The sequence below is a fragment of the Prionailurus viverrinus genome, chromosome C2 (genome assembly GCF_022837055.1).
Source record: "Prionailurus viverrinus isolate Anna chromosome C2, UM_Priviv_1.0, whole genome shotgun sequence".
Taxonomy (NCBI): Eukaryota; Metazoa; Chordata; class Mammalia; order Carnivora; family Felidae; genus Prionailurus; species Prionailurus viverrinus.
In genome coordinates, this window is record NC_062569.1 from 14,345,649 (window position 1) to 14,634,006 (window position 288,358).

The window sequence follows — 288,358 nt, forward strand, 5'->3', positions numbered from 1 at the left end:
AGAGACAGAGAGAGACAGAGAGAGAGAGAGAGAGAGCTTTGTTTATGTATTTTCAATCATTGTATCATCTTTGACTATACTAAGACAGGCATAATATTGAATAGAAGCCATGATGGTAGACACGTTTTTCTAATTTCAAAGAGAATGGTTCTATTTGACTATAAAATCAAATATGTATATATATATTTGTAGAGAACATTAAAAGATTACAAAATTTTTTTTTCCTTTAATTACCAGTTTACTATAAGGATTTTTTTTTTGCTAGTCATGAAGTACTGTTGAATTTTATCAACTGCTTTTCTGTATATATTTAGGTAAACAAAGACTTTGTTAAGCCTGTTAATTGGGTATGTTGTAATAATGAATTTATTAATGATAAACATACTTGCATTCCAGGTAAACCCTACATTGTCAAGCGTTAGGAGAATTTTTCTTTAACATATATATTGCTGTATGAAGTTTATTAACAGTTATTTAAGATTTTATATAATTTATATATAAGATTTTATTTAAGATTTATATATATAAACATATGCATATGTTTATAGATGAGATTGGTCTAATAATTTCAATTCTCTTCTTTTTTGTCTTTGTCTGGTTTTGATATCAAGATGAAAATAGTCTCATAAAATGAAGTGCAGAATGTCTCCCCTTTTGGCAAAGTTTGCCCAAGGGAGGAATTCCCAATTCTGCCATACATCTAAGAATTCTGGTGTATCTACTAATGTCTCTCATTATGTTTCTTTCACTCTGAAACTTGTTTATATCTTCTTTTTACTTCATTCATCTTGTCCATACTTTTTAAACAACCAGAGTTTGAGTCTCCCCATTTCTTCTTTTCGAGTTTTTATTTAAATTTTAATTAAGATATAGTGTAATAATGGTTTTAGGAGAATTTAGTGAATCATCACTTATATATAACACCCAGTGCTCATCACAATATGTGCCCTCCTTAATACTCATCACCCATTTAGCCCATTCCCAACTCCCCTCCCCTCCAGCAACTGTTTGTTCTCTATACTTAAGAGTCTCTTATGGTTTGCCTCCCACTCTCTTTTTTTTCTCCCTTCCCCTATGTTTATCTGTTTTGTTTCTTAAATTCTGCATAGTGATATCATATGGTATTTGTCCTTCTCTGACTTAGTTCGCCTAGCATAATAAACTCTAGCTGTTTATAAAATCTACATTGTTGCAAATGGCAAATATCCATTCTTTTCTATGGCTGAATAAGATTCCATTGTATATATACTACTTCCATTGTATATATGTATACTTCCATTGGACACTTGAACTTTTCCCATAGTTTGGCTATTGAAGATAATGCTGCTATAAACATGGGGGTGCATGTGCACTTTCAAATCTTATTTTTGTATCTTTTGGGTAAATACCTGGTAGTGCAATTTCTGGGTTGTAGGGTAGTTCTATTTTTAACTTTTTGAGGAAGATCTACACTGTTTTTCAGGGTGGCTGCACCAGTTTGCATTCCCACTAGCAGAGTAAGGGGGTTCCCCATTCTCTGCATCCTCACAAACCTCTGTTGCCTCCTGTGTTACTAATTTAGGCATTCCAACAGGTGTGAGGTGGTACTTCATTATGGTTTTAAAAAAAATTTTTTTTTAACGTTTATTCATTTTGTGAGAAACAGAGAGTGTGAGTGGGGGGGAGGGGCAGAGAGACACACACACACACACACACACACACACACACACACACACACAGAATCCGAAGCAGGCTACAGGCTCTGGGCTGTCAGCACAGAGCCCAATGTGGGGCTCAAGCCCATGGACTGTGAGATCATGACCTGAGCCAAAGTCTGATGCCCAACAGACTGAGCCACCCAGGCGCCCCCCTCATCGTGGTTTTGATCTGTATTTCCCTGATGATGAGTGATGTTGAGCATCTTTTTGTGTCTGTTATCCTTCTGGATGTCTTTGGAAAAATGTCTGTTCATGTCTTGCCCATTTCTTAACTGCATTATTTTTTGGGTGTTGAGTTTGATAAGTACTTTATAGATTTTGGATACTAACCCTTTATCCAATATGCCATTTGCAAATATCTTCTCCCATTCTGTAGGGTGCCTTTTAGTTTTATTGTTTCCTTCCCTGTCCAGAAGCTTTTTATTTTTATGAAGTCCCAAGAGTTCAGTTTTAGTTTTGTTTTCCTTGCCTCCAGCAATGTGTCTACTAAGAAGTTGTTCTAGCAAGGTCAAAGAGGTTGCTGCCTGTGTTCTCCTCTAGGATTTTGATGGTTTCCTGGCTCACATTTAGGTCTTTCATCCATTTTAAATTTACTTTTGTGTATGGTGTAAGAAAGTGGTCTAGTTTCACTCTTCTGCATGTTGTCCAGTTTTCCCAATGCCACTTGTTGAAGAGACTCTGTTTTGAATTGGATATTCTTTCCTGCATTGTCAAAGATAAGTTGACCATATAGTTGTGGATCCATTTCTGGGTTTTCTATCCTGTTCCATTGATCTATGTGTTTGTTTTTGTGCCAGTACCATACTGTCTTGGTGACTACAGTTTTGTAATATAGCTTGAAGTCCGGAATTGTGATGCCTCCAGCTTTGCTTTTCTTTCTCAAGATGGCTTTGGCTATTTGGAGTCTTTTGTGGTTCCATACAAATTTTAGGATTGTTTGTTCTAGCTTGGTGAAAAATGCTGGTGGTATTTTGATAGGGATTGTATTAAATGTATAGATTGTATTAAATATTTATATTTGAGTAGTGTAGACATTTTAGCAATATTTGTTCTTCCAACCTATGAGCATGGAATATTTTTCCATTTCTTTGTGTCCTCTTGGATTTCTTTTATAAGTGTTCTATAGTTCTCATATTACATATTTTTTACTTCTCTGGTTAGGTTTATTCCTAAGTGTCTTATGGTTTTTGATGCAATTGTAAACAGGATCAATTCCTTATTTTCTCTTTCTGCTGCTTCATTATTGGTGTACAGAAATTCAACAGATTTCTGTACATCGATAGTATATCCTATGACTTTGCTGAATTCGTTTATCAGTTCTAGCAATTTTTTGATGGAGTCTTTCAGGTTTTCTACATGGAGTATCATGTCATCTGCAAATAGTGAAAGTTTTCCTTGTTGATTTTGGTGTCTTTTATTTCTTTATGTTGTATGATTGCTGAGGCTAAGACTTCTAGTATTATCTTAAAAAGTAATGGTGAGAGTGGACATCCCCATTTTGCTCCTGACTGTTGGGGAAAAAAGCTGTTTTTCTCCATTGGCTGGGGGTCTTTCATATATAGCCTTTATGACGTTAAGGAATGTTCCCTTCATCCCTAGTTTGTTGAGGGTTTTTATCAAGAACAGAGAGTGTATTTTGTCAAATACTTTTCTGCATCTATTGAAAGTATCATATGGTTCTTATCTTTTATTAATGCGGTATATCATCTTGACTGATTTGTGAATACTGAACCACCCTTGCAGCTCAGGAATACATCCTAGTTGATCGTGGTGAATAATTTTTGATTTGTTACTATCTTGAGAATTTTTTGCATCCATATTCATCAGGGACTTTGGCCTATAATTCTCCTTTGTTTAGTGGGGTTTTTATCTGGTTTTGGAATCAAGGTAATGCTGGCCTCATAGAATGAGTTTGGAAATTTTCCTTCCATTTATATTTTTTGGAACAGTTTAAGAAAAATAGGTATAAACTCTTCTTATGTTTGGTGGAATGCTGCTGGGAAGCCATTTGTCTGTTAGGAGATTTTTGTTAGGAGATTTTTGATTACTGATTCAATTTCTTTGCTGGTTATGGATCTGTTTAAATTTTCTATTTCTTCCTGTTTCAGTTTTGGTAGTTTATGTCTCTAGGAATTTGTCCATTTCTTCCAGATTGCCCTATTTGTTAGCATATAATTGCTCGTAATTTTCTCTTATAATTGTTTGTATTTCTGTGGTGTTGGTTGTGATCTCTCCTCTCTTATTCATGATTTTATTTGTTTGGATCCTTTCTCTCTACTTTTTAATAAGTCTAGCTAGGGGTTTATCAATTTTATTAATTCTTTCAAAGAACCAGCTACTAGTTTCATTGATCTGTTCTACTGTTTTTTGTTTGTTTCTATATCATTTATTTCTGCTTTAATCTTTATTATTTCCAATAGTCTGCTGGCTTTAGGCTCCATTTGCTCTTCCTTTTCTAGCTCCTTTAGGCATAAAGTTGTGTATTTGAGATTTTTCTTGCTTCCTGATGTAGACCTGTTTTGCTAGATATTTCCTTCCTATAACTGCTTTTGCTGCATTCCAAGGGTTTTGAACTGCCATGATTTGTTTCATTTTCTTCCTTGTATTTTTTTTCTTCCTTAATTTCCTGGTTTAACCCAATCATTATTTCATAGGATGTCCTTTAACTTCCATGTATTTGTAGTCTTTCCAAATTCTTTCTTGTGGTTGACTTCAAATTTCACAGTGTTGTGGTCAGAAAATATGCATTGCATGATCTAAACTTTTTTATATTTGTTGAGACCTGATTTGTGACCCAGTATGTGATTTATTCTAAAGAATGTACTACGTGCACTCAAAAAATAATGTGTATTCTGCTGCTTTAGGATGAAATGTTCTGAATATATATGTTAAGTCCATCTGGTCCAGAGTGTCATTCAAAGCCATTGTTTTCTAATTGATTTTCTGCTTAGATGATCTGTCCATTGCTCTAAGTGGGGTGTTAAAGTCCCCTAGTATCATTGTATTATTATCAATGAGTTTGTTTATGCTTTTTATTGATTTATATATTTTAGTTATTACGAGTTGGGGGCATAAATATTTACAATTATTATATCTGTTGGATAGACTCTTTTATGATACAGTGCCTCCTTTATCATCTCTTTGTTTTAAAATCTAGTTTGTCTGATACAAGTATGGCTACTCCAGCTTTCTTTTAACACTCATTAGCATGATAGATGATTCTCCATTCCCTCACTTTCAATCTGCAGGTATCTTTAGGTCTAAAATGAGTCTCTTGTAGGTAGCATATAGATGGGTCTTATGGGTTTTTTTTTCATTTTTATTTTTACTTTTTTCCATTCTGATACCCTATGTCTTTTGATTGGAGCATTTAGTCCATTTACATTCAGAGTGATTATTGATAGGTATGAATTTAGTGTCATTGTATTACCTGTAAAGTTGGTGTTTCTTGAGATTTTTTTATCTGTTCCCTTCTAGTCTTTGTTGCTTTTAGGCTTTCTTTCACATTCAAAAAGCCCCCTTTAATATTTCTTGCAGGGCTGGTTCAGTAGTCACAAACTCCCTTAGTTTTTGTTTGGGAAACTCTCCTTCTATTCTGAATGACAGACTTGCTGGATACGGTATTCTTGGCTGCATATTGTTTGCATTCAGCATGTTGAATATATCATGCCACTCCCTTCTGACTTGGCAAGTTTCTGTGGAGAGATCTGCTGCAAATCTTCTTTGTCTTCTCTTGTAGGTTGGGGACTTTTCTTCCCCTGCTGCTTTTAGGACTCTTATCTCTTAAAATTTTGCAAATTTTACTACAGTGTGTCTTGGTGTTGGCTGGCTTTTATAGATTTTGGTGGGAGTTCTCTGTACCTCCTGGATTTCAATGTCTATTTCCTTCCTCAGATTAGGTAAGTTTTCAGCTGTAATTTCTAAAATAAACCTTATGCCATCTTTCTCCTCTCTTCTTCTTCTGGGACTCCTATGATACAAATGTTATGCTTTATGGAGTTGCTGAGTTCCCTAAGTTTATATTCATGATCCAATATTTTTATTTCCCTCTTCTTTTCAGCTTCATTATTTTCCATAATTTCATCTTGTATATCACTTATTCATCCCTCTGATTCTTCCATCCTTGTGGTCATTACATCTAGTTGGTTTTGCATATATCTTACAGCATTTTTCATTTTGGCCTACTAGTTTTTAGTTATCTCTGCAGTAAGGGACTCCCTAGTGACTTTTATGCTTTTCTCAAGCCCAGCTAGTATCCTTATGACTGTTGTTTTAAATTCTGGTTCAGGTAGGGGTGCCCAGGTGGCTCAGTCAGTTAAGCATCTGACTTTGGCTCAGGTCATGATCTCATGATTCACGGGTTCAAGCCCTGCGTTGAGCTCTGTGGTAACAGCTCAGGGACTGGAGCCTGTTTCAGATTCTGTGTCTTCCTCTCTCTTTCTCTCTCTGCCCCTCCCCCATTTGCACTCTCTCTCTCTCTCTCTTAAACATTAAAAAAAATTTAAATTCTTGTTCCGGTATATTACTTATATCTGTTTTGATTATTCCCTGGCCATTACTTCTATCTCTTCTTGTTCTCTCTTTTGGGATGAATTCCTCCATCTTGGCATTTTGTCTAGATCTCTGTCTTCTCTGCATTAGGAAAACCTGTTATATTTCCTGCTCCTGAGAGTAATGGCTATATTACTAAGATGTCATATACTTCCCAGGGTATGGTGCTTCAGGAAGTGTTTTGGTGTATGCTGTATGTGCTCTGCTGTTGTGGTTTGGCTGCTCTTTTCCTCAGATCAGTACTCTGTAGAGTTTCTCCTTACCTGCAGTGGGGACTGTTTGGACCTTGTACAGTATGTGGCAAGTTTTAACTAGGTGTGTTTTAGTCTGCTTGTTAAAAAAGGTTAGATCCTATTTCCTCTAGAGCTGAAGTTTTGCAGCACTCTATGGTCAGTAGACTTGGTGCTTGCAGAGGGTTTATGCTGGTCTTGTGGGGGAGGAGCCCTCCTCAGCTCTGGCTTTCAGAGCTGGCCCTTAATAAAACAAACAAACAAACAAATACACCTGCAGAGCTCAGGGGGGCAGGGCCTGGTGTAAGTGGCTCAAGCCTCTACTGTGGGCATTGTGCCTCTCTCTCAAGTACATCTGTGCTGATGGAAGGGGTGAAAAATGGCATCCACCTGCTCTAGTCCCTAGAGAGGGTAGTTCACGCCTGCCACTCTTCAGGAAGCCCCACAGAAGGGTGAACAATCCCTTCTTGTGTCACAGGCTTCCATCAGATCCCTGCCTTCACCCTTGTCTGTGTCCAAACTGTCCACCTTCCCGGTGGCACAGTGCTCCTGTGTTTTACATCAGGTGTGCTGGCTGGCGTTCAAAACTTCAAATTTTAGGGACCTGGAGTGGCAGGGTGCAAACCTACACTGATCCTCTGGGGAAGGATCATGCCATGCTTGGCTGCTTCCAATTTGTCCCAGAAAATCAGTTCCAGGACTGAGCAGGGGCTTGGGAGTTTATGGTAAAATGCAGCCAAAAGCTAGCTTCCTGGTTAGTTGCACTTAGCAGGTGCATTATGCTGATGAATGAGGCAGCTCAATGGTGCCTGCCTGGTCTTTTGTCCCCTAAGGGGCAGTGCCACCTCTCCCAAATGCACTCCAAGAAGGAGAACTGTCTCTCCCGGTGGGACCCAGGATAACATCAGACCACGCTGTCTGCTCCCGGACCTCAACCCTTCTTCTCCAGGAGCACCACCACATCTACCAGGATCAACCTTGACGATGGTGTGGACTTCTAAAACTTCAGACTTTGAGCTCTGCTGCTTGTAAAAACTTGTGATAATCAGCCACTCTCATTTCCTCAATGATTTGGGGGAAGTGTTTTTCTTGTGCAGCACCCTGCACCTGTATGCTGCATTCTTCGTTTTTCTTTCTCCTGTCTCTGTGATTAGGGCTCCCTCTCCTCTGCAGCACACTATGATTCTTTTCTCCCCCAAATCACTCTCTGCACTTCCTACCTTCCATGATGCAGCCTCTTTTCTCCCTCTAGTTGTTCAGTTTCTTACCTCAGTGCTCAGATCAATTTCTTGGTATTCAGAATGATTTGATATTTATCTAGCTGTGTTCAAGGAACAAGGCAATCACAGAGTCCCCCTATTACTACACCATCTTTACTCTCCCCATCTTTTCTTTAGAATTCTATTAATAGCTGCACTTTATTGTCTCCTTCCTCCACTTTCTTGGGCATTCTTTGTTGACCTCATCTTTCTCGAGTTGGTGCTTAGATGATTCATTTTCAGTTTTTTAAAAAATTTTATTTTATTGTGGTAAAGAAGCAATGTGAGATCTACCCTCTTAACAAAATTTTGAGTGTATAATACAATATTGTTGACCATAGGTTACAACACTGTATAGCAGATCTCTACAGCTTATTCATCTTAATTAAAACTTTATGCCCACTGATTAGTAACTTCCTGTTTCCTCTTTAGTCCCACTCTTTTGAATCTATGAATTTGACTATTTTAGACACCACATATAAACTGAATCATACAGTATTTGTCTTTCTGTAGCTGGTTTATTTCACTTAACATAACAGCCCCGAATTGACCAATATCCAGTATTTTGCAATATTTTGCATGCTGCAGAATTTTCTTCTTGTTTAAGGTTTAATAACATTCCCTTGCAGGCTTTCTTCATTCATCCATCGACAGAAACTTAAGTTATTTCCATATCTTGGCTATCATGAATAGGGCTTCTATGAACACAGAAGTGCTAATCTTTGATATCCTGATTTCATTTCTCTTAGATCGGTATCCAGAAGTGGGATTGGTGGATCCTACAGTAGTTCTCTTTTTAATTTTTTGAGGAACTCCTATACTGTTTTTCATAGCCACCATTTTGCATTCTTACCAACTGTGTACAAGGTCCCAATTTCTCCACATTCTTACCAATATTTATTATCTTTTAATTTTTTGATAATCATCATCTCAAACAGGTGTGAGGCAATAAGTGGTTTTGATTTGCATTTCCATGGTGATTATTGATGTTGAGGATCTTTTCATATATCTGATGGCCACACATATGTCGTTGGAAAACTGTCTGTTCAAGTTCTTTGTCCATTTTAAAACTTGATTGTTATTTCTATTAATTGTAAGAGTTCCTTATATATTTTGGGTATTAACTCCTTATTGAGTGTATAGCTTACAAATATTTCATTCCATTCTATCTTATAGGTTGCCTTTTTTTGATGGCTTCCTTTGCTGTACAGTAACATTTTAGTAACAAAAACCTAGTTTTTGTGTCAGATCCAAAAAATCACCAACAAGACCAATCTCAGTGACCTTTTCCCCTATGTTTTTTTTTTAATAAGAGTTTTACAGTTTCAGGTCTTTAATTTAAATCCTAAATCCTTTTTGAGTTGATTTTTGTGTATGGTATAAGATAAGGAACCAATTATACTCTTTTGCATGTGAGTGTCCAATTTTATAATACCCTTTATTGAAGAGACTATCCTTCCCCTATTGCATATTGTTGGTGCCTTTGTCGAAAATTAGTTGACCATATATATGTGGGTTTATTTCTGGGCTCTCTATTCTGTCCCATTGATCTGTGTTTTTATGCCAATACCGTATTGTTTTGATTGATATAGTTATGTAACACACATAAGAAGGTATAATGCTTCCAACTTTGCACTTCTTGCTTAAAATTGCTTTAGCTATTCAGGTTCTTTTATGATTCCATATGAATTTTAGGACTTTTTTTTTCTATTCCTGTAAAACTGCCATTTGAATTTTGATAGGGATAGCACTGAAAGTGTAGATCACTCTGTATAGTATGGACATTTTACAATATTAACCCTTTCAATCCATGAACATGAGATGTCTTGCTATTTACTTGTGTCTTCAATTTTCTTCATAAATGTTTGATAGCTATCATTGTATAGATCTTTCACCTCCTTTGTTTATTCTTAAGAATAAGATGCAATTGTAATTGGTATTGTTTTCTTAATTTCTTTTTCAGATGCAATTGTAAATGGTATTGTTTTCTTAATTTCTTTTTCAGATAATTTGTTGCTAGTGTGTAGAAATGCAACCAATTTTCATTTGTTGATTTTGTATCCTGCAACTTTACTAAGTTCATTCATTAGTTTTAACAGTTTTTGGATGGAGTCTTTAGGGTGTTCTATATATAAGATAATGTATTCTGAAAACAAAACAAGTTTCATTTTTCCTGATATGGATGCCTTTTATTTCCTTCTTTTGCCTAATTGTGCTGCTTAGGACTTCCAGTACTAAGTTGAATAGAATTGATGAGAGTGGGCCTCTTTGTCTTGCTCCTAATCTTAGATGAAAACTTTAGGCTTTTCAGCAGTGAGTATGTTAGTTGTAAGCTTGCTACATAAAACCTTTGTTTCTTTGAGGTATAATCCTTCTATACCTAACTTGTTGAGAGTTTTATCAAAGGTTATTACATTTTGTCAAATGCTTTCACTGCATCTACTGCAATGATATGATTTTTTTTCTCTTCATTGTGGCATATCATGTTTATTTAGAATATGCTAAACTACCTAGACCCAGAAACAAATACAACTTGATCACTGTATGTAATCCTTTTAATATGCTGTTGAATTCTGTTTGTAGTATTTTGTTGAGAATTTTTGCATATATATTCATCAGGAATATTGGCCTATAATTTACAATGTCCTTATCTGTCTTTGGTATCAGGGTAATGCTGGCCTTGTGAAATGAGTTTGGAAGTGTTCCCTCCTCTTCAATTATTTTGGAAGAATTTGAGAAGGACTGTCATTAAGTCTTTAAATATTTGGTAGAATTCACCAGTGAAGCCATCTGTTACTGGACTTTTCTTTGCTGAAAGATTTTTTTTATTACTGATTCATTTGCCTTAAGAGTTATTGGTCTGTTCAAATATTCTGTTTCTCCATAATTTGTTCTTGGCAGGCTGTGTGTTTCTAGGGATTTATCCATTTTTCTAAGTTGTCCAATGTTTTGGCATATCATTGTTCCTGTAGTCTCCTATGATAATTTGTATTTTTGTGGCATAACATGTAACATCTCTTTTCTTATTTTGAGTTTTCATTCTTTTTTTCTGTTAGGCTAGCTAAAGGTTTGTCAAATTTATCTTTTAAAAAAACCAACTCATAATTTCATTACCTTTTCTATTATCTCTCTGGTGTCTATTTCGTTTATTTTTGCTCTGATCTTTGTTATTTCTTCCTTCTACTCAATTCAGGGTTAGTGCTTCTTCCTTTCCTAGTTCCATGTGATGTAAAGTTAGGTTGTTTGAGATCTTTCTGTTTCTTTGATGTAGACATTTATCACTATAAACTTTCCTCTTAGAGCTGATTTTACCACATCTCCATAATTTTAGCGTGCTGTGTTTCCATCTTCATTTGTCTCAGATACTTTTAAATTTTTTCTTTAACCCATTAGTTGTTCAGAAGCATGTTGTTTAATCTCCACGTATTTGTGAATTTTACAGTTTTTCTCCTGTTACTGATTTCTTGTTTCATGTAATTGTGGTCAGCAAAGATGCATGATGTGATTTCAATGTTTTTGTATAAGACTGGTTATGTGGCCTAATAAATGATTTATCCCAGAGAATGTTCTATGTGTATTCTGCCACTGTTGGATGGAATGTTTTGTATATGTCTGTTTGATGTTTTTTTGTCTAAAGTGTAGTTTAAGTCCAGTATTTTCTTACTGATATTCTGTCTGGATGATCTATCCACTGTTCAAAGAGGGGTATTGAAGTCTCCTATTGTTTCTTCCTTCAGATCGGCTAATGTTTGCTTTATATATTTAGATGCTCCAATATTAGGTGCATATTTTTTTAACATCTTATTGATGAATTGACCACTTTATCATTATGTAATGGCCTTGTCACTTATAGTTTTTGACATAAAGTCCATTTGTTTGATATAATTATCACTGCACCTATTCTCTCAGTTTCCATTTTCAGGAAATATCTTTTACCATCCCTTCACTTTCAGTCTATGATTGGATAATTAGTTCATTTACATTTAAGGTAATTTTTGGTAGGTAAAGTCTTTTGTTAATTCTTCTCTGGGTGTTTTGTAGACCCTTTGTTCTTTTCTTCCTCTCTTGCTCTCCTCTTTTGTTGTTTGGTAATTTTCTGTAGTTGTATGCTTTGATTCCTTTCTTGATCTTTTGTGTATCTACTACTGGTTTTTGCTTTCTGGTTACCATGAGGCTTACATAAAACATTGTAACAGTCCATTTTAAGCTTATAACTTAACTTGGACAGCATATAAAAGCTCTATATGTTTACTCCCTGACCCTACATTTTATGTTTTTGATGTCATAATTTATATCTTTTTAGTGTACTCATTAAAAAATTATTACAGCTGTAGTCATTTTTAATACTTTTGTCTCAACCTTTATACTAGAATTATATGTGATTTATACACCACCATTATATATTAGAGCATTCCAAATTTGACTATATATCCACCTATGCCAGTGAGTTTCACACTTTCATGTTTTCATTTTACTAATTAGCACTTTTTCTTTTTAAAAAAAATTTTTTTTAACGTTTATTTATTTTTGAGACAGAGAGAGACAGAGCATGAACAGGGGAGGGTCAGAGAGAGGGAGACACAGAATCTGAAACAGGCTCCAGGTTCTGAGCCGTCAGCACAGAGCCCGACGTGGGGCTCAAACTCACGGACCGCGAGATCTTGACCTGAGCCGAAGTCGGCCGCCCAACCGACTGAGCCACCCAAGCGCCCCACTAATTAGCACTTTTTCATTTCAGCTGGAACAACTTCTTTTAGCGTTTCTTGTAAGGCAAGTCCAGTGGTGATGCTCCTTCAACTTTTGTCTTATCTTTATCTCCTCTTCAATTCTGGGACAATTTTGCCTGGCGAAGTGTTCTTGGCTGGCAGTTTTTCTTTCTTCCCTTCCTTCTCTCCTCCCTCCCCTCCCCTCCTTCCTCTCTTCTTCCCTTTCTCCATTCCTTCCTTCCTTCCTTCCTTCCTTCCTTCCTTCCTTCCTTCTTGAGAACTTAGACTGTATCATTCCACTCCCTTCTAGCTTACAAAGTTTACCCTGAAAAATCTGCAAGTAGTCTTGGGGCAGGGGTTATCTTGTATGTAACATGATGCTTTTCAATCATTGCTTTCAAATTTTTTTCTCTTGAACTTTTGAAAAATTGATTATGTCTCAGTGCAGGTCTCTTAAAATTATCTTGTTTTGTGCTTTTTAAAGTTTTCTTGATCTGGATGTCTATTTCCCCAGGTTTGGGAAGTGTTCAGCCATTATTTCATTTAATAATCTCTCTGTGCCTTTTTTTCTCTCTTCTCCTTTTGGGACTCACATATTCTCATAATGTGTTTATTCCTCCACTTGTTGGCATCCTGTAAGTTCCTTAAGCTATCTCTACTCTTTTTCCTCCTCTGACTGGATGATTTCCACTGACCTCTGAGTTTACTGATCCTTTCTTCTGCTTGACCTAGTCTCCTGTTGAACCCGTGTACTGAATTTTTCAGTTCACTTGTATTCTTCAGCTCTATAATTTCTTTCTACTACTTTTTAATATTTTTTCTCTGTTGAAACTCACTTTGTTTATGTATTGGTCTCATGACTTCGGTGAGCATCTTTATGGCCATTATTTTGAATTAGATGACAGGTAAATCATTTATCACCACTGGTTTTATCAGTGAGGTGAGTTGGAAGGAAAGGCACAGGAAGTTCCCATAGTAGGTTCAGGATTCCATAAGACTACTAACTGTGTGCGCCATCAGTTCCCTGATGAAGGATAATTAGAATCCTGGACCCTGGGCAGCAGCTGGGAAATTATGTAACCAAATCCCTTCCAGAGAGAAATTGAGAGTCTTGTGTTTTTGTCTGCTTCTTCTGTACTGATGGTAGGGGGATGGTGGTAGGAAGTGCTTACACATCTATTAAAAATTGTCTCTTTGTTTTTGGTGATAAAGGAGGACTTGTGAATGCCAAGCCCTTTTGGATCTCTGAGCTAGGTGATTTGGGAGCCAGTCCTTAAGAGGCAGTCATGACAGGTGGGATGCTAGATGTGTGGACAAGCTCTTTCCAGGGAGAAGGTGGACACTTGTTTTCATCACTGGAGTGAGGGGAAAGAAAAGTATTGAAGTACCCATAATCCCTTTCAGGCCCCTAGAGAAGTCCAGTCAACTTCCAGATGAAGGTTGATTAGAAACTCAACCTTGGGTGGGGGGAGAGGGAGAGGACACTGGACCCTCAGACAGCAGCTATAAAAATGTGCAGTCAAATCCCTTCAATGGGGAAACTGGTAGCTTTGTCTTTTTGTCTGTTCTCTCTGTGTTGAGCCCACTGGTATAGTCACGGTAAGTGCTCACACTTCTGTTTAAAACCTCCTCTTTGTTTAATATGGTCCCGAGGGACTCATGAATGTTGCGCTCCAATGGCTTTCACAGCTAGGTGATTTGGGAGCCAATTCCTTGTGTAGCAACAATAAATTTGGGGAGCTAGACATGTGATCCAAACCCTTTGCTCCTCAGGGAAAAGCTGGCAGTTGGGGTTCCCTTCTTATTGCAAATTGCTAAGCCAGGAGTTTATGGGATGAATGTGTCTCAACCTTTCCTACTCCTTTCAATGTGTGTATTTTCTCAGTCACTTACTGTGTAGGAGTCACTCAACTAGTTTATTTCTCTCCAAGGGAATTGATCTGTGTGTAGCTGTTTATTCAGTGAATCTGTGGGAGGAAGCAAAGTAAGGAATCTACTATTCTGCCATCATGCTGACATCCTTTGTATTTTGTTTTCTTTACTTTTACATTAGTTCTAGGAAAATACTAAACACCAGTAGTAATAGCAGACATCTTTATCTTGTTGGGACTTTGACAATAGTGAAGCATATATCTAGTCATCAAAAACAAAAGAAATTAAAGTGATTCCTGTCAAGGCTTTCTTTTTGTGTTTCAGGACACAGTCATCCATCCTCCACAAGCCCCTACAGTTAGCTGCAAAGAAAACAGTAGGAAAACATGATGTTGGCCACTGGGTGAAAAGCTACCAACCCCTAAATCAAATATAAAGAGAGGTGTGGAAGATTCTAAGTCTAAGGCACCTATTGGGAAATTATGTAACGCATAAGCTGACGGCAAGGAGTTGGGTACAGTTCTAGAAATAATGAGATTATCCATTACAAGTTCATTCAAGGAACTTCTATTTATTTTTATTTAATAAATAAGAAAACCAGGACTTATTAACATTTAATATCAAATTGATGTTAGAATCCTCACTTAGATCATATAAAGGCAGGTCATATGTCCTAAATGCGATGTGAAGCCTTGCTGGAAAAGTGCAAAGTACCACAAATGAGAGTGTTTCACAGAGGTGCTCTTCAACTATTTACCTTTACCATACTGCAATTCATTCGAGTTATAATTAACTAACTGAACAGGTGTTATTCCTCAGAAAATGGATTCACTTTAAAATATTTCTACAAAGAAACAACATATTTAAGAGAATGCTAATAATGCAAATAATTAATGTGTAAGAGATAAGAAAGAAAGTGAAAAATGATTGCTATCTAGCACTCAATTGCCTAGAATTTTGTCTATCCTGCAACTACTGGACTGCTATAATGGAGAAAGCACTCTAAGTTTATGGTACCATTTCAATGGAAAGCTTAGGAAAATCCATTATGATAGCCTATTATAAAATGTTAAAGGGATTAAAAGATTACTTTTAAATGGTAGATAAAGTTTTCAGATTTTCTTAGGAAGTTGGGTCTCACAGTGGATAATACGGAGAAGATAAATTAACACTAAGAAAATGTCATTATTACTCAAATGATAGTGATACTCATTTTCAATTGCATCTAACTTAAACCTCTTGGTATTTTAGATTTGACACAGTCTATCCAGGCTAATAGAATTTACAATACAGATTACAAAACACTTACTCTTTTCAAACCAGATTCTCATTATCTCTATTACCTTTTCTCCAACACTTTGCTGGTTTTCAAAATTACTACCACATACAGAAGATGCAAATGAAGGGGGAAAAACAATGTAGTCTGGAAACTTCTAAAGTCTTTGGCGGGGGGGGGGGGGGTGTCCCTATAAAATCATGTCTAAGTAGTTCACACTACAGATTATAAAGATATTGATAAATGCAAAGCTACACTAAGCATTAACACTTGCTTTACATGCCTTGTTTTTAATTTTTGATTTCATAATGTAGCTAACATTGAACTACAGAATTCAGAAGAAAATCGAAAGTTAAATTTGAAAATAAAAAACAGAAACACTTACCCAAAATTATACACCCTTAAGTTCAGGCTGTACATTATTAGTTCTTTTGTTCAAGGTAATAGTTCATGAATGGTCACAGACACTCAATTTTCAGTCAGAGAGCTCTACCACTTTTTACTAGACAAATGAGTAAACCATTCTAAATCTTTGGTCCCGCATCTGGAGATAACAAAAGTACTACCCATTACCCTATACTGAGCTCCCGGTACCATGTATTACAGTCTTTTGATACTCAATAGATATTTGTTGAATAAATGACTGACTTTAAACATTAATTCAAATTAATTGAACTCATTTCAATTCAGTTCAATTCAAAAACTCATGAATTGAGTTTTTACTAAATATCAGGCATGGATTTCAGGACTATGAGCAAAAGATGAACAAAAAACATTGTCTCTTCTTGAGTTCAGACAGAGACACAGATAAACCCAAGTTCCATAAAATACTGGATAAATGTAACATGGGTGATACATGTTATAATAAATGAACAAAACCCTATGAGAACACAAATGAGGAAATGATTCTTTTTGGGACAGAAGGGTTCCATGAAAGATGCATGAAACAGCTGACCTTTGGGCTGAGCCTGAGAGGATATAGGAGTTCATCATGGAGAAGAGGGGAAAGAATATATAAGAAGAACTGCAAGCAAATGCATGAAGGTGCAAAAGTACAAAGCGTGTACAGAAATACTGAGCTGCCAGGCACGGCTAGAATACTTCTTAAGGGAAACAAAGTGGCAGCAAGTGAGGCTGAAGAAAACATCTAAGAGCAAGAGTGTAAAGGGCCTTATTTACCATGTTATGTTAATAGAAGTTATTCTGGAGGCAGAGAGGAGCCATTGTTTAGAAGCAAGAGCATCACAAAAGTCAGACAACTTACTTCAGAATTTCTACGGTACACATTTTTCACATTTTCCTATCTCGAAAATCACCATGTGTCTTCCAATTAACGGCCTCCTAAAGTCATGAAGAAATGTCCTTGTCTGTACATAAAAGTTAAAGTATAAACTCACCTAAAAGTGTAGAGACATGGTTGTTTCCTCATGGCATGACTAGACAAATACCACCACTAAATATATATAAATTCAATATTAATTCAAGAATGAGTCCTAGTTTTTTTTAAGTTCATTTATTTTGAGAAAGAGAGACAGAGGCAGATAGAGACACTGAGCAGGGGAGGGGCAAAGAGAGAGGGAGAGAGAATCCCAAGCAGGCTCCGAGTTGTCAGCAGTGTGGAGCCCAAAGCAGGGCTCAAAATCATAAACTGCAGGATCATGACCTGAGCTGAAGTGAATAGTCGGACACTCAACTGACTGAGCCACCCAGGCACCCCAAGTCCTGGTTTTTGATCAAAAACCTTCATTGGCACATTCAGATAAAAGCAGAGTAACACCAGAATCCAAACTTGGATATACTGTATTGTGATTTGAAAGAAAACCTCTCAGATAACAGTGAAGCACTCTTAAATTCTGTCTCACCAATGCTTTTGATGGCACAGAAGATGTGTGAAAACACCAATATCAAAATGAAAAGTTATTTAGGAAAAGTACTCATATACAAAGAAGTTTTAGGAATTCCTTAATCAATTTATTTCATTTATATTCTTTTTTATGTCTATTCAAAAGTGAGATGTAATAAGAATATGTCTAAATATCTCCAAAAGAATTTTTTAATTATGAAATAAAAATCCTACATATTAAGAAAGCATTGTGTTGTAGCTTAATTAGGCAGTTTTTCTTCTTTGTTAGTATATGAAATAATAGCACTTACTATTTCAATGCTATTTTACATTCATTTTGTTATAGAAATATAGCTCTGAGAGCTGTATTTGATGTAGGATCAAAAAGCAAAGAAATTAGACGCAGGCCAATTGGCTAGTAAGAAAGCTACTACAAAGTACACAGAAAACATGACAAAGACCTCATTAGGACAGTATGATGTTGTATAAGGTAAGATGGAATAGAAGAACCTTTCCGGAAGAATAATAGGAACTGATCATTGTTTTAGTCTGTTTAAGCTGCTGTAACACAACACATAGAATGGGTGGCTTATAAACAACAGAAATCTCTTCCTCACAGTTCTGAAGTCTAAAATCAAGGCACTGGCAGATCTGGTTTCTGATGTGAACCTTCTTCCTGGCTGTCTTTTAAATGTAACTTCACATGGCAGAAGTGACAAAGGAGCTCCCTGGGGTCTCTTTTATAAGGGTACTAATCCCATTCATGAAGGCTCTGCCCTCATGACTTAGTCACCTCCCATAAGCTCTATCCTCTAATACCATCGTATTGGGGTTAAGTTCAATATGAATTAGGATAAATATTCAATCTGTAGCATTTGATCCTTGGGCCCCAAAATTCATGTCTCTCTTAAATGAAAAATACATTTATTTCATCTCAACAACCCCTGAAAGTCTTAACTTGTTCCAACATCAACTCAAAGTCTGAGTCCAAAGTCTCATCTAAAAATCATCTAAACCAGATATGGGTGAGACTGAAGGCAGGCTTCATCCTGAGCCAATTCCTTCCCAGCTGTGAACCTGTGAAATCAAACACGTTATGTGCTTCCAAAATACAATGATAGGACAACATAAGATAGACATTCCGAATTCCAAAAGGGAGAAAGAAGAAAGAAAGTAATGACAGGTCCTGATCAAGTCTAAAACCTAAGGCTGGAGCAGAATCTTCTTTGTGTTTGTCCAAGCTGTGGTCCTCCTTCCCAGACCCACTGGGGTCCCACTCCCACAGTTTTGCCAGATAGGGGCTGGGTCCCAAAGGCTATCGATGGCTTTCCCCCCATGCCTCTGGGCAGCCCCCAACCCTATGACTGCTTGGAACAGACCACACCGTAGCTCTGAAAGGTTAAAGTCACAAAACTTTCCTGGGCTGGAATTGCCTGCAGGTGGTCATGAGGGCAACTCCAGCCCCACAGCTCCACTGGAGCCTCTGCAGAGATTCTCTGCCTGGGTCATGCATCAGGAAATCTAGGTGGAAATAGCCTTGATCTCATAGCTTGTGCACTCTGCCCTGGCAGAGATGGTGCCACGGGACAGCGCCACATGGATGCAGCAAAATCTGCTGCCTGTGCCTTCTGGTGGGGTAACTACTGGGGCCTCCCACCACAAAGATTCACCGGAAATGCACCTGGGGCAATCACAGGGCTTGGTACAAATGCAGGGAGTGGAAATTCTCGAGGCAAGGCTAAGCACAGTCCCACAAGTGCCCTCAGCCCCTCCTTTGAAATCATTCAGCCTCCCAGACCTTTATGCTCTGGCTCTGTAATGGGGGTGGCAGAGCAGGATGATCACTAAACTGCTTTCTTCCATTGTCTTGAACAATAGCTCCTAAATTCAGTTTTGATGGCTCATTTCCTTATCAGATGGTTGTTTGGCCACATTCTTTGTATTCTCTCCCAAACAGTTCACCCACTCTTTTTAATATGGACAGGCTTAGAATTTTCCAAATCTTTTAAGTTCCTCTTCCTTTTTGATGAACAAGTCTGTCTTTTCTTTCTTCTTGCATTTTACTATAATAAAGAAAAGCTAAGCTGCAATTTCAATACTTTGCTTAGATATTTCTTCAGCCAAATATCCAGCCAAACATTTTCTTTGTATTTCTCTTTTCTTTCTGGGTTATCAACAGAATCATTCTTAACAGGCTGTTCATTGTAAGGTAGGCTTTTGCTAGTACAAACCTCAAAATTCTTCCAGCCTCTCTAATCATCTAATCTAATCTAATCTAATCTAATCTAATCTTAGTTGCAAACCCACTTTCACATTTTTAGAGAAGCACCCCATCTGGGCTGCTATAACAAAAGTACCATAGATTAGGTGACGTATAGATAACATACATTTATTTCTCATAATTCTGAAGGCTGGAAGTCCAAGATCAAGGTGCTGGCAGATTCACTGGTGAAAGCCCTTTTCCTTGTTCATAGATGGCTGCTTTTTTGCATAACCTCATATGGCAAAAAGGACAAGGTATCTCTCAGGGTCTCTGTTAAAAGGGCATTGATTCCATTTATGAGGGCAGAGCCCTCATGACTTACATCTCAAAGGCTCCACCTCCTAACACCATCACATTTTGGGGGGACACAAATATTCAGTCTATAGCAATAATCAAATATATGTTGGTTTTGGAAGTGGAAGTCCTAATGATAAGAAAGGGAGGATAGTGGCAGATCAATCTGCAATTTCTGTTTGGGGCAAATGAACAGTGGAGTTAATAACTGAATAGGTTTAATAACCAAATAGTTTAAAATTCAAATAGTTTTTAAAAAAGAGAACATAAATACGGAGCAAGCTTGAGCTTTGGGGGATAACAATAATACAATCTTTTTGATCTTGAGTTTAAGATGCCCATGGGTCTGCTAGATAGACAATTTAAAGTTATGGGTCTGTTCCTTAGAGAAAAGTTCTAGAGCCACACAACAGAAAGTCAGGGTATCAACTAGTTGCCAGAAATCCTAGGCATCTACTTCAATAACTGACCATCTGGTTTTTATTATGTTCTTTTAAAAGAGACAAGAGATTTTCTAATCACCTAGTCATAAGGCTTGTTCTTAAAGGCTCGTCTAACCACTACTGATTCGTTTACTAGTTCTTTCCCCTCATAGTCCCTAAATGTAGGCCTTTCTCAAAGTTCTGTCTTCAAACTTACCTTTCTATTCTCATCTTTGGGAATTCACTCAAATAGCTTTGACACTCTTTCCTATGCAAATAGCTGCCAAATCTCCACCTCAAGTCTCAACTTCACACCTACATTCCAAGTAATTTTCACACTGTCACCTGGATGCTGCTCAGGCACCCTGTAACTTGGGCCAAATTGAGTTTTCTTTTCCTTCAGAAGTTTCTCTTCCCCATTATTGCTATTTCACTCACGAAGGGTCATCTTTGAAACTGCCTACCTCCTCACCACCTCCATTTAAATAGTTGTCATTCTTTGGGGTGCCTGGGTGGCTCAGTCGGTTAAGCGTCCAACTCTTGATTTCGGCTTGGGTCACGATCTCATGGTTCCTGAGATCAAGCCCCATGTGGGGCTATTTGCCATGCATTGAGCCTACTTAGGATTCTCTCTCTTCTTCTTTTTGCCCCTCCCCTGTGCATGTATGCTCACTCTCTCTCTCTCTCAAAAGAAATAAATAAGCTTTAAAAATGACTGTCAATGGGCGCCTGGGTGGCTCAGTCGGTTGAGCGTCCGACTTCAGCTCAGATCACGATCTCGCGATCTCGCGGTCCGTGAGTTCGAGCCCCACGTCGGGCTCTGGGCTGATGCTCAGAGCCTGGAGCCTACTTCCGATTCTGTGTCTCCCTCTCTCTCTGCTCCTCCCCCATTCATGCTCTGTCTCTCTCTCTGTCTCAAAAATAAATAAACGTTAAAAAAAATTTAAAATAAAAAAAAAATGGCTGTCATTTTATTATAACTTAAAACAAATTAAGTTTCTGTGTGTTCCCACCTTTTCAATGCTACTAACCTACAAACCCACTCAGTTCATTGGCACACTCAGCTAGTCTACTAACCAGCTAGTCTACTTTCTCTCCCCAAATTTGTTCTTTCAACTCATTGATAATAGGTTAATCTTAGAAACTCTTAAAAATTGGTCCTTTTGCACACACACACACACACACACACACACACACACACACGGTGTTCTATGGATAACATTACTGGAAATAAGATCCCCATTTTATATTTGAAATCTCCACAATATAACTTTATATTTTAGTGATTAGGAGTTTGGGTTTATTACCAGTCAGGCCTAGATTAAGATCCAAGAACATCAACTTAATAGTTGTATAACTTTGGGCAAATCATTTAATATCTTCTCATTTAAAAAGTGGGAATAATACTAGTACCTACCTCATGGCATGTTCTTAAAGTTCAATAAAATAATGCATATCGAGTAGGTAGCAAAAAGCAGAGTTCACAGTACATGCTCATTAAATGAGGGCTAGTATTACTTTCTTCTGTAAGTCTTTCAAACTACATCCACTCTTACATTATCTGACATTTTCCAAACATACCCAGTGCGTCTGTCTCTATACTTTTGCTCATGTTATTCTCCTTACTCTATCTTAACTTGTAAATTGCTGACTTTCAAGATCCACTTCAAATACCAGCTCTTTCAAGAAGTCTTTCTGATATCCCCAACCAGCTGCAATTTCTCCGTTTGCTTTCATGTTCTTTTAACTTCTGATATTTACAGCATTCTAGTTCATATTACAGTGTTATTGCATATTTCCCATCATTAGACTGTGAGCTCTCTGAGGACAGACACATTATTTTTATATCTCCAGCAGTTGATGATGGAAACATTGTTTTCTGATCCCCAAATGCCTAAATAATAATTTACTTGCAGACATTTTTCATATCATTTCCCTAATTTTGCTCAATTTCTTCTATATTTCTGTGGGGCATCTAGCTAACAGAGGGAAAAGAGGTCAGTGAGTAATATTTTATTTGTAACAATACATTATAATGCATTACTAGTTAAATTACATTTCTTAAAAGAGACCACTAAGATCTGTAAAACCCCACTGAACAGTTTTAAACAACTTTATGAAGTATAATTACTATTATGGATATTTGTGGCATTAAAGTAAAATTTATAAGATAAGGAAAATTAGAAAACTGCACATGGATTTGACATACATTCTCCAAAGATTTCTGTATTCCATGAATGTTACTTTAGAATGTTGTAGAGTTGGAAAAAATTACAAAATAAGATCATCTGTTCCTGAATTGAAATATTACACAGTCCATTGTTCAACACAACAAAGGTCTTTAAGATGGACTATAGCCAATATGAATCCTTGTGAAGCATCCATTTTTATTACGATGTATATGTATCTTGTGACTGATGAATCCCAGATGGTAAAATTACAACATATCCAAGGAGTTCCGAACAATATGAGAATTTAATGAGACAGTGTGAAAAAATACATACAGAATAGGAATGAAGATAAATGACTGCTTGTAATAGAAATTGTTTTTATTGTTTGTATGTGAATGAGAAAAATAATGATTGTTCTTCCAAACAACAAAAAAAAAGAGTTGTCATTATCTTTTGTTCTCCGACACTGCTGTTATAGGAAGTGTTTCCATTTTTAACCACAGGCTATTCCAGATGATGCAACTCTTTTGGGTTTGAGAAAAGTAATAGTATCTGTATCAAGGTCTTTAGGCTTCAGGCATTTTAGCATCATAACTTCAATTTTCATCATTTCTATTTTCTAGATAATATCTCACTGTAACAACTGATCATAAGACCGCAATAATGAACCTATTTCCAAAGAGAATTTGAATAATTTTAATATTATGGATTATAATCTCATCATATTCAAGAGACAACAGAAAAAGATCAGGACTTGGTGTAAAAATGTAGTTTCTAATCTTGGTTTTGTAACTTTCTAGCTCTGTAATTTCCAGAGGGCCTCAGCGTTCTCATCTGTAATGTAAGGAAAATAAAGCTAGATGATCTCTAAAAAGTTCTGCATTAATGTTTCTTGATTTCTCCATTCTGGCTGCTCTTCCTCAAAAATCCTCTACTCCCCCTGCTGGATTATCAGCTCTTGTGCTTTGTCCTTTTTAGCCATGTATCAGAGTCCAAATTTCATTAGCCACCGGTTCATCGCATCTGTGCTATTAAGTCTCATCAGCTCTGAAAACTTGCTAAACCTTATTTGCTTTGTCTGTGCTGGTTTTCACTGTTTATTCTGTCTTCAGTTCATACATAATCTCCCTTTACCTGGCAAGCATATTAGACTAAAAGGTACATGTCTTGCCAATCATTAACATCTAGCACTCTTCATCACCTTTGATCCCCATCCAGAGTCTTCAGTCTGATACCTTTTATCACTACCTTCAAGACAATTAAATGAAGCAGATATGAATTCCCTTGGGCAAATGTTGATAGAGTTTTTCACTGTCCTTTCCACCTAACCAGCTCAATATGATATCAGCTCTGAAGTCAGAAAGTCTAAGAGGAGTTCAGAATCTACCAATTACTGGTGATAGAACTTTGGGAAAATCATTTAACCTCTCACAATTTTATCTCCAAAATTATTATTGCATAAAGAGGTTGTAAAGATGAATTAAAAAAATAAATGTATGTAATAGAGAACAAATAGAGTAACAAATAAAATGCTTTTGTATTAGGAACGGTCAAGTTTGGAAGTTCCCCCACCAACATTCCCAGAGTTGGAATTTTGTTTTGTATTTTTTCCTAAGGAAGATTCCATGAAGAAAAAGAAAAACCAAAATACAGAAGAGGGAGATGAGGTCTATATTTAAAAAAAAAAGAAGAAGAAAAAAGAAATAGGGGCTCTATTAGAATGAATGCTAGGTGGCCTATCAATTCAGCAACATAAATCTACAATTTTAAAATGGTAAAGAGGGGCACCTGCATGGCTCAGTTGGTTAAGCGTCTGACTTCAGCTCAGGTCATGATCTCATGGTTCATGAGTTCGAGCCCTGCGTCAGACTCTGTGCTGACAGCTCAGAGCCTGGAGCCTGCTTCGGATTCTGTGTCTCCCTCTATCTGCCCCTCTCCCACTCGTACTCTTTCTTTCAGAAATACATACATTAAAAAAAATTTTTTTTAATAAAATTAAAAAATAAAATGGTAAAGAATCACTGGAAATTGTCATACACTACTGACAAAAGTATAAATTGGTAGAAACTTTGGGAGGTAGATTTTGCAATATGTACCAAGGGCCTTTAAAATGTACCCATATAGCTGGGCGCCATATAGTGGCTCAGTTGGTTGAACATAGGACTTCGGCTTAGGTCATGATCTTGCCATTTGTGAGTCTGAGCCCCATATCAGGCTCTGTGCCAACAGATCAGAACCTGGAGTCTGCTTTGGATTCTGTGTCTCCCCCTCTCTCTGCCCCTCCCCTGTTTGCGCTCTGTCTCTCCATCCCTCTCAAAGATAAACATTAAAAAAAATTTTAATGTTTTTTAATGTTTATTTATTTTTGAGAGACAGAGCATGAGCAGGGGAGGGGCAGAGAGAGAGAGGGAGACACAGACTCTGAAGCAGGCTCCAGGCTCCGAGCTGTCAGCACAGAGTCGGATGCGGGGCTCCAACTCACGAACTGTGAGATCATGACCTGAGCCGAAGTAGGGCGCTTAACCGACTGAGCCACCCAGGCACCCCAACATTAAAAATTTTTTTAAATGTACCCATATAGTAATAGTATTTCATCAAAGCTAAGTTGCTGACTTTGATAACTACATTATGGTCATGTAATAATAAAAATAATTTGTTTTTGGAAATGCACACTGAAATATCAAGTGATAGAGAGGGATCATGTTTGCAACTTACTCTTTGAAATGCTGTACGCTGTATTCTTTGCTGTGTGTGGTCAACCCCTCTGGCACCAGCAAGCTGCACCAAGAATGCAAGCTGCCATCCCTACTGCCATCTGTGAGCTGAGGAATGGGGGACAGCAGGTGGGTCTGATGATTAGCTTTATGTATCAACTTGTCTGGGTCAGGGTACCCAGCTGTTTGGTCAAATATTATTCTGGATGTTTCTATGAAGATGTTTTTTGGATGAGATGGTCGAATAAAGCTGATTACTCTCCATAATGCAGGTGGGCTTCATCTAATCAGTTGAAGGCCCTAGTAAAACAAAAACGAACTTCCCCTAAGCAAGAAGGACTTTTTCCAGCAGACTTTGGACTTGAAATGCAACTCTTCTCTAAGTCTCCAGCTTTCTGGCCTACCCCATCAGATTTTGGACTCACAAGAATCCACATCACATGAGCCAGCTCCTTAAAATAATGATTTCTCTCTATATAAATATATCCTGTTGGTTCTACTTCTCTAGAGAACCCTGATAATACAGTGGGTAATTAAAAATGTCACATAGTTCACTTATTGAAATTTAGTAGCTTCTTTCTTTATTAAGCACTCTTCTAGGTATTGTTCACTTTTTATTAGATTGCAAAATTAGATTCCAGATTTCCAAAGATGCTAATTCTAACAGTATTTGTCGGTTTAAACATTGCTTTAGTGGAGGGACATATTTTTTAGAGTTCCTTATTTTACCATTTTTAGGAATATCACTACAACTTACTCTTAAATAATCCAATATGTATTTTCAAGCATATATTTGATATATCTACCAAATATATATACATATATATATATATATATGTATATATATATGACATATTTGATATGGAAAAGCTGAATATAAAATAAACCAAAATTCTTTTTTCTTCATAAAACTTTTCTGTAAGTCTGAAATTATATCAAAATACAGCAATTTTTAGAATGTAGTAGCTACCTCGGACACTGGTTCAAGAAGGAAGACTGAATATATGCCAAGCTTTTTCATCCGATCCCAAGTGGCAAAAAATTACAGAAGAGTATTCTGTGCCATATTTCTTAAAATACAATAATAAAGAAAAGCAGTATTTATCTTTAGTCTTCAGACACTATGAGGAATCCTTTCATGAAAAAAAAAAACAAAAAACGTAGAGAAGGAAGCCACAGCCCAAAACATGCACAGAAGAAAATGCCTATAAAGGTGGAAGTTGGTCCAGGGATGTGCTAAGCCTACAACTGTCAGATGATGACTACAGGAGGGATCTGGACAACCAAGAGTGACTGGTTGGAATACTTAAGTGGAGCATTACAGCATCATCTTTCTTTGGGCCAGGCAGCAAGCAACAGAGATGTCTGTTGTCACATAGAGCAGAAATAGCTGATGCTGGGGGGAAAGAGGTAAAATGGGAACTTAAGGAGGCTAGCAACCTCAATAAGAATGGAGAACTGTTACTACCCAGAAGCAGCTACTGAACCACTCCATCCAGAGGTTTTGTCCCTTCACTCCTCTTTCCATATACGGAGAAAAGCTAAAGTAAACAGAGACTTCATAAACCACCTTAAATACATAGTTAGGCACCCAATCACAATAATCAAAAAGAAGAGCCAATAATGAAAGAGCAGAAACAAGCCCAACAAAAGGAAGAACTCATTACCCATAAAATATAAGCTTAATAAATGTAAAAAGGATAGTATTTTAAAATACCTAGTAACTTCACAAAGATATAAAAGGATATGCATTTTTAATAAAAATAACAGAGGGGTGCCTGGTTGGCTCAGTCAGTTGAGCATCTGACTTTTGATTTCAGCTCAGGTCATGATCTCATGGTTCGTGGGTTTGAGTCCCACATCAGGCTCCACACTGACAGTGTGGAGCCTCCTTGGTATTCTCTCTCCCTGCCACTCCCCTGTGCACACATGTGTGTGCACTCTCCCTCCCTCTCTCTCTCAAAAGGAATAAACTTAAGAAGAAATAACAGAATATCACAGAAATTTAAAATTTGACCACTGAAATTTAAAAACATCAACCAATATGCTGACTGTCAAGACAGTTTAAAAAAAGTCAGTGAGCTACAAGACTGAACTAAGGGTTTTTCACAGAATGCAACCCAAACTTAAAAAAAAATGATGTATAAGGAAACAAGCAAGAAAAAAACACAAATAATAAAGAACCAATAGAATTGATCAATATAAACTTCCACTAAAAAAAAAATACCATAGACTAAGGTGGCTTAAATAACAGTCTTAAACAACAGAGAACAAATTTATTTCTCACAGTTTTGCAGACCTGAAGTCTTTGGTTTGTAGATGGCTTCCTCTTACTATGTCCTTTCTCTTGGGTAGCCTTTCCTCAGTGTATGTGCAAAGAGAGAGAGAGAGGATGGGCTTTGTGGTGTCTTTTCTTACATGGATATTAATTCTATTAGATCAGGTCCCCATTTTTAGGAACTCACCTAATCCTTATGACTTCCTTAGAGGCCCCATCTTTAAATACAGCTACAATGGGAATTGGGGCTTGAACATATGAATTTGGGGGACAAACTTTAGCTGATATCAATAAAACAAAAGCTGGTTCCTTAAAAAGAGAAAATTCAGGGGCACCTGGGTGGCTCCGTTGGTTAAGCATCCAACTTCAGTTCAGGTCATGATCTCATGGTTCATGGGTTCGAGCCCTGCGTTGGGCTCTGTGCTGACAACTCAGAGCCTGGAGCCTACTTCAGATTCTGTGTTTCCCTCTCTCTCTGCCCCTCCCCTGCTCATGCTCTTTCTTTCTCAAAAATGAATAAACATTGAAAAAAAAAGAATAAAAAGAGAAAATTCAGAAATAAACTATATTATAAATATAAATAGAGCATTAGAAAAATTTAAAAGCTCCTAGAAGATACCTTGCATATTTTTAACTCAAAAGGAAATTTAAAAAGACAGATAAGGAGAACATAAGAAAAGAAAAAAAAAAAAACTATGGCAATTTCATTTAGGAAAGATCTTAAAAATCTGAGCTAAAGCAGATCAGATTTGTAAAGTAAAGTGTATCTATTAGAATATTAAGGGAAAAAAGTGATCTTGGCCAAATAGGCAATGAAAAGTAAAAGTTAATTAGTTATAAGACTGGTCCTCTGCAAGATGGCCTGCCAAAAATGTGGCATCTGACAAAGCTCCACAGAAACAGGCTATGGCCAGAGCCTGATGTAATCAATACTGGTCGACCATAATGTTTCGACCCCGCTGCCACCTCCAACCATTTCTCATGTCAGGGAAGGGGCTGATGTTAACCCAATTAATCATGTATACTGATATGGCCTACTAGCTTGGCAAATCTTGCTAACTTGAAGCATCTTGTGTCTATAACCAAAGGTCTTAGATTTCAGCTGGGCTGGGACTTCTCATCAACCCTGAATGCCATGCTGTCAGGACAGTGCTGAAATCAAAGTTGTACCACATCATATTACTACTGTATTGTGGTCCTTGATCATGCCAAGGGAGGAGCTGGTGTTTCTCCAATTACTCACTGAAAGTTTCATAGTTCAGTGGTCAAGGTCTGTCCAATGGAATTTGTCACATGGCCCAAATAGACTGCTGCTATGCTCTATTTCAGAGTGGAATAAGGCAATGGTGACTCACCACTGAGGTACTGACACCTACCTCGAAGCTTTCCCTTGCAAATACTGCCCCAGCAGGTTTGATATGTATGCTGTTTGGCCACTTGCAATAGTTTGCAATGACACGTCACATTAGAGATTACAGAAGGAAAACCATATAATAATCGTGTATTTACATGTGAGAAATTCAACATTCATTCATAATTTTTACAACTACAGTTAAATCTCAACCTAGCACCATTTATAAAAAATAATTCCAGAATTACTAAACACTAATGTAAAAAAGTGTAAAATAACATATATAATGTAGAAGTACCAATGTGTTTGTATGTATGACATAAAAGTCATAAAAGACTAATAAACTTGAACACACTGAGATTAAATCTTCTGTGGAACTAAAACTCAAAAAAATAAAATAAAACCATAAAAAAGTTGAAAGGCAAAAAAGAGACAAGGAAGAAATATTTTCAAAATATAGACATATGGACTGATTCAGAATGCATATTGTAAGGAGGGAATATACTTAGTAGAAGAACTTTAGGAAAGCAGGAAAGCCTCAAGGTTACTTTTCTGTGTATACTCTTTTTTGAATTTTGTAAAATACTAAATTTATTAACTATCCTAGTACAAGCCTGTACTGAACAACTTAAAAAGTACAAAACAGATTTTTGATTTCTAATATATTAATTCAAAGTATATGACTACATATAGTACATTCTATGAGCAAAGAGAGGTAAAAGGGAAAAAAAGAAGACTGGTTGCGTCTAGTAATAAATATAGTAATAATCTATATTATGGTATATCCTCTACCACCGGTACCAGCCAAAATGCACAAAATAAAATTCAGATATGACTCAGGAGAGATGATAACGGGTAAGACCTCATAATATATCTCAAAGGCTATGGGAGAATCCATCCAACTCACTATGTAGTTTGTGTCTAGGATGGGACGAACTGTGTAGGCTTGTCCAAAAGAAAGAAGAACAGAACTTTACTTTTAGATTAATAATTATAAAATTATAGGATACCCATAAAAGTGGCTCACTGCTACTGTTATTTGTACTATCCAATTTTTAAAATCCAATGTTAAGGAATGACACTGAATCACATTTTTACAAGGTAGGCAAAATGTTCTTCCCTCATTATAAAAAGTGTGAATTGGTGGGTCCCCCACCCCCCACCTGAACTTTTAGAAAAGCAGCAATGAGAGCACTTTGGCTTGGGCTCAACTAAGAAAAGCTTTTAATGGTGATTTCAGAATTAAAGAGCTCCACATTCAGGATTCATTAATCACATAACATCTCATTGTATAGAAAGCCTGACTAAAATAAGACACCCAAAAAACCAATCCATTCAGCATTAATACACACGTATTTTCTTCTAGAAATTTTCCTTAATATTAAACAAGAAATCCTAATACATTACCACAAGTCAAATGCCTACCTACATAGGTAAATACAAAGGTCAACTGAACCCACAGCTAAAACTGAATTGTGCAGGTTTTTAGTGAAATCATTTGTCACATAATAAAAACAAAAGTCAACTGTTTACATATATGGTAAGCCTTCTAAGAAATGAAGCCCAAGAAGTGTCACCCTTTGTTCTGTGCCATCTTGGAGATCCACATGTTATTTTTCAGAGAGTGTAACAGAGTGATAGAGTATATTAGCTACTATATGCAGTGTTTTGGTACTATTCATACGTTTTCCCAAAGAGGTGATTTGGTTATGCATTAGAAGTCTCATATAAATGAAACACCTTATCAAATATTAACACAGAGGGAAGTGACACAAGATACAACATAGACAGTCAAGTTACCTCTTTGTATATTTAGGAATTATTTTCTCCTTCAAGGTATTTACACTAGGAAGCATAGTGTGTCCTGATTAATATTTCAGTAGTAAAGATTTGAGTGATCAGAACCTTGGCAAAACCTTAATTCAAAATTGTTAAATACTTCCAGTGACAAGACTACGTGATTGAGTATTTATTATTATGAGGGAAAACAAGTACAGCCAGTCATCTTTGAACAATGCCTCAACCATCGCTTCTCAATATAGAAGGCTACAATTACATGTGGTCTATCATACAATTAACACTATCTCAGTCCTCTGAAATTCCCTTACTTTCTTTCATTAGAAGGGGATATAAAGACTTTATAGTGGCATTCAGGATTCCTATGAAATAGTATCTTAAATATTATGAAAATATTTTTTTTCTATAGTACTGGCTTCAGAGTTTGTGGAAATGGAGAAAAGAAGAACCAACTCAAATCATTCTAGAAATTGTCTTTAAGCATAATAATAAGTATCAAAGAGCTGGAAAGCCACTATTAAGGGCTGAATTGTATCTCCCCTTCCCCCCCACCCCCAACAAATTTATATGTTGAAGACCTAAATCTCAGTGCTGCAGAATATAACTGTATTTGGAGATAGGGTATTTAAAGAGCTTAAGTAAATTAAAATTAGGGTGGGCCCTAATCCAATCTGACTGGTGCTCTTATCAGAAGAGGAAATTTGGACAGACACCTGCAGAGGAAAAACAATGTGAAAACACAGAGAGAAGGTGACCATCTACAAGCCAAGAAGAAAGGCCTGGAACAGATCCTTACCTCAAGGACTTCAGAAGGAACCACCCTGCTGACACCTAGATTTCAAACTTCCGGCCTTCAGAACAAGGAGAAAATGAATTTCTGCCATTTAAGCCACTCAGTCTGTAATACTTTGTTATGGCAGCCCCAGCAAATTAAATTTGGATTTTTTGGTCCCCATCTACATAAACCACTCCTCAGTGGAAATGGCAGAGGCTCTGGCACTCTGATCCTCCAGCTTCTCAGAAATCCTTCTTGTTGCCGCAGCAAGGCTTCAATAAATGGGTGGTAAGGACTTCCCCAAAGTGCCTTTTTTAGAGTTAAACTCACAACATAGTTTATGCCTTTTCCAACAAGTCAGATTAAAAAGGAAAAGGGAAGTGTGCTGTTAGAACCAGAAGCCATCTCTGTATCAGAGCCGTCATCTGACAGGTAAGTGCAACAGGGAGACTGAGGTGGCCAAATTACTTGAGGGGTATGGTGGGTATCAGGACTGTGAGGCTGAAATTCTTCCTGCAGTTTACGGATCTGGTTGCTTCTTTATCCTGTTTCCAAGATACTTTCCACGGATCTGGTTGCTTCTTTATCCTGTTTCCAAGATACTTTCCACGTTCTTTGGCTTCGATATAGAGTTTAGACTGAGTCCTGCCCTTGTACCTACCACATGATTCCGTTTTTTTGTGTTTTTTTATCCTGCTGGCAACTTTTTCTATCTTTTCATAAGTAGTACTCGGCTATTTGCAAAAGTCTTCTGAAGTGTCAGGTAGCTGCGAACTGCAGCTCTGGAAGTCCTTTCGTTATTTACTGTAACTAAACTGAGAACTGCAGAACCTAGCTCTGCCAATCTAGCAGCCCTCTGTACTTCAGCACATCTTTGGCTTGTAAAAGTAAACATTTTTGAAAAGAACAGCTTTAAATCTAAATGACAGCCCTGCCTTAGTTTAAAGCTAAAGTTCTCTTTTCTGCTTATTATGGATCTTTGATAAGAAATACAATTGCTGAGAAGTCTGTTTTGTTTGCTGTTTGCTACGAGCATTGAATGTAACCCGCTGTGTGGTAGAATGGGTTGTAAACCTTCCTAAATGTAGTCCGATATGTGATGGAATGAGTGATTGTACATAAACTAACCGGCATTTCTCGCTTCTGTAAACCTGCTTGCTTAGCACGTTCCTCACCTACCCTACCCCCTTCCCCCTTCCCCCTTTTTTTCCTCCCGCCACAAGTAACGGACAAAACCTTCCCGCCAAAGGACAAAGGACGCCCAATCAGAGAACAACAAATGTCCTTACTTTAAAATCAACCAATCAGGCACCTCATAATTTAAAACCTCCCCTGTGCTACTTGTCTCTGTCTATAAAAGCGCTGTACCAACCCTGATCGTGGCCTCTTGCGTCACCGGCGACGAGTGCGCGGGGGACCAGGTTCGAACCTGCAATAAACGACCCTTGCCGCTTGGCTTTGACTTACGACTCTGGTGGACTTTTGTGGGAGGTTTCGGAACTTCGGGCATTACATTTTGTCTTCTAGAAATAGTTTTCTAAAGGCAGCTATTCCATACTCAGTAACATTCCTGAGGTGCGGAGTATACACCAGGCCATCTTCCTACCCCACATCCAGTCCCTCACTTAACTGCCTTACCTAGAAAGACCGTCTCCCGCAGTTCTCCAATAGATTTTTTGGTTTTGTTTTTAACAAAGAAGCGTCAAGCAGCAAAGCTTCAACAACCTAAGTAGGAGCAGTATGCAAGGTGATGGATGAGGTAAATGGGCATTACAAGGTGCTGAAGACTGCTTAACATCTAAATGCATTATGTATACTTGAAGGGACATATAAGGTAGAGACAGAAGAGGTTAAAAATGTAGCTTCATCTTCCCCTCTTCAGTTCATATCTCTAAGAAAGAATTTTTATTTACTCCCAGGGACTTAGTTGGCTGATAGGTAAAAATGCAGACATGGAGGGGCTGAGAATGCTCTTTATAGAAGAAAAAATATGAAGATATTGTAAGACAAGATTTGGGAGAGTATAGGAGGCAGGAGGGAATTAAGTAAGAAAGTGAAAGGTCATTTTTTAAATGAGTTTTAAGGAAAAGAGGCAAGTAATTCCTGCATAGTTTGTTAACTTTGAAGAGGATAGATGGGTAAAGACAAATTTTACTTTACTTAGTATCAAACGAAGGACTTCCTCCTCTTCCACTGCTTCAAGAAACTTCATAAAGACTTGATTTTCAATGCTTTTAAAAATAGACTTTGTATTTTTTTAATGTGACACTGAGCTGGCCTTATTAGGATGGGAACAAGAAAGTCTTAGATTTGAGGTATATTTGAAGGACTACCAGATGGGATTTTGGACGGATGGTAAAATTGTCCAACTCCACGTCAGATTAAAAATCATTACCCTAAAACAAAGCCACAAATTAACTTTTACCATAACCATTCAGGGGGTTGGGCACCAAACTTATACTAGTTAGGAATTACTTTAAGGCATAAAGAAAGTGAATTCTAGCTGGGAATTAAAAACCAGATTAAAAACCAGATTTAGGCAGCATTTCATCATTTCACTAAAAAGGCATTTTCTTAGAGTTACAGGCTAAAAATTTATTTTAATCTAGCCTTCAAAGATACTAATTGTTAGAGATGGTGTCTTTCTTGGTCCATAAGAAGAGTCCAGTGGTAGAAATAGACTGATTCAGGGTTCATCTCTCTTTTTATTGGCTGTGATTGAAACCACTGGAGACTGGAACACTATGCTACAGTTATCCAGCTGACTTTGGGACCACTAGTAGAGGGTATTTACTACTATAAACTGGAAACATTAAGAAGGGACACCGCCAGGAATGGGAGAAAGGGCATTTGATTTACGGTTGGAATAAACCAAGTGCTCTAATAGTACTAGACTCCAGAGATTGAAAATATTGAAGATTAAGTAAGGATCTATAAAGTCTTGAATTTGGAGTTGGTAGTGAACTCAAAGTCACAAAGAACTACTTCTGTGGCAGTATTCAATCTATCTCTTCCTTCCACTCACCAAAAAAGCAACTCTACACTTCAGGGTGAAGATTTGCTGGCATTCTTAAGTCAGGTTAACATTCACATAATAAAGTAAAGGGAAAATAATCTACCTATATATTCAGACTTTGAGATTCTTTTTAAAACTATCTATTTATTTATTTTGAGAGAGAGAGAGTTTGTGTGTGTGTGTGCATGCACAAGCAGGGGTAGATAGAGGCAGAGGGAGAAAAGAGAGACTCTCAAGCAAGCTCTGTGCTATCAGCGTAGAGCCCAATGTGGGGCTCCATCCCACAAACCATCAGATAATGACCTGAGGCAAAATCAAGAGTCAGATGCTCAACTGACTGAGCCACCCAGGCACACCCAGACTTTGAGACTGTTTAAATGGGTCCTCCAGCAGGTATGAAAGAATTAAAATAAAGAACTAGAAATGACAAGATCAGATTAGTGTAGGAGACATTTATATATCATATAGGTAAGGATTACTAAACAGATTTACACTTTACTACTAATAAGGAACAAATCTTAAAAGAAGGCAGTGATGAGTGTCAGGAAGAAGCTTGGGCTAGAGGTGATTCAGTCTCCTAAAACATGACCCCTAACTAACCAATCCCTGAGCTTCCTTTTGACCTTCCTTTAGTGAACTTAGTGATCTTGCCCACCCCCCCTCCTGTACCTGAGCAACTGAATGTTCTTAAATGTCATATGGAATGAATTCAGTTATTATTTTCATTCAGGACCAATCATAAGTATACGTGCACACATATACACATGTGCATGCAGGTCTATACAAAACTGATAGCTTGTTCCATAATCTAATAATCTCCCTTCCGGGTATATATCAAAAAGAAATAAAATTATCTCAAAGAAATATCTGCACTCCCATGATCTCTGTGGCATTGTTCACATTATTCATACCCTTCCCACACTGGAATTTCATTCAGCCTTAAAAAAGAAGGAAATCTGTCATTTGTGACAACATGGATGAACCTGGAGGGCATCATGCTAAATGAAATAATTCAGGCACAGAAAAAAAAAATACTGTATGATTATCACTTAATTTGAAAAAAAGTCAAAATCATAGAAGCAGAGAAAATGGTGGTTACCAGGGATGATGGGGAGGAGATGGCAATATTTGTGAAAGGGTACAAAGTTTCTGTTATATGAGTCAAGGTCTAGAGACCTAATTGATGGTACGCTGGTCATAGTTAATAATACTAGGTTGTATAGGTTGTATATTTGAAATTCACTAAAAGAAATCTTAAGTGTTCTTACCATACAAACACAAAAGCAACTATGTGAGGTGATGGGTATCATAATTAGCTTGATTGTAGTAATCATTTCAACTATATATATATACATATATATATATATATATATGTTAAAATACTATATCATACATCTTAAATATATACAATTTTATAAAAATAAATTAATTCAAGACCAATTAAATTATTTCGTTAGGATTTGGTTTTCCTTAGTCTCTCTAGTCTTCCTCCTTCTGCATTAGGTTCACTCTTAGGTTCCACATGAAAGACAGTGGCAGCAAAATTCAAGTCCAGTATAAAAGAGCAAATGTCTCCTCCAGAAATCCAGCAAAAATCTTACGGCACCACACTGGCTCTAAGTGAACATATGTCTATCCCAGTATCAACGACCGTAGCTGGTGAATATCACAATTTTTAGGCATAGGTCACATACCCATCTCTGGAGCATGGGGTAAAGAAAACTCCATCAAATATACATCAACGGGGGCACCTGGAGAGCTCATTTGGTTAAGCGTCCAACTCTCGGTTTCAGCTTAGGTCATGATCTTGCGGTTTTTGTGTGTTCAAGCTCTGCACTGGGCTCCACGCTGACAGTGCGGAGCCTGCTTAGGATTCTTTCTCTCTCCCTCTCTCTCTGCACCTCCCTTGTTTGTGCTCTCTCTGTCTCTAAATAAATAAGCCAATAAAAAAAAAAAAAATCAATGGAGGAGGAGGGTTTTCCAGAGGCACACTGAGGTGTAAGACAAAAAATGTAGCTGTGCATGCAATATTTGAAAATATATATACCAGAGGCAAAAATTGGAAAAAGATGTAAAAATCTTACGGTGGTAAGATTATAAATTGTTTTCTGCTCTATTTTCCAAAGTTTTTATATTAGAAAATTTTAAATTGTATTGTTTTATATAACTATACATCAATCCTCATTGTTTGCAAATTCCATATTTGTAATTTTTCCCACTCATTATAAATTATTTATAACCTCAAATATCAATATTTGCTGCGCCTTCATAGGAAATTCTCTGCCTTCTTGTTTCAGAAGAGACATGGTCTAGTTAGTGCCACATTTTCCCAATTACTGTACTTTTGTTGGTGAGTTTATTGTTTAAAATGTCCCCCACACATACAGCTAGCATTCTTAAGTTCAAGAAGGCTGTGATGTACCTTAAGGAGAAAATCTGTGCTAGATAAGCTTTATTTAGGCAAGAGTTATAGTGCTGTTGGCCATGAGCTCAATGTTAATGAATCAACAGTATAGATTAAATAAGGTGTCTTTAAACAGAAACACACATAAAACAAGCTTCTGTAGTGATGATTAATGAAAATGTGGTGACCAGAGGCTTGCAGGAATTTAATTCTGCATTTCCTCTAGGAGCAATGATTCAGAATTTGCTAATTCAGTGTTCACAATGATGTAATAATAAAACATAATGACCATGAATGAGAATAGACTGAAGTATATATGTGTTTTAAATAAATATAATAAAATTACATTTTCAATATTATGAGTTTTATAAATGAATACAGGAAATAAATTCAAAGGACTAATATAAATGTAAAAAGACAAAATTAACAATATATAAAAGTTATTTCTCAAAGATATTTTAGTAACATAACATAATCTATCCTTGAAGTAAACATTCTAAAAAAATTTGATATTGATCTACATATATCAAAGTGGTGACTAGCTACAGAAAATTTTGAATAATATTAATTCATCAGATTTAATATTTTTCTTTGCATGTTGTTCATAATTATAGCTTATATATCAGATCTTCAATTAAAATCAATTATTGAAAATTCTGAAGAAATATTTTAATATGAAAACAAGTTTCCAAATAAACCATCAAAGTACAAATTTTCAATAAATTTCAACCTGCACTGTCTCTGCTAATTAAGTAGCCTTAAACACTTGTGTATCCAAAGTACTTGATTTAATTTATTTTGCTAAATTGTAACTTCTTGTTGCAAAAGTTAAATTGAAAAATGTTTCATGGATTTGTAAATTTTATAATTGCAAAGGTGAACAAGCAATGTACCAATAATGGCTACTTTTAGAGTTACCTTGGAAAATGAAGATCATTAGGGGTTAAATAATCTTACCAGGAATGTAATTATGATGCACATAAGAAATAATAAGCAATGGTCCTAGTTCAAGAACATTGCTTTCTATCCACAAAAACATATAGTCTTTTAGGGGAAAAATGGTATGTACTCTTCTGTAAATATATCAAAACGAACAGTACCTCAAATTTGGCATTAATTTGTTCCCTGATTCACTCATTCATTGATTTTTTTCAACAGGTATTTTAACCTCTCACATGCCACACAATAGTTCCAACTGCTGGGAAACAGCAGTGAATAAAAATAGACATAGTAAGCAGGAGTTAACATTCCAGTAAGAAGGGAAGTAGATAGTATATGCAAACAAAAAAATAAGATAATTTCAGATGTTGATAGATGCTGAAGGGAAAAAAGGTTGGTATGATAAATGTATATGCTGAGGGAGATGAGGAGATGGTCAAGGAAGGTTTTACATGAAAAATGACATTTGAGCTGAAACTTGAAAACTGAAGACACTGCCCATAAAGAGCCATGACAAGAAGAAAATTTGGGCCTATGTGAAGGACAAATACGACGCCAGTATGACTATAAGTGCAGGAAGATTTCCGGTACAAATCTATCAATTAGAAAAAAGTCAGAAAACCCAATAGAAAAATAGCCAAAACACATAAACAGGTTCTTCACAAGAGTCAATCCATGTAACCAATAAATATGGCAAGGCCTCAAACTTGACAATCATAAAGGAAATACAAAGCAAAAGTACAATGAGAGGGGCACCTGGGTGGCTCAGTCAGTTAAACGTCTGACTCTTGGTTTCAGCTTGAGTCATGATCTCACGGTCCATAGGTTCAAGTCCTGTATCGGGCTCTGCCCTGAGTGTGCAGGGCCTGCTCAGGATTCTCTCTCTTTCTCTCTCTGTCCCTCCCCCAATTGAGTGCATGCACACGTTCTCTCTCTCTCTCAAAATAAATAAAATAAAATTAAAAAAAAAAAGTACGAGATACCACTATAAACTTATCAGCAAAGTCACTGTTAAAAGGACCGACGATGCCAAATGTTAGCAAGGATATAAACAAACTTGAACTCTCATACACAGCTGGTTGCATTGCCAACTGGTATGTCCACTGGCAACTTGCTTTTTACTATCTAGTAAATTTGAACATATGTACTTCTAGGTATTTATATGACACAAATATCTATAGCTAACACACACACACACACACACACATATATATATATATATATATATATATATATATATATATATATATCAATAGATATGTTCAAGAGTATTTGTAGCCAAAAACAATAAACAACTAAAATATCTATAGGGGCGCCAGGGTGGCTCAGTTGGTTAAGTGTCCCACTTCGGTTCAGGTCACGATCTCAGTCTGTGGATTTGAGCCTGACATCAGGCTCTGTGCTGACAGCTCAGAGCCTAGAGCCTGCTTTGGATTCTCCCTCTCTCTCTTCCCCCTGTCCCCCCGCCCCCCTGCTCGCACTCTGTCTCTCTCAAAAATAAACATTAACAAATTTTAAAATATCTTATGAAGTGTAGAAGAGAAAAATGAAATACAGTAAATTCACATTGTAGAATAGCATATAGCAATAAAAATGAACAAACTCCTGCTACACAAACCTGAGTGAATACCAAAAGAAGCCAGATAAAAAGATACATGTTACATGATTCCATTTAAATAAAGTTTTAAAACAAGCAGAACTAATGTGCAGTGTTAAAAGTTAAGATAGTAGTCAGCTTTGGATCAAAGGGATCTAGTGACTAAGAGTAGCCATTTGGTAGCTTCTTGGGGGCAAGCAATGTTCTTCAAGGGTCGTAACAACTGTGATAGATAATGAATGAGAGGAAGAGATTTCATCATTACCCAGAATATGGTTACTCAGGTGTACTTACTTTGTGAGCTATAGTTTTCACACTTTTTTGTATATATGGAACAATTCAACAAAGTATGTATTTTAAAAATACATCATATTACAGTATAAATGATTTGAGGATAGAAATAATGTTTTACCCTTGTGTAGAAATATGGCTCTAAGAAGTAGACTTCTTCTAAAAGTAGACTGATTGCATATGTTTTAGAGGTGAACCAGGTAGAACTCACAGATATATTTTGTGTAGGGAATAAGGGAAAGGTAGTGATCAAGACTGACTACCAAGCTTTCAGCCTAAGTAACGGAATCAAAGTTGGTGACCCTCATTTTCCAGAAAGACAGAACACATGACTGTGTTAGATGTTGCTTAGGATTTCAGTAAGAAGAACAGAGATATATACATTGGATTTAAACATGGAAGTCATCGATGATCTATAAACAACATTAGGTTAGTGGTAGACATGAAACCCTCATTGGAGCATGCTAAACTGTAATTATGAAGTGAGAAAATGGAGAAAACAATTTTAGCCAACTTTAAGTAGGTTTCTGTTTTATTTTTAATATTTATTTATTTATTTTGAGAGAGAAACAGAAAGAAGCACAACACAGTCTCTGGCTGTCAGCACAGAGCCCGACATAGGTCTCAATCTCACGAACCATGAGATCATAACCTGACCCAAAACCAAGAGTCAGACTCTTAATTGACTGAGACACCCAGGTGCCCCTGTTCTTGTATTTTGGTCTTTTTTTTTTTTCCTTCTGTGAATCAGGAGAACAGAAATGCAAAGAAAGAAACGAGCAAGCTGGGAAGCGTTGTGAGATTAGAGCAAGTTATGACATATATATTATACAAATGGTTGAGAAAAGAGAGTCTGGTATAAAAATATAAGCTTGACTTATTTAATAATTTTGGTAGATTAGGCCTCATCTACAATGATTCACCTTTCCCCACCACCCCAAAACCAGAAGCCACTTTTTAAGAAAGCTCTTGATACATTACTTGTACAACAAAGAGTTAATTTTTCTATTAAGTTTTGCTACATGTAGGGGAGGAAGTTCCCATTTTTTCTCTTCATTTCTTTAGCTTTAACAGCTTTACTGAGATATTACTCACATACCAAAAAATTCACCCATTTAAAATGTACAATCATTTCTTCTTATGTCCTGGGTTCCTTAATGATGCTCAAGTGTTATCTGGTACTAATAACATTCAGCATAAACTAAAAAATGTTTTGGAAACAAAACAGAGATACTTTCCTTCTAAACCTTTATTTCAATGATCAATTTTAATGTGAAACGTATTTATTGTACAAAACAGGAATTCAGAAAAAAAAAACAGAAGAAAAGCCATTTCCAATTGATATGCAGGGAAGAATGCATGGTAACATTCTGAGAAGTAAAATTTTTTGTTCTTAACTTTAGGAATCTTACTGTCATTCTATATCTGTGTGTTCTTCTGGATACGTGAGAAAACCCCTACATGTTTAAACTATTTATCTGTCCAACTACTTGAGGCCAAGAACATTCTTACCAAATATAGGCTTGATCCCTGATTTCTTGCACAGGAGCTGCTGATTCTTAGAGGAAATTATGTACTCATGTCTATTGGTACCACTCTAAATGAAAAGATTCCAGCTCAGAGGAGCTGTTAGCACACCTTCAAGGCTACCCTTTTTACGTATTCTTTCTCTTTCCTCCTGTATCCTTACTGTGATTATTCTAAACCTTTATAAATCTCACACCATCTTCCTCATTCTCGAAAAATAAACTTGCCTCCTACTTTACAAGGAAATCTCCATTACTTCTCAATACCTAAAATCTTATCTAAAACTCCTTACTTATTTGCTACAGTTTTAGATCCTGATTCTATTGTTGTTTGTTTTTGGTTCTGATACTTCTTGAGGGTTTGCTAAAGCCAGACTTAATGCTTAGGGAACGACAAAAATCCCTCTCCTCAAGTAATGTTAAGTATCAAGTATTATAAGACAAACACAGGATGCTATGGAAGCAGATGTGGCACACTAACACTTTCAGGTACAGGGTGTCAGGCCACTTAAGAGAGATGATACCTAAACCAATCCGAAAAATGGTAAGTAGGGGTCAATGCTCTTTCCATGTGCCCCTAGCAGTCTTACTTCCTTCACATACCACTTAACACACCGTATTATAATTTATTTGATAAAGTCCTCTACAAGCAAGTGAAAATCCACTTCGGGCAAGGTTCCTATCTATCTTGTTAACCACTGTATCCTGGCATCTAAAAAAGTTCCTGTCAAAGAAAAGCACTGAATATTTGTATCATAAAATATTGGAAATGACAGTAACTTCAGAGTTAGAGTGCCCCGCCAGTGTTGATACTCAAAATATTTAAAAACCAGGATGGCTGTATCACCTGGATATCTTCTGTAGCTCTAGATTTAAATTCTGGCTGCATTTCTCGACATTTTAAAATTAAGGCAAGTCAGTTAAATGATCTGAACATCACTTTATCATCTGTATGTGTTGAGGATAATAATGCTTAAGTCATAGGATGGTTTTAATGACAAAATGAAACGGCATATAAAAAAACCCATTTCAGTGCCTGGTACACTAAAAACAATATAATAAATGTTTGATTTCCTTTCTACACTGCTTTTAAGCGAGTTAAATGTGTAGTTAGATAAGAAAATTAAAATATACAGAAACCAATGCAAAATGAGTATACTTATTTCATCTTTCCTTAATGATTTTTGTCAAGTGCTCAATTTAACAAATAATTATTTAGTTTGCCTCTAAACTCTAAAATGCATTTATCCTTAATTTTCTCTGTGATGTAAATTTAACATTCACTGTTCACTCATTTACCTAATTAATAAAGTTGTGCCTATATGTCAACCTTAGATTACACTTAATGACTCAACAGAAACTTATTAAGAGCCTATTATCTGTGCAAATTTGTAATTTAGCTTTACTGTTCATGAACTAGTTTATGCAGATACTTCTGGATAGGTTATAGCTTAATAAATGCTCCTAGATGGGGTGCCTGAGTGGCTCAGTTAAGTGACCAAATCTTGATTTTGGCTCAGGTCACGATCTCATGGTTCATGAGACCAAGCCCCAAGTCAGGCTCTGTGCTGACAGTGTGGAGCCTGCTTGGGATGCTATCCCTCTGCCCCTCCCCAACTCATGTGTGGTGTGTGTGTGGTGTGTGTGTGCATGTGTGTTCTGTCTCAAAATAAATACACTTAAAAAAAAAATGCTCCAAGATGCTCAAAAGATATTTTCTTTACTTTTTCTTTCACTTTAATAGTGAAGATAACTGATGAATTTCATCTGAAATCAGAAATCAAAGTTGAATGGAAAGAAACAGCTTATTGGTATAATCAAAAATTGGTATCTTTTGCAGCAACTATAGTCTTCAGCTTTAAAATTTTTAAGGGAATAGTTCACAAATAGTAGAAATCTGATAAACTGTTCTAAATGCTAATTTCAAATGTTAGTAATCAATCTGTATACTTTAGATCTATATTGGTTACAAATACCGCAGTTTATTCAGTATATGGAGACTTAAAAATAAAACAACAGACCCAACAAGGATAATTAAAATTAAGTTCTTCAGACAATCTGTCAAATACAATAGTGTTATAAATGGATTAGAATTATATCAGTAGATTGAACAAAGAGAGCATGAATTTCAGATTGGGAGCTATTTCTCCCTACATGTGCCCATTCTCAACTGACTTTTATCTAATCTATTTGCCATGGAAGTCACATAGTTGATTTGCTTAAAGGTAAAATTTTGTTCCACTAATGTTGTGGAATAACGATCTTCAATTAAGTTCGCCATTTCCTTTAAATCACAAGACACAAGAATAGAATCTCAAGATAGTCTAATTAGAGAATTTCAACTTGTCATTCGAAATGATTTATACACTGTCATTGATGTTTCTCATTTTAGAAATAAGTGTCATAATTCTAATAAAGAGTGATGACTTTCTTATCTTGGGTGCTAGTAACTACATAATTATTGTTTCAAGAATCACTACACAAATATTGAGAAAATGAATCACCAAAGAGTTTTAAAATGAGAATGTGAAAATGGAAGTAATTTTAAATTACATAATGTAAAACTGAGAGCATGCTTCTTCAACATATCACACCAAAATCTGCAAAGTAAACATGACACACTAGGAATAGGAATAAGTTGGAATTCTTACCCTGAAAGGGAACAAACTAAAGGTTTTTCTCTGTCCAATTCTCAATTTCTTTAGAGTGGGTGGGTCTTTTCTTCTTTTGGCCTCAGAGAAAACTTTGGGACACCTTTCTGCACGATGAAATGGAGAAGACAAGGAGGCACATTAGTTTCATAAAAGACTTGCAAAATTCCCATATTCATCCTCCACCTTACATTTAGGGCCCTCATAGCCTCGCCATTATCTTTCTGGGAAGATTAATTCCCATTTCCACTGTGGACTCTTCTCCAATATATTCTGTACTGAAGCTTCTTGGTGTTCATTCCTTTGGTAACATGTTCATACCTCATTTCTTTCAGAATATTTGTTGAAATCTTTTATCCATTGATGACTCCCCAACCCTTTCTTTTTCTGTTATGTGTATATTCTTATTTTTTTATTGTAATCTTAATGGAAGGAAAAGACGTAAATAAATCAGCCTGTAATCCTGAACAGAACTTGGCAATTTGCTTTCTTACCAATACATTTTGAACATTTCCCATGTCATTTACTGCCTACATTATTTAAGCATAGGTGTGATTTTAGTTTTGAAGCCAAAGTTACATTTTTTACTCCTCAGTTATGTATTTACACAGTTCTAATGAAATTCAAAGTAAATATCACAGTATTTTTCCAATATTGGAATCACTAGATGATTTTTTTGTGTTTTGTTAGTGATTTAGAGACCTTCACTATCTATTTTTTCTTTTGTTGCCTGTGCTTTTTGTGGTCATATAAAAAACTCATTGCCAAATCCAATGCCATGAAGGTTTCTCCTGTTTTTCTCTAAGACTGTATAGTGTTAGCTCTTGCATTTAAGTTTTCGATCCATTTTTACTTAATTTTTGTATATGGTGTGAGGTAAGGGTCCAACTTCATTGTTTTCAACACCAATGGCTGAAAAAACTGCCATTTCCACATTGAATGGTCTTGGCATCTTTCTTGAAAATCATCTGACCATTTATATGAGGGTTTTGGGGGGCTCTCTATTCCATTGATTTATATGTATGTCTTTAGGTCAGTGATATACTGTTTTGATTCTGTAGCTCTGTAACATGTTTTGAAACCAGCAATGTGAAACCTCTAGTTTGTTACACTTTCTCAAGATTGATTTGGCTATTCAAGGATTCCCTTGAATCCCTTGGATTCCATATTAATTTTAAGATGAATATTTTCCATTTGCTTGATAATAGTCATCCTAGTGGGTATGACAGTAATAATTTTAATTCCAATCATCTATTTCCTTAATATATATATTTTTTGATTCTATCAGTTAGTGAAGGAGTTAAGTTAAAACTCTTCCAGTATTGTGTGTTTATCTCTTAGTTCTGTCTAGCTATGCTTCATATATTGTGAAGGTGTTTTATTAGATACACACAAACCATTTATCTTCTGGTGGAAATAATACTTTTTTTTTTCCTGAAAGTCTGCTTTGTCTCACATTAATATATCAAGCTACTTTCTACTTCAGCTTACTCAAGATCAATATTTTTTCATCCTTTGCTATTTTCCACAGATCACTTATAATCAGCATTTTTCTTAATCCAATATGACAGTCTTTGTTCTGAGTACTCTACATACATTTAATATAATACTGATATATTTGGTTTTAAATATATCATCCTTCAGTGTGTAAAGCAGTAAAATGAATGTCGCCTAAGTCTATTTTTCCTAAATCTTTTCATTAAAATATCACTAGAAGTAATCAAAATTATTAACATTATGTATTACCAATATTTAAAATTTCTATTATTTTCTCAGCAAAAAATTTGAGACGGATATAATTTAGGTCATGTGGGGAAAAAGCATACTTTCTCTAACTCTTAACTAAAGGACCATTTCATAAACATAGTATGTATGCACATATGTGTGTGTGTGTGTGCATAGCATATACACATATACACACAGACACAAAAACATATCTGCCTTGATATTTTATAGTTGATCATTTCTTTATTGCTCTACATTTCTCTTCTGAAAAAAATGAATAAACCTGCCTCACAGTTTTGTAAAGATGAAAGATGGGGCGCCTAGGTGGATCCATTGGTTAAGCGTCCAACTTTAGCTCAGGTCATGATCTCACAGCTTGTGAGTTTGAGCTCCAAGTCGGGCTCTGTGGTGACAGCTCGGAGCCTGAAGCCTGATTCGGATTCTAGGTCTCCCCCTCTCTCTCTGCCCCTCCCCCACTCATGCTCTCTCTGTCTCTTTCAAAAATAAAACATTACAATAATTTTTTTAAAAGATGCAAGATAATTATGATCTTATAAAGATTTTTGTTGACTTTTAGAAACGATGGATTATGGAATATTCTGCTAATTCACTTAATATCAAGATGCAAAGATTTTTTCCCTAGGCTTCTTCCTCTTTTCCTCAATCTAGGACATTATTTTCACCCTAAATCAAAGATATCCATACGCATATTTTTTAAAGTAAGTCTGCTCTATCTGGAAAGCTGTAGCTGTCTTCTGCCTAGCTGCATAGACAAAAAAAAAAAACTTTTTTATTCTCTTAAGACTGTTTAGACTATGTTTGATAACTTAAAAAAATATATTGACAAAAATATTAAATATTCCAACTTAGTGAATGATATATTCAATGTCAAGAAATAATTACATTTTTCATGAATATAAATGTTACTGGTAATTTAAATCGTATTTCTGTTGCTAATAAATTCCCAAGTTAAAACACAAGATTTGGAGTAAATGTAGTCATTTCATTTCCATTTTCATCTAAACAGTATTAAAAATCAAAATCGAAAAATAGTAAAAGGATCATCTGGCTTCTAAAACTCTTCATTTTGAGCAATCACCTCAGTCACTAAGCTCAACATATCAATGATTTTCTCAACATATTTTCTCAATAAGTTATTTCCAGGTAGTTCTAGTACTGCCTTATCTCTGATCTTTAAACTTTTATATTAGCTAACAAAGGTATTTGAAACATATCAGTTCATTTGAAATAATAAATACATCAAACTGTCTTGTCAGAGAAAAAACAACAAAAAACTTCTTTAAGTTGAAAATTTGGATTATTCCAGAAAAAGTACTGGTAGGATGGGATAAGGCAAGAATTTTTCTTATCATGTCTGGAAATAATGTACAGCAATGCAATTCATTATAATTTAGAAGAATAATTAAGAATTTTGATATTAGTTTAGGATGATCTTTGGAGAAAAAAGTTTTTCGTTTTTTTTTTTTTATTTCAGGCACAAAGAGCTTTGATTACTACTAAGGAACACTCGGTATCAAAATAATATCTTTCTGTCACATACTCTAAAAAAAATTACGATGCAATAATATAAAAAAAATTGTGACTCACTATGATGATATCCATTATCTGGACATACAGGATCCTCTTCTAAATGTGATTTCATTTTAAGACAAAATAATGTAAGAAGAGTCATAATTCTCAAACTGATGGAGAATCTTTCCAGGGTTCCCCAATTAAGTGAGAATTTTTAAATTAAAAAAATATATCAATGATAAAATACAGAAGTATATATATAAGATCACAGTCAGGTGAACTCAATGAAAACTGTATATAAATGAACAAAGATACCAAATTTCATTGCCTGAGTTGGCAATGTTTATAGGAGCTGGTGGAAAAACAGGCTGGGCTAGTTTTAGAATGGCTTTTTAAAACATGCTAAGGAGTCATTTCAGGAGTTTGAGAAGAGAACTGTAATGGCAACATTTACATTTTTAAAAGATCATTTTAGATATCAATATAAAGAATAAGTTGGAAGCCGAAAGACAAAAACTAATTAGAAGAAACTATAATAATAGTTATATTAGTATAACTATTATAGTCATACTATATAGTATATTATATACTATAGTATAATATATATAGTATATTATATAACATACGATATAATACATAACAAATATTATATAGTAGAACAAATTATGTTATAAAGTATATATTTTACATAAACTATGTAATATATATAGTACATATTACATATATTATATAATAGTTCTATTATAATAGAAAACTGTAGCACAGCAAGGATTATGAATTAGGATTTGAAAGATAGCTAAGAAGTAGGATCCATAAAACCAGGTGAACAGGTTGGCTATGGGATGAGAGGGAGGAGTTTTTTAAAGCCAGAGGGGATTATTATAAAATGACTGCAGAGGGGCGCCCAGGTGGCTCACTTGGCTGAGTGTCCAACTCTTGATTTTGGCTCGGGTCATAATTGCCTGATTCGTGGGATAGAGCTCAGCATCAGGCTCCAAGTGCAGAGCCTGCTTGGAATCCTCTCTCTCTGCCCCTTCTCTGTGTGTTCATGTGCTCTCTTGCTCTCTCTCTTGCTCTTGCTCTCTCTCTCCCTCTCAAAATAAATAAATAAACTTAAAAAAATATAGGGGCGCCTGGGTGGCTCAGTCAGTTGAGTGTCTGACTCTTGATTTCTGCTCAGGTCATGATCCCAGGATTGTGGGATTGAGCTCCACATCGAGCTCTGCACTGAGTGTGGATCCTGCTTGAGATTCTCTCTTTCTCCCTTGGCCCCTCCCCTGTTCACACTCTCTTTCTAAAATAAAAATTGTAAAAATAGAAAAAAAGTTAAAGACTGTAGAGAAAATGATTAATATTAGTGAATTAAAATCACATCTTTTTTTGTACTTTTAAGAATCAACTATACATAGGCAATTTAAAAATCTACACTAGGAAATTATGTCTTTAACTTTGCAACTACTATAAATTCAACAATTTTACTATATAATCTGAGTTGTGCAATGAGTTTGGAAAATTTTCCTCTCCTTTGCTATATAATCTTTTTAAACAATCTACCTTAATTTCTTTCTCCAGATCCTACAGAAGCTTAAAGTCATTCTTTCATTGTTGTTTATTTGGGAGCTTTATAAAATGTCTTTTCTCTGACAAACTGACTTTGTCTTCTTGGTTTTAACAGTGCAGATGTCAAAGTCTCAGAATTATTTCTTCTCTCCTCATTCTAAATAGGAAAAAAAGTTTTCATAGACACATATAGAAACTGTCACAAAAAATTAATGGGACTGAATTGCTGGTCTTAATCCACATGACTGATAGCCCTGTGATAGCTTTTACATCCTTACACATTTAAATAGTCATTTTGGGGGTGCCTGGGTGGCTCAGTAGGTTCAGCGTCTCACTCTTGATCTCATCTCAGGTCTTGATCTCAGGGTCATGAATTCAAGCCTTGCGTTGGGCTCTGTGCTAGGAAAAGGCATTTTGCCTGTTTGATCTCAGTATCTAAAACAATGGCTGGCACATGGTAGGTGCTAAATAAATATTTGTTAATTATGGAATTAATGAATTCATATCTCAAATAGCAAGAGTATAACTGTCAAGCCTCAGAGGAGAGTTGCTCTTACTTCATTTGATAAGAGTATAGGATTCCCTCTATTGGATGTTTTTTCTTTCTCTGCGCAATCCTACCACATTCTGGATTCTCTGTTGATGTCCTCATATTTATTCTCCCTAATTTAGGGCTGTTCGGGTTTATCAAATTTTTCTTCACCTACATGTTTCCAAAAGAAAATCACTGCACTTAGTTACTGTGCATATAATTATGACACTCACATTTTTATTTTTTTAAAAAACGAAAGCTCTGTCAGAAGCTAATTCCGATTGAATACAAAGCATTTCAAGTCAAAAAATTATGAAGCACAGATTGTATGTCCAGAGCAAGGTTAGCTGCTAGAGACAGTAGTATCTCTTTTATAAATGGAATGTAAATGGCATAGTTATCTGAAATCCACTAACATTCATCCCATTGAAAAGGACACAAACAAGCTCTCCTTTCACAGATGGGAACTTGATTATCATTCTTTCTCTCCTTGAATTCATATTTTTATCTCACTTCTCCCACATAACTTTATCCTAACATTTTAGTGTTTGAAAATATTTTAAACTGACCATCCTATTACATTTTCCTGTAACAACAGCAAAATATATATATATATATATTTTTTAATCCTCAGAACATAAGTTCCAAAAATTTTCTTTAGTATTGTGTTATCATTAAATTATTAGACTACTAATGATCAAATAACAAACATATTACAAATTATGATCATTATAAAATATCAAGTCAGTTCTTACCGGAAATGCATCTCATAAAGAAATAGATAGGGCCTTCTCTCCAATTAGATCATGTATCCAGGATTGATACTATTTATTGCTAAGAAAGTAATACTTTCTTCAATACTATTCATTGAAAGAAACAGTTTGCGTTAATTCTGTTCGTCTATTTTGTATTCTTCTATACTAAGTATTTGGGAGTAGAAGGATTTCTGGTGATAACAACCATTCTTTTGAACCACTAAGCCACGTATCAAAAATCACATAGAGGTATCTCATCAAAAATTATTTCTAATAAGCCGACAATTCAATTGAGTCCTGCAATACTTTCCAAGGCCTCTGGAAATTGCCACTCTTGTAAAAGAATTAGTTACCCAGTCATTAGAATCACTCACTTTCTTAACAGATTTAGGTCAGATTAAAGGTATTGCTTTATTTGCAGAGTGGGAGAGGGACATGACCAAAGAAGAAGGGGGAAAGGTGTCAGATTTAGGCACACTCTAAGGCAAATAAATTTTAGAGAAGAAAACATACAAGTGGACAACCTGAGAATTAGTACCCTTGAACTATACTTTATGCGAAGGGTATGTATGGAAACCCTCCATGTACCTTGCAAAGTGAAAGGTTAGGGCTTTGAAGAGCTTGCTTCAGGATACACACACGTTTGGGTACAGTGTAACAAGTCATGACTTTAAGTAGTTCACATCCTTTTGTGTATGTTACCTGTTTTTCCCCCACCTTGGGTGTGTGTGTGATGATGTATGGGAGAAAATCATTTTAATATAAAAATAACTTTGTTAACAACAACCCATCTTTTTCATAATTATAGTAACAAGGTATGTATTTTAAATACAAATTGGCTCTCATCAAATTAACTTTAAAATAATTAGCTAAGTCATTTTCTCTTTACTCAGGATAAAAATGCATTTCCTTTTTCAACAAGCCTCAAATTAGTCTAAATTGTGAATGAAAGTTGAAAAATAGAGATCATTGCCAAATCTACAAATTAGAAACCAGATAATCACTTTATTTCTGATGATTTGGGGTGCCTCAGCCAATTTTATTAACATTCCTCAAAACTCTGCTATCCAAAACAAACTGTTTGGTGGTCTTTTAAGTTTGTAAAGACATTACCGAGGCAATCAAAAACTAAACGACTCATGTTCAAAATATTAAAAACACTGCTCTCTTCCAGACCGATAAATTGAAGCCAGTGGACTTTTTTTAAAATTACATTTAGATTTTAACCTATTTTAAAAATAGGATGTAATTTTAAGCTGCGTGTGGTGTTTATTCACAACAGCTGTTAATTTTCACTTAAATCAAAAAGAGAAGGTTATCAACAAAAACATATTTTAAAGTTAACCCTTGAGGGGCGCCTGGGTGGCTCAGTCGGTTGGGCTTCCGACTTAGGCTCGGGTCATGATCCCACGCTTCGTGGGTTCGAGCCCTGGGTTGGGCTCTGTGCTGACAGCTCAGAGCCTGGAGCCTGCCTCGGATTCTGTGTCCTCCCTCTCTCTCTCTGCCCCTCTCCTGCATGTACTCTCTCTCTCTCTCTGTCTCCCCCCCCCCCAAAAAAAACAAAGTTAACCCTTGAGTCGAACCCATCCTTTGATCAGAGACGACAGGCGGGGTGATGAATCAAAACGGTATGTAAAAAATATCTTCTAACCTTAACCAATATTTAAGCCTTCAGTTGACAAAATACTAAGTAAGAGGGTGGCGAAGGGAGTCATTGTTGATAATTGGCGGTTAATGAGGATAAATTGCCTACATTTACCGTTTTCTCCTTTATTTTTTTTTTTAGGCAGAAATAGCCGCAGAGCTTGAGGGGATCCACCTGACTGCGACCTCCAAGGACAGTAACGAATTCAACAACTCGCGACTCCGCAGCTCAGGGATTATCATCTAGAAACGACCAAAGGCCGTAGCAACTCTAGGGCAGCCGGGTACAATTCCCAAATCCCAAAGCTTGGCACTAAACTCAAAAAATTAATTTTTTTTTTTTAAGAGCCGTGTTCTGAATAACTATGGGACCATGAGTAATTCGCCGAGCTTGTGTTTCAAACGATAGCCTGAAAATTCGCAGCAGCGCCCAGGAAACGGAGATGGGGAGCTCTGCACAGCTTCCTGCCGCCCCCCTCCTCCCGAAAGCATCGTTACAGGTTTCTCAACTCCCAGCCACAGCGAGGCGAGAGCTTTATAAACCCTTAACGGCGCTGAGAGGAGCCAACACGCACCACAAACGCTCGGGGACCCCCAAGCGGTCGCTGAGTGAAAAGAAGTCGCTGGAGGACTGCTGAAAAACAAGCCACCGACTCGACCGCCACAGCGGCGGGTAACGGCCCTTACCCAACTCCGGCTCCGCCTTCACCTCCGCCTCCGCCTCCGCCTCCTAGCGCCGCCGCGGCCCCGCCCCGCCGCGGAGGCTCACGGGACACGTAGTACGCCGCGCCCACATCCTCCTTCCCCCACCCCTCAAAGCTGTGTCTTCTGGAATGCCCTGTCAGCTCCCTTCGGCCTGACTTCCGGTTTGCTCGCGCGGCCCCGGCGTCTAGCCTGGGAACAGCTGGGGCCCTACTTCCGGCGGTGCGCTGCTTCCAGCCCCCTATACTGCGCTTCCCCTTCGCGGAACGCGAGGCGGCTGTCGGTCGGCGGACGCTGACGAGGCGGGTGCCGGAGGGCCTGGGTCTCGCGCGCGTGTTGCTGGGTAACGGGCCTTCTGCCGGGCCGGCTCGGCCTCTTCTGCCTAGCGTTGGCCCTCCTTCCAGAACCTCCCCGGGCCCCAGCCGACGGGCCGGGCTGCGCCCACTGCGGGGCAGCCGAGGCTAAAGAAATGGGAATCCTTCCGCGGCGTTCCCGGAGCGGCTGCCTTCTCTGGGGAAGCGGCGGTGTCTTCGAGGAAACCGGAAGCCCGCGGTGACCTCTGGCGACCCGGTTTGTTTTCGGTCCGTTTCCAAACACTGGGGAATCGAAACTCGGCGGCCCTGGGGGCGGCCCTACGGAGCCTGTCTTCGGGGTGAGTGACTCGATTCGACCGGGCTAAGGGTGCGGGCCGTGTCGGGATCCACCTCCGCTGCTGTCGGTGCTCGGAAGAGACACGTCATTTTCTTCACAAACCCTTGCCCTCTCCTTTGACTAGGGAGCGGCCCGCCCCTGGGCATCCCTAACTCCTGTTTGATTTGCACGCTAGCTCTTCCAAGCCTTCCGTCCTCCTTCACTTTATTTCCCCCTTTGGCTTATTTTCTTTTCGTATTCTGAATTAGTGGAGCGCCTTTAGTTTCATTTCATTCATTGAAATTGCATTTCTGTCGGAAACGGAAGAAGGCTGTGTAGCTAGGACGCTACTGCCTGGGGCATCCAAGCAGTGGACTTCACGTCAACGAGGCTAACAGTAGGTAATTGGTCGTTTCTCCAGTGTCTGACCTGTGTGTTTGGCATGATTTTTCGATCATTTGTTGAGTTACTACTACATGCACGGTAGGTGGACTGTCGTTTGCTACAAACAAGGAACTTAGATACTCAAAAGCGAGGTGAAGTGTTAACTAAAACTGTAATACGAGTGTGTTGTTGGAGATACGCTAAGATGATCAAAGGTAGTGACGTTTTAGCGTGGAAATAGACCCGTGCCTCTCAAACACAGGAAACATTTTCTTTTTTACTATGGAGTTTTGAATTGGGTTGCTCGAGATCTCAGTATATAATTTAAATTCTAGTTTTCTAAACGTGCCATATCTAATTTCCCAACCTCTTGTGGTCGCTCCCTCCTTCATCTGTAAGTTTGGAATGATAATCCCTCACGGGGCCATTAGAAAATTTTAATGCGATATTATTTATTGAATGGGAAGTTGTTTACACATGTAAGGTTTTAGTATTAAAGAGAGAGTGTGGTGTAATGGGAAATGCACTGGATTAAGTCAGAACAGTAATTGAGGATCTGAGTGCTGAATTTCCCACGTAATCGCTTGACGCTGGTTGGGGGACCAAGTCTCTTCTTCATTTTTCCTGTCTCCCAAATGAGAGTTATGTGTACTTTTCACCGCACCGACGCACAGTTTCTGAGAGTTTTGCTGGCTCTGGAATCAGCTGGCCGGTTTTCATTCCTTGGCTTCCCCACTTTCTAACATTTGCCTCTTAGTCAGTCCACCTGTGATCACAGGAAATTCTTGCCCACATCAGAGGTCTTCCGCAGATTTAACGAATCGTCATGAAGAACAGAAAAGTAGTTCCCCTAAAAGCTGCCTGACCTACCGTAAACCATCGGTAACTATTGTCAACACAACATTTTCATGATTGTATGAAATGTGATGAGGTTTTTCTTAATCCATGAAGTAATAAAGCCAATGTAATTTACTTTTTTCTCTTGTGGTATTTATATTCTGGATTATAGTTCTGTTATCACTATTGGAGAGTAATTACTGCTATACTAATAACACTTGATGTATATAAGTGCTCAATTCCATTGAGATGTGTTGCTTTACGAAAAGAATAAAAAGTCGATTGCTTTTTGTACTTATGCTAACCCTGAGGAAGTCTTATGATTCCCTAGTCGTAAGTGTTACTTCTGGACTGTTGCAGTTTAGTGACACTCAGTGAGGGTTATAGAAACGAAAACGGAGCTGTTCATATTGTATATCCGATGCTGAGTATATTTGGGGCACTTACTGAGTTGTAGGACATTTGAGCGCTGAGATGCGTAGAGTGACAGTCTCTTGAAAAGAGGCACTTGATTATCTCTTCTTTGTAAACTAGGTAGGCCATTCCTGCCCCTCATTATTTGATTAAAAATGGGGAACGAGGAGTAAGTGTTGGTCCGTTTGCCTCCATCAGACTTAATCTTTGCCCCATAGTGTCTTGACTGATCCTATGAAGTGGCTTAGGGATAATTTAGCTTTTCAGAAGTAGACGGATGGTGGAAATCTGAGGCTCAGTTCAGGAGGCAATATAGAAGAGAGGAAAAGAGGTAAACAGTTCTCGATTCCAACCCTAGCTCTGTCGCATACCACCAGTACGACTACAGGGAGATGAGCCTCACCTCTTTGGAGCTTAAGTTTCTTCATCTGTGGTGGTGATAACAACTTTCTAGCCAAGATTGGCGTGGATCTGAGGGAAGGTTTGTACTATACCTTTTAGTCAGTTTCTGGAAAAAATGTGAATTCTTTCGGTCTGTTGTTTAGGTTGCCGTTTTGTATCTGCATTAAATTTTGCCTTCACGATTTCGGAAGGTGGGATCTTAGTGATGTAGTTCAACTCTGTCATTTTATTGGTGGGAAAATTTAGATCGAGAGAGGTAAACCTGTCGGTAATCAAGGTGGCAGACTGTAGACTAGAGTCTGGGTTTCTGAATCTCTGCTCAGTGTTCTTTCTACCACTGAGCTCTGCCTTTTCCAGATTCTTATTAGAAAAAATCCGAATCCATGTTGTATTGTCTCTCAGAATGTTGTATTAAGAGCACAGATTTAGCAGAAAGCTTATATGGGTTCACATCCCAGCTTTGCCACTGATTACTTATGTAGCTGTAGGTAAGGTATTTAATTTTTTTAAGACCTTGGCTATAAATTAGGATGAGAGTTCCTTCCTAAGAAGCTGGAAAATGCCTGTGGAAGCACTAGCGCCTGGCATATGGTAAGCGATGGATATGGTAAATACCATGATGATGAAATATGACAGGATAATCCTATGTTTTCCTAGTTAAAAAAAAAAAAAAAAAAAAAAAGACCTGCCTGGTGTCAGAAGATACTTCTGTGTTTTCTAACATCTCACAACCCCGTATGTATAGCATGTCTCACCTTGGGCTCTTAATGTTGACTGTAGTGAAGATTGCAATTTAGGATTTTCTAGAATAATGCTTACAGTGTTTGAATGTTTTTTTCTTGGTCTCTCCCTTAGCCTCAGGAAGTACTCTTGCTACTTTTTACCCACCTTATGTGGCAAATACGTTGCTCTTTCTCCATTATCATTGCAATATTGTGATTTATAAGAAATGTATATTTGATCATTTAGATAGCCAAAATATGTTTCTCGTATGTATTTGGCTTTTGTCCACAGTTCTTGGCCCACAGCTCCCCAAACCCTTGGAATTTTCTGAGGGTAAGAGGTATGGGATCATCTTTTGTCCTATTTGGTCACTTAACAACCTCTTTTACTGAAGTTGCTTCAGAGCCATGAAGGTGAAATGGGTGTCTTCTCATTCATAACCAGTCCCTGTTTACTGAAACTATGTTTTATGGTAATGAGATGACTTTGGACAGCAACTAAGGATGGGGCTGATTGCCAAGGAAACCAACCATGTAATTAGAGGGTTGGAGCTTTCAGTCCCACCAAGGTTGGTAGAGGGAAGGAGCTGAAAGTTGGATCGATTGCCAATGGCTTAATCATTTCTGTGTAAGGAAGCCTTTGTGAAAACCTAAAGAGGAGAGGGTTCAGAGAGCTCCCAGAACTTTTTCACATGCCACTGTGCCTGCCTCAAACTCCAGGAGGACAGAGCTGCTTTGTTCAGGACCTATGTATCTGTGTGGTCGGAAGCACAGGTAACAACCTAGGCTTACAATTAGCGTCCAGAGTAGAGGGCAGTCTTGTGGGACCAAGCCCTTTACCTGTGGAATATGTTGCTGTCTCTGGGTAGATCATTTCAAAATGGAGTTGAATTGTAGAGAGCTTTGCTTATTGATAGTGTAGAATCATCTGCCCCTCATGTTGGGATTGGCTGACCAGAACACGTTTTAATCATTCTTGGGAATTTCATTGTTCTCAGCAATAACTGTCTCAACATCTTTCACCGTAACCCTTTTTAATTCTCTTTTAATTTGTACTTTTCTTATGTAAACATCTAAGAAGAGTCAGTTTAATTCCAAATATATAAGATATTTGCATTATATATTTCCTATAGGTAAATCTATCTGATTCTCCTATACTATTGTGACGAGAGAGATAATGAAGTTGCTTTCTATAATTTTAAAAACAAAATCTCCATGCAAAAGTTAGGTGTTGTTTACCAATTGATAATATAAAACTAACCATGCCCACAATTGTTTAATAATACTAGTTACAGTTGGAATTCTATAAATCGCATAATAGCCACTTTGTAGAGTAATGACTCTCAAATTGGATAGGGACTTAAAATCATATGGGATGATTATTGAAAGTTCAGTTTGACATTTTCATCCCAGATATATATCTATATCTATATGTAGATATACATATAGATATGTCTATAGATGTATATATATCTATATCTATATATACTGACTTGCATAGATCTGCAGTGCAGTCTAGCAGTCACTATTTTTGTTTATTGTTTGTTTTCCATTATTTTATTTATTTACTGAAATATAGTTAACATATAATGTTATATTAGTTTCAGGTGTAAAATATACTGATTTAACAACCATATGCATTATGCTATGCTCATTCCTACCCCTCTGGCAACCATTAGTTCTCTGTATTTATGGGTCCATTTCTGCTTTTGTTCTTTTGTTTTTTAGATTGTACATCTAAGTAAAATCATATAAGATTTGTCTTTGACTTAATTTCATTAGCATGATGCCCTGTAGGTCTATCCCTGTTGTCGCAAATGGCAAGATCTCATTCTTTTTTATAGCTGAGTAATATTCCATTGTGTGTGTATGTGTGTACCGTATCTTCATTATCCATTTGTCTGTCAATGGACACTTAGGTTGTCTCCATATCTTGGCTGTTGTAAATTCTACAGTAAACATAGGGGTGCATATATCATTTCAAATTAGTGTTTCCATTTTTGGGGGGAATTACGGAGTGATACGGTTTTTCTATTTATAAATGTTTTTTTTCTATTCCATTCTATTCCAGAATATGTGTTTTTCTATTCCATCATGTTTTCCACAGTGACTATACCAATTTACATTTCCACTAGGGAATGCACTAGGGCCTCTTTTTCTGTGCATCTTTGCCAACACTTAATATTTTTTGTGTTTTTGATAGTAGCTATTCTGACAGTTGTAAGGTTCTATATCCTTGTGGTTTTGATTTGCATTTCCCTGATGGTTAGTGATATTGAGCATCTTTTAATGTATCTGTTGGCCGTCTGTATGTCTTCTTTGGGTAGATGTCTATTCAGGTCCTCTCCCCATTTTTTGTTCATATTATTTGGGATTTTTTTAGTGTTATATAAGTTTTCATATTATCACTATTAACCCCTTATCAATACGCCATATGCAAATCTCTTCTCCCATTTGGTAGATTGCCCTTGTGTTTTGTTGATGGTTTCCTTTGCCATGTGAGTTTGTTTATTTTGGTGTAGCCCCAATAGTTTATTTTTGATTTTGTTTCCCTTTCCTGAGGAGACATGTCTAGAAAAATGTTGCTAAGTCTAATGACAAAGAGATTACTGCCTAGATTTTCGTCTAATTTTATGGTTTCAGGTCTCACATTTAGGTCTTTAATGCATTTTGAGTGTATTTTTGTATATGGTGTAAGAGTGTGGTGCAGTTTCATTCTTTTGCATATAGCTGTCTAATTTTCTCAATACCAGTTGTTGAGGAGACTTTTTCCCCGTTGCCTAGTCTTGTCTCCATTGTCATAGATTAATTGACCATGTCAGCATGGGTTTATTTCTGAGCTCTCTATTCTGTGTCTGTTTGTGTGCCACTACCATACTCTTTTGATTACTGTAGCTTTGTAGTATATCTTGAAATCTGGAATTGTAGTATGTCCAGCTTTGTTCTTCTTTCTCAAGACTGCTTTGGATATCCAGGGTCTTTTATGATTCCATACAAATTTTAGTATCATTTGTTCTAGTTCTGTGAAAAATGCTGTTGGTATTTTGACTGGGATTGTATTAAATCTGTAGATTGCTTTGTGTATAGGATGTACATTTTAACAATACTCTTCTAACCCAAAAGTATGGGATATGTTTCATTTGTGTTGTCTTCAATTTCTTTCATTGTTTTATAGTTTTCACTGTACAGATCTTTCACTTCCTTGGTTAAGTTTATTGTTAGGTATTTTGTTCTTTTTGGTTCAATTGTAAATGGAACTGTTTTAATTTCTCTTTCTGCTACTTTTTTATTAGTGTATAAAAACAACAGATTTCTGTATATTAATTTTGTAAACTACAACTTTACTGAACTTGTTTATTCTAATTTTTGGTGGAGTCTTCAGGGTTTTTTTTTTTTTTATGTCTAGTGCCATGTCATCTGTAAATAATGACAGTTTTACTTCTTACCAGTTTGGATGCCCTTTATTTCTTTTTCTTGTTTGTTTACTAGAACTTCCTAGGCTAGGACCTTCCAGTACTATGTTGATTAAAAGTGGTGAGAACAGACACTCTTGTCTTGTTCCTGATCTTGGAAGAAAAGCTCTCAGGTTTTCACTATTATGATGTTAGCTGTGGGGTTTTCATATATGACCTTAATTATCCTGAGGTATGTTCTCTCTAAACCCACTTTGTTGAGAGAGTTTTTATTATGAACAGCTGTTGAATTTTGTCCAGTGCTTTTTCTGGATCTATTGAGATGATCATCTTACTTTTATCCTTCATTTTGCTAATGTGGTATGTCACATTAAATTGATTTGTGGATATTGAACCATCCTTCATACCCAGAAGAAATCCCATATGATTGTGGTGAATGATCCTTTTCATATATTTTTGAATGCAGTTTGGTAAAATTTTGTTTGAGGATTTTTGCTAGTATTTGTTTGACTTCATCAGGGATATTGACCTGTAGTTTTCTTTTCTTTTTTTTTTTTTTTTTTTTTGTAGTGTCTTTGGTTTTAGTATCAGGATACTGCTGGCTTCATAGAATGAATTTGGAAGTTTTCCTTCCTCTTCTGTTTTTGGAACGGTTTGAGAATAAGTATTAATTCTTTAAATCTTTGGTAGAATTCACCTGGTGAATCCATCTGGTCCAGGATTTTGTTTGTTCAGAGTGTTTTAAGTTAATGATTCAATTTTATTACTAGTAATTGCTTGTTCAGATTTTCTATTTTTCCTGACTCAGTGTTGGAAGATTGTGTTTCCAGTAGTTTATCCATTTCTTTTCAGTTGTTTGTCCAGTTTGTTGATAGTTTTTCATAGTAGTCTCTTAAAATCTTTTTTGCCTTTGAGTGATATCAGTTGTTATTTCTCCTCTTTGATTTCTGACTTTTTTGGGGGCCTCTCTCCTTTTTTTCTCTTTATGAGTCTGGCCAGAGGTGTATCAATTTTGTTTGTCCCTTCAGACAACCAGTTCTTTACTTCATTAATCTTTTCTATTGTTATTTGGTCTCTATTTCGTTTATTTTGGTCTATTTCGTTTATTTCTGCTCTGATCTTTATTACTTTCTGCCTTCTAGTAACTGTGGACATTGTTCTTCTTCTGGTTCCTGTAGGTATATTGTTAGATTGTTTATTTGAAATTTTTCTTGGGGCTCCTGGGTGGCTCAGTTGGTTAAGCCTCCGACTTGAGTTCAGGTCATCATCTTGCAGTCTGTGAGTTCAAGCCCTGTGTCCAGCTCTGTGCTGACAGCTCAGAGCCTGAAGCCTGCTTCTGATTCTGTGTCTCCCTCACTCTCTACCTCCCCCTGCTTGTGCTTTCTCTCTGTCAAAAATAAACATTAAAAAAAATTTTTTTTAATTAAAGTTTTTTTCTTGATATAGGCCTGTATTGCATTAAATTTCCCTCTTAAAACTACTTTTGCTGTGTCCCAAAGATTTTGGACCATTGTGTGTTCATTTTCATTTTCTCAGTGTATTTTTTTTTAAGTTTCTCTTTGATGTCTTCATTGACCCATTGGTTGTTTAGTGCATGTTGTTGAGCCTTCACATGTTTGTGTTTTTCCAGTTTTTCTCTTGGGATTGATTTTTAGTTTCATATTGTGGTCAGAAAAGATACTTGGTATGATTATAATCTTAAATTTATTGAGACTTGTTTTGTGGCCTAACATGTGATCTATTCTGGAGAATGTTCTACGTGCACTTGAAAAGAATGTGTATTCTGTTGTTTTGGGTGGAATGTTCTATATATGTCTGTGTTAAGTCCATCTGGTCTAATGTGTCTTTCAGAAACACCATTTCCTTATTGATTCTCTGCCTGGATGACCTATCCATTGATGTAAGTAGGGTGTTAAAGTTTCTGACTGTTATTGTATTACTGTCAGTTTCTCCCTTCTTGTCTGCTAACTAATGTTTGCTTTATTTATTTAGGTGCTCCAATGTCAGATGCATAGATATTTATAATTGTTACATTCTCTTGTTGGGTTGATCCCTTTATAGTTACATAATGCTCTTCTTTGTCTCTTATTACAGTCTGTGTTAACGTCTGTTTCATCTGATAAGTATTGGTGCTCCCAGGTTTTGTTGTTTTTTTTTTTTCCGTAATTGAGTTTTTATTGTTTGTTCTGGGGATCAGAACAGACATTTCAATTTGTACACACTTCTAGACATATGTACTGAACAATTTGAAAAATCATGTAGTTGTGATTTCTTTTTCTAAAGGTTATTTCAGTGACCTTTCAGCTTAAAATTTGGAGGCAAATTTTTCTTAACAGCAATATATTCAAATGTTGATATGCTGTTACCTTGTTAAGTCCCATTATTTCACAATTTAATATTATATACATTACATACTCAAATTTTCAGTCTGGCACAGCACATTAGCAAAGTTACTAGTAAAACTGGACCAAATCCAAGATGTTACAGAGGGCACAAAATTCTGACAGGGAGAGGCAAGATCAAGGAGTGGTCTTCTTTAGGAATCAATTCTGTCAAAAACAACATTGGAATAGAAGTAATTTAAGATGTTCAAGACCTAGTAAACTCATGACTGACTCCAAATTGCCATTTAGTATGCTTGGCATTATAGGATATAAAAACTACCCCATCTATGGAATGTTAAACTGACACCCAAGATAACCAAAGCATCCCATATTCAATATCCCACTATTTTCTGGTTGTACCAAAAAATAAAAATTAACAACTAGCAAATGATTTCACCTTTTTAAAAAAGCATTTACACTTAAATAATGGTATGAGGTGGGATTCCCTCCTTCCTAAAAATGTTTGTGGAGCTACTAAAGAACTTGGGTTCACAAAATAGTTAATAAAAATATTCCTCTGGATTGTATACGTAGGGAGACAGGGACCACTACTAATAAGACATGGTATATGATATTAATCAGACTTGGCTTCTTTCTCTCCTGCTTCATCAGAGGCTAGACTCCCCTCATTTTCAGTTTTTCCATTTTCTGTAGGTAAGTTTCCTTTTGTTTCTTGGTTAGCCATTTTAGCCTGTTTTCCCTTTGCTTTCCTTTTCCCCTTTACTTTTTTTTTGTCTGAAGATTTATCCTTTTCTTCCTCCTTTTTTGGCTTCTTTTCCACTTTTGTGGGTGCAGGTTTGGCTGACAGCCTCACCAGTTTCCTCTTGGGCTACTCCTTTGCCACCCCCTCAGTGGAGCTGACCTTCCTCTTGGGCATTGTGGCAGTAGGGTAGGTGCATGCTGGGTGCCTGCACGTCACAGAGTGCTGAGAGCCTTTACAAAGTCGGGCTGCCTGGTTGCAGCCACTCCTCCCACACCCAAGCTGCTCCGACATACCCCAGATTTTTTTTGCTTTAGTTTGCATGGAATATCGTTTTTCAGTCCTTCACTTCAATCTGAAGTGAGTCTCTTATAGGCAGCATATAGGTAGGTCTTGTTTTTTTAATCTATTCTTCACCCTATGTCGTTAGATTGGAACATTTAGACCACTCACGTTTAAAGTAATCCTCGATAGGGGTACCTGGGTGGCTCAGTTAGTTGCGCTTCTTCTGACTCTTGATTTCTGCTCAGGTCATGATCTTGAACCCCTTGTTGGGCCCTGCCCTGAGCATGGAGCCTGCTTGAGATTTTCTCTCTCCCTCTTTCTCTCTGCCCCTCTTGTGCATGCATGCGCTCTTTTGTTCACTGTCTCTGTCTCTCTCTCCAAATAAACATTAAAAAAAAAAATTGTTGCTAGGTATGTGCTTAGTGCCATTTTTTGTTAATTGTCTTCTGGTTATTTTGTAGTTTTTCTCAGTTCCTTTCTTGATCTCTTTCCCTGTGATTGAGAACTTTCTTTAGTGTTATGCTTGGCTTTCTTTCTCTTTTTTTGTGTATCTTTAAAGGTTTTTGGTTTGTGGCTACCATGAGTTTCATATTTGACATCCTAAGTGTAACAGTCTGTAGTAAGTTGATGGTCACTTAAGTTCAAACACATTTTGAGAGAACCTCATTTTTACTCCCACATTTTATGTATACGTTGCCATATTTTACATCTTTTTTATTTTGTTACTACTCTTAAGTAATTTTTTTAGGACATAATAGATTTTACTACTTGTGTTTTTTAACGTTCATACTAGCTTTATAAATGATTGCTGTACTAACTTTACTGTATGTTTGCTTCTATTTTTACTCTTGAAATTTTTTCCTTTTCTAATTATGGTCATTTCTTTTCCACTTAAAGTCCCTTCAACGTTTATTATAATACCAGTTTAGTGGTGGTGAACTCCTTTAACTTTTGCTTGTCTGGAAAACTATTATCTCTCCTTCAATTCTGAATGATAATGTTGTTGGGTAGAATATTCCTGGATGTAGGTTATTTACGTTTCAGCACTTTGTATATATCATGCCAGTCCCTTCTGGCCTGCAAAGTTGCTGCTTTTAAAATTCTTTATCTTTGATCTTTGATGATACTTTAATGTATGTCATGTTGGGGACCTCCTTTGGTCCATCTTGTTTGGGACTCTGGTTGCTTTCTGTACCTGGATGTCTGTTTCCTTCCCCAGATTAGGGAAGTTTTCAGCTATTATTTTTGTCAAATAAGTTTTCTGCCCCTTTCTCTCCTTTCTTTCTGGGACCTCTGAAATGTGAATGTATGTTTGCTTGATATTGTTCAAGAGATCCCTTAGCCTACCCTCATTTTGTAAAATTCTTCCTCTTCCTTTTCTTCTTCCTCCTCCTCGTCCTCCTTTTTTATTGCTGTTCAGTTTAGGTCCTTTCTATTATCTTGTCTTCTAGTTTGCTGATTCATTCTTTTGCATCTTCTAATCTGTTGATTCCCTCTAGTGTATTTTTTATTTCAGTTGTTGTATTCTTTTTTTTAAGTTTACTTATTTATTTAGAAAGAGAAAGAGAAGAGAGAATCCCAACCCGGGTACATGCTGTCAGCACAGAGCCCCATGCAGGGCTGGATCCCATGAACCGTGAGATCATGACCTGAGCTGAAATCAAGAGTCAGATGCTTAACCCCAGTTTTTAAGTAATCTCAACACTCAACATGGGGCTCAAGCTTACAACCCTGAGGTCAAGAGTTGCATGCTCTACCAACTGAACTGGCCAGGCACCCCTTGGGTGTGTTTTAATCTATGGCTATTTCTCATATAATTTTTAGGACAATTAGATAAGCAATTTTCATGCTGCTTTCCAGTGCTTTCCAAGTCATGTTTATAGTACAATAAGTAAATATTTGGAATAATAGTATGAAACCTGAAAGAAGCATATAAATGCAAATAATACTTTCTCATATTTGGAGAGGACACCAAATGCACCTTTGTGGTGATTTAAAACCAAAATAGGAAATAAGATTTAAATATATAAAATAAGCCAATCGCATTACTGATTTTGTCCTAAAAAGGACCACTTATCATATTATACATGTGACATTGTTATATCATTATATCTTCTTCCATCTAAGATACTTAAAAGTCGTTCCATAAGATTCCTAGTTTTGTAGTTCTTAACAAATCTGAGTATGTGGAAAATTCGTTGGGTGTAAAATACTGATAGTTCAGGCTCTGAAATCCAAGTGCTTGTACTGTATGTCATCTCATCTTGGTTAAGCTTTGTAACCTTCCCAGGCCCCAGTTTTCTCATCCGTGAAATGAATACAGTAAGATTTTCTACCTCAGAGTGTAGTCATGAGAATTAAATGGGATAATGTTTTTAAAATACTTAGCACAATACTGAGTAGTTCATTTGGTTACAGATACATTTTATAAATATTGTGTAAGTATTCTTCACATTCTTGAATCCTATCCATTCTTGAATTCCATAGAATAAGGACCAAATTCTGTAGTCTCTGTTATAAAGAGAGTTTGTTTCTGTTAGGTTTTTTTATTTCACATTTTGCTGTTTATCTTTTCATACCTTCTCCCCACACTTTCAGGTCTTTGAACTTGTTTCTCCTTCCTAGAAGTTTTAAGTACAATGAAAATAACCATCCTCTTCACTTAAGAGTATGGGACTAAGAGTCATTTTGTGTGTGTGTGATACTTCTTTCAAAACCACTCTTCCTTCCCAGCCCTCAATTTCCATAGCATTCTCTCTTGTTTCAAATATATTACTTATCTTTATGGTGTGGTAATTATTTTACTGCACAGCTGTTTTCCACACTGGGTTTTCCTTGCTGAATAAATGATTGTTTCGTGATAAAAATGAATAGGAAATCACACAGCTGAGCTAGCTAGAACTTTGTGTAAAGTAAAAGCATATATGCTCTGATCCTTAAAGTGCACAGTCTGTAGGACATCTGTGTTGATTGTGTAGAGCAGTTTATGCTTACTTCTTGTTTTTCAACTTTCTTTGGAGAAAAAATTATCCCAGTTGAATAACTCCTCATTTGGATATTAAGATATGAGAAATTATGTCTAAGATGGGCACAATTTTATCTCTCCTTAAACTATACTGCATGCTGCCACTTAACTAGCGAACTATTCTTGTTCTGCTTAGCAAGCTTTTCAGATATAACATGTAGGAGAAAGAATCTCATGTGGATATACATATGCATACTTGCAGTTTGCAATGTGGGAATAACCCATACTTTCCTTTTGGAGAGGAAATACCAACATTTCAGCTATCAGCAGCATGACTGCTATGATGTTTGCTGTTATTTTGGAAAAGGGTTGAATTCAGAGAGGAAAAAGTAAACCCCATTAAAGGAAGAAAACTTTTTCTTCATTACGAGAAGAAAGTATATCTTCCACCAGAAGCAGCAGAAATTAAGTGTGGTTCTAAGGACCTGCCACCTTTTTGGGATATGTAGGTAGCATAGTCCTTTCTTATTTTTGGACTCTATTGACAGGCTGGGAAAGATTCTAACTTAAGAGTAGGAGTTGTCCTATATGGTTAGAAAAAAATTTTAAATATTTTTAATGTTTATTATTTTTGAGAGGAAGAGAGACAGAGCGTGATCAGGGGGAGGGGCAGAGAGAAAGGAAGACACAGAATCCAAAGCAGACTTGAGGCTTATGGGTGTCAGCACAGAGCCCGACGTGGGGCTCGAACTCATGAACTGTGAGATCATGACCTGAGCTGAAGTCGGATGCTTAACTGGCTGAGCCACCCAGGGGCCCTGCTTAGAAATTTTTAAGTTGGTATTGGTGAAAATTGTCTGATAGCTTTCACCTACTCAGATTGTAGTACACACATTCATTTTTGCCTACCTCTCCTATAATCCTAGATATAAAAAAATTGCTAGGCATACCAAATTCTAACATTAGTTGAGAACAATTGGAAGCTTTTCATTGTAAAACCAGTAAAGCAGAAATACAGTGATAGAAGACCAGAACCAGAAAAACACACACTTTTCCTTAATATTCATGTTGTCTGAAATACAGCAAAATGGACTTTATAGGCATTGATTGATACAGGGAGGGAGGCTAGAAGTTTTGGAGAAAAGCAGGCATAGTAAAACATGGATTCTGTGGTTTAATCACCTATGTTTACATCTCAATTCATTATTTACTATGTTACTTGGGAAAATTACTTAAATTCCTTCTACTTCAATTCCTCACCTATAATATTCTTGGAACAGTGACTGACACAGCAATAAAATATTATTCCAAGCAAGGAATAGTAAATAAAATTTTTTTCAGTAGTCCTTAATTATGTAAGATACATGAAATTCCATTACAGTCTTTATTTAGAATGCTGTATTTGGTGTTTTATTTCAAACTTAAAAATGTTTAAAAGGATTTTTTAGGTTCTCTTATGATATGCAGCCCCTCTTACCCCGTTTTTCCCATGAGGTCTTAAAAGGTTTCAGCCACAATTTCTCCTTCCACAGTGTTTTTCAGGAACATAACTCTCAGATGGGGAAGTAATGATGAACCTAACAGCAAAAGTAGATGTACAGAGCAAGTAAGTTCCCTAACTAATGGAGTAACTGGCTGCTTCTCTTAGGTGTTAGAGTTGGGGACACAATGATGAACAAAACAAACATAACTTGCACCCTCACAGAGCTAACTAACATCTACTAGCTTTTACTTGGACTGAGTACTTAACCTTTTTGATCCTATAAAATGTAGATGATACCTACCTCATAGAATTGTTTGGAGGGGTTTAAATGAGATAGTATTAAGAGAATGTAGTACAAGGTACTGGGACACGGTAAGTACTGAAATGTTAATTCCGGGGCCCCTGGGGTGCTCAGTCAGTTAAGCATCTAACTTTGGCTCAGGTTATGATCTCGCAGTTCATGTGTTCGGGCCCCGGGTTGGGCTCTCTGCTGACAGCTCAGAGCCTGGAGCCTGGTTCAGATTCTGTGTCTCCCTGTCTCTCTGCCTCTCCCTCACATGCTCTCTCTCTCAAAAAAAAAAAAAAAAAAAAAAAAAAAAATTTTAAAAAGTTTTTTTAATGGGTACTATTGCAGTTGCACAACAAACAACTACTGGTATGGGAAGAATATAGTGGAGCATGCCTTAAAACTTCTGTAATAGTCTTGTAATGAATTGTACTTGGGGTTTTTGATAATTTATAGTTTGGGAAGCTATAAAACTTGCTATTTATATATGTAAGTGGAAGTGCTGATAAGAAAAAAATAATGGGTATTACGTATTTAAAAATGTTTATCCTTTCCATAAAAATGGTTTCACAACTTTTTCTAAAACTTAATAGCTTCGGTTGGTTTCAAATGCTTTATAGATATCAACTCATTTAATATTCTTATGAATTCTGTGAAATAGTCGCTACGATTTTTTATACTTTATAAATAAGGAAACTGAGGCAGAGAGATTAAGCATCTTGCCCAAAGCCACACTGGCTCTAAGTAGTAGTACTTGGATGCAGCTCCTAGAATCTGGTTTCAGAGTCCATGCCCTTTACCAGTATTTTATGCTGCCTCTAAAAGAAAAGAGTTTTTAAACATTGCCCCAGTATGCTCATTCTAAATACATCTCTCTTGCTCATTTATTCAATGGGACATTTGTATTTTATATTCTTTTAAAAAGCTGTCATGGATGCACTGGTAGAAGATGATATCTGCATTCTGAATCATGAAAAAGCACATAGGAGAGATACGGTGACTCCAATCTCAATATATTCAGGAGATGAGTCTGTTGCTTCACATTTTGCCCTTGTCACTGCATATGAAGACATCAAAAAACGACTTAAGGATTCAGAGAAAGAGAACTCTTTCTTAAAGAAAAGAATAAGATTTTTGGAAGAAAAGGTAATTATTATCTTTATTATATTTTATGACTTAAAGAATAATTTAAAATACCTGACGTTTTAAATAGTTTTCTATCCTGTCTTCCATGGTTTACTAAATTTCCAAGAATAACTCACTTCTAATCTTAAAACCCTGGGCATACTGCACTTATCATACTTTACATATAATGTACATGATGAGTATTTGTAGAATATTCAACTTGGAATAGCAATAACAACTTCCAATAACAACTTGGAATAGATTTTTCTTTTTTCAGATTGCCGTACCTTCATAAACTGTGTTTTATTCAGCATGTTAATATGTGTGCAAAAAACTATATGCCAACAAAGGAAATTAAGTGTCAAAGGAGGAAGCTCCTGTAACATTATTCTAATATGTTTAAAAATGTCTTCACCAGAATTGACATACATCTTCTTTACCTGAACATTCTCTTTTGTTTTTCAACACACAGAATAATGCTTTCAACTGATAAATTAATGTCACCTGTTTACCTTTTTCATGCAGAAACCTGACACTCCTAAATGTTATAGAATATTTAAGCTTGATAGCTGATCCCATTATAAATCATCACATCTACTTGACTTTGGATAGTGGAACTCTTCAAAGTTCCACTATAAGTTCCATATAAGTGGAACACTTATATTTTTGTTTTTGAGTTTTAAAGTTTTAACTTAGTTTTATGTTTCTTTGGATTAGATAATTTTATTTGTATTTTATGAACAGCAGCTTCGCCAAAGGGAAAGGAAATGGATTCTTAGCTGCCAAGGAAATGAATTATCTTGTTACAAAAACTGTAGGATGGGGCTTGGTAGAGTTTGATTCATCTAGGGGAAGTACGAGAAAGGAAGTCAGTTGTAAAAATCATGATTTCTTTGAATTCCTAAGCATTTTCTTTAATGATAATCAAATAAATTTGTGATATACTGGGATAGAGTGAGAAAAGGTAACATTTTGGAGTTCATAGTTATGTTTATTTTTAAATTAAGTAGAAAAATGTGATTTGGTATAGTTAACATTGGAGATAGTTCTGTACTTTGTGACCAATAATCCTATTAATTTCTATTCTGGAATAATCTAGTACTAAATGAACTAACACGTTTATTCTCTAAAAAGCCAAGTATACCTTCATTTCTCACTTTTTCTGATGATGGAAATGAAATACTACTGGCTTGGAAAACATCTTTGTACTATAAAAGAATGATGTAGTATTTTAGTATGATGAATTAATATATGCTATAAGACAGAAAACACTGATTAAAAGCATAAAGTAGAGCACTTTAAAAATACTTACCTGTATTTTTTTTCTTTCTTAATCAATAAAGCTTAATTGTTGGAAGTGAAATGTTTTATTTAATTATAGTCCAGGCTTTATCCCTGCATTACAAAAAAAGTAAGGTGTAGAGTCATCAGAAGACTGGCTTCTGTGTGTGTGTGTGTGTGTGTGTGTGTGTGTAGAATTCCTTCTTAAGCTTTCTCTTCTAATTTCATTCTCTTAGCTTATAGGAGCTCGATTAGATGAAGAAACAAGTTCTGTGGGACGTGAACAAGTAAATAAGGCCTATCATGCATATCGAGAGGTTTGCATTGATAGAGATAATTTGAAAAGCAAATTGGATAAAATGGTAAGTTGGTTTAAAAAGAATATCTATATATTGGGAATGAGTTTCTTCTTCAGGAAGCTTAAAATTAGAAATAAATATTTATATTTATTAAATTAAAAATTGAAAATATACATGCTCAGGGCAAAAATAGCAATTTTTAATAGTAATATTTGTAACTTATTTCTGTGCAAAATAAATACTTTGTATGTAATGATGTTTAGGACTTAAATATGTCTAACGCCACTAACTTATTTTTAAAAAATCATGACCTAGTAGGATTTGTCAATGTTTTAAAAATGAAAAGAAAAAAGAAAAAAAGCCAGTGAATAATATCCTAAGTTTGAAAGACAGAGAGATTAGCGAAAAACTGGGTTCATTTTCCCACCTCACTTTTTAAAAGGCCTGAATCGGTTTTTTTCATCTACCTGAAAATTAATATATATCAAGCTACAGATTATACCAAATGTAATTTGGCATTTTCCCTACTTAACTAGAATAAAGACAACTCTGAATCTTTGAAAGTATTGAATGAACAGCTACAATCTAAAGAAGTAGAACTTCTCCAGCTAAGGACAGAGGTGGAAACTCAGCAGGGTATGCCACTTATTTGTTACAAATGTTATAATGGAATCAGTACAGTTTTCCATTTATGTGTTATATCCATTACCAGTTTTCTTTATCTGTATGCTAAGGCCTTAACTTATTTTATAATTTTAGGCTTACGTTAATTTCTCTGATATGCTTTCACAAAATATCAACCCCTTTTAACTTTTCCTTAGATATAAATTGCACTTTTCCTAGAGAAAATTTGATGGTTTTTATTCAGGGCTAGTTTGTGATGAAGTAGATGAAGAAAGGAGTAGAACCCCATCCTTGTCAAAACGTCTTACCTGCTGGTATGTCCTGGCTTTTCCTTTCTAATGAACTTTTGCCTGCTATTAGACGCCTGTCATGGAGTAGTTACAATTCCTTCAATTCCTTTTTTTTTTTTTTTTTTTTTTTTTAAATTTCTGAAGGCTGTTAAAATGTGCAGATGCAATGCTGGAGTGAAAAATTAGTTATGGAACAATATGGGTATTGGCCTGTTCCCATAAACATTCTGATGAGCCAAACTGAAGAGTAGGCCTCTGAGGGAGACCTTTTGATAGGAGATTGAGATGAACTCTCTTATAATAGCTGGTTGGGGATTTTTCTAGGTAGGGAGTCTAAAGCATTTAGTCAAGAGTAAGTCAGTATACAGTTGTATTGAGTTTCTGCAGTGGAATGTTCATCAGTAAATCATTTTGACATCATGTTCTAGGCCTTATGGTCAAACTCTCTAGGGGGACTAGATGGAGTGATTAGCTACGTGAGCTTCAGTTTCCTCACTTCATTTACTTTTATCACTGTCTTAACCTTGACTTACATAGGTAGATTATTGACTTGTCTACAATTTGATTAGTGTCGTATATTTTAAAGTTCCAGACTTACAAACTTGTACTTTAATGTAAATAGAAAATCAGGGACAGGGATGATTAATACATTTTAAAACAAGATTGGCAGGTTTTATATTCTCATTAGCATAGATCTTTGAACGTAATTATTGTTTTTTAAAAACTTACTTGTGCATGTTTTATATTAGTTTTTGTATTATGTACATTTTACTATGGAATTGCAACAAATGTAGAAGGCAGAAATAACAATTTTAACGTCTATCCTTTTTTTAGTGATAAGGAATTTAAATCCACCTTCATCAAACTGGGAGGTGGAAAAGTTGAGCTGTGACCTGAAGATCCATGGTTTGGAACAAGAGCTGGAACTGATGAGGAAAGAATGTAGTGATCTCAAAATACAGCTACAGAAAGCCAAACAAATGGTACTACAGAATTATTAAATTGAGAAGTTCAGTATTCAGTACTGTGTACTATTCAGTACTATTTGTAGGATTTGTAACTAAGGATTAAATTGTAGAGTTAACTTACATTGTTGCTACTTAGAGAATTACAGTCTCTGAAAAATTCACCTTTATCTTCCATTTTAGCCATTTTGTGTAAAATTTGATATACTGTATACTTCTAGCATAATCCCAGAATTTATAATTTTGTTTTAAAAAGCTCACTTAAAAAAACCTTAGTTTATTAATTTATTAAAGCTATTCTTTTAAACTCCTTTCCTTCAGTTTCCTTAAGTCATTTTTTTCTGTAAAGCTTAAAGAGAACTCAAGTTTTAAGTTTATCGTTTTGTTTAATAATTTGATTAATGTAGACACTACAAGATACAACTTAATTTTTAGGATTCTTTTTTAAGAAGGAAAAACTTGTCTACTAATTTTTAGAAGTTTAATACTTTTGGGACAACTTTAATTTTTAGCAAATAGCTGAGGTTGTAAGAATTGGGAAAAAGCAAAAACGAAAAGCCCCGCTGAGCTGCTAAAGTACAGTTAGCCTCAAGTCATCCACTAAAACACAAGTTGCCTCTCAGGTCCTCACCTAATCTGTTTACCAGAACTTTACATTGGGTTCTAACAAACTTGATTACAAGGTTAGATGTCATGACAGATAGTACTGAATAGAAAAAGAAGAAATAATTAGAGTGTGAGAGCACATGCACCATATGCAAAATAGTTGTTACAAATAATAGCCAAACTATGGAGAGAGCCCAAATGTCCATCAACTGATGAATGATAAAGAAGAGGTGGTATATATACACAATGGAATATTACTCAGCCATCAAAAAGAATGAAATCTTGCCATTTGCAATGACATGAATGGAGATAGAGTGTATTATGCTAAGCCAAGTCAGAGAAAGACAAATACAGTATCATATGATTTCACTTGTATGGAATTTAAGAAATAAAAGATGAACGTGGCGGTGGGGTGGGGAAGAGAGGGAAACAAACCATAAGAGACTTTTAAGTATAGAGGACAGGTTGAGGGTTGATGGAGGGTGACAGGTCAGCTAGATGGATTATAGTTATTAAGGAGGGCACTTTTATGAAGGGCACTGAGTGTTGTATGTAAGTGGTGAATTACTAAATTCTGCTTCTGAAACCAATATTGCACTGTGTGTTAACAATTTTTTTTTTTTTTAAATTTTTTTTTTTTTCAACGTTTATTTATTTTTGGGACAGAGAGAGACAGAGCATGAACGGGGGAGGGGCAGAGAGAGAGGGAGACACAGAATCGGAAACAGGCTCCAGGCTCTGAGCCATCAGCCCAGAGCCTGACGCGGGGCTCGAACTCACGGACCGCGAGATCGTGACCTGGCTGAAGTCGGACGCTTAACCGACTGCGCCACCCAGGCGCCCCTGTGTGTTAACAATTTAAATAAAAATTTGGGAAAAAAATCTTAAAAAAATTACTGTTACAGAAATTGTAAAGGTTAGTAGTCTAGAGTCAAACAACCATTATATACATTTATGTATTTTAAATAAGTTAACCAGTTAGATAATTATTTCTCATCTTAACCATTTTGCCCATCAGAGCATTCTAACTCCATTGAGGAGCTGTGTCACCTACCCCTGGTTCCTCTTGGGATGCCAGTAACTGATAAGGGAACTACTTCCCATACTTCCTGACTGCCAGCCAGCATGCTTCCCCTGAATCCCAGCTGTCCTTAAATGGAACTGATAGTTCTCTCTTCTGTAATGTAGTCTTTATTGAATGTGACCACCACTTGAGGATGAGCCAGGCATTAAGAATAATACAGCATTCCACCTTGGCCTTGGCCAAATGAATTCCTCTGAACTGGACAATGAGAACTTGCTTTCAAGCCCCCAGGCCTGAGAAAGGGGAAATACCACAGAAATTAATGTCAGTTCCTGTTGAGCAAAATGCTGTTTTTCCTACTTGACATCTGAAGTTAACCACTGCCATACCTTTGAACCTGTGATTACATACCGTAATTTCTTCAAAGGCTTCAAGCATCCTGTCCTACAAGCTTAGGTGCCATAGCCCCTGAAAAGCTAGCTAGATGGCTGCTGACTGCTATGGTTGCTTGTTTATTTATATATGTTTTTTAATTTTATGTTTTAAAAATTTTTAATTTCAGTATAGTTAAGATACAATGTTATATTAGTTTTAGGTGTACAATACAGTGATTCAGCAATGCTATACCTTACTAAGTACTCATCATGATAAATGTACTCCTAATTCTCTTCACATATTTAACTCATCCCTACCCCTTTTGATAATCGTCTATTTGTTCTCTAAGAGTCTGTTTTTGGTTTGTCTCTTTTTTTCTTTGTTTATTGGTTTTTAAATTCTACCGTGAGTGAAATCATATGATGTTTGTCTTTCTCTGACTGGGTTATTTCGCTCTGCATCATACTCTCTAGATCCATCTATGTTGTTGCAGAAGGCAAGATTCTCTTTTATGACTGAGTGATAGTCCATTTTATGCATGCACGCGCGCACACACACACACACACACACACACACACACACACCCTCTATCCATATATTGATGTACACTGGGGCAGCTTCCATATCTTGGTTATTGTAAATAATGCTGCAATAGACATAGGGGTGCATACATCCCTTCCAATTAGTGTTTTCATATTCTTTGGGTAAATACCTAATAGTGGAATTACAGAATCATATGGCAATTCTATTTTTAATTTTTTGAGGAACCTCCATAGTGTTTTCAAAGTGGCTACACCAGTTTTCATCCCACCAGCACATATGAGGGTTCCTTTTTCTCCACATCCTTGTTGACACTTGTTTTTTATTTTAGCCATTCTGACAGGTGTGAGGTGATACCTTATTATGGTTTTGATTTGCATTTCCAGATGATGAGTGATGTTGAGTATCTTTTCATGTCTGTTGGTCATCTGGATGTCTTTGGAGAAATGTCTGTTAATACCTTTTGCCCGTTTTTAATTGGATTATTCCTTCTCATGTTCATGTGATGTATCATGTTGATTGGAGAATATTGAACCACACTTGCATCCTAGGAATAAAATCTAGTTGGTCATGGTGAATGATTTTTTTAATGTATAGTAGGATTCCTTTTGCTAGTGTTTTGTTAAGGATTTTTGCAGTTGTGTTCATCAGCAGTATTGGCCTGTACTTCCCTTTTTTGTGTAATGTCTATCTGGTTTTGGTATCAGGGTAATGTTGGCCTCATAGAATGAATTTGGAAGCTTTCTTACTTTTATTTTTTGGATTAGTTTGAGAGAAATAGGTATTAATTCTTCTTTAAATGTATAATAGAATTCGCCTCTGAAGCCATCCGGTCCTGGACTTGTGTTTGCTGGGAACTTTTTGATTAATTATTCAATTTCATGGCTGGTAATTGGTCTGTTCAAATTTTCTTTTTCTCCTGATTTCAATTTTGGGAGGTTGTATGTTTCTAGTAATTTCTCCCATTTTTTCTAGGTTTTCTAGTTTGTTGGCGTATTATTTTTCATAATCTCTTACAATCCTGTGTATTTCTGTGGTGTCAGTTATTTCTCCTGTTTTATGTCTGATTTTGAGTCTTTTTTGTTTTTTGGTTTTTTTGGTGAATCTTGCTGAAGGTTTATCAATTTTATTGGTCTTTTCGAAGTACCAACTCCTGGTTTTCTTGATCTGCTCCGTTGGTTTTAGTTTTTAGTTTCTAATTAATTTGTTTCTGCTCTAATCTTTATTATTTCCTTCCATCTACTGGTTTGGGGTTTTGTTCTCCTTTTCAACTCTTTCAGGTATCAGGTTAGGTTGTTTGAGATTTTTCTTGCATTATCAGGTAGACCTGTATTGCTATAAATTTCCTGATTAATACAATAGCTTTTGCTGAATCCAAAAGATTTTGGGCTGTTGTATTTTCATTTCCATTTGTCTTCATGTATTTTTGGCTGCTTCTTTGATTTCTTAGTTGACCCACTGATTGCTTAGTAGCATGTTATTTAACCTCCATGTATTTTGGTTTTTGCAGATTTTCTCTTGTGGTTGATTTGTAGTTTCATAGTACTGTGGTTGGAAAAGATGCATGCTGTGTCTTCAGTCTTTTTGAATTTGTTGCACTTATTTTGTTGCCTGATATGAGATCTATTCTGGAGAATGTTCCATGTGTATTTGACAGGAATTGTGTATTTTGCCGTTTTAGGGTGGAATGTTCTGAATATATCGGCTAGATCCATCTGATCCATTGTGTCATTCAAAGCCACTGTTTCCTTGCTGATTTGCTGTTTGGATGTTCTATCCATTGATATAAGTGGAATGTTAAAGTTCCCTACTATTGTATTACTATTGATTACTTCCTTTATGTTTGTTGTTATTTGCTATATGTATTTGGGTGCTTCCATGTTGAGTGCATAAATATTTACAATTCTTACTGTAATTGTTCCATTTATGATTATATAGTGTTCTTTTCCTGTTCTTTTTAAAAAAAAATTTTTATGTCTATTTATTTTGAGAGAGATCCAGACAGTGTGAACAGGAGAGAGGAGGAGAGAGAGAGAAAGAGAGAAAATTCCAAGCAGGCTCTGCACCATGAGTGCAGAGCCCAACACGGGCTCGAACCCATGAAACAGTGAGATAGTGACCTGAGCTGAAACTGGGAGTCAGATGCTTAACCGACTGAGCCACCCTGGCACCCCATGTCTTTGTTTAAAGGTCTATTTTATCCCATAAAAGTATTGCCAACCTGGCTTTTTTTTTCCCTGCCACCATTTGCATGACAAATGCTTTTCCATCCCTTTACTTTCAATCTGCATTTGTCCTTAGTTCTGTAATGAGTCTCTTGTAGGCAGCATATAGATGGATCTTCTCCTTTTTTATCCATTCCATCACCTAATGTCTTTTGATTGTACCATTCAGTCCATTTATATTCAAAGTAATTATTGATAGGTATGTACTTATTGCCATTTTATTACTTGTTTACGGTTGTTTTTATAGTTCTACTCTGTTACTTTCTTCTCTTGCACTCTCCTGGTTTGCTGACTTTCTGTAGTCATATACTTGGATTCCTTTCTCTTTACATTTTGCATATCTATTAGTGGATTTTGAGATTTGTGGCACTATTAGGTTTGCATGTAACATAACATTTTATGCAGATAGCAGTCTATATTAAGTTAGTGGTCACTTAGGTTTCAATCCAGTATTTATTTCTCTCCACCTCATGTTTCAGGTAAATGGTGTCATACTTTACATCATTCTATTTTGTGAATCCCTTGGCTGAGTTTTATAGATATAAATTTTACTGTTTTTGTGCTCCTTTTATTATTCCTCCTAATGGTCTTTCCTTTCCAAAGTGTCCCCTTTAACGTTTCTTGTAGAGTTGGCTTAGTGGTGATGAATTCCTTTAACCTTTTTTGGGAAACCATTTATCTCTTCTATTCTGAATGATATCTTTGCTCTGTAGCGTATTCTTGGCTGCAGGGTTTTTTCTTTCAGCACTTTTAATGTATCATGCTACTCCCTTCTGGCCTGCACACTTTCTGGTGAAAAATCAGCTGGTAGCCACATGGGGTTTCCCATGTATGTGCTTTCTTTTGCTGCATTTAAAATTCTCTATCACTGCCTTTTGCCATTGTCATTATAATGTGTCTTGCTTTGCACCTCTTGGCTAGATTTTATTGGGGGCTTTATGTGCCTCCTGTATCTGGATTTTGGTTTCTTCCCTCAGATGCAGGAAGTTTTCAGCTTCCCAAATTTATTTCTTCAAATAAACTTTCTGTCCCCTTTTCATTCTCTTCTTGTAGCATCCCTGTGATTCAAATGCTATTACACTTGATGGCATCACTGAATTCCCTAAATCTGTTTTCATTTATTATTATAATTTTATCTTTCTTCTCTTCAGCTTGATTGCTTTCCATTACTCTGGCCTTCAGTTCGCTCATCCTTTCTTATTTTCTGGTGCACTGTTTCGTCTAGTACATTTCTAATTTCAGTTACTGAGTTCTTCATCTCTTAAGGTTTATATTTTTATGGTTTCTATCTCTTTTGTAAGGGTCTCACTGAGGTCTTCCACTCTTCTCAAGTCTAGTGAGTATCTTTAGGACCATTATTGTAAATACTCTACCACGCATATTAATCTCTGTTTTGTTTAGGTCTCTTGCTATAATCTAGGCCTTTTCTTTCTTTTGGGGCATAATCCTCTGTCTCTTAATTTTGTTTGTTTCTATGTCTTAGAAACAGCTAAGTGAGCTGTCTCCAGCTCTTGAAATAGTGGTGTTATAAAGAAGAGGTCCTGTGGTGCCAAGAAGTACAATGTCCCGTGTTCACAAGAACCTCACATTTCAGGCGCATCTCTTGTGTGTGCTCCTTACTGTTTGGGCCAAGCCACTTTTGCCTTCAGTCATCTGCAGTTGCCTTCTTTGCCTCTTGTGGGAAGGGTCTGGTCCCTCTGTTAGTGGGCCAGTCTAGGGCCACCTTGGGCTTTGGTCAAGGCAGACCAGGCTTTTCCCAGAGATGCAGTAGCACTGAACTTCAGGGTACTTTCCCTGTATTGTGTCTTAAGAAGCTTTTGTTGGTGGGTAGGCCCTGTAGTTACACCAGATGTCTACCCCCCCACTCACTGCTCCAGCTGCAGCCAGTCTGGTGTCTGTGTGGTTATTTTCCCGTGTCCCCAGGGCAGGAGTCACTTTTGGAGTGGTGCTGGCCCCTCCCAGGGCTGCCTGCACAGTGCCAGGGTTTTACCACTTTGGATGGGTTCTGGCCAAGGGCAATATTGAAAGGAGCAGATCCATAGGAGAATGTTGGGGCACGGCATATGGTGTTAGCACAGTTTTAGCGGGAGAGGTCTACAGTGGGAGGGGAGCTGGAGCTGCTTTTGAAAACTGCTTTATGGCTGGTGGGGGTGAGTCCCCAAGAGAGTGTGGGGGGCAGTATATTTAGTGCCAGCAAGGTCTGTGCTGGTCGGTTGTGAGAGGGTACCTGCTGCTGCCCAAAACTATGGAAGCTGGTTGGGTTGGAGAGGGCAGAACTACAGAAGCGTGGGGCATGCTGTTAGCCAGCCAGGTGGAGAGGGTGCTGCACTGGTCCTGCACGTGTCTGTGTAAATAGGGTGGGGGGCCAGGGAGAGAAGCACCCACCAGCTCCTTTCTTCTTTGAGAAGTCTCCCAGCGATCCCTGCTACTCTAGCACATGCTCTAACATGAGTCAGCTAATCTCTCTCCCATATACCTGAAGCATTTTTCACAGTGCTGCTTCAATACTGTGTCTTCTCGGGGTTCATTATGCTGTCCCTTCAAGGGTGGGGATTCTGTTTCCTCTGCCCTCCCCTCCCTCCCAGAGCTGAGCTCATTGATTTGTCAAGTCCCAGGTGTTAAGCCCCACTGATTGTAAGAACTTGGGAAATTAGGCCTCTCTGGTTTTCAAAGCCAAATGTTACAGGAATTCTTTGGGGATTTGTCTTCCCTGTGTGTGTTCCCCATGCCTGGGGTGCCTAGTGTGAGAGTGAGTCTTTTTCTTTCTCCATGCCTGCAATGTTCCTCCCTCCTTCAGATAGACCCATGGGTCCATTTAGCTCCAGATGGCCTCTCTGCTCTTCCTACCTCTTCAGTATGGTCTCTTCTTTACCTTTTGCTGTGGAGAGTCTGTTCTGTCATCCCTCAGGTCATTTTGTGGGTTATTTACACTGATGTGGATGTTATCTGCTTGTATCTGTGGAACAAGGTGAGCTTACGATCCTCCTACTCTGCCATCTTTTTTAGAGGTTTCTTTTAAAAAGATATGCTTGCAAGAAAGGATCTGTACTTTGTAGCTCTGAATTATAATTGTCAGTAAATGGATTTGCCTTGAAAGGAAATTGATAGCTTTTTACATAATGGATATTTCCTTACTGAGTAGAAAACAGTACCATGTCATTATAAAAACGTGGCTCATAATTACGGTGTTGCTAATTATTATGTAAAATTAGGAACATCATGTAATTCTTCTGAACTTGTTTTCTGTAAAGTAGACTTTTAAATACTGTTTTTTTTCATGAAGGTTAGATAATATGTAACATGTTTTGCATAGTGCTTAGTATATAGTGTATTTAATAAGTGAATATATTTCAAAAAAACTTAAGGTAATCCAGAAAAGCAATACTCTAATGGGTGTGTGTGTGTGTATGAGATAGATCAATTCTTATTAGTTACTCTTTTCCACTAGATGGTGCTAGGGGATAAATTTAGTTTAATTCATCATAAATCATAGAAACATTTAAAAGTAGAAGAAACTTTAGAAATCACTTTTCGCTTACTGCTGAAATGGTATCTGAAGGACTGAGAAACTTATGACTTTAAGATGAATTAAAAGGATTTTTTTTTTTTCTAATTTAAGACTTGGTCCTTGACCTTCATAAGAATTTATTTGGCAGGGGGAGGGGAGATTTAAAACTAAAAAAAAAAAAAAAATGGTCACAACTAAGGTAAAGATATCAACCAGGAATAGGAATGGTGGAATGCTTAATGCAAATTTATCAGAGGTTCCAAGTTGAAATCAAAAGTGTGAAATAGCATCCCTATGTTGACATAATGGTGAGGGGTTTTTGTTTTTGTTTTTTACTCAGTTGACTACTGTTTGGTATTAATGAGGTCAAGGTTCCAGGGTGAGTTCCACTATGGCCCTTTTAGACTTTTCTATATCCCCCAATATTCCAGTCATTTATATTTAGAAAAGTTGATCCTTTGGGACCAGGTGAAGACACTAGAGCCAAAGAAGTTTAGAAAACACTGGATATGTAAAATGGAGTTGGTATAGAGGACTAAAGTACCTAATAAGAACCCATTTAGCTATTCATTATGTGCTATTGTATACCAAAGGTTTTGAGAAGTTCTATAGCATAGGAATTTGTTTAACTTGAACAGTGTTTCCCAATGTTTTGTAGCCATGGGCCCCTGTATATGTGAAACTCCCACGTCATAAAGAACTAGTTTGGGAAACAGATCTATACTTCTTAACAATTATAACTTTAAAACTTTATTTTTAAACAAATGACAGGATCCATCTCAGGAAGACAATCTGAATAGCAGTGATCTCCAAAGACTGAGCATTTCAAGGTATGAACATTCTTCAAAATTCAAAAATAACACATTGTATAGGTTACCTAGATTTCTGTTGTGATTTAACTTTAAAAAAGAATGGATACTATTTGGGTACTGCATGTAATCTCTGATCACAGTGGATTTATAAAAAACATTTAACTGTTCATCAGCAGTAGGTTTGAACTTAAGTAGTAGAAAAGTGCATATTGTGATGCTTTAAACAAAATTTTGAACACTTAGATTTTTAGGGAGTTGTGTAGAAAGTATTCTGTAATAAATCCTGGTTTTTACCTGAAGAATTATACATTTCCATATACGGTAACTCCGCCTTAAGGGCAAATTTGGACCACCTTAGTCTTTAGCATAACATGAATTTTAAAAGAACTATCCATTTGGGGTAAAAACAAAAGTAGCTATCAGAGTTCATATGTTACTTTAACCCTTTTTTCTTAAATATATGTCATTTTTACTTGAGTAACAAGTACTGTGTTTTAAATTATCTGATTTTAGCATCTCTTCTCTAGAAGGATACTTTCATCCAATGAAAAACAGTGAGTTGACTTCATTGCTTGATCATTTGACTTTCAAAGTTTACTGAGCAAAAGCGAGTAATGTGAAATGGCTCATACCTATTCCTATCAAAACCTAATTGAAAGAAATGATCAAGTAGGGCAGAATTTGAGGATTGCAGCCAATCTTCTAGATTCAGGGGTAGGCAAACTTTTTCTTTATAGGGCCAGGGTATTTTAGGCCTTATGGGTTATAACAATTACCATAACAATTGGAATTAATAAACTCTGCCATTTGAACAGTTATTCAGTTATGCCTTGAAGTTTCATCTAGCTTTATAGCAAGAAGTTTTTCCTTTTTAAACAGTGTGTCTAGTTCAGTATCCATGTAAATTTTCTCAAAGTTGTCTTTTTTTTTTTTTTTTATCAAAGTTACCTTTTCTCCTGCCAACCTAGGTTTCCCTTTGTTATATTTATCATTTTTTATAAGCCTCTTCAAACCATTTTTGGAAAGAATCAGGGAACAAAAAATATGTTAGAATCGGAGTAGGTCAAAGGGGCTGTGTATAGTGTATTAGAAGTACATGACATAGAAGGAGACTTCTTCCATTCATGGGAGATTTGACATAAATTTGGATCACATCTACTGAGAATAACTTGAAAACTGGTCCCCAGAAATGTCTTTGAAGACCTCATATACCTAACAACATAGTAAAGAATATACCAGGATTTAGAGGAGGATGAAGGTCCAAAGAGGTGAGTCAACCTTTTGAGGCTACCAGGTTATATATATATAACTGGCTTCAGAGTACACTTTTGAATTCTCTAAACTTCAGTATTAATTCAGAGTATCAACTGAGCGAAACAGTTTTTATAAAGAATTACCTTAGCTCTAAAAGTTCTTAGCTCTAAAAGTTACTTGTATGCTAAAAGAACTGTATGATGAAAGCATGTTCTAATGGCTCCCTAATGCTGAAATTGTATGTACAGCTTTTTACAAGTTGGTTTGCATTTATTTTATGTAAGCAATATGGATTGCCAAACTGATCAGGTTTCCCTCTTCTGGTTTGTTTACCCTTGGTAAACTCTGTATCATTCAATTATATGTTAGCCTCATTCCTAGCTGCATTTTATCTTGTTTTTCCTTTGCCTTACCATGTACATGATATAAACCTATTTCTAGTTTATAGTCAGTCCTATGTTTTATTAATATTTGTAAGTTACCTCATCACTTTTAAGTAGAACAATTCAGATGTAAGTTTATTACATTAGCAAAAAAGTACATACGAATGTTTCCATAAAACCTTTAAGTACAATTTTACATATTTTTAGGGATGATTTTCAGTTATTTATAAAGCCCCCTTTGTGGGAACACTCTTTTTTCATATTTCCTCCATCATACTGCTAGGCAAATGAGGTACTGTACTATTTCCCTAACGTAATTACTGGAGGCCTTTACTGTATACAGCATCTTTTAATAATTACAGTCCTATCAGAAATTTGGCCAGTTTCTTACCAGTGTTCATCTGGTGTTAGCTTTAGGTTGTTGCACTCAGTTCTTAAACAGATCTAGGTATGGGGTAAACTTGAATTGTGAAGTTCTTAAGAAATTGAAAATATAGAAAATACAGATTAATGTTTTTCAAATTGTGCCGTGTTCCCTTAGTAATTGTGAAATTTTGTGAGTTAAGTATTTATACAAACACTGAATAAAACAGAACATACCAGAGTGTGTTACACATAATAAGGGCAATAAGTATGGTTTGTTATAACTTGGTTGTTTGGGTTGCATAGTAAATTGATTCCTTGCTGTGCTTCACAATCAAAAATGTCTGAAAGACAGTTGATTTTGGCGAATCATAGTTGTCAAGATGTAAATTTCTAAGTCTTTAGCTCTTGGGTAAGATGCTCATACTTTGATTTTAGTTCTTCTGGGTGATATAAAAGTAAATTTTCAGAAGCTAAAGAAAAATATGTATGGGTGACGTAAAAAAGTTGATTTTTCTTATACGAGGAATATTCCTTTTGTATTGAAGAGTTGAATGTGTATTGTCAACTAAGAAAACTGGGCTTTTACACAGTTTGTAAGCAGGGCATGTATCTCCTTGCAATGTGGCTAAGCAGGTTTACTTACATTTAAAATTTAGAGGGTTGAGATTTTATACTGGTGCTAAGAAGATTGTGTTGGTAGTGAGTATATTGGAGGTGCTTGGTAAATGTCTAATGAAGATGATGGTGATTATGATATTAAAAAATGTTACTCAAAATGGCAGCAGGCAGTCATTAGACTAGATGATTAAAAGATGACTTTGATCAGCAACATGTTAGAGTATGGAGTAAGTTCTCCTGAACCTGTTTCCTCACATGGAAAATGTGGTTACCCAGTTTGCCAAGTTGGTGTGATAACATGGGAGAAATGCTCAACCATCATTATTTTGTTTCACCTATTTTATTTTTTTAGGGTTCTCATTTGGGATGCTTTAGTGTTGTACCTCAGTGTTCAAATAGTTTTATAATTTCTTTATATGTGAAAAAAAAATATGTGTGTGTGTGTGTGTGTGTGTGTGTGTGTCTATGTCATTTAAAGCAAAACTTAACTAACTTCACACTCCTGGTTGGGGGTGTGGGAGGCGAAGTCTGACTATATAATCTCAAAAATAATCTAGATAAATGACGGTTAGTTGGAACTCTGCTAAAGACTTGTGGATGACAACTTGCCTCTTCCAGTCTCACTTAAGTGATGATTTAAATAATTCTGTACAAGTAGAATTAAAAATAAATTTTTAACACACTTTGAAGACTATAGCACTTTAATATTTACTGTAAAGTGACTGTCATTGCTTTGTTATCCACAAGAGGGAGAGCTTACACTTAGTAATTTAGACTTTTTTTTTTTTTTAATCTGTTTTTAATTCATATGACTTTAAGGGCAAAAAGACTTAGATGTATGTTAAAGTTGGCAACCTAGTTTTTAGTTTAACCTAGTTTATAAGCAGTCTTCATTGAATTGGAAAATGTATATTAGACACTGCTTTAACACTTGTTATAATTATCTATCTTTTATTTTACATGCTTAGCTAGTTTGAATGATTAAATGTGAACGTTATTCTAGGATCCAAACACAGTCTTGGGTATTTGCTTTGCTTTTCTCCAAGTCAGGTACTGATTTACCATCTCATGACAATAATTAAACACTATTTTTAAACTGTATATTCATATCATGACTGTCTGCATGAATTAGCACATGTAGCACTTACACTTACTGCTATGTAATGTGAGTAACTCTTTGGAAAGCATACTGAATGCCCAGAATTGCAACAAGGAACCAACAACCCTTCACACTTAAGACAGGTTCCTATGTGAAACATTCACTGTAGCATACATCTCAGATGTTTACTGGTGAAGTAAAGTGGTTAACTAATTTTTGTGAAGCAATTATTTCACACTTACCAAAAACCTGCAAAAAGCCTGTGATTTTTAATAGACTGCTGTTTGACAAATCACGTTTACAATAGATTAAAACATGCAGATTTTTTCCAAAAGCAGTATAAAGTGTATTCTGCTTCTGTTGAAAGAATTGTGGTTGGTTGGAGTGGAATAGAAAGAAATATCTTGACAAAAAAGGTATGTAACCTTACATTCCATATAATTGTTTTTTAGTAGATCTGTTCCTTCGTAATTAGAATAGGAGGTTAGATGTAGATACCAAGATATTATCCCTCGGTTTAAAGGTTTTTGTTTACAGCTAGATAAAAATTGAAGCATAAAATAACATTTTCTAATTTGGTACTTGTTATTAAACTTACAACAATATCTTTAAAAGGCAATAATGGTCATTTGAATACTTTGAGATCAGTTCTTATACTTAATATTTTACATATTCTTGTATAGCATAGTAAGAATATGTATTGAAGATTTCAGTTTAGTTGGCAATTAAAAACCTAAGAAAGAAAATCATGAATATCCACATAATGTTTAATGGAAGAATGAAACTTTTACAGATTAGGTTTAAAATAGCTAATTTGTAACTGCTCAGATAATTGACATAAAATACTTTTAATTATGAAAATGAGAGGCATTTGTGAAGTCTTTAAATTCTGGTTCATATAATCCTCTCTCTCTCTAGCTTCTTTTCCCTTACCAGGAAATCATCTGGCTCTTCCTGTCTTGTGCTGTCATGTCACATTGGTTTAGAACCAACAATATGAGACAGCCCAGTCAAACATAAAAGAATGGAATGCATGAAACCTAAATTTTATTTTAATGTGGGTTTGGGGATACACATTTCAATTCACAACGTCAAAACCGAATAATCAAGAGATAAATACAAATTAAAACTCTATACATGAATAAATGTCACTATTTTTCTGTATCAGATTTGCAAATGAAGAAAATACTCCTTACTCTAAAAGTATGATAATAACACCACTGCACATTATGGGCTATAATAAAAACCTCAATTCTGAGAACTATAAGAAACTTGGTGATAATACTTCTTTTTTGGTAAATACCCTTCTGTTTAATACAGTTCAGTTAATGGCTAGAAACTAGGTCAATATTATTATTGAATAAGATCTTTTCACTTGTTCTAATGCCCTAATTGTATTTCAATTATTTAATGAGGAAGTTTTGTTTAATTTATATCATCTCAAAACTAGAGCAGGAATGCTCATTTCTATTTTAAAGTCACAACTTTCTGTCCGTAAGGAACATAACCATTAACTTTTTTTTTTTTAAACTTGCATTTCAGCGACAATATGCAAAATGCATACTGGGAACTGAAGAGAGAGATGTCTAATTTACATTTGGTGACTCAAGTACAAGCTGAACTACTAAGAAAACTGAAAACCCCAACTACAGTCAAGAAAGGCAAGTTAATGTTTGCTGGAAACCACTGATTCCAGCCAAACAGCTTGAAGAGCAACTGGCTATCGTTTCTTATCGAAATCTCATCAGATGATTTTGATAAGCCAGAGTATATATAGTATGTTCACAGCCTACCTATTCTCTGCTTTGGCTTCATTCTCATACTGGTCAACTTCACACATAAAGGTGTTGCTGATGTGTTTTTTCTTCCGTACTGTATTCTTTTCCCCTTGTGGCTTTTTTTTCTCAGCCAAGTGTTGCTTATGTGTATAAGGCTGAGGTGTTAAGTTTGCTCTAGTTGACCTTTTACCACAACTCCTCCTTATATTTAAAAAAAAGACATCAAGACATCAAAAGCTATTTTTCATTCCAGTGCCACAGAATATATCAAAGACCTAGCCCTTTAAATTAGTTTTGAAAAAAAAACTTTGATGCATAATTTGTTTTCATTTGGTAAACTTAATTTTTCTTCCCATAAAGGATAGACCGTTTAGAATGGAAACTGTTTGTGATCCCACTATCTCTTTCAATGAAACAAAAAATTTTCATTGATTTGCTTTTCATATTAACTGTTTGGCTGACTAAACTTTTGAGTTTTGGGCCTAACCTAGTAGTTAGTGGCTACTTTACAAAAGCTCTTTGCATATCTCAGAGAAAAATCAGTGCATGTGTGCCTTTTATTACATAATAGTTTTATTTCTGAAAAGCTGTATAATGTAAATTTGCCCAAAAGTTTATTTTGAAGGAATTGAGATGTGACTTTTCGTAAAAAAAAATAATCACCAGCACCTAAAGTTATATGCACCTTGGACTGGCCCTAAAGAGGGCACAAGAGAAATGTATTTTATAAATCTGCTCAGGAGTGTTAACTAGTAGGGAAAAAGGAAAACTAAAGTCAAAATCCCTTTTAGTTCCTAGAGAGTTATTTACGAATCAGGCAAATTAATATCGTGCTCTGCCAGGCTCCAACTTAGTTTATGGTTCATTTTACCCTGGAGTTTTCCAATGGCCAGGGTTACCTATGAGGCAACTGTGTGTTGATTGGTAGAGGTAAAATTTCTCTTAAAAGGAACACAGAATAATTTTATAGGGAGTTTTCAGTGAGGCTGTTTATATAACAAATATAGTCTCCAAAGGATAAGAAAGGAAAAATGCTCTTTCCACATTTGGAAATGGCTCATTCTTGCGTCCCTTCTGAGCCGGTGAAGGATAATCTTGTGGTGTATCGAACTGAAAGTTCTCTGGCAGGCTCAAGGCCACAGCTCGTCACTGCAGAACTCCGCGCTTTGATGAGTAGAGACAGACTAGATCATCTTTTTTCCTGACCTCCATATCACCCTTGTCCAGAAGTTGAGCACTGTTACTTCTAGGTCTTCTCCACTCCTTCCCCTCTTCCCAAGAAAAAAGGCAATGAGCTCATTTTATAATATGGTTCAGTTTCTTCTAAAATGATAGATTCAAGCCCAAGTTATAATTCTTAGCATTTTGCCCTAGTAGGTTGAATTGGAAGGGGAGGAAAACCTTAGACTACCGTTATGTTGGCTAAGACTAGCTAAATAATCGCTTCAGTTTATTTTCTAAGCCATTACGTGTGTACTAAACTCATTTTTTCTCTTGACTTATTACTGTGACCACAGCAGAAATGTGTGTTTATAAGAAACAGAATTATTTTATAAATTCTATTCAAACTGTTTTATCCTTAAGAGCCTTTGAATGTATATTAAATAACTTACTTTGGGCCTCACCAATTCAAAATATAATCATTGCAGAAGAAATTTATTTTGAAGCACCTATGGAAAAAAGATTTGAATAAGCAAAGGAATATTATATTTAAGAACAGCTTTCTTGGTTTCCATGGACACTTAAACAGTAGGCAGGCTTTCTCTAGTCACAATACAATTCTTCACCTTTATTAATGGTCCTATGATATAGGCAGGACAGGAATACCATGTCCATTTTGCAGACGAGAGAAGTGACACTTGGAAGCACAAAAAGTGGCTGAACCTAAAGTCACAATGTCAGTAAATAAGTGATCCAGGATTAGAACTCGATCATTTGTCATCTGTCTCAAATCATAGTGCCCCAGTGATCATATTAACTTGGAAATATTATTTCCAGTTCTAGATTCAGCCAAATTAGGATCACAAATGCCTTGACAACTGACCTTTAGCCTGTGCTTTCTTTTTAGCCTGTGCCCCAATAGGATGCATGGAAGACCTTGGGAAAGACAGCACAAAACTGCACTTGGCGAATTTTACTGCAACATACAAAAGACATTCCCCCCTGTCACCAAATGGCAAAACTCTTTGCCACACCACATCTTCCCCTTTATCAGGAGATATGAAGGTTTTATCAGAGAAAGCAATTCTCCAATCATGGACAGATAATGAGCGATCCATTCTTCATGATGGTACTAACTTTCAGGAACACAACTCTTACGGCAGAAATTCTCTGGAAGATAATTCTTGGGTATTCCCAAGCCCTCCTAAATCAAGTGAGACAGCATTTGGGGAAACTAAAAATAAAACTTTGCCTTTATCCAACCTGCCACCACTGCATTACTTGGATCAACATAATCAAAACTGCCTTTATAAGAATTAATTCTGAAGAGATTTCAGGATTTGGTCATGAGGTTACTGTTATCTCCTTCAGTGGCTCTCAAGAAATTACCTAACTGAAAGCAGATTTTGAATAAACTTGCAGAGTTCTTCAGTATATACATTTGCACATACTGTTCTCCACATCATGTATCAATTTTCCAGTATGAAAGAGCACCCTCCAGCTCCATGTTCTAAGAATCAGATGTAAGCTACTAAATAATAAACTTAAGGTGTTTCAAAGAAACGATTCTACCTTTGATAGTAATTGTAAATAACTGCCTCTCATGTAAAGGATGGAATTAAAATTTTTTAGGACATGGTTTTATATAGCATGTGAAATGCCTAAATATCTGTTCATAAAAATAAGAGGCCATGAATATGTGAGAAAAATTGTAAGTTGCTTTAATTTGCATAAAAGACAAATGGCAAAGTGAATAGGTTCTATTTGTAGTGACCTTAAAGATGAAAATTATAGTTGAATAATATAGGTTATTCCATCTGCATATGCTATTGTGTTTCAAAGTTTAAGACTCAGTAACATTGTGATTAAAAAATGGTTTCAAGACTTGAAATAACCTGCTCATTGAAACCAACTTTGTCCCATACGTCCTTCAAATCCTAACTGAAAAAAGTGATGAAATAGTTGAAAACCTATGTGGTGTGTGAACTATTTTAATACCTCATTATCCAATTAGAAGTAGAAAGAGCATCACACAGGTTGCAGTCTAATCTGTGCCTTCAGTGGTCCATAATAAAAAGCTAAATATGTAACCGGATAAAGTCATTTTCTTCAAAGGGTCTATACCTGCTTGTTATGTACAGCGACTTATAAATTGTTACTTTGTTTTGAAATGTAAGAGTGACTTTTGATTAACCACATTAAGAATTTTAGTTCTGTAAACCAAATTCTGTGCTGTATTGATATAGTCTGATCACTGAATGTCCCCAAACTTTTTGATTCTAAGTGGCCTATCATTTATCAACAAAGATATAACAAGGATGGCTTCACATGGAAATCTGTCTAAATTCTTTCAGGGTGGTGGTATTAACATTGTAATATAATGTATTAGTTGGCTTATACATCTTTTGCCTCAGATAAACTGTTTCATGTAGGAGACCTTTATCCTTTTTGATAGACAGTTTCAAATATCTTGAACTCAAAAGAATATCTCAGATCTCTTCTATATTAACTGAATAGCATACATACATAAACAGTGTTCACTGGTCACAGATATTTTTGTCTTTCTATTATCTTACTCACTTATTCAGGCTTGTCTGTGATTAATGGAATTGGTGTCAGATGCTGGAATTTATTCTGACCAATGAACACAGCTGACTCCAGGGAGTACAATCTCCTGCCAAGTAATAGAACAAAACCCAATATGCATAAAACAAATACAAGACTCCAGGCTTTAGCTAAAGGAAGCAACTACCTGTGTAATAACAAAGCAGCAGAAACTATTTCTCATGTGGCTGCATAGGCTGTATATTATATCTCATCTCTAACGTAGCTTACTGGTTTGCCTTTTGTAAAACCAAGGTTGGAAACTTTCCTTTGTAAAGAAGTCGTATGAGATAATGGCTTGATTAATGTTTTGAATAATGCCAAGAAATTGTTTAATTAAAATAAATTATTTTTGTTTGAAATTGAAGTGAACGTGAAATATTGTCCTTGCCTATATATTCCAGGGTCAGGTACTAATTATCAGTTGTTAATTTGATTCACGTTACAGGCATTTATCTTGTTAAACAGACTTCTTTTGAGTGGAAAAAAATGTTCTTCCATCTGAACAACAGGGTAGCTGTCAAACAGGTATGCCAGAAATCCGAGGTTGATGTTCTTTACAGTTTAAAGTGCTAAATAAATGATGGGTAAGACTTGAACCAAAAAATTTACCCAGCCATAAATTTTAAAACATACACTTTATGATCATCTCCGTTCTATGGAAGATTCAAAGAGAAATGAGAAGGGCCCATCTGTAGTTTATTATCTACTTAAGATGGAAAATTTTATGTCAACTTCTTTCATACCACTTGAAACTTGCTCCAAAGGGCTTCCCTCGAAAATTTCCTTGATCTTCATATTTTTATGATAACTCAGTTTACATTTACATAGAATGAAGACAGGTAGCAACAAAAAGACACTTACTCCCTCCTCTTCATCTCCTATGAGCAAAAATAAAATTTGTATCTTCTCTAATAGGAAACTGAGGTTCTGCCAAAATGGAACCTAATTCCTACATAGAGCAGGGACATACCTATGGGGAAAATGAGAAAACCAAGTAAGTAGGGAAGAGTTCAAACTTCAAAAACTAAGACTGAATTGTAAGAAAACAGTAATGATCTAATCCAGAAAGGACTTGGGTCAAGGTGGACAATTCAGGGGAAGAAAATCTGTGCATTCTTAACAATAATACCAGCCAGCGATATGAATGAGCAAGCAGAACAACTGAGGCAGCTGTACTCGTGGGCGAAGCAGACCAGTGTGCTGGCTAGGCCTGGATATTCTGATAGCTGTAATCAATGGTACAGTTCCTGACAGGGAGGAACACATTTATATAACCTACTGTCCAGCGCCTATGGGGAAAGTGACATCTACATAAATGAATTTCCCACATAAAATTGAAGGTGGTTTCTCTGATTCTCATCCAAATTATAAATTAGCCACAGGTTATATATTTCACTAGCTTCCTAAAGTAACTATTTGCTTTTTCTTCATTTGCATCATTTAAAACCAAGAATTAAGGTCCTGTGCTCTAGCAAATGTACAATACCAAAAGACCAACAGAAGCATATAGGCCTGTTTACCCCTATGATTTGTGATCTCTAGGTTTCTATATTTGCTTTGCTTTGGTCTGTTCTAGTAATCTTCCTTTTGATCTGTGGCCTGGGAAAATGTGGTTTCTTTGGGTTTCAAATAAGAGTAAAATAGTTCTTTGAGCGATTGTCTTAAGTAAAGTATAGAATTTGAACATTGGTTCTTCAGGGTCCTATCTGCTTAAAACTAAGTCCTTTAAAAAAAATCTCAGCTCTATTTCATGGGACTGGGGCCAAAGTTAAATCTTGTCCTAGTAGGCAGTACTTTCTATTTGTGATTTTAATGAGAACTATGTAAGTATATATAAATTTTACTTACTTGGAAACTGGTTGCAGTGGCTACAGTGAACGGAGTTCATGGAAGAAAAAAGAGCAACTTTTAATATAAAAGTTCAACCTGGGACCAAATTACTGCACTCAGACAGTTGTTTTAGACTAGCTCCTGAAATCATTAAATTATTTTCAGTAGCCAAACAGGTCAAGGATAATAATTCAACTTTAGGAAATTTTCCATCAAATATTAAGTAAAATTAATTCATGTATAAGTACTTCTTCATCTATGTTTCCAAATAATCCTTTACTACTACTACTAACAATAACCCTGGCACTGTCCTGCACACTCTACTTACCTTCAGTAACCCTCACAATGAGAATTACTTCCCTGGTTGAATAACTAGTAAGTGACATAACCAGGAAGGATTCTGGTTTGTAACTATTCTGCTATACCGCCTCGTTATTAACACCTTTGACAGCTCCTGCTTTCCTTTGGTTACTTCTGGTCTCTGTGATTAGCCACTGGAAGGGAGTAATATCAAGTCTATACAGAACCCTAAAAATCACTGTTAGATTATCACTGTTAGTGGAAAAACTTAACAAAAAAATCCATAATGACCAGGCAGACCATATCCCAGTTCATTTTTTTACTCCTCCCATCCCATTTGATAAATTTAACTTTGAAATTAAAAAAAAATCTTTATTTCAGATAATATTTCCATCATTTAGGATAAAGCAAACACTTCCTTGAGTCCAGTATTTCAGGGGATAATGATTTCCATGAATATCAGAGCTCTTGAGTATCGCTGAATATTTGCCTACATGCTTGTGGGAAGCTTCTGTAGCCTTTTCTTGGTAGGAATTCCAGTTTTTCTGAATTCTTCCCTTTCCTTCAGGTATTCCATTTTGCATTCTTCATAAAAGGCTGGATCATTATAACTAAAAAAAGGAAATGAATATCTCCTTTTAAAATGAGGTTTCGCAAGCATTTAATGTAAGCTTACTTTAAATAATATTCAGACATTTCATCAGGTATAATCTTTAGGAACAGATTTTAAGAAATGGTCATAAATACAGTGTAAACATTAGGTTATCAAACTCGTTCATTTTTGAAAGGCACCGTCCCGGGACAGAGCAATGAGAAGCACAGTACCCATCCTCAGAAGGCCATGGTGTTCGGAGCACATGAGTAAAGGCTGTGCCACAAGCATACAAAGTGCCGTGCCAGAGCGCAAAGGTGAGGAAAACCTGATGCACGAAGAACTGCAAGTAAGTTAGTGTCCTTGCAGCAGATCATGCACATAAGAGACAGGGCCTGGGATGAAGCCAGACTGGGCAAAGGCCGCATCACGAAGGTCATTTTATGCCATACCAAGAAGTTGAAGTCTATCCTGAAGGCGGTGGGCCACTATTAACAGAAGAACTTGAAGATCAGTTTTGTGTCTTAGATCACTCTGACAGCATGTGACAGGCAAAAAGGGGGCAGCAAGGTTAGAGGCAGGATGCCTGTAAGGTAAGTAAACTGTTCAACTAATCTAGCCAAGGATGATGAGGGAGGGCCCTAAGCTAAAGGAGGAGCAGTTGTGATGAAAAGGACGAAATGGATCTGGGGGAGATTTAGGAAATAAAATCAACAGGAAATAACCATTTAGAGTTAGGAGACAAGGAAAATTCTAAACTCTAGACACACGATGTAGAAGGAAAAGGAGGGGAGTTCAGTTTTGGAGCTGAAGAAAGTAGCAAAGAAATGTCATGACCTAAGGAAGTAACCAAAGTCATGGGTGCAAACAGCTTTTGCAGACCTAAGCATGAGAAGAGAACGGGGGGCCCACTTTCTAAAGGATTCAGTTCAAGAAGATAAGGATGAGAAGAAGTAAGAGATGTTGGGGGAACAGTAAAGAGCGTAAGAGAAGCCAGGTAGAAGAGAGTTTTAAGGGGCTTCTGGAGAGGGAGGTCAAGTGAAAGCAAAAGGACTGAAACGCTAGTCACTGGATCTGGCTACCATGAATCCACTAGAACCTTTAGGAGAAGCAGTCTCAGTGGAAGGGGGCAGAAGTCAGACAGCAGTTTACTGAAGAATGAATGAAGACGCGGGTAGAAATAAAAGCAACCACTTATGTTTCAAGATGTCGCTACAACGAGAGGAGAGAGGGCGGTGGTTGGTTACCTTCATTTCGTGGAATGTCAACAGTAAATAAAGCAGAGCACTTTCTTATTCAAAGATGAAGAAACACAGTGTGTTGAAAATTGAGGTCAAGTAAAATCCTTTACTCCATTTAGCAAATGTCATAACCCTCTTTTGTTTCCTTCACTGCTTTTCTCTCTTCTAAAGAGATGCAGCCTCCTCCAACCCCTCCCAGCCCCTTCCCCAGAACAGACTAGAACCTCTTATTTTTTCCTATTTCCAGGGGGTAAAAGGAAGGATATTTAAATAATATTAAGATAACAAAAGCTAACAAATACAATAAAAAAAGGAGCTACCACTGATTGACTCCCCACTATGTGCCAGGCACTGTTGTAGTGAATTTACATACAGTTCCTCACAATCACTGCACCAGGAATAATTTCCTGTCTTCTATGAGGAACCTGCCCAAGGCTGTACCACTAGCTAAGCTCTGGCTGGTCCAGAAGGTCAGCCCCACTGCCCTCTCCACAGCCCGCGCTCCTGCCCCTCTGCTCTAGTGATGCCCATCTGGGAGAGAGGGATAATACGGCAAATTAAGAACAAGTTATTATGACAAACTGAGGTGTAAAAATTCTTTAATATATAAAAAAAGCATTCAACAAATCCAGTCACAAAGAAGTTTAACCAGTTCATCGATCCATCACGCATCTCTTAGGAGCATGAGGAACAAAACTGGAAGAAAAGTAAGTCATAGAAGGAACTCTTAACCCTCTATGATGAAGTGCTTAGTGCAGGTCCTGGCCCATAAATAAGGGTGTGTTTCCTCGTCTATAAATGCAGACATTCGTTTAACTTCCCAAGTCTCCTACCTACAGAATTTTTTTTTAAGTTTATAAATTTTAAATTTCTGTGTACATTATTTGCTATCAATGAAAACAGGGGCACCTGGGTGGCTCAGTCCATTAAGCGTCCCATCCGGTCATGACCTCGCAGTTCGTGAGTTCGAACCCCACATCGAGCTCTGAACTGATGGTGCAGAGCCTGCTTGGGATTCTCTGTGCCCCTCCCCTCCCCACATTCTTCCTCTCTCTCAAAATAAATAAACATTAAAAAAAAAATAATTGATTCAGATAATCACTACTTTTTATCTAATTCCCTAATAAGGAAGTATCAAACCATGCGGACCTATATGTTTCACAGGCTAGAGGAGCACAGTTAGAGAAGGAAATATAAGGGATAACCAAAACCACGACCTCACAGCTATCAATGAACAATACGAAAGTATTCTGCAATACTGTGAATAATGTAGATAATGAAATGCGTGGGGAGATACGGCAGAAAGCACTTGCATGCAAAGAACCTGCAAAGTTTTCCTTTAATATTCAACTAAATGTCAGTGAATGTATTTAAGACTTATTTTTAAATTGATTAATCTCAAAAATCAAAATTTACCTTTGTATCCTTCATTTGATGTAGTGCAACTTTCCTAGGAATTAAATTATATTAATCCCCCAAATCACCAGGCCGACAAATCATCTAATTCAGTACATTTTCATTAGAGGAGACAAATATAAACCCATCTGTAATATATTCTATAGATCAACTGTTCACGAAAAGGAATTTGGTAAGTCATGTGAAAAATCCTGTATTTTTGTTCGCGGATCTCATATTTTTAATCAGACACAATGTTGACACATAACTTGACAAGACCTTTCCTAAATACGTTGCTTAGTATGTAACAAACTGAAATCTCAGACTCAGCTAACAATACCAAAGATGTGATGGGGCTAGTAAAGGACCTATTACATGTAATGAGTTAAATAACACACTCTTACCTACTACATACGTCACACACATACACACACAGAGAAGCATAAACAATGGGGTGATGACTTACTGAGCAGTTAGACATTCTTTCAATGCAGAATTTTCTTTTCGGCATTTTACTACCATAAGGATTCCAGAGTCCTTGCAACATTTGGTAAAATCTGAAAAAATGTGGAAAGAACAAAACAGCCTGCAGTTACATCAACACAATTTTCAACAGCTCTAAAATATTCATCCACTTAACATCCGTTACCTAGATTGTGCCTGGCACACGGCACACCCTCCACAAAAGACACACACATGAATAAAAGGCAGAACCGGACGAGTGCCGTTAACTCTGCAAGAATAAAGAAGGAACTCTGAAAGGGGGGAGAGAGGACCTCTGAGGAGGCGTCATGGAGAGAGAAGGGACGGAGAGAATAAGGGAGATTTCTAACAGAAATAGGGGATCTTTCACAAGAAATGAGTAAGGAGGGTAAAAGGGAAGCCGTTTCCAGACACGGGCATCTGGCGTCTAGTTTCGCGTGTCTTCGATGGCGTCAAGGCACCCCCTTTAAGACAAAGCTGCCACGGTGCCTTGACTTCTGATGACAGAACTCCCACTCCATTCCCAAGGCAACTCTTAGACGCCCCTGAAAATTCAAACGGCTTTCTGTCAAATTTCCATTGTAGCAGTTTGCCTTTTAGATTGTACTGGTCCCTTGGTATCCTGCCTTCTCAGCACTGCCAACCCAGAAGAGCCTGGTGCCATAATCCGGTTTGCTTTGGGTCGGACTCGGTCCGACCTCCCTCCTGCCACAGGACCACGTGCCGTGCCGCAGCTACTCCTGACTATCCTGGTCCTTCCGCCTGTCCACCGGCTGCTCTAGTTTCAGCTCTGCCATCTCCAACCTGCTGCAAGTAACCAACCATGTCAGACTTAAATACGAGATCATCCTCACAAAGAAGCTGTAGGTAAAACAGTGTTTTCTGAGTATCTTTTATAACCCCTTTACTGCAAAGTTAGCAAGAATGCTCTCTTTTCTTGAGCTATGCCTTACCCTCCTAGTGCCTAAAGAATAGAATTTATAATGATCTCAAAGCAAGCAGGTAATTCAGGCGTCTCCATGAAGACACATAATATGTAATAAAATATTTTCAAGCCGCAAGCAAACTGGAAATAACTGAGATTTATGAAATGTATAAAAAAAACTCACGAGAGGGGCTGTGCTGGGATAAGAGTCCCAGAACACAGACATTTGTATCTACGCGAAGCGTCACAGCACGCTCTGAAGGATATGTGGCAGGATAGGAACAATGACAAGAGATGCAGGAAATGACTTTAATTCAAATAGTTTCATGTGTGCGATCCCATGAAACTGTGGGTGACACGCAGTGACACTCCACATCAAAGACACACACGATTAGCTTCCTTTAGCTGCTTGTTCTCTACCCTTGGCAATCCCACCGGTGGCCTTCTGGCTCCTGAACCCAGCCAGGTATCGTGTTTATTTCAACTACAAATATTCTTGTTCCTCTCTGTGCACATGAGCTGAGCTCATGAGCCACATCAGACCAAGGGAATTTCCTTTGTGCTCTCTGACTAAAGACTCCCTACAACTCAAAAGGCAAACCAGACTCACAATCAGCTCATTATTAGTGGTGAACCTGAGGGGTGGCTACATGGCTATCAAAAAGTTCATTAACTTCCACTCTGGAATGTCATTAGCATCCCTACATGTAAATTCTCTACTCACATTATGATACTAAGATCTACCTTTCTATAAGTAACGGTTATGATTCCAGATAAGAACTAAGACCTGGGAAATCCTCAAAGGGAATGTATGTACACAGAAGTGACTAAATCTGGGTAAGGGATTCTTGAAGGGAATTGCCATGCTCCATGGTGAAGAACCATGAGCTTATTCCTCTCCATCACCCAACCTTGGTATAAAGGCACTAGACCAGCCCAGTTCATGCTTCTGGATAATGTCTAGAAGAAATATCATTAGCATCCTGAATTTGCCTAATGAAAATATGCTAGCTGATCAAAACCCTCCTTTTCTGGAAAACACAAACACAATGGCTATTAAAAAGCCCACTTTCTGGGTTATAACAGACCCAATACTTTTACATTTGATAGATTCAAAACAGAATACTTAGACACTGTATTGTTTTCAGATGCATTTTCCCTAATATGAATAAAAATGTTCTTAGTAAGGAATTGATGCAAGATATCATTTATGTGTTCTGACCACAATAAAGACACAGTCTATATATTTTCACACTTGTCCAAATCTCTTCAGGAATAACTGTGACTGGCCTAAAGCCTCAAGCTGTTTGTGAGGTTTTTGTCACTTGTTTGGCAACAAGATTTTAATGAGGATCTTTCATACCGTATTAGCATACACTCATATAATAATGATGTTGCTAATCCTGCTAACTGAATGGTACTCTAAGACAATTTAAATTCTTTGTCTTTCAGTGTTATGTTAAATGTTACAAAGTTTGTATGCCTATATATAATTTAACATTAATTACCAGTAAAGATTATCAAAATAAAATTTCATTTATTTAAGTACATCTGTAGGAAATACAAATGAAAATCCGTAAACAGTAAGAACAGAGAGATTGCTAAAAAAGTTATTTCAAAATTTAAAGAAAGGTACTTTTAAAGATAACATTCCAGACTTTTTTCTTAAAAATGTCAAGAACATGGGGTGCCTGGGTGGCTCAGTCAATTCAGCGTCTGACTTCGGCTCAGGTCATAATCTGGTGGTTCATGAGTTCAAGCCCCACGTTGGGCTCTGTGCTGACAGTTCAGAGCCTGCAGCCTGCTTCAGATTCTGTGTCTCCCCCTCTTCCTCACTGCCACTCCCCCACTCAGAGACACTCTGTGTCTCTCTTAAAAATAAATATTAAAAAAGAATGTCAAGAACATGATATCTATTCTTCTCAAACTATTCCAAAAAATAGAAGAGGAAGGAAAACTTGTAAATTCATGATACAAAACCAGTATTACCCTGATGCCAAAACCAGAGAAAAAACACTACAAAAAAGGAAAACTACGGGCCAATATCTCTGATGAACATAGATGCAAAAATCCTGAAAATATATATATATATATATATAAGTAAACCAATTTCAACAATACATTTAAAAATGCACTACAATCAAGTGAGATTTATTCCAAAGATACAAGAGTGGGTCATTACTCACAAATCAATCAATGTGATTTTAATTAATTAATGTGACATTAACAAGACAAAGGGATCAAAAACCGTATGATCATCTCAACAGATGCAGAAAAAGCATGTGACAAAATGCAACATCTGTTTATAATAAAACCTCTCAACAAAGTAGGTTCAGAGGGATCACACCTCAACATACTAAGGTGACACATGAAAAACCCATGGCTAGCATCATACTCAATGGTGAAAAACTAAGAGCTCTTCCTCTACCATCAGGAAGAAGGCAAGGATGTCCAGTCTCACCGCTTTTTTTCAACACAGTACTGGAAGTCCTAGCTGTAGTAATCAGACAAGAAAAAGAAATAAAAGGCATCCAAATCAGGAAGGAAGAATAAAACGGTCACTATTTGCAGATGACATGATGTTATATATAGAAGACCCTAAATTCTCCACCAAAAAACTGTTAGAATTAATAAACTGATTCAGTAAACTTGCAGGATACAAAACTAACACATAGAAATTGGCTGGGTTTCTATTCACTGATAATGATTTAACAGAAAGAGAAATTAAAAGAATCCCACTTACAACTGCACCAAAAAGAACAAAATATTTAGGAATAAACTTAACCACGCAGGTGAAAGACTTGTAACCTGAAAATCATAAAACACTGATGAAAGAAACTGAAGACGACACAAACGAATGGAAAGATATCCCATGCTCATGAACTGGAAGAACAAATATTGTTATCATACCCATACTACACAAAGCAACCTACAGATTTCATGAAAACCCTGCCAAAATACCAACAGCATTTTTCACAGAATGAGAACAAATAACCTTACTACTGATACAGAACCACAAAAGAACCTGAACAGACAAAGCAATCTTGAGAAAGAATAACAAAGCTAGATCACAATTCCAGATTTAAAGATATGCTATAAAGCTTTAATAATCAAAACACTATGGTATGGGCAGAAAAACATAGATGAATTAAACAGAACAGAGAGCCCAGAAATAAATCCACACTTATACGGTCAATTAATCTTTGACAAAAGAGGCAAGAATATGCAATGGGAAAAAGACAGTCTCTTCGACAAATGATGCTGGGAAGACTGGACAGCTACATGCAAAAGGATGAAACTGGACCACTTTCTTACACCATACACAAAAATAAACTCAAAATGGATGACTAAAGACCTCAATGTGAGACCTCAAACCATAGAACTTCTAGAAGAAAACATCAGCAGTAATCTCTTTGACATCAGCCTTGGCAACATTGTTTTTAGATATCTCTCCTGAGGCAAAGGAGACAAAAGCAAAAATAAACTATTGGGACTACATCAAAATAAAAAGCTTTTGCACAGCAAAGGAGACCATGAACAGAATGAGAAGGCAACCTATTGAATGGGAGAAGATATTTGCAAAAATCTACTATTTAAAAGAAATTAAAAAGCTTAAGGGGAATACTCAAGATTTATTATCTCTATTTATTAGAATATAAATTAATGGCAATAAGATGTGATTCCAACAAAAAGCATTTAGTATGTAACACTTGGAACAGAGATGACTTCTACTTATGGAAAGCCAAAGGACAATGACACATAAATGACACATATGACCCTGTCCAGGGTCTACAATGGTTCCTGGAGATGTTCTGGGGAGGACTGTAGAATAGGAAGATTCGAAGCTCATGTTGTCCCACGGATACAACTAGATAACATTCACATCAGTATAAAAGACCCAGAAAATGTCCCCAAGACTGGCAGAACAAACCGCACACTGAAGTGTAGAGAAGAGCCCACCTCAAAGAGGGTAGGAAGTGTGAAGACACAGTCAGGAACTAAATGGACTTGTGGGACTGTCCATTGGAGGGAGGGATGCCAGGGTTATGGGAAGGGAAAAGAAACAAACTCTTACACTGGGGATCCCACATGGGAAAGAAAAATCCCCATAACATTTGGCTTTGAAAACCAAAGGGGTCAAATTTCATGAGTTCTTAGAATTAGCAGAGCTTAACACCAGGAATATTAAAAATCAGCAGGTTCAAGCTCTGGGAGAGCTGAGAGGGCAAGAGAAAACGGAGTCCCTCATCCTTAAAGAGACAGTACAACAAAGAGCCCTTAGAGATGCAGCATGGAAGCAGAAGTTTGAAAATTGGGGCATAGAGAAGGGAGAGTTATGTCACTCATCTCGGAGCCTGTCCTGGAGGGACACAGATGGCTGGGGGACTCCTCCAGGGACAAAGGAACTGGTAGAACCATTTCCCTCCCCCCATCACCTAAAATAAACACACGGCCACCTGTGAGAACGAGCCTGGCACACCACTGGCCACCTAACTCGCTACTAGTACGCCATCCCCCCTCCCGCTAGAGCAAGCTTCTGCAGAGCTGCTCCCTCCAAAGCTCTTGGCTGGAACCCATCCAAAGCAGTACCACAAGCTCCAACTGTGTAAGCAGCTGTGACAGGGGCCAGTACCACTCCAAAGGGACTCCTGTCCTGGGGAGAGGGGAAGATAACCACACACACTAGTCCAAATGCGACTCCAGCAGTGGGGTGGGGGCAGGCAGGAGTCTGACTGCAGGTCCCACCCACCCACCAAAAGATTCTCAGGGGCAACACAGGGAAAGCACCCTGCAGTTGGTGCTACTGTATCTCTGACAGACGCCTGTTCTGACTCAACTCAAGTCCAAGGTGGCCCCCGACTGGCCCATGAACACCACAGGGACCAAACCCTGTCCACAACAGGCAAAGAGAGCTACTGCAGACAAATGAACCGAAGGAAAAGGGGCCAAACCGTAACACCAGGGTGCACGCGACACACACAGGAGACACCCCTGAAGTGCCAGGTTGTGGTGAACAGGGGATGCCGCACTGCAGGGCACTACAGGACCTCCTATTCATTAGGCCATTACTTTCAAGAGCTGGAAACATAGCTGAGTTTCCTGACACACAGAAACAGAGTTAGACACACTGAGGACAAAGGAAAATGTCCCAAATGAAGGAACAAAATCACAGCAAGATACCTAAGGGAAATGGAGAAAAGTAACATGGCTGATAGAGAACTTAAAGTAATAAATCATGAAAATACTCACTGGACTTGAGAAAAGAGTAGAAGACCTCAGTAAGACCCTTAACAAAGAGACAGAAAACATAAAAAAGAATCATTCAGAGATGAAGACCTCAATAAATGAAATTAAAGATAAGAATAAATCATAGACTAAAGGAAGCAGAAGAGTAAATCAGTAACCTAGAGGACAGACTAATGGAAAGCAATCAAGCTGAGCAGGTTGAGAGAAAAAAAAAAAAAAAACAGAATGAAAAGAGACTTAGGGAATTCAGTGACACCATCAAATATAGTAACATCCACATTATAGGGATATCAGAAAGGTAAGTGAAAGAAAAGGGGGCAGAAAATATACTTGAAGAAGTAATAGCTGAAAATTTCCCAAATATGGGGAAGGAAACAAATCTAGGTTGAGGTCGCACAGAGTGCCCCCCCAACAAAATTGACCCAAGGAATTCTGCAACAAGACACAGAATAATTAAAATGGCAAGAAGCAGTAATGAAGAGAGAATTTTAAAAGCACCAAGAGAAAACAAAACAGTTACATACAAAGGCAACCCCATAAGGCTATCAGCTATTTTTTTAGCAGAAACTTTGCAGGCCAGAAGGGAGTGCCATGATATTCAAAGTGCTGAAAGGAAAAAAACCCTGCAGCCGAGATTACTCTATCCAGCAAAGCTATCATTCAGCAAAGAAGGAGAGATAAAGAGTTTCCCAAACAAAAGTTAAAGGAATTCATTACCACTAAACCAGCCATACAAGAAATATTAATGGGGACTCCTTGAGTGGAAAGAAAATACCATAAGCAGGAATAAGAAAAGTAGAGGGCACAGAAGCACCTGGGTGGCTCAGTTAGTTGAGCATCGGACTCTTGATTTCAGCTCAGATCATGAAGCCACGGTTGTAGGATTGAGCCCCACCATGTCATGCTCCATACTAAGCATGGAGCCTGCTTACAATTCTCATTCCCTATGTCCTTCTCCCTTGCTCATGTGCTCATTCTCTCTCTCTAAAAAAAAAAAAAAAAAAGTTAAAAAAGAAGGAAAAGAAAAGTAGAGAGCACAAAAGCAGTAAAAATACTGCTTTTTTTGTGAGTCAAGGGACTCACAAAATAAAAGGATGTAAAGTATGAAAGCATTTACCTAAATGTGGAGGGGAGAGGTATAAAGAATGAGTTCAAACTCAAGCAACCATAAACTTAATATAGCATATGTTAAGATGTTAGATACATCTTAATATAGCATATAGCAGAAGATGTTATACACAAGCCCCAAATCAAAAACCAGTATAAGGCAAAAAATAGAAAGGAATCTAAATATAATACTAAAGAAAGCCAAATAACCGTGAGAAAGCAAGGGAAGACTGGAACAAAGAACTACAAAAACAACCATAAAATAAGTAACAAAACAGCAATAAGTACATACCTATAAATAATTACTTTGAATGTAAGTGGACTAAAGGCTCCAAAGACAGAGGGTGATGGACTGGATAAAAAAAACAAGACCCATATACAAGACCCTTATTTCAGATCTAAAGACACATGCAAATTGAAAGTGAAGAAACAGAGAAGCATTTATCATGCAAATGGATGTGAAAGGAAGTCAGGGTAGCAATACTTCTATCAGACAAAATGGACATTAAACAAAGACTGTAATAAGAGACTAAAAAGGACATTAATCACAAAGGGGACAATTCAACAAGAAGATATAACAATTGTAAATATTCATGCACTTAACATGGGAAGACCCAAATACATAAAAGTTAATAATATAAAGGAATTAATCAATAGTAATACAATAATAGTAGGGGACTTTAATGCCCCACTTACTTCAATGGACAGATCATCCAAACAGAAAATCAACAAGGAAACAGTGGCTTTGAATGATAACATTAGACCAGGCAGGCCTAACAGATGTATTCAGAATACAGCAGAATACACATTCTTCTCAGGTGCACATGGAATATTCTCCAGAAGAGAGCAAATATTAGGCCACAAAACAAGTCTCAACAAATCCAAGAAGACTGAAGTCATACCATGTGTCTCTTCTGACTACAATGCTATGAAACTAGAAACAAACTTCAAGCAACAATCTGAAAAGAGTAGAGATAAATGGAGATTAAGTTGCATATTACTAAACAATGAATGGGTCAACCTAGAAATCAAGGAAGAATTCAAAAAAACGTATGGAGACAAATGAAAACCAACAGTTCAAAATCTTTAGAATGCAGCAAAAGTGGTTCTAAGAGGGAAGTTTGTAGCAATACGGGCCTAACTCAAGAAGCAAGAAAAATAAACAACTTGTTAATACATCTTAAGGAGCTAGAAAAAGAACAAAATCCAAAACCAGTAGAAGGAAAGATATAATAAAGATTAGAACACAAATAAATGAAATAGAAACTAAAACAAACAATAGAACAGATCAATGAAACCAGGAGGTGGTTCTTTGAAAAGAACTGATAAAACTTCAGCCAGATTCATCAAAAAAAAAAAAAAAAAAAGATCACTGGGGCACCTGGGTGGCTCAGTCAGTTAAGTGTCTGACTTCAATTCAGGTCATGATCTCGTAGTTCATGGGTTTGAGCCACGCACTGGGCTCTGTGCTGGTGTTGCAGAGTCTACGTGGGATTCTCTCTCTCCCCACCACCTCTCTCTCTGCCCCTTCCCCACCTGCGTGCTCTCTTGAAATTAATAAACTTAAAGAAAAATACTCAAATAAAATCAGAAAAGAGAAGAAATAACAACCAATACCACAGAAATACAAATAAGACAGTATTATGAAAAATTATATGGCAACAAACTGGACAACCTAGAAGAAATAGAGAAATTCCTAGTCATCTATAACCTACAAGGAAGAAATAGAAAATTTGAACAGACTGACTACCAGTAATGAAATGGAATCACTAATCAAAAAACTCCCAATAAATAAAAGTCCAGGACCATACAGCTTCATGGGTAAATTTTACCAAACATTTAAAGAAGAGTTAATACCTATTCTTCTCAAACTATTACAAAAAATGGAAAAGGAAAGAAAGCTTCCAAATTCATTCTGTGACGCCATCACCCTGATATCAAAACCAGATAAAGACACCACCCAAAAAAAAGGGAACTACAGGCCAATACCTCTGATGAACATAGATGCAAAAATGCTCAACAAAATATTAGTAAACTGAATCCAACAATACATTTAACAAATCACTCACCAGGATCAAGTGGGATTTATTCCTGAGATGTAAGGGTGGCTCAATATTTGCAAATCAATCAATGTGATACCTCACATCAATAGGAGAAAGGATAAAAACAATATGATCATCAATAGATGCAGAAAAAAGCATCTGGCAAAGTACAACATTCATTCATGACAACTCTCAACAAAGTAGATTTAGAGGAAATATACCTCAATATTATAAAGGCCATATATGAAAAACCTACAGCTAATTTATATATATATATTTTTTTAATGTTTATTTTTGAGAGAGAAAAACAGAGCACAAGTGGGGTTGGGGCAGAGAGAGGGGGAATCAGAAGCAGGCTCCAGGCCTGCTGTCAGCACACAGCCTGACACAGGGCTCAAACTCACAAACCATGAGATCACGGCCTGAGCCAAAGTTGGACACTTAACTGACTGAGCCACCCAGGCGTCCCAAGCTAACATCTTATTCACAGTGCAAAACTGACAGCTTTTCCCCTAAGATCAGGAACAAGACAAGGATGTCCACTCTCACCATTTTTATTCGACATAGTACTGGAAGTCCTATCTGCAGCAATCAGAAAAGAAAAAGGAATAAAAGGCATCCAAATCAGGAAGGAAGAAGTAAAACATTCACTATTTGCAGATGACATGATACTATATATAGAAAACCCTTAATACTCCCCCCAAAATCTTACTGGTAACTGAGTTCAGCAAGGTCACAGGATACAAAATCAATTTAAAGAAGTCTGTTGCATTTCTATACACTAATAATGAAGGAGCTAACAGAGCAAATAAGAAAACAATCCCATTTGCATCTGCACCAAAAACTATAAACCCTGAAAGGTATAAAACACTGATGAAAGAAACTGAAGACAGAAACAAATGGAAAGACATCCTATGCTCACAGATTGGGAAAACAAACATTGTTAAAATGTCTGTACTACCCAAAGCCATCTACAGATTTTACACAATCTCTGTGAAAATACCAACAGCATTTTTCACACAATCCTAAAATTTGTATGAAACCACAGAAGGCCCCAAACAACCAAAGCTATCTTGAAAAAGAAAACAAAACCATGTGCCACAATCCCAGATTTCAATTTATACTGCAAAGCCGTAGTAATCAAAACAGTATGGCTCTGGCATAAAAATAAACATACAGACCAAAGGAAGAGAATAGAGAGCCCAGAAATAAACCCACACTCATATGGTCAATTAACCTTTGACAAAGCTGGAAAGAATATGCAATAGGAAAACGACAGTCTCTTCCACAAATGGTGTCAGAAAAACCGTACAGCAAGATGCAAAAGAATGAAAATGAACCACTTTCTTACACCATACACAAAAATAAACTCAAAATGGATTAAAGACCTGAAACCATAAAAATCCTAGAAGACAGCACAGGCAGTAATTTCTCTCACACTGGTTGTAGCTATGTTTTTCTGGATATGCCTCCTGAGGCAAGGGAAATAAAAGCAAAAATAAACTACTGAGACTATATCAAAATAAAAAGCTTCTGCACAGGAAAGGAAACAATCAACAAAACTAAAAGACAACCTACTGAATGGGAAATGATATTTGCAAATGACCTATCCAATAAAGGGTTAGTATTCAAAATATATAAAGAACTTCTACAACTCAACACCAACAAAACCCAAATAATCTGATTTAAAAATGGGCAGAAGACACGAACAGACATTTCTCCAAAGAAGACATACAGATAGCCACAAGACACAAGAAAAGATACTCAGCATTACTCATCATCAGGAAAATGCAATCAAAACTACAATGAGATATCACTGACACCTGTCAGAATGGCTAAAATCAAAAACTAAAGAAACAACACGTTGACAAGGATGTGGACAAAAAGGAACCCTCGTGCACTGCTGGTAGGAATGCAAACTGGTGCAGGCACAGTAGAAAACAGTATGGAGGTTCCTTCGAAGATTAAAAACAGAAAGACCATATGATCCATTAGTTGTACTACTGGGTGTTTACCCAAAAACTACATAAACACTAATCAGAAGGGATACATGCCCCCCTATGCTTACTACAGCATGATGTACAATAACCAAATTATGGAAGCAGCCCAAGTGCCTGTGGATAACTAAACAGATAAAGAAGATGTGGTGTGTGTACGTACACACACACACACACACACACACACACACACACACACACACAGAGGAATATTATTCAGCCACAAAAAAGAATGAAATCTTGCCATTTGCAACAGCATGGATGAATCTAGAGAGTATATGCTATAGATTATAATGTTATACAAATAATATAATGAACAAAAAAGGTCAGAGAAAGAAAAATACCATATGAATTTGCTTGGATGTGGAATTTAAGAAACAAATTATCAAAGGTAAAGTGAGACAAACCAAAAAAACAGATTTTAACTCTAGAGAACAAACTGATGGTTATTGGCAGGGGGGGTGGGGGGGTGGGGGGGGGGGTGGGGGTTGCAAAACAAGTGAAGGGCATTAAGAGTACACTTATCTTGACAAGCACCGAGCAATGTACAGAACTGTTGCTTCACTGTATTGTACCCCTGACATCAATAGAACACCATGTGTTGTCTACATTGGAATTAAAATTGTTTAAATTAAAAAATAAATTATGTATAAAGCTGTAAAAAATAAGTAAGCAATAAATAAATAGATACATAAAATGGTTCTTAACTCATTTCTCCACTAGAAGAAACTGATTTCAGGAAGCCGTTTGTTTTGTTTTCCCATTTTCCCATGTAACTTCCTAATTTTTTCCAAGGTATTTAAAGGTGTTAATAACAGCAATAAGAATAAAATGGTAATGGCAACTGAAATACACTGGTTATTTATTACGTACCAGAAACTATGCCAAGGACATTTATTAGCTCGCTTGAATTTTATAGAAGCACCACTAGATAAGCACTATTCTTATGTTCATTTACCAGATGAGGAAACTGACCTTTACGTTGATGTCACATTTCCAAGATCATAGAGCTTGGCACAGAGCTTGGCATAGAGCTTGGACCAGGCCTTTACTAGTTCCGGAAAAATACCCGTAACTACTGTCAAATCTCACTTACTCCTTCCATGATAAGAACACAGGAAAGATCTCCACACCTGGCTGAAATTTCCATGGTCACAAAACAGACTAAACCCAAGCCAGTCAGCTCACATGAGGTCACAACTGAGACCTGGGTGACGGGTGGCCCAGCACACCCCATCATCACCACACGAACAAATACAGTGCAGCTTGCTGCTCGGTTTTATGCTACTTAGCAATCACCTGAAATAAGGTAACATCAGATACCTTCCTCGCTCTCTGGCCCCACCCGTTTTCTAGAATTCCTATAAAATATAAATATTTAAAATGAGGATTTTGCACGTTAGAAAGTGGCTTCTCCGAAGGGAACCTCATGAAATGCTAAATTCGGTGTTCCAGAGTTTAAGCGCTACCAGAATTTGAAAGGTAGACATCAGCATAGCCTAGTGTTGCTGAGGAAAGCATCAAACCACCCCACCTTTGTAAAAAGACTGCATGTAGGAGGTGCTTTAAGTCTCCCCAGATCGCAGAATCCACGATCGTGAATAACAGCAGAGGTGGAGGCTTTAGGTGACAAAGCAAGAGAAAGAGGCGAATGAGCTTGGTTCGTACCATACATTTTTGTTACACGTTTCCTCTTTGCTCCCTCACAGCCTCCAACGTTAAAAGACCCGTTCATTAACAGGCACTGGTCAAAGCGGCTAACCAAGCGGCCCGCCTCTGATCACGGGTCCTTCTAGGCTCCCCTGCCCTCTCCTGGTGGACGCTCTGCCCTCTCCCTCCCCTAAGGAGAAGCAGGACCACACAAAAGTAGGATCAAATGCTTTTAATAACGCAAGCTATACAGGCAACAGACTAACCTCCCGTGCTTTTTCATTTTTGCTAGAGGTTTTACAGCCTCCTCTGGGGGGAGGAATATGAGCCACCAGTGGCCATTTACCACAATTCACGGAGGGTCCACGGAAGGATGAGCTGCCTTGTTCCAAACTTCTGGGACTGAAACGGTCAGAGTGGGGAGGACGTCACGGGCCACTTAATCTGAACTCTTACTCGATGCACAAGATCCTTGTTAACCCATCTCTCTGTTTAAACACTGTGACAAAAAAGTCCTTATCTCCCAAGGTAGCCAGCTCCTGTGCGTGTGCATGTTGCATGCGTGTTGCAGGTGTGTGGCGTGTTGGGGGAAGGATTTATAGCCTGGGGGAAAACCCAGTAAATCTAATGCCGCTTCCTCATCAAATACTACAGGAAATAACATCCCTGTTGTTCCCTTGTCCTGGTTCAGAGCCAGTGTGAAAGCTGTTCCCTCCTCCTTATTGGACATCACTTCCAGATTACTGACAAAACGTGGTCACGCTCCTCATAATCTTCTGGTTTGTCAAATTTATTCATGTTTTTAACACCTTGCTTTGCTCCCAAAAGGATCTAAAAGAGCTCGGCGCCTCCCTTATAAAACAACATCTGTAAGGACGGTAGGTTTTTCAAATTCTAACACAGTAGGCAATTCAAATATGAAAATAACTATGGCTATGTCTTAACAAAAGTAAGTATGTATATAAATATATAACAAAAATCCTTTGAAGGGAGTCATTACAAGCATGACACATAGAAGCCATTCCCCACTCTGGTCTTCTCTTAGCTAAAGCCAAAAATATTTTTACCCAAGCAAAAAATAGCCTTTGACACCAGTGAAAGCCACTTATCAGCTTTCTTTTCCTCGAATACAGTCACATCAACAACCAAAGCAGAAACACTGTTCTGTGAAGTACTATGCAGCCACTAAAAGAAAGTACACTGATAGGGAATGATCTCTAGAACTCAAAATGCAAAACAGCTAAGGTGCAGCACCACACGGTAGAGCGTGTGACCATTTCTGTTTAGAATCCACACACATTTGCGTACGTGCGCATGTGTATGCATCTATATAGACAGATGTTTACACAGACACAAAATGGCTGTGGAATAGCAAGTAAGAAACTGGTCATCGTGGTTGCTTCAGAGGAGGAAAAGCGGGGATCGGGGGGCCAAGAAATAAAGACACACATCTGTACTGTGTTTGGGTAGTCTACACATGGGTCAACCTTCCAAAATGTAATTTAAAAAAAGCAAGCAAGCAAGCAATAGCTTTGGGTGGAGGAGTGGAGTCCAGCTTCGGCTTTGCTGAGCAGCTTTGCTGAGCAGCATGAAAAACTACAATTCGTGCAACTTTCTTCTGAAGCAAGTGCTTCTCCCTGAACTCTGCTCAGCAACCACTTAGCGGCGACCCTTCTGTGTATCACTGAGAACATCCGTTCCTCACACTCTGGGGATATTTCTGCACACAGGCCTTAATTTCATTAAATGTGAGTTGTTCTCAAATACAAATTTGGACATTCCTTTTCACCAAATAGCTACATAGATCCTCCTATTCCCATTATACCGATGCCAAACGAAAAGCACCATTCCAAGGTAAAATGACACTATCAAAAGTCACACCATTGGCTTTCTTGTAATTTGACACAGTCACAAAAACTGCCAAAACGAAAGAAATCTGACAATAACACGTGCTACCTTACTCATAAATAGGTCCAAATTCTCAGTTTTAAGAAGAAGAAAAAAAAAGAGAATAAAAGACATATTATGCTAAATTTAATTAGATATTTAGTAAGTATAGTATCCCTAGTCAACAAAGCAAATCGATCCTTTCAGTTCTGGCTGCAGTTTATTTAAAGACTTTACAATGTTACTACTTAAGAGTAAGTCCTATGGAGGTGTTATCTCACCATTTATATTTTCACAACACTTATGATATTGTTATCACACTCTTAAAATAAATGAAAAGCCCATGCCACATTTCAGACCAAAGTAATGCTACAGATTCCAATTTTATTTCTAGAAATATACATTAAAATAATTCTGTATTGCTCACTTTTTTCTTGCAATGTTGAACATTAAAAAAAGGTAAAACTAAGGTTTTTGTTTTGTTTTGTTCTGTTTTAGGTCCCTGGTATACTTGGAAAGCAGAAGTTTAATTGCTTGGCTTTAACCTTAGGCACCAGAAAACAGAACAGGATAAAATTCTGACAACAATAGCGTTTTATGACAAAATTATTATGCTTTTAATTTTCTATTAAATTGTGATTTATTATTAGCTTGCTACTTTAAAAATTAGTTTGTGTACAGAATGAATTTAGTGGTGCATTTAATGAGACAAGAAGGTAGGATGATGAACATGAAAAGATTATTTCACATCGTAGTGCATGAGCTATTTGATAATTCTAACATAGTACAAAAGAAAGCTTCTCTCTAGATTGATCATGGTTCAGTTAACATCACTGAATATCTAATACCTCCAACTCAATTAATTCTCACCTGATTAAGATCAGACTGATATTCAAACTAAATCATCTCTCCAGTCAAGTAGAAATCAATATTTCTGATTTTACTTTTAAATTACAATAGAAAATAAAATGCACGCATCTTCAATATGCCAAGAGTAGCTTTTCTATTCTAGTCTACCATGGCATGGATAACACAGTTGATTAAAGAATTATTCTAATTTGAGCACCGATATGTAGCAGAATCTGATTAATTTGAACACAGAGATGGAATAAAGTAATTAAATATATCTTATACAGGGCAAATAGAAAATTGACATAAAGTAAACTTGACTTCTTTAAAACAAACCTCACTATTTATCAGCTCAAGTAGTTAGGAACATGTTTTTACTAAAGACTGATCACTCTGAGAGAAGAGTCTTATTTCAGGTACAGATATTTGTAAGATGGGCAGACACAGTTCTTTTAAAATCAAACTCTGCCACTGTGATCTCCAAAAAACATGCACCTACCTAAAGACAACCAAACATGACTTTTCCAGAAAAAAGACATACTGACCCATTCTTGCTAGACAGGGTAAAAATTAGTGAATCCTAACAGAACCAAATGCTCACATATTTGTAACTCTTACTCCTGAAGAGAATAATAGGTTTTCCTCCTCTTTCTTCCTTAATGTCACTTCAAATTTAAGATGGAGAAGAGTAAAGTCAAATTATTTGTTGGAGTAACTGAATACAAAGTATTGTTTCGCTTGTTAGCAAACTCAGTAACTCAGAGGAAAATGACAGAAAATTTTCAAATTTCAAATACACTGAAGCAAAGCAAAATCACAGTTAATGTACTGTTAGAATTGAAACTACTACAATTTAGAGAATACTTAGTGTGTGCCATTGTGCATTAGATTTTTTTTTTTAATTTTTTTTTTCAACGTTTATTTATTTTTGGGACAGAGAGAGACAGAGCATGAACGGGGGAGGGGCAGAGAGAGGGGGAGACACAGAATCGGAAACAGGCTCCAGGCTCCGAGCCATCAGCCCAGAGCCCGACGTGGGGCTCGAACTCCCGGACCGCGAGATCGTGACCTGGCTGAAGTCGGACGCTTAACCGACTGCGCCACCCAGGCGCCCCTGTGCATTAGATATTTAATATACACTATGTACATGTCACATATAAAATACTTTTATAAACTACTTTATATATGAAGATATATTTATGTAAAAAATATATTTCACATACATTATTCTCAAACCTCACAAAATGGGTTATTACTACTACTAATACCAACATGGAGGTTGGTCTTAAGCTATTTAAAAGATGCTGCCAAATAAGAATTTTACCTTTGTTCTATATTTACTAGTAACTTTCATTGAGATAATAAAAGTAAAATATAAAATATTTAAAGTATAAAAATGAAAAAAGGATTTGGAAATTTTCCGTCATGAGAAAAAAGTAGAGAAAGTAGCTGTCACGAAGTCCTATTTGTTAGATTCCACAAAGAATATTTTTAATTTTAAAATAGAATGTCAACAGGGTTGATTGAAATAAAGAGAAATAAATTAATGCTAAATAATTACTAAGGAAGTTTTGTTTATGGAAATGAATAATTCAGTGTTTTACAAAGTAAATTCAAACAGCAGCTGCTTTGCTGACATTAAGCTTTCTCAAAATACACAAACTTTAAAACTAGAGAATCATCATTTTTTTTATGTCAAACAAAGTTATTTCCTAGGTCTTCTGGTTTTAGTATAAAATATTACATGGTTACAAGGGTAACCGACCAACTGTTTAAGGAGCCTCGGCATTACATTTTTCACGGGAGGATATCTGTCACATTCTCGTTAACTGAATATATGCATAAATCCTGGCTTGTTAAGTCTTATCACAGCTGGGGGAGAAAGGAATTCAGATTTCTAACAATCTGTTCCCAATCCACTTGGTCCAGGGTTTTATTCAGATCTCAAAATCAATGTTACGGTTGCCCTGAACTCCACTGCCGCTCCATTGCTGTCTCCCAACCACCACTTGCTCCCGTGTACGGCACAAGAGCCCTTCCTCCTTCAAAGAGAAATGGACTCAAAACACAGTTTAAAGAAACTGCATACGTTACCAATTAAGCTCATGTTTACTAAATCATGTATCCATAGCTTTATCCAAAATTATTTTATCCAAATAATTGATCCATACAAACAGTATCTCATAATAGCAGCGAATGGATACAGAAACTTGAAAAATAATGTTGCCGGTGCCCTGAAAGACCAATCTGAAAATAAGAGATTTCCAAACAGTCACATAAGACAAAAAGAAAACCCTAAGATTTTTTTTAGGTTTATCTATTGCACAATGCAAACGGTAGTCTGCAGTTTTAGTGAACCAGGAATACTGCAAACAGTATTTATTTTTAAAAATGAGAGGCACCTGGGTGGCTCGGTCAGTTGAGCCTCCGATTTGGGCTCAGGTCATGATTTCACAGTTCATGAGTGCAAGAGCCACGTCGGGCTCTGTGCTGATGGCTCAGAGACTGGAGCCTGCTTCGGATTCTGTGTCTCCCTCTCTCTCTCTGCCCCTTCCCAACTCACGCACATATGCATTCTCTCTCTCCCTCTCTCTCTCAAAAATAAACATTTTAATTTTTTTAATGTTTATTTGTGAAAGAGAGCGTGAGCAGGGGAGGAGCAGAGAGAGAAAGACAGACAGACAGACAGACAGACAGACAGACAGAATGTGAAGCAGGCTCCAGGCTCTGAGCTGTCAGCACAGAGCCTGATGTGGGACTCAAACCCACAAACCACGAGATCATGACCTGAGCCAAAGTCGGACGCTTAACCGACTGAGCCACTCAGGCACCCCTCAAAAATAAACATTTAAAAAAATGAAATAGAAAATATCTATGTACACTATGCATTTCATCTATATAAACCTATATATCTATATAAATATATTTCTATTTGCCCAAGTCCTGTTCTAGGCACTTGGCACAAATGAGTAAAACAAACTCAAGATCTCTGCCCTTGTGAAGCTCTGTGAACAGAAGAGACAGACAAGAGACATAATATTGTATAGTATGTTCAAATATGGTTAAGGGTTACAGGGAAAAAGGAGAGAGAGGTGAGCCACATTATGGGAGGGTGGAGACAGTGGGCTGCATTTGACACAGGGTCCTTAAGGTAGGCCCCTCTGAGAATTTGGGGGAAAAACTTAAAAGGGGTGAAGGAATCAGTATCACTTATATACCCAATGATAGTATAATATAAATGCTTTAGCTTCTAATTCTATACACGACAGATAAAAAAAAAAAAATACTTATAAGGAAAACAGACCGGAAGAAATAATAACTGTGGCTAAAACTAAATTTCAAGAACTGGATTCCAAAGCACAATACAGGTGTCCAGTCCACCAGCCAAAGGGGAGGGGGCAGGCTACTGATGAAGTTGCCCTTGTGGAAATCAGACAGGGCTTAATCTTAAGATGTCACTAAAATGAAAATAAAGACTAAAGACAAAAGAAAGACACAAAAAGTGATTTAAAATCTTAAAGCAAAAATGAGCTCAGATCAAAATGCATCTATCGAAAAAACATTGTTCACCAAAAGATATTTCTAGGGCAGCAAAATGTGAAAACAGCATTCTCCGCCTCTTCTAGAATCTACAGATTCTTTTGTTTTTCTAAAAAATCCATACCATAAGTCAAGCGTCCCTGTAACTTCTACCTGGGTTACAAGAGAAAGAAGAAATAAGTTTAGTTAATTAACCCAAGGCTGCTTTCTACCATAATTAGCTCCCGGTCTTGGAATGACACATCTAGAAGTAGCCCTATTACACCTATGTCCTCTATTGTTTTTAGTCAGAGAACACAGACATATTTCCTTGAAGAGAAAGTGGGGAAAATAATGTAAACACATCCTAGGTGAAAGCTATTTTCTCAATTCATAAGAATGAAATAGCATGAGCAAATTTAGGATGTCTGGTATTATTACTTTGTGTTGACTTTTACTTATCTACGTTAGTTTCCATTCGTGCTTTAACTTACAATTAGAGAGTTCTATTTCCTTCTCTTTATGAAATGCAAGTAGTAGTTAACTTCTGATACTTATCAATATCCACACAGCTATACAAATACTTTATCTTACTTATTTAGTAAAATCCTATGAAAAATGTCCTCAAATCCATCTGAAATGGTTGGTAAAACTTTATTTCTCCTATATTATAGAAGAAAAAGAGTTATTTCATATGACAAAAAGGAAATATTATCCCCACATTTTGCTACTTAACCACATAAGCTACAACTTCAAGCTATTCTGTAAGAAAATAAAGCAACAGGAATTTTTGCATATGAATGGGGAAAAAAAAAGAAGCATGCCTCTGTTTTGTACACACAACAAATGAGTCAGGGTCTCATAATTGCAATGCCAGTCCTGTAACTGTTTTTGATGGAATTCATTAATGTAATTACCCCAGAACTGGCATTAGGTATTATTAAAGGGCATGCAAGTTATGGTAGACAAGGAGATCCTGTGAAAGCACTTCTTACATAGCTGGGCATTAATATTTTAAAGGCCTTTTTTAAAAAGAAGTCACTAACTTCACATTTAGTTTACCCAATTAAAATGCGTTCTTCAAAAAAATAACAAATATCCTCTTCCCTTATTTGAAACCCATACAGTTCAAATTTCATCACACATCCAAATTACACAAGGTCTTAGAAAGGAAATTAACACAAACTCTATAGGACTAAAGGGTTTTTGAGTTAGAAAAAGAATATTTTTACAAGGCATATGTTTTGCTTTAAAACTGTTTGTAATCCCATGTATTAGAAATCTCAGACACAAAGCAAATTTTTGTTAAAAGCTGGGTATCTTCTTATCTATGTCTCACCCCACTGACCTCAAACTTAACGCGTCCAGGCCCACTGCTTTGTGCAAATCACTGAAGTCAAACTTTTGGCATCGTCATACTCTTCTTCAGGGGTCATCTTTCCAGTAACCAAGTGCTGCTTCTCATTTTCACTGGCATCTCCCTGAAACAAGCCCTCTACTGGTAGCTTAATCAAAGGAAAAGCATCCCCTTCCTTTTATTCCTCCTCCATGCAGCCACCCCCCATAAATAGAATGTTCCCCAAGTTCATGTTAATATGAGAGACTCACACCAATGGCATTAGATCAGCATGTATTGATTGAAGAGAGGGTCGACTTGAGATTCAAAACAATCTCAACATCATGGACAACAAGGCCAAAAAAACACTTTAAAGGTGAAATTTCTCAGGGATAAATGCAAATATATGTGGCTTAAAAAAAAAAAAGAATTCCAATTTTAGAATAGAATGACACATAAGCTCAATGCCATCCAAACAACATGAAACAAGATAAAACACCTAAACCCAGTATTAGCGCCCCAGTTGCCCATGCTCACAGATAATTGTGCTCTTCTCGCGGGACCATATATTTAGGTGGATCTTGACAAATAAGCATGTTCCTACAGAAAGATGATCAGGATATTGAAAGAAATAAAATCCACAGTGTATATACAGTTGATCCTGGAACAACATGGGTTTAAGCTATATGGGTCCACTTATACGTGGATTTTTTTCAATACAGTACAGTACTGTAAAATCTATTTTCTCTTATAATTTTCTTAACATTTTCTTTTTCTCTAACTTACTTTAAGGACACGGCATATAATATATAACATACAAAATAAGTGTTAATTGTCTGTTTATGTTATTGGTAAGGCTCTGGTCAACAGTAGGCAATTAATAGTTAAGATACGAGAGTCTAAAGTTATACATGGATTGTCAGCCATATAGGGGGGAGAGGGGAGGAGGTCAGCGTCCCAAACCCCCATACTCTTCAACAGTCAACTGTATACACCATGTTATGTACTAACCACATCTTGGAAATCTACCCAGGGTGTGCGTGGCAAAATAGAAAAATTTTCAAGTTAGCCAGAAATGAGGCTCCAAAAAGGAAATGAGACTATGATTAGTAAAGTCAGCTTAAATAAAATCTTGGAAGGCCTTACATATAAGAGTTTAGACTTGATTCCTATAGGCAGTGGAGAATGACATGAACTAAACTGTATACTTCAGAAAGTTTTACCTAGCAACACTTGGGGTAAAGTTAGGGGAAATGAAGGAAAACAAATTTCTAGATAGGGAAAGCTAGTCTATATGCTAATAAAACAATTCAGGCAACAGATATTGAGGATAGTTCTGGTCAAAAAAATCACAGGATACCACAAGCTCATAAACTCTTCTTCAGTAAGATAAACAAAAGGAGCTTCAAAAGAGGAAAAATTGGCCAGCTGCCACAATACAAGGAAAGAGGTACCGTCTCATGCCATAAACTTCAAAATAGGAAAGAAAGGACTCTGGCAAACTCAGCATGGCAAGGCTCGGCATGGCATGGCCCCTAGTCCCATTTCCACCCCTTAGAACACACTGGAAGAAAAAAAAAAATGAGTTAAAAAGTCCTGAGAATCTCCACTAATAGCATTCCTTATTCTTGAGAGCAGCAGACCAAGGGCATAAGCATGAATCCTAGAGAAAAGTAAAAACAAAACAAAACAAAAACTCTTAGAATAAAAGCCTCTACCCACCTTCATAGGATCTCAGCAGGGGTAGAAAAGCCCAGAGTATGCCATTTTTCAAGGCTCCATGCTTAATAGATAGGATAACCCAAAAGTAACCCCACAGGAAGAAAAGAAACATTCCTGAAGGCTATTTAACAAAAACACTGCACTGCTCCTTCTCCCCCTCCCTCCAGGCTTCAGGAAAGTACACAGAAGAACACCTCAGCCCTCACACTATACCACAAGGGAACACAAACATAGTAGAGAAAGGTGGCAGGAGTGTTAAAGAGAATTCACCCACAATTTTTCAGAAAAACAGCAGGGCAACTCTGCAAACACCCCCTAAGGAAAAAAGATTCATCTCCAATGTCACACTATATGAGAACTTAATAAAAATATAAATTCAAGAACGCTAGACTTTGGGAATAGTTGATAAAATAGAGGGAAATTTAAGAGGAGGTAAAAATCTAAATTAAAGACCTAAACAAATCTGTAACAGTGTCAATATATTAGAAATACATAAAGAATCAACTACACACAGCTGAAATTTAAGTGAGAGATTTTAGAAGAATGACTTTAGATAACCACAGTAAATATAGAGAAAAAATTTTAAAAGCTAATGTAAAAACAGAAAATCAATATGTGGTAGGCAGTTTCAAAGATGGTCTCAAATGATCCCAGCTTCCTGGTATCCATGTCCTAGAATAAACTAAGCCACTTCTCTTGAGAGCAGGCTAAACCTAGTGGTTTCCCTCTGATTAAAGAACCAGGCAAGGTGAAGAATGGGATGTCATTGCCATGGTTAGGTGACATAAGAGCATGACTTCTGTGCTGTTAGCAAATGCTCCTCGCCTTCCCAGCTTGCGTGCTTTAATGACAAAAATTACCATGAGGGAGAGGCTCATGTGGTAAGGAACAGAGGGGTGGCTTCTGGACAACAGTCAACAAGGAACTGAGACTGTTAGCACAACACCCCCTGGGAGAACTGGTTGTGGCCAACATCCACTGAATAAGCTTACCCAGTTGAGGCTTCGGATGAGAGTGCAGACCCTGAGCCAACTCGCTGACTGCAGCTTTGTGAGAGACCAAAGCAGAGGACCCTGCTAAGTCATGTTAGATTCCTGGCCCACAAAATTGTGAGGCAATAAATATGTGCTGTTTTTAGCGACAAAGTTTTGGGGTAATTTGTTACATAGCAAATAACATCAAGTGATAATCCTATTTCAAAGTTCTAAGGATGATTGGTATCTTTGAGGTAGAGAATTCAAAAAAGAAAATAATATTTTACATGATAATTTAATAAAGGTTTTCTGACACAAAAAACTGAATCTGCAAATCAAAAAGACACAGTATATTCCAAAAAGCACTGATAAAGAATAAACACCTAAGATACAGTCTAGTTAAGTGACCTAACTCAAGAATAGAAAAAGAATTTTTCTTGGGGTACCTGGGTGGCTCAGTCAGTTAAGAGGCTCACTTCTGCTCAGGTCATGATCTCATGGTCTGTGAGTTTGAGCCCCCGCATGGGGCTCTGTGCTGACAGCTCAGAGCCTGGAGCCTGCTTCAGATTCTGTGTCTCCCTCTCTCTGCCCCTTGCCTGCTCACGCTCTCTTTCTCTCAAAAATAAACAAACATTACAAAAATTAAAAAAAAAAAAAAAAAAGAATTTTTCTCTATCCAAGACCAATCAAAACCCCTATGGTAGGGTGGTTGTAAGGTGGATGAAAATCAGGCTGGACCCAGAATCCCAAGAGCAACATTCAACGCCTTAAATACTAATGCAATGTGTACAAATTTCTAAGGGAAAAAAAATATGACCTAACGATTTTATACCTGTATATGGCAACAAGCAGTCATTTCCAAACATGATAGATATCTAGGATTCTAAAACCCAAAGATTCTTCTTAAACTATTTGGCAATGAAATCTAGCCAATCAAGCAGTGAATCAAAACAAAGAAATAAGAGAGGGAGAAGAGGTGGTCAGCACTGAATTTACGATTACAGAAAAGAAGTATTATAAATGTCAACGATATAAAAATACAACGTACAAAAAAAGGAACCTAAAAAGCAAGATGTGGGGAAATATAATTACACTTTCAAACCAAGGAATCAATCAATACTGCCCCAAACTATTATATGAAGTTTAAGACAGAACAGTGATTCAAGATTAATGGCTCCAGATAATATTTTTTCTTGAGATTTGAGGCACATTTAGACGTAATATAGTTTTTAATCAAGAAAATTTACCTGAACTTCAGTAACTCTTTTAGTCTAGCTCAGTTTTGTTTTGCTAAATTCAACTTGAAAAAAATAGCACCTTTTATGTAATCCATTCTGCATACATTCACAGAGAGATACCTGTATCGGTGAATGTTGAGATTTAGGGTAAAGTTTTGGGGGGGGGGGGGGTTCATCATCTTTTTTATATTCCTTACATTTTATAAATGGAGTATTTATCATTTATATTAAAATACTGATGCTATTTTTCTAAAAAATTAACAATATTATGCAGGAGAAAGTAACTACTGAAAGCGTGAATTGGGATAGAGGTACTGAAAATGGAAAATTTCACATATTATTGTAAAAATTCCTGAACTGGGACTAATTACTCTCAAAGGCTCCATCTGATGCTAAGTTTCCAAGATCACAGAATTTCCCTGAAATAAAAATCTTTGCTACATGAAAAATCCCTGTTTTCTATTGCATCAAGTTTAGACTTCTTGGCTTGGCTTTCAAGAAGCACCAAAACATGACCTCAACTGTAACTAGTCTTACATAATTAGGTGAATCTGCTTGCTGTCCCACCGATTCGTTGTGCTATATTCAGCTTTCATGTTTTTAACTCCTATTTGGGATATCTTCTAAACAGACGGGTATTGAGATGTTAACAATTTATAGGCTATTTCATCCCCAATACTCAGTAAGATACGCAGATTTGAATTTTTAAAAAGCTCTACAAATCTAACCTAGCTAAAATGTAAAATAAAACATAAAACATAAAGCCTATCTGCTACATAAAGTTTTTCCTAACATCTTGAAAGTTACTACATTTTTTTCAGAATTTCTAGAGCATTCAGATTTTTCTATATAGGAACTTAACTCTAAATTAATACTGCTGTGTAAATTTGGTTAGTCTTAACTCATAAATTTAAAGACAACCTAAAAGAATAGGAAGTTTTAAATATTAAATATATTTAGTTGAAAAAATTTAAAACATTTTGAATTTTATTTTTATTTTTTATTTAATTGAGAGAGAGAGAGAGAGAGAGAGAGAGAGAGACAGAGACAGCACATATGTGCAAGCACAAGCAGGGAAGGGCAAAGGGAGAGGGAGAGAGAGAACCTCAAGCAGCCCCACGTTCAGCTCAAATTCTGATGCAAGGCTCAATCTCAGGACCGTGAGATCATGAGCTGAGCCGAAATCAAGAGTTGACGCTTAACTGACTGAGCCACCCAGGTGCCCCGAAATGTTTTAATTAAAAATAAAATGAAAGGGTGATACAAATAAATCTTATTTGAAATATGTTTTTAAAACTTTGATGTGGTCTTCCCAATCAAATATTTCATATTGGGTATTTTATTTTTATTTTTTAAATGTTATTCATTTTGAGTGACAGAGAAAGAGAGTGAGAGCAAGCAGAGGAGGGACAGAGGGAGAGACAGAATCCCATGCAGGCTCCATGCTGTCAGTGCAGACACGGGGTTTAATCTCAGGAACCAGGAGCCGTGAGATCATAACCTGAGCCTAAACCAAGACTCAGGCATTTAACTGACTGAGCCACCCAGGTGCCCCTCATATTAGATATTTTAAAAAGAGAATTTTATGCATGTATATAGAATGCTACAGCTTACAACCATTCACAACTATGTGGATGGAAGTAGAGGGTATCACGCTAAGCGAAATTAGAGAAAGACAAATATCATATGACTTCACTCATATGAGGACTTTAAGATACAAAACAGATGAACATAAGGGAAGGGAAACAAAAATAACATAAAAACAGGGAGGAGAGAAAACACAAGGGACTCTTAAATATTGAGAACAAACAGAGCATTGCTGGAGGGGTTGTGAGAGGGAGGGATGGGCTAAATCGGGTAAGGGGCATTAAGTCATCTACTCCTGAAATCATTATTCCACCATATGCTAACTAACTTGGATGAAAATTAAAAAATTAATTGATTAAAAAAAAAACAAAGAATGCTGCAGCTCACAAAGTGTTTTAATGCTCCTTTACCTCCAAAAATAGTTTTCCAGTTACAATTATCCACCAAAGGGCAATGAGCACGTTTAAACACTAGAAACGATGAAATTGAAAATTATTTTAATTGTTTCAGTAAGAAAGAGTTTATGAAACTTCATAGATTTACCATAGAAATACATTCATCAAAATCCTCTTTAACAAGACAGAAGTACTTTTGCAAGTAAGCAGCTAAATATTTATTTGTTCTTCCTCTCAACTACGATTAAAGTATTTACATCCCTTGTTTTAATCTTCCAACACATTCAGAATGACAGTTGTAATTCTGGTTTTCGCCCTTCACTGTAATTATAAAAACTAAAATTACGTTAGTTGACTCCTTGAATAAGACCTAAAACTTTATTAATAAACCCTCAACATTTAATGTTACATTTACAGTGATGGGAAAGAGCATGATAAATCAATGTAAACATGAATATGGCTTCACTAGACTCCTAAGGACAGGACTTCCATGTATTTCTACCACAAGATGGAGATAAAGTAGATGTATTTACACATTCCAAAAATATATAATTTTTTAAGTTTATTTATTTTTGAGAGAGAAAGAGCGCACGAGTGAGCACGTGAGCAGGGGAGAGGCAGAGAGAGAATCCCAAGCAGGATCCGCACTGTCCACGCAGAGTTCAACATGGGGCTCGATCTCACGAACTGTGAGATCACGACCTGAGTCAAAATCAAGAGCCGGATGCTCAACTCACTGAGCCACCCAGGTGTCCCCAAAATATATAATTTTTTATTAAAACATTTGGTATCACTTAGTTCATAATCAGAAAATATATGCTGACCTTTAAGATAAACAAAAAGGTTAACATTAGTTCATATGAGATCAGTTTCAATTAAAGTTATTTCCAAAATATTCTTCTGATAAAAGAAAATTATAAAGACATAAAATGTTTTCATGTTTCAATTCATTTTACATAGGAGACTACCAGTATCTTCAGATATTTTAAGACATACACTGAAGAAGATGACTCATAGGTCTGTACCAGTGCCGCCCAAAAGAACTTTCTGCAATAATGGAAATGAAAAAATAATCTGCATTATCCAATGTGAAAGCAACAAGCCACACTTGGCTATTGAGCATTTGAAATATGACTAGTGCTAAGAAAATTAGGGAGGGGGCGCCTGGGTGGCACAGTCGGTTAAGCGTCCGACCTCAGCCAGGTCACGATCTCGTGGTCCGTGAGTTCGAGCCCCGCGTCGGGCTCTGGGCTAATGGCTCAGAGCCTGGAGCCTGTTTCCGATTCTGTGTCTCCCTCTCTCTCTGCCCCTCCCCCATTCATGCTCTGTCTCTCTCTGTCCCAAAAATAAATAAATGTTGAAAAAAGAAAATTTTTAAAAAATTAAAAAAAAGAAAATTAGGGAGCTAATGAGCCTAGTGACTACTAGCTAATAACTGCTACTAAAATCATACCATAGACAGTTTAATATTTTAACATATATATATATATATATACGTATACATATCAACATCTAATGGTATATTTGATATTAAAATAATAGATAAAACCTGAAATATAAAAATAAAATGACAAATCAATGGTACAAAAATAGGTTCTGACAATAACTGAGGTTTTTCCATGACCATGAGAATAAAAAAGGAAAAAGCTCAATATAATGAGAGGAAACAATGCTGTATATTAAAAGAAATAAAGTTTTACACCATCCTTTAAAGGGAATAAAAGAGCATTATTAAAACATACACACACTTGGGGCGCCTGGGTGGCGCAGTCGGTTAAGCGTCCGACTTCAGCCAGGTCACGATCTCGCGGGCCGTGAGTTCGAGCCCCGCGTCAGGCTCTGGGCTGATGGCTCAGAGCCTGGAGCCTGTTTTCGATTCTGTGTCTCCCTCTCTCTCTGCCCCTCCCCCGTTCATGCTCTGTCTCTCTCTGTCCCCAAAATGAATAAACGTTGAAAAAAAAAAAAATTAAAAAAAAAAACATACACACACAATACACATAATCTTTTGAAAATATATCAATCACCATGTGAATTTTCATATTTGATATAGAAATGTGCTTAAATATTCAAAACGTCAAATATTAAATAAATGCACACAAAATAAACTCCGTATTTACCACTTATTCAAGTCCAAGATTAGTCAACGTTTTCAACAACAACAAAAAATTGTTCCCTCTTACCAAACAGCAAGTCTAACTGTACAATTACAAAGTAGGGCACTTTGCACCAGAGACAGATTCCAACAAAAATCCATTGGAAACTCAAGCAATTCCAAGCCAGGTACTGTTTAGACTAGAGAGGCAATAACCAGGGTGTTTCTAACCAGAAGTACTCTTCCCATCCAGACAAAGATGCCGATCAAAGGTGCTGAAACCAAAAGGAAAAAATTTCATGATCATGAAAGCAGAAAGATTCATGATCACACCATTTCACTGATGTCTTTATTAGGTTTGGGCTGAAAAGGGAGGGAGCCGACCTGAAGTGTTATCGAGGCAACACTGAGGAGAGATAAGAGTGTTAGAAAACAATCTGTAGATTGGTCACCAAATTATTCTTGAAAATATGTTGATGGTGGTTGCATTATTACGGCATAGGTGCTCTGACTTTAAAACCAAAAGAAACAAACAAGAATGTTTAATTACCAGTAGGTTACAAACTCAGAATGTTCTCATTTGCAAAAAAACAGTTAAAATCGGCCTGCCATTGACTGGGCACACTCTAACAGAAAACACAAAACAGAACTCTTCTAGTCAGCAGATCTACCCCTCCCCCAAAAGATCTCATTAAATGATTTCTGCATGTGCTGTGTTAAAACTGAACCCCTAGAGGGCAACTGAGCTTCAATTTTTACTTCTTAATACACTTCAGTTCCTAACTGCTTTACGGATACCATGACCTCTTTCCTTATACCTTGGAACTTCTTTAAAACAAAAGGTAAATGGAAAGAAGAAACCAAAGATATTCCACCCACTAATACAAAAATAGCATTAGTGAGTGTATTCTTTAACACTGATAATTCAAAGATGAAGAATATGGTATATTCTTAGAGGCATAATCCTGAATAGCACAGATCATAAACGAGTATCAGAATATCAGCACTCCCGTTAGGACGAAGTAACAGATAGGAAAGCTGTACTTAACAAGTCTGTTTAATAAAAAATGCTTTGCATAACTTTACATTCATTAAAGGGCACGTTAAAATTTATAGGAAAAGAAGGTGAAGAACTTAATCTCAATAACAATTAACCCTATATAAACTACCCAGTATAACCCACTATAAGAAAATCAGTCTTCCCTCAGGGTCAAAAATGTGACAAGGTTTCCTAACTGCCCTTCTAAGCTAATTCCTTATCATGAGGTACAAGTGCTGACATTCAAAATTTTTTTTTTTCAACGTTTATTTATTTTTGGGACAGAGAGAGACAGAGCATGAACGGGGGAGGGGCAGAGAGAGAGGCAGACACAGAATCGGAAACAGGCTCCAGGCTCTGAGCCATCAGCCCAGAGCCTGACGCGGGGCTCGAACTCACGGACCGCGAGATCGTGACCTGGTTGAAGTCGGACGCTTAACAGACTGCGCCACCCAGGCGCCCCACAAGTGCTGACATTCAAAGAGGCCCACTCACAACACTGATGTACCAAAAAAGAGAAAAAAAAAAAAAAGGAGTTAATATATCACTGTGAAAGAACACTAGCTAGCAAGGCCACTACACTAACCTGTATAATGCAACAATGCTATATTTAACTTTTAGTGAAACGGCTAAATTAGGCATACACAAGTCTAATATGTATATACCAGCAGAGTAACACAACAGAATGAGCTGAGCATTTACTTGCATGACACATGGGATTACGAAAGCAACTTGATAATTTGATTAGTTACGTGTGTTTTTTTACTTTATTACTTTATTTAAACAAAATTTTTAATATTTATTTTTGAGAGAGACAGACACGGAGTACTAGTGGGGGAGGAGCAGAGAAAGAGGGAGACACAAAATCCAGAGCAGGCTTCAGGCTCTGAGCTGTCAGCACAGAGCTCGATGCAGGGCTTGAACTCACAAGCCGTGAGATCATGACCTAAGCCGAAATCAGACACTTAACCAACAGAGCCACCCTTTTTTAATATTTTATTTTTTTATTTTATTTTATTTTATTTTATTTTATTTTATTTTATTTTATTTTATTTTATTTTATTTTAATTTTATGAGAAAGAGAAAGAAACTGAGCAGGGAAGGGGCAGAGAGAGAGGTCTGCACTGTCAGTGCAGAGCCTGATGTGGGGTTCCATCTCATGAACTGGGAGATCATGACCTGAGCTGAAAGCAAGAGTGGACACTTAACCAACTGAGTCACCCAGGCACCCCCCTACACGTTTGGTTTTTTTTAATCCAAAAAGGCTTTTAAACATCAACTCTCAGACTTGTATATTTACTTTATAATATGTACTTGTTAACTGGAACAAAATTTTAATTCAATCCACAAAGACTTATTGACTGTAAATGTGCAACCACACAAGGCCTTCCTCCCCACCAGGGTATGTCACCAGTGGCTCAGCGCCAGAACCAGCATCCTCCTGAAGGCACAGAATACATGCACATGCTGGTTAAAGACCTTTTCTCCATGTCACAATAATTTTCTTCACTAACTTTCTAAACTATTCACATTTGCAATTACTTGTAATTATTCACATGACATCCTGTGGACTCACGGATCCAAAATGATCACAAATCAAACTCTGTTCATGTAGGTTAGAATCTGTATATGAAATATGACAAATTAAGCATGGACTAATGGAATACAGAGAAGAGAGAGGCTGCTGAGAAGCGTGAAGTTTGTGTGCCATGAGGTCAGTAATTTTCAGAACAGGAAAGAGGGACAGGGAGTAGGACAGGATAAAAAGGGAATCAAGGTTTAAGACTGCAAGAGCATCCTTGGGTTCATCACTTCCTAAGAATCTTTGGCCCACTAGAAAAGAATTTGAAGGCTGACCCAGATAATGTGGGGCTCAACTTCCAAGATGGAAGTAAAAGAAATAAAGTTTCAGAAATAGAAAACACACACATACCCACAACCAAGAATAACAACAAGCTTATAGTTCATATGGAAGAGTGCTCTGGATGGTGAAGTACGTAACTTTAAGATACACAGAATGAACTGAAGACAGAAGTAAAATCCACATGGCCTGTTGCCACGTGCTACTTTAAGGAGCAATTCTGTGTCTGGCCAACCCCTTCTCAACCTTGCCTGCACATTCAAATCACCTTGGGAGCTCTGAAAAAAAAAAAAAAAAAAAACCACAAACACAAAAACCAATACCTTTCTTTGTAGAGAGTAGCCTGTGCACTGGTATTTTTAACATTCCCAGGTAATTCTAATGTATAGGAAAGGTTGAGGACTACTGATCTAGTGTGAGAAGATAAAATCGTAAAGGCAGAGCAGAGGTTCTACCATAAGAATATGACAATTCGAATCTCATCAGGGAGGATGTGAAAGAAAAAGATAATACAGAAGAAACTACATGAAGCCTTTATCAGTGAGGTACTGAGTAAATAGATCCACTCTGAAAATCATGGGGTACTAATGAAATTAGAATTCCTTAATAAACTCAACCACATGTAAGGCAACCATAAGGTCTCATCTCGAGGACTATTAATAAGAGAAAAACAAAAATACCTTTTTCACACTAGTACATAAAAAGTGCGGTAGGTCAAACCTTCAATAAGATCAGAATTTTTCAATGTTTCAGAAGTTTAAATTTTATGAGCCTGGCATATCTTTGGGAGATATATTGGGCAAAGAGCAGGATGTAACATATCTTAAGTTTTTACCCTGTATTGACACAATCTAGGATTCAGTGAAATCTCTAGCTCCTTTTAAAGTGGGTATTAAAGAGGGCACTTGTGATGAGCAATGGCTGTTATATATAAGTGATGGGTCACTCAATTCTACTCCTGAAACCGTTATTACACTATGTGTTAACAAACTAGAATTTAAATAAAAACTTAAAAAAAAATAAAAGGTATCAAATGATAAAAAATGAACAAATAGGGGCGCCTGGGTGGCGCAGTCGGTTGGGCGTCCGACTTCAGCCAGGTCACGATCTCGCGGTCCGTGAGTTCGAGCCCCGCGTCGGGCTCTGGGCTGATGGCTCAGAGCCTGGAGCCTGTTTCCGATTCTGTGTCTCCCTCTCTCTCTGCCCCTCCCCCGTTCATGCTCTGTCTCTCTCTGTCCCAAAAAATAAATAAACGTTGAAAAAAAAAATTTTTTTTTAAATAAAAATAAAAAAAAAAATGAACAAATGAAGAATTGAGAAGGGACGAACGGAAAATTAAGCAGGGAGAGAAGAGAATAAAAGTATAGGAAGGAGAAGCAGAAGAACAGAGGAGTAAACAGTAGTAAAGACAGGGAGAGCTTTCTATCAAATTCAGCTTTCATATGACATGGCCAAGGCCATATGGAGAAACTGGTCTTTACTCTGTTACCTCCACACCGGGGTGACAGAAGGTGGTTGAGACAGGTTTTGAGGTAGTGTCCTATGATCTGAACTTTCATGAGGATTAAATGAGATCATATAACAGCAAAAGAAGAAGAAGGAGGAGAAGGAGGAGAAGGAGGAGGAGGAGGAGGGGGGGGGGGGGAGGGAAAGAAAGAGAAAGAAAGAAAAAGAAACAGAGTTTCAAATTTCCAAATACAGTCTTGACTCTTCTCGGATGATCTACTTCGTGGAGGTGAGTGAATGAGAAAAGTAGGCAAGGGGTCTAACTGCATTAATCTGCACGGAGTTGGAATAAAATTGCTCCTACTGGTTCAATAAAGGTATCTTCCACCACAATAAAGGGCTTTTGTCTGGAACAGCCAGAACGGAAAGGAAATTATCTAAGCTCAAGAATCCAACAGGCTTAGAAAGACAATTCGAAGAGTGAGACAATGTTAATGCACGAAGAGATGGGTTCTAATCATGTATTTGATATTAACCCATGGTTTGAACTAAGGTTAGTCAATTACCTAATCTCTTACAGAAAGGACACTGAAAAAGATGACATTTAAAGATTCTCCCCATTACTTAAATTCTATGTAATACTTGGCTCTTTGGCAGTGTTACTGACTAGGGAGGTGTAAATATGGGGTTGAACTAGAGAAATAATTTACAGTAAGCACATGGCGAAGTTTAGAATGTCCAGAGGAAGCTGAATTTGTGCGTGGTGACCTGAAACTCTTACATAAATATGTCCTAATAAATCCAATTAAGATTTTCTCAAACTTTGCTAATAGAGATGTTTCGAATTAAAAAGACATCTAATAGTATGGATTCAGACTTAAATTTGTGCTGTATTTTTTAGTTTGGTTATCATTACAACTGGCTTTGGGGTTATGGGGCACAATCAAAGGGTTAAAAAAATTCAATGCAAACACATTATTCGTTCATGCATTTTAAAGGTAGGGGCATGAGTATTACATCAGAATGCAGAATAAAACTGGGGGGGGGGGGCGGGGGGGGAGAAGCCGCCTCCCAAGGTGAACTTTCAAATTAGGTCAGCAGAAATCAACTGCCATTAAATTAAGAGAACATGCTGCTCTTTAGCTATTTCACCATTCTTAGATCAAAGAAGGTTTTTCTTTAGCTCTGAGGACTCAAAATGTTGTATTTTAAAAATGTGACAAATCAGTCTAGAGAGGATAATAACACGTGCCTAAGGATAACTGCAAAAACGAAAAAAAAGCTATGTCACAGTTAACTCTGTGGAAGTGCCACACTGCAGTTCATCCTCATCCTCACTCAGTAGCCTGACACTTTTCATAAATGCCAGCGGTTATGCTACAGCAGCCTGAGACGGGGTGTCCCTTTAGCTCTGGCAAACACACATCACTGCCTGTCACTTTAATGAACAACACCTTCTAGTTTTAAAAGAAGGCAGAGGGGCGCCTGGGTGGCGCAGTCGGTTAAGCATCCGACTTCAGCCAGGTCACGATCTCGCGGTCCGTGAGTTCGAGCCCCGCGTCGGGCTCTGGGCTGATGGCTCGGAGCCTGGAGCCTGTTTCTGATTCTGTGTCTCCCTCTCTCTCTGCCCCTCCCCCGTTCATGCTCTGTCTCTCTCTGTCCCAAAAATAAATTAAAAAACAAAACAAAACAAAAACGTTTAAAAAAAAATAAAAGAAGGCAGAAAACCAGATTTTAGGAAGGAAATTTATCAGGATGTCCTGTGTTCTACTGCAGAACTAACCTTCTTTCAACTGTGTTTGTATCGAGTCTCTTCCTGGGAAGGGAGGAAAGAAGAAAGGAGAGAGGGAAGAAAGTAAGGCAGGGAGGAAGAAAGGGCGGACTTCAGATGCTTCTGGTTTCTTACTGGAAAACAAATCTAAACTCCTGTTGTAGGTTTTTTAAGGCACTCCGAAATCAGGCTTGACCCCCAGTTGTTACTGGTCATTATCCCTCAAACGCACTGCCGGTCTCCTAAGGTCAATCTCCCTACTGCTATATAGACCCACTATACCCACTACTACTTCAGGGCTTTCAACCCTGAATCCATGGTGAAAAAGGCTTTTCCAGCATCCCTGGACTCACCCAAATCATCAGCCACCCTTTAAGGTCCACTTCGTAGCCCACGTTCTTCTTTCAGTCTCACCTGACTAAATCAGAATTCACTGGCTTTTCTTTTTTCTAAACTAACATGCAGGTATTTCATTATAAATTGCTTTATATGATGTAATTCTATTTTATGTATGGCTGGTTTGTCTCTCATCCAACCAGACACATTTCTTAAAACCAAGTCTCCTTACTCTGCCTCTATAACACTTATCACAGTGCTGAACATGTGAAAGGCAGTCAATAAAGATGTAAGAAGAATGCTACTAACATGAACTATGTAAATTAAGAGCAGGTTTTTTAAAGAAGTGTTTTAAAAAAGTTTCAGCAAGTGTCTGGTTATCTTCTTAATCTTCTTTATTTTTATTTAAAAATTTTTTTAATGTTTATTTTTGAGAGAGAGAGAGAGAGAGAGAGAGAGAATGCAAGCAGGGGAGGGGCAGACAGAGAGGGAGACACAGAATCTGAAGCAGGCTCCAGGCTCTGAGCTGTCAGCACAGAACCGGACGCAGGGCCTGAACTCATGGACCGCAACATCATGACCTTAGCCAAAGTCAGACACTCCACCGACTGAGCCACCTAGGCGCCCCTATCTTCTTAATCTTCTCGGTCTAAATCCAATCAAGAAATAATTGCCAAATATAAAAAAATTCTAGAAAACTTAAGAAAAAGTGTAGCTTTTAAAAAATTCTTCTTTAAAGACTTTATGTTTAAGTAATTTCTACACCTAGTGTGGGACCCAAACTTAAAATCTAGAGATCAAAAGTCACATGCTCCATCGACTGAGCCAGCCAGGAGCCCTGAGAAAAAATTTTTTAAATCACCAGTACTTCCAACACCTAGAAGTAACTTCTGCCAGCATTACTTTATAGCCCTCTTTCTTCATAATTATTAGTCATAATTAGTAATCAGCCATAACTTCAATTTGAATACTTACTCGTACTTATTAAGTAAGGAATCTGCTTATTAAATAAGCATCTCCCCTGCTTAAACTCAGGAAGAACAAGGGCTGAATCTGCTTCTGTCACACTGATGTACACAGTGTAGTGTATGTGAAATGCTTGGTTCATGGGAGGTGCTCCAAGTTTATGGAATGGGTTAGTTTTGGATAGCCCTTCTTGTGTCTTCTCATGTAATTAAACCAAGGGTCAGGAAATTTTTCATGCAAGAGTCATATGGTAAATATTTTAGGATTTGTGAACCCTACGGTCTCTGCTACTCTGCTACTGCAGCCACAGGCAATACTGAAGTGATGGTCAGAGCTGTGCTCCAGTAAAACACAGAGACAGGCACTGGGCCAGACTGTGCCAGGAGACTGTAGACTGCCAACGTCGGAATAAAAAAAATGTATTGTGTCTAGTGACTCATTGCAACGATGGGTTTATTAGGATTGCAAACGCATACATATCATTTCCTTTAACATTTTTTCTAATTTTTGTTAATGTTTATTTATATTTGAGAGAGAAAGAGAGCGCAAGTTGGGGAGGAGCAGAGAGAAGGAGATACAGAATCTGAAGCAGGCTCCAGACTCTGAGCTGCAGCACAGAACTGGACACAGGGCTCAAACTCATGAGCCGTGAGATTGTGACCTGAGCCGAAATCAGACACTTCGCTGACTGAGCCACCCAGCGTCCTACAACATTTTATATAATCAACCAGACTCTGTTGACGTCTAAGTTTGGGCAATATTCCATATTCCATATAATGTGGTACTGAACATACGATGTGTATTTTATTGAACATCTCTGATCATTTCCTTAAGAGACATCGCTACCGCTGGAAATGCTAGGTTAAGCAATAGCCATATTTATGAATTTTTGTTAGAAAAAATACTCATAAGCTGGAGGAGCTTGGGAAGATAGTGGAGCAGGAAGACCTGAGCTCACCCAGTCACACATTTACAACTACACATCATCCACATTCCAGTCAATAAACCAGAAAGCAGTGGGAAGTCTGGCAGAACAGACTCTACAACTAAACATAGAGAAGAAGCTGTATCTGAAAGGTTAGAAGGTCAGAAAGGTGGAGGTGGTTATCTGCAGGAGGGAGAAATCTGTGGACATGGAGAGGGCAAAGAAACTGGCCCTTGCACCTGGGAGCTCATGCAGGAAAGACTAACTCCCATGTTTGGTTTTAAAAGCCAAAGCGGCTAAATTCGGTGAGTTTATTAAAAAAAAAAAAAAAAAAAAGTGGGACTTGAAGCCTGGAGCTTTAGAAATCGGCTGACTCAGCACGGGGCAAGCCTGGAGGGAGAGTGATAGGTGGGTCACTGCCCTTCAAGGCAGGAATCAAGGGGGACCTACCTGAGTGGCTCAGCTGGCTAAGCATCTGACTCTTTGACTCCGATCAGGTCATGATCTCACAGTTCATGAGACTGAGCCACCCCCCCCCCCAGCACTGTAGCACAGAGCCTGCTTGGGATTCTCTGTTCTCCCTTCTCTCTGCCCCATCCCCATTGTGGGCACACATACACCCTCTCTCTCTCTCAAAACAAATAAGTGAACGTTTAAAAAACCTGCTTATCCTTGTGATATTGTGATTCATGATTAAAAAAATACTTAAAAAAAAAAGAAAAAGAAAAGAAACAGCAGCCTGAGCAGAGAAGCAACATAAAAAGTTCAGTTTACAAACAATGGTGGCAAACAGGAGACAGATCTATTAATACTGACTTCAGGGGGGTGGGGGCAGGCAGGGACTCCTCCTAAAATGAGGGAGCTGGCAGGCACCATTCCTCCCCCCACTCGCCAGCATAAATTTGGGGCATGTACAGGAGGCGGGGCTGCAGGCACCTGCTACCTAGACGGCTAGCAGTGTGCCACGCCCCCCAGGCTCTCCTGAGGACTTGCCCACTCAAAACCCGCTAGCATTGGTCCTGGGCTCAGGACAAATTTTGTTGGCATATGTGTACCACATCCACCACCAGATGCATAGCTACTGCCGCCCACAGCACCCAAACACGCACCCCCAGCTACCAAAGCACATTGGGCCCAGCCATAGCCAGCCATCATCTCATGCCCCACCTAGCCTCACACCAAGGGCAGCAGCATTTTTGTAGATCAGGCACAGGACTAGTGGTCCAGAGCAAATTTTACTAACACCACCATCCAGTTGTCAAATACCCCGGCAGGCACATCCCCTAAGAGCTTGCCTGCCTGGGTCCCACTAAAAACATTGAGAGCAAGCATAGCCCACACAGGCAACGACCTTCTGCCTCCATTCGTTCCACTGAAAGGAAAAGTGACTACAACAGCAGGGCGTAAGCAATACACATAGGGTATTTTCCTGAAGTGCCAGGTTCTGGAGAACAGGGGACACTGCACTGCAAGGCACCCAAGGATCTCTTCCACACAAAGTCACTACATTCAAGATAGAAAGACACAGCTGACTTTCTTAACAGAGAAACAAATACAAAGAGGCAGGCAAAATGAGACAGAAATTTATCCCAAATAAAAGAACATGACAAGGCCACAACCAGAGATCTAAGCAAGACAGATACAAGTAACATGCCTAACAGAGAATTTAAAGCAATGATCATAAGGATACTCACTGGACTTGAGAAAAAAATGGAAGATAAGAGTGAGACCCTTAACACAGTGATAAGGAACAACACAGCAGAGATAAAGGGCTCAATAAACGAAATGAGAAAGATGCTTGCTAGCCTGGAAAGTAAGATGGAAAAAGCAGAGAAACAAATTAGTCACCTAGAAGACAGAGTAATGGACATTAACCAAACTGAACAAAAGAGAGGAAAAAGAATTATGCAAAATGTGACTAGACTTGGGGAATTCAGGGATTCCATCGAACATAATAATACTCAGATTATAGGAGTGCCAGAGAAGAAGAGAGAAAAGAGGGCAGAACATTTATTTGAAGAAATAACAGGTAGAAACTTTCCTAATGTGGGGAAAGAATCAGATATCCAGTTCCAGGAAGCACAGAGAACGCCCATCAAAATCAACAAAAGCAGATCTATATCAGGACATATTATCATTAAATTGACAAAATATAGTAATAAAGAAAAAATTTTAGAGCATCAAGACAGAAGAAAAACACTAACTTTTAAGGGAAAACCCATAAGGCTAGCAGATTTTTCGACAGAAATTTTGCAAGCTAGAGGGAGTGGCATAATATATTCAAAGTGCCGAATGAGAAAAATCTATAGCCAAGTAACTATGCCGCAAGGCTATCATTCAGAATAGGAGAGGAAAAGTTTCCCAGACACACAAAAACTAAAGGAGTTCATGACCACTAAGCCAGCCCTGCAAGAAATATGAAAGGGACTCTGTAAATGGAAAGGAGAGATCAAAAATGAACATAAAGGTAGGAAACACAAAAGCAGTAAAAATGAGTATTTCTGTAAAAAATCAGTCAAACATTCACAAAAACAGAATATAAAATATAATAACATATGCCTAAAATGTGGGGAAAAGAGAAAAGAATGGGTTCAAAGTGAAATGACCATCAACTTGATACAGACTGCTGTAGAAGAGGTTATATACAAACCTAATGGTAACCACATATCAAAAACCACTAATAAATATGCAAAGAATAAAGAGAAAGAAATCCAAATATATCACTAAAGCAAATCAGCAAAACATGAGAGAAAGACAAGAAAGGATCAGAGAAAATCTTCAGAAACAACAAGTTAGATAATAAAATGACAATAAACACATATCTATCCAAAATTGCTTTGAATGTAAATAAATGTTCCAATCAAAAGGCATAGGGTGTCAGATTGGATACAAAAACAAGACCCATCTGAATGCTGCCTACAAGAGACTCATTTCAGACCTAAAGACACCTGCCGATTAAAAGTGAAGGGACAGATAAACATCTAGCATGCAAATGGATGTCAAAAGAAAGCCAGGGTAGCAATACTTATATTGGACAAAATAGACTTTAAAACAAAGACTGTAACAAGAGACAAAAGAAGGACACTTGATAATAATAAAGAGGACAATCCAACAAGAAAATATAATTGTAAATATGTGTGCGCCCAACACAGAAGCACCCAAATACATAAAACAGTTAATAAACATAAAAGAAAGTATCGATAATAATATAATAAGAGTAGGGGACTTGAACACCCACTTATGTTAACGGTCAGATCAACTAAACATAGTATCAACCAGGAATACCAATAAGGTGAATGACACAATGGAACACATGGATTTAACAGATATATTCAGAACATTCCATCCTAAAACAATGTAATATACATTCTTTCCAAGTGCACGTTGGACATCTTCCAAAACAGACCACATATTAGTCCACAAAACAAATCTCAACAAATTCGAGTCCACAAAACAAAAACAAACAAATGATATGTGGTTACCATTCTCAACAAATTCAAGAAACTCAAAATCAAACCATGCATCTTTTTTGAGCACAATGCTATGAAACTAAAAGTCAACCACAAGAAAAAGTCTGGAAAGACCACAAATACATAGAGGTTAAATAACATGCTACTAAACAATGAATGTATCAACCAGGAAATAAAGAAAGTACATGTAAGCAAATGAAAACAGAACAGTCCAAAACTGTTGGGATGCTGCAAAAGCAGCTCTAAGAGGAAAATTTATAGCAATACAGGCCTACACCAAGAAGCAAGAAATATCTCAAATAAACAACCTAACCTTACACCCAAAGGAGCTAGAAAATAAACAAAACCTAAAACCAGAAGAAGAAAGGAAATAATAAAGATTAGAGCAGAAATAAATGATAAACAAATTTAAAAAAATAGAACAGATCAATGAAACCAGGAGCTGTTTCTTCAAAAAAAACCCAAATCAATAAAACTGATAAACCTCTAACCAGACTTATTAAGAAAAACAGAGAAAAGGACTCAAATACATAAAATTATAAATGATTTTGTATTTGTAAACACAGAAATACAAACAATTGTAAGAGAATATTGTGAAAAGGCATATGCCAACAAATTGGACTACTTAGAAGAAATGGATAAATTCCTGGAAACATATAAACTACCAAAAATGAAACCAAAAGAAGTAGAAAATTTGAACAGACCAATAATCAGCAAAGAAACTGAATCACTAATCAAAAAACTCCGAACACACAAAAGCCCAGGGCCAGATGGCTTCACAGGCAAATTCTACCAAACATTTAAAGAAGAGTTAAAACCCATTCTTCTCAAAGTATTACAAAATATAGAAAAGAAAGGAAAACTTCAAAATTCATTCTACAAGGCCAGTATTATCCTGATACCAAAACCAAAGACACCACTGAAAAAGAGAACTACAGGCCAATATCCCTGATGAACATAGATGCAAAAATTCTCAATAAAATACTAGCAAACTGAATCCAACAATACATTAAAAATATCCACCACGATGAAGTGGAATTTATTCCTGCGTTGCAAGGGTGGTTCTATATTTGCAAATCAATCAACAGCGTACATCATATCAATGAAAGAAAGAATAAGAACCATATGATCATTTCAATAGAGCAGAAAAAGATTTGACAAAGGACAATATCCAATCATTATAAAAAAAAAAAAACCAACAAAATAGGCTTAGACTGAACATACTACACCATAATAAAAGGTCATTTATGAAAAACGCACAGCTAACAACTTCAATGGAAAAAAAACTGAGAGCTTCTCCCCTAAGATCAGGAGCAGAACAAAGTCACCACTTCTATTTAACATAGTACTCCAAGTCCTAGCCACAGCAAACAGACAACAAAATAAAGGCATCCAAATCAGTTAGAAGTAAAACTTCCACTATTTGCAGATCACATGGTACCTTATAGAGAAAACCCACCAGACTCCACCAAAAAACTGCCAGAACTGATAAACAAATTCAGTAAAATCACAGGACACAAAATCAATGTACAGAAATCTCTAGCATTTCTATATATCAATAAAGCAGCAGAAAGGGTACAATTATTATTGTACCCAATAATTAGGAATAATCTTAACCAAAGAGGTGAAAGATCTTTACTCTGAAAACTAAAACACTGATGAAAGAAACTGAAAAGAACACAAAGAAATGGAGAAATATTCCATGCTCATGGATTGGAAGAACAAATATTGTTAAAATGTCTATACTACCCAAAACAATCTACGTATTTAATGCAATGCCTATCAAAATACCAATTGCATTTTTCACAGAACTGGAACCAAGAATCCTAAAATTTGTAGAGTACTACAGAAGACCCCATATAGTCAAAGCAATCTTGAGAAAGAAAAGAAAAGCTGGAGGCATCACAATTACAGACTTCAAGTTATATTACAAAGTGACACAAAAATGATACTGGCACAAAAAGAGACATAGAGACCAAGGGAACAGAAAACCTAGAAATAAACCCACAACTATATGATCAATTAATCTTCGACAAAGCAGGATCCGTTGGGAAAAGGACAGTCTCTTCAACAAATGATGTTTGGGAAAACTGGACAGCAACATGCAAAAGAATAAAAGTGGACCATTTTCTTACACCATACACAAAAATAAACTCAAAATGGGGGCGCCTGGTTGGCCCAGTCAGTTAATCACCTGACCTTTGCTTTTGGCTCAGGTTATGATCTCAGTGTCATGGGATGAATCGCTGTGTCAGGCTTCACACTGGGCACAGAGCCTGCTTAGGATTCTCTGCACTCCCCCCCCCCCCACTCTCTCTCTCTCTAAGATAAATTAATTAATTAAACTCAAAATGGATTAAAGACCTAAATGTGAAACCTGAAATCATAAAAATCCTAGAAAAGAACACAGGCAGTAGTAACCTCTTTGACATTGGCCATAGCAACTTTCTTCTAGATAAGTCTCCCGAGACAAGGGAAACAAAGCAAAAATGAACTATTGGGACTACATCAAAAAAAGTTTCAGCACAGTGAAGGAAACAATCAATAAAACTAAGACAACCTACTGAATCAGAAACGATACTCACAAAAGACATATCTGCTAAGGGTTAGTATCTAAAATATACGAAGAACTTATAAAACTCAACATCTAAAAACCAAATAATCCAATTTAGAAATGGACCAAAGACATGTACAAAACATTTCTCCAGAGAAGACATCTAGATGGCCAACAGACACATAAAAAGATGTTCATCATCACTTACCATCTGGAAAATGCAAATCAAAACTATAATGAGATATCATCTCACATCTGTCAGAACAGCTAAAATAAAAAAACACAAGAAACAACAGGTGTTGGTGAGGATACGGAGAAAAAGAAACACTTACGCACTGTTGGTGGGAATGCAAACTGGTGCAGCCACTGTGGAAAACACTATGAAATTCCTCAAAAACTTAAAAACAGAACAACCTTATGATCCAGCAATTGCACTACTGGGAATTTACCCAAAGAACGAACACACACACACACACACACACACACACACACACACACACACACACAAATTTCAAAGGGATACAAACACCCCTTTGTTTACTGCAGCATTGTTTGCAACAGGCAAACTACGGAAGCAGCCCAAGTGTCTGTGGATTGATGAATTGAAAAAGATGTGATATATACAATGGAATATTATTCAGTCATAAAAAAGAATGAAATCTTGCCATTTGCAATGACATGGAAGGAGTTAGTATTATGCTAAACTGAAATAAGTCAGCCAGAGAATGACAAATACCATATGGTTTCACACATATGTGTAATTAAAAAAAAAACAAAACCAATGAGCAAAGGTGGAGGTGGGGAGAGAGACAAACCAAGAAAAAGACTCAACTAAAGAGAACAAACTGTTACCAGAGGGGAGGTTGGTGGGGATAGGTTCAGTAGGTGATGGGGATTAAGGACCTCACTTGTCATGTACTGGCTGGTATATGGAAGTGTGAGTAACTCCACCATACACCTGAAAATAACATAACACTGTATGTTAACTAACTGGAATTAAAAACTTGAAAGAAAAAAATCCATTAACCCTTTTCATAACACTGTGCTGATCTGTATTCCTAGCCAGCAGTGTAAATACCTGCTTCTCCAAAACCTCAACATTATACACTACATGTGTTTTTTTTTTGTTTTTTTTTTTTTAATTTTTTTTTTCAACGTTTATTTATTTTTGGGACAGAGAGAGACAGAGCATGAACGGGGGAGGGGCAGAGAGAGAGGGAGACACAGAATCAGAAACAGGCTCCAGGCTCTGAGCCATCAGCCCAGAGCCTGATGCGGGGCTCGAACTCACGGACCCGTGATCGTGACCTGGCTGAAGTCGGACGCTTAACCGACTGCGCCACCCAGGCGTCCCTACATGTGTTTTCTTACCCACAGATACTTTTATCATGGACAGGATTAGAATTCTATACTTGTTTACTTTTTTCTTATTAGAAAACATTTATAAACAAGGAAATAAATCTTTCTTTAAAAATGTTTTTAATGTTTATTTTTGAGAGACAGAGAGAGAGACAGAGACAAAGAGAGTAAGCAGGGGAGGGGCAGAGAGAGAAGGAGACACAGAATCTGAAGCAGGCTCCAGGCTCTGAGCTGGCAGCACAGAGCCTGACATGGGGCCTGAACCCATGAACCATGAGATCATGACCTGGGCTGAAGTCCCTCACTGACTGAGCCACCCAGATGCCCCAAGGAAATAAATCTTAAGTATAGAACTCAATGAAACAAAGAATATACCTTTGCATCACAAACCAACAAAATAAAGAACATTAAAAATCACTCCAGTAAGTTCCTTCAAAGTTCCTTTCCAATCAGTCCCACTCCTACCCTAATGGTGCAGTTTGGATTAGTTTAGCCTATCCTAGAACACAGTATCAACTGTGTCTATTCTAGAACATATTTTTAAAAGTATCTGCTTTTATACTTTTTTTATATTTCACTCAGAATAATAGTTTTGAGATTCATCTGTGTAGTATATAAAAATAGTTTGTTCAACTGTATTGCTGAACAGTATTCCATCGTGTATGCCACCACTGGGCTATCCTTTCTCTTTTTAAGAAATACCTGGCTATTTTCCATTTTTGGCACTTGTAAATAAACCACCGTAAGTATTATTATACAGAAATGAAAACTTGTGTTGAAATGATTCATTTCTCCTGAGTAAAGCTGTTGGGTCATTGTGGGCAGGTATGTGGTTAGTATTTTCAGTGTTTTAACTGTAGCTATTATGCTGAGTATGCAATTCCAATTATATAAAGGTCCTTAGTATACCATTCTGCAGATCACTGAGATTCCATTCATCTTTTTAAATTATTTTTTATTGTTTATTATTTAAAAAAAAATTTTTTAATGCTTATTTATATTTTTGAGAGAGAAACAAAAGAGTGCAAGTGAGGTAGGGGCAGAGGGAGAGAGAGGGAGACACAGAATCCGAAGCAGGCTCCAGGCTCTGAGCTGTTAGCACAGAGCCCAACACGGAGCTCAAACCCACAAACTGTGAGACCATAACCCGAGCCGAAGTCAGATGCTTAACCGATTGAGCTACCCAGGCGTCCCTATTTTTTTTTTTTAACATTTATTTAACTTGAGAGAGAGAGAGAAAGAGAGAGAGAGGGAGGGAGTGTGTGTGTGTGTGTGTGTGTGTGTGTGTGTGTGGTATGGACAGAGAGAGAGGGAGAACGAAAGTTCTGAGCAGGCTCCACACTGTCAGTGCAGAACCTGATGCAGGGCTCAAACTCACTGGGAGATCAATGACCTGAGCCGAAATCAGGAGTCAGATGCTTAACCAACTGAGCCACCCAGGCATCTCTCCTCTTTTCCTTGCCTTTTGTATTTCAGTTGATCTATCTTTAGAGTCATGATTCCTGCCATTTCCATTCTGAAGTTCTTACATCAGACACTGTATTTTTCAGTTGTAAAATTTTGATTTGGGCCTTTTTTTATTATTATTATTTTGAATTCTCTGTTAAGATTTACTCTTTTTATTCATTGCAAGTATACTTTCCTTTACATTCTTAAGCAATTCCAATAACTGATTTAACATTCTTCTCTGATTCGAACTTCTTAGTTATCTTCAAGTTAGCCTCTGTTGATTGCTTTTGAGAATATATCATGTTTTCTTGTTTCTGTGCACATGGAGTAATTTGGCATTCTATCATGTATGTAAAATGTTTGGATTCTGTTTTCTTTTTAATTTTTTATTTACACTTATTTCTTTTTGAGAGACAGAGCACAAGTGGGGGAGGGGTTGAGAGAGAAGGAGACACAGAATCCAAAGCAGGTTCCAGGCTCTGAGCAAACTGTCAGCACAGAGCCCGAGGAGGGCTCAAACCCACGAACTGTGAGATCATGACCTGAGTGGAAAATCAGACACTCAACTGACTGAGCCACCCGGGTGTCCTAGATTCTGTTCCTTTTTGGGGGAAAAAAAAAAATTTTTTTTTTCCTTTTTCATTTAAACAGTCAATTTTATTTGCTGATCTCAAACTGTGGAACCTGAAGTCCCCTGCAAGGTATAGTGGTTCTTTACCCTGAACCGAGTGGCTTGGAATTTGCTCCACATGTAGTTTAAGATTGAGCCAGAGACATACACAGAGTTTATACACCATGAGGCTCACCTTCTCTAGCTCTCAACTTGCTGGGATTTATCCCTTCCCCTCCTCTTACACCATCACGCACAAATACCAAGTTTTCTAAGTAGTTACACCAAACCCTGTTTTTGATCCTTCAGATCAGTAAGACTAGAGGGTTTTATTTTGTTTGCTTATTAGGTCAGAGTTGTAACCACCCTACAGGGTGGAGACCCACCCGGTACTATTCCCTTCCTTCACTGTGATTCCTCTCCGATTTCCACTTGCTTTCTTGTCTACTCTCCAATGTCTTCATATAGTTGTTTTATATTTTGTTCATAGTTTATAGTTGTTTTCTGCAGAAAAACATGTGCAATAACAGCTACTAGGCCATGCCAGAAGCTAAACTTCTGTTACGGACTTTTAAATCATATCAAGTTTATAGGTTACATATAGTACGGTAGGGTGTGTTTTGCAATGCACTCACTGAAAGTAAAAGCAGCTATTTTTCTTGTTTAATAATATGTAATTTGTCAGGGCACCTGAGTGGCTCAGTCAGTGAAGTGTCCAAGTTCGGCTTAGGTCATGATCTCGTGGTTTGTGGGTTTGAGCCCCGTGTCAGGCACCACGCTGACAGTGTGGAGCCTGCTTGGGATATTCTCTCTCTCTCTCTCTCTCTCTCTCTGCCCCTCCCTGACTCATGTTTTCTCTCTCAGAATAAACTTAAAAAATAATAATAAAATTTAATTTGTCCAAAAAAACCTTTTTGTGCTCTGCTTATTTTTTAAATTGGATGTTCACCAATTCCTTACAGGTAAGAAGTCTATAAATTAAGGATAGCAAACCTTTGTTACACATATTACAAATATATTTTCCTAATCTGTGAACTTTCTATTATGTTTGTAGTGTATGAACATAAAAAGGTTTTATTTTTTATATTTTTAAAGTTTTGTATTATTAAATATAACATCTGATTCTTTGAAGTTTTTTTTAAAAAACTACATGTTCATTATGGAGAATTTTTTAAAAATCCTTTCTATAAAAATAAAAATTACCCAGCATTCCTTCTTTTTACTCTCATACCCTTTTATGGCTGTTTTTTTAAACATCAGGTATACTTCCAGTCATCTGGAAGTCTGTTTAACATTTTCTGCTGAAATTGACATTATATACATTGTATGACCCAGAAATCCCATTTCTATGCTATAAATCATAGCACATCCATATAATGGTACTATATAGCAATGAAAATGAAGGAACCATTACTACTTACAAAAACATGGATGAATCTAACAATACGACGTTGAGTAAACAAAGCTAGACACCAAAGATCACACACTGTATGGTTCCATTTAAATCAAAACAAAGGCAAATTAATCTATGTAGTTCTCAGGCAAAATGTGGTTGATTTTAGCAAAGGAGAAAAGGGAGAGCGATTAAAAGAGGGCCCAAAGAAGGCTGGCTTCTGGTAATTTCTATTTCCTGACTTTAATTCTGGCTACACATATATGTTTACTGTCACAATAAGTCATCAAGCTACAAACTTGTTATTTGTGCATGCAAGATACAAAAAAGCTTATGTTTTCATTCTGAAGAATATGAAAAAGCTATGCAGAAGAAAAGAAACCTATTATCCACCTTCTTTATCCCATGTTTCCAGATACTTACTACATTTTGGATGTATTTTTTTTTCAACATATATTTATAATGGTATTCGAATTATACCAGGTACATGATATTTTTAAAAACTTTAGAGACACAGAGAGAGAGAGATGGAGAGTGAGTGGGGGGGGGTGGGCAGCAGAGGAAGGGGAAGAAGGGGGGGGGAGAGAAGGGGAGAGGGGGGGAGGGGGGGGAGAGGGGGAGAATGTCAAGCAGGCTTCAAGTTCAGCGTGGAGCCTTGATGCAGGGCTCAATACCACAACCATGAAGTCATGACCTGATCCGAAATCAAGAGTTGGATGTTTAAATGACTGTGCCATCCAGGCACCTGACGCTGTTTTTGATTGATCCCCTTCATAGTATGCGAGGCAGCCACTTCCAACTGATTAAAGTCAGCATAGATAAACTATATTTGCAATGTCTGACAATTAAATGGGATGTTAATTCCAGCACTAAGCTGGGAATTAAGATACCTGGATTCTAATATCAACTAGGACATATTAACAACTCCTACGATACTGAATAGGTAACTTAATCTCTTCATTGTGGTAGGAGACCATAACCTCATATTCCCCTCAGTACTTAGCACCATTATTTTCCCCACTAGTACTGAAGCATAGTTTGTTAAATTAACAAATCAGCGCAATTATGATTTGCTCTGCAAGGGAAGTGGTCTATGTGGAATCTTAAAGGAAAACCAAGAAATAAAAATGTTAGCTTTTAATCTAGCATCGTTCAAGTTAAAATTGTGTGCCAAATGTACACTAGGAGAACTTGCACTATTTACATAAAAATATTGGAAAAACACCAGAACCACCGCAGTTGGATAAACATTCTACCCCTTTGTTTCCCTTTAAAACAATGATTAATTTTTACTACTGTTTAACACAATGGTTTCAAACTTACATGCCTAATAGACATCTCAAGAGTTAACCTGTCCAAAACTAAACTCTTAATATATCAATCACTAAAAACTGAACTAAAATAATAATATTTCTCCACACGCATTCTTCCTCATCTCTGCTAACTACAATTTCATCCTTTTACTTGTTCAGGACAATAATAGGGAGTAGTTATGTCTTTCCCTGTGCCCTCTTATCTTCAAATTATATCTTGGATGTGCTCATTCTATTTTTTAAGGTTTATTTGGAGAGAGAAAGAGAGAAAGTGCACACAAGTGGGGGAGGGGCAGAGAGAGGGAGGGAGAGAGAAAGAGAATCCCTAACAGGGTCTGTGCTGTCAGCACAGATCCCAAAGCAGGGCTTGATCTCATGAACCGTGAGATCATGACCTGAGCTGAAATCAAGAGTTGGACACTCAACTGACTCAGCCACCCAGGTGCCTGGGATGTGCAATCTCATCATCTCCACTGCTGCCACCCTTTTAATCCACCATCACTTGCCTCTTGCATTATCACAATCACACTCTTAAACTGGTGTCCCTGATTCTGCCCTTGTCCCTACTGCATTTATACTTAACAGAGCAGTTGCTATTAAACAGTAAATCAGACCCTGTCTCTCTCCACTGCTCTAAGCCATCCGAGTTTTCCATTTCTCTCCCTAGTACCTGTGAGTCCTCGGTACTTTATTCTGCCCCCAATCACCCTGCTGAACCCCTCACTTTTCCCTCTCCTCCTCACTCATTCCACCTCACCACAGTGATCTTTCAGGTGGTCCTCAAACATGCCAGCTCTGTCTAGCGCTTCAATGTCTGCAAGTACTGTTCACATCACTCTTCCCAGAGACGCCTGCACATCTCACTCCATCACCTGTCACACATTTTGTGCAAACGTCCCTCGGTGAGACCTACGTTGCCCACCTACTAAAAACTGCTGCCCCATTCTAGCACCAGTGCTCCCCACGGCCCTCACTCAACTTTAGTTTTCTCCACATCACTTGTATTTACTTATAATAACCTACAATATTTATCTCCCTCCGTTGAAATGTAAGGTCCATAACGGTAAAAATTTTTGTCTGCTTTATTCACTGTTCACATAATGGTGGCTAGGAAATACTCACTAAACATTTTTGAATGACTTATGTTCCATATAACCCTCAGGTTCCATTCAACTGTTTAAAGGAACGTGAAAAGTCTGTTTTTGCTTATAAAAACATACAATCATTGACTGACACTAAAATATTTGCAAACAGTATTATCAAATATAAACACATTGGAGAAAACCAATGTATTAAATACATTAAACATATTAAAATATTAAAATATATTAAATATGATGCCAGATAAACTTGTTTATGGGCCTCAGATTAATATTTCTGTATCTGTTTAATTGAATGGTACTCCAAAAATCTGAGTACAATTTCTCTTAAAGTGAAATATTTAAAATTCTTATAGCAAAACCACTGAAAGGCAAGGTATAGGAAACCAGGAATATAATAAAAACTTGCTAATGAAGTAACAGCAGAATAGTTAGCTTATATTTTGTGTTAATATTTATTCACTGTAACGATATTTCTAAGTTTCAAGTTATGTAATTCTTTGCTTTTGTGTTCAAATGTACACTTTTCACACTTAAACCTTCAAAAATAAGTTGCATAAATTAGATGTCTAAAATAGTAAATTCATCTGCCCCGACAAAATTCCCAGCTAAGTCAGTCATTTAAAGATTTAGCATTTAAAGGTTTAACTTACTTCAAGGCTCCTGGGTGGCTCAGTTGGTTAAGCGTCCTACTCTTGGTTTCTTGGCACAGGTAATGACCTCACGGTTTGTGGGATCAAGCCCCGAGATGGGCTCTGTGCTGACAGTGCAGAACCTTCTTGGGATTCTCTCTCTCCCTTTCTGTCCCTCCCCTGCTCTCACTCTCTCTCAAAATGAACATTTTTAAAAAAGATTTAACTTACTTCTAAAACAGATTGCACTTTTCTCTGTGAGAAGAAAACTAGCCAATTTATTCAAGACTATTTCTGTACAATTATAATTTTATTACACAATTGCCTTGTTATTCAGAAACAAGACAGTCATAATAAGCCATTAAGTCCTACAATACAGGCATGAATTAACAAATGTAACTGAGAACCACTAAATCAATGAGTAATGACCGCTACATACTTTGCTCAGTTGTTTTAAAAACAATTCAGCTGTATTTGTCAGATATAGGTCTATTACATGCAGCGAATGTTATGACAGCAGGCCTGATAGGCATACACAGATACTTATTGGCAATTAATTTGTATTACGTCCATGGCAGACAGGGGGGAAACATGGTGGGACTGACGCTGCCATCCTCAGAAAAGCCTGTTTGTGCGGTTGGCCTTTAGCCGGTGCCTGACAACTTGGATTTTGGGAGTGTTCCCACCATTCCCTAATTGCTAAGAGTGGCTCACCGTGTCTAAACTGTTTGTGCAAACCATATGGTTTATGCTGAACACCTGCTTTCCTTCTGGGAGTCTGAAATTTTGGTAATGCTAACCAAAGGATGCCCATGTGACAAACTCCTCATAAAAACTCTGTTTCTAATGGGTTTCCCTGCTGGACAACATTTCACACATGCTGTCATAGTTCAACACTGGAGGAATTAAGCACATCCTGAGCGACTCTATTGGGGAGAGGACTCTTGGAAGCTTGAGCCTGGTTTCTTCCGAACCTCATCTCATGTGCCTTTTTCCTTTGCTGGTTTTGCTTGTGTCCTTTGCCTGTAATAAATCTTAGCCATGAGTATGAGTATGTGATGAGTCCTGTGAGTCCTCTTAGCAAATCACCAAACCCAGCAGGGGTTGTGGAGATCCCTGCCACAGGTGCAGGTGCAGAGTTCTTCTCCGTAGAGCTGTACCTTAATGCTCTGTATTTCTATATATTTTTCTATATATTCTCTGTAGAGCTGTACCTTACTGCTCTATATTTCTTAGAGTACATAACATAACCTTATACATAACAGATACGAATCATGTTTGGAGATTTTATATACTACCCTCCTAGTCTATCCAAAATAGCTGCATTTCCACTTCAGCGTTCGTCAACATTGGTGAACTACTAAATGGCAAAAATATACGTGGCAATAATAGCACCATTCAAACAAAGGAAAAGTTTTTGGCAGGTTCGAGTAACACAGTTGGATAGATTGATTACTTTGACCATCTGCAGTCTACAGCCCTCCAATTTGTTTTACAAATGTTTGGGTAGTTTTCTGCCTGTAGACATCCTAAAGAATATCCAAAGTATTCTTAATTTGATTTTATCATCAGCTCACATTCTTTGGGATTCAGAAAAATGTGACATATTTAATTGCATGTGACTGACAGAAGTCAGGCAGTTTTTCAAGCTTCTGTGTTCACTACTGCTCTGGAATGTTTCAAAGAAGTGAACAATCCATGCTTCCTTATGCTTTATATAATTTCTTTAGAAGTAACCCCACCTGGGGCACCTGGGTGGCTCAGAAGATTAAGTGTCCACCTCTTGATTCTGGCTCAGGTCAGAATCTCACCGTTTGTGACTTTGAGCCCCACTCAGGGCTCTGCACTGACAGTGAGGAGCCTGCTTGGTATTCCTTCTCCCTCCCTCTCTCTGCCCCTCCCTCCCTCCCGCTCTCTCTCAAGAATGAATGGATGGATGAATGAATGAACATTAAAAAAAAAAAAACAAAAAAAAAAACTAACCCAACCTCTTGGCCAGAAGATCAAAAAGACTGCAGAAGACACTGATACAGAAGAAACATTAAAATAAGGTAAAAGAAGACCCAAAGACTGAAAGGAGTCAGTGGGCAGGAGGATACACCTAGGTTAAAGACCAATCCAGGCCACCCCAGTACATCCCTGTACAGGCCACCCCAGTACATCCCAAGAGTACTTTCTTGGTCTTGAAGTGTCATAGCAATAACAACAAAAAAAGCGTTATTATATTTAAAGCAAAATTCATTATCAAACATGGAAACTTTATATCAAATGCCAACTATACAATTCAAAAAAAGCAACAAAACAATGAATTTTTACAAAACAGCAATTCAGGGACTCTACCTCTCATGGACTATTTCCAGAGGAGAAACTATAACATTAGAATGCATACTTGACTAATATATACATATGATCTACAGTATATATATGACAAACTATATATTACATACAACATATATGACAAGTGATATTACTAACACAGAAAATAGAAATCATTAAATTACTAACATAGAAAATATAAGTCATTAAATTAGCAAAGAGTCAAACACATGGAAAAAGTCACGGGGTGGAAGTAGCCTCCAGAGGTCATCAAAGCATCTTCCTTTTAAAACACCACACGTTGGTAACTCCCAGATCCAAGAAAAGCAATGATTCCGCCATCACACTTGATGGAAGAGAATTTCTGTTTTGGCTTTTGGGAAGCGGGGATACTGGGAGACAGGACATTCTAGAATTTTCCTTAAGTTCCATTCCCAACATAATGATCATTGTGCTAACGTCTACAAATGCACTTTGGTAATTTACGTCAGCAGCTCTATTCACTGTCAATATCACTGGCAGAAGAAGAATATTATGAAGTTTCATTTTCTATCCAAATCAGTTGATCACTTGCTTTTCTGTTGATATATGTCCTACCAACAGTTTATGATCTTGTCAAAGTTTATGTAATAACAAGATCAGGATTTTCAATTCTACATCTAATCTCTAGGTCAAGCTACCTTTACTCATCAAATCAAAGTGAAATTCCGAAAGAAAACGTGAGGAGTACTACTTTTCTTTTCAGAAAGAACACAAAAAAGCCTATTTTATAAAGACAAAGATTGTCATGTCGACACCAGTTTAACACAAACACTGCTTAACTGTCACCCAAAAGCTGAGATTTTTCTTGTTGCAGGTTATAGTTTTCACTATTTTGAAATCGTAAAGTTACTGCAACTTTATAGAAATCCACTGTAGAATAAGGATTATATAATTGTAAATAAAAGTTAAATTTCCAAAGTATTAAGTTATGTAACAATGAAACATTCGAAATGCGATCTGCTACTTAAGACAAACTTTAATTCTGTTTAAACATAAGATGAAATGTGCAACTCAGACTAAATAGTGTATAGTAAAAACCAATAGTGTATATATAGATAATGAAGGTATCACAGAAACTGGTTAAAAATTATAATGAAGAGAGAACTAGTAAGAATATAGCAACCTGGCTGAAATTGATATTCATTAGGGTACTCGTCACATCAATAGGGAGCATTTGGACTCTGTGGTCTTTATCAGTGTCCCAGCTGGTAATGGTTGAAGGTTAATGCCTTACCCCATTCTGTTCAATTTTCTATCCTAATTAGCCCTCCAAATCTATAGCTGTGAGCACCAAGTGTCTGTGCTCAAAAGAAACTAATTAATGCTAGCAAATTAGATCAAGTCCAAAGATCCAACAGCCAAACTCTTAGTTAAATGCTCCTTGTTAATAGGAAGTGTAGCTGTCAATAACTGCTGTTGGTGACTATAATGAGGCATCTTTCTTTCATTGAAAGTGATTTCATTTCTCTTTGTCCCTGGAAAAGCTGTTCCATTCCCTTCACAAACCTAAGTTGCTGGCAGTCTGACCCAATTCTTATGATCAGCTGGGTTGAAATGACATGCAAAAAAAATCAAACAGAAAAGCTTTCCTACATAATCAGGTTTCAGGCACTTAGCAGAAAGTCAGATCACTTATTAAAATTCCTATATCTTTATCCAAGAACTATACAATTAGCACACATAATGCTTTTATATAAAATCCTATAAGTATTTAATAAAGCAAAGGCCGTAAACAGTAAATAAACTACAAGGGAAGTGTCCTGATTCTAAATTACATCTTATTGTTCAGTTCAAATGCAGCTGTTCTGCTATTACTTAAGCATATGATACCAGTGCATGTTTTTTACTAAATCACATGGTTAGGCAGGAAGAATACTAAAGATTATTGTTTATAAAATAATCAGTTTTAGATTCTCTAACTCTGTTTTGGACCACATGGCCTAAAAAAAAAAATCAATATACGATTATCTATAAAATATTCAAATATTCAAAAACCAATAGTTAAAACATGTTCTCATAGAGACAAATGCATTGAAGTAACCCAAGCAGACCTCAAATTTTAAGATGCTTTCAGTCTTCTGAAGATTTTAAGCATATTTAAAAAAAACAAAAGCTTAACCAAGGCAATGCCCGAAAAACTTAACTTTTGATAAAGAAGTGATGAATCACTAAATTCTACACCTGAAACCAATTTTACCATATCTGTAAACTAGAATCTAAATATTTAAAAAGTGAAGAGTAAAAATTTTTCTGTACCATTATGATAGTAGTTGTGCAACACAAACTAATAAATATTTTAAAGTTATACTCTCTTTCCTTCATTTCAAAAACCAAACACACAGTTACATTGACTAAGAGTAAGCAAAGGCAGTTCTGAAACCCACTCTAATTATTCTGCATTTTCATCTGAACCATGTGAGTAAAACCTCAATCTATAATTGAATTAGCTAGGTTTATTTCATTCTAGATATCAGAGTAATGTGTTAAAAACACCATAAATATAGCTCATATTCATCACTTTGGACCAATTATCAGTAATGAGTAAATTTTCCTAGTAGTGACAAGTTAACCCTGTAACTTCATTACACGTTGTTAATTTTTTTCCTCCCTCACCTGAGTCAGGATATTTAGTTATTTTTTAAGTTCTGAGGCAAGTGGAGGATTACCTCTTGAGATGATCAGCATGACACCTGCCAATGCCAGCGTGGCACCAAACCTGTCTGCAGGTGGCAATGGGTTAATTTCTCCTGACACCTGGGGGTGTGGGTGGAAGGGAGGTGCTCTGATTAAACAACTAATTCATGGTGAAAGCAAAGCTAGTATCGCAGAATGATACTATCAACTTATTGATAATATACTGATTTATGGATGGATTTAATTTAAATCTAATTTATGAATGGCTCTCAAACTGGAATAGGTCATAGGAAGTCATTTAAGAAACAGAAATGATCATCACACAAGGTCCGCTCTAAGAAATTACTCTTTCACTGCTCCCATCGATTCCAAAGGTCATTCTCAAAGAAGAGCATCAAAGGGACAGAAATGTTCCCAGCATCCAAACGTTGTTGACACAGTCCCGAAACACAGTTGACAGAGCCTGGCTCTCCTGTCGAGAAATTTGCTATGGAACTGCAGCCCATCGTCCTCACAAAGAATCACTGAGGTCCCTCAAGGAGGAAGAGACTACAGGGAAAAGTGGCTCCGCAGCCAGAAAAACAGTCTACATCAGCAGAACTTTGCTACTTCTTTTAGATGGCCATTCCATGAGGTAGAATTTCTTAAGAGGGCATTTCTGCAGCAATACTGCGTCTGCTTTTCTAATTACCCACCATTTGTGGTCTCATTTTTCACCTTCTGCTGCTCCGTTTACATTTTTTCACTAAATGTTATATATTAATCAACCATTAGCTCTAGATTTATAGAATACAGGAATAATTCACGTTAAGAAACATTTTCCAAAGAAAATATGTGCGTGTGGGTGCCTAGTGCATGCATTTACAGAAATATCTTTCACTCAGAGATGTAAAATACAGAGAAGTAAAAATAAAAACAAAAACAAAAAAAACCCGGCCTCGTTGTAAGTAGTACTGGGATTCCATTAACAATTCAATAATAGACAATGACCTCAAAGAAAATCATCTTAGAATATATATGTCTGTGTGAATATGTTGATGAAGAAAAAACAGGTACATGTTACATTTGATGTTTCTTCTTTCCCTATCAAAATCGCCAGAATAACTTGTTTCTCTAAAATACTCATACCAAGTTTTTCTCTACATACAACTGTACTTCTGGGAAAAAATATTTTTTCTTAGTAATTTGGGAGAATATTTTTAAATTGTAAATGAATTGAACACCGTCTGGAAGTTCTGAAAGCTGAAATATTGGTATCTCAGTGAAAGGGTGAGAAACAATTCATACATATTAATTCATTGACTATTTGACTCTAAGGCTAAGGATTAAATTCAGATCATATTATAAAAAATGTATTTGATCTTTATATGAATATTTGAATCTTACCTTGAACTTGTTCAGAACATCTCTCTCGGGCTTTCTCTCTCATTATTTTAGGGATCAAAACATCCTTTTCGACATGTCTGAGATGCTGCTCTGGAAAAAAAAAAAAAAGATCTTTCTTTAATATAGTGAAGTTTCAATTAAATCACCAGTTTGAGGAAGAAATAAGCACTCTGGTTTATTCAAAATAAAAGCCTATACAAACATACTAAAAACTGACTCTTAAAACCTCATAAAATTGTGGCTATTTTCATCACTAAAAATCATTCTGAATATTTCTTATACACAACAGAAAAAAATGTGGGACATAGACAGTGTCTTTCTAAAAATTTCTGCAAGCTATATTGTAACACTTTATTTGATAACATATTCTACGCAATCTTGTCAAAATTAAAGCCATAAACTAAAACAGTATAATTTTGCTTTTTAATACAATCCACAAAAAGAGAATTTTTTTTTTTAATTTTTTTTTTTTTCAACGTTTATTTATTTTTGGGACAGAGAGAGACAGAGCATGAACGGGGGAGGGGCAGAGAGAGAGGGAGACACAGAATCGGAAACAGGCTCCAGGCTCTGAGCCATCAGCCCAGAGCCCGACGCGGGGCTCGAACTCCCGGACCGCGAGATCGTGACCTGGCTGAAGTCGGACGCTTAACCGACTGCGCCACCCAGGCGCCCCGAGAATTTTTATCAATAGTGAGATCCAAGGATAGATGAAGAGATCCAAGATTAAGAGATTCTCAACCTGGTAATAAGAGTAGCCTAAGAAAGAAAGAACCGTCAGAAGAAGAAAAAGTAGAACTACATGTGCACATAAAAACAGCATGTGAGATTTCTGTGCATTTTAAACAAAACTACCACAATTAGACTAAAATGGTAGACAGAACACCTGCTTCAGGGTCCTACCAGTGTCTTAAATTCATAGAGAGTCCTGAAAAATAAAAGCTACTCCGATGTAGCTTGGGCCGGGGTCGTCAGAAAAATCAAAATGATCAGGAATCTCTTTGAAAGACAAAAGGCAGATGAGATCAGATTAAAGGAGGTAATCATATACCCACAGGTTTTTCCGAGGGAAAAAAACTGATGCCAAAAGTAGGCACTGCTCCATGCACCGAAGCAGCAAACACGGGCAGCCAGAGACTTCCCTGAAGAAAACCAAAGCATAATCGGTTGAAATACCTCAGTAGGAGCAAATGGATCACCTCTTCTGCTGCCTCCAGACCCATGGGTAAAAGAAGTAAATACATGTATCTATCCCCAAAGGGTCAGAAAATTTCCCAGTATCTAGCGACACCTAGGAAGACCAGGAACCCCTCCACTTTCCCTGGTACAATGCGATTCCTAACAATCTCTGGATGCAGGCAGCTACGAACTGAGAATCTGCAGACAGTGTAAGAGGGCATGTCAAAAAGCAAACAAAATCAACAATAAAACAGCCGAGGATCACCTAAATTTGATGGACAACACAGTGAAAGGGAGAAAACAACTGTAATGAATCAGTAAGAATCCAAATCTTGAGAAGAGAGTAAAAAAAGAAAAAAAAAGATTTTAAAGTAAATATACTGAGATAAATAAACAGATGTGAGTCCTCAGACAGAAATGGATCAGAGATTTGCCTACGTGCCCCTTTGAAATGTCTGAAGCTCAAGAATCCGAAAAGCTTCAAAAGGGAGAAAACACTACCCTCACCGTGGAATGAGCATCAGATTTACATCATGTTTCACTGGCAAGCCATGGATGCATGAAGACAACGGAGAAGTAACCTCAAAGTTCTGAGAGTGCATTATTTCATCACCAAGAATCCCAAAACCAATTAGGAATGAAGTTCAGGTATGAAGGGACTGAAACATTTACCTCTCGCATACCCTACTGAAAAGAAGGGTATTGTTGTCTGATAAGCCACCAATCAAACATAGTGGTATAAAAGAAACACTCTGTTATAGAGAGAGATCCTACAGGTTAGTAATTTGGAAAGGAAAAGCAGAACTGACTCCCCTCTGCCTCACAGTATCTGGGACCTCATCTAGGAAGAGTCAAATGACTGGTATTGACTTCAACAGCTGCAAAAGCGGAGTCTGGAAGACCTACTTCGAAGAGGACCTTTTTCTTCACTTGTGTATTTGACATCTGGGCTGAACTGGCTGACGAACAGGCCCAGTGAGGACTGTAAACTACAGCACCTACACAAGGCCTCTCCATTCGGTTTGGCTTGGCACAGTAACAGGTAGGTCAGGAGAGGTAGGAATGTGAAAAGGAATTGTCTAGAGAGTAAGTGTTTCAGGAAAACCAAGTGAAAGCTGTAGGTTTAACCTTTCTGACCCTGTCACAGAAGCCATGAAGCATCATTATCATTTCTACGGTAGGTACTACATTGATCGAGTCGCCAAGGACAGGCTATACCCAAGCACAGGGAAATTAGGTCGCCATTCTTTCTTGCAAGGCCACATTACAGAAGAGCATGAGGAATGCAAGATAATGTTGTGACCTTTTTTTTTTTAATTGTGTTTTTTTTTTTAAGTTTGTTTATTTTGAGAGAGAGAGAAAGCGGGAGAGAGAGGAGAAGGAGCGCAAGCGAGCACAGGACGGGGGCAGAGAGAGAGAATTCCAAGCAGGCTCTGCATTGTCCCTGCAGAGCCTGATGCAGGGCACAAACCCACAAACCACGAGATTAGAGATTATGACCTGAAGTTGGACACTTAACCAACTGAGACACCCAAGCGCCCAATGTTGTGACCTTGGTAAAATAAAATCTGCCACAAGAAGTAAGAGAGAATATCCTCAGGTAAAATAAACATGAATTCATGATGCACAAATGTAATATAAAACATGGATTTAAATTTATATGTTAAAACTACAAAGTATCTGAACCATATCATCAATTAATTTGACCCATTTATAGAATATTCCACTTAATAAGAGCTGAATATTAACCAAGATAAACCATAGTCTAGACCATGAAAAATATCTCAATAAATTAAAAGAATTCAAGTCCTACAAAGTATGTTCCCCGACACCAACGTAATTAAGTTAGAAATCAGTAACAGGAGGATGTCTTAATAATCTCCAAATATTTGGAAACCAAGTAACACGCTTTAAAAAAATTTTTTAATGTTTATTTATTTTTGAGAGAGAGAGAGAGAGAGAGAGAGAGAGAGAGAGAGAGAGAAAGACAGAGCATGAGTGGGGGACGGAGAGAGAGAGAGAGGGAGACACAGAATCCAAAGTAGGCTCCAGGCTCTGAGCTGTCAGCACAGAGCCCTACACAGCACTCACACTCACTAATTGCAAGGTCACAACCTGAGCCAAAGTCAGAAGGTCAGCTGACTGAGCCACCCAGGCGCCCCCCCTCCCCCACCAAATAACACACTTTTAAATAACCCATGCAGCTAAGAAGCAATCAAAAAGGAAATAAACTATTTTGAAATAAATGAAAGTGAAAATATATCATAATTTGTGTGAGACAGTTAAAACAGTACTGAGAGGAAAATCTGTAGCACTACAAGTCTACATTGGAAAAGAAGAATGCTCTTAAATCAATGACTTAAGCTTCCACCTTGAGAAACCAGAAAAAGAACAAACTAAACACAAAGCAAACAAAAGAAAATAAATAATAAAGATCAAAGCCAAAACAAATAAAATAGAAAATAAACAAAATGATACAGAAGAGCAATGAAACCAAAGCTGATGCTTTGAGAAGATTATTAAAATTGATAAACCACTAGCCAAGAAAAGACAGCTATCACAAACATTAAAAATGACACACAGGGGCGCCTGGGTGGCGCAGTCGGTTAAGCGTCTGACTTCAACCAGGTCACGATCTCGCGGTCCGTGAGTTCGAGCCCCGCGTCAGGCTCTGGGCTGATGGCTCAGAGCCTGGAGCCTGTTTTCGATTCTGTGTCTCCCTCTCTCTCTGCCCCTCCCCCCGTTCATGTTCTGTCTCTCTCTGTCCCAAAAATAAATAAACGTTGAAAAAAAAAAAATGACACACATTTTGGGGGCGCTTGGGTGGCTCAGTCAGTTGAGCATCTGACTCGATTTTGGCTCAGGTCATGATCTCATGGTCCGTGGGATCTGAGCCCCATGTCAGGCTCTGCATTGACACTGTGGAGCCAGCTTGGGATTCTCTCTCTCCCCATCTCTCCGCCCCTCCCCCACTTGCATGTGCACAGGAGCAGGCTCTCTCTCTTGAAATAAACTCTAAAACAATGATTTTTAAATGATAATGTACTCAAATAATCTTTAAATGTACGCCAATAAAATTAACAGCACAAACAACCAAAGCTAACTCAAGAAGACATAGATAGAGAACCACTCCAGCCCTGTATCTATTTAAAAAAATGAATCAGGCCGTCTGGGTGGCTCAGCTCCCTAAGCATCGGATTCTCGGTTTTAGCTCAGGTCATGATCTCACGGTTCCTGGGTTCAAGCCCTGCGTTTGAATTTTATCCTGAGAACAATGGGAAGATGCTACAAATTTTTAGGCAAGGAAAACCTTCTTTCATTTTCACTATGCTGACAGAGCCTACTTGGATTTTTCTCTCCCACTCTCTCTCTCTCTCTGCCCCTCCCTGGCTTGCTCTTTCTCTCTCCCTCTCTCTTTCAATAAATAAACAAATAAACATTAAAAAAAAAAAAAAAAGGAAATTCAATCTGTAGTTAAAAGCCTTCTCCCAAAAAATAATTCCAGACATAGATAGCTGCACATGAATTTGACCAAACATTTAAAAAAGAAATAATACCAATTCCATACACTCTTAAAAAAATTGCTGAGGCCAGCATTATCCTGATACCAAAACCAGGCAAAGACATTAAAGAAATCTATAATATCCCATCATAAGCATAGATGTAAAAATCTTAAAAAAAAAAAAAGAGAGTGGCAATTTAAAATACAATAGTATAAAAAAGGATAATACTTCATGACTAAATGAAGTCTATTCCAGGACTGCAAGACTGACTTAACATTCAAAAATTGATAAATGTAATTCATCAGATTAAAAAGCTAAAAAAGGAAAAACATACGGTTATCACAACAGACACATAACATACATCTGACAAAAATCTAACATCCATTCCTAATAAAATCTCTCAGTAAAGTAGCAACAGAAGGAAACTTCCTGAACATGATAAATAACATCTACAGAAAAAAACCCACTTGCAGATGTTTTCCCCCTAAGACATGGAACAAGGTAAAGAAGTCTGCTCTTGCCACTTCTACTCAGCATTATACTTGACATTCTAGACAGTCTAACAGAGTAAGAAAAATAAAAGATCATCTATCTAGAAAATCCAAGAGTCTACAAAAAAGCTATAGAACTAATAAGGTTTCCAGATATAAGATTAATATACAAAATTCCAATGGAGATGACAAAATAAAATAGAGCTTTTTAAAAAATGAGCTAAATAAGGCTCAGGGACCTGCAGGACAAAGAATAAAAGAAATTAAAAAAAAAAAAAAAAAAGTCTATCACTTATTTTACCAGAGTCTGAGAAAAAAACAAATAAGAATGCAGAGCTAAAAAAATACTTGAAAAAATAATGGCTGAAACCTTTCCAAATGAGGCAAAAGAGGGGTGCCTGATGGCAGATTAAGCATCTGTCCTTGGCTTAAGTCATGATCTCAAGGTTTGTGAGTTCCGGCCCCACATCGGGCCCTGTGCTGACAGCATGCAGCCTGGTTCAGATTCTCTGCCTCCCTCTCTCTCTGCCCCTCCCTTGCTCATGCTCCATCTCTCTGTCTCTCTCTCTCTTAAAAATAAATATTAAAAAAAATTTTTTTAAATGAGGCAAAAGACATAAACCTATTAATTCAAGAAAAACAGTTAAAAACCTAAAGAAACACATCATAATAAAACTTCTGAAAATGAAAGGCAAAGAAAAATCTTCAAAGCATCAGAGAGACATATAGTAGAACAAAGATTCAAAGGACAAAGGATTTTTTTTTTTAGGATTGAAGATGAAATAAAGACAACTGAGATGAAGAGAAGCTAAGGTAATTTCTTGCCAGCAGACCTATTCTCAAACGATGGCTAAAGGAAGTTATTCAGACAGGAAGGATATGGTAACAAAAGGAAACTCAGAACAACAGGAACAAAGAAAAGGCAACAGAAACTATTCTTTCCTTGAGTTTTAAATATTCTTTTTTAATGTTTATTTATTTTGAGAGAGAGAAGAAGAGAGTGCGAGTGGGGGAGGGGCAGAGACAGAGAGGAAGACAGAATCCCAGGCAGGCTTCCTACTGTCGGTGGGGAGCCCAACACAGGGGCTTGATATCAGGAACCATGAGATCATGACCTGAGCCAAAATCAAGACTAGGATGCTCATGATCTCGCAGTTCATGGGTTCAAGCCCTGCATCAGGCTCTGTGCTGACAGCGTGGGGCCTGGAGCCTACTTCAGATTCCGTTTCCATCTGTATGCCCCTCCCCTGCTCACTCTCTGTCTCTCTCCCTCTCTCTCTCTCTCAAATATAAAATAAATAAAAAAATTTTAAAAAAATGACTATACCATAAAGGAGAGAGGGTAAAGTAAACTTTGGGGGTAGCAAGATTACCTATATTCCACTTACATGATAAAATGTTCATGCTAACGGACTGTGATAAACTATACACATACACTATAATCTTTACAACCACTAAAAAAAAAAAAATTAAAAACCATTATAGATAAATCAAGTGGAATATCAACAAATTGAAAGTATTTTCTCTGACCATAATGGAATCAACTAGATACCAAGAACAGAAAGTAGCAGGAAAAATTTCCTAACAGTTGGAAATTAAACACCACTCTTCTAAAGAATTCCTAGATTGAAGAAGTATCAAGGAGAGTAGAATAATACAATGACCTGAATGAAAATAAAAACAAAACTTACTAAAAGCTAAAGCAGTGCTTGTAGGCAATCTATAGCAATAAATGCTCATATTAAAAAAGAAAGTCTCTTGGGGCACCTGGGTGGCTCAGTCACTGGCTTAGTCAGTTGAGCATCGGACCCTTGATTTCAGCTCAGGTCATGATCTCACAGTTTGGTTTGTGAGATGGAGCCCTGTCTTGGGCTCTGCTCTGACAGCAAGGAGCCTGCTTTGAATTCTCTCTCTCTCCCAATCTCTCTCTCTCTGCGCCTCCCCACCTCATGTTCTCATTCTCAAAATAAGTAAATAAACTTAAAAAAAAAAGTCTCAAACCAACACTCTACATTTCTATCTGACAAAACTAGAGAAAGATCAAAAAGAACCTAAAACAAGCAAATAAATAAAAATAGGAGCAGAAATCAGTAAAATTGACAACAGGGAAACAAATGATATAATCATTACTGAATAGTTTCAGGTTTTTGGTTTTTTTAGGGGGGAAAAAAAAGAAAACTGGCCCAAATGTCCTTGTTGACAAAGTCTATGAAATATTTAAAGAATAACACCATTTCTAGTCTCTTCCTAGCACATTTTATGAGACCAGCACTGCTCTGATATCAAAAGCAAAGGCAATATTAAAAACATAAAACACAGACCAATAGTCCTCATGAATATAGACTCAAAATTCTCAACAAAATATTAGTAAATCAAATCCAGGAATACAGAAAAATAAAAATACATCATATCAAGTTGGGTTTATTCCAAAGATATGAAGCTGGTTCACTATCCGAAAATCAATCAATATGATTAATAGTCGAAAAGAAAAACGTATGAATCACGTCAATTGAAGCAGAAAAAAACATTTAATAAATTCAATACCATTCATTAAAAACAAACAAAACTTTCAATAAACTAGGAACAGAAAGGAACCTAATAGAGTGCCTACAAAAACCCTATAACTAACATCACACTTAATGGTAAAACACTGAATGCTTTCCTTATACAAACAGGAATACAGAATAAGATTGCATAGAACTATATACACACATTGCATATATAGATAAAAACTGGTGAAAATTGAAAAGGTATATAGTCCAGTTAATAGTATTGTACCGGCTTCAATTTCCTGCTTTTTTTTTTTTTTTTTTTTAATTTTTTTTTTTTCAACGTTTATTTATTTTTGGGACAGAGAGAGACAGAGCATGAACGGGGGAGGGGCAGAGAGAGAGGGAGACACAGAATCGGAAACAGGCTCCAGGCTCTGAGCCATCAGCCCAGAGCCTGACGCGGGGCTCGAACTCACGGACAGCGAGATCGTGACCTGGCTGAAGTCGGACGCTTAACCGACTGCGCCACCCAGGCGCCCCTCAATTTCCTGCTTTTGATATTATACTACCATTATACAAGAGGCATTGTGGGAAGTAGCATGAGGGCATGTAGGACTCTATATAGTATTTTTTTTTGTAACTTCCTGTGAGTCTGTAATTGTTTCAAAATAAAAAGTTAAAGGAAAAAACTTCTAGAAGAAACTACAGAAGAAAATCTTCATGACCCAGAGTTAATCAAAGAGTTATATATGACACAAACTCATGATTCAGAAAAGGGAAAAAGAATAAATTCTACTTCATCCAAATTAAAAACTTTCACTCCACAAACACTGCTTTTAGAAAGATAAAAACAAGCCACATATGGGAAAAATTATTTGCAAATCTCATATCTAAAAAAGGACTTGTATTCAAAATATATAAAGATTTCTGTAAACTCCAACAGTAAGAAAACAATCCATTTAGAAATGGGCAAAAGACTTGAACAACCACTAGATAGGAGATATAAGTATGGCAAATAAGCATAGGAAGAGATGCTCAACATCATTAGTCATTATGGAAATCCAAATTAAGGTTACAAAAGTTATCATTAAAGACCTATTAAGATGGCTAAAATAATAATAATAATAATAATAATAATAATAATAATACCACCAAGTGCTAACAAGGATGCAGAGTAACCGGATCTCTCATACATTGCTGTGGGAACATTAAATTGCGCAGCCATTCTGAAAGATAATCAGGTAGTTTCTTATAAAGTTAAACATGTATTTACCATATGACCCAGCACACCCCTCAGGATTTAGCCCAGAGAAATGAAAAGATGTTCACACAAAAACCTGTATACACATGTTCACTGAGGCTTTACTTGTAATAGCCAAAACTTGGAATTAACCCAAAAGTCCTTCAATGGGTGAATGAATACCAGTTCATCAACATAATGGAATATTACTCAGCAATAAAACAAAGAACTACTAACATACAAGAGCAGCAGCAATTTGAATGGATCCCAAGGGTATTATGTTGAATGAAAAAAAGACCACCTCAAAGGGCTACGTATTACATGATTCCACTTAAATTGACAAATTAGAGTGATGGAAAACAGATCATTGGTTGCCAGGAACGAGTGGAGGAGGCAGTATGACTATTAGAAGGAAACATGAGGTGTTTCCTTTGTGGTGACAGAACAGTTCTGTATGCTGATTGCGATCATGGTTGCTTTCGTCTTCATATGTAATAAAATGTCACAGAACTACACACACACAACATGTAAAATTTGGTATAGTTCAACTAAGATATGTACCTGAGTTAGCATACTAATGTCAATTCCTGGGTTTCTCAGGCACAATTAATTATAGCTGTGTGTCCCAACTTTTTCATTCTAAGAGCCCTTTTTAGACCTTTCCTATCACTAATGCTCCCCATGATATGTTAATACCACAGGAACACTGCATGCATAACAGTACATTAAAACAACAAGATTATTTTCTCCCTCCAATACCAATTTTTGCTCTTCTGAAGGCAGTATCATACTCAGTGAAGACCTGTACTATGGTTATGAGAGAAAATAGCATTAGGAAAAGCTGGAGAAGAACTACATGAAAAATGTCATCTTTCACAGCTTGATAAATTATTTCAAAATAAAATAATGTTATTTTTTTAAATTTTCTTTTTACATTTATTTTTGAGAGACAGAGTGAGACAGAGGACAAGCAGGGGAGGGGCAGAGAGAGAAGGGAGACACAGAATCCCAAGCAGGCTCCAGGCTCTGAGCTGTCAACACAGAGCCCGATGTGGGTCTCAAACCCACCAACAGTGAGATTATGCCCTGAGCACAAGCTGGATGCTCAACTGACTGAAGCACCCAGGCACCCCTAAAGTTATAATTTTTAAAAAAGCTTAAAAATGTATAAGACAAAAGGAGTGAGAATAACCAAAACAATATTAAAACAGAAGAACAAATTTGGATGACTTCCACTCCCTGATTTCAAGTCTTACTATGAAGCTAGGGCAATCAAAGTGGTGTAGTACTGGAGAGAATTTGGATAAACAGATTAATGTAATAGAGTCCAGAAATGCTTCCACATTTATACAGTCACTTTATTTTGACAAATTCACCAAGGCTACTTAATGAAAAAATAAAAGCATTTTCAACAAATGGTGATAAAGACACCTAGATAAACATTGAGGGGAGAGGATCAGTCTGAACCATCTGACCTCCTACTTCATAATACCCAAAAAAGTTAATTTGCCACAGATCACAAACCTAAATATAAAAACTAAAACTATTAAGCCAACCAAACAAACAAAAACTCAAAAACAAAAAACTTCAACTCCTCGGAGTAGACAAAAATATTTTAAAGACACAAAGGGAAAAAGGATAAATTTGATTTCATCAAATATAAAATCTGTTCATCAAAAAAAACACCGTGAAGAAAATTAAAAGACAAGCCACAAACCAGAAGAAAATGTTCACAGTATATAGACAGAGACACAGATCTATAGAGAGATTTGACAAGGACTTGAATTTAGCATATATAAATAACTCCTACATATCAATTACAAAAATACAAACCACCCAGTACAAAAGGTTTGAATGGACTCTTTGAAAACATTATAGACAAACTGTAAATAAGTAAATGAACAGGTGTTTGTTTAAAATCATTAGTCATGGAGAAAATACAAATGAACCCCATGATACTATTTCATACCCACGAGGATGACTAAAATTAAAAATACAACACCAAATATTAGAATGTGGAGATACTGGAACTTTCATATATCACTGGTAAGAGTGTGAAAAGATAAATTCTTTGGAAAACTGCTTAAGTTATAGTGAAATATACACCTAACCTACTTTCCTACTTTCCACTCTTAGGTATTCATTCACCCAACCCAAATGACAACATGTTTCCAGAAAATGACTTGTGCAAGTCTGTTTATGGAAGCATTCAAAATAGCCCAAAATTGGAAAGAACCTAAATGCCCGACTGAATATTATTTAGCAATGCAAAAGAATTAACTACTGATATACTCAATGTGGGTGAATCTCAAAAACTCTGTTGAGAACAAGAAGCCAGGTGCAAAAGTACCTACCATATGATTCAAGAACATGAAAAAAAATCTATGGTGATAAACAGAACACTGGTTATCTACGGGAGTTGAGAAGGATATTCTTTTGCGGATGTCCTGATTGGGTTGTATACATTTAACAAAACTCACAATCTATAAATTTCACTGTACATTTTACCTCAATTTAGAATAGATTAGCTGTAAAACATTTTTTAAAAATCTGTTCTCATGATTTTAACACACAACTATCACAACTTTGTGTGATTTTAACACACAACTATCAGAAATTAAGTAGACAAAAAGTTTTCTAATTCTCTCCTTAAAGACACTGTTGATCTTTTATTAGATTTACTTATACTGGTAAAGGTAACCTTTTCATAAGCAACATGTAATTATTTACTGCTATTATATAGGTTCACCTGAATTTTTTATATTGTTCTTACAACCCAACACAGTCTTACTTAACTCTCATTAGTTCTAATAAATTGTCAACTGTCTCTTCCAATTTCTATGTACACAATAACAGGGACAGCTCTGCAGCTCTTCTTTTCTGGCTCTGTCCTTTAGAAAAATGGTAAGCAGAAATTAACAGCACATCTGTCTTGGATGTTCAAATTTTATTTAGAATTTTTATAGTCATCTTCATGTTGAGATTTGCCTATGATTTTCCTCTGTATTGCTCTGGTATCTCAGTTACATTATTTAAACAATAAACTAGGGACCTTTCCTTTCCTTCATTTTCTCTGGAACACCGTATAAAATAAAGACTATTATCAATTCATTCGTTCTTTCTTTTGAGAGCAAGCAAGCACAAGCAGGGGATGGCAGAGAGAAAGGGAGACAGTTCCAAGCAGGCTCCCTGCTGTCAGAGCAGAGTCCCACACAACGTGGGGCTCAATCTCATGACCCGTGAGATCATGACCTGAGCCAAAGAAATCAAGAGCCAGAGGCTTAACCGACTGAGCCACCCAGGCACCCCATTATCAGTTTCTTTAAAGTCTGATAGAAACCACCTGTGACAGTCAGTTTTATGATTCCACTTGGCAAGGCTACAGTCTCCAGTTATTCAAACTAATCCAGGCATTGCTGCAAAGGTACTTTGCAGATGTGATTAAAGTCTATAATCAGTTGACTTTAAGCAAAGGAGATTATCCTAGATAATGTGGGTGGGCCTGATACAATCAGTTGAAAAGCCTTAAGAACAGAATTCCATCTGGGAACTATAGCTTCAGCTCAGAACAATGCTGTTCTGATAGCCTGGTCTGCCCTACGCGTTTCAGACTTGCCCAACTAGCCCCCCCAGTTACATGAGCCAGTATCTGGCCATATACATATGTATGTGTGTATGTGAACATACACACAATAGCCCTATGGTCTCTGGTAGTACACCAGCTATTAGGACCTAGGTCTTGGAATATGTGGGAGAGAGACAGACACAGAGAGCTTTAACTACTGATTCCATTTTCTAAGAGCTTTTTATTTATTTTTAAGTCAGTTGCAGTTTTAATAAATTTCTATTTCTCAAGGAAACTATCCATTTCATCTAAATACTCAAAATAATGATAGGAAGATATTCACATATTTTCCCTCTTTACCATACGTATACTTGTTTCCCAGTTTTCACTGCTTACGCCAGAGCTCAACAAACTATTTCTAGTTAAGGACCAGACCGTGAATACTTCAAGCTTTGCAGGCTACAGACCATCTTTACCACATATGTTCCTTTTTTTTTTTTTTAAACAACCCTTTGAAAATGTTACTAACCACTCACAGTTTACAGGCCTTACCAGATTTTGCCCAGATCATGCTTTGCTGAAATCTGGCCTAACTATTTAAGCCTTCTCTTTCTCCTTAGCTTTGCCAGAGCTACTGTTTAAGATGAGAAAAAGAACAGTGAGCTTATAAAAGGCACTGTAAGTATGGATGGAGCGAAAAAGGACAGTTTCAAGGGAGATCCTACAAGATGCCCAGGGCTTAAAGGGACTCAATAAAGAGGGTTCAAAGAAGGTTCCCAGTTTTCTGGCTCCTGGTGAAATCGCTGTGACCACTCACTGACACAGGGAACACAAAAGGAAACACCAGGGGGGAGAGGAATTCAGCTGTGGACATGGTGAATTTCAGATGCCTGTGAGACATCCTGCGGAGTGGAAAGCTGATCTCTCCTTGAAGGGAAATAATAAAACTGGGGGCTATCTCCACATACTTCTTTTCTCCTGGTCTGCAGCATACATCATATGAGGCATCAGTGATTAACACGATAATTACTGAATGGAGAAGAAATATGGTGATATACTGACCTATTTTATAAAATCAGTTTTGAAATGTTACCTCTTCCTTTCGCTTACATAGCTTTAATCTATACAACTTATTAATAATGTGTCTTAATGAATCTACTTTTCGCTCTGTAAATTTTGCAGTGGTCTTAGATAACAAAAGCACCAATTTTTTAATCACTTCCTTAAATACAGACACAGCTGTGTAATATTAAACCTTTTTCCATAAGAAATTATAATAGAAATTTACCTATATAATGAATTCTAGGTTATAATTCCTATTTAAACATGGTTTTTAAATGGCTTGCAAAAACTTCTCCTGATTCCTCTCAAAAACTTCTCTCATTCCTCTAAAACCTCCTAGGGCAAAAAAACAATTCTAGAATCACATGAGAACTGATTTAGATTTTCCAAACTCCTGGTGTTAAATCAGAAATAACAGGCTTAAAAATCTATAAATTCTGCTAAAGATTTTCCCACTTGGTAGCATATCAACCACTGAGTATATTAATTATGGTTTTATACGTATTACAAAGCTATCTTCAACACCACAAACACTGTAAAGATGGTACTTTTTATTCATAAAATTACAGAGCGATTCTCTTAAAGTCAATGTGATGATGCATATATGTTATACATTTGTATACGAGTCTGAAAAAAAAATCAAATTTTGAGAGTTTGCTACTATATATAGTCATATGAATTTATACTGAGATAAAGAATCAGGATAATACCACCAGGGAAAATTTCCAAAGCTCTAACTTCTCAACATTCTATCATCACCTGAAAGTCAATTTTCACCTTTTTCACTGGCTGAATTTGTTAGCTCAGATTTTGCTTTGGGGCTCACGTGTTCTTGCAGTATGGCAGTAGTAGATTAGAAGTCTACTGACAACAACACTTGCTATGAATCCACAAAGATAACAGTGAGGCAAATCAGAATATTACAGAATCTTTGACTGGAAAGAAGTGACACCTGAAGGGCAAGGTATGCCTTTTCAATAGTGAAAATGTTCTAATTTAACTCAATTTGATTCTTGTTTAGATAATGCCACTATTTTTTTTTAACTTTCCAGTTCTATTTATTTGCTCCTGAAGACCTTTCCACACTACTGTTACTCTGGAGGAAAAACAAGAAAAATGCTTGCAGTAAATACGCACCAGTGTTCTCATTAGCAACAGTTTCTATCTTTAGATTCCTCTTCTTTACTAGCTAACAAGAGCTTCAAATCCAAGTGCCCCAGGGCAGATACTAACGTGAACACTACACAAAGACCAGAGTTCTCAACTGCTACATTTCCAAGTGCTTCGCACCAGGAAGACCGGCGGACTCCAGTTCTCGACAGCCCAAAAATAGGGATCGGATCTCCATGGTCTTGCCAGCTTGTTGGTTCCTTCTTGCTCTAATAAAATGAGGAAGGGGGGTGAGGGGCAGAGGTATTCAGGGAAAATTAAGACAGCCAAGATCAGTGTTCCTTTCACATTCTTTCCTCCAAGCCAAACGTGAACGGACAAAACGAAACCGGAAAAGGAAGTCAGCGATGGGAGAGATTTCCTTCCGCACAATATTCCCGCCTGCCTCCGGCCACGAAACCTCCAGGTGAGGGTGATCAATGCCCTGCAGCCTACTTAACAGCCCTCCCAGGTGAAGGGCTTTATTCCAGTTTGCAGATAAAGGAGTGGAGGCTCCCAGAGGTGAAATGGCCCAAGTGTGATAAACTGGCAATGCCAAGATCACACGGCCCAGGTCCCGAATCCCTTCCGCGACGCACCACACCCATGGGGTGATGGCCTTTTTAAGGGGATTCCAACAAACAAGGTTGTCTGAGTTTCTGAAGTTAAGGGTGAAACAACCCTTACACAGTAAGGGCGTTTCAGGAACTTCAGAAGCACAAGCAAAAATAAAAAATTCCCTCTTTAGATTTTCTGATCAAAAAGTAAAGGTAGGGGCGCCTGGGTGGCTCAGTCGGTTGAGCGTCCGACTTCGGCTCAGGTCACGATCTCGCGGCCCGTGAGTTCGAGCCCCGCGTCAGGCTTTGGGCTGATGGCTCAGAGCCTGGAGCCTGCTTCCAATTCTGTGTCTCCCTCTCTCTCTGCCCCTCCCCCGTTCATGCTCTGTCTCTCTCTGTCTTAAAAATAAATAAATGTTAAAAAAAAATTTTTTAAAGTAAAGGTAAACGGAATGGTGATCCTCTGATTCCTACCATGTAGAAAATTATTAAAAGAGAAAACACACACACACACACACACACACACACACACACACGAAGCCATTTGTCAGTTGGCTGAAAAAAAAAAAATGTCTTCAAAGAAAGTAAACATCATGTATTAGCTCAATCGGTAACAATCTAATGTCCTATAAGCTCACCCTTAAACAAAACATGGAAAGCACATCAACGAGAGAGATGTGCCTGTTTCTGGCTTCCGGGTCAAATACCACCTATCCCTCACAATAGTACGCTTCATTTGAACTACTTTGTCCTATTCAGCTTTCACTGCTAATAACCACCTAGTTCACACTAGATGTGCCCACTTCCCAAAAGCACCTATTTCTTGGACCTCAGATTCTGCAGATTGCTAGGTGTGAACACTTCCTCTTCCACCCACATTACTTTAACCCATGACTAGGCCAAAAGGGGACAACCAATTAAAAGTATACCAAAGCAGAAAATCAACTTATGCAGGAAGACATGTCAACTTTAGCAGCATGCTGCAATGTCCACGGTGGCCATAATTTCGTGAATGAGAAGGTTTCACATTTACGGTAAAATTTCGGTAAAACTTCAAGACTATCTTTTCCTGATTTTCTAGTAGAAAATCAGCAGTGTTGTGGGAGACAGGAGTCGGTATTTGAGAAAGGAAGAAATGTCAGGATGCCTGTGCTTTCTCAGCAATTCACACCTAACTGATTTTTCTGATGTACATCTAGAACAGGGTAGACTATCCTCAAATCTATGACCGCTCCTCGGTGCCTCTGGCCACTCTACTCCACCATTTCTTTTTCATCTTATAATACTTCGTAACATTTCTACAAAAACAAAACAGAACAAAAACCCTGTGCCACTTTGTAACACAGTGGGGGGATTAATTTTGCATCCACAGGTTATTCACTTACTTCAAAGATTCAAATTTTGCTCATGCCACTCATACTTCTTGGCGTGGCCTTCAGAGCCAGTGTGCATTGACGGGAAAACGAGTCCCACAATACAACTTCTTTTGGGGAGGAGCATTTCCCAGGATGATTTCCTCTGGCTAACCACCTTGGCTGAAATACCAGGTCTCTTCTAAACAATAAATTTCCCCTAAATGAGGATGCTGAGATGAACAGACTGTACAGGCTGAAGGCAAACCCTAAAGGAGTCTCAAAAATATTCTGAAAAATGGCAATAATCCTAGGAAAAGGATGAACGCTTCCAAGGTAAGAGCTGCTCCCACTCCTCTTGCGGCTATCCCACAAGGTTCTACCTTTAAAAAAAATTTTTTTTTCTTTTTTTTTTTAAATTTTTTTTTTTTTTTCAACGTTTATTTATTTTTGGGACAGAGAGAGACAGAGCATGAACGGGGGAGGGGCAGAAAGAGAGGGAGACACAGAATCGGAAACAGGCTCCAGGCTCTGAGCCATCAGCCCAGAGCCCGACGCGGGGCTCGAACTCACGGACGGCGAGATCGTGACCTGGCTGAAGTCGGACGCTTAACCGACTGCGCCACCCAGGCGCCCCAAAAAAAAAAATTTTTTTTTCAACGTTTATTTATTTTTGGGACAGAGAGAGACAGAGCATGAATGGGGGAAGGGCAGAGAGAGAGCCATCAGCCCAGAGCCTGACGCGGGGCTCGAACTCACGGACCGCGAGATCGTGACCTGGCTGAAGTCAAACGCTTAACCGACTGCGCCACCCAGGCGCCCCAAACAAGGCTCTACCTTTAAAGATGCCGTTGTTCATGCCATGTTCCCAGTGCTTATTTCCATATCCAAATCTACTCTGCCCACCTTTTCAAGCAGCTACCGGCAATTTCCAAGTCTTAGCAGCCATCACAATTTCAACTTAAAATTTCAACAATTTAAATCTTCATTCTGCCATCCTGATGGTTACATTATCCTCCTTGCCTAAAAAAAAAAAAAAGCAGCTTATGTGTATAGGGTGCCCAGAAGAGGCACAATAAATATTTGCAGAAGGAAGGAAGGAGAAGTAGGAGTTGTTTTACAAACGTCACAGGCAGGAGAAGGTACTTCTGAGCAGAGGCTCAGAAAGCTCAAAGCCATCTTCCAACATTACGCAGCAAATCAAACTCCAGCTCAGTCTTCTGCCTTTATTTTCCATCTTCTACCTCTTATTTTCTTACCAAGGTCTTCCGATTTAAACCCAAACTCAATACTTATTCCCTCCCAAAGTTCTGCCTGACCCCAGCACCTGAAAGTGCTCTCTCCTTCTGTAAGCCCAAGATTTTGTGTGCACCAATGATCTGGCTCTCATCACATCCGGATTTAACATACAACGTCACACCATCTGTGCAACCTTCTTCTCCCGACAGATTGGTGGTCGCCATGGACTGAATTCTGTCCCACTTTCCCCACCCCAATCATACTGAAGCTCTAAACCCTAATGTGACTATATTTCAAGAGGCAATTAAGTGTCAAAAGAGATCATATGCGCAAGGCCCTAATCCCACAGGTGGTCTTGTAGGAAGAAGAACCAGCAAGCAAATTGGCCAGCACCTTGAGCTCGGACTTCCCAGCCTCCGGAACTGTGTTAAAATAAATTTCTGTTGTTTAAGTCGCTCAGTCTGTGCTATGTATGCTGTTATACTAGGCCGAACAGATTTAAGACAGATTTTGGTACCAGAAGTTCTCAATTTTAGCTGCATCTAACAAACCACCTGAGAGTGCTTTAAAAATTCTGATGCCTGGGTACCACCCAGACCAGTTAAATCAGAAATGCTGGGATAAACCCAGGCATTGGTATTTTTAAAAGCTCCACAAATGATTCCAATATGTAGCTAGAGCAAGAAAGCTGCATGAAACTTAAATTTGATGGGGTTCAAGAACATGTCTAACTCATCTCTATAATTCCCTCTAATGGCTGGCACATGGTAAATATGCAAACTGTTTAAAAAATGACACATGATTGGGGCGCCTGGGTGGCTCAGTCGGTTGGGCGTCCGACTTCAGCTCAGGTCACGATCTCGCGGTCCGTGAGTTCGAGCCCCGCGTCGGCTCTGGGCTGATGGCTCAGAGCCTGGAGCCTGTTTCCGATTCTGTGTCTCCCTCTCTCTTTGCCCCTCCCCCGTTCATGCTCTGTCTCTATCTCAAAAATAAACATTAAAAAAAAAATGACACATGATTATGAGAGTTTCAGTATCTGATAATTAATATTCATTCTGTTAACAAATATTAGGCACCTACTAGGCATCAGTCACCATGCTAGGGGCTGTATACACAGAGATGAGTAAAACAGGCTAGGTTCCTTATGCAGCAGCCAACATAAACATTCGAAACTCTACATTTCAACATGCTTAATTAATATATCCTTTGATCCATAAAAAAAACTCTAAGTTTCTCAGCAAAAATACAATGCAGGATATTAAATACCATGTTCTTAAATTGTTTTTCCCTCAATCTCTTTAATTAAAAATATTAAAATAAGAACAGGTGAACATAAGGGAAGGGAAGGAAAAGTAAAATAAGATAAATAGTGGGAGGCAAACCATAAGAGACTCTCAACTACAGAGAACAAACAGAGCTACTGGAGGGGAGGTGGGTGAGAGGTGGGCTAGATGGGGGCTGGGCATTAAGGAAGGCACTTGTGGTGAGCACTGGGTGTTGGATGTAAGTGATAAATCACTACATTCTACTCCTGAAACCAATACTATCCAATGTGTAGTATTGAATGTAAATAAAATCTTGGAAATATAAATAAAAATGCTAAAATATAATCAGGGCTGGTGGGGGGAGAAGGTTAATTTGGGAATCAATGTTCTTATTTGGCACGGATTGATCCACTTATATCAAGCAGAAGGTAATATTTCTTGCATTTTTTTGACGTCCATAAACTTAGAGGATTCTACAATAAGGATACTAATCCAGTCAATGGGAACATAAACTTGGAAGTTATTCTCCTGTGGTGAAAGAACCCCTTGAGACCAACTGCCAAGTATTTACAATCATACAGGTTTGAGGCTTGAGAAGCTTTAGCAGTTATCTGAGAAACCCTTCTCTCCTTACCCCAGCATCCTCAAACCTGAGATTATGCCACTTAGAATAGGGCCTGAGGTTAATGACAAAGTCTAAAACAAGAAGGCATCCTTACTCATTCCCAAATTCAACTGGATGCTTCTCCCAGGATTGGTGGGCAATCTCTCACTGTCTAGATGTAATTAGCTAGTTTATCTTTTCTAATCATCTCGTCTCCAGTAAACCTAAAGACGTGAAATCATATGAAAAGCATTTACTGTTTACTACAGTTAAATACTTTCATTCTCCACCTGACATTTTTCTTCATCTCTCAAATTATTTGATACATACAGACAGATCATACCTGTAGGTTTCACTTTACTTCTCAAGGAAAAACCTCTGGATCTAGAATGGAAACTCTATACCCAGATTATTTGATAGTTTGGTAGTTTTTAGAAATTTCAAATATTTTTAAAATTGTTTCTTGAAAGACTGTGGAATCATGCAAATGATTCTACAATAAGGTGTGGGGGCGCCTGGGTGGCTCAGTTGGTTAAGCGGCCAACTCTTGATTTTGGCTCAGGTCATGATCTCAGAGTTCCAAGTTCCAGCCTCACATCGAGTTCCACACTGACTGTGCAGAGCCTGCCCGGGATTCTCCTCCTCCTCCTCCTCTTTCTGTCCCTCTCCCATTCCTGCGTGCTCATGCACTTTCTCTCCCTCTTAAAGTAAGTACAACTTTAAAAAATTTTGTTTAATAAATAAAGTGACATGTGAAAAATGAACAAGAACTAGACAGATTTGGGGATGTAAGAGAGGGAAAATTCTAAAAAGAAGGAACAGCATGTCAAATGGCCTGGAGGGAAAAACACAAAGCACAGTTTGGCGTATGTTAGGTATAGCTCAGGCCAACGTCATTACCACAACCCCATGATACTTCACACCTGGACTCAGAGCACACACTTGTGTGTATTTACATATTTGTGCAAGTACCCCTTCCTACCTGACCTACCACTATCTGAACTCTCACTACCTGAACAAAGGTTCCTAGTGGCTTCAGATAAATGATTTTTAGGACAGAGAATGTTGAAGCCTTCACACCTGCAACCTTCTCAGGACGGCCCTCGGGCATGGCAGCTTTCCTTCCTGTGGCCCCTCTCCCAGTCTCCTCCCATGGGCAAGGACTGCCACATGGCACAAAAGCCCAGCACTCTGGCCTCCAAAGTGGGTCAGGCCCTGTGCTTTGTGGTGCACCAGAACTGATCAGGTTGCGACAGGCCTTCCCTGAAACCACATCCTTGCTGAGCTTCCTCCCCTTCCCTGTCCTGTTCCCTTGGTCCCTTACAGGTTTTTTTCTAACAGCACTCCATTAACAAATCATTTGCATGTAAAACATCCAATGGTACCCAGACCTTGTTCTCTGATGTCATGACCAAACAAAGGAACCAGGGTTTGTCAAAGAAATGACTAATTCTATGGATGGGCCAGAATAGGTAAGAGATGAACCAGAAATACTTTGTGTGAGAAAAAGAGAAAATGCTCAAAAACAGGATGGGAACATATCACAAGGGCCCAGAAGCTAGTTTAAAGGAACTCCCTCACTGGCCAAATCTGGGAAAATGTAAGCACCACAATAATTACATACAGTAACAAATTATAAACCCCTGGAAAAATAGGAATTCATGAGTCCACACCTATAATGAATCTACAAATAAATGAACAAGAAACAAAGTGGTCTCTCGCTTACAGCAAAAGAGCAACAACCGACTGATCAAACAATGTGGAGAAAGTGCTGGAGGGAGAAAATCACCATTCTGCAACCATTAAGGGAAGACTGAAACAAGCAAAAATCATCAATGGATACTATATCAAAAGGGACATTTCCATGAGGAATGGATATCTGCATAGTCTTAAATTAGATTGTACTCTCCACAAATTACTTATTAATTACAAGAGAGGAAAAACAAAGCAAAGCAACGGGACAAGCCCCTGACTGATCAAACTTAGTATAATCTATGAGAGACAGAAAGATGTCATATACCTCCGGATGTGATACCACGAGAAAGACACGATACCACTTCTACAGTATTCTGCTGAGAACACATAACCTGGATCTAATGAAAAGTCAGGTGAACAAAAAATGAAAGCATGTTCTACTTGCCTAAAAATCTGGAGTATCTTCCCACTGTTCTCAGGATAAAATTCAAGTTCCTTGAACTCATTTACAAAACATTTCCTGATTCATGATGTACAACTCTCATCACAAGTATACTCTGAGTTTAGAAATATACAGAATTTACAAGTGAGGGGAGCCTGGGTGGCTCAGTCGGTTAAGCATCTGACTCTTGGTTTTGGCTCAGGTCGTGAGCTTGCAGTTTGGTGGGTTTGAGCCTGTGCCAGGCTCTGCACTGGCAGCACTGACCCTGCTTGAGATTCTCTCTGCCTCGCTCCCCCACTCAGGCTGTCTCTGTCTCTCTCAAAGTAAATAAACTAAAAAAAAAAAAAAAAATACATAAAATGTATAAGTTAAACATACTTTTAGCTCTGAAATACCAACGTGATTGATACTATCCAGATACAGAAGCAATAATCAAATTAAAAATTTTCTAACCAACTACATAACCTTTTACGTATGAATCACAGTGTTCTCAGAAAAGGTTCTTTAAATCTGTTTAGGTGTCTCACTTACAAAGTAAGAATTTCCTAAAGCTAATCTACCTACATCCCCATAGGAACCACTAAAAGAACCCCTGCAATCCAAATACTCTAAGAGCTGCCCTGACGACATCCTCCCAAGATATACCTTCAAATTCTACTCATGGAATATCATGAAATTGCTGATCCCACTTTCTACTCCCTGAGCCCTACAACTGTCCCATCTTCCTCCCCTTATTAGATTTCTGGAAAACACCAATAAAGTGGCACACACACGATTAAGGAAACTTCTCTCTGCTGCTATCCCTCCATCATGCAAAAGTAGAGAATGAATCCACACTAACGGACAAGGGAAGGGAAACTACCTACCCCCTAAGAGAGGGAACCATACAAGAAAAACAACAAAAAAAGAAAGGAAGCCCTTACAGTTATTAGAGAAAATAAGCAAAATTATTAGGCCCAGGTTTCTGGAGTTTGTGATCTGGGAATACAGTCATGTGGGAAAATGTATCTGGAATCTGGGAACAGCAAAGAAATAACTGGGTGTTCTTTAGTACAGCCCTAGGCTTGACTTTCCATTACCAGGCCCTTTTAAAACTTGTTATGAGAGGAGGTTAATGTCTAGAATTTTGTTGAATAAAAACAGAAATAGTTTCTGACCGGTGGAAAAGATAACCCCAAAGATGACAGTGTATGGCCTGCTGTAAACTAACCACCATTACCAAGCCATCGAGGTACCATTCACGGCTAAAGAGGTAGGGATAATTTCCTCTGGAAATAGGAAGATCAGACTGATAAGAAAACAAAGCTAAAGACTAAGTCAATAAAGTGGAAGAGTTCAGAACAGCGATTTCTCCTCTACTCTGTTTGCATATTAGAACTGCCTATGGACTATTTTAAAATGTCAGAGGCTTAGCAAATTAAATCTGAACATCTGGGAGCGCAACCCACACACTAGTAGTTTTTAAAAATTTAACCTCCTCAGCCACTTTTCTTGGGTGTTGTGGACCCCCTCCAGCTTTTTCTCTCTGCATTCAAATAGTAAGAGAAAATAATGAACCTAACGAAGTACGGCTGAGAGACTTACAAAGCGTGCCTTTATTACCTCTACGTTAACAGTAAGGAAAATAATCTAAATAAAACTACATATTAGTATGTAGCCTGCATTTCACTGCTGGGTTCAGAGTTTCTTGAGAAAAGTGGACCCTACGAAGTTAGTTAAAGGCTGTTGCCAAATGAAGATCAAACCTGTATGAAGATTTTGAAAAATCTAACATAAACCAGTGAAGGCAACCTACACAATGGGAGAAGATATTTGCAAATGACATATTGGATAAATATTCCAAAATATATAAGGAACTGATACAACTCAACACCCAAAAAACAAATATTCCAATTTAAAAAAGGGACGAGGAACATTTTTCCAAAGAAGACATCTAGATGGCCAACAGACACATGAAAAGATGCCCAACATCATTCATCATCAGGGAAATGCAAATCAAAACTACAATGAGATACCACCTCATGCTGTCAGAATGGCTAAAATCAAAAACACAAGAAACCATAAGTGTTGGTGAAGACGCGGACAAAAAGGAACGCCGGGGCATGCAAACTAGTGTGGCCACTGTGGGAAGCAGTATGGAGTTTCCTCAAAAACTTAAAAACAGAACTACCCTATGATCCAACAATCACATTGGGTAGTTAGCTAAAAAATTCAAAAACATTAATTCAAGGGATACATGCACCCCTGTGTTTACAGCAGCATTATTTACAACAGCCAAATTATGGAAGCAGCCTAGTGTTCATCAATAGATGAGAGGATGAAGATGATGTGGGGTGTGTGTGTATATATATATAAACATATATATCAAGCGTTGCACACACACATATATATATATATATATATACACACACACACACACACACATATATAATATTCCCGTGTGTGTGTATATATGATGTGTGAATCTTATTCAGCCATAAAAAAAGAATGAAATCTTGCCCTTTGGAACAACAGGCATGGAGCCAGAAAGTATAATGCTAAGCAAAATATGTCCGTCAGGGAAAGACAAATACCATATGTTTTCACTCATATGTGGAATTTAAGACTAAAAAAACAAACAAATGAAAAAACAAAAATAAAAGAAAGAGAGACAAACCAAGAAACAGACTCTTAACTACAGAGAAACTGGTGGCTACCACAGTGGAGGTGGGTGGGGGGTGGGTGAAATAGGTGAAGGGGATTACAAGTACACCTATCACAGTGAGCACTGAGTGGTGCATAGAATTGTTGAATCACTGTATTGTGCACCTGAAACTAACATACCACTATGTCAGCTATACTGTAATTCAAATTTAAAACTTAAAAAAAGATTTTTAAAAATCTAACATAGGGGCACCTGAGCGGCTCAGTCAGTTAAGCAGCCAACTTCAGCTCAGGTCATGATCTCGTGGTCTGTGAGTTCGAGCCCTGCGTCGGGCTCTGTGCTGACAGCTCAGAGCCTGGAGCCTGCTTCAGATTCTGGGTCTCCCCCTCTCTCTGCCTCTCCCTCTCTCTCTCTCTCAAAAATCAACAAACATAAAAAATTTAAAAACCTAACAGAAATCAGTGGGAAAACAGACTTGGCTATATTCACCTCAATTGACCTAACTATCTACTCATCTACTCAGAAACACATCTACTCAGTGTGGGCACATACCACCGTATAAAAAGCAAGAGAAATAGCAAAATGTAAATCTATGCTTCAATCCAGGAACCAAACACAAATGAACTTAAACAAAAAGGTGGCTTCAATACATTTGTATTCTGGAACTTACACCGACAAGAATATTTCAAAACTTCCTACTTGCTGACTCCACTTTCTTGTTTCCCATTCCAATCTTGCTTCCATCCCTGCTTAACAAGTTTCCAATGATCATACTGTTGGCTTTGACCATAACCAACCACCCAATTGCTAAAGTAAAAAACCTGCTAATTATCCCTAATGCCTCCCTTTGCCTCACCACCTTTATTCAACACAACAGCAGGTCCTGTCAATTAGTCCTCCAAAACATCTACTGAAGCTTTCTATCTCTTTCCAGCTTTTCTACTCCCACTCCAGGCCAAGACACTAACATACCTAGCCTGGACCACTGCCACCATCTCTTAACCCGTCTCCCTGCTTCCACTCAGGACTCCTCCACACTGCATGCTACCACTACAGCCAGAATAGTAAAGACATCATTTCTATTGTGCCACTGCCCTCATTTTTTTTTTTTTAATTTAAAGTAATCTCTACACCCAACATGGGGCTCAAACTCACAATCCTGAGATCAAGCGTTGCACACTCCACTGACGGAGCAGGGGAGCCAGCCCTGTCACTGTGCTCTATAGAAGCCTCCAGAGGCTTCTGAGGGGTGCCTGGGTGGCTCAGTCAGTTGAGCCCCACGATGGGCTCCATGTTCACAGAGTAGAGCCTGCTTGGGATTCTCTCTCCCCCTGTCTCTCTGCCCCTCCTCCACTCACGTGCACGCTCTCTTTCAAAATAAACAAACATTAAATGAATGAATGAATGCAAGCCTCCAAAGACTTTTGATAACATCAGGAAAAGTCCAAATGCTTTCTTATCAGGGGCTTCCAGGTCCTGCAGCATCTAGCTCCTGCCTACTTTCCCAACATCCCTCCTTATGAACCTCCTCCACGCTCTGGCCCTCATTCCAAACATTTTAAGCATTTGCTGCTTCTGACTGCCCAGCATACTCTTTCCCTACCTCTTCACATAACTGCCTCCTCTTGTCCTTCAGATTCCAATTCAAAGGACACTTCCTCATAGAGCTCTTCACTGCCTACTCTGAGGTCAGTCCTCTTTTCCCCACCTACCACATGATACTGCTTATTTTCTTCATGTTGATCATAATCTGGCAAAGTATATATGGGGGTGCAGGGGTGGGCTGTCTTCTTTCTTCTACCATTGTATGCTTGTGACATATAATGGGCACTCCCGTTTTTGTTTTCATCAGAGGCATGGTCTATAGCATGGACCCGGAAATGAAATTACCAGGGCTCTATTCCAGCTTGGGCTCTACCAGCAATTAGCAGTGTGGACGTGGGCACACCACAAGATTGAGTGGGTTAAGAGTAACTGGACAGTAAGAAAGTGGAAACAGCAAGTGAGACTTTTTTCTAAATTTCATGTATCTAAAACTCAGAATATAGACATATGAAAGCCTTTGACCTCTCTGAGTCTGTCTCCTCATTTGTAGATTACTTTGAATGTCACTTTCAGCTCAGATGCACTAGAATTGTAACAGGCGTCAATCTACTTTCCAACCTAATTTTTCTTACCCCTCATTTACACTCTGCAACTAAATATCACACAGTGATATTTTACCACCTATACATTTGTTCATTCTGCCGCCTCCTCTCCAAGTCCAACCACTGGAAATTATCCTTTAAAGGCTAGATCAGGGGCGCCTGGGTGGCGCAGTCGGTTAAGCGTCCGATTTCACCCAGGTCACGATCTCGCGGTCCGTGAGTTCGAGCCCCGCGTCGGGCTCTGGGCTGATGGCTCAGAGCCTGGAGCCTGTTTCTGATTCTGTGTCTCCCTCTCTCTCTGCCCCTCCCGCGTTCATGCTCTGTCTCTCTCTGTCCCAAAAATAAATAAACGTTGAAAAAAAAATAAAAAATAAAATAAAAAATAAAGGCTAGATCAATTATTAATGGCCTCATAAAGTCTGTTCCAATCACCTGGCCCAAAATTGGTGTGCTTGTGAAGTGTTCCAGAAATTTTTATGCTTTAAATTAGATTAGTCCCTAATCTCTCTCCACCTGTTTTATAATCCATGAAATGGTCTACAATATCACATACCATTGCTGGATAATTGAGAATACTCAGCTTGATAATAAAGCGTTCAAAAAATGTATTATTTGTTGGCTACAGATATTTTCCGCTCTTGAGAGCTACCAAATGAGTTTTCCATTTCTGAATCTCCAAACGTTTGAAGCCATTACTCCTCCCAACGCCTTATGAATAGTTTTCCTATTCATAAAACGAAGGGCGTGGACTAGACCAATCACCACCCCTTCAAAAACGAAGTCCTCTATACTTACATGAATAGTCTACAAAGATACCGTACGTGAGCTTCTGTAACACAAACAGCTTAAAGCAAAGGCAGCGCAGGTGAGCTTCTTTAAGGACGGGAATTCGAGGGAAACTACTCCCTCATATAGAAGTGGGCTGGAAGCACTAACTGATCGAGACTCTGGGGATCCTTTCTAAAGAAACTGACCCCTGCCACAATGATGGGTCCTTTGGATTGTTGTTTTTAAGTTATCTTACAGATACTTAAAGGAGTCAGTACCCGCCCCCCGCCCCCCAGAGGGACGAGAAAGATGAGACCAGCCGCGTTAAGAAGGAAATGTTTGTAAGACAAATGGACGACCGCTTGGACAACAAACCCAATGCCTTTCACCTAACCCTAACCCCTAGGAGCGAGCCGATGACCCAAGACTGCAAGGAAGATGCTGGGGCCGCCAGAAACCCTAAAGCGGCCAGCCGGGCGGGCGTGAGCAGCCGTCTGCGGAAGCGGTGCAACCTCAGCGCTCGGCACCTTTCCCAGACCGGCCCCCAGCCGCAGGACCACAGTTAGGGACCCGGGCCCGGACTCCTCAGCAACCCCCGCGTCCCGCCCCCGTACCTGCGGGGTCGAGCGCCATCGCGGCTGGAGGAGAGGAAAGCAGCCCGCGGCCGCTCCCGGGCAGGGGGAGGGAAGGGGAGGAGCCTGGGCAGGGAGGCACGTGCGGCCGCCCGGAGCTTCCCTGAGGTGGAGGAAGCCACGGAGGAGGAGCGCAGTGCCCTTCGCGGAGCCCGGCAGGCAGGCCCCTTCCCTTCCTTCTAATTTCCCGAGTCGCTACTTCCGCTGCGCATTGCGCCTGCGCCCTTCTGGCCCCACCCCGAAGCCTGGAACGGACTTTGCCCAGGGAATGACTGGGAAGGGGGCGTGGCCTTGTGTGCCTTGGGGGCGGGCTGTCTCAGAGGCTCGGGGCCTCGCTTGGGGCGGAGCGCTAGCGCCCGCTTGCAGACCCGGGTCTGCGGGGACCCGAGCCGAAGCTGCTGGCCTTTGGGACTGCGCCTCCCGTGGCGACTAAGTTCACGGCCAAACCCTTCCCTCCGCTCCCGTCTTCGGAAGACGGAATGAATCACCCTGTTTATTTTATCTTCGTTAACGTTCATTCATTCATAAATTTCTATTTCATGCCTGCCAGGTTCCAGCCACGGTTCTGAATACGAGGGGTAAATACCTAAATAAAAATAAGGGCCCTATTCTCGAGAAGAATCGTGTTGGCAGGGGAGTCAAATACAAGCAACACGTCATAATACACGTCAAATACAAGCTGTTAAACGTCATAAACGCCACACGTGCAAGATATGAACAGCTTGTTCTATAGAGGTGGTATAGTTCGTACAGTATCATTATTTGTCCCACAAATCAGCAGCCTGTGGCTTCCCTGGAGGGGAAAATAAAAAAAATGGGCTCTAGGACATATTGTCCTTAGGGCGTACAGCCTGATTTGGGTGATGTTACAAATCCCGATTCTGCCAGTTAAAGCCGTATGTTTTTCAGAAAAAATGAAGGAAGGTGACAGCTATACTCCAGAAGAGCCCCAACTGCCCTCTTCTCGATAAAAGAAACTTTCTGGTGGCAGTTATGCTCATTTCCGCTCACCAACCGGCCTTCAGAAATGCTTCCTTGTCACATCCATGGTCAGCTAGTTCGAGCCTCCAAAGGGTGAGGTGCGGCCGGGGACAGATGGGACAGATGTTAGAAAAACAAGGAGCAGCTGCTCCTTCCCTGGGAGGGATTTAGAGCTTTCAAAATGATCCCCTCCCCACCTACCTGCAGTCCCTCCTCCCCTGCTGCTGCTTCAGCCTGGTCAGTTGGCAGAAAAAGCAGCCACAGTCGAGCCGGTTGGGAAAGTGGGTCTCTGCCCAGCAGGTCTTCCGTTTAAGGGCCTATTTGGGCATAACGGCCCTTATTACAGCTGTAGGTTGAGGTGCCAAGGTGAAGAATTAATGTTTCACTCAGCCAGGCAGGAAAGCAGGTCTGTTTTCTTGTGTGTTTTATAAATGGGTTTTGAAACATACCAAATTCATTCTGATGCCCCTTTTCTTTTTCTGGAGATGGAAGATTTAGTTTAGAAAATAAATCTTTTTAAGGAGATGAGGTGGGGTATAAAGACACAAGCCAGACATTCACACTTGGGTGATTACACTAAATTTTCCTATATATGCAAAAGGATGTCAGGGAGAGCTTTAGTCAGAGACCTAAGTACCTCTACCGGAATCCTGCATCACCACCTAGTAGATCTGTGACTTGAATGAATTCCAGCGTTTCTTTGGACTTTAGTTTCTAATTTGTAAAGACGTTGTGAGGAATAAATGTGTTATCATTTAACACTGTTTCAGTCGCTGAAAACCCACTTGATGGCCTTTGCCATAACTGAGTATTGCTTGAAGCTTTATTATTTAATATTTTTATTTAAAGTAACTCACTGAAAAAACAAACTCAGATGGGCACTATCTACTTCAGCTTTATCCTATGCAATAATATCTGTAAAATCATGGGTTTTGTGTGTCCCATAAAATGGACTGTTAGACATCTCACACTATGAGAAGCACTAGCATCTCATTGCCTGGTACATAACAGCGTGCCCCTCTCCTGTCTCATAGATCTCCTTGATCTATGAAATTAGATCATCGGGGGGCAAAGTCTCTATAAAGTACCTGGGAAAGATAACTCATGTATTAAAAACTAAATCATAGAAATGTAATTGGTAATTCAAAACAAATTTCCTAAGATAGCACATTATTTAAAAAAAAAATTTTTTTTTAACGTTTCTTTCTTTCTGAGAGGGAGAGAGAGAGACCAAGTAGGAGTGAGGGAGGAGCAGAGAGAGAGGGAGACACAGAATCTGAAGCAGGCTCCAGACTCCGAGTTGTCAGCACAGAGCCCAACGTGGGGCTCAGACTCACAAACTGAGCCGAAGTTGGACACTCAACTAACTGAGCCACCCAGGGACCCCTAAGATATGGATAGTTCTTTGAACAATAGCTGAAATAAGAACATAAAGGGGAGGAGAGCACACTGTCCTGGAAATGAGGAAATCTGTATCAGCCAAGCATGATCTCTAGGGCTCAGACAATATGTGGTACCTAATGGCCGCACAGTAGCTTTTCACAAAGGACTGAATGCCAGAGTGGCTAGGAAGGACTTGAAAGATGAAGTAGAAATTATGGTTGGCCTTGAAAGATGGGTAGCATGAGTCAGCAGAGAAGAATGTATGTCACACTAGGAGAAAAATAAGCAAAAATGTCTGAGATTTGAGGTGTTCTTGAGGGACAAATGAAGCATGGAAAAGACAGAAGGCAAGAAATAAAAACATACATGCAAAAGCAAAAGCATAGGGGTAGGAAGCCCAGGGCTGTGTGACAGTCATGTTGGAGGGCAATGTCTGACGCCATTCATTGAGGATTTGGGAAGCTAGGATACTTACGAATGCGACTGAAAATGTCAGAAGAGCCAGATGCTCAAAGCCTTAAACATTAGGCTGAGGCGTGTTTGAAGCTGTAACGGGTCAGGGGCTGTTGAAGGTTAACAAGTAGAAAAATGGCCTTTTGTCAAAGTGATGTGTTTTAAAGACGATTTTGCATAGGATAGATATAAGTGGTGACGAGAGACGCAGGGGGTAAGCAGAACGGTAAGGAGCTTTTGTAATAGTTCAGGCAGGATCTGAAAAGAGCGTGAACTAGTCTATGTGGCTATGTAAAAGACAGGATGGATGTGAATGAATGTAACTGGGAAGGAAAAATCCATTCTTCATAATCGACCTGGAAGAATAGAACAAGGAGTCAAGAAGGACTGCTAGGCGATTCCGTTCCTTGGAAAATGTACACAGACAAATGAGAAAATCATGGCCATGCACCCATTCATGCCTCAAATGATCTGCTCTTGATCCTCATTACTGGGGAGCCAATACTGAGACGGAGAGACCAGTTAGGAGGAAACTTCAATGACCCGAGGGAATATTTGATCCATGGCAGAGCATGTGAAAGCAGAGAAGTGAGGGGCTTAGTATGTAGACTAGACATAAGCACACACACACACACACACACACACACACACACACATACATATCTCTTAGTCTAACATCTAAGGAATTCGCAGGTACAAACAAATATCTTAATTGTTTATTGCCTCAATTCTAACTAGATCTAGCATAATTTTTGGCTCTATGTGGATACCTATTAGTTACAATAAAGGTTGAGATAACCCCTGCTTGCTTCCAACTCTGCCCCAAATCAGAATTAAAGATTTCACCTATTGCTTTCTTCTGCCCTGTCTTTGAGCCAATGAGAATTACATTTGGAGGAATATTAGAAGCCCCATCCCTACCAGTACCTGAAGTTTGAAATGGCTAGCCAACTTCTTGGCTGGAAGATCACTATCCGAGGGGTCCTGGTGGCCTTGTCTGCTTACTGAGCTGCATGATTTAGCTCCCAGCCCCCAGGGCCTGTGCCTTCTCCTTTTTCGATAGGCACAGGTCCAGATTGGTACTTCTATTCGTTTGTTAGGGCCGCCATTACAAAGTACCACAGAATGGTTGGCTTAAACCACAGATTTTCTCACGATTGGAGTCTGGAAGTCCAAGATCAAGGTATCTGTAGGTTTGGTTTCTTCTGAGGCTACTTTTCTTGGCTTACAGGTGGCCATTTTCTCTTTGTCACTTCACATAGTTTTCTGGATGTGCGTTTCTGTGTCCAAATTTCCTTTTTATAAAATAAGGAGACCAATCATATTGGATTAGGGCCTACCTTGATGACATCATTTTTAATTCATTTTCTTTATAAAGACCCTATCTCCAAATACAGTCACATTCTCAGGTACTTGGCTCAGGACTTCAACATATAAATTTTTGGGGGACACAGTCTAGTTCTTTACAAGGACTAGAACATTTCCCGGAATCCCAAATCACTTGGCTAGAGCCCTGACAACTTGCCTAGATTTAGCCTCTCCCCAGAACAATATACTTTGTCCCTGACTTCCTGGTGGCTGAATAGGTTCTGCTTTGCTATGGCTCATTCCACTAACTCCACCTGGCTCTGTAACATATCTTTATTTCATCTGCTAACAGTACTGTTGTAACTCTTAGTCTAAGATCTACCCGCCTTTGCAGAGATGTTTCCAACAGTCTCCTAACTTCTCTCTGGTCCTAGGCTGATTCTCCTGCTATCCATTCTTTCTAACTCATTTCACCCACAACAGCAAATATGATCATAAAATTTCTTATGTAAAATCCCTCAGTGGTTCCTCATATACATAAAATCCAAACCGTCTCCTTTAATAACATTCATGAAGCCTTTGACGGACTAGTCCCCCCATCTAATACATCATCTTTTCACAACCAAAAGGTTTCTGCTTGTACTGCCACTGTATGAACCTATAGCAATAGTTTATAAAGTATCTGTGGAGACTTTTCTGTGCACTATCCCAGTAAAAGAGGTAAGATTCTGTATTGAACGTAGAAACTTAAAACTGATTTCAGAAAGAATGTATAGTTGGGGTGCCTGGGTGGCTCAGTTGGTCAAGCGTCTGACTGTTGATTTCAGCTCAAGTCATGATCTCACAGTTTGTGAATTGGAGCCCCACATAGGGCTCTGCACTCCCAGTGCAGAGCCTGCTTGGGATTTTCTCTCTCTGCTCCTCCTCTGTTCTCTCTCTCTCTCTCTCTCTCTCGATAAATACATAAACTTAAAAAAAAAAAAAAAGAGTGTGTAGTGGAAAGAGAGGGACTTTGGAACCAAACAGAGCTAAATTCTAATTCCTCTTGCCTTCTTTTACTTTTTAACTTTTTTATTGAAAAAAGTTATACTTTCAGGGATCGTTTCTATAGTTCATAACTTTTTAATTGAGATATAATTTATATACAGAAAAGGGAACAAATCTTTGTGCAGCTGAAAAAATTTTCATGTATGGATACACTTTTGTCCCACACCTGTGTCAAGACCTAGAGCATTTCTAGTCATCCAGAAGTTTCCTTGATACCTCCTCCTAGTGAAGCCCCGCATAAAAATAACTATCTCCTGACTTCTATGAGAATTGATTAGTTTTGTCTGTTTTTGAACTTATATGAAAGTAACAGTGCAGTGTAACCTACCATTATCTGGTGTCTTTTGCTCAACTCAATACCTGTGAGACTCATTCACATGGTTGAATGTATCTACATATCTGCTTTCCCACTTCTAATTTAGATTTGGTAAATCGTTTCTCCCTCTGAGCCTCAGTGTCCTCAGTCACACCATCCCCACCTAATTTATTTGAGCATTAAAGAAAACCTGCAACAAACAGTGATAGCGGTTTCTAGCACACGGTAGGCCATTGCTAGATTCTAGCTATTGTCGCTGTGATGATTATCTTTTATTTTTAGAATTCAGTTCTTTTGAACTATTGCACTATATTCAGGGGTTTTTTGATGTAATACTTCAGAGCTACTCTGCCTTCAAGGCTGAAATCTGGGTAACAATATGTTTAAATCAGTATTATGTGAACACCCTTCAAATGAACAAAGGAGATTTAACAGTGTGCCCTATCACTTATCAGGTGAGAAAAAAAAAGTGTGAAAAAAAAATCACCTCTCACCTCTGTGGAAGGTTTTTTATGTTTTATGTTTTGTTTTTACTGTGAATTATTTTCTGGGTGGCCTCCTTTAAGCAGACCACAATTTTTTCTAGGGTCGCAGACTTCTATTCCTAAAAAATGCTAAAAAAAAAAATGATAATAAAGATAATGGTAAGACTATGACATGAGTTATATTGGATTTCTCTTACCTTGTCTTGTGCAGATGCCATGATCCTTTGTAGAATTTCTCACAGGAGCTGGCAAAGTTGACAAACAAAAACAGAAGTGCTTTTCATTGTGCAGTGTGTCTGAAATGACAATGACATTCTGGTTAGATGGCCAGCTGCACTGAAAACATCTCAAGGATCTTTTGCTTATTTAGAGAAAATAAAGTTAGTGAAAACTAACAACTCATTCCAGATGTTTCTGCACCATTGATCTGTCAGAGGACAAACTTCCTGAGTTTATTACCCACTCCTCCCCCAAGACGGAGAACCTTCCATGCGCCAGGCACTGTGCTGAGTCCTGGAATGAATAAGTAAGATGAAGTCCTTGCCCTTAAGGAACTCAGAGTACAGGGGGTGTAAGACAAACACATGAACAAATAATTACAGTCCAACATGTTAGAAGATGATGCGGGAACCCAGAGGGTGAAATTAATTTGACTTTCAGAAGACAAACATAAACATGAACATTAATGCTTATATTTGAAGTAACTTTTTAAAAATTATTCAATAAGAGAAAGACAAATGGAGTCTTAGTCGATAGCATTTTGCTGTATAGAATAGGCATAGGTTAATCATCATGTACCACAAATATGGTTGAAATAGCTAGATTGGCCACTATTAGTTGGGACCACATAGACAACATCCAAGGACATAAAAATCAAGTGTTGAGAATTGCTATCAAGTTTCGATGCTTTCTCCCTAGTGATGCGCTCAGACAAAACAATCCTATATCATTGATCCTGGTATATTGATCAATAGGACATGAAGCAGTAAGTCCAAATGAAGAGCTCCCAAAAGCTCAGGCCTTGACCTTCAGTAAAGAAGAGTGCTTATACAGATCTATTTCATTAACTAAGTTCTACGTCATGGAGCCAGGGATCCCAAGGTATGGATGAAAGGCTTCCTATAGAAATGAGGTATTGCTGTTGCTAAGCCACGTGACTGCCCTTTGAGGGGAGGGACTGTATCTTCTGCATCACTGTAGCACCTCTCAGAGGACTTGGCATCTGGCAAGGTAGTAAGCTCCTGTTACTGGAGAATATAGGGGCACCATGTGAAACTAATATGGGTTACATGACCCACTGATTATTACTCCTTAACATCACTTCCATCTCTTCCCTGTCCCTAACCTCTACCTTAATTCAGCCTCCATTTTGCCATTTCTGATCTTTGGCTAAAGATAACTTTCAGGTTTTACATGCTTTAAGATATATTTTCTGGTCAAGACACCCCCCTCACTTAGAACACGAGATGCACATTTATGGCATTGTCGGCTTGGCATCCTGTTCTTCTTTTGGACACTGCTCCTCCCCTAATTCATTTTATTAGATTGGTTTCTGCCAATGTCTTCATGTTCTTACATGACATCTCTCTTTAACCGTATTTATTTGTCCAAGAATGAATACATGACCTAGAACAGACCAGTAGAGTTTTGCCTAGAAAATATTAGCTGTGGATCTAAGTATACCAGTTCGTCTCCTGAGGGTGGAATTTTAAAATGCAAAATGTAGAAGCCGTTAAGAGACTAGTTTTCTGCCATGTAGAGAAAGTTATTGCTAAGGAAAAAGGAAAGGTGATGCCTAACAAAAAAGGTACAGAGATTCTCCCCACACTCCCCTTACTAACACACTTTAGGGCCACACATTTAGGGATGACAACATCCACACAGGGTTTGAAACTCAGGTTGTAGCTGCTGAGATTCATTTCCGTGTCTGCCTTTCTGGGTCTTGGATCTTTGAGCTACCAAAGACTTATACGTAGGACATGTCTTATACATGACTGCAAATCTTCTCAGCCCCAATTCTTGCATGTGGCCACTAGTTCTCTGTAAGCCTTCAAATACCTTAACATAAGCTGGTAGTGCCTTGTACCTCTCACTTGCTTTTTTGACACTACTGCATGAAACACCCATGAGGATCCTCTGAGCCGTCACATGTCTACAACTCAGAAGTGTAGGGGAAGTTAATGCCTGTGCGGTCATCTTGATCAATAGTGAATGGAATCCAACGGATAAATGTGTCCCACTTTTTATTCCTGCTTCAGTTCTGAAGCACATTTAAAAACAATGTTTATTTATTTTTGAGAGAAAGTGAGCCAGAGTGCAAGCTGGGGAGGGGCAGAGACAGAAGGAGACCCAGAATCTGAAGCAGGCTCCAGGCCCTGAGCTGTCAGCACAGAGCTCGACGTGGGGCTCAAACTCACAGACTGTGAGATCATGACCTGAGCTGAAGTCGGACGCTCAACTGACTGAGCCACCCAGGTGCCCCCTGCAGCACATTTTATCAGACCCCTCCAACAGCCTCATGGGATCTAACCAGTCACCTGTGAAATGGGACACTCATTAAAACATGCACGTATTACCTTTCCTTCCTCCCCTGCTTCACTCTTCCCTGACCCTCCCTCCTGTTCCTTGGGATAATATTCAAAGACCATCCACTTGCACGTTACCTAGGCGAAAAGAGCACTTATTCATTGCTTCTGACATTTTGTTTAAACTGTTTCAAGTTGGTTCCTGCTCTTTGCTACTCAAAGACATGGTCCAAATTAATTCAAAGTCCTAATAATGGTTCCCTCATTGCCCATAGAATACAATCATACAAGCAACAGAACTGGATGGGAGCATATGGCAATCTGATCCAGAATTTACATCCTTAACATATCGGGTGCCTTGTAAATGTTTATCACCCTCTTCCAGTCGATAGCTAATCAATTTCTGCCTAAGTATGCCACGTGCCTTTGAGAATACATAAAAATCCAGGCACATACACACACAAAATCTTACTGTCTCCAGGATTACCCCAGCTCGCTCTTTGTTCTTTTCCTATTGTCACCTGTGTCTAGCTACCACACTTTATTTCACTGTTTATCTATTGTTGAAGTTTTAGGCTGCTTCTAGTTTTTATTTTAAGGTTAACACTGAAGTGAATATTATAAAAATAAAGTTTTCATCTCTAGCTCTGTTTATTTCTGAAGGATAATTCCTAGAGGTGGAATTATGGTGCTAATTGCTGTGGACAGATCACCAAATAAAGTCACTTTAAAGATATTTGCTAAATTGATGCAAACAGGCATTTTGTTACAACTCACTAATTTTTATTAGTAGTGATAAATATTTTGCATGTATTTTTAATAGCCTTATTTTCCTTCTATGAATTGTTTATCCATATTCTTTCCCATTTTAAACTAAACCACTGCCATTTTTCTTACTGATTTGTCTATTGCTTTTTTATATGAAGCCTTGTGGCACTTATTATTTATTTATTGTCATTGTTGTTTTCCTTTTATTTTTATGAATAATAATTTGACAGACTCACATACATACGCAGTATTTTTTTTTTTTGGTTATTTATCCCATTATTTAATTCTTGGTGAGAGATAACCCGTTCTATTTTCTATATTTTTTATTTTCTATTTCTTTAAATAAATAGATTGCTATTTTACAGTTATTTTCTTCCTCTTTATTTCATTTTATTATGATGAGACAAAAATATCTATCTTTTTCTCCAAATAACTAACTAATTCTTCGGACACTGTTTTCCGAGAAGTATTTACTGAATAACCTACCTTTTCCTTTTAAGTTTTTTTCTGATCTTGGATCTATTTCCAGGCTGTTTGTCCTGTCCATCTCCCTGCCTAATTCTGTGATTGTGGCATAGTCTTTTCATTTTCAACTGACTCTTAAACTTTGGATAAGTAACATGAAAGTACAACTAATGTTTCATTTCTTCCTGTATGAGGCCATGTCTCAGCATACTCGAGCACTGACCTTACAGAAGGCTCAAGACAATGTCTCTGATTGGTGTGTGTCAGGACAATGAGCAGTGTCGCTTGCCCTGTCCATCCTGGTTCTGTGCCTGCTGGCTCCTAGTTTGGGAGGGGACAGATGAGGGATGGGCTATGGGGGCCCATATCCCACTCCCCAGGTTCAACTAAAGAATGATTCTTGACTTCCCATCCTTGGTTGCAGAGCATGTTTATATTTATTCCATACTATCCTGCATCGTATGTTGGATCCGAGGGAAGCGGATGCTGAGGTGGACATTAGCACACAGAAGTTTGCTAGAAAGTGCTTTGGTGGTCAAGACTTTTGGGAGAGAAGAGAAGGAAACAGGATTAGGTAGAAGAAGGAGATGAGCTGTGGTGTAGTCCTAACAAGGACTTGGCCAAGTTCTGAAGCTGGATGACCTTTCTGAACTTGTCCTGAGTTGAGGCAAGGGGGCTAGGCTTCATAGCCCCGCATTGACCAAGCACTGGTAGATGGCCATCCTAGAAAGGGGCATGGCCTTGAGTGAGGCATGTCTCTTTAGCATGTAGCACTAATCATAATTATAATGGCCATAATTATAATTACAAATTAACATGAATTTGTGAGATGCATTCATTATTATATGTCCCTCTCTATATCATAAGCTCCAGGAAGTAAAGGACCGTGTCTATTTTTTAATCACTATTGCAGCCTTAGAGCATAGCAATTTTTTGTTGAGTATATACTTAGAGTTAAGCACTCAATAAATAATTTCGAAGAAATAAATGACTAGAGGAGGCGATATTATCTTCTTTGTCTATATTTTACAATGAAGAAAGTGAGGCACAAAATTTAGCTAATAAATGCTAGAGCTGGGATATAAGTCCACATCTGTTTGGTTCCAGAGGCCATACTCTTTCCACTATGAAAGTGTCTTAGCTCAGGCTGCCAAAACAAAATACCACAGCCTGGATGGCTTAGACAAAAGAAATTTATATTCTCACAGTTCTGGAGACTGGAAGTCCAAGATCAAGGGGCTGTTAGGATTGGTTACTGGTGAAATCTCTCTTCCTGGCTTGTAGGGACACCTTCTCGCTGTGTCCTCACATGGCCTTTTCTCCGGGTTCACACATGCGCACGCACGCACACACACACACACACACACACCTCTCTGGTGTCTCTTCCACATCTAAGGGCACCAGTCCTATCAGATTAAGGCCCACCTTTATGACCTCATTTAACCTTTACTACCTCCAATCACAGTGGGGATTAGGGCTTAGTATGAATTTGGGGGGAGACATGATTCAGTCCATAATGGAAAGATTTCCAGGGTTTATTATAAAGACACACAGGTTTAGGGGAGCCTACCCTAGGCAGTATTGTGGCTCTCTCCTTCTGCCTTCTCTGCTCCTGTTATGGAAATAATGCTGCCATTTGTGTCCAATTATGTAAGAAATAAGAAAAAACCTGAAAAATGTTGAATGAATGATATGAGAAACTTAAAAAATAGACACCAGTAGGGCTCCCGGGTGGCTCTGTTGGTTAAGTGTCAGACTTTGGCTCAGGTCATGATCTCATGGTTCACGAGTTTGAGCCTTGCATGGGGGTTCGCACAGATGGTGTGGAGCCTGCTTGGGATTCTCTCTCTCCCTTTCTCTGCCCCTCCCCCACTGTCTCTCTCTCAAAATAAACACACTTAAAAAAAAAACAGATGTAGTACTTCAACATTAGGGTTATTGGGGCCTCCCCTAATAAGCCATTCCAAATTGCTGCCAGACCATGAAGAAACTTAACCACTGTATCAAATCTGCCCCATATTTTCTCATTAAAAATATTTGGCTTTCAGCTTCTCTTCCTTGTATTCTGCAATAGTTATGGTCTTCAGCCATTAATCTGGTTCGTCCTCCATATTTGGGCTAGTTTGCACCCTGAGAAGAAAATAGGACCTTATCATTCCCTTGCTTAGTCTCATTTCTTCCTGAGGCAGAAAGGTTCTAAAACTTCATTGTACGTCAGAATCACCTGGAAAAGTCATTAAAACACAGATTTCTGTCCCTTCAAACCCTGCTTCCCCAGCTTCTGATGCTGTATGATTGGGGATAGACCTGAGAATTTGCACGTCTAACCTGTTCACAGGTGATGCCAATGAAACTGAATCCGGGACTACCTTTGGAGAACCTCTGCCCTACAGATAAGGCTAACCACAACTTTTGCCTCTGTCTGGCCCCCGTTTGCTTATCCCTCTCCTTCTTATCCTTCTGCATCCCCTCCTTCTGACTCCCATAGATCTTACATTCTACCCATACATTTTCACCATCTCTGGAACACCAGGCACTGTCATACTTCATGCCTTCGTGGCTGGCAAAGCCTATTTCTTACCCAGCTCACATGCTCCTTTTCTGGGCAGCCTTCCTTTACTCTCTCAGAGTATTTTAATGATGATTCCACACTGTGTTCATATCTCTGTTTTATATTACTGCTTTATTTTTATTGTTTTTCAAGACTTTCTCCTTCACTATGCATTTGGGCGGTACAGGGGACATGTCTCACTTTTATATTCCTGATGGTTCACACAGTGTCTGGCAAGAATAGCTGCTTGGTATATGTTGAGTTTGTGTTTAAGGTAATTCAGTTTAATTATTCATAAAAGGCTTAAGCCATTTATGAGATATACGGTAACTCTGACATCCTGTAAGTTCCGTTTCATTCTATTAGGATCCGAGACCCTACAGGGGAGCATTTCAACTTCTCTCAGCCACTGTGCATGGCTTTCCTTATTCATTAGATCTTACCTTCAATTTGTCTATGTAGCTGACCTCTAATCCAGGCTTTGCTGATCACATTCTTGTCTGGCACCCTCTAGCATTCTCTTGGGCTTACACATTTACTTCTTGAGGTTCAGACTGGGTTCTCTAGCTCTCTGCTCACTAGCCTCCCTGGCCTCTACCTCCTGCCAGGATAGCATATTTTGCTTGATGTGATTTGGCTCACTGGTTCCTGAATTTGAAACTGTCTGTAATCACTAGACTAATGGCCCATACACCTGCAGTCACTAGGATCTGGAGAAAGGCTCCTGATTGAACCTCCCTCCTTGCCTTCCCTTTTCCCTAGTGCCCACCTGTCAACCCTTTTCCACTGCCCATGATTCATTATTCAACCATCCTTCAATTCGTTCTTCTATTCATTCTTCAACTCAGGGCTCGCAGGTGACAAAGGGTATTGCATCATCTACTATATTTCTGCTTCAAACTACTTATGATTACACTCTGAAATCATAAAAGGGGGAAAATGCTGAACTGGAAAAGAAAGAAAAAAAATTCCTGGGTGGCTCAGTCGGGTAAGCATCCGACTTCAGCTCAGGTCACGATCTCGTGGTTCGTGATTTTGAGCCCAACATCAGGCTCACTGCTGTCAGCCTGCCAGTGCACAGCCTACTTCAGATCCTCTGTCCCTTTCTCTCAGCCCCTCCCCACCTTGCACTCTCCCTAAAATAAATAAATAATAAAACATTTTTTTTCAATCACAACCCACCTGTGAAATATTGCTAATGACAGCCTCTTCAATTTATCATTAAGAGGGCAAAATAAGCTGGATTTTCAGAAGATATGAATAACCTAACTCTTCATTAATTATACTGGAAGTATATAGTATTCCAATTATACAAATTAACAGCCATGAAAAATTTCATACCCTGTTTACTTTCAGGGTGAAATACACCTTCTTAGATTTGTAGATTATTTTTACTTTATAGGTTGGGCTTGAGTATAAATGATAATACATTTCTCAGATAAGCTAATAGGTTAAAAACAAAAAAGAAGCCACTGTCAACTTCTGGTAAACCAGATGCAAGAGATAATAGCTAAGCTACTATGTCGAATTTCAAATTAATAGTTTTAATTGTACTTGAGCAAAATAAACTGACTTTGTAAAAAACTCTTTAGTCTTAGAAATTATGGCATTTCTCATTTATATAAGAAGTTTGATTTTATCTTTACTAGATTAAATTCCCAATAATAGGTAATTTCAAATAATTACTCATATCAAACAAGAATAGGTGATATATGGCCTGATAAATATTATTCTCTAGGGTTAAAATGTTTCCAATTTTGATTCTTTGATCTCTTGTTTCCAAGAATGGATCCTTTTCTCAGTTTTAAAGGTATAGAGATATTTCTTTCTACTACGAGGGGAATAAAACAATCTTGGGATAATAGTAAAAAAAAATGAGGAACAATAATTCTTAATAATGTCCAACTTGCAGTATTATTGTCAATGTTAAATAAAGGAATAATTATGGAAATGCTAGCCAATACATGGCACACAGTTGGCGGTCAATAAATGTTAGATGTCCCATAATAGCACCACAATCTGTGATTCCCAGAAATAACTTAGGCATCCACAGGCTTACTTACAGGAAATAAAAATGGTCATAAACAGTTATATTTTCTGGTCAAGTAGAGTTTATTGCTCCTTGGAATGTTCTTGAGAAGAATTGTTGGAGCACATGAAGTACCCAGTCAGACACATCTGGTATTCTAGAAAGCTATTGGAGGTGGAAAATCTCAGTGCCCTGGGGAATATGCATTTTCCACTATGCAAAACAGGATCACATTCACCAAGAGATTTATTGTCAAGAGTTGAGACAAATAGGAAATCATTAAAATTGCTGCTTCTGCAAATGGATTTGGAAGCTGGATGTATTGGGATCCAACCACAGCCTTCATTTTTCTGATTTTCTGTGACCTCCACCCCCAACCCCCACCTCCATCTGTCCTTTTCGAATGCCCTTTTCTCTGAACCAGATTGAAACTCTATTCACCTACTTCTCCCCATGCCTTCTGGCCTTTTTTGCTCTCTGATTAACCCTCTTCCATTTTTATTTATTTATTACAAAAATTTTTTTAATGTTATTTTTTGGGAAAGAGAGAGAGACAGAGTGCAAGCTGGGGAGGGGCGGAGAGGGAAGGAGACACAGAATCCGAAGCAGGGTCCAGGCTCTGAGCTGTCAGCACAGAGTCTGACGCGGGGCTCAAACTCATGAACCGTGAGATCATGACCTAAGCCGAATTTGGACGCTGACCCGACTAAGCCACCCAGGCGCCCCCAACCCTCTTCCATTTTTAAATCCTTGACTTTTCCATTATGCTTGATCTTGAGATCTATGGCCTTCTCTGTGGCCTTTCTCTTGAGAATTAATCCATTTTTGGAGATGCAACTGTTGCAGTTTATATGGAAGGTTCCCAAATAGAACTTGAGTTCCAATTTCTCAGCTTTCAGGTTTGCATCTTCAGCTCTCTGCTGAATAATGCTGACATCATATCCATACCTCAAACTCAGCATATTAGAAAAGACTTACTTTCTGTCATCCATATGTCTCGATATTCTCAGAACTCAGTCCATGCTTATCATTTCAATCATGTTTGAATCAGTTCTGCGTTTCACTCCCTAAACCTAAATCATGTTGTGTAACCTTCCGTAATACCATAGATCTTTCCTTCCTGACAGTAAACATCTTTCTTCAGACCCACATCCTTTCCCTCCTGGACTATTTTTGTAGGCCGCCAGCTACTTCAGACCTGCAGACTTTCTTCTCGACAATTCATTCTGTGCACTTCAGGTAGATTATGCCTTTTAACAGCCCTTACTAACTCATCATGGCATTGCTTACTGAAAATTCTTCAATGACACCAGATTTTTCACAGGCTAATTTCCAAACTTTCAGGCCTCCTGGGCCCACGTCTGGCCTACCCTGCCTTTATAATCCCACTCCTTCCCAGTTATCACAACTCCTCTGGGGCCCCATTTCATTCCATTTATAGGAGATTTCAGATAGGTGTAACTCTTTAAAGGGAGGGTAAAAGGGACCTAAAACCTTCCTGAGATACTTTATTTTCTGTCCAGAACACCTCCTCATGATTACAGACCCCTACTTTAGAGACACAACTGATTCCACAAATATAAAGTGGCACTAGGATTCTAGAAGTTGCTTCTAAAAAGCATTTTTTGTCACCCTGCTATAATCTATATGCTGAGAACTAGCAAATTACCCAAGTGTTCTCTTAATTCACATAAAGATCATAAAAGGAAATAGATCCTTCAATGTTTGCATTTTTCATCACTTTAGAAATTAAGATTTTTTTATTATTAAGTATTTTAAATAGACAATATATTAGGTACCCTCTGTACCTATCATCAGATTTAATAGATGAGAAAGGTAAAAGAAAGGTCATATTTACTGAATGTCACTTTAAAAGATGTTCTTTATTTTAGTTCATTCTACTAATTAATGATTTGCTCACTGAGAACTATTAATAATTAGATACTATGATTTGAATCTATTGATTAAGAAGCAAATAAACTTGCATTCATTTATTTGGCTGTGTCTAAGAGAATAACAGGATACAATGAATCCTATGACCCAAACTTCTTATTCACCTGAAGCTCTATATATTAATACTATGCCAATGACTCAGAAAATATTAAAAAATATTGATAGCTGTGTAACATTTGTGTTTTATTTTGTCTGCTACTTGATGGGAATGGAAACAGTCTATCTAGGAAACATTCTTTTATTAGACCCGAACTGAGTTAGCCAGTGAATTTCCCATCATATCTTAGCTGCCAAGAAACTTGCAGTATTTAATTGCTAAACTTCATAAATTATCTCATCCCAGGTCCCTGTACATCTGTTATTCTCCTTCTTTTTAGCAGGTTTTGTACTTTTAATTCTTACCTATCTTTCTTACATGTCTTAAAAGATGACTATAATCATTTATTGAACATGTGGGGGTTTAAAAAACACAGAAACACACTAATGTGACATATTGATGAAAAGCATCAGATAATTCCAAGATCAGTTTTCCATGGCAAATTAGTCAAATTTCTTAAGATATGACATCACTAGTTACTTGTTTAAATGGGAACAATTAAACCTAATTTTTTTATATGTATATGAAATCCACAGTAATCTAAGGGGCGCCTGGGTGGCTCAGTTGGCTGAGTGTCAGACTGTTGATTTTGGCTCAAGTCATGATCCCAAGGTCATGGAATCAAGCCCCGCTGAGCCTCGAGCCTGCTTAAGAGTCTCTCTCTCCTTCTCTCTCTCCCACTCTCCTCCTCTACCCTTTCCTCTGCTTGTGTGCATGCTTGCTCTCAAATTAAACAAATAAATTAAATAAACAAACAAACAAACAAACAAATAAATAAATAAATGCTTCAATTTCATTTTAGTGTTTACCTTCTCTTTAACATCAGACTTCTTACCAGACCAGTTAGATAATAAACAAAGAGCTGATAAAGGTTTGTCAACTTTTCTTATCATTTTGATAAGATTGTCAAGGATTCAAATTCAAATGATTGAAAAAAAAAAGGAAAAGAAATAAGATACGCGATTAATTTACAAATGGAGAACTATGTTGCCCACTAAACTATCTCATTGTACAAGCGAGGCATCTCGGTCTCTGTTCATAGCCCATTCGTAAGTTTGGCCCCTGAATTCACTAAAGGAAAACAGTGGCAAGAAGTGACAGGACTTCCAAGTAGAAGAATAAGTAGATCTTCACTGACTTGCTCGATGGAAAATGAATCCATGCCTAAGTCCAACCTAGAGCCCAGATTTCTTGAGAGGCTTTTCCAGGAACATTACAGCTGAAATAGAGAAAGTTTTCATTGTTTTTGAGTAATAGCATAACCTGAGAGTTGGCTAAAGTAACCACTTTGAAGGACAAGATTTATTTGAATTTGTAATTCTCTCATGTCCGTTGAAAATCTATTCCCACTCTTGAATTACTACAGGCTAGGTATTTGACATAGGTGCTGATCATGCATTGGACCTCAAGACGCTATGTCTACAAAGTAGTTATTAATTATTATAATAATGTTGAGAAGTGGGTTGAGCTTTATGGAGATTGGGCATAAGAGGGATACCTAATCTAGCCGTGGTTGGAGTGGAGCTGAAGGTCAGAAGTCCAGAAAGTCTTCTTAGAGGGACCGACATTTAGAATGTGAGATCAGGGACACCTGGGTGGCTCAGTCGGTTAAGCGTTTGACTTCACCTCAGGTCATGATCTAGCGGTTCGTGAGTTCGAGCCCCATGTTGGATTCTGTGCTGACAACTCTGAACCTGGAGCCCGCTTCGGATTCTGTGACTCCCTCTCTCCTTGCCCCTCCCCTGCTTATGCTCTGTCTCACTCTCTCTCTCAAAATTAAATAAACATTAAAGAAAAAAATTTAGAATGTGAGATCAATAGGAGTATTCAGACTAAAAAACAGGAGTGGGAAGAGAACAATGTTCCAGATTGAGGAAAGCATATGCAAAAACTCTGAAGGAAAGAAATCTTGATAGGTTTTAAAAACCTAAGGAAGTTCAGTCTGACTGAGGCCTAAGAAAAACTGTAAGACGTGAGGTTGTAGATACAGGCCCCTTCACCTTATAGGTAATGTTAACGGGGTTAGCATTGGTCAAGGAGCAAGGAGAGGACACTTACAGGTTAAACAGTGAAGTGATACGAGATTACATTTTAGAACAAAAGACTTCAAACAGGGTAGGCTCATCCACTGGGGCTCCAGGGGTCACAGGCATGAACAGTTTTAAATAATCAATGTTCAGTTCCTCCGCTTCCTTTTATACTCTTTCTGAAAGAGGATCTCCTTAAGAAAGCACACACTGGCAGTGAAGGCAGCACGCAAGGTTCTTTTCCTTCATGTATCTTATACCTGGCCTTCCTCTTTACAAAAAAAGAGACTTTCCCCTCACCCATTCTGAATCTTGCTCTGGTGGGTTATTCAGGAGCTCCAAATATGTAGACAAATCACAATACTGCTATCGGTGAAGTCTTCATTTCTCAAGACATAGTAAATCTGCTTGTAGATTTGAGATTTCCCCTTGTTTAAAAATAGTTTTAAGTGCAAAACATGAAACCAGAGACAGATTGTTAGAATGTTTTGAAGTTAGGCATATAGCAGAGTGGAGATGCAGGAGTAATGCTAGCTCTTACTTAATAATTTTGTCCCTTTTGGGGTGTCTGGGTGGCTCAGTCGGTGAAGCGCCCAGCTTCGGCTCAGGTCATGATCTCACAGTTCAGGAGTTTGAGGCTTAAGTCGGGGTCTATGCTGACAGCTCAGAGCCTGGAGCCAGCTTTGGATTCTGTGTCTCCCTCTCTCTCTGCCCCTCCCCTGTTCACACTCTGTCTTTCTGGCTCTCTCTCAAAAAGTAATAAATATTAAAAAATTAAAAAAAAATAAAGTGGTCTGGTTTCTTTCTTTTGTATGATGCTGTCCAGTTTTCTTAACACCATTTGTTGAAGGGACTGTCTTTTTCCCATTGGATATTCTTTCCTGCTTTGTTGAAGATTAACTGATCATATACATGTGGGTTCATTTCTGGGTTTTCTATTCTGTTCCATTGACCTATGTATTTATTTTTGTGCCAGCACCATACTGTTTTGATTACTACAGGTCTTATGTTGAGTGCATAAATTATTATAGTTGTTATAGCTTGCTGGATTATCTCCTTTATTATTATATAGTGTCCTTCTTTGCCTCTTGTTACAGTCTTTGTTATAAAGTCTATTTAGTCTGGTAGAAGTATTGTTACTCTGGCTTTCTTTTGACATCAATCTGCAGGTGTCTTTAGGTGTCAAATGGGTCTCCTGTAGTTAGCATACAGATGGTTCCTATTTCTTTATCCATTTTGTCACCCTATGTCTTTTGATTAGTCCATCTACATTCAAAGTAATTAGTGACAGATATGCACATATTGTCATTTTATTACTTGTTTTGTGGTTGTTTCTGAAGATTTTCTCTGATCCTTTCTTGTCTTTCTTTCTTTTGTGTTTTGCTAATTTTCTTTTGTGATACATTTGGATTTCTTTCTCTTTATTCTTTGCATATTTATTAGTGGTTTTGATATATGGTTACCATTAGGTGTGTATATAACATCTTCTGCATATAGCAGTCTATATTAAATTGATGGTCATTTCCTCAGCCACAGCAATTTCTTATAGAACACATCTCCAAAGGCAAGGGAATTAAAAGCAAAAATGAACTATTGGGACCTCATGAAGATAAAAAACTTCTGCACTGCAAAGGAAACAATCACAAAACTAAAAGGCGACCGACAGAATGGAAAAAGATATTTGCAAATGACATATCGGACAAAGGGCTAGTATCCAAAATCTATAAAGAACTCATCAAACTCCACACCTGAAAAACAAATAATCCAGTGAAGAAAATGGGCAGAAGACATGAATAGACACTTCTTTAAAGAAGACACCCAGATGGCCAACTGGCACATGAAAAGATGCTCAACGTCACTCCTTATCAGGGAAATACAAATCAAAACCACGCTGAGATACCACCTCACACCGGTCAGAGTGGCTAAAATGAACAAATCAGGAGACTATAGATTCTGGAGAGGATATGGAGAAACAGGAACCCTCCTGCACTATTGGTGGGAATGCAAACTGGTGTAGCTGCTCTGGAAAACAGTGTGGAGGTTCCTCAGAAAATTAAAAATAGATCTACCCTACGACCCAGCAATAGCACTGCTAGGAATTTACCCAAGGGATACAGCAGTGCTGATGCATAGGGGCACTTGTACCCCAATGTTTATAGCAGCTCTTTCAACAATTGCCAAGTTATGGAAAGAGCCTTAATATTCATCAACTGATGAATGGATAAAGAAGTTGTGGTTTATATATACAATGGAATACTACTCGGCAATGAGAAAGAATGAAATATGGTTTTTGTAGCAACATGGATGGAACTGGAGAGTGTTATGTTAAGTGAAATAAGTCATACAGAAAAGAAACAGATACCATATGTTTTCACTCTTGTGTGGATCCTGAGAAACTTAACAGAAGACCATGGGGGAGGGGAAGGGGAAAAAAAAGTTGGGGAGGGAGGCAAACCATAAGAGACTCTTAAAAACTGAGAATAAACTGAGGGTTGATGGAGGGTGGGGAGAGGAGAAAGTAGGTGATGGGCATTGAGGAGGGCACTTGTTGGGATGAACACTTGTTGGGTGTTTTATGGAAATCAATTTGACAATAAATTTCATATTAAAAAAATAAAATAAAATAAGAACATAAGTATTAATATTTTAAAAAATAAAAGTAAATTGATGGTCATTTAATTTGAACACATTCTTTTCTCCTGTCCTTCCCACATTTTAGTTATATGTCATCATATTTTATATCCTGTTTTTGAGAGGTGTCTGACTGATTTTTTTACAGAAACATTCATTCATACTTCTTTTGAGTGTCCTATTCTAAACTATTAATTTTTGGTCCTTGCCCCTCAGAGTCCCTTTTAATATTTCTTGCAGAGTTGGTTCAGTAGTCATGAACTCCACTAGAGTTGCCTGCAGATTTTTCTCATTCAGCACTTTGAATATATCATGAATATATCACGGCACTCCCTTCTGACTTGGAAAGTTTCTGTTGAAAAATCTCCTGTTAGCCTTGTGGGTTTTCCCTTGTAGGTTAATGATTTCTTTTCTCTTTCTGTTTTTAAATTTTTTTTCTCTGTCACTATATTTTGCAAATTTAATTACATTATGCCTTAGTGTTTGTTCTCTTTTTTAAAAATTGGTTTCAGGAGTAGAATTTAGTGATTCATCACTTACATGTAACATCCAGTGCTCATTGCAGCAAGTGCCCTCCTTAATGCTCATCCCCCCACCTGCCTTCCCTCTAGCTACCTTCAGTTTGTGTTCTATAGTTAAGAGTCTCTTATAGTTTGCCTCCCTCTCTGTTTTTATCATTTTATTTTTCCCTCCCTTCCCCTATGATCATCTGTTTTGTTTCTTAAATTCCACATACAAATGAAATCATATGGTATTTGTCTTTCTCTGACTGCCTTATTTCACTTAGTGGAATGTATTCTGGTTCCATCCATGTCATTGCAAATGGCAAGATTTCATTGTTTTTTTTTTTATGGCTGAGTAATATTCCACTGTGTGTGTGTGTGTGCGCGCGCATCTGGGCTCTTTCCATAATTTGACTGTTATTGGTAGTATTGCTATAAACATTGGGGTGCATGTGCCCTTCAAATCTGTATTTTTATATCCTTTTCAATAAATACCTAGTAGTGCAATTGCTGGGTCATAGGGTAGTTCTATTTGGTGTGCTTTTGTTCATTCTGCTTGGGATTCTCTGTGTCTCCTGGATCTGAATATCTGTTTCATTCCCTGGATTAGGGAAGTTTTAAACTATCATTTCTTCAAATAAGTTTTCTGACCCCCCACTTCTCTTACTATTCTGGGATACTACAATATGAATGTTATTACATTTGATGGAGTCACTGACTTCCCTAAGTTTATTTTCATTCTGTATAATTGTTTTCTCTCTTTCTAATTCAGCTAGATTACTTTTCATTACTCTGTCTTCCAGGTCACTAATGTGTTCCTGTGCTTCTTCCATCCTGCTTTTCATTCCATCAAGTGTGTTTCTCATTTCATTTATTGTGCCTTTTATCTCTTCTATATTATTCTTTTCTTTCTGTTAAGGGTGTCACTATGTCTTCCAATCTTTTCTCAAGTCCTGTGAATATCCTTATGATCATTGCTTTAAATTCTCTATTAAAATCTATTTTGCTTTGATCTCTGGCTGTGGCCTTGTCCTATTCTTTCATTTGGGATAAATTTCTCTGTCTCCTCATTTTGTCTGCTTCTCTGTGTCTGTTTCTGTGTGTTAAAAAAGTCATCTGTGTCTTCTGCTCTTGAAAGTAGTGACTTTCTGAAGAGGATGTCCTGGAGTGCCCTGCAGTACAGTATCCCCTGCTCACCAGAACCTGGCACTTGAGGAGAGTACCCTATATGTGTTGTTTATGTCTTGCTGTTGTGACTGAATCACCTTTCCTTTTGGTTCACTTATCTGCACTGACTCTCTGCCCATTGTGGCCTTTGCTTACTCTGTAGTGTTAGTGAGACCCAGTCAGGCCAGCTTTGAGGGGTCATGAGAACCTGGGAGCAGGGCAGCGGTGTTAGAAAAATTTGCACTGGGCTAATAGTCCTATGCTTGATCTTCCAAAGTGCTTCAAGGTAGCCTGGGCACAAGGCTGGGCATAGCATGTGACAGTGGCTAGAAGTGAGTGCCTGGGTGTGGTGTGGTGGCTTGGCCAGGTACATGGCGGCTACGGTGTACCTGGAAACTGGGTGCATCCTGCATGTATGCAGATTTGACAAAATTTTCCCTAAGCCCATGGCAGAGGCTGATGGGCTTGGAGTATGTTGAGTCCTCAGGAGAACTCCTGATAAGTTTTGTTAAAGCTTTTTTGGTATACTTCTCAGACATTGGCCAAGAAAATATCTCTAACAACTGGTAAAACATCTTTCACAAGTTAAGCAGTAAAACTGCTTTCACAAGTTAAGCAGTGTCCAATTGTGTGATTTTTATAGGATAAAGGAGGACCTAATTATGTTATCATCTGATATATCAATGTAAAAACTTTAATAATATATCATGTGTTTTTTGGCATATTACTTGGAAAGAATTTAAAGACATGACTGTCATTGCTATAACATTTCTCCCTGGCCCACATATGGAATCAAAGCTTATCAAAAGTTATATCTATAAGGTGAAAAAATGGGCATAGAATTTATTCTGAATGCTTTATCATTCCAGAAATATGTAATGTTTATTCATATACACATAAACTAATAGAAAAAAGATTTATCTATCTCATTAAGAGATGGTTTTCTTATAAAATTTTACTTTCATATGTAATAAGTATTTTTCTAGACAGGTAATATATTTCTGTTGTTTTCATCAGTTATTTTGTAACATAATTATAACAGTAACTCAACCATCTGTAAGAACATAATAATACAGCCTTATGGTCACAGGGAATTTTTAAACATTTATGTATACGCATACTTTTTGCAGTGTGATAGGACAATCAACCAGGACTGAACAATATTCTTTAGGATGAAACCTGTGGGAAAAAATGTAATGGAAATACAAGTTTATGAGAAAAAAATAAACCCTTGACATTTCTAGTTGTTAGAGAAGTACTTGTTCATATATTTTTTAAAAGGACGATAGATATCAAATCTTATCATTTAGATACATTTGGATCTATTTGAAAGAGAACACAGCTGTTTTACTTATTTATTTTTTGTATCAGTGTTACATCATACTGGATATTCCATCCTTTGTAATCAGCTAACCTTATAGTAAAATGATTTTATGTGAACTTAAAAATGTGTAAGAAAGTACACATATTTTTCAAATTTTCCATAGGAGGTTTGTAAGCAAAACAGTTTAACAATCATTGTAGAAAATCTGTTTGAGTACATATGAAAAGGAACAGAAGTGGGGCAAAACTGGAGATAAGAAGTCTAGCTAGTATGATGTTGCAGTACATAAGGCAGGATAATGGTTGCCCGGACTGGGTAGGGCAATGGTGATCAATAGAAGTAGTTGAATCTGAGAAACATTTGGGAGGTAGAGTGAGTAGGATATGCTGAGAGATTAGATGTGGAGGTATGAGAGGAAGGGGGAAGGATGACACCCAGGTTCCTACCTGGGTCACTGATGTTACTGAGAGAGGGAAGCATAGTAAAGGAGCAGGTGTGGGACAGAAAGTGATGCCCTGTGAGTGTGTGTGTGTGTATGTGTGTGTGTGCATGCACAGATGTGTGTGGTGTGTTTGTATGTGTACTTTCATACACTAATATGGAATTGAAGGTGAGGAGAGATACTTGGGCTACAGGTTTAAACTCCATGAGCATAAGAATATATACATAGTAACTGAATCTGCAAGAGTAAATGAGACCTCCTAAGAAGAGATGTAGGAGGAAAATTGGGACCATGTGATGGCATGGAAAACAAGAGAAGGCAATGTTTCAGAAAGAAAGGATTATTCAGTGCTAGCAAATGTTACAGAAAGGTAAGGTAAAGGAAGATGGGAAAGACCTTTTCCAGAATGGTTTCAGCAAAGAAATGGAGACAGAAGCCAGTTTGGAGGGGGAGAATAGATGTATGCATACACCTATACCCACACCCACATTCAAGGTGGGGCAATACAACTACAAGTTTGAACAGCTGACAGTGTATTCATTTGGTGGTGATAAGTAAAATTGCTAGTTAGTAGAAAACATCTTTATATGTAATGAAAAAATGTGTGGCCAATTTATGAATTGAAAAATCATGTTGTTTATGCTTTAAATAATTAAGTTTTTCCTGGAAAATGCAACTTTATAACAACTTTTGCCTCATCCTTTAGTATTTAGCCTTGATTCAATAGACAGGGATGTCTACTCAGTATAAAGCACTGGCCTAATCTGGGGTGGGATAATGAATCAAGCATATAGCCAGATCTCACAAGATGCCAGAGAAGTTAACATGTCTTGAAAAACACCACACTATAAAGCAGTAAGTGATATGTGTCACAAATATACAGCTTGATTTTGAAAATATAAATATGGGTAAATATTTTTACACACACTGTTTAGAGTTTATTTTTATTTATTCTGAGAGAGATAGGGAGCAAGCAGGGGAGGGGCAGAGAAAGAGGGAGACAGAATCCCCAGCAAGACTCATGCTGTCGGCGCGAAGCCTGATGTGGGGCTCGAAGTAATGAACTGTGAGATTATGACCTAAGCCAAAATCAAGAGTTGGACACTTAGCCAACTGAGCCACCCAGGTGCCCCAATACGGGTAAATGTTTTTATCTAAAGGCTTTAAATACAATGTACACAGAATACTGGTTTTAAAGTTCTAGTAATTAGATCTGCATTCTTCCACAGTGTCTCTGCCTTTTCCCAATTGTCATTTCTTAAAGAGAACACACAAGTAAGCTCAGAAAATTAACAAAATAATGAAGATGGGGCCTACCTCCCACTTTGGGTTTTTATGTATCAGACTATCAAAAGAGAATGTGCTGTGATAGACCAGCTATTTAATTATTTATTCAGATTAGTCTGCATTTTAAATGGAAATCACAGTATCCAGAGTAAAAAAATAACTATTCACTCAAATGTGATTCTCCTTTCTTGGCTCTTCTTTGCGGACGGTCTTGAAGTACATCTCTCTTTTCCTTCTTAACTTCTCATATTAAAAATTGCTTAATTAGGGGAAAATATGAAATTTTCTTCTCTCTTTTTTGAGGACTCATGCAATTAAAAAGTTGAGAATCTGCTTGGATGTTTGAGGAGCACAGATTACACTGAACAATCCACCCTTAAAAATTAAGTAGAATGTTATAATCATAAATAGCTCTGCCTTGCAGTCATTTCTGTAATTCCGTCTAACATTCATATTGTCATTTGATTAGTTAATCATCCATTTTCAAAGGTGTGAATGTGTTTTCACACTTCTGCTAAGACAGTGTTAACTATGAAACTATAGATAGCAATAGAGATTAATTATCTATTGCACAAGTTCCCACACCTTGTGCTTACCAGATAGAGGAAGAGAGTGTATGTCTTAACACAGGTGTGATTTCAGAAATGGGGGAAAAAAAATACTTGGTCAAATGAGTTCAAGGAGAACTTTCAATTGACATACCTTTAAAATGTTCACTGTCTTTACACTTTTAATTTTACTTCATAAAACAGTTGATCTCCCACGTATGACCAGATTTATTTCCTGAGTGGATTAGTGCCCGTCTTCAGTTATAAATGAATGAGTGAAGGCATTTTACAAATGAATCAGTCTCTCATGAAATTAGAAAGGGAACAGAACTCTATCAGATTTTAACAGCTGTCATTCCATTAGGACAAAGACAGACATTTTAGACTTGGTCTTCTAAAAGGTTAAATAAATACATCGAGCCTTCTGAGCACTCTAGGAAGCCCAAATAATAATGGTAATAATAATAGTAACTATTATTATAGTTATAATAGCAATAAAGTCTCCATCTGGCTTTTGGTTTTGCTGCTCCCTGAGCCTAATGAAGTCTGTTCATCTTGAACCTGGTTTACCACTTCTTTGGAGACCGATTTTTCTCTCGCAGTGAGTTGAGCTTTGATGGGTAGGGTATTGTGACTGAAAAGAGAGAGTAAGGGATAGAAGTTTATCTGTAACTGCATTCTGTTTTGAGGTAAAGATATGCTCAAATTTTGATCCATCATGAAAGGTAATAATTCCTCAGTCCTAGATCTGCATTAGCTTTGATCTTATGCTAATGTGATGCAATTGATCATTAATATCCTAAAAATCTTCTTTATGATGTAAACCCAGGACTGAAAAGGAACAAAAATGTTCCAACTCATAAGCTTTCTGCTTTCTTCTTTCTTCAGATACGTGGGTGAAGGTATTCTCCCAGGTGTGGTTCTGTATGGACTCAGACAAACTTGCAGAGTGCTGAGCCACAACCTTGTTTTTAAAGTGCCTCCTATTATAAATATATGGCCCCAAATTGCTTTTTCTTTCTTGGTCTGGGTATGACACCAGAGAGGCAAAGGCCAAGGGTTTTGGTAGCAAGAAAATGAGATAAAAACCAAATGCCATTGACTTGTTAGACAAACTGGCATAACATTCCAATATTTCTTACCAGTCCTGTCAATTCATATTTAGTTACTCTTCTGTAATCTACATTCCCAACCCCATGCTAATACACTCTCCATTTAATGAATGAGAATGGGCATCACTTATCACCATAGTCCCACTTAGATTGAGGACACTTTAGGTCTCAAGCTTATGTTTTATTTTCCTCAAAGGCCTGGGTTAACCAGAAACTTCCTGAGAAAGCTTAGGCTTAGCAGCTTCACTGGTGACTTTTCAATCTTGGAATAGCAACAGTTAAGAGAAAAGGAGTTGAAAAGAAGATGGTGAAATGTGATCAGGACAGAGACTTGTTCTTACAAAAGATTCCAGAAAAGTAAACTTCACCTTCATTGGGCATGCCTCCTGAAGAAGAATGCCATGTCCTCATGTGTATATTTTAACCCTTCAGCTTTGCCCAACTGCTGACCTAAAAGAGAACAAACACAAATGGATTGAAAGAGAAGGGGAGTAGAGGCGCCTGGGTGGCTCAGTCGGCTGAGCGTCCGACTTAGGCTCAGGTCATGATCTCGCAGTTCGTTGGTTCAAGCCCCATGTTGGGCTCTGTGCTGACAGCTCAGAGCCCGGAGCCTGCTTCGAATTCTGTGTCTCCCTCTCTCTGCCCCTTCCCCGCTCATGCTCTGTCTCTCTCTGTCTCTCAAAGATGAATAAACGTTAAAAAAAAAAATTTTTTTTTTAAAAGAAAGAGGAGGGGAGTTGGAGTCTAAGAAACTAAGACATCTTTCCCTGGAAACCTCAAATCTGAAGTTTAAGATTTTGAATGCTTTGACCAGCTTCAAAAAGAGAGCATGTTTCCATAAGAGCACCACACACATTTAAAAATGTGCTCCTTGGAACCGTACATTGGCTGGCCTCATTATCTATAGGCCATTTGACTTGGGGCAAAAATACAACTGTGAAGTTCCTCTTAAATTAACAGCTGGTTCTGAAACAACGTTTCTCTGAGGCATGAAATAGATGACTTCTCCCATTCTTTGGAGTAGTCTAAGCCAGAGAAGGCCCTGTGGATGACATACATCCCCTCTTCATCCCTGTCTTTGAGTATGTTCTCTGAATAATTTTGACACATCCCAGAGCCATCTAGAGACTTGAACCATGTAAGGCCATCCAGTTAAGCCCAGATTTCCAGCCATCCACACCAAAGTTCTTCAGACATGTGGGGAGGCTGTCTTGGATTCTCCACACCAACTCTTTTGCCACAGCTGAAAACCACTGTGTGGCCTCAGTCAATGTCACATGGGGCAGAAAAGTCACTCCACTGAGCCTTGCCCAAATTCCAGACCCACAAAATAATGAAGTATCATTAAATTGCTATTGTAAGGGGGCACCTGGGTGACTCAGTCGGTTGAGCATCCGACTTTGACTCAGGTCATGATCTCACATTTCATGAGTTCGAGCCCTGCATCGGCCTCTGTGCTGACAGCTAGGAGCCTGGAGCCTGCTTCGGATTCTGTGTGTCTCTCCTTCTCTCTCTCCGCCTCTCCCCTACTCGCACTGTCTCTCTGTCTCAAAAATAAAGAAACATTAAAAAAAAACCAACAACCTTAAAAAGAGTCATTATTGTTTGAAGCCATTACATTTTGGTGCGATTTCTTGTGCAGCAAATGGTACTTGGAAAGGAGGTGCTTCACCACAAAAATCTTAAGTATGTGACATTGGCTTTGGGACTGGGTAGATGCTGGCAGGACCTCAATAATACTGTAAATATAATCTCAAAGAGCTTCAAGAGGCCGCTGCTGAGGGCTCCTATGACATTGAGGAAAGTATTATTTGGAGATGAGGAAGAAAGGGAGCTTGCCATGTAGTGGCACAGTTTGGCAAAACTGCTGTCTCTAGAGACGTGGAAAATCAAAAAGTGTACTACTTAAGGAATTCATGGGCTTGGCTGTGGAGATTTCCAGGCAGAGTGCAGAAAGTGCCAGCTGACTTCTATCTACTGATTATGATAACTTAGAAGAAGAAAGAGAGAGGAAATGAAGAAGAAACTATCAGGTTTTGAGGCAAATACAGAAGAATTATATACCCAGAACTTGCTGGGCTTGAAAATAAAACTGTTTTCTATCCCCAGTCCAGTGTGTCCCAGTAAAAGATTTTCAAAGTAATAAATGGCAAGATCGAGTCCAGAGTCATTAGTAGAGCATATCCTCTCATATATATAGCTTTAAGACCCTTTATTAGGATTTCAGAACATTTAAGGGTAGACTTTTATAGATTGTCTCAGTTAAATGATAAAGCTTTCAAGAATTTTGAGGGTGTTATTCTACAGCAGCCTTAAACATGGCTCATGTATAGAAGAACTTATCTCAGAAAGAAATGTGAGGGCGCCTGGGTGGCTCAGTCAGTTAAATGTCAACTTTGGCTTGGGTCTTGGGTTCGAGCCCTGCATCGGGCTCTCTGCAGACAGCTCAGAGCTTGGAGCCTGCTTCAGATTCTATGTCTCCCCCTCTCTCTGCCCCTCCCCCACTCGTGCTCACTCTCTCTCTCTCTCTCTCTCTCAAAAATAAAAAAAAAGAAAGAAGGAAACATGGGTGCAGGTTTGTTTATTGGAGTTTATATAAATTGATAAAAGAAACTCAGAAAGCTGTTGAAGGAATCAAAACAGCTTGCAACGCAAGACACAGCAATACTACAAAATTAACTTGAGCAGGAAGCAGGCTATGAAAGCTATCTTGCTGCAAACACAGGCACTTTTTCTATAGATGAGAAGTGATGGTTTGGAGGAAGGAGTCAAGAACCCACAGGTCCAAGCCAGGAGCCAAGAATAATCCATTCACAGGGAGCAGAACTGGACCCTAATCAATGGATAAAAGTGGTGCCATGTGGCTGAGTGGATTTCAGAATTGCTATGGGCCTGTGATTGCTATGTACTTCCTGTTCCTTGCCTTTTTGGATGGGACTGTCTATTATGGCCATCCAATCTCTGTTTCACTGTTACAGGCCGAGAAACCTTTCTCTTTAATTCACAGGTCCTATAATCAAGGGGAACTGTACTCGACCACCTATGGTGTGCCATAACACTTTTAAAGAATGATCACAGTAGCTGCATTCATTACAATCTCAAAATGGGAACAATGCAATGCCATTCAACAATAAAAAGAAGCCAGACACCAAAGACTACATACTGTATGATTCCATTTATATTAAGTTCAAGAACATGCCAACTAAGCTACAATCATAAGGGTTACAGGAGCGGTTGGCTACCTCTAAAGAGAAGAGGAAGTGACTGGAAAAAGGCTTGAGAAAATCTAAGGTAATGGAATATTTTTTATCTTGGTCTGGGTGATGGTATACGGATACATATGTAAAAATTAATTGTGCTATGCACTTAAGGTTTGTGCATTTTTATGGTGTCACTTCGATCACAATTAAAACTAAATCAATAGGCACCGTATTGGAAAATCCACGTGTGGCTGTCCGCCTACTGTTTAGGTAGATACACACTTGCACTGAATTCTTTCACTATTCCTCGGGTCAATCATTAAGGGGCTTAACAGTGATTTCCTCTCCTCCTTCTCCGTGTATTGGCTAAGAGGGAACTTCGTTTTTGTGTCAAGGAATCCTCATAACAATGATATGATTTAATCAGCACTCTGTATTCCTTGTTTTATATTAGAAGAGTCTCTCAGTTTGCATCATCCCCTTTTCAGAGTCTCACATTAATTTTGCTCTTGATGTTTCACTTTTGACTTATCCCGATTTTGGAACCTAACACTTTTCATCATCAGTTTTATTTCAAAATCTTTTAACGTCAACATTTGCCACGTCAAGCTTCAAATCACAGTCGAACAATTCATAAACAATTAGAGCCATATTTATTTATGGCACTGATTGGCATTATGCAAATTAACTCCATTTATAGCACAGTGGCTTTTTAATGTTATAAAGGAACATTACTTTATATGTTAAATATATTTTGTTTTCAGATGGGTTATCTGAAGTTTTGTTTCTTCTCTTTTTTTTCTTCCTTTGCTTGAGAAAAATTCACTGCATATTGCATGTTCCAAATTTAAACCTGACACCTAGATAGAAAACTGACAAACAGGAAACGACTAAAAGGAAGAGGTTCTTCCTACCATGTTTGATACCATCAAAACAGACGCTTTTTGTAGAACCTTTCTCTTTTTTTCTTTTTTTTTTGGGGCACAAAGGGGTGGGACAGTAACAGTGTCGGTTTATATATTTATCCCTTTGTGCCTTTGTTAATAAAAAACGGATTGAATGGTTAGTGTGGTCTCTTCTGGTATATGCTTTATAATTTGGTTGGGATTAGAGTATTCAGCTTTCACACCCTTTGCCTAGAGAGTTACAAACCAATAATGAGAATGAAGTGCAATGTGTCCCTCTTATAGCATTTTCCCCAACCCTTAGAGATGAATCATGCCGTATGCCTATTTCCTACATTCCTAACGAAGAAGGCCAATCAGTGCACATGTAACCCATGGAGGCTGTTATCTATTGACTGCACCCATGAACTTCAAGTCAGTGCCTTAGATACAAATGCTTCCATCTTTTAAACAAAATGAGGCCTGGAAATAATCTATTGTTTAGGTGTGAAATTCTGGATGTTTTATAACTAGCCATGTTGGTCACCCCTGAATTAACTGTTTTAATTAGAGTTTTTAAACAAAAGAGTAGTACATGCCCATTATAAAAATTAAAACCAGACAGAAGCATATTTTTTATATACATTTATTTATTTTTGAGAGACAGAGAGAGATGCAGCCCAAGTGGGGGAGGGGCAGAGAGAGAAGGAGACCCAGAATCTGAAGCAGGCTCCAGGCTCTGAGCTGTCAGCACAGAGCCCGATACGGGGCTCAACTCACAAACCATGAGATCATGACCTGAGCTGAAGTCGGACACTTAACCGACTGAGCCACCCAGGCGCCCCACACAGAAGCATATAAAAGGTGAGTTTCCCCCCTGCCTCCTCTGCCTCTCCCCTTAACTCCCTTCTTACACAGTTACCTTCTTAACAGTTGGTGGGAATCTTTCTATTTCATCTATTTGCCACTTAAATGCAACATATATCTAGATAACGATCTTTCTCTTTTTATGCAAATGAAGTTATACTACAAGTAATGGTCTAAAGTTTATTTTGTCCCCTGAAACACATACCTCATCTTGTTACTGGTAGTAATCTACCAGCTTCAAAATTTTGAAACAAAAAATTTGTGACTGATTGTAACAATTGTTTATGTTTTTACAAATAATATATTGTATTCATAGAGATTAAAATATTACAGAGAGGCTAAAATCCCTTTGATCTTTGCTTTGATTTCTGCCCCCACACTTAATACCTCTCCCACCCATCACCACTGTTAGCAGCTTTGCAAATGTCCTTCCAGACCTTATTCTGTGCATTTATATATCATTATTTACAGAATCATAACAATGTATGGTATTGTTTTTGTGTGTATTTGTTTAACTTAAGTAGTTTTCTATTGTATGTAAGGTTCCACCGTGTTCTTCTTTACTCAACAATTTGTCCTGGTGATCATTCCGTGTTAATACATGTAAATCTATCCCACTCTTTTAACTAAGCCTCTTGTACATTTTGTTTAGCACCTCCACTATTGGAGGCCATTTAGGTTGTTTCTTGTTTTTTTTCATGCTTAAAAATAATGCTACCTAATCTTTGTAACTTTAAATGTGGTTCCTTATGTAATTGTACAAAACATGTCAATTTATAAATACATTAAAAATGATACCTGCCTGGGGCCCCTGAGTGGCTCAGTTGGTTAAGCATTCATCTTCGGCTCAGATTATGATCTCACAGCGGTCGAGTTCAAGCTCTACATCGGGTTCCCTGTTGTCAACACAGAGCCTGCTTTGGATCCTCTGACCGTCTCTCTGCCTCTCCCCTGCTCATGCACTCTCTCCCCACGTGAAAAAAAAAATGATACCTGCATGCCAAAATTTGTAAGTCATGGGTAGTAACCTGAGCATTTTATTTAACTGATAAAAAAAATATAGTAAAATGTGTGACTTTATCAATAATTCTGACAATATCAAAGTGTTTCATTTTGTTCAGAACAAGGGAAATTAGTGAGAAGTGAAATTACTGGGTCACAGACGGTATGTAGATTTTTGTTTAATAAATAATAAACATTAATTTTTGTTTAATAAATAAATATTTAATAAATAATAAATGCCACTGAATTGGCCTGCAAACTGTACCAACTTCAGTTATACCAGAAATGCTTATTCCTTCACATTATTGCTAATAACGTTGTCCAGTTTTGAAATTTTTTATCAATCTGACAGGTGAAGAATGCTATAGAATTTATTATAATTTGCAAGCCTTCAAACCATGCCATCAGCATTCCTGGGTGTCCAGCTTAAAGATGGCAGACGGTGGGACTTCTCAGCCTCCATAATTTCATGAGCCAATATCTTATAATAAATGTCTTCATATACACATATATTTATTTATATACATATATATGAGATACATAAGATAGCCCTAAGATAGATCTTATGACTAGTATATTAGTCAAAGTTCTCCAGAGAAACAGAACCAATAGGACATATGTATATGTATATTTTATATGTGTATGTATGTATATATATCTATATATCTTATACATATATATACACACATATATAATATATATCTTATATGTATATATATAGTCTTATGTATATATCTTTATACATATATGCACATATATATATCTCACAGTTATACACATACATATACATATATATCTTACATCTGTACACATATACACACATCCTATTAGTCCTGTTTCTCTGGAGAACCTTGACTAATATTCTAACCATAACCTACGCAATTTTGTAGACAGTGAACATTTTTATTTTATCTTATTTTTTTAATTTAAATTATTTCATTTTATTTTTGGGAGAGAGAGAGCATGAATAGGGGTGAGAGGCAGAGAGAGAGAGAGAGAGAGAGAGAGAGAGAGAGAGAGAGAGAATCTCAAGCAGTCTCCACGCTCAGCACAGAGCCCAATGCGGGCTCCATCCCACAACCCCGGGATCATGACCTGAGCCGAAATCAAGAGTTGGACACTCAACTGACTGAGCCATCCAGGCGCTCAGAGAACATTTTTAATTGTCCTGTTATAATTAACATATTTTTGTACAGATATTAGATATCAAGACTGTGCTATACATTGCAAGGTTTATCTAGAGAAGCAAGGCATAGCATAGTGGTAGTCGATCTCTCTGCTGTTAGTCGTGGCAGTTGTGTATTTAGGGAAGAAGAAGATTACAGAGGGTCTTCAAGAAGTTCTGGTGGCATTTAAGACATGTCTTGATTTTATAGATGGAAAGTGGCCACAAATTATTTGACCCTGTTCCTACTGAATCTGGACAGGTCTGTGACTGCTTTGATGAGTAGAGTACGCCACCAGTGATAACCAGGGCAGTTTTGACGTAGAGTTTTAGAGGACTGGCAGTTTCAGCTTTGGTTTCTGTGAACCCTGAGTCACCACGTGGCAGTCTGGCTATCTTGCTAGAGAGTAAGAGGGGAGCCAAAGTGAGCCTAGCCCTCCAGCTATTCCTGTGAAGGCACCAGTCTAGTAAATAAAGATTCCTTGGATTTTCTAGATGAGCCTAGCTGCCAGCTGAATACTTTCTGGCAACCCTAGTGGATCCCATGTGTATCTGAATTCCTGACCCAGAAAATTGTGAAATGTAGTAAAGTAGTTTATGTTTTAAGTCATGAGTTTAACAGTGATTTGAGTAGCAGTAGATAATTGGAATAGAAGCCGATATAAAAGTGTGATCTAAAAGGAAAGAAAATGCTTCAGTTGTATAGATTAGTCCTCAGGGAGGACAGAGCTTATAATGTGAATCCCTTGTGATGCAAATCTTTCGCTTAATTTACAGTAACAGAGAGCCATTCTTTCCTACATATTTTTGTGCTATACCCGCACACGTGTTACAGAGCAAACACAAACCCTAACAGAATCATCTAGGAATAAATGATAATATTCGGCCCCTGAAACAATTAAGTGTTTTTAGGTAGCTTCAATCTTAATGCAGAGTATGATGATTACAACTTAACTCAACCTGGGACTTGCATCCTAAATATTAGGACAAGACAGGAGATCAGCTGGTACAATTTCCTTACTTTATGTTTAAAAAACTGTGTCTGAGAGAGATTGAGCATTTTGGCTAAGGACTCATGAATGATTGTGTCAGAATCTGGAATAGACCTTTGGCTTCCTAACCCTTCTTCTGGAGCCTATTGCTACACTACACTGCAAACCATCAGCCCATGCAAATGTGTGTGCGCACAGACACATAGGCACAAAAACACAACTGGGTTTTAAAATTTGAGAACTCAATCATTTTAGTACTATGCAACAATCCGATTTCTAGGACCAAATAATTGTTAAATGTTTTTTTAATGTTTATTTATTTACTTTTGAGAGACAGAGAGCACAAGCAGGGGAGGGACAGAAAGAGAGAGACACACAGAATCGGAAGCAGGCTCCAGGCTACGAGCTGTCAGCATAGAGCCCTACGCGGGGCTCAAACCCACAGACCATGAGATCATGACCTGGGCTAAAGTTGAATGCTTAACCGACTGGGCCAGCCAGGAACCCCTAGAACCAAATAATCATTTTAACTACCAGCATATACAGTGGTGTACTTGTAAATGTTTAACAACCGGCTCTTTGAAAAATGAAGAAAAGTCCTAATTTGTAGTATTTGCTGATTCTGTAGTGTAGATAATCCCACTGTGACCAAATTCAAGCTACCCAACATGAACTTGGGAATTAGAAGAGATCTGCCAAATCAGCTTTCTGAGCCAGTATAAGCCAGCTGTAGCACATTAATGATTATACCACTTTAATTTTTTTTTTCAACGTTTATTTATTTTTGGGACAGAGAGAGACAGAGCATGAACGGCGGAGGGGCAGAGAGAGAGGGAGACACAGAATCGGAAATAGGCTCCAGGCTCTGAGCCATCAGCCCAGAGCCCGACGCGGGGCTCGAACTCACGGACCGCGAGATCGTGACCTGGCTGAAGTCGGACGCTCAACCGACTGCGCCACCCAGGCGCCCTGATTATACCACTTTAAAGAAAGCCAACATAAAAAGAGACCTATTTGAAGTGATTAATCACAAAAGATTCTTTACAAAATACATCACTGCACCACTTCTTTAAAGAGCTGGAACTTTTAAGTGCATTAAAATATTATTTGGGAAGAAATATTTCAATTTACTTATAACTTATAAGCAATGAAACATTGCCCCAAACAACATTTATAGCCATTATGGACAATACTTTGAAGAGCTGGAACTTCTAAATGCATTAAAATATTATTTGGGAAGCAACATTTCAATTTATTTATATAACTAATAAGCAGTGAAACATTGCCCCGAACAACATTTATAGCCATTGTGGACAATACACCAAATATTGCCCATGCCCCTTACATTTTCAAGACATTCTTGTAGTTGTGTTGGACCCAGGCAACAAGTTTAGGTCAATGGCTCATGAGTGGAAGTGATACCAAGGACACAGGTAGCTAAAGACTATGAGTTCTTCATGCTTTGTCATGACACAAAAGCCTTGGAAGCTACAGGTTGAAATGGTGACATCACGAGATGAAGGGAGCCTGAATTCTTGAATCGCCAGATGGAAGTCAACTCTGCCGACCCTCTGCAGACTTTGCAAGAACAAGAAGTCATTAAAAAAATTTTTTTTAACGTTTATTATTTTAACGTATTTATTATTGAGAGACAGAGAGAGACAGAGCATGAGCACGGGAGAGGCAGAGAGAGAGCGAGACACCGAATCCGAAGCAGGCTCCAGGCTCCGAGCTGTCAGCACAGAGCCCAACACAGGGCTTGAACTCACAAACCAAGATCATGACCTGAGCTGAAGTCGGACACTTAACCAACTGAGCCACCCAGGCGCCCCTGGAATAAGAAGTCATTTTATCTGTGTATGAAACCACTGAGATTTGGAGGTTTGTTACCACACCACAGCAAGAATTATCTTGACTAATAGAGTTATAAAAACAATTTCATATATTTGAACTGATGGAAACAATGAAGAGCTATAACTTAGAGGAGAATGGAAATAGGACAGAAAGTAGGAGAGAGTTTCCAGCTTCTCATTAAGCAGCAACTGTTTCTGATTATAAACTTCTGATGCCCTTTTACTATAGGAGCAATGCTCCCTAGACTATTAGGATACCTCTAATAGAGAGCATTGATTTTCATTGATTTTCATCTCAGTTGAAATTATAACAATATTTCTACGTCCCTTTTAGAGCTAGCAAATCATTTTCATAGCCTATATTAATTACTTCATTTATTTATTTGTTCATTAAGCAACCATTTATTGAGTGCTTGTGATATTACAGTATGAGACGCTAGAAATATAATGGTGAGAAAAGACAGCACAGGCCCTGCCCTCATGGAAGTTCTAATGCTGGGGTTTACACAGTTATTAATCAAATTATCTAACAATGCTAAGGGTCTCGGAGTAAAAGTATAGCATGCTGTAAAAATGTGACAGGGGCATCTTATTTGGATGTGTTTGCAGTCAAAGTGGAAGGGAAGTGATATTCTTTCCCCTGACGAAGTGATATTTGAATCAAAATCTGAAGGATAAATGAGTTAAAACGAAGAGGGAAGTTTCTTCTTGCTGCTTTAATGCATTACCACGAACAATTGTAGGAATAAATAAACATAATTTATTATCTCATAATTCTGGAGTCCAGAAGTCTAGAATGGGTCAGCACGGCTTCATTCCTTCTGAATGAATTCCTTCACTCTCTAGGACAAAATCTGCTTAAGGAAAAGATTGCCTTTTGTTGATTCTAGAGACTGCCACATGCCTTGACTCATGGCCCTCTTTTAGTGATGGCATCTCTCTGAGCTCTGTTTCTGTGGTCATATCTCCTTCCCTCTGATTCCAAATTTCTTCCCTCCCATTTGATTACATTGACCCACATGGATAATCCAAGATAATCTTCCCTTCTCATGATCCTTAACTTAATCACATTTGCAATGTGGCCTTGTCATGTAGAGTAGCATACTCACAGGTTTGGGGCATGAGGACATGGACATCTTTGGGGGCCGTTATTTTGTCTACCACATAGTACAAGACATTGGAAACAGGATTTATTAAAGTGCTGAAATAGAGGGACATGTTGCATTGGAAATACAGGATGAAGCTTCTGTGACTAGTGTCAGAGTAAAGGGAGCACAATAATGTGACATTGGCCTAAAGAGAGAGGCCAGGGCTGGGCCCTGCAGAAACCTGTTGTTTTCGTCGGCCCAGGCTATCCTAACAAAAACCATTGACTGGGTGCCTTAAATAACACGTTTATTTCTCATAGCACTGGAGACTGGGGAGCCGAGATCAAGGTGCTGGCCAATTTGGCTCCTGGTGAGAATGGTCTCCCTGGTTTGCAGCCATTTTCTTGCTGTGTTCTCACATGCAGAGAGATGGCAAGAACAAGCTATCTGGTATCTTCTTATAGGGGAACTAACCCCATCATGAGAGCTCTACCCTCATGATCTCACCTAAACCTAAATAATTCCCAATCCCCTAACATTGGGGATTAGCACTTCGACATATGAATTTGGGGAGGACATAATTCAGTGCATAGAATCTGTAGACTATTTCAAAGGTTTGGGTATATAATTATCATAGGAGTACTTGCAACCATCTTTATTTATCAAGAAAAGATCTATCAAGAAAAGATCACCTAAGGGGACTTTCATGGTTGTTTCTAACCCTGAGGTGCTGTGGAATTCAAAATGTGCCAATAGAAATTCACAATAACTTAATCTCATAAAATGGAGATAATAATTGTACCTGCTACACAGAGTTGGTATAAAAAAATTCATGGGATCACTTACAATAGTCTCTCGGGGGGCGCCTGGGTGGCTCAGTCGGTTGAGCGTCCGACTTCGGCTCGGGTCACGATCTCACGGTCTGTGGGTTCGAGCCCCACGTCGGGCTCTGGGCTGATGGCTCAGAGCCTGGAACCTGCTTCCGATTCTGTGTCTCCCTCTCTCTCTGCCCCTCCCCCGTTCATGCTCTGTCTCTCTCTGTCTCAAAAATAAATAAACGTTAGGGGCGCCTGGGTGGCGCAGTCGGTTAAGCGTCCGACTTCAGCCAGGTCACGATCTCGCGGTCCGTGAGTTCGAGCCCCGCGTCGGGCTCTGGGCTGATGGCTCAGAGCCTGGAGCCTGTTTCCGATTCTGTGTCTCCCTCTCTCTCTGCCCCTCCCCCGTTCATGCTCTGTCTCTCTCTGTCCCCAAAATAAATAAACGTTGAAAAAAAAAAAATTTAAAAAAAAAATAAATAAATAAATAAACGTTAAAAAAAATTTTGGAAAAAAAAAACAATAGTCTCTTGGAAACATATAAAGCACTACATAAATATTAGCTACTATACCTAACTGTGCAAAATCAAATCTTCTGGTATTAAGAGAAAGGGCAATGTTATGGTTTCCCAACCCCATGAGGTTTCAAATGAAAGATGAGTGAGATGAGGTGAATGGGGGATGAGGAAGCTACACAACAATTCAGATTAAAAATGAAATGGCAGGCTAGAGAGTACAAAAAGAAAAAACAAACAAAGTGGCTATCTAGTTGTATTCCCTGGTGAATCTAGTTCAAATGGACAAGGCAGATTGAGTGCATAAAAGAACAAATGAAGCACAGTTTGAAAATCTCTGGGAATTCTGACATGTCTTAGGCTTCCCCTGATGGAGCTGAAAATCATAGCAAGCAGAATGCCGGAAGCATGGTGTATTATCAAAGGACAGGGAGCCACTTATTCAAGCTAAACACTTAGTGCTGTCACGCTGATGTGACCAAGAATGACACTCGGGCACAGATATGGGGCCATTTTTGTCAGGATAAATACTCCACTCAGTAATTTAATATAATGGGTTGAGTCTGCTAAGGCATATAGACATTGTTTGAAGTTGGTCTGGAATGACAACTTTTCTACGCAACCTGTAAGGAGTGTTGTATGCTAGTAACTAGGTGGAACAGCTTACTCAAAGTTATTTGAATTTACACCATCTTGAGTTGGGTTTCCCCAGAGTGGACACTGAGATAAGGATTTGAGTATAATAGCTTATTTAGGATGTGACCCCAGGAGACACGAGCACTGTAGGAGTGTGGACAAGTGAGACAGAGAAAGGAAAGCAGACAGTATGGGGTGAGCTAAGAAGCAGGTTAATGCCAAGGGCAACTGGGATCCAGTTCTCCTAGAGACCTGGAGGAGATGGCATAGCAACGTACTTAGAGCTGCCTGCTCACCAAGGGTGAAGACCCCGGGGTACTTATACTCCAACTCGAGTCTGTCATTGGCTAACAACTGCTTGGGGGAGGAAGCGTCAGTATCTGAGAACCAAATCTGCTTTTCCAGTCAGAGAAAGCCCTCATGGTGTGCTCTCAGTGGAAACTGTAGGCAAGCACAGGACAGAAAGTGTCAAGAGGATATGGGTATCTACTGTGTGTATCTCAAACTTAACAAAATCTTGGCATCAATGAAATGTATTGAAATGTACATATCATGACTCAAATGTTGTGATCAATTCCCTCTTGCTTACCCAAGGATACCACTCTAAGGCTTTTTTCCCCTGTCTTATGCATCATCAGAGTTTCCCTCTGAACTGGATTTATTTTTGCATCATTATAAAAACATCCTCTGCCTTCCTCCCCACTGTGTCCACTTCTTCTTCTACTTGATTCCTGATGTCTCTCTTTCCTTTTATAGCAAGCTCATTGAAAAATATCATTTTGTACTCAATGCTTATAATTCTTTTTCTTCCATTATTTCTGGAATCAATTAGAAATGTATTTTTGCCCTAGTCTTTACACAAAATAGATAATGACAAGGCCGTCAATAACTTTCATGATAATAAACTCAATTATCAATTCTCAGCCCTTATTTTATTTATCAACAGTATCTGACATAGTTGTATACTCCCTCCTTTTATGATAAACTTTTTTTCCCACTGGAACATCACATTCTCTTAGTTTTCTGCCCATCTAATTGATGTTCTTTATGTGTTTCTTTTGCTGAACCTTTTCCAGTTCCTCCTTATCTCCTTGACTTCCATATTTTGAAAGCCCTCACCCCAATCTCAGCCCTTGGACCTCTTCTCTTTTCCATCTGCCCTTTGATGATATCAACTGGTCGAATGACCTCAATCCGGGTACTCATGATTCCAAATTTATATTTTCAGCCCAGACTTTTCCATTCTAGTGGTTCTTACCCCAGGACAATTATGACCCCTACTCTGACCCTAAGGGATATTTAGCAATGACTAGCTATATTTTGATTGTCACAACTGGGGGAATGGGTGCTACTTGCATCTAGTGTGTAGCGACCAGGGATGCTGCTAAACATCTAACAATGCACAGAACATCTCCCCACAACAAAGAATTATCCAGTCCCAAATGTCAATGGTGCTGATATGGAGAAACCCTACTCCATTTTCATATAAGCAACTGCACATTTAACATATCTGCATGAATGTCTAATGGACATCTCAAACTTAACATCTTCAGAAGTCAGTTCTGACCAACACCCCCAAACCTGTCCTATTTGCATCCTTTTATGGTTTAATTAATGGCACCTCTGCCCTTATGGTTGCTTAAGCCAACAGTGTTGGAATCATCCTTGACAACTTTCTCCACCTCTGACATCCAGTCCATCAGCAAACTTTGCTCAATTTTGAAATCTCCTCACCTTAGCATTATTATCCAGGTTCTAACCAGTAACATCTGTTATATTATGTTATCAGTCTACTGAACTATTGCTTTCATTTCCAATGTGTTCCCCTGTTTCCAAGTCTCCTATAGTGTATCCACAACCCAGAAGCCAATGATCCACTTAAAATACATGTCACGTCACACTCTGCTCAAAACTATCCAAGGACTTTCTGTATCACATAGAATAAGTCAATGTCCTTTATTTATTATTTTTTTTAATATATGAAATTTATTGACAAATTGGTTTCCATACAACACCCAGTGCTCATCCCAAAAGGTGCCCTCCTCAATACCCACCACCCACCCTCTCTTCCCTCCCACCCCCCATCAACCCTCAGTTTGTTCTCAGTTTTTAACAGTCTCTTATGCTTTGGCTCTCTCCCACTCTAACCTGTTTTTTTTTTTTTTCCTTCCCCTCCCCCATGGGTTCCTGTTAAGTTTCTCAGGATCCACATAAGAGTGAAACCATATGGTATCTGTCTTTCTCTGTATGGCTTATTTCACTTAGCATCACACTCTCCAGTGCCATCCACGTTGCTACAAAAGGCCATATTTCATTTTTTCTCATTGCCACATAGTATTCCATTGTGTATATAAACCACATTTTCTTTATCCATTCATCAGTTGATGGACATTTAGGCTCTTTCCATAATTTGGCTATTGTTGAGAGTGCTGCTATGAACATTGGGGTACAAGTGGCCCTATGCATCAGTACTCCTGTATCCCTTGGATAAATTCCTAGCAGTGCTATTGCTGGGTCATAGGGTAGGTCTATTTTTAGTTTTCTGAGGAACCTCCACACTGCTTTCCAGAGCGGCTGCACCACTTTGCATTCCCACCAACAGTGCAAGAGGGTTCCCGTTTCTCCACATCCTCTCTAGCATCTATAGTCTCCTGATTTGTTCATTTTGGCCACTCTGACTGGCATGAGGTGATACCTGAGTGTGGTTTTGATTTGTATTTCCCTGATAAGGAGCGTAAGTCAATGTCCTTTAAATGACCTAAATGCCTTACTTGATTCATCTTTCTTTTACTGATATTAACCCCATTACTCTTGTCCTCACTCAGCCACACATACTTCCCACTTTGCTCTTCTGTGAGCATAACAGATGTGCTCCCACTTCTGGGCTGTTGTACTTGCTGTTTTCCCAGACTATTCATTGCTCCTCCTTTACCTCCTTGTAGGCTCTACACAGATGTCCTCTTCTCAGGAAGGACTTCTTCCAACATCCAATTTAAAATTGTACCCCCTTTTCACTCCAACATACCCTGTCTTCCCTCATTGTGTAGTTTTTTTCCATCACTATATTGATCAGTTTCCAGCATGTTACATATTTTACTTATTTTTCTCATTTATTGTCTGTCTCCTTCTTATATGATATCAGTTCCATGAGGTCAGGAAATTTGTTTTGTATACTGATGTATCCACAGTGCCTAGGATAGTGTCTAATATGAAGCAGGTTTTCAGTATTTGTTGAATAAGTGAATTAGTGAACAAAAACATACAGCTGTCTTTGTTTTCTATAACTGATGTAATTTACTTTTTGCTCCTGTTCTCAGTCATGGCAGGGAAAATAAAGAATAATGTAAATATGTTAAGTCAGTCTTATCGGCAAGACATAGAATAACAATAAGTGTTATACATTCCTTATGAGAGCACAATTTGGCAAAAACATTTTAGGAAAGAACTAGGTATTATCTGATAAAAGGCAAAGATTAACATATCCTACAATCCAGCAATTCCACTCCTAGGTATATACTCAAGAGTTGAGAAATTCTTGTCCCTGTATGAAGCAAATTTTTTCATAACAAACCCCAAAGATAATCTAAATAGACACAGACAGAAGAGTGGATAACTAACTTCAGGTGTAATAAAACATGAATGAATTATAGCTACATACAGCAATGTGAATGAATCTCAAAATAATATTGAGAAACAACAGCAAATCGTTCATACTGATTTCAGAGTTTGTTGGGAGGACTTCTCTGAAAATGAGGGAGCTGGCAGGTGCCATTTTACTCCCCTATCCTCAAGCATAAGCACAGAGACACCTGCAAGAGGTAGGGCTACATGGACACTTGCTAACCCGCTAGCAATGCACCTTGCCCGTGAGCTCTCCTAAGGACTCACCCACTCCAAGCCTGCTAGCCTCAGGCCTGGGCTCGGGGCAATTTTGTTAAAGTCCTGAGGGGAGGGTGCACAGCTTCCACCACATGCTGATTCATTGCACTGTGCACAGCTGCACGCCCATGGCCACCCTGGCATGCATCCTCCAGCTACCGCAGTGCTTCAGGGGATCACACATAGGACTAAAGGCCCAGTTCAAATTTGGCTATCATCATCACCCTGTTCCCAATGTCTCCAGTGGGCATCCCCCCCCCCCCCCCACCCCGGGCTGCCCTGATTGTGTCCTGATAACACCACAGAGAGCAAGCAAAAACCACAACAGGCAGAGAGTCAGTGCAGATGACTGAACTGAAAGGAAAAGTGACTGAGACACAACAGCAAGGCATAAACAACACAATAGGATATTCTCCTGAAGTGCCAGGTTCTGGTGAACAGGAGAGCCTGAACTGCAGGGAACTCCGTGACCTCTTCTGCACAAAGTCAGTACTTTCAAGAGCAGAAGGCACAGATGACTTTCTTAAGACACAGAACAGGTACAGAGAGGCAGAGAAAAAAGGAGATAAGTTTATCTCAAATGAAAGAGCAGGACAAGGCCACAGTCAGAGATCAAATCAAAATAGATGTAAGTAACATGCCTGATAGAGAATTTAAAGCAATGATCTTAAGGATACTCACTGGACTTGAGAAAAACTGGGAGGCATGATGACACCCTTATCATAGAGATAAGGAATAGCATAGCAGAGATAAAGGGCACAATAAATGAAATGAGATACACACCTGATGGAGTAAACAGCGGGATGGAAGAAGCACAGGAACAAATTAGTGACCTGAAAAGTATCAAGCTGAATAAAAAGAAAGAAAAAAAATTATGCAAAATAAGAATAGACTTAGGAAACTCAGTGACTCCATCTAATGTAATAACATTCATATTGGAGGAGTCCCAGAAGAAGAAGAGAGAGAAAGGGGGTAGAAAATACATTTGAAGAAATAATAGCTGAAAACTCCCCAAATCTGAGGAAGGAAACAGATATCGAGCTCCAGGAGGCACAGAAAAGTCTGAACAGAATCAACAAAAGCAGACCAACACCAAGACATATTGTAATTAAATTTGCAAAATATACTGAGACGGGAAAAAAATTTTTTTTAAAGCAGCAAGACAAAAGAAGTCATTAATTTACAAAGGAAAACCCATAAGGCTAGCAGGAGATTTTTCAACAGAAACTTTGCAAGCCAGAAGAGAGTTGCATGATATATTCAAAGTGCTGAATGAGAAAAATCTGTAGACAAGAATACTCTATACCGCAAGGCTGTCACTCAGAACAGAAGAGGTATAGAGTTTCTCAGGCAAACAAAAGCTAAAGGAATTTGTGACCACTAAACCAACTCTACAGGAAATATTAAAGGGGACACTTGCAGAGAAAAGGAGAGACAAAAGTGACAGTACGGAGGTAGGAAACACAAAAAACAGTATAAATGAATATTTCTGCAAAAAAATCTGTCAAGCAACTTACAAAAACAAGATATAAATTATAATAACATATACCTAAAATGTGGCAAGGAAAGGAGAAAACAAAGGGTTTGAACTTGAATGACCATCAACTTCATATAGACTGCTATGCAGAAAAGCTTATATACAAAGCTAATGGTAACTAACCATATATCAAAATCCACCAACAAATATGCGAAGAATAAAGAGAAAGAAATCCAAATATATCACTAAAGAAAATCAGCAAAACATGAAAGACAAGAAAAGATCAGAGAAAATCTTCAGAAACAACCACAACACAAGTAATAAAATGACAATACATACATATCTATCAATAATTATTTTGAATGTAAATGGACTAAGCAAAACACATAGGGTGACAGAATAGATAAAGAAATAAGACCCATCTATGTGTTGCTTACAAGAGTCCCATTTTAGACCTAAAGACACCTGCTGGTTGAAAGCGAGAGGATGGAGAAACATCTATCATGCAACTGGATGTCAAAAAAAAAAAAAAAAAAAAGCTGAAACAGCAATACTTTTATCAGATAAAATAGACTTTAAAATAAAGACTGTAACAAGAGACAAAGATGGACACTATGTAATAATAAAGGGGATAATCCAACAAGAAGACATAACAGTTGTAAATATTTATACAACCAACACAGGAACACCCAAATACATAAAACAGTTAATAATAAACACAAAGGAACTAATTGATAATAATACAATAATAGTAGGGGACATTAACACCCACTGACATCAATGGACAGGCCATCTAAACAGAAAATCAACAAGGAAACAATGGCTTTGTATGACACCCTGTACCAGATGGATTTAACACATACATTCAGAGCATTTCATCCTAAAATAGCAGAATACACATTCTTTTCAAGTGCACACAGGGCATCCTCCAGAACAGATTACTTTTAGCCCACAAAACAAGTCTCAACAAATTCAAGAAATTCAAAATCAAACCATGCATCTTTTCTGAGTGCAATGCTATGAAATTAGAAGTCAACCAAACAAACAATATGGAAAGACCACAAATACATGGATGTTAAATAACATGCTACTAGACAATTAATGTGTCAACCAGGAGATGAAAAAATAAATTAAAAAGTACACGGAAGCAAATGAAAATGAAAACACAACTCTCCAAACATCTGGGGTACAGTAAAAGTGGTTCTAAGAGGGAATTTTAGAGCAATACAGGTCTACCTCAAGAAGCAAGAGAAATCCCAAACAATCTAACCTTACACCTAAAGGAGCTAGAAAAAGAACAGTAAACAAAACTTAAAACCAGGAAAAGGAAGAAAATAATAAAGATTAGAGCAGGAAAAAATAATATAGAAACTAAAACAAAACAAAACAAAACAAAACAAAAAAAACAAAAACCAATAGACCTGAGCCCAAATCAAGAGTTGGATACTTAACTGACTGAGCCACCCAGGTCCCCTAAGAATTCTAAAATTTATATGGAACCACCACAGACCCAAATAGCCAAAGCAATCTTGATAAAGGAAAGAAAAGCTGGAGGTATTACAATTCTGGGCTTCAGGTGGTAGTAATCAAAACAATATGGTATTGGCACAAAAAATAGACACAGATCAATAGAACAGAATAGAGAACCCAGAAATAAACCTACAACTGTATGGTGAATTAATCGTTGACAGAGCAAGAAAGAATATCCAATGGGAAAAAGACAGTGTCTTAAAAAAATGGTGTTGGGAAAACTGGACAGTATGCAAAAGAATGAAACTGGACCACTTTCTAATACCATACACAAAAATAAACTCAAAATGGATTAAAGACCTAAATGTGAGACATAAAACTATAAAAATCCTGGAAGAGAACATAGGCAGTAACCTCTCTGATACTCACCATTGCAAGAGTTTTCCAGATATATCTCCAGAAGCAAGGGAAGCAAAAGCAAAAATAAACTGTTGGGAGTACATCAAAATAAAAAGCTTATGCACAGAAATGGAAATAATTAACAAAGCTTAACGACGACAACCTGTGAAATGGGAGAAGATATTTGTAAATGACATATCTGATAAAGGGCTAGTATCCAAAACATATAAAGAACTGATACAACCCAACACCCAAAACCCAAATAATCCAATTAAAAAATGCCAGAAGACATGAACAGATATTTCTCCAAAGAAGATATCCAGATGGCTGACATATACATGAAGAGACGCTCATCATCAGTTATCATCAGGGAAATGCAAATCAAAACTACAACGAGATATCACCTTACACCTGTCAGAATGGCTAAAATCAACAACACAAGAAACAGTAGGTGTTGGTGAGGATGTTGAGAAAAAGGAACATTTGTGCACTCTTGGTAGGAATGCAAACTGGTGCAGCCACTGTGGAAAGCAGGATGGAGGTTCCCCAAAAAGTTAAAAATAGAACTATCTTATGATCCAATAGTGGCACTACTGGGGATTTATATAAAAAATTCAAGAATACTAATTCAAAGGGATACATGCATCCCGGTGTTTATAGCAGCATTATTCACAACAGACAAGACATGGAAGCAACCCAAGTGTCCATGGACTGATGAATGGATAAAGAATGAAATCTTGCCATTTGCAATGACATGAATGGAGCTAGAGAGTATAATGCTAGGCAAAATAAGTCAGTCAGGGAAAGACAAATGCCATAATATTTTACTCATATGTAAAGAAACTTATGTTAAGAAACAAAACAAACAAAGGAAAAAAATAGAGAGAGACCAATAAACAGACTCTAGCTATAGAGAACAATCTGACGGGTACCTGTAGGGAGGTGGTGGCGGGATGGGTGAAATAGGTGATGGGGATTAAGGAGTGGACTTGTCACGATGAGCAATGGGTGATGTATGGACGTGTTGAATCACTATATTGTACACCTGAAATTAATATAACACTGTTAACTAACTAGAATTAAAATAAAAACTAAAAAAAAAAGAAGCCATCAAACTGGTTGATGTATCCAAAAAAGATGGCTTTCTGTAGCTTAGAGCAGGGCAGATGATGTTAGAGAATGGATGTTGAGGGGCGAGCAGAGAGTATCAAACAGAGATGATCATTGTGCTTGCTGTATTGGGTTTAATCCACTATCTTCAAAATTCCTAAGGAAATATAATACTAAATAATTTTACGATTTGTTTTCTCCTATCTATGGAATGCATAGGAAGAGTGACCAAATGACTTGTCAGACCTTGCTTTTGGTAGTTCAGTCTTGCCATTAACATTTAATTAAAGAGTAATCAAAGATTAGTAGTTTAGTTAAAGATTCATAGTTTGCATAGAGAAAGGTGGTAATTTTCAAGTTCAGAAAAGCAAGAGGTAACTCTGTCAGTTTTTATCCAGTAGACTATAGGAGCACAAAAGTTTCCAGTCAGTGGCACTCCAGTGAATTCTGTCATGAATCTGAACCACTTGGTTCAGATAGATCAGCCCTTGACAGACCTGTCTCCATTTATTGTTGAGGCCCATAAGTGCCCCAGATAAAGGTCTCTGACTATAACTCCACATCCCAAGACTCTCTCTGGACCTCACCTCCTTTCTGCTCGAACCTTAACTTCCCCCTTTGCTTCAGCCATGATTTTCCTTTGGACTCTTGGGATCTTGAATAACTCACATCCTTCTCTCTCTACTTGCTTTATACAATAGACTCTGGGTCAACTCTGCTACATTCCAGTGCTCATTCCTGATTCTCAGAGCTTACGGTCTGGAAATGATGCCGTGTTCAGAGCCCCACAGCCCACCTGCCTGGCATGAGCATTTAGAAGACATAGAAGAGAGTAAGTCCACTACTTCATGGATAAAAGACCATTTAAGGCTCTTCAACTCTTGTTATTCTTTTTACAAACTTTTAAAATGTTTATTTATTTTTGAGAGAGAGAGAGAGACAGAGTGCAAATGGGGAAGGGACAGAGAGAGGAGACGCAGAATCCGAAGCAGGCTCCAGGCTCTGAGCTGTCAGCACAGAGCCCGATGTGGGGCTCAAACTCAGGAACTATGAGATCATGACCTGAGCTGAAGTTGGACGCTTAACTGACTGAGTCACCCAGGCATCCCAACTTTTGTTATTCTACGTCTATGATCTCCAAGAAAATTCCAGATGAGTTTTATAAGTCCCTTGTGCTTGGGAAAGCTGACATAAGGATTTTGATCACAAACAACTAACTGGCCCACTCATATATATTTCCATCTGTTTGGATGTAGTTAATTTATTCAGTTTTTAGGGACTGATTAATTCTGAGAAAAATGATAAACCTAAATTTCTGAATGTATACCACTGATCAGAATTTGCTCTTTAGATTCCAGTGCTTTTTGAGCATTAGCCTGCCAACCGTCTTACCTCTCCCATCAAGATGTCTGCCATGTATGGGGGCTTCTCTTAGTTTGTAACTTGCTGTCCTCCGGTCTGCCTTCTTCCAACTTGTTGACTTTGATGATGTGTTCTTTGCAGCTTAGAAGATAGGGATGTTTAGGTAGCGTAAATGACTTAATAGTCATGATCGAAGAGGATGCTCTACAGGTTGGTACGGCAGGATAAATCCATATTGCACCACTTACGATACAGTATTGGAATTCTGCCTTCATAATTAGACATCAACTGAAACTTGGGAGGAAAAAAACATAAGGAGTGATTATAGAGGGATTGGTTTTCGGTGAGGAAGTGATGAAGTCTCAGGTAGTCTGTTGGTGCTACCAGATGCACCTTTCAGGTGCCAGTTGGGACCAAAGAATGAGACTCATAGTTTTCAATATGGTTTTCTGTCAATTAAATTTGCTCATACCAACCAAACACTGACTAAAGTACGCTTTCCTTTTTTTTTTGAAAGCTTCTGTGCCTATTGGCCTCTCAGGTTTTCCCATGGTCTTCAGAGTCTCTCCCGATCATCTTTTAAAATCTTGTATCTTCAGTTCTGTGAATTTTAGTATCTGAATCTGGCCTTGCTCTGACTCTGCTTTTCTCACATCTTACCAAAGCTCTTCTGTTTTTTGACTTCTTCCTGTTTGCCCTCTGATAGTGATTTATTATTTAGACTTTGATACTAATAATTCATGGGTAACTAGTTCTAAGGCAACGGTGGAAACAGTTTCTACAAACAGACTTACAATGACAAATCTAACTTCTAGTCCAGTATTCTAGCATCAAGCATGCAATTGGGGTCTACGAATATTAGTTGAATGAATAAATAAATAAATAAATCGAAGGTAGTCTTTATGCTTCCATAAAATGCACAAAAACCACACATTTTTAGCAACAATCATATATTTTTATAACATAATTACCAGCCATTTTACCTTGAAAAGAGAGAACAAATGTGTATGTGTGGATATTTTTGGTATGTTTGAAAACAAAGCATAGCACATACAAAGCAGAACAATAGGTAACACAGCCATCTGCAAGACAGTGAAAAAAAAAAGGTGTTATCAGATTTAATGTACAAATGGTAAACATTCAGTAAAACATTTTAGTAAATCTCACAGACTCATAAATAAGAAAGCATAATCTACATTCAAATTGTGTAAATAATGCTGCACTTCACATTTAAGATTTTGAGGTCAGTTTATAACTCTACGCTAAGGAATGGATACCTGCCATCTCCAAGATTCAGGTTTTTTTATAAAGTTTTTTTTTTTTGAGAGAGAGAGAGTGGGGGAGGGGCAGAGAGGTAGAGGGAGGGAGAGAATCCTAAGCAGGCTCGGTGCTGCCAGTGCAGAGCCCAATGCGAGGCTCAAACCCATGAGTCCTGAGATCATGACCTGAGATGAAACCAAGAGTCAGGTGCTTAACCAACTGAGCCATCTAGGTGCCCCCAAGATTCACATTTTTTATGGCAGAAATTCCAAGAAGAGAAACAAGTACAGTTTTAATTTTTGGCCCTGTTTTTCTTTTAGTTCTAGAATAATTTATCCCATGGGGATAAAAAGGAGTTAAGATTTCCCTTCTTCCATGTTTTCCTGCAATTAGGCTATCACAAATGTGTGTCTGAGTGGCTATCACCCTTTTTGTGCCCATGAAGATATCACAGCATTTCTCCCTGCCGAGCGAGGACCAATCAACACAGATTTCCAGGTAGCTTTTTGGTCGATCTTACCTGGTATCCCCAAACTTAGGTCATTCCTTACGTGAGGAAAAAAATCATTTGCTAAGTACCAGTCTCCATCTCATGGCACATTTATGATAAAGGGGACTTTTATCTCCCAGAGGGCCATTTTAACAATGTTTCCCAGTTTACAGGACTTCCATTGGGGCCTATGAAGAGTTTCCTTTGTTTGGGGGTGCCTTAGTCACTGATGATGTCTCAAGTCTGAAGTCGTTCTTGGCTCCTTTGAGGCCTGGAGTGGAAATAGCTACATATGGTGGGAAAGCAGCATATGGAGCATCCAGTCGCCTTGACAGAGTTTTACCTGGGCCCACACATGTGCCCACTTCCCTTCCTTTTTCTCCAAAATGTATTCATATCCTCTAACTTGCCAGTGATTCTCAAGGATGCAAGCTTCCCAAGGGCTATGGCCACGGCAGTCCTGTTCGCCACTAAATGCTCAATTCCTAGAAGTGTCTGGAATAGTGTATGTGCTCAATGATGACAATGGAAGGAAAGAAGGAAGGAAGGAAGGAGGGAAGAAGGGAAAGAATGAGGGAAGGAAGGAGGGAAGGAAGGAAAGAAGGAAGAAAGGGAGGGAGGGAGGGAGGAAAGAAGGAGACAGCTTGGATGATTATCCACTCTTGGTGCCCTACTTATCTGGTTTGTACATTCTAGCTTTGTGTTCCATCATTGCTTGGTGAATATGATTCCACATCCCCTTTCCCTGCCCCTGAATTGTTTCTGCTGATGTCTGTTTGACTCCTTTTGGTACTTGATTTCTGTTTCAGTGGCCATATGTATTCTCTTAGCATTCTAGGGACTATGTTTTGTTTTTTCTGCCATCAAGAAAATTTATTAATTAGATGATTTCTACCTATAGTAACAAAAATCCTGACTCAACTGCTTTAAACAAAAGGAATTATTTCACATAGCATGAATTCCAAAGACAAAGCAACTCCAGATAGAATATAATTAGGACTCTGACTCTGCTTCTTGTGAGTTCTTGTGGCTCTGCCCTCTTTGTGTTGACTCTTCCTTCCAATATTTCCTCTCATTGTTGTAAGATGACTATACCAGTTCCAGCATCTCACCTAGACATGAAAAAATTCAGGGGCTGAAAATAAGCTGGCTTTTCCTTTGTCTCTAAAGTCCTCTAGCTGACTCTCTATCATGTCTTATTCGTCATATCTGAGCTAACTGCTCACGCTAGAACAAGAATAACATAATTGATCTAGACTAGTTAGGATCCCTTCCTTGGGGTGATATGAGCCAGCCCATGATGCCAGGGAGGGGGGTGGGAACTTCAGGAAAACTGAAGTCATGTTAACAAGGAAGAAGGCAATAGCTATTGAGAAGATAATGGTCTTAGTTTGGGTTACCCTAGAAGCAGATCCTAAAACAATGTGTAAGTTGTGTGTTTAGGAGATGAAACTAGGAAACATAAGGGAAGTAGGAAAGTGAGAGAAGGAAGGAAGCTAGCTAATAAAGGGTACACTATAAATCAAGTTACAAGAATGGGCAACTGAAGATTAATTCAGCAGGGGAATCCTGGGAGTCAGTGTAGACACTTCTCAGAGTTATCCCAACCAAGTTGTCCCATTTGTCTGACAACTGCCATCTGCCATTGGCTTAGGGTTCCTCCCAGTTGTATTAACCTCCGCAGCACTTCCAGCCTGCTACCCAACTCTCCTCTGGCACAGAGTCACAGGTGCTTTTGGTAAGACAAATCCTACAGGATATGGGCGGAGCACTGACAGCATCTGCTGCAGCAAACAGCAGGCTTTGCTACTAACATGAACTATTTAAATTTGTGAGTCCACCTTCAGACTTTTAGAACAACAATGCCATCCCCAGACTAATTTAAAATAAATGTAATCTTCATCATACCATCATACCATGTGCCTTACACAACACAAACAGTTGTTCCAACCGAGCAGAAGAGATTTTCAGAATGAATTCCATGTTCTTGATTACCCCTGAGACTCAAATGTCAACTTGGAAACCAGCAGTGGCAGGGGTAGGCCTGTGGGGAAGTCTGCTTCAGATTTTTTTTCTATGTTAAGTTACTTTTTATAATGCCATATATTTTTTTAACAAGGCATAATATTTTCAGAAGAAATAGCTTTTTAAATAGGAATGAATTATGTAGCTCTAAGATCTTTTAAAAAGTCACTTAAAAAAAACCCCACCTTCTTTTAGAGCAGCTTAATGTTTGCAAAAAAATTTAGGGGAAGATACAGAGATTTCCCAGATACACCAGACCCATATATGCATAGACTCTCCTGGGATCAGAATCCCTCTCAGAGTGGTAAATTTGTTACAATTGATGACCCACATTGATATGTCATAACCACCCAAGTTCCATAATATACATTATGGTTCACATTATGGTTCATTTTTTCTGTTGTACATTCTATGGGTTTGGACAAATATATAATAACATGTATCCATTATTATAGTAACAGAGTACTTTCACTTGCCAAAAAAAAAAAATCCTCTATTCATCTCCTACCCCCAACTCAGCCCCTGGCAATCTGATATTTTTAGTGTCTCCATAATTTTGTCTTTTCCAGAATGTCATATAGTTGGAATCACACTATACCTTTGTCATATTTTTTCACATAGTAATAAACATTTATGGTTTTTCCATATCTTTTCATAATCTGATAGATCATTTTTTTAAATTGCTGAATAATATTCCAATATATAGATGTATCACAGTTCATTTATTAAAAGACATTTTGGTTGCTTCCACATTTTGGTGATTATGAATTATGCTGCTATAAATATCCATTCACAGGTTTTTGTGTGTATCTAAGTTTTCAACTATTTTGGGTAACTACCAAGGAGTATGACTACTTGATTGTATGGTAAGAGCACGCTTGGTTTTGTAAGAAACTCACCAAAATGTCTTCCAAAGTGGCTATATACCATTTTGTATTTTTACCAGCAATGAATGGGAGTTCCTGTTGCTTCACATCCTCACCAGCATTTGGTGTTGCCAGTGTTCTGGATTTTTCCCAGTCTAATATGTGTGTGATAGTATCTCATTATTTTCATTTGCATCTCCCTGATGACATATACTTTTCATACACTTATTTGTTATCTATATATCTTCTTTGGTGAGGTATCTGTTAAGGTTTTTGTGCCATTAAACAAAATTTTGTTGTTGTTTTTGTTGTTGTTGTTTTACTGTTGAGTTTTAACAGTTCTTTGTATTTTGGATAAGATATGTCTTTTGCAAATATTTTCTTCCAGTCTGTCTTCTTTTTTTTTTTTTTTTTTTTTTTTTAATATATGGCTACTCCGATTTTAACGTTTATTTATTTTTGGGACAGAGAGAGACAGAGCATGAACGGGGGAGGGGCAGAGAGAGAGGGAGACACAGAATCGTTAACAGGCTCCAGGCTCTGAGCCATCAGCCCGGAGCCTGACGCGGGGCTCGAACTCACAGACCGCGAGATTGTGACCTGGCTGAAGTCGGACGCTTAACCGACTGCGCCACCCAGGCGCCCCTCCAGTCTGTCTTCTTGTCTTCTCATTCTATTGCCAGTATCTTTTACCAAGTAGCACGTTTTAATTTTAATGAAGCCCACCTTATCAATTTTTTAAAATTTTGTCTTTGGTGTTGTATCTCAAAAGTCATTGTGATACACAAGGTCATCTAGGTTTTCCCTTATGTTATCTTTCAGGAGTTTTATACTTTTGCATTTTACTTTATCTATGTTGAGTTAATTTTTGTGACAAGTGTAAGGTCTCTATCTAGATTCTCTTCCTCCCTCCCTTGCTTCCTTCCTCTCTCTCTCTTCCTCTTCTTTCTTTCTTTCTTTCTTTCTTTCTTTCTTTCTCTTTCTCTTTTTGCATGTGGATGTCCAGTTGTCCCAAAACCATTTGGTGAAAAGACTTATCTTTGCCCCATGATATTGTCTTTGTTCCTTTGTCAAAGATCAATTGACTATATTTATATAGGTCTATTTCTGGGCTCTCTATTCTGTTCCATTGTTCTATTTGTTTACTCTTCTATCAATACCACACTGTCTTGGTTACTACAGATTTACAGTAGGTCTTGAAGTTGAGTAGGGTTCGTCCTCCAACTTTTTCCCCTTTAATATCATGTCGGCTCTGTTGGATTTTTTGCCTCTCCATGTAAACTTTAAAATCCATTTGTTGATATCCACAAAATAAATGGCTGGGATTTTGGCTGGTATTGCATTGAGTCTGTAGATCAATTTGGTTAGCAACTGATAACATATTTAGTTTTCCTATTCATGAACATGAAATATTCCTCCATTTATTTTTCTTTAGATTCATTCATCAGAGTTTTATCATTTTCTTTATATAGGTCTTCTACGTATTTTGTTAAAATTATACCTGAGTATTTCATTTTGAGGAGTGCTAATGTAAATGGTATTGTGTTTTTAATTTCAAATCCCACTTGTTCATTGCTGGTATATAGGAAAGTGTTTCACTTTTGCATATTAACTTTGTATCCTGCAATCTTGCTGTATTCACTTATTAGTTCCAAGAGTTTCTCAGTTCCTTTGGATTTTCTATATAGACAATCATGTCATGTGCAAACAAAGATAGTTATATTTCTTCCTTCCCAATCTGTATGTCCCTCATTTTATTTTATTGTCTTATTGCATTGGTTAGAACTTCTAGCACAGTGTTGAAAAGGAGTGGTGAGAGGGGAGGTCCTTGTTTTGTAGCTGATCTTAGTGAGAAAACTTCAAGTTTTTTACCACTAGGTATGCTGTTAGCAATAGATTCTTTTGTAGATACTCTTTAGCTAAGGAAGTTCCCTTTTCACCTTTTTTTTAATTAAAAAGTTCAAATAAAATATTTTTCTGGGTGGATTATAAATAATTATAAAATAAAGAGGATACACTTCTGTGTTGTGATGGGTTGAATTCTGTGTCCCCAAAATTTATATATTTAAGTCCTAATCCCCAGTACCTCAAAATGTAAACTTACTTGGAAATAGGGTCGTTTTTGATATGATTTCTTAAGTTAAGGTGATGTCATACTAGAGTAGGGTGAACCTCTGCTCTAGTAGGACTGGTATGCTTGCAAAAAGAATATCTTGTGAAGGGACAGATATGCACACCATGAGAATGCCACATAAACATGAAGACAAAGATCAGGGAGATGCATCCATAAGCCAAAGAATGCCAGGAAACTGCCAGGAGGTAGGTGAGATGCATGGAACAAGTTCTCTCTCACAGCCTTCAGAAGGAAACAACACTGCCCACACCTTGATCTTGGACTTATAGTCTCCAGAACTGTGAGACAATAACTTTTTGTTCTTTAAGCCACTCAGTTTGTGGCACTTTGTTATGTCAGCTCTAGAAAACTAATATCATGTTGCGATATTTTTATGAAGACTTCCTTTTAGTATAATTACTAGTCAAGATTTCTGAGAAAGGTTGTCCCTTTAGATGTGGATGAGTGTTTGTGGTTCTGGTCTCTTAGCACCAGTAGTAAATCACAAAGATTTGGGTCATCTTATCCTGGCTGCAGGGGTAGAGGAGACAATGTGAATATATATTTCAGGAACAGTTAGACCTGCCCAGATTTATCAGGACAAAAATCACTCTAGGAAAAACATTACTGCCATGATTACTGGAGACTTCCAATAAGTTTTTTCTTTCCTTATTATGAAACTGTATACTACTTGCCTCTTATGTGTCTGATAGTCACTTATAACCTATACATTTGCTTACTGGTCAGTTAGACTAGAGGTAGAGAAGGGATGTGAGAAACAGAGAAAGATTCAAGTTACCTTGCCAAAAGTTGGGATACCGAGGGTGAGGTTTAGATGGAATTATAGTTCTAAAATTGCCAGCTCAGTTTATTTTATAAGGAGCCCTTCAACAGTTTTGCAAAAATTGTTTTAGAGCGCCCATCCAATAAGTGTTTGCAAAATGTCATGTGTGCATTACCTTGGGGAGAGAATGTGTTGTTCCAGTTTCTTTTTTTTTTTATTTTTTTAAAAAAAAAATTTTTTTTTTCAACGTTTATTTATTTTTGGGACAGAGAGAGACAGAGCATGAACGGGGGAAGGGCAGAGAGAGAGGGAGACACAGAATCGGAAACAGGCTCCAGGGTCTGAGCCATCAGCCCAGAGCCTGACACGGGGCTCGAACTCACGGACCGCGAGATCGTGACCTGGCTGAAGTCGGACGCTTAACCGACTGCGCCACCCAGGCGCCCCTGTGTTGTTCCAGTTTCAACGTGAACTGGAAAAAGTGATGTCAACAATAATTTGAAAATCACTTTGTCAGGCAGGATTGGCATTTTTGAAATGACATTAAAGAAGCTTTATTGCATACTTTCTTTTTATAATATTGAAATACTCTGCATCAGTCAGTGCTTTACATATCTTATTTTCAATTCTTAAAGGCAGCCAGGTGGTCATTTTTTTTTGTTATGTTATGTTGTGCTATGTTATGTTATGTTACGTTACGTTATGTTATTTATTTTGAGAGAGAGACAGCATGAGTTGAGGAAGGGAAGAGAGACAGAGGAAGAGAAAGAGAATCCCAAGCAGGCTCTGCAGTCAGCAGGGAGCCCCATGTGGAGCGCCATGGAGATCACGACCTGAGCTGAAATTAAATGTTGGAGGCTCAACCAGTTGAGCCACCCAGGCGCCGTCATTATTATTTCTATTTTGCAAATGGCAAATGAAAGGCTCAGAGAAGTTAAGTAATTTGCCAAAGGTCACAAAGCTCATATAAAGTGAGGACTCCTAGGGGCACCTAGGAGGCTCGGTCAGTTAAGCGTTGGATTTCAGCTCAGGTCTTGATCTCATCACTTGAGTTCAAACCCCATGTCGGGCTCTGTGCTGACAGCTTGGAGCCTGGAGCTTGCTTCCGATTCTGTGTCTCCCTCTCTCTCTGACCCTCTCCTGTTCACGCTCTGTCTCTTTCTCTCAAAAATAAATAAATTAAGGGGTGCCTGGGTGGCTCAGTTGGTTAAGCGTCTGACTTCAACTCGGGTCATGATCTCATGGTTCATGAGTTCGAGCCCTGCGTCGGGCTCTGTGCTGACAGCTCAGAGCCTGGAGCCTGCTTCGGATTCTGTGTCTCCCTCTCTCTCTGACCCTCCCCCATTCATGCTCAGTCTCTCTCTGTCTCAAAAAAATAAACATTAAATAAATAAATAAATAAATAAATAAATTTATTTATTTAAAAAAATTTTAAAAAAAAGAGTGAGGACTCCTATATGATTCTGTCTTGCTCCAAAGACTGTTTTTATTCTAAGTCTTTTGCCTCTTTGTTCAATGGTAGTCTTCTCTTTAAAACCCTTCTTTCTAAAACTTTAAAAGTTTTGTTAAAGCCAGTTGTGAGCATCTACTATTGTAAGATTGCATTGTTACATAGTATAAGACCTATAGACAAAGTAAACTCTAAGATTCTTACCAAATTCCACGATTCTAGAGAACTGTGAGAAACCCCAGTTTTTTGCCTATCAGGGCCTTAAACAGAATGAATGGAAATGTGAGGTCTCCTGACCGGGCTCTCACCCTTATCTGTTCCCCCTTACAGAATTTGTTTAAATTGCAGCCAAGCAACTTTGAAAAGGCATGAATAAGGTCATGTCATTCCCAGGGCGCCTCAGTGGCTCAGTCGGTTAGGTGACCGACCGACTCTTGGTTTCGGCTCCGGTGATGATCTTGCAGTTGCAGGCTCAAGCCCACATTAGGCTCGTGCTGACAGAACAGAGCCTGCTTGGGATTCTCTCTTGTCCTCTCTCTCTGCCCCTCCAATGCTTGCTCTCTCTCTCTCTCTCTCTCTCTCAAAATAAATAAATAAAGTAAAAAGAAAAAGATCATGTCATTCCCTTGCTTGAAAGTTCCCAGTGGCTTTCACCTGAAACAAATCCAAGCAATTTGCCATACCCGATAAGCTTTAGAGGGTAAAAGAGAGAATCATTAGTTTATTGATAATTGGGTTAAAGGGCGTAACTGGGGTTATCTAGGGTCAAACTCTTCCTTCAAGGTTCTACCTGATCTGTCCTCTGTTTATCTCTCTGACACAGTATATTTTAAACCTCCCTTCACTTCCTCTCTTTAGCCACACTGGCCTAGTTTCTGAGCCTTGAACACATACCTGCTAGTTTCTGCCTGTAGGTGTTTGCTGTCCTTCTGACTGAAATGCTTTCCCCAGACCTTCACATGCCTCTTCCTTTCTCATGGTTCAAACCTCAATTCAAATATTTCCCCTCTTTAAAAGTGGTCATTCTTGTCCACCAGAGTTAAAGTGTCCCCTGCCTCTTCACTCATTCCCTCCCATAGCACCCTATTTTATCTTTTTCCTAGCATTTGGTGGATATTTATTTCTATTTATTCTTTTATGGGTTTAGTGTCTGAATCCCTCTACTATTAGACAAGCTCTTTGAGGACAAGGACTTTATCTTGTTCACTGTGTGGTACATAGCAGTTTCTCAAAATATAAATTTTGGTTAGCTGGCTCTTTTTAAAAAATATGGCTATTAGAATAACTTTCATGTCTGTAAGAATAGCCACACTGTAAGAATAGGGACACATCTGTCCCCTCTCTACCTCTCCACGCTCACTAGTCACCCCCAGCTCCCACCATCTCTGACCTTCTGTGGTCAGGTCTCAACTTATGGGACTCTCCTCCCTGTGCATTCTTCCTTCTCCTTGTCCCAGACCTGCACGCCCACTGGAATTTCTTCACTCGTCTAGAATGTGGTCCTCATCGTATCATGGATCTCTAGTATTCCGACACCGCTCACACTTTATAACCTTTATCTGGTTAGTTATTTTCCTTCTGTTAGATCATCACCTCCATCAGGAAGATGCCATGTCTCTCTTGTTGATTTCTGTATTCTGAAACCTAAGATGCTACCCACCATGTTGTCATACTTGGCCCATGAATGAATGAACGCACACACGTGCAGATCTCTCAATATATTTGCTTCACTCTGGCACTCTCTTCGATTTTTACATCCTTGCCTTTATCCTAAAAATATAACAGTTCCACACACCAGGCATCAGCACAGGATTTATCACCACCTCCTGATTCATTCTCAATTTCTAGATGTTAGGATATCCTGCTGTCCACAGCATCAGTGCTAAGCTAAAAATCTTCAGTCTCTTATTAGCTTTCAACATCTAATGAGTCACCACATGTGGTACTTGTTTAAAATTGTCTTGCCTTTTTCCAGTGCTTGGTGCCAGATATCTGCTCTCTTGTCCCTTTAACAGAAAGTCTCCTTATTGCCATCATTATGGTCAAAATTGGTGAATACACCTGCTGTCAGATTTTAGTGGATCTCATGGTGTGCAATCAGCTGTTGTTTGAGCTCTCTAATTTCAGCATTAGAGTACTGGGAGATCAGATTCTCCCTGCCACAGAGAATTCTTATGGCACAGAGAGACTGATGTGTGGCGCTAGAAGTAAGCTACGTGCCCCAAGTACCTCTGAATTAGTGTGATGCCAAAATCAAGATCACTGGCATAAATGTACACTTAACCTCAGCACTCTGTACCCCAAATGATAATGGGGAATAGGTTTTATTTTTTTTTTAATTTTTTTTCAACTTTTTAAATTTATTTTTGGGACAGAGAGAGACAGAGCATGAACGGGGGAGGGGCAGAGAGAGAGGGAGACACAGAATCGGAAACAGGCTCCAGGCTCCGAGCCATCAGCCCAGAGCCTGACGCGGGGCTCGAACTCCCGGACCGCGAAATCGTGACCTGGCTGAAGTCGGACGCTTAACCGACTGCGCCACCCAGGCGCCCCTATAATGGGGAATAGGTTTTAAATGGTGAAAAATTTTAGTTATTGCTTTTACTTATTTGTATTAGGGATAGAGCTGCTAATTCTTTGAGGATGTTTGTGCATACACAGAGACCATCTATCATCATTCCCATGGAGGAGCAGTATACCAAAAGCTCTGGATCAGGACTCCTGAGATTAAATCTCAGCCTCTCCTTGTTAAATGACCTAGACTAAGTGTCCGTTTCCTTGATTGCAAAATGCAGATTACAGTAGTAGACAATTTATAGACTTGTGTAGGTGATGGACTTAATACAAATAACAGGGTTTGACATGTATTATGCGCTGTTATTATGATCATCAGTTATCGTTATCCCATTCTGCTAACTATTCAGTCAATAGAAACGGAGAAATTAAAAATCCATTAGCTGGTGGGGGGCGCACCTGGGTGGTTTAGTCGGTTAAGCATCTAACTTCAGCTCAGGTCATGATCTCATGGTTTGTGTGTTTGAGCCCTGCACCCGGCTCTGCACTGACAGTGTGGAGCTTGCTTGGGATTCTCTCTCTCTCTCCCTCTCTCTCTGTCCCTCCCTCACTTGCTCACGAGTGCGTGCCCTCTCTCTCTCTCTCTCTCTCTCTCTCTCTCTCAAAAAAGAAATCCATGAATGGGGCATGTGGGTGGCTCATTCAGTTAAGCGTCAGACTCTTGATTTCAGCTCAGGACAGGATCTCATCATCCCACATCAGGCTCCATGCTGGGTATGGGGCCAGTTTAGGATTCTCTCTCTTCCTCTCTTACTCCCACCCCCCGCCTCACTCCCTCATGCACACACATGTGTGCACTCTCTCTCTCAAAAAAATAAAAAAATAAAAACCCATTAGGTAGATTTTTTTTTGGCAAAACATATTAAATTTTATTTTATTTATTTTAATTTAATTTAATTTAATTTTATATTTTTAAGTTTTATTTATTTATTTTGAGAGAGAACGAGAGCATGTGAGCAGGAAAGGGGCAGAGAGAGGAGAGAGAGAATCCCAAGCACGTTCCACGACATCAGCACAGAGTCTGATGTGGGGCTCAAACTCACGAACCATGAGATCATGACCTGAGCTGAAATCAAGAGTCGGACACCTAACCAACTGAACCACCCAGGTGCCCCCAAACATATTAAATTTTAATTACTACCCAAATCGCACTTGCATTTTGCCTAGGACAAGTCACATTTAGAGAAGGAAGGAATTATGAAAGCAATTCTTCATGCTTTAAAGCTGTTTAAAAAGTTATTATAAGTTGCCCTGCCATAATTCATGCCCTTGTACTATTTTTCTTACCTGTCACCCTTCCTTAGCACACTGCTTTTAGCAGGCTACAAGTGGTTTAGTTTAACTACTTCTAGGTCTGCACAGTGAACTAAAGGACATTACTGGATACTTTTCTATTTGAAAATCTATAGAAGTAACACATATTAGTTGTAAAACATTTAAAGAATATAAAAGAGAAAATAAAAATTATAGTCCAAACCAAACAATAATTAAAAAAAAAACTCCAAAACTTTTCCATTCTAATCCTAATTCCCAGTAATCGCCATTGATCATAGCTTAGAGTGTATATGAGTATATCCCTTCAAATGTGTCTTCTCTCTACTTATCTATCAGTGTGTGTGTGTGTGTGTGTGTGTGTGTGTGTGTACATATATATACATACATAAATACATATATGTCTGCACACATATATATCACATGAAAGAAAACAATACTGTTCTATAACTCACTCTTTTCTCTTAAAATACAACCTTGACATTTTTCTGTCCACCAAGAAATGTAAAAATGACTCATTTCTTTTTTGAAATGGCTGTGTTATTTTCTATTGGATGTTTTGGAGACTGATGCATTGGTGGTACCTAAAGGAGCCCATTTTCTGGCGCCCACGACTTGGTGCAGTTCCCTCCCACACTGACACTGAGCTTGGCTGTATGACTTGATTTGAACAAATGGAGAGCAAAAGCTTGATAGGTGCTACCACAAGGGGGCTTGTCCTCTTGGGATGCTGTCTCCTGAAAATGACCTGCCATGTGAGAAGTCTGACTACCAAGACAGCACCATCCTGTGTGGAGAACCAAACTAGCCATGTGAAGAGAGAGAGGCCATGTGAAGTGCACCGAGACACTTGACATGAGTGATGCCTTTTGGAACTTCCAACCTAGACAAGTCACCAGCTGTTGTAGCACGATTGACCACTAGTCAATACCATACCTGTATTCCCACCCCACAGAATCATGAGAAATAATAAATTATGTTTCTGTTAAACTATATGTTTTGGAGTGGTTTGTTATACAGTATTAGACAACTGAAATACTATAATTTATTTTTCTAGTATTCTTTAAATAACTGTATGGATTCGTATAAACTTTTTGCTATTTAAAATTTTTTTCTTTTCTTAATGTTTATTTACTTTTGAGAGAGAGAGAAAGCAAGAGAGCGAGAGAGGGAAGGGGGAGAGAGAGAGAGAGAGAGAGGCAGAATTGAAGCAGGCTCCAGGCTCTGAGGTGTCAGCACAGAGCCTGGCACAGGGCTTGAACTCACAAACCATGAGATCATGACCTGAGCCAAAGTCAGACACTTAACTGACCGAGTCACCCAGGTGCCCCAAACTTTTTGCTATTTAAAAAAATTTTTTAATTTAAAAATATTTTTATTTATTTTTGAGAGAGAAACAGAGAGAGAAAGAGAGAACGAGCAGGGGAGGGACAGAGAGACAGAGAGAGAGAGAGAGAGAGAGAGAGAGAGAGAGAGTTTTGAAGCAGGCTCCAGGCTCTGAGCTGTCAGCCCAGAGACGGATGCAGGCCTCAAACTCACAAAACACGTGAGTTGAATGAACCCAGGGTGAATGCTTAACCAACTGAGCCACCCAGATGCCCCTGACTTTTTGCTATTTTATTATATTTTATTTTTTTTTTCAACGTTTATTCATTTTTGGGACAGAGAGAGACAGAGCATGAACGGGGGAGGGGCAGAGAGAGAGGGAGACACAGAATTGGAAACAGGCTCCAGGCTCTGAGCCATCAGCCCAGAGCCCGACGCGGGGCTCGAACTCCCGGACCGCGAGATCGTGACCCGGCTGAAGTCGGAGGCTCAACTGACTGCACCACCCAGGCGCCCCAACTTTTTGCTATTTTAAACAAAGTTTAATAATCATTCTTTTATAGATACATGTGTACATGCATGTCAGTATTTCTATAGGATAGGCTTTCCCTTGATAAGATTGTTGGGTCATAGAATACAAGGATTTAGCATATTGATACTGTTGTAATATCCTTTCATAAAGGCTATATCAGTTTACATTTTCACCAACATGAATTACATTGCCTATTTCTTTACATTCTTGTTAACACTTTGCAATCAATCTTCTAATTTGCCACTATATTTCATTGTTATTTACTGAGCATTTCTTCATTAGTGTCTGACTATGATTTTAACATCTACTTTTACCTCTTCTGGGACAATTTTTAAGTAGATTGTTTGCTTTTCTCATTCTTGATTTGTAAGAACCATTTAGGTATTAAACATGTTAGCCCTTCATCTGAGCTAAGTGTTCAGAATATTTTCTTCTTAAATCTATGTATTCAAACTACATACCTTTGTTTATGATAATTTTCAGTTTACAAAGGTAATGAAATTGTATGTTGTCCGGTCTTACAAATTTTTCTTCATGTTTTCTATATTTCTTGGCAAACTTTATAATTATCTTCCTTATAGTGAGATTACAAAACTATTTACTACATTGTCTTCTATAACAAACACAGATAAAATAGATTTAAATTGACAAATAGATTAATTTACCTAGAATTTTTTCTTGTGGGTGGTGTGAAATGACATAATATTTTTTCCAGGTAGATAGCCAATTGTCTTAAAACTAGTTATTGAGGGGCGCCTGGGTGGCTCAGTCGGTTAAGCGGCCGACTTCAGCTCAGGTCATGATCTCGCAGTCATGAGTTCGAGCCCCGCATCAGGCTCTGTGCTGACCGCTCAGAGCCTGGAGCCTGTTTCGGATTCTGTGTCTCCCTCTCTCTCTGACCCTCCCCCATTCATGCTCTGTCTCTCTCTCAAAAGTAAATACACGTTAAAAAAAAACACACAAAAACTAGTTATTGAATAGTTTTCCCTTTCCTTACCGATTTTAAATGCCATTAAGTTTATGGGAAGAAGGTGGAGCAGGATGATCCTAGGCTTACCTCTTCCCACAGATAACACATAGATAACACCTGTATCAGTGTAAACAACCCAGAAAATGACAAGAAGAGGCCACAATAAAGAGGGAAGGAAGGCCAGAGACATGGTCAGGAGCCAAACTGACCATGAGACTGTCTGTGGGAAGGAGGAGAAGCAGGGGGTACAAAGGGGGAAGAGGAGCAGGTCCCACACCAGGTACCCCAGGCAAGGGTATCTGCACTGGGAAGATAAATTCCCATAACATTTTGTTTTGAAAACCAGAGGGGCCAAATTTCATGAGTTCTTATAATCAGAGAGGCTTAATACCTGGAAATTTAAAAATTAGCAGGCTCAGCTCTGGGAGAGCCAGAGGGCAATAGGAAACTAAGTCACTGCTTTTAAAGAGACAGCATAACAAACAACCCCACTGAGATATAGCATAGAAACACAATTTGAAAAATGGAGTATATGGGAGGGAGATTCGTTTACTAATCTCAGAACATATGCTGGAGGGGCAGGGATATTTGGGAGACTTCTCCAAAAACAAAAGAGCTGGTTGGCACCATTTTCTTCCCATGATCCCAAGTCAAGATACACAGACATCTGCCAGTAACAGTGGAGACTAATGCTGCCCACCTGGCTTGCTAATAGCATGCCCTGACCCTGTGCCTTTCTGCAGACTTGCCCCTCACAGCCTGGACTGGGCAGGAATTTTCTCAGGCAGCTGCAGGTCCCATTCCAAGCAGATTCGCGAGGACCTTGCTAGCACCATGTGTCCCGCCCCCATGTTTTCCGCAGACCTTCCCCCTCCAACAAGCCCTTGCCAGGAGTACATCCAAAGTGGTGTCACAAATATGGCGGTGTGCAAGCAGCCCCAACAGGCACCAGTATCACTCCAATTAACTCTTGCCCTGATAAGAAGGGAAGATAACCACCCACACCAATTTGACTGTGGTCCCAGCAGTGGGCAGGGATCAGATGTCTGGTCTGGTCTGACTGCATCCTGCCCACCGACAAAAACTTTTTAGGCTACAACACAAGAAAATCACCCTGCAGTCTGATGCTACTGCAAGTACCTGGTCTGATTCAACTCAAGCCCAAGGGGCCCCAGAATGGCCCACTAACAACACAGGGACCAAACCCTGCCCACAACAGGCAGAGAGAGCCAATGCAGATGACTAGACGGAAAGCAAACATGGATTGGTTACAACACTAGGACACTTAATAAACATAGAAGACACCCCTGAAGCACCAGGTTCTGGTGAACAGGGAACGGTGAACTGCAGGGCACTACAGAACCTCTTCTTCATAAGGCCACTCATTCAAGAACAGATGTAGCTGACTTTCCTAACACAGAGAAACAGAGAGTTAGACAAAATGATGAGATAAAGGAATATGTGTCAAATGAAAGAACAGGACAATATCATAAAAAGAGAGCTAATCAGATGGAGATAAGTAATATGCCTGATAGAGAATTGAAAGTAATTGTCATAAGGATATTCAGTACACATGAGAGAAGAATGGAAGACCTCAGTGACACTCTCAATAAGGAGAAAATATAAAAAAGAGCCAATCAGAGATGATGAATTCAATAACTGAAATTAAAAATACATCAGAGGGAATAAATAGTAGATTAGAGGAAACAGAAGAATGGATCAGCAACCTCGAGGACAGAGTAATGGGAAGCAATCAACCTAAAAAGAAGAGAGAAAGAAATAATAAAAATAAAAATGGAATAAGGGAACTCAGTGACTCCATCAAGCATAATAATATTTGCATTATAGATATCCCAGAAGGAGAAGAGGAAGGGGCGGGGGGGTAGAAAATGCATTTGAAGAAATAATAGCTGAAAACTTGTCAAATCTGGGGAAGGAAACAGAAATCCAGATCCAGGAGGTACAGAGAGCCCCCAACAAAATCAACCCAAGGAGGTCCACACCAAGACACATAGTAACTAAAATGGCAAAAAGTAATAAAGAGAATGTTAAAAGCAGCAAGAAAAAATAGTTACATACAAGGGAAACCCCATAAGTCTAGCAACTTATTTTCAGCAGAAACTTTGCAGGCCAGAAAGGAGTGGCAGGATATATTCAAAGCACTGAAAAAACAAAACAAAACACAACAACACCCTGCAAGCATACTATATTCAGAAAGGCTATCATTCATGACTGCTAAATCAGCTCTATAAGGAATGTTAAAGGGGACTCTGAATGGAAAGTGAGGACCATAAGCATGACCATATTTTATGTTTTTATAGATCTGTTTATATATATATATATAATATATATATACACACACACATATATATATGCAGTAACAGTGGAGTATATATATACATATATACATATATATGTGTATATATATACATATATATACACACACACACATATATATGTGTGTGTGTGTATATATATATCAGATTGCATATCAGGCCACAGAACAAGTCTTAACAAATTTAAAATGGTTGAAGTCATACCATGCATTATATATATTAGTCAAGAGATTCACAAAATAAAAGGATGTAAAGTATGACACCATACACTTAAAACATGGGAGGGGAGAGAGAAGTAAAAATTTAGTGCTTTTAGAATAGGTTCAAATTTAAGACAATCACCTTAATATGGACTGCTATGTGCATAAGATGTTATTTATAAACCTAATGGTAACCACAAATCAAAACCCAGTATTAGATATGCAAACAATATAAAGAAAGGAATCCAAGTATATCACTATAGAATTGAGACAAGAGAGCAGGAGAAGAAAGGAAAGAGAAGAACTGTAAAAACAACTATAAAACAAGTAACAAAATGGCAATAAGTACATACTTATAAATAATTACTTTGAATGTAAATGGACTAAATGCTCAATCAAAACATAGGGTGATGGGGTGGATAAAAGAAAAGGCAATCTTTCAAGTTTCATTTTAGACTTAGACATATACAGATTGAAAATTAAGCGATGGAAAAGCATTTATCATGCAAATGGAAGTGAAAAGAAAGCCAGGGTAGCAATATTTCTATGGGACAAAATAGACTTTAAAACCAAGACTGTAAGAAGAGATAAATAAGGACACTATATAATCATAAAAGGGACAATCCAACAAGAAGATAGCAACTGTAAATTTTTTTTTTTTAATTTTTTTTTTCAACATTTATTTATTTTTGGGACAGAGAGAGACAGAGCATGAACCGGGGAGGGGCAGAGAGAGAGGGAGACACAGAATCGGAAACAGGCTCCAGGCTCGGAGCCATCAGCCCAGAGCCCGACGCGGGGCTGGAACTCACGGACCGCGAGATCGTGACCTGGCTGAAGTCGGACGCTTAACCGACTGCGCCACCCAGGCGCCCCGCAACTGTAAATATTTATGCATTCAACATGGGAGTATCCGAATACAGAAGGCAGCTAATAGCAAACATAAAGGAAGTAATTGATAATAATACAATAACAATAGGGGATTTTAATGTCCCCCTTGTATTGATGGATAGATTATTTAAACAGAACATCAACACGGAAACAATAGCTTTGAATGACACATTGGAACAGATGGATTTAACAGATATATTCAGAATTTTCTATCCTCAAACAGTAGAATACACATTCTTGTCAAGTGCATATGGAATGTTCTCCAGAAAAGATTATATATCAGGCCATAAAACAAGTCTCAACAAATTTAAAATTATTTAAGTCATACCACGCATCTTTTCCAACAACAATGCTATGAAGCTAGAAATCAACTACAAGAAAATATATGGAAAGACCACAAATACATAGAGGTTAAATAAAATGCTATGAAATAATGAATGGGTCTACCAATAAATCAAAGAGGAAATAAAAAAAATACATTGAGACAAATGAAAATGAAAAACAGCTTCCAAAATCATTGAGATGCAACAAAAGCTGTTCTAGGAGGCAAGTTTATAGCAATATAGTCTTACCTAAGGAAGAAAAAGTGCAAAAAAATCCCACAAAAACCTACCCCAAAACCAATAAACCAAAAAACCCCACAAAAACCCACACCAAAAAACAAAACAAAACAAAACAAAAAACTAACCTTACATGTAAAGAGCTAGAAAACAAAGAAAACCTAAAACAAGGAAAGGAAGGAAATAATAAAGGAAGGAAATAAAAATAATAAATAATAAATTAGACAGTAATAAATGAAATCAAAACTAAAAAGAACAATAAAAAAGATCAATGAAATGAGGAATGGTTTCTTTTTTTTCCCTTAATTCCAGTATAGTTAACATACAGTGCTGTATTAATTTCATGTGTACACTATAGTGTTCAACAATTGTATACATCACTTGGTGTTCATTGTAGTAAGTATACTCTTAATACCCTTCACCTGTTTCAACCATCCCCAACCCACCTTGCCCCTAGTAAACACCATTTGCTCTCTATAGTTTTGCAGACTTTTTTTTGTCTTTTTTTCTTTATTCATTCGTTTTGTATCTTAAGTTCCACGTGTAAGTGAAAACATGCTATTTGTTTTTCTCTGAATGACTTATTTCACTTAGCATTATACACTTGAAATCCATCCATGTTGTTGAAAAGATCAACAAAATTGAAAAACTTTTAGCCAGAGTCATAAAAAAAAAAAAACAAGGGAAAGGACTCAAACAAACCAGACAAAGACACCACTAACAAAGAGAAATACAAGCCATTATATCTGATGACTGTAGGTGCCAAAGTGCTCAGCAAAATATGAGCAAACCAAATCCAACAATACATTAAAAAAAAATCATTCACCAGGATCAAGTGAGATTTATTCCTGGGATGCAGGAGTGGTTCAGTATTTGCAAATCAATCAATAGGATACATCACATCAACAAGAGAAAGGATAAAAACCATATGATCATTTCAATAGATGCAATAAAGGCATTTCACAAAGTACAACATCCATTGTGATAACAACTCTCAACAAAGTAGGCTTAGAGGGAACACACCTCAACATAATAAAGGCCATATATGCAAAACCGATGGTGAACCTCATATGCAATGGGGACAAACTGAACTTTTCCCCTAAGATGAGGAACAAGATAAGGATGTCTACGCTTACCACTTTTATTTAACATAGTACTGGAAGTTCCAGCTGCAGCAAATCAACAAGAAAAAAGAATTACAGGCATCCAAATCAGTAAGGAAGAAGTAAAACTTTCAGTATTTGTAGATGACATGTTACTATATACAGAAAACCCTAAATACTACACACACACACACACACACACACACACACACACACACACAACTACGAGAACCAATAAATGAATTCAGTAAGGTTGCAGGATACAAAATCAATATACAGAAATCTGTTGCATTTCTATACACTAATAATGAAGTAGCAGAAAGACATTAAGAAAACAGTCCCATTTATAATTGCACCAAAATAATAAAATTCCTAGGGATAATCTTAATCAAGTAGGTAAAAGACTTGTACTTTGAAAACTACAAACATTGGTGAATCAAATTGGAGATGACACAAACAAACAGAAAGATATTCCATGTTAACGGATTAGAAGAACAAATATTGTTACAATGTCTATACTACCAAAAGCAATCTACAGATTTAATGAAATTTCTATCATAATACCAATAGCATTTTTCACAGAACAGATCAAACAATACTAAAATTGGTATGGAACCACAAAAGATCCTGAATAGACATAGAAATCCTGAAAAATAAAAAGAAAACTGGAAGTATCACAATCCCAGATTTCAAGATATGCTACAAAGCTATAGTGCCCAAAACAGTGTGGTACTGGTATAAAATAGACACTGAGCAATAGAACAGAACACAGAGTGCATGAATGAACCCACAGTTATATGGTCAATTAATCTTTGGTAAAAGAGCACAAATAGGCAATGTGAAAAAAGAGAGTCTCTTCAACAAATGGTGTTGGGAAAACTGGACAGCAACATGTAAAAGAGTGAAACTGGAACCACTTCCTTACACCACACACAAATATAGACTCCAAATGGATTAAAGAACTAAATGCGAGACCTGAAACCATAAAAGTTCTAGAAGAAAGCACAGGTAATAATTTCTCTGAAATTAGCCAGAGCAAAATTTTACTAGATATGCCTCCTGAGGCAAGGAAACAAACAAAATTAAACTATTGGGACTAGAGTCCTGTCAGGAAGATGGCAACGTAGGAGGACGCCGGGCTCACCGCGCATCCTGCTGATCACTTAGATTCCACCTACACCTGCCTAAATAACCCAGAAAACCGCCAGAGGATTAGCAGAACAGAGTCGCCGGAGCCAAGCGCAGACGAGAGGCCCAGGGAAGAGGGTAGGAAGGGCGGAGAGGCAGTGCGCGTTCCACAGACTGGCGGGAGGGAGCCAGGGCGGAGGGGCGGCCGGCCAAGCAGAGCCCCCTGAGTCTGGCTTGCAAAAGTGGAGGGGCCAGACGGAGTGTGTTCGGACAGCAAGCGGGACTTGACATCTGGAAGGTTATAAGCTAACAGCTCTGCTCGGAGAACGGGAGGGCTGGAGGACAACAGGAGGGAGAGTTGCTGAGCCCCGGACGACAGAGCTCAGTTTGGCGGGGAACAAAGGCGCTCGCCAGCGCCATCTCCCTTGCCCATCCCCCAGCCAAAATCCCAAAGGGAACCGGTTCCCACCAGGGAACTTGCTGGCACCATGCAAACACCCAATGCTGTGCTTCTGCGGATCCATCCCTCCGGCTGGTCTGACTCCCTCCCAGTGCTGCAGAGCCCCTCCCGAAGCGGACCTCCGAAGGAAAAGAGAGCTGAGCCTGCCCCTCCCGCCCCTGTGCACCTTGCCGATCCACCCCAGCTAATACGCCAGATCCCCAGCACCACAAGCCTGGCAGTGTGCAAGTAGCCCAGATGGGCCATGCCACCCCACAGTGAATCCCGCCCCTAGGAGAGGAGAAGAGAAGACACACACCAGTCTGACTGTGGCCCCAGCAGTGGGCTGGGGGCAGACATCAGGTCTGACTGCGGCCCACCCACCAACGCAAGTTATTCAAGACAGCACAGGGGAAGTGCCCCGCAGTCCTGCACCACTCCAGGGACTATCCAAAATGACGAAACGGAAGAATTCCCCTCAGAAAAACGTCCAGGAAATAACAACAGCTAATGAACTGATCAAAAATGATTTAAACAACATAACAGAAAGTGAATTTAGAATAATAGTCATAAAATTAATTGCTGGGCTTGAAAACAGTATAAAGGACAGCAGAGAATCTATTGCTACAGAGATCAAGGGACTAAGGAACAGCCAGGAGGAGCTGAAAAGAGCTTTAAACGAAATGCAAAACAAAATGTAAACGACGACAGCTCAGATTGAAGAGGCAGAGGAGAGAATAGGTGAACTAGAAGATAAAATTATGGAAAAAGAAGAAGCTGATAAAAAGAGAGATAAAAAAAATCCAGGAGTATGAGGGGAAAATTAGAGAACTAAGTGATGCGCTAAAGAGAAATAATCTACGCGTAATTGGTATTCCAGAGGAGGAAGAGAGAGGGAAAGGGGCTGAAGGTGTACTTGAAGAAATAATAGCTGAGAACTTCCCAGATCTGGGGAAAGAAAAAGGCATTGAAATCCAAGAGGCACAGAGAACTCCCTTTAGACATAACTTGAATCGATCTTCTGCACGACATATCATAGTGAAACTGGCAAAATACAAGGATAAAGAGAAAATTCTGAAAGCAGCTAGAGATAAACATGCTCTAACATATAAAGGGAGACCTATAAGACTCGTGACCAATCTCTCTACTGAAACTTGGCAGGCCAGAAAGGAATGGCAGGAGATCTTCAATGTGATGAACAGAAAAAATATGCAGCCGAGAATCCTTTATCCAGCAAGTCTGTCATTTAGAATAGAAGAAGAGGGGCGCCTGGGTGGTGCAGTCGGTTAAGCGTCCGACTTCAGCCAGGTCACGATCTCGCGGTCCGTGAGTTCGAGCCCCGCGTCAGGCGCTGGGCTGATGGCTCAGAGCCTGGAGCCTGTTTCCGATTCTGTGTCTCCCTCTCTCTCTGCCCCTCCCCCATTCATGCTCTGTCTCTCTCTGTCCCAAAAATAAATAAACTTTGAAAAAAAAATTAGAATAGAAGAAGAGATAAAGGTCTTCCCAAACAAACGAAAACTGAAGGAATTCGTCACCACTAAACCAGCCCTACAAGAGATCCTAAGGGGGATCCTGTGAGACAAAGTACCAGAGACCTCGCTACAAGCATGAAACCTACGGACATCACAATGACTCTAAACCCATAACTTTCTATAATAACACTGAATGTAAATGGACTAAATGTGCCAACCAAAAGACATAGGGTATCAGAATGGATAAAAAAACAAGACCCATCTATTTTCTGTCTACAAGAGACTCATTTTAGACCTGAGAACACCTTCAGATTGAGAGTGAGGGGATGGAGAACTATTTATCATGCCACTGGAAGTCAAAAGAAAGCTGGAGTAGCCATACTTATATCAGACAAACTAGACTTTATTTTTTTTTTTATAAATTTTTTTTTTCATTTTTTATTTATTTTTGGGACAGAGAGAGACAGAGCATGAACGGGGGAGGGGCAGAGAGAGAGGGAGACACAGAATCGGAAACAGGCTCCAGGCTCTGAGCCATCAGCCCAGAGCCTGACGCGGGGCTCGAACTCACGGACCGCGAGATCGTGACCTGGCTGAAGTCGGACGCTTAACCGACTGCGCCACCCAGGCGCCCCCAGGCAAACTAGACTTTAAATTAAAGGCTGTAACAAGAGATGAAGAAGGGCATTATATAATAATCACAGGGTCTACCCATCAGGAAGAGCTAACAATTATAAATGTCTATGCGCCGAATATGGGAGCCCCCAAATATATAAAACAATTACAAACATAAGCAACCTTATTGATAAGAATGTGGTGATTGCAGGGGACTTTAACACTCCACTTACAGAAATGGATAGATCATCTAGACACACAGTCAGTAAAGAAACAAGGGCCCTGAATGATACATTGGATCAGATGGACTTGACAGATATATTTAGAACTCTGCATCCCAAAGCAACAGAATATACTTTCTTCTCGAGTGCACATGGAACATTCTCCAAGATAGATCACATACTGGGTCACAAAACAGCTCTTCATAAGTATACAAGAATTGAAATCATACCATGCATACTTTCAGACCACAATGCTATGAAGCTTGAAATCAACCACAGGAAAAAGTCTGGAAAACCTCCAAAAGCATGGAGGTTAAAGAACACCCTACTAAAGAATGAGTGGGTCAACCAGGCAATTAGAGAAGAAATTAAAAAATATATGGAAACATAGAAAATGAAAATACAACAATCCAAACGCTTTGGGATGCAGCGAAGGCAGTCCTGAGAGGAAAATACATTGCAATCCAGGCCTATCTCAAGAAACAAGAAAAATCCCAAATACAAAATCTAACAGCACACCTAAAGGAAATAGGAGCAGAACAGCAAAGACAGCCTAAACCCAGCAGAAGAAGAGAAATAATAAAGATCAGAGCAGAAATAAACAATAGAGAATCTAAAAAACTGTAGAGCAGATCAACAAAACCAAGAGTTGGTTTTTTGAAAAAATAAACAAAATTGATAAACCTCTAGCCAGGCTTCTCAAAAGGAAAAGGGAGATGACCCAAATAGATAAAATCATTAATGAAAATGAAATTATTACAACCAATCCCTCAGAGATACAAGCAATTATCAGGGAATACTATGAACAATTATATGCCAACAAACTGGACAACCTGGAAGAAATGGACAAATTCCTAAACATCCACACGCTTCCAAAACTCAATCAGGAGGAAATAGAAAGCTTGAACAGACCCATAACCAGCGAAGAAATTGAATCAGTCATCAAAAATCTCCCAACAAATAAGAGTCCAGGACCAAATGGCTTCCCAGGGGAGTTCTACCAGATGTTTAAAGCAGAGATAATACCTATCCTTCTCAAGCTATTCCAAAAAATAGAAAGGGAAGGAAAACTTACAGACTCATTCTATGAAGCCAGTATTACCTTGATTCCTAAACCAGACAGAGACCCAGTAAAAAAAGAGAACTACAGGCCAATATCCCTGATGAATATGGATGCAAAAATTCTCAATAAGACACTAGCAAATCGAATTCAACAGCATATAAAAAGAATTATTCACCATGATCAAGTGGGATTCATTCCTGGGATGCAGAGCTGGTTCAACATTCGCAAATCAATGTGATACATCACATTAATAAAAGAAAAGAACCATATGATCCTGTCAATCGATGCGGAAAAGGCCTTTGACAAAATTCAGCAATGTTTCTTAATAAAAACCCTCGAGAAAGTCGGGATAGAAGGAACATACTTAAAGATCATAAAAGCCATTTATGAAAAGCCCACAGCTAACATATCCTCAATGGGGAAAAACTGAGCACTTTTTCCCTGAGATCAGGAACACGACAGGGATGTCCACTCTCACTGCTGTTGTTTAACATAGTGTTGGAAGTTCTAGCATCAGCAATCAGACAACAAAAGGAAATCAAAGGCATCAAAATTGGCAAAGATGAAGTTAAGCTTTCACTTTTTGCAGATGACATGATATTATACATGGAAAATCCGAAAGACTCCACCAAAAGTCTGCTAGAACTGATACATGAATTTAGCAAAGTTGCAGGATACAAAATCAATGTACAGAAATCAGTTACATTCTTATACACTAATAATGAAGCAACAGAAAGACAAATAAAGAAACTGATCCCATTCACAATTGCAGGCATTTGTGCATAGGTGCATAAAATACCTAGGAATAAATCTAACCAAAGATGTAAAAGATCTGAATGCTGAAAACTATAGAAAGCTTATGAAGGAAATTGAAGAAGATATAAAGAAATGGAAAAACATTCCATGCTCATGGATTGGAAGAATAAATATTGTCAAAATGTCAATACTACCCAAAGCTATCTACACATTCAATGCAATCCCAATCAAAATTGCACTAGCATTCTTCTCGAAACTAGAACAAGCAATCCTAAAATTCATATGGAACCACAAAAGGCCCCGAATAGCCAAAGTAATTTTGAAGAAGAAGACTAAAGCAGGAGGCATCACAATCCCAGACTTTAGCCTCTACTACAAAGCTGTAATCATCAAGACAGCATGGTATTGGCACAAAACCAGACACATAGACCAATCGAATAGAATAGAAACCCCAGAACTAGACCCACAAACGTATGGCCAACTAATCTTTGACAAAGCAGGAAAGAACATCCAGTGGAAAAAAGACAGTCTCTTTAACAAACGGTGCTGGGAGAACTGGACAGCAACATGCAGAAGATTGAAACTAGACCACTTTGTCACACTGTTCACAAAAATAAACTCAAAATGGATAAAGGACCTGAATGTGAGACAGGAAACCATCAAAACCTTAGAGGAGAAAGCAGGAAAAGACCTCTCTGACCTCAGCTGTAGCAATTTCTTACTTGACACATCCCCAAAGGCAAGGGAATTAAAAGCAAAAATGAATTACTGGGACCTTATGAAGATAAAAAGCTTCTTCACAGCAAAGGAAACAACCAACAAAACTAAAAGACAACCAACGGAATGGGAAAAGATAGTTGCAAATGACATATCGGACAAAGGGCTAGTATCCAAAATCTACAAAGAGCTCACCAAACTCCACCCCTGAAAAACAAATAACCCAGTGAAGAAATGGGCAGAAAACATGAATAGACACTTCTCTAAAGAAGACACTCGGATGTCCAACAGGCACATGAAAAGATGCTCAACGTCGCTCCTCATCAGGGAAATACAAATCAAAACCACACTCAGATATCACCTCAAGCCAGTCAGAGTGGCCAAAATGAACAAATCAGGAGACTATAGATGCTAGAGAGGATGTGGAGAAACGGGAACCCTCTTGCACTGTTGGTGGGAATGCAAATTGGTGTAGCCATTCTGGAAAACAGTGTGGAGGTTCCTCAAAAGATTAAAAATAGACCTACCCTATGACCCAGCAATAGCGCTGCTAGAAATTTACCCAAGGGATACAGGAGTACTGATGCATAGGGGCACTTGTACCCCAATGTTTATAGCAGCACTCTCAACAATAGCCAAATTATGGAAAGAGCCTAAATGTCCTCAACTGATGAATGGATAAAGAAATTGTGGTTTATCTACACAATGGAGTACTACGTGGCAATGAGAAAGAATGAAACATGGCCCTTTGTAGCAACGTGGATGGAACTGGAGAGTGCAATGCTAAGTGAAATAAGCCATACAGAGAAAGACAGATACCATGTTTTCACTCTTATGCGGATCCTGAGAAACTTAACAGAAACCCATGGGGGAGGGGAAGGAAAAAAAAAAGAGAGGTGAGAGTGGGAGAGTCAAAGCATAAGAGACTGTTAAAAACTGGGAACAAACTGAGGGTTGATGGGGGGTGGGAGGGAGGGGAGGGTGGATGATGGGTATTGAGGAGGGCACCTTTTGGGATGAGCACTGGGTGTTGTATGGAAACCAATTTGACAATAAACTTCATATATTGAAAAAAAAACAAAACTATTGGGACTACATCAAAATAAAAAGCTTCTGGACAACAAAGGAAACAACCAACAAAACTAAAAGATATTTGCAAATGACATATCCAATAAAGAATTCGTATCCAAAATATATAAAGAAGTTAATACAACCCAACACCAAAATATCAAAACCCAATTAAAAATGGGCACTAGACATGAACAGATATTTCTTCAAATCAGACACAGGTGGCCAATAGATATGAAAAGATGCTCAGCATCACTTATAAACAGGCAAATCCAAATCCAAAGCACACCTGTCAGAATGGCTAAAATAAAAAAGACAAGAAACAACAAGCGTTGGTGCAGATGTGGAAAAAAAGGAACCCTTGTGCACTGTTGGTGGGAATGGAAACTGGTGCAGCCACTTTGAAAAACAGTATGAAAGTTCCTCAAAAAGTTAAAAATCGAACTACCATATGATCCAGTAATTCTACCACTGAGTATTTACACAAAGAATATGAAAACACTAATATGAAAGGATATATTCACCCCATATGTTTATTGCAGCATTATTTACAATAGCCCAAATATGGAAGCAACCCAAGTGCCCAAGGATAGATGAATGGATAAAGAAGTGGTGTGTGTATATATATATATATACATATATACATATATATATATTATTAATATATTAACATATATATAACGGAATATTACTCAACCATCGAGAAGAATACAATCTTGCCATTTGCAACAACATGGATGGATCTCAAGGGCATAATGCTAAGTGAAATGCTAAGTCAGTCAGAGAAAGACAAATACCATATGATATCACTCATCTGTGGAATTTAAGATACAAAATCAATGAACAAAGAAAAAAACCGACGAACCAAAAAACAGCCTCTTAACTATACAGAACACGTTTTGGTTACCAGACGGGAGGTGGGTCAGTAGGTGGTTAAAATAGGTGAAGGAAACTAAGAGTACACCTATCACGATGAGCACTGAGTAATGTATAGAATTGTTGAATTGCTATATTGTACATCTGAAACTAATATAACATTGTATGTTAGTTATATTGGATTTAAAATTTTACAAATATGAAAATAGATGTGGAAAAATAAAAATAAAAAATAAAACGACGCAGCATCTGGGTGGCTCAATTGGTTGAGTATCTGACTTGTGATCTCAGCTCAGGTCTTGATCGCAGGGTTGTGAGTTTGAGCCCCATGTTGGGCTCCACACTGGGCGTGGAGCCCACTTAAAAATCAATAAATTAATTAATTACATTAACAAACAAAAATAAAAAATCAAATATTATTAATTTCCTGTATGTAACCTGGGTTTGTTTCTGGACAAACCCTTGTTTTCCCCCTTTATTTTTTTACTTATACAGCATCACGTTTCTTAACGTCATGAGTTTTTCTTAACAGTATACTGAAGTTAACAAACTGTTTAGCTCACACCAAAATTTTGAGATGAGAAATTCTATTCGTTAAAGAGTTGGTTTATATACACCTAATAGTGCATACTTAGAATTTTTTAAAGAGGACAACACGCACCATATATTTCATTTAGATTCATGGATAATTAAAATCTGAAGCTAACAGTAAATATGAAAGTTAACCTGAGAGAGCATTTGTGTGATGTCACATAAAATTGTCTTAAATTTTATATGATGACAATCCCAGTTCCTTATCTGCCTTCTTTTCCATACCTCCCAGCCATGTAAAAACTAATGAATACTACGTAGAACTAGAGGGGGAAAAATCCGCTGAGAAGATTAAAGCTGGTTGGGTAGGAAGGATGCCAAGATTGGTAATTGAAATTCTGATTTTAATCCATTTGGGATAATGATAAAATAATGATATCTAATGCATTTGCGAGAGAGTGGAGACCTTTTCTATATTTTTCAGGAGCAACACAAGAGACTTCTCCTGAGTCCAAACTGGGTGTAGTCTTTATAATATGTTAATTAATTTCATAAAACTTTTTGATTTTACTTTGTTAGATTGCTTTTTGCTTTTTTTTTTTTTTTTTGAGGGTATAGAAACTTTTTTATTGTAGGGCATCCAAGCAGGGCATCCAAGCAGGGAATGGGTAGACTCATCTCATGGAACATGTCATTAGACAGGCTCAAGTATTACCCAACTCACAATACAAACTACACACAAATCATGCACAGTAGGACCATGTGTCAATCAATGGTTGATGGGGAATGAAAAATAACAGGTCTTGGCTCACAGACAGTAGAGATGCACTGCTTCATAGAAACCATCCCCAATAACCCGATTTTAATTGGCCTGCCTCTCCACAGACAGTGTTTCATGACAGCGGCAGGTGTTTTGCTCACCACTGACCCCAGGACCTACTGATATCCAGCACAGAAAAGGGGGGTGATAAACAGTGGACATATAAATGAATGGGTTGAATTAGGACTGCAGGGGAATTGCGATAGGCAGGGGTGTGGAGAATGTTCTATGGGGACAGAGCGCTTGAGGCCAACATTTGAAGGTGAGAAAATACTAGCAAACACAAGCCTGCCTGCATTATTTTTAAAACCTGGTGACTTCACATTAGGGAATTACTCAAATTTTAATATGGGGCCCAGCCGGACACATGGAGAATTCCAGAGGAGTGGATAGATTCCAGAGGATGGAGACTAGCATGTTCACAGCAGTGTTCAGGTTTTTTTTTTTTTTTAATTCAAGAGATGGGGGGGGGGGGGAAGGGGGAGGTGAGCAGAGGGGGAAAGAGAGAGAGAAATAGGGAGGGGGGGAGAGAGAGAGAGAGAGAGAGAGAGAGAGAGAGAGAGAGAGAATCTCAAACAGACTCCACGTTCAGCACAGGGACTGACATGGGGTTTGATCCCACAACCCTAGGATCATGACCTGAACCAAAATCAAAAGTCGGTTGCTCAACCAACTGAGCCGCCCAGGCGCCCCAGCAGTGCTCGGTTTTAAACAAGTAAAATTTTGTCCCTCATTTAAAGGAAATGCTCAAACTCTCTTTAGGTTTTGATGCAGCTCTACCACTTAAATAATCTGCTTGAATTTTCAAGGTTTTGATGGTTTGATTAGGTTCATATAATTAACTTGGTTAAGTTTTTTACTCTCTTTCATAAAATGATATACTAAAATCCGGTTTCCTAGAGTGACAGAAAAGTGTTATAACAAGTTCTTTGACACAGATATTGATCTTGGGCAACCTGTAAAAACAGTAAGTGGTTTGAAGTCTGGAGTTGTAATGTCCTCAGCTAATTCTACCCTTGAATTTGTGGGCATGCTTTTAAGAACAGTTGACCAATAAATGCATCTTTAAACTTAGAACAATTCAAAACTAAATGGACTTGAGTATTAATGTTTAATTTTTTTTTAATGTTTATTTATTTTTGAGAGAGAGAGAGAGAGAGCACAGAGGAGGGGCAGAGAGAGAGGGAGACACAGAATCTGAAGCAGGCTCCAGGCTCTGAGCTGTCAGAACAGAGCCCAAGGCGGGGCTCAAACTCAGGAGCCATGAGATCATGACCTGAGTGGAAGCTGGATGCTTAACCGACTGAGCCACCCAGGTGCCCCTGAGTATTAACATTTTAAAAACTTGACATTAACTGTGACTGCCCTCTCCTTTTTAATAGATTTGGCATTTTCTCTTCATTGTTTCAAAATTGTATTTTTTCCTTAGTACCAAAATACAACTTGAAAAATAGAAATGTGAAAAAACAAAAACAAAAACAAATGATTCATAGTCCTACTATCAAAATTTAAGAGCTATTAAATAATTTTCTCTATGTTCTTGGAGTCACATACATTTTTCAAAAATGTTTGTGTGCTCACTAGGAATAAATTGTAACATGGTTTTCATTTTATTATTCGCCTCTCTTTGTGAAATGCAAAAACACAAATACCACATCTGCCTCCTCTATGCCCGCACCCCCCAAAGGTCAGTACATTCGTATTTTACCTATGATTTAGGGCCCAGTTCAAATGGCATCTTAATTTCATTGATTATTCAAATAATTACTTCCATAAGTAAACCTAGCCTCTGCAAGCTCTTTATCTTTTGAAATGCCATTTGTAACTTGGTGTTTTGCGTTTTAATTGTGTACCTATCTCCCCTATAACATGTAACTTTCTTGAGGATACTGCATTAGTCGAGATTCATCTCCTTGTAAGAGATAAAGTCACAATGTAAGCAAAATCAGATAATTTATTGTTTCTGAACCCTGACAAATCTGATAGGCGTCAGGCACGGCTGGATCCAGAGGCTCCGTTCCTTTCCCTCCTCAGCTTTGCTTATTTCACTCTGGCCTTATCCTTCTCACAGAGATATTTTACATCTATTTACTGAGCAATTCATTTTGAAAGAGCAATTCTTTCTTAATACATATGGCAAAAAAAGTCCCACATATCTATCTTAGAGAATTTATCCGTCCTGAACCTATCACACTAGCCAGAAGAAAGGAACATGTTGATTGGCAGGCCTGGGCCATATGCTCCATCTTGTGGCTGAGTATGCACAATAGAAGAAATCAGAAAGGGAAGCAAGGAATCCAGAGATATGTGCTAATGATGGGATCCTTATTTGATTTACCTTTGGGCACTCCATGCTTCTTAGACGGTGCCTTAGCATGTACTTGGTAAGTATTCAATAAATATTTTTTGAATGAAATGACCGTATCATTAATTTCTATTCGGTAGTGGGTAAATAGGGGGGCATCAACATTTTTTAAAGATATTTTCAGCTCCTTGAGATCTGCTAACATAATTAAGAAGACTAACTTTGCTGTTTAGAATTCTTTCCTAAAGGAATTCCATTAAACTGATTTTACATAAAAGGAAAAGAAAACTTAAAGGGAACAGATGCTTGTATCTACAGTAAAAAGTGGGGAGAGAAAGAGGTACTTACTTGGGACTTAAACAGATAGCTTCTATTTGTCCCTGCTGATTCCCCGTTCACCTGTCCTGTGTCTGGGGAGGCTGATCTGTAGGATGGCATCACCAGCTTCCCTTGCCCTTTGCTGGGTTTAGCTAATGGGAAGCATCTGCAGAAAATCAGAGGGCAGGAAGTGAGAAGGGTTGAGTATTTGTTCCTCTAACTTCTGCACTGCCAGGTCATTGTGTGTTGGCTACAAGTCTCTTCAAAAAGCCATAGTTCATTTCGTATAGGCTCCTCTGTAGAGTTTGATAGTGATTCCTTCTTTTTGCCCCTTGAGGCTGAGGGGTGGTAATGGCTACCAATATTGCACCTTGCTGGTTTTTCTAACCCCCTTTCACACCTTTATAAATACACTATTTACTGAACTCTCCTTAAATTAGCCGGTTAGAGTATGCTCTATGTTTCCTGTTGGATCATTGATACCTGCCTAATGGAAACAATACAAACAAACAAAACACAAACAACAAACAGAGCCTACCTACAATCTGCTAACCTTAAAATGTTTACTTAAAAGGGTAGAGGGGAGAAAGACAGGTTGGTTCTTGACAACCACATCTTTGGAACCCTCAGTCTTCATACTTTGTAACACATGCCCATTCAGCCTGCCCTTGGTGGTCATTCTCATGGAATTTTATTGCTACGAACACCTTTTCTGTTGGTTGGTTCGGTGGTTGCTGAAGAGTCGTTTTTGTTTGTTTGTGTTTGAGGATTAACAGGTCCAATGAATTTTAGTCTTCCGAAAGATAGAATTTGACCTCTAGAGACACGGCTAACATAAATCCATTGGCCTTTTATTTAGACATAAGTTTTTAACGAATGATTTAAGAAAACAGAAGGCAGGAAAAAAATATTTCATTAATCATTACTGCATCAAAACCAAAGGAAGTAGCCGAGCAATTCCGCTTGCCTGTGACTCAAATGACAAAGCACACTTAGAGTTTGCAAAAAAGAAGTGTTCCTCTCATCCCAATTAAAGCAAATTAATATTAAGATATTTCAAATGACTGTCCGTCAGCACTGTTATCAGGTAAGAAGCTTCATCGTGTTGCTTGGTTTTAAAGCGAATTACTTTTGCAACAAAGGTAAAATGTATTATTCTCCTTCCTCTGTGACATTTACTCCCAGCCTGTTTATACCAATGCAGCTGCTGTGTAAGTCACTGCTTTTTCTTCTTCTTTCTTTCTTCTTTCTCTTTTCATTTTAAAGGCATATATACGAGTCATCTGACCCAGGTTGTACATGAGCTATACAGCATATGGTTGGGGTAAAGCACATCGTATCTTTTGTTCAACAGTTTTTGTATTTCTTTCCAGTCTTTTGCTTCCCTGGTCCTCAAATAAGGCTAATTACAAAGAAAAAAAAAAGGTGGGACTGGTGGAGAGGGAGGCTTTAAAACCATTCCTTTTGCAGCATGGAACAAAAGAGAGTAGCAAGGCCATGGCTAGGCCTCCAGAAAAAAGAAAAGAGAAAAATCACCTAATGAGGATGTCGAGATAAGTGCTTGTGAAGAAAACTGGCAAAAAAGAGCTTTTAGTCTAAAATCCATAAATAAGTGTGCATCAGATGGGTACTAGAACATTTTTAACAAGATAGGCCATGAAAACTATATCCTTCTATGCAAGAGCCTCAAAAAAAAACACCTCCTTTCTTTACAGGATATTTTTCTTTCAAAAATTAATTTAAAAAGAAATACTTGAGAATTAAGATGTTTTATTCATGTCTCTGAATCCATTATAGAGTGGATACCATATAAAGAGTTGTTTTTGAGACATAATTACCAATGCTGCTGGCTTCTTAGGGGTCAAAGGTCTTGCATGAGGATATGAAGAAGTCGTTCACGGAGAAGAGCTGAATACAGGAGATTTTGACCTTGGGGACTTCTGTTGCATTTTTATTTTTACAATAGGAAGGAGAATAAGCAGACATGTTTGAAGTTTGTTAATTCTATGTAGCTCTTCTTTCTGTCTTTCCCGACACATCTGAGCCTTACCCTGGGCACTGATGCAATAGAGGTCAGAGGCTTCAGCCGAAATTAATTACAAAAATACCAAAGAGTCATAGATTTTTAGAGTTAGAAGGACCTTAAATTACCTACCTCTATAAAATATAAGGGTGAAAAAAAGTCCAAGCTGGAAGGAACTCTTATGACCTTAAAAAGGATTTAATTTTGTTGTGTATTTGACCTGAATGTATCTACCTTCAGTTTCTGTAAAGAAGAATATAGGAATGTATGTCATGGTAACCTTGATATTATGCTGCCACATAAATATAGTACTGTATTATATATGGAGGACTTAATTGGTTGGTCTAAAGATTTTCTCCCCCCCCCCCTTTTTTTTGCCACTTGGTCAGGTAAATACACACATTCTATATATTTGAAAGTTTACTTTCTTCTTTTTTGCTCGCCAATCATCTCTCACTGTAATAGGTGATGAAAATTATAATCACTTTGGCTTTATCTTCTCCATGTCCCATGAGTTTAATACAAAAATGATGCTTTTATCTTTTATTTTATACCTTGCTGCAAGTAAAGACTTTATATTCTTCCATGGAGTTTATTAAATTCAAAGTCTTCCACTCTTCTCCTGCTGTTGAATGTGAGAGGCTGTCTTTATTTTCTCAATATTATCACTATTACTACTCCTTTGCTCAGGACTCTACCATGGCTCCATGTTGCACTTGATAGAAACCCAACATGATTCCTGCCTGTTCTAGTACCCTAAATGCTGATCATCGTTACCCTCCTCTGCATTTTTTTTTCCTGTAGCACCAATAGCATTCTAACATACTATAAATTGTTGAATGACATTGTTTGAAATTGTTGAAATTGTTATTTATTGTCTGGTTTCCCCTGGTAGGCATAGATAGATCCTCATCTTTTCACTCCCCTATGTACCCTGGGCACCTACAACACTGTCTCCCACAGCAGGCTCTCTGTTAGCATCTGCTAAACTGAATTGAGCTCTAGACCAGAGAAGCTCTAAACCTTTTTCTTTGCTGTATTGTTTTTTCAGGGTAAATCCTTTGGTACTCTAAAGAGCCTAGCCTAAGACGAGTTTTGGTTCCAGAGTATGAACATTTTCACGATTTTTAATAAAAGTTGCCTGATTATCCTATAAAATAATCACCTTTGTTTATACTGTAACCAGAAGTATATCAATGTACGTTTTTCCACATTCTAATTAAAATATAAATGTTTTAGCTACTATACTGGGAGCAAACATATGGCAAATTACTGGTTTTAATATGATTTTTCCAACAAATTTTGTTTAATATCTTTACTTTTAAGAATTTTTTTAATGATTTTTTATTCTTGAGAGAGAGAGAGAATGTGTGTGCGTGTGAGTGGGGGAGGGGCAGAGAGAGAGACACACCCACACAGAATTAAAGCAGGATCCAGGCTCCAAGCTGTCAGCACAGAGTCCAGCATGGGACCCGAACTCACGAACACTAACTGAGGTCATGACCTGAGACGAAGTTGGACACCTAAGCGACTCAGCCACCCAGGCACCCCTAATATCTTTATATATAATCAGTTGATATAATTTGTAATGGCAATATATATGCTATTATATTATCTAAGTTTAATATTAGATCACTTATATTTTTCTTTGTAAAATATCTACTCATTTCTGGGGTTTATTATATTTTGGAGTTTTGGTGATTTTCCTAGTTGTCATTACCAGTTCTATGTTATATTCACTAACCTGTTTATTGTTCTAGTATTGTCTTATATTTTCCTTTTACATAACAGTAATGCAGATTTTCTGTACTATGGAAAAGCTGAAGATGTTACTTATTTTTTGCTATTTGCATTTTTCTACTATTCCAATTGTACAGAAATTAATTTTCTATACTTATAATGTATTGATATTTGAAACTTATTTTCAGGTCTTTGTTTCATAAAAAGTGGTCTATAGACCAATAGCGACCTATTGAATAGGAATCTGCTTTTTCATAAGATCCTTAGATGAGCGTGCACATTAAAGTTTGGGAAGCACTGTTTTAGGTACTCTCTCTCATATCCTGACATTAACAGACTAGTTTTGCTGTATTGGAAACAATGATAGATCAGACACACAGCTATTATCTACTTTTGGTTGTTCCTCCCCAGATAAGGCAGCAATCTTCTCTAGATTGGTGGGCAAACTAGAGTTTTCTAGAATTATCTAGAATAATCTAGAATTTTCTAGATTAACTGGGCAATCAAGCACCCTGGCTTTGACGTCAGACAGACTTGAGTTCAAATGATGCTCTATTATTTTTTCCCCATTTTTTAAAAGTTGATTGAGAGAGACAGAGTGAGCAGGGGAGGGGCAGAGAGAGAAGGGGACAGAGGATCCAAAGTGGGCTCCATGCCAACAGCAGAGAGCCTGATGTGGGACTCAAACTCACGAACTGTGAGATCATGATCTGAACCAAAGTCCAACGCTTAATTGACTGAGCCACCCAGGTGCCCCAGATGCTCTATTATTTACTAAACGTTTTGGCCAAATCACTTAACCTCTCCATGCTCAATTGTCTCACTTGCAAAATAGAGACAAAAATAGCACCTAAGAGGTTCATCATGAGTGATTATACACTGTCTGGTGTATGGTAAGCATCAAACAATGGTAGCCATCATTATAATTATGATCTCATTGCAATCCGGAAAAAACCTTATCTGCCCCAAACAGTGCTTCTCAATCCTCTTAAACTCAATGTTGCAAAGATTTTGTGAGTATTCTGATATTCATAGATTTAAAGAAATCCCTACCTAGAAATAAAAGAGAGGGAAAAGGAAAGTAGTTTATAATGAAACAATTATGAAAGTTCAGACATAACTATACAAGAAAACATAAAAAGTAGTCACATGATTACTTTAATAGAGTCCACACAAATGGGAGAGACAAAATGCTGACTGTCTAAAAACTGGTGTTTCAAATATCATAACCAGGACTATAATTAGGAACACGATTTTTAAAAACTGGTTAATATCTTTTTGTCAAATTGTGAAAAAAACAAAGGACAAACTTCCATTGATTTACATGGTAGTTACATTTCTAGACCTGTCCGTGAACCTAAAAATTGTACAAAGTATAATATATGTTAATACATAAAAGAGAGCTGGGTTCTGGGCTCGGGTAATGAGGATATATCATCTTCATGAATATCTGGCATGATGCTAACCTGTGCTGATTGCTGGACGGTTCTTCATCACATGGGACTTTTCTGCACATCATGGGTTGTTCTAGCATCCTTCTGGCTATTGCCCACTAAGTGCCAATGGTAATGCCTTCCAACAATTGGGACAACCGAACATGCCCCATAAATTTGCAAAAGACCCTTAAGGAAAACTGACTGTGGCTCCTGCTGAGACACATTGCCCTCATTAAATGCAGGGTTCTCTTCTAAATATGATGTCTTTTTGTTGTTCATCATTGTAGCTGAGAAGTAACATAACCTATGTAATATGATTTAAGAGGGACCATCCAAGAAATAATTACCACACTTGTAATTTTAGGTAAAAACAGACAGAACCATTACACAATATAGTTATGCCTAAACCTAAAAGTAAATGCCTTTCAGGCTGAGGGACCCACAGTGGAGGGATTAAAACTTTCTCTCTCTCCTTAAATCTGGAGATACTTTCAGATACAATTTAGGACACTTGAAGTGAAACTGTGATACACTACCAATTGTAACTGACTTTCAGAGAACAGACTTCAGCTTTTCAATGCCCCGAGGTATGTGATCTTACATTAATACACACTTTGTCGAATCTGATTGCTTAATTAGGACCCAGAGTTCCTGTGATAGTTGGAAACTTCTGGGGTATTTTCCCTGGCAAAAACTTCATGATCCACACAATCGCACGATGAACAGTTCAAGACTGCAAATGTTATTAATGCATTTTTTAAATGGTTGCTGTTAACATATAATTAAACACCATGACAGATGTTCACCAAGCAAGTCTCCAACAGAGATTGTTTATTTATTTATTTATTCATCCTTTAAGATTATAGTAGCAAATTTAAGAAGGAAAAGTTGGAGAAAACGACTAAGTGATCTAATAAAGGGGGTAAAATAGTTATGCTGAAAAGCCAAACAAACAAACAAAAAACTGTGCCATATTAATCTTTCTTTTGCGCATACCTGCCCTTTTCTACTTTTGGTGTGAAAGCATCTGTGGGTTATGTTCAGAGGGTTCAACGCAGTTTAATAACATTTCCCAGTGAGCTCTTACATGACAGAAAATGTGAACTTTACATGTCCCCTTGGACGAAATGCTTTTGCAGAACTCGGATCTCACCCAACTATTTATGCACATAATTGTTCCTGGTGTCTCACCTTTACAAGGAAGTGTGGCAGGATGGCCAGCCTTCTGGCTAAATTGTATGCTTTAATAGCACAGAATTGTCATTACGAAGAGGTTTCTAGTCAGACACCATTGCTCAGCATCCCTGCATCCAGGCGACGTCACGTGACAGAGTACTAGCCAATGGAATGTGGACGGAAGGGAGGTCTACCTCTTCCCGCCCTGGCCCATCAGGTCCCTGGACCATCGTCTATGCCCTCTTACGCCTCATCTGCTAACTCCGTACTTTTGTGGGAGCTGTGTCTAAACGACGGCAGATACTCCACCACGCGGTTCCTGAATCACTAGGTGGAGCAAGCGTCTCCTCCTTCTTCCCACATATTGGATTTTGCACAAGCCAGAAATACACATTCGTAACTTTAATCCGATGGAATTTGGAGTTTTATTCATTATGGCATCTAGTATTACCTTAAGAAGTACTAACATTCACTACTGTGCACACAAATCCTGGAAGAACATCTGGCACATAGTAGGCCCTCAACGAGCAAATGAAAGCACGCTCCCTATAGACGGGCAAAGAAAAATGCCACATAAGCACAATTCCTTGGTCTTCTAGGGAAGACCTTGGTCAAACAGACCAGATCGTAAACTGTCTTAAAGGAAGAGTAGGACAGACAGTGGAGCAGGTAATGTTACCTGCTGTCTAATTCCATGGGACAGTATTTTCTTATGGACTTTGGGGATCAGGAGAGAATCTGATAGTAATTCCAGGTCATTGAGGAGCCATACAAATGATAGTTGCATCAGAGACACTAGTGCAGTTTCACAGAAAAGCTACCATGGAAATTAGTACTAAAAAACAAAAAAACACAAAAAAACGTGGTGTCGTCTCTGTGACATAACTCTGGGTAACCACCTGCCACATGTAAGAAAAAATGCAATACTTTTGCCCCTACAGCTAGTTGAGGAAAAGCAACCCCATATGACCATTTAAATGTGCTTTTTAAAAACAATTGTTTTAAATGTTTATTTATTTTTGAGAGAGAGAGAGAGAGAGAGAGAGAGAGATAGCACAAGTGGGGGAGGGGCAGAGAGGGAGGGAGACACAGAATCCAAAGCAGGCTCTGGGCTCCGAGCTGTCAGCACAGAGCCCAAAGCGGAACTCTAACTCATAAGCCATGAGATGGTGACCGGAGCCGAAGTTGGATGCTTAACCCACTGAGCCACCCAGGCTCCCCCCAATGTGCTTTTACTGTAAGAATAATCACCATTATTTGTGGAGAGCGCACTCCGCCAATATCCACGATTGTGACAAAACCCTTCACGGTAGGTTCTATAGTATTCCATCCAGCCTGATCAGAGATGGGTTTCGTTGATTATGCCAAACACTTGCACACACATTTTCTTATTTAAGCCTTCATACATTACCATCCCCCACCTCCCATGAGGGGGAATGGAGGCCCAAAGTTGTTGGTGATGTAATTTGCCCAAAGGCACCCAGCTGTGTGCCCCACCAGACATCTCATTCTCTACTCACCACTTTCTAATATCCCCGGGTCTCACACTTCCATTGTGGCTCCAAGCATCCACCACTGTATCACCACAAAACTGCTAGTTTAACATCAAAGACAAACTCAGACAATTAATTCAGGTACAGCACACCGGGGTTTGGAATAATTTCCTTTGGATACTGGCTTCACAAGTTCACTCAAACTGCAAACAGAGCATCTCTGTTGTGGTTGCTGTGTTCTAGTAATCAACTTTTCCTCTAGGCGCGCAAGCTTCACCTTGTGCCATGACACCTTCAGCTTGGGGTTTTTTCCTCCCTTCTTACCTGGAGGCTCACTACATGTTGCCAAGTGTTCACTGTATAGCTCAAGCTGTGTTTCCTAGAGATGTCTATCTTCCCGGTGGGGTCCCATTACAATCCCTCGGCGCTCTATCCTCCAAAAAAACAATCTTTCATAACAGGGCTCATCAAACTCGCTTCCATAAAGGGACAGGTAGTAAACATTTTAGGCTGAGTGGGCCCCACAGTGTGTCACAGCTACTTAATTGTCTCCTTGTGGTGCAAAAGCAGCCACAAACAATTTGTAAGTGAATGGGTGTGGCTGCATTCCAAAAAAACTTTACAAAAATAGTCTGTAGGTTAGACTTGGACTGTGGGTGGTGGTTTGCCAATACCTACGTGATACACATATCATTTCTATGATCAAATTTCATTTTTCCCCCAACATTTCTCTGTTTTACAATTTTCCTATCTTGGAGCCTTGATGTGACTGTCTAAACAAAAGCTGATACATACCCCCTCGGTTCTTTTAGGATTGTTAGAGTTCATGCACACTCTGTTTGAAAAAAAAAATTTGCGTAAGGGAATTTTGGACTTAAGAAATATTTTATAATGAGAAAAGGAAAGAAAGAAATGATTTCTGGCCAAGAGCGGAGGGCGCACTAATACGAGAGAACACAAAATTAATGTTGGATACCTAATATTGGGTAATTACTACTGCATACAGTGAAGGTAGGAGAGATTTGCTGTATTTATTTATTAATTAGAAACGTTTGCTTTGCTCCAGGCCCTGGAATTACAATGTGAAAAAGACAAATGTGGTCCCTGTCATACAGAGTTCATGGTTTAATTGGGGGGAGACATGCATTTGACAAATAATTATCACAAAAGGTAAAGAATGTATGGATCTGGCAAGTACAGATGAGACTGCCGCTTGGCTAGAAAAAAAGGAATTAGCAGGGGAAGAAGACAGGAAGAAACTGATATTAGTAGAAAGAGACGGACAAATGGTGTTGGAATTTGAGGAGAGTTGAATATGTATCTACAAGACTTTGAAAGGCCAATGGCAGACGTCGAAATAGGGAGACAGTCAAAGGATTGGGAGATTTTTGTTTTTTTTGTTTTTAAATGTATTTCTAATGACCTTTCAGATTAACTGGAGGCAGAGGTGGGGGGAAGCAAATGGAAAGCAGCAGCTACGTAACTAGATGGCAACTCTCAATGAGGGGTTTGGTTGTGTTAAGGAAACAATAAGTAACTCATCTGCCTGGGGCTCTGAATGAAGGAAAGAAAGTAGCTGGAGTTAGGGTGGGAAACAAAGGTTGGAACCAGACGGTGGGAGGCTTTGAACACCGGGATAAGGAATTAGATCCACTCGAACAGACTGCGCCAGACCTGAGTAGCCAAGAACGGGGTCTGCGCCAGGCAAGTTTTGGGAAGATAAGAATTAGAGACGGACGATCTGGAGGCAAGGAAAGCAGGTAAGAGACTCTATGAATAGTCCAGGTAATAAAGGGCTGGGAGACGAACAGAGTTACTCCATCTTGTGAAATTGCTTCCCTCCTGTAAAAACTCCTTTGACTTAAACGCCGCATCTGTGCAGCTGCCTGTGGCACAGTTTTCTCTGGAGGAAGAGCAGCACCGTATTCAGTGGCTGCTGACAGTGTCTCTCCTTGTGCTCTGCTATGTTTTAATTACGTTTGATATTCATCCTGTACTATCATCCAGTGGATGCAAAGTGAAGACATACAGCTTCATTTGAAGTCAAACAAAAGCGAGGACACATGTAATTCTATAGTAATATATTATTCCTCGGAAGCCAGGAGAGTTTTAGGTTTAATGTACCTGTGGCTTCCCAACTACCACCCCACTCCCATATCTCACTTTGATTCAACTGTAAGAAGCCTCAGTCCACAATTTAATTACAAATATCCTGAACAAAGAATCCAAAAATGACATCAGGAATCAGGAGAAGGCGGTACTTTTCATTACAGATATTTCAGACACCTACGGAAAATAGAGACCAGTATAATAATCTCCCTGAACACATCATTCAGTTTCGACAATCATCATCACATGGCCTAACTGGTTTCATTTTTAACCCCACCTACTTTTTACCCTTTGCCCACAAATTGGATTATTTTGAACCAAATTTCCAGCATCCTTTAATTTCACCCATACCTACTTCAAACTGTATCTTTGAAAGAGAACTTTTGGGGCACCCGGGTGGCTCAGTCGGTTAAGCATCTAACTCTCGATTTTGGCTCAGGTCATGATCTCACAGTCGTGAGATTGAGCCCCACGTCAGGCTCCATGTCAGGTGTGGAGCCTGCTTAAGATTGTCGCTGTCCCTCTCCCTCTGCTCCCCCCTAATTGCACAGGTGGTCTCTCTTTCCAAATAAATAAATAAATTGATAAAAACTTTCTAAAAGCACAGGCTTAATTACTATTATAATGCCTAAAATAACAATGACTTTTCAATATCATTAAATATCTAGTAATGCTTTAAATATCTCCAGTTATCTTATCATCTTTATTTGATAGTGGTTTTCCTTTGTTGTTCGAACGAAGGAGGAACCAGAGCCACATGTGGAGTAGGTTGATATATCTCTTAAGTTTCATTTATTTATAGATTCTTTCACCTTTATTTATTTCTTTTCTTTTTGGTTGCTATTTATTTATTAAAGAAACTGGGTCCTTTGTCATATAGAATTTCCCACTTCTTGGATTTATTGATTAGTCATGAGTAACATGTTATTCTAGACCATGGCTTTTCAATAAACTGATAATTAGACCTAGAGGCTTGATAAGATTTGGTTTTATCATTTTTGCAAGAATATTATGGGTGGTCTTGACTTCGATTGTACTAAATTAGGAGGCATTGAATGTTTGGTTGTCTCTCTTTTGGTGGTGTTAAGAGAGATGAATGGGTTCATGTGCTGTCAACCTAGTCCAATTGTTTTAAAGTTCTCCATTAGTTATTTTAGAGCAAAAGTTTATGAAAGAGAAATAGAATAAATGGTTGATTTTTTAAAATATCTTGTGTATTTATTAGGAAATTTGTGGATTTTTTTTTTAATTTTTTTTTTCAACGTTTTTTTTTTTTTTTTTATTTATTTTGGGACAGAGAGAGACAGAGCATGAACGGGGGAGGGGCAGAGAGAGAGGGAGACACAGAATCGGAAACAGGATCCAGGCTCCGAGCCATCAGCCCAGAGCCCGACGCGGGGCTCAAACTCACGGACCGCGAGATCGTGACCTGGCTGAAGTCGGACGCTTAACCGACTGCGCCACCCAGGCGCCCCGGAAATTTGTGGATTTTTGAAAATACACTTTTTGAAAAAATGTATTGTGTTTCTTCAATACAATAATATAATATTTTTTGAATGCACAAATTATTTTATCTTTGCCCAAAGGAGAGAATACTTCAAGTTGGCTCCTCCTTACTTTTGGCTTTTCTTTGAAATCTTTGGTAGCTTTCTTGCTTTCTGGTATGACAAAAGGCTCATTTTGCACTTTCTGGAATCAGCCACTTTTCCAACAAACCCTGTTTCCTTTTTTTTTTTTTTTTTGAATGTTTATGTATTTATTTTTTGAGAGAGAGACAGCGTGAGTTGGGTGGGGCAGAGAGAGAGAGAGAGAGAGACAGAGACAGAGACAGAGAGAGAGACAGAGAGAGAGAATCCCAAGCAGGCTCCACACTGTCAGTGTGGAGCCCAGTGTGGGACTTGAACTCATGAACCATGAGATCATGACCTGAGCCCAAATCAACAGTTGGACACTTAACCAACTGAGCCACCATGGTATCCCAAGCCCTGTTTCCTTTTAGTGAGATGGTATTTAGAAACCACAACCTGGGCAATAAGGGTGTTTATTGATGCAGGACTGGTTATTGTTTCTAGGCCTTTTCAAAAGACAGAACTAAGAAATTTATTTTCAAGAAAAATATAAATCATGAGTTCATACTAATATTTCCAACATAAATGTATAATTTTTATTTGCTTGATTTTATAGGGATAACTCCTTTCTCATGTGCTGCAAATCTTAGTTTCTAATGAAATGTAATTCTTTGATTCTTATAACATATAATTTCAAAGTAACCATACCACTATTATTACTATCAATATGATTATTAAACATAGCTTAAAAAAAAAACCAAAAAAACAAATAGCTTCATTTCCTTGTAGGTTTTTTTTTTTTTTTTTTTTGTCTTTAGGGTATATTACACTAAGCCGTATAATTAAATATACAACATATAATTGATACATTAATAAAGTCATATGTATAAAATTAAAGTCATCAAAATGATTTTTATCTGGGTGGATAAGCCTACAACTATGTTCATTTCTTTCATTTTGTTTTTATTTTTTAGGGATTTTTAAAATTTTGATAAATTAATCAAGGTGCTCCAGAGAAGCAGAACCATTCAGATATAGAGATGTGTATATAAAAAGAGATTTATTTTTTATTATTTATTAAAAAATTTTTAACATTTATTTATTTTTGAGAGAGAGAGACAGAGTGTGAGCAGGGGAGGGGCAGAGAGAAAGAGGGAGACACAGAATCGGAAGCAGGCTCCAGGCTCTGAGCTGTCAGCACAGAGCCCGACACAGGGCTCAAACCCACGAACCATGAGATCATGAGATCATGACCTGAGCCAAAGTTGGAGACTTAACCGATGAGCCACCCAGGTGCCCCAGGGGATTTATCTGTTTTAAGTTTATCTATTTATTTTGAGAGAGAGAGCGAGCAAGCATACTCACGAGCCGGCAAGCTAGGGCGGTGCAGAGAGAGAGGGAGAGAGAGAAGCCCAAGAAGTCTCCACCCAATGCAGGGCTCGATCCCATCAACCATGAGTTTATGACCTGAGCTGGAACTAAGGGTCCTATGCCCAACCGACTGAGCCACCCTGGCATCCCATGAGAGATTTATTATAGGAATTGGCTTGCACAGTTATAGAGGCTGAGAAGCTCCACAGTCTGCCATCTCTAAGAGAACTAGGAAAGCCAGTGGTATGATCCAGTCTGAATCCACAGGCCCGGGAACTAAGAGCTGCTCCCGAGAATCCTGATGTGAGTGCACACACCTGTGAACCGGGAGTGCGCAATCTGAGGGCAGGAGGGGATGGATGTCTTAGCAGATGCTGGGAGAGCGAGCAAATGCACCTTTCTCCAAATTTGCTGCTCTATGCAAGCCTTCAATGGATTGGATGCTGCCCGCCCACACTGGGGAAGGCCATCTGCTTTACTGGGTTCACTAATTCAAATGCTAATCTCTTCAGAAAAATATCCTCACAGATACACCCAGAAATGTTTACCAGCTATCTGGGCATCCCTTAACCCAGATAGTTAGTTAAAATTAACTGTCACATTTGAGTTAATTTGGTTTTCTGTTACATAAAACATTTACATGGGCCCAAAGGTAAAACTATATAACTAATTGATCCAGAAAAGTGTAGCTTCCATTTCTTTCCTCTTCACCTTGTTCCCTCCTCATCATTATAGATAACCATTTATATTTATTTTTGGCTTGTTCTTCCGCTAAAAGTGCAACTGTTTAATCCCTTCTTTTATGTACTTTTATACTCCTTCTTTCTTAAAAAAAGATGTACCTTTATATTCCTTTTTTCTTAAAAAAAAGCACATGCTTTCATATTCATTCTTTCTTAAAAATAGACAGTATGTTATACATACTGTTCTCAGGAGGACAGTGTTTAGAAGCTATGGAATAAAGTTCTACAAATCTGAAGTTACTACTCTTATAGAAGTAATTTGTTACCTGTGTCATTAAAATTCAGATCTATTTAGTATAAAATCACTATGTTAACATAGATCTAGTAGAAAAAGTTACATCAAAATGAATTTTGTTTGGCTACACCTTTATAATATATGAACCAAAACACTTTGCTCATCTCATGATTGTATATTCAGCATTTACTCTATGCCAGGCACTGTTTTAAGCACTTTCCAAATATTAGCTTATTTAATCCTCATAACAACCCCATGAGGTAAATGTTATTATTAACCTCAATTTAGAAATAGGAAAACTAAGCAAGAGAGATTTAGACAGTTGCTAGAAATTTCCATCTAGTAAGCCACAGAGTTAGGATTTGAACCCAACATCCTGGCATCAGAGTTCAGACTCTTAACTGGATCGCCAGGCTGCCATCCCCCAAGGTCAAACATTTACCTTGTATCCTTTTGTTTGCTATAATAAACTGCATGAATTGCAGTGAACAGTGGGCATCCTTGAAGACAAATTTTAGTTCTCATCAATTAGTACTTCTCTACAATGATGACTTATCTAAGTGGGATTTCTGAGTTGAAAGACAAACATATTTTAAAGTAAGTATTTTGGAATTTTTTAACTTTAGCTCAAAGAAGTGAGAAGAAATCTTTCTGAGTGTGTGGACAATCTCTCTGTGTACATTTTTTTTCTTCGATTCAACTCCATGAGGTATAATTTGCATATGATAGATGCATTCAATTTAATTTGTATGACTTGATGTCTTCACAAATGTATACAGCCACGTAATCCCCACTGCAATCAAGAAATAGAACATTTCCAACACCGCCAAAAGTTCCCTTGTGTCCATTTGCTCTTGCCATAAGTTTTGAGGATGGATTCCTTTTACTTGGGGTCTGTTTACAGGGATAAACAGACTTTTTTAGATATAGGCCATCTCATTCCCAAATGAACCATCTCCAGGCAGAAATAACTTTTCATACTCGTCTGTTTTCCTTTCTGCTAGAATCCACGTCAGAAAGCATTGACTTGAAGCTATCAATATTAACTGCTGCTTCCACTATGTGAGCTGAGAGCTGACATCCACTGTGCTGTTCATAACAAGACAGCGACTCTCACATCTCCTGGGTTACTCCCACCAGCCAGCCCTGCTTTTGTTAGATGTGTATATTTAACTTTTATTTAGAGAGAGGAAAACACCCAAATAGCTATCACAGCCTGTTTCCCAAAGGGAGTGTTATACATCTGTCCAAAAGATGGGAAAGTTCAGTTTTTGGATGATTAGGAAATTTCACTTTGAATCAAGAATACGCAAGTGAGTTCTACAGACATGACCAACTATATTAGCATGCAATCATGGAATATTATAATTTTAACTTTGGCATCTATTTATAAGAAAAGCAAAGACCAAAAAGCTAAAATGGGTTGCACAAAGTCACATCATTTAAGATACAACTGAGATTAAAATCCTCAGTCAAGGGATCTAGTACATCTCCCCAACTCTCAGCCTGCTGTCTTAATTTCATGTTCTTTTCATGGTATCATGCTGTCATTTCATATATTTTTTTAAATTTTTAAACATGTTTTATTTAATTTTTTGAGAGACAGAGTGCAAGCAGGGGAGGGGCAGAGAGAGAGGGAGACACAGAATCCAAAGCAGGCTCCAGGCTCTGAGCTGTCAACACAGAATCCGATGTGGGGCTCGAACCTACAAACATGAAATCATGACCTGAACCGAAGTCGGACGTTCAACCAACTGAGCCACCCAGGTGCCTCAAACATATTACTCTTCCTTAGGCATGAGTTTTCCCAGACAAAATTTATAGATACTGTAATCATCATGCTAAGAGAAAATTCTCATGGCCTACACTTTTGGTATCATGTAGATATTAGTTGCAAGTCACAATTATTATACTCGGGCTCATATTTACTTGGTATAACATATGCCTTCTCAAACAGCATGTTGTGCCAGAGTGGGGGGAAAACACATGCACAGCATATCTGTAAAATCTAACTCTTGCAGTCAATTACTATAATACAGAGCCACACTGTCACCAATTGGAAAGGGAGCTGCTGTATGCTTTATAGAATATTTCCTGTGATAGTGTGGGAAGTCCCACAGGATAGTGTGAAATATGTGACCTTCAAAACCAGTGGTTTTTTAATGTAAAAGTAAAGTATTTTTCCCATTTGGAAAAACTAAATAATAACAATAATAAAACAATAAATGCATAAAATAAAATTATCCCCAATATTTAAAAATTGCTTTCTACTGTTAATATTTTGGTGTATACATTCCTCAACTTATAAAAATATTCCAAATTTTTATAGGTTCAGTTTTAATAACACAATCAATACATGAGTAACGTGTCCTTATTAGACATAAGAGAGTATGTTGATTAAAAAGACAAACCCTAGATTACTTGGTTAGCATCTGGATTCTGCTCATTGTTAGTCAGGTGACCTTGAGTAAGTTAACTTGCCCATGCCTCAGTTTTCTCATCTATAAAATAGTTTAATTTTAGTGGTTACTTCCTAGGGTTGCTGCCAGAATTAAATGAATATGTGTGAAGTACTTAGAAAAGAATCTAACAGATTATTATTATAGTATCATCACTACAAAGCAACTTAATCAGCATGAATGTCCCCTTGGCCTATTGTCTCTCTCCCCCATTCCAATTCCCTCTACAGAAATCACCCAATTATACACATGACAACCCAAACATTCCAAAGTTGTGATCCCCAAGGATAAATTTATGATAGTGTTGTCGTTTATGCTAGATTTAAAAGGATTAAGGACATACTTCAGGCGTCCTGAATAAAGCTTTCTGAATGGAGTGAAATTTGGGGAGGGGCAGAAATTGTCAGAAATAAGCTAAATGGTTTCCTTTATTGTAGAAAAAGTGCCTAACTTGCTACAAGGATAAAACAGCCCGGCTTCTTTTACAGGTGTGGAAAGGGGGAACAAATGATCTAGGTCCTGCTCTGGCCAGTCTTGACTGTAGCTGCCAATGTTGGATACTACAGTTTTTACCGTGGCCTTTAAAAGTCTACACCGTTACCTGCATAAGTAGGGAGAGACAGAAATAGTTATGCCCGAGTTCCATCTGTCTTTCATTTCAGAGATTTTTCTCCTCTGAAACCCAACTACAACTATCTCCTGTCTTTGCTCCCCACTTCATGTTGGTGTTTTTGTCATTCTTTCTAACTGTAGACTATTTTTCTCCTCTTAGCTGGAGACATCACTACTGACAGCTCTCCGATTTTCATCTTGTTTCTCACCACCATTGGAGAAGGAATGCCTCTTTTGACTTAGCTCAAATTCTGGGCAGAATGGGTCTAGACTAGGTCAAGTGCTGACCTCCTGAGATAATCAACTACAGTGAGGGAGACTGGGAACCTGTAAAAACATGACAGCCCCTGCCAGAAGCACATGCTGGGAGTGGTGGGAGAGCGTTTTCCATAAGAAGGAGGCAGGAGTGGGTGGGGCATGCTGCTCTTGTAATGATGGTGGGAGCTAAGCAGTCCATAGCACCACCATGACCCTTTCTTAATTTCCTTCTGCTCTCTGCCTGTGCGTCACCTCACTTTCATTACTCAGCAGCATGCTGTGGGTGTGACTTTTGCTCTTGTATGCCATTGGTGCCATCTGCTCCTGCCTTGTCTCCTTTGATGTCATTACATACAGATGGCAAAGGCACAATGGGAAGTGGCACTTAGTTCAATATGGTAGCTCTGGATGCATCAAGCCTGACCTTGTATCAATGCTGCTGATAAGTAATCCTGCTCATGTGTAAGTCTAATAATGGAATCACTACTAGATTTTGGTTTAGCTTCTGAAATCCCATTATAAATTATTGGAACCATATTCATCCATTCTAAAATATGTACCTTCTACAGCTAATATATATGATTGTTTTAAAGGTAATCTAGTAGATTTCTACCAAAAATGATGACAATTTGCTACTAACAACCTACCAAAGTTCAGAAATACTGTTGATATTAGAAACAATGGAAAATGTCTTTCAAATGTGCTTGTTAATTTGACCATGTAGGTGTCAGAGCTAATCAGTCAACAGCTACAGCTAATGCAGGAAAGAAAAAAAATTAATATTCATTAGACTCTTGTTTACACTTCTGTTGTCAAGGTTAATCAGTTTGCTTTAAGCACAATGTTTCACTCTTATTAAAGTCATTAGTATCCTTCAGTACACGGAGAACACTTGGGTTTCACAAGTGTGTTTGATTTATACATCACATACACTGCACAGGGACCACACTGCACACTGCATCACATACACATCACATACACTGCACAGGCTTAGGGCATATTTTGCTGGGATTTAGACATAAACCTTTATTTAGACCAACCAATTATTATTCTTCATAATTGAATAGTAGTTAAAATTTTCAGGTATTCAGTAATATTCCCAATTGTAGAAACTCACAAAAACTCAGCCTCTCATCTTTGATACAAACATTACATAGGCTCATATCAAAACACTACTGGTACTGATGGTGGAAGAGGATTCTAGGTGTTTTTGCTTACCTTTATATCAAGACAATCATTGTAAATAACTCAACTGTGGCTAGAAATTTTTACTGAGGAACAATATATTCCATGGATACAATCTCGTCAGAGGATCAGTTTTTCCTATAAATAAAAAAGTAATTGTTCATGCTCTTCCAAGGGTGGGACTATCAATCTGATAGAAATCCCAGATTAACATTATTCTAGTTTACTCGTCAACAAACTGCAAGTCTTGGTTTCCCAGGGGAAGCAGGCTTTTCTGGGTTAGCTCTCTCACCACTGGTCACCCTTTGTTATCCCAAAGAGAAATCTGATAGAAATAATAGAATCTGGTTTTCAATTTTTACTTATGTTTCCTTGGAGTTCGGTTCCAGACACAGGAACTACCATGGGTTACTCAGCAGACTGGATATGGACTCTAATGGCTTATGATTTTCTGAAACTAACTCACTACTCACTGACTTGAGAATTAGAACCCACAGAAATAGTCTGTTCATTTGGGCTTAATATGGAGCTGTGTTGTTTTTTTCTTTTTCAAATTTTATATTCTGATAACTAGGATGCTCTAGGTATATGCCTCTTGGCTAAAACATATATGACAAACAATATTCCTTCTGTATATAAATTAGATATGCTTATGATATTGAATGTAGAGGAAACTCTGAGGACAAAGGATTCTTGAATAATTGCTGTAAAAGGACTTAACTATTCTCAAACTACTAATTTTTTAGCAAATCTTCACTTAAAATTAATTAACACATAGCCAATACATTCACAGAGTAGGAGAGTTCATTCATACTTTAGTGGGGTGGGGACCATTTGTGGTCAATCATTTCTGGTAGTTTTTCTCCTGAAATCTCTTAAAAATAATTGAATATTCACTGGAGCACTCTTGACATTTTCTGTAGATATGATAGATGACACATATAACTTCCAGCACAAAATAATTTCCACAATACTATAGAAGTATAGACTATAGTACTTTGGGAATTGCATTAATTATTTATGAGTGAGAAAAGACTAAATCTGTAGCCAGATTGGAAATGGCCATCTATCTGGTTTGGAGCCTTTGTTTGGCTTCTCAACTTATTTACTATCTACAAATGCACTGTCCAATATAGTAGCCACTAGCCACAGTTAGGTGTTAAAGGTTGAAATTAATTAAAACTAAATAAAATAAAAAATTCAGTTCCTTATCCACATTTCAGTATTTAATATCCACCTGTGGCTAGTAGTCACCATATCAAACAATGCCAGAATAAAATATTCTCATCATCTCAACGTTTTTATTGGACAGTGCTGATCTAAAACTTAGGCGTCCTTAATATCACAAAAATGATCACTGCCCAGGAGATTTTTACCTCAAGGCTGCCTAACAAAGTTCTATTTTGACCTTGTGCCTTCAAAGATCATCCCCAAACAATAACAGGAACAAGAAACAAAAGACAAATTCCATTACTAATGAAACTAGGAGATGTTTAATTCAAATGGAATATGAAGATAGAAAAATACAGAGAAATCATAGATGACATAGCAGGTGAGAGGAAGGTCAAGTGACTGTGTGTTCACATGTGAACAGTGCTAACCATAAGCAAGCAGATGAGCTTTGCAGAACCTGAGAGAGGCTTAGAAATCAGAGGTAGTTTCTAAAAAGTTTCACTTCTATCCTATAGGGCCAGAGTACTTCCCTTATTCTATTGAAGTGGGAAGCTGGATGTTTATTTTCCAGATTAACCAAACCAGAGATTCTGGACTGGGGACCCCAAGCATAGAGGGCAGACAGTGGAAGAAGGTGGCATACTGAAAACAGTGTCACCAAGAGAATAGGAACATCCTGAATGATGAGCAGCAGGTTATTTATCCTCCCCTGTCATCACCTCATCTCTAAAACAGGAGACTAGAACCTCCTTCCTTGGAGAAAAGAAACAAGTCCAGAGGAAAGACACGCTGATATGGACATGGGGGGTCTACAAATAAAAAGTCAGTGGGTGTCTCCATTTCTCTGCATTACAGCCACTAGCACACAACCTCATCCTTGCACAGACAGATGCAAGGTGATTTCTTAGTGCCTCATTCTTAAACACAGAAGAATAGCCAGTGATAATTGGGGATTTGAGGACAAACTTCAACATAAAAGAAAGAGAATGAAATAAGCAACAAGGGGAAAACATAGGCAGAGAAAAAAAAAGGAAAATACAAAACACAAAATCTCAAAGAAAACAGGAGAGAGATAAGAGAAATATTGCACAAATAAAACAAGAACAGCATACCATGAAAAGAAATGGAAAAGGAAATTTAAAATATGAGAGTAAATATGATAAACTCAGTGGAAGCACTGGGAAGATAGAGATGAGGAAATCTCCCCCAAAACTGAGCAAAAATAAAGAGATGACATCAGGAAGAAAAAAAAATAGAGGGACAATATGTGATGAATAGGAATTCTGGGGGGGGGGGGGGAGAATAGAGAAAATGGTGAGAGAGAAATACAAGAATATTTTCCCCCAGACCAGAGGAAATGAGTCCAGCAAGATGCATGAGGAGAACCTATGTGATTGTGAAATGTCAAAACATTAGGGACAGAAAAAGATCTTGGAGATACGTCATATTGCAAGGAACAGAAATTAGAAGGACATTGATCTTGTCAACGGAGACTCTGGTTGCCACACAGAATCAAGAGAAAAAGGCTGTATACATTATTTTAAAATATTGATATAAATTCCAGAGGAGACAACGACAACAAGCTGAAAATTATTCACTCTGGGCACAGGAGTGAGGAACTGGGGAGAGGGGCATTAAGAAGAGACTGCCGTATTTTTGTTGGAAGCCTTTCAACACTCCTTGATATCTAAGTTATTTGTCTGGCCTATATGAAACAAAACCTAATCCAAGAAAATGATCTTGAGTTATTTAACATCCAATTCTTATCAAATTCCCAGTTTAGAAAATAAGCAAGCAAACAGATAACTGAAACTGTAGGACTCAAATCTCAGAAATACCACAGTATAAAACGTATGGCTATAGGTTATGCTACAAAATGAATGAAGGAAAGTAATGAGTAAGTATTTGGGTCTTTTTATCGTGTGGTGATTAGAAGATATCATAAAATATGTAGTTTTCATTGATATAATACAACTGTGCCTTTTAAAAAGCAACCATAAGAAAAAAGGCAACCATAACCACGTTTTTAATCTTACCCTCGGAATTCACAATAAAGACTCCTGAAATTATTCAGCAAGCAGAGAAAATAATCTAAATGGCTGACAAAGAATACTTTTTTTCATGTTCAGTTTCAAAAATGCATTAATACTAGTCAAGCCTAACATCTTGACCATGACATTTTAGTATGTCAATGATTATGTAAAAATTCTAAAAGCACTCTTTTTCAGGATGATTTTTCTGGAAACTGACATTTATTAAGAAGAATAACAAAAATCCAAATATGTTATCACAGAAATCTTGAAACACCGGTATTTCCTACCAGGTCTTTCATTGGAGAATTGGTAATGTCTCAAGACTTGAATATTATAGAAGATGTCAAGTTATTAATGAGGGCAGATTTAAAAAGAAAGACTGAGAGTGTGATTTTAAGGTATTTTTCCTCCTCCAAATCAAAGTAAAATCGAAATCTTTCAATTACCTGTGTAAGACTGGAAGCCTGGTGGCTTCCTTTTGTCTAGCATATAAAATGTGAATTTCTTAATATTTTATTCAACAGCCTACGTCGATTTTTTCTCCTTACTCTTCTTAATACTTCATTAGCTCAAGCCGGATGAATCTATTTGCTTTTTTCAAGTCTGCGTTTGTTTCAGTTCTGCCTTTATGTTTTCATCTATATTTCTGTTTGCCTTGAATGTCTTCATTTCCCCCTTTACCAAACCTTATTTTTCTCAAGGCCCTTCAGGATTGGTTCTAACTTTACGTGTTTGTTGTTACGCCAAGCCCTTCTGAGAACTAGTAGTAACTTTACTAATATTTTAGTTTTCATCATGAACTTACAGCAAATTACTGACCAACTTGTTTCCCTTGATAGTGGCCATGCCTTTGCTACCTACTGGGATTTCAACTCTATAGTAGCCTATACAAAATTAATAAAACCTTCCTTTATCTCTTTATGTATAATATTATGCTTTCTTTGAATTATAGATCCATTGATCATATGAATTTGCTTCATATGCTCAGTGTATCTATTTCCTATAGTGATTGTGCTCCTCAAGAGCCCAGATATTTTGGCCTGTGAGGGTTTGTTCCCCGGAGGGTTTTGGCAACATCTACTAGCATCATGTGGGGGTGTAGGCCAGGTCATGGTTGGTGCCCCTACTGGTGAGAGTAGGCAGAGGGGAGAAATGGGTCCCAGGGTACAGTACTCCAGGCATCAGAGAATGACAATTGACCATGGATGGGCCTAGGATTATAATCCACTGACTCTGGTGGTTTAGAGGAGGAGAATAAGTAGATACCCTAGCTCTGAATCTGTCCATACTCCAGCAAGTTTTGATGCCTCGATATGCCCAAACCAGACACTTGGGCTTCTTTTGCGGATGTTGATCTCCAAATGCCCACCAGGTTTGTGGTGACTCTTCTTGTGCAGTGCCGGGGCGGGGGGGGGGGGGGGGGGGGGGGGGAAGCAAGACCAGAAGGTAAAATAGCTCGCCCATGGCTGCATGGCTGGCCACCCTCTACCCTGCTCCCTATCCTTTGTTCTTTCGGTTCCAAGCTTTCCTCTAGCTATTCAGCTTCTCCAGGGTTTTCTGGGGAGGAGGGGTGAAGCTTAGTTACCCCCCTTTCAGCAAATGTGGTATCTGTTCAGGGATTCTTCATCTTTTTTGTTCCGCTGGCCCTTTTGGAACTCTACACGTGCCTATGGACCTCTCTCAGAATAATACTTCTAAATGAATACAACGAAAGGTATAGCATTACAAAGGAAATAATTATATTAAAATATAGTTAACAAAGCCAATTTACGATAGTTATATGTATGCTTATTTATTCATGAATAAATAACAAGATCTAGTATCTCATTTAATAACTATGCTTTCTGATGATGCTGAGCTTCATAATTCCCAGATAGCTGAGACAACTGTAATATGAAATACATGATTTTCATTGATACAAGTCATAGATATGGTGAATATGGCAATTTAAAAATTTTTTAAATTAGTTCTAAAAATTAGCAATACATAGATGTGTTACAATTCTAAACTCTTGTGTAGTGAAATACAGTTCTTCTTTCCTCCTCTGTTCCCTGGTCCTTTAGTTACCCTTTCTAGAAGCAGCTGCAGTTACTTGTTTGTATGTCTCCTTCCAGGGAAATTCAGTACATATAAAAGAGAGGGGGGAAAGTTATATATTTTACTTAATTCACTTAATATATTTTAAAGAGTGTTTTATTTCAACTAAGACTTTTTAAAAACATGTAGCATTCTACTGTGTGAATATATCATAATTTATTTAACTCATCCTTTTTTGATAGGCATTTATGGTGT

The 288,358-nt window shown here is 38.1% G+C and overlaps 2 protein-coding genes, 2 long non-coding RNA genes and 1 pseudogene across 6 annotated transcripts; 1 reads left to right on the top strand and 4 right to left on the bottom strand.

The window, feature by feature from the left end:
• Positions 1–14,554: 14,554 nt before the first annotated feature.
• LOC125175734 (uncharacterized) lies at positions 14,555–52,478 on the bottom strand. The gene is made up of 3 exons (XR_007155946.1): positions 52,360–52,478; positions 43,924–44,030; positions 14,555–14,677 (listed from the first exon to the last, which is right to left on the bottom strand). It is a non-coding gene; the product is annotated as an uncharacterized LOC125175734 (long non-coding RNA).
• A 415-nt stretch (positions 52,479–52,893) lies between these two features.
• On the top strand, positions 52,894–90,583 carry AZI2 (5-azacytidine induced 2). 3 transcript variants are annotated; one of them, XM_047876547.1, is made up of 9 exons: positions 52,903–53,026; positions 61,028–61,076; positions 68,205–68,425; positions 69,922–70,047; positions 70,521–70,620; positions 71,733–71,881; positions 80,913–80,971; positions 86,216–86,334; positions 88,520–90,583. In XM_047876547.1, exons 3-9 carry the CDS (start codon positions 68,210–68,212, stop codon positions 88,930–88,932), a joined length of 1,182 nt encoding a protein of 393 aa, XP_047732503.1. In that variant the 5' UTR covers positions 52,903–53,026; positions 61,028–61,076; positions 68,205–68,209; the 3' UTR covers positions 88,933–90,583. The 3 variants fall into 3 exon arrangements, with proteins under 3 accessions (XP_047732502.1, XP_047732503.1, XP_047732501.1); XM_047876545.1 differs by lacking the exon at positions 61,028–61,076 and adding an exon at positions 67,043–67,116 and having other exon boundaries at positions 52,908–53,026; XM_047876546.1 differs by lacking the exon at positions 61,028–61,076 and having other exon boundaries at positions 52,894–53,026.
• LOC125175732 (non-histone chromosomal protein HMG-14-like) lies at positions 62,036–62,437 on the bottom strand (annotated as a pseudogene).
• Positions 86,202–88,524, bottom strand: LOC125175733 (uncharacterized). The gene is made up of 2 exons (XR_007155945.1): positions 88,065–88,524; positions 86,202–87,722 (listed from the first exon to the last, which is right to left on the bottom strand). It is a non-coding gene; the product is annotated as an uncharacterized LOC125175733 (long non-coding RNA).
• A 2,117-nt stretch (positions 90,584–92,700) lies between the features above and the next one.
• Positions 92,701–181,545, bottom strand: CMC1 (C-X9-C motif containing 1). Its single transcript, XM_047876549.1, has 4 exons — positions 181,238–181,545; positions 153,230–153,319; positions 96,044–96,134; positions 92,701–92,960 (listed from the first exon to the last, which is right to left on the bottom strand). Exons 1-4 carry the CDS (start codon positions 181,254–181,256, stop codon positions 92,840–92,842), a joined length of 321 nt encoding a protein of 106 aa, XP_047732505.1. The 5' UTR covers positions 181,257–181,545; the 3' UTR covers positions 92,701–92,839.
• Positions 181,546–288,358: the final 106,813 nt, after the last annotated feature.

Excerpts from the sequence above, each read along its gene's own strand:
- AZI2 (XM_047876545.1), top strand. Across the intron at positions 70,048-70,520 it reads AAAGCAAATTGGATAAAATG|AATAAAGACAACTCTGAATC; the intron begins GTAAGTTGGTTT and ends CTACTTAACTAG. Across the intron at positions 80,972-86,215 it reads CAAAGACTGAGCATTTCAAG|CGACAATATGCAAAATGCAT; the intron begins GTATGAACATTC and ends CTTGCATTTCAG.
- CMC1 (XM_047876549.1), bottom strand. Across the intron at positions 96,135-153,229 it reads ATGTTCTGAACAAGTTCAAG|ATTTTACCAAATGTTGCAAG; the intron begins GTAAGATTCAAA and ends ACATTTTTTCAG. Across the intron at positions 92,961-96,043 it reads AAAGAATGTCTAACTGCTCA|TTATAATGATCCAGCCTTTT; the intron begins GTAAGTCATCAC and ends TCCTTTTTTTAG.